At 39.3% G+C, this 282510-nt stretch overlaps 1 long non-coding RNA gene across 2 annotated transcripts; it reads left to right on the forward strand.

Annotated features, from left to right (window-relative positions):
• The first annotated feature begins 121588 nt into the window (after positions 1-121588).
• Positions 121589-213020, forward strand: LOC107506942. Of its 2 annotated transcripts, none has more exons than XR_004952098.1 (4): positions 121589-122013; positions 205269-205468; positions 211118-211277; positions 212911-213020. It is a non-coding gene; the product is annotated as an uncharacterized LOC107506942 (long non-coding RNA). The 2 variants fall into 2 exon arrangements; XR_004952099.1 differs by lacking the exon at positions 121589-122013 and adding an exon at positions 194931-195018.
• The last annotated feature ends 69490 nt before the right edge of the window (positions 213021-282510 follow it).

Raw genomic sequence — 282510 nt, forward strand, 5'->3', positions numbered from 1 at the left:
AATCATTGATATTGAACTTATGGCCAAGGGTACCATAACTCATGCCTGAACGAAGCTTATCGAACACATGTATTTTCCTCATAAGGCACATCACAGCCTTCTTGTGCACAGGAACACTAGACAGCAATTTAATACTAAGCTTGGAGCCACTGTAAACAGCAAAATCATCAACAAAAGCTAGTAAAAATGCAAAAAAGGTGATAATTAAAAAGACTACCAAAAAGACACTTGTTTACAGCATGAGAGCTGAAGCAAGAAGGCAGTGTCGCGTTGTTCGATCTCAGCGGGGAACATGTGCTTCAGACAACTCAGATTTTTGGCTCTTCTGCACATGCTCATGAATGACCATAGTGGTGTCTTTGAGTACTGATTTGAGGGTTACAAATAAATTTTAGTGAGTCAGTGAAATAGCAAATATGGCTTCTGTTAATGAAGTTTGACCATAAATTGAAAACCAGTGTTGAAAGATAAATGTGAGTGGGGGTAGGATGGAGAATTGCAAGAGTGTTTCTGGTGTTTTCTTGTATATTCAGGTTGTATCACTCAGTTACATGTGCAAATCTCATTGATAAAAGCCTTCATATCTGAGGGGAAAGAATTAGAGGAGGAGAGGAAGTATGGCATTCAGAGAAATAAAGACAAAATGAAGGCATTTCGTAAGGCCTAAGAATCCAGGAAGTGGGGGCCTGAGAGTAATGGGAGAATTCTCTGGAGCCAGAGTAACTGAGTATGAAGAGCTAGGATGGTGAAGAGAAAAAGGAGAAGGAGGAAGAATGAGGCCACCATGAATGCTAGAAACACCATGTGATTTGGGTCAGTGTCGTAAAAGCTCTGACAGTATGGTGCTTTGGCAGAGGGCCGCTGTACTTCTCTCCTGCTTAGAGCTCTGAGACTGAAGTTTTTACTTTCAATTAGTTAGGCTACCTCCTGTGGACTACTGGAGAGGAGCGGACAGCAATAGGTTCTTGGTCCACCCTTTCAGACCACATTAGAGATGTCTTGGGTAGAGGCCTCTTGCCACAACTTCCTTGCAGATGGTTTAAGGAGGGATGCAGGACTGTTTTTCACTTTCAAAGAGAAAATTAAACTTAGAGATTTGATCCTTTAAGAGGTCTTTGAACTTATAAACACAGATGCATATGTGTCAAGAATGGAAACTGGCAAAGACTGTATTCCATAGTTTGAACTTAATAGCGTTTGGTATGTACTTGAAAAGATAAAATATCCCAATACGTTTAACTTTAGAAAATAATTCTGTTGTGCTGCACAGTAAGTAATTTTCACAAGGTTTTGGCTGAGATATTCAGTATCAATATGCAGGAATGGTTTCAACATGTGGTAGGCCAATAAAAACAAAGTCACTGTGACCCACACTTCACAGATCTAAGAGGGACAGAGGAGCAAGTAGTGATGATTAATTCCAGTTTTGAGGAAATAATGCAGCCACGTGCCTCTGTCCTCCATCCTGCTCCTTGTGTCCTCTTAGGAAGAGGGGAACAATGCTACGATCAGTGGCTTCTCAGGGTGGCACTGACATCATGTGGTTATATGGTGAGGCAAGAAAGTAGGCCCTGTGGAAATTGGGAGTGTTGATTTCATCTGAAATCATGGAATCCATAGAATTGGCCACTGGGCGTGGAAAACTTGCATTAACAGTGAGCTTCAGTGAGAGGGAATAGGGTCCCTTTCCCTTGCTTTGCTGTTGGCTGCAGAGCCTTTGACCACTTCTAGGACAGTCAGATCCAAGTACTGGGGTAAGGAGGTATGCTCTTCATCTTTGGGTTGATTTATCAGTATTCCCTTCCTGTCTAAGGGGAGAGGTTTTTCCTTCCTGGTGTTAAAGTAGATTGAAGCATATGTGTGGTGCAGGGGAGCGGGTAATGAGTGAAGGTGGGGTATCTGGAAATCTACCCATCATACCCAGATAATACTCAAGATATGAAGACTTTTTAAATTTTTAATTGAGATCTAATTGACATCACATATTAGTTTCAAATGTACAGCATAAAGATTCAATATTTTGTTTATATTGCAAAATGATCACAATAAGTCTAGTTAACATCTATCATCATAGAAACTTTTTTTTGTAACTGATATTATCTTGTTCTGGAGCTCCTATTTATACAGGGTAACCCAAAGAAGTTAAATTTGCCCACTAAATAAAATTGGTTTCTTCTGGTTTAAAGCAATATTTTCAGGTAAGCTTAGATTCTGTGGGCTTAATCTTTTTCTTTCAGGCTTTCTACTCTCAACTTCTCTTTTCCTTCTCCCTGGGTGACATATAGGCCATAGGGACAGGCTTACATAATACTTTCATGGCAGGGGCAGGATATTTTGTAAATGTATTGCCCCCTCTCCACTGGCTTCTGTTGACCTCTCTTCGAAGTGCAATTTATCTGATCTCCTTTTTGGAAGTTAGCTTCTGCTTAGCAGCAGATTGTTAGTGGTGAGTGTCTTTGGTTGGTAAGTCTCATGATGGTCTAGCCGGGTGCAAATGGTGCGTGGTGGTTGCCCCTAGACTTACCATTGTCCATTTTGCCCCTCACTTCTGTAGACCCTTTGAGGCTTAGACGGGAACTCCCAACACAATCTGGCTTTAGGTGGCCTACTTTTCAGCATACACCATAGGATTCTCTTGCCGCATGCCAGGAAACCCCTTAATAAACTCTTAATTCTCAGCTACCTTCTCCTATGTCTACCACAAGGCTATTAGGGAACTTCTGGATGTCTTCACATCAGGTGCTGGCTGTGAGGAAATAAAGGAATGTTAACTCTGGCCAATCAACTTAGGCATTTCCCTCTGCCAGTGACGTTCCACTGCGTCTGAACTACATGGACCATGTGTGTATGTGTACGTGTGTGTGTATGTGTATGTGTGTGTGTATGCATACATGCATGTGTTGGGGGAGCAGTGAAGGGAGGGAGAAATTAAAGCACCAGAATACATAGAGCGTTTACTGGTTTATTGTAAAGAATATTGTAAAGGATACAGATGAACAGTCATGTGGAAGAGGTGCACGGAGCAGGTCATGGAAGTGTGTGGAGCTTCCACTTCCTCTCCAGGTGTTCCACCCTCCTTGCATTTCCATGTGTTTACCAAGCTGGAAACTGAACCCTATAATTTGGATTTTTATGGACAATTTTATTATATAGGTATGATTGATTAAATCATTGACCTAAATATCTTTGGATTTTCCCTCTACCTATTTGGAACTTTTGCTACCTCATTCTCTCTGCTCTTCTGAGCTGAGCCCCTGGTAGATGAGGTGGGCGGCAAGTGTACCTCCTACTTCTGTACGATGGGAATCACCCTTGCTTCATACCCTTTGTACTCTACACTGTGGTTTATGCTAAAATTCTGTGCTTAGTCCTCTGAGCTTTGTTCTTAATATGTACAAAGATGATTTTTGAATAGAAGTATTTTTCTCTCTGTCAACAAAACTGACTTGTAAGACAATAGTTTCTCTCTGACTTGAGAAACCTAATATAAAACACAAACAACAACAAAAAAGGATTACTTGGTTCAAGGTTGTGCCTCTTTTTTCCCCCGAAACAACAAAGGCCATTGATTCAGTGAGTGGAGAGCTGCAGGGCAACATGATTTATGGGTAATGAAAAATATATTAGTGTAATATTTTTAAAAATATGGTAGAAAGGGTTGGGGACTTCTGGATTAGAAGAAATGGATCAATTGAGGCTGCTTACTTGCTGGGGTGGCTGACTCAAAGGAAAATGTAGCTGAGTTGCCACAGCTGGATTTCCTTGGGTTATGTGGTTGCCTTTCTCAGCCTCACTGAACAGGGTCAGCAGACATGAGTCACAAAACCAACTGCAGGAGGAAAGACAAACATGGCCCCTCATGTCATGGCTGCATGAGGTGGGGGTTGGGGAGTGGAGCCTCTCGTGAACTCGTAAACTCTTCTTACTCAGAGATCCTTTCCCTCCAGTTATATGGGGTTGCCCCAGCCAATCTACAGAGGTTAGCAAACTTTTTCGGTAAAGAGTCAGATAATAAATATTTTCAGCTTTTTGGGTCTTAACAGTGTTTGTCACAGCTACTCAACTCTGTCTTTGTAGTGGGAAAGCAGCCAGAGGCAATACATAAATGAATGAATGGGCCCGTGTTTCAATAAAACTTTACACAATCAAGTAGCAGCCAGATTTGGCCTGAGGGTGGTGGTTTGCTGACCTGTGATCTAGAATAAAATGACAAAATCAGTGTAGTGAAAGAACTGGCCGAACTGATCTCTCTATCCTGTATCTGCCCCCGCCCCCTACACACAGTGTATACAGACCAGACCATGTTTTTAGTATGATCATTTAGTATTTCACCTTTTGAAATACTTGTCAGGCTCAGTGTTATTTACAGAGATAGTTTTAATTTTAAAATTCTATTGTTATTCTTTTTGCTCTGGGAAATCTCTAGATTGACTCATATTTTGATTTCTAGGCTTTGGGGATAGACTATGTGTCCAAGGAGCCAATATGCTTATTAGTGCAGAAGATGAGCATATACTCCTAACTGACCCCAGGATAAATAAGCTGCTGCAAGATAAGTAAGCTATTCTGAGTATATTTGAGAACATGTATTAATTTCCTATGGCTGCCCTAATAAATTACCACACATTTTGTGGCTTAAAATAATACAATTTATTATCTTTCAGTACTGTAAGTTAGAAGTCTGACATAAGTCTCACTTAGATAAATTAAGGTATCAGCAAGGCTATGATTCTTTCCGGAGGCTTGGAAGAACCGATGTCCTTGCCTTTTGCAAATGAGTACAGAGGTTCAATGAAAAGATTTCTGGAGATAGATGGTGGTGATGGTTACACAACAATGTGGATGTAGTTACACCACTGAAATGGGTGGAGAGCTGCAGGTGAAATACTAAAGGTGAAATACTAAATGATAAATGATAATACTAAAAACATGGTCTGGTGTGTATACACTGTGTGTGTGTGGGGGGGCAGATACAGGATAGAGAGATCAGTTCGGCCAGTTCTTTCACTACACTGATTTTGTCATTTTATTGTAGATCACAGGTCAGCAAACCACCACCCTCAGGCCAAATCTGGCTGCTACTTGATTTTGTAAATAAAGTTTTATTGAAACACGGGCCCATTCATTCATCTTTAAATCCAGCAACGTTCTGGCTTTCAGACCATTCTTCAGTAGTCATATCTCCCTCTGCCTACAGCTGGGAAAATTTCTTTGTTTTTAAGGATTCTCATGATTAGATCGGGCCCATCTGTAGAATCTAAGATGATCTTTCTGTGTTTAGGTCTTCAAGCTTAATTACATCTGGATAATCTTTTTTGTCATGTAATGTAATTTACTCACAGGTTAGGGAACTAGAACTAGGAGGTCTTTGTGGGGGTTACTATTCTGCCTACCACAGAGCGGAATCCTACTGTGTACTTTTCTAGTAGAAATTTTCTGGGCACAACGAAAGTGCTGAATAAGTCGTTTGAATTATTGGGTTCTAAATCATTAGTCTCGGCAATCTGTTGCATGGAAGCTGGAGTCTGCTGTTAGTGGGGAGTGGCTTTCCTTGAGTGGGTGGCTGGATGGTACAATAGATGGTATAATCACGGTCTAAGGACTTCAGTTCTGGTTTCAATTCTGCTGCACATCTCACTTGCCATTTCTGGTCCTTTTAAAAAACGTCGTTTTGATAAAGGTGGATTAGGCAGTTGTTTTCAAAGCAGTAGAGACTTTTCTTTAAGTCACTTCTATAGAATTCTAGATAAGAGAGGAGCTGCTCTGTTTGAAGCAAGGATGGGGAGCCTGGAGCCCTCCCTGTAGACCTTTCTCAAGAACTTCCATTAAGTACAGCTTTCTCAAGCTCCTTGGAACCCTATTTGGAGATCTCTGGACTAGATTAGGGGTCATCTATTTGCAGCCTAAATTAGGTCTGAGGTCTGTTTTTGTTTGGTCTCTGAACTAGGGATTTTACATATATACACACATGCATATATAATGTAAAATTTATTATATTAATTTTTAAGTGTACATTTCAGTGGTGTAACTACATCCACATTGTTGTGTAACCATCACCACCATCTCTCTTCAGAAATCTTTTCATTGAACCTTTGTACGCATTAGTCAATAACTTCTCATTCCCCCTCCCCTAGCCCTTGGCAACCCGCATTCTACTTTCTTTGTCTTTTTGTGACTGGCTGCTTCACTTAGCATAATGTCTTCGAGCTTCATTCATGTTATAGCATGTGTCAGAATTTCCTTTTTGAGGCTGAAAATGTTCCATTATACCTATTTACCATATCTCGTTTATCCACTGATCTGTTGATTGATACTTGCGTTGCTTTTGCTTTTTGGTTGTTGTTACTAATGTTGTTCTGAACATGGGTGTACGAATATCTCTTTGAGAACTTGCTTCTTTTTATTTTTCCAAGCTTTATTGAGGTATAGACATTATATTGTAAATTTATACGTTTAGTGTACCACATGTTGATTTGATATACTTGTATATTGCAGAATGATCACCACCATAGATTTTTATAATACCTCCTTCATGTCACATAATGACCATTTCTTTTCTTTTTCTTTTTTTTTTTTTGGTGAGAATATTCAAGATTTACTCTCTTAGCAACTTTAAAGTCTATAATATGGTTTTGTTAACTGTAATCACCATATTGCACATTAGATCACCAGAACTTATTCATCTTTTACCTGAAGTTTATACCCTTTGACCAACACTTCCCCATTTCCCTCAACATTCAGTGCCTGGTAACTACCATTCTAGTCTCTGTTTTTATGAATTGACTTTTTTAGATTCCACATATAAGTAACATATAGTATTCGTCCTTCTCTGTCTGACTCATCTTGCTTAGCATAATGCCCACAAGGTTCATCCATGTCTCAAATGGCAGGATATCTTTTTTTCTCATGGCTGCGTGTATTCATGTTTGTGTGTATGTGTGTGTGTGTATCACTTTTTCTCTATTCATTTATCCATTGACATACATTTAGGTTGTTTCCATGTCTTGGCTGTTGTGAATCATGCTGCAGTGAACATAGGGGTGCAGATATTTCTTTGAGGTCCTATTTTCATTTCTTTTGTATTATATGCCCAGAAGTGGGATTGCTGGATCATCTGGTATTCCTATTTTTAATTTTTCGAGGAACCTCCATGCTATTTTCTATAGTGGCTGTACCAACTTACAGTCCCACCAACAGTGCACAAGGCTTCTCTTTTTTCCACATCCTCACCAACACTTGTTATCTGTTGTCTTTTTGATGACAACCGCTCTAACAGGTATGAGGTGATATATCATTATGGTTTTCTTTTCTTGTAATGTTGACTTCGGCTGGGGGTTTATGCTGGCCTCATGAAATGATTTTGGGAGTGTCCCCTCCTCTTCAATTTTTTGGAAGAATTTGAGAAGGATTGACATTAATTCTTCTTTAAATGTTTGGTTGAATTCTCCAGTGAAACCATTTGGTCTTGGGATTTTCTGTATTGGGAACTTTTTGATTACTGATCAATATCTGCATTCATTTTTCTGTACAGATTTTATAGTCATGATTCAGTCTTGGCAGGTTGTATGTGTCTAGGAATTCATCCATTTCTTCTAGGTTACCTAATTTCTTAACTTAATTGTTCATAGTATTCTCTTATGATCCTTTGTATTTCTGTGGCATTAGTCGTGATGTCTCTTCTTTCATTTCTTATTTTATATATTTATTCATTTGCCTTTCCTCTTTTTGTCTTAGTCTAGCTAAAGTTTTTTCAAGTCCTTTACCCAATTTTTAGTAAGATTGTTTTGTTTTTTTTTGATTGTTGTTGAGTTGTAGGAGTTTTTATATACTCCGAATATTAACCTTTAACGGTGATCTCCAACCTTTTTGGTCCCAGGGACTGGTGCTCCTATGAGAATCTAATGCCCGATAATCTGAGGTGGAGCTGAGGCAGGGATGCTAGCACTGGAGAATGGCTGCAAATACAGATGAAGCTTCTCTCGCCTGCCTATCACCTTCTGCTCTGCGGCCTGGTTCCGAACAGGCCACGGACTGAAAGTGGATGCCCAGGGGTTGGGAACTCCAGTTTTATCAGATATATGATTTGCAAATACTTTCTTCCAATTCATGGGTTGCTTTTTTTTACTCCATTGATTGTGTACTTTGATGAACACAGGTTTTAAATTTTGATATAGTCTAGCTTGTTTATTTTTTCTTGCCTGTGCTTTTGGTATCATATCCAAGAAATCATTGTTAAATCCAGTATCATGAAACTTTTCCTCTGTCTTCTTCTAAGAATTTTATAATTTTAGCTCTATGTTTAAATCTTTGATCCATTTTGAGTTAATTTTTTTATATGACATAAGATAAAGGTATAACTTCATTCTTTTGCATGTGGATATTTTTTCCCAGTGCCATTTGCTGAAAAGACTGTCCTTTCCTTATTGATATGTCTTAACACACCTGTCCAGAATCATTTGAACATATAGAGGAGTGTTTATTTCTGGGGTCTCTATTTTAGTCCAATAGTTTGGTCTATATGTCTTTCTTTATGCCAGTACCACACTGTTTTCATTGTTGCAGCTCTGTAATAAGTTTTAATATCAGAAAGTGTGAGACTTTCACCAATTTTTATATTTTTAAAGTATTGTTAAAAAGGAATTCCAGGAGTGGGTGGTACATGAGAGACAATATCTTGCATTTGATGAGTGGAAATCATGAATAAAATTCCAAAAATGCCATCACCTGCATACTGTTTAGAGATGGAATTATGAAAGGTCATCTCCCATCGGAAACCAGGGAATAGACCAAATAACTTTAGAGTTCCTGATTATTTAGGACTGTATCATTTATATGCATGTCTTTTAAGAACTCCTTGTTATTTCTTGTTCAAATTTTTGGGTTAAGTAAATATTTTCTTCCATGTAGAAAAATAAACATTTTAAGACCAAGTTACCACATCTTAAAGTTTCTTTTTTTTTTCCTTTTTGTAACCACAAATTCTGATTTATAGGTATTAGCATAAAATTTACAGAAGTTTGACAACATGAATTAGATAGGGACTGATAACAGTGATTCCCAATGTTCACTAGCTGGTCATGGCCTGGTTTGCTGCTGCTTCAGAGCAGGAGAATTTGTGTTAAAAATACATATAACCCCAAGAGACCCAAATTTGTACCATCTTGGGTGTGACAGAAGAGGTTTTATTTTGAAGATGCTCTTCATGTGATTCTGATGTGTGTTAAGTGGGAACATCCAACTATTCCAGAAGAGCTCTCCTTTGTTTTACAGTGTCTTATAAGGTAGACCCTAGGTCACTATTTACAGACTTTAATGTACATTGGAATCACTCGAGGAACTTGTTCACTATGACAATTTGTGAGTCTCATTTCCAAAGGGTCTGATTCACTAGGAATATTGTAGGGCCTGAGAAGCTGCACTTGAAAGTTGTAGCCCAGTGACCCTGGTGTAAGTGGTTCGCAGGCTATATTTTGGGAGCACATTGGCAGTAGAAGAAAATAAAGCAGAAGCCAGGTTTGTCTACTCTCAGGAGACAGAGATGTAGCAGTTCACATTTTATTTAGGATAACTCAATTCAGATTAAAATGAGAATGACAGGACTTATATTAAAAGATTTTTAGACCTCTGATAAAGATGGTGGAGTATGTAAATACTCAGCTCACTTTCTCCCATAAACACATCAGAATTACAGCTAAATTATAGAACAGCCACCCTTGAGAACTACCTGAAGACCAGCTGAATAGAACTATAGCAAAGGATATACAGAAGAAGCCATATAGAGACTTACAGGAAGAGTGGAGACACAAAACAGGCTGGTTCCACACCCATCAGTGATGGATAAGAATCAGGAAGGGTATCTTGGTTGCAGAGGTTCCCCTGAGGAGTCCCAGCCCCATATCTAGCTCCCCTCCAGTATTGGGAAGAAGAGTCCCCATAACAGTTGGCTGTGAAAATCAGCAGGGACTCAGTGAGGTGGAGGGCTGCTATAAACCCAGATGTCCCCTTAAAGGGCCTGAGCATAGACACACTTACTCACAGACACTTGCCTTAAGTTCCAGAGGAGGGACAGAAGCTCTAAAAACACCAGGAACATATGAGGGAGGGGAACTGAATTGTCTGGCTTCAGGGTGAAGGCTGGAGGGGCAGCTTCTCCATGATTAATGTGCTGGCAGGCACCATCGCTCTTTTGTTGAGTCCTATACTTAATATAATCTGCAGCCCCAGGCGGGTACCAAATCTGAGTCTTCATTAACCTGGCTAACACTGCTCGCGCCCCACTCTGGTGATTCTTTGAGACCCTGCCCTACACAATTCACACTCCTGGCCTGTAATTCTTTCAGAAGTTAATCCACACAAGTGGCCAACCTGGATCTGTGCTGTGGACTTTCTTAAAACCACTCAAAAGTCCACAAACCCCAAACAAATAGTCACTGGCCTCAGCGTGATCTATATCTCTTGTTAAGCAGGCCGAAGCCTGGTACTAGTGGCAGCCAGCCTTGGTTCACGGCATAACCACTTTCAGGTGCCTCCAAGCCCAGCACAGGCAGCTTTCAACCACAAATCACTCTGTGGCTCCTACAAGGTGGCCTGGGCTAGATACAGGCAGCAGCTGACATTGGCCTGTACCAGAGCTTTTCTCAAAAGGCCCCAGAACAAACATATCTGGTGGTTGGTTTTAGGCCATACCAGAGCACCACCTAATTAGTGCCATAAATGACACACCCACATAGTGGATTTGGCAGGCATCAGAGCCCTGCTAAAGTGAGTCCCTCTCCATGGGGTCAGTCCCCACACAAACTTGTCCAATGAAGTCACAGCTAGTCTTGATAGCCAGTCAGCCTGGGGGTTCAGTTCTACTCACTGATGTGCCAAAGTGATCAAGTTTCAGCTACAATAGGGGAGCACAAACAACCCACTCAAGGGACACATCAAGTACTTGGCTCAGGTAAAAAGAGAGACTGCACCACTGGGTCTGTCAAGACACCTACTACATAAGGCCTCCTTGCTAAAACTGGGAGATGTAGCAGATCTACCCTGATACATAGAAACACAGGGAGGTGGCCAAAATAAGGAGACAAACATGTCCCAATTGAAAGAACAGGACAAAACTCCAGAAAAAGAACTAAGCAAAATGGGGGCAAACAATTTACCAAATGCAGAGTTCAAAACACTAGTTATAAGGGTGCTCAGGGAACTTAGGGGAAGAATAGATGATCTCAGTGAGAACTTCAACAAAGAGGTGAACATAGAAAAGGAGATAGAAAACAAAGAACTATTCAAAGAAATGAATACAATAACTGAAATGAAGACCACATTAGATGGAACCAAGAACAGATTAGGAGGAGCATAGTATTGAATCAGTAATTTGGAAGTCAAGGTAGCAGAAAACACCTAATCAGAACAGCAATAAGAAAAAAAGAAATGGGAATAGCTTAAGGAACCTCTGGGACAGCATCAGGGTGTAACAACAATCACTTCATAGGGGTAACCAGAAGGAGAAGAGGGAGAGCAAGGGATTGAAAAACTATTTGAAGAAATTATGACCGAAAATTTCCCTAACCTGGTGAAGGAAATGGACATATAAGTCCAGGAAGTGCAGAGATTCCCAAACAAAATCAACCCAAAGAAGCCCACACCAAGACACATAATAATTAAAATGCCGAAGGTTAAAGACAAAGAGAGACTCTTAAAAGCATCAAGAGAAAAGCAGTGAGTTACCTTCAAGGGATAACCCATAAGACTTGTCAGCTGATTTCCCAACAGAAACTTTGCAGGCCAGAAGAGATTGGCATGAAATATTTAAAGTGATGAAAAGCAAGGACTTACAACCAAGATTACTCAGCAAGACTGTCATTTAAAATTGAAAGACAGATAAAGAGCTTCCCAGACAAGAAAAAGCTGAAGGAGTTCATCACCAGCAAATGAGTATTACAAGAAATGTTAAAGGGACTTCTTTAAGGAGAAGAAAAAAATATGACTAAAAATATCACAGATGAAAAAATTCTCATTGACGAAGGCAAATGCATAATAAAAGCAGTGTATCAACCAACACTAAAGCTAGTACAAAGGTTAAATGGCAAAAGTAGGAAGATCATGTGTAATTATAACAGTAAAATATACACACAAATACAAATGTAAAAAATAATGACAAAAACAAACATGGAAAGAGTGATTAAAAGTTGTAGTGATTTTAGAATATGTTCATATTTAAGCAACCATCAACTTAAAATAGACTGCAGTGAACATAGCTTGATATACAAGAAATACATGGTAGCCACAACCAAAAATTTATGAGATATACAAGAAATAAAGAGAAAGGAATCCAAAAATAATACTACAGAAAGTCATCAACACACAAGAGAAGAAGCAAGGGAATAAGAAAGGAACAGAGAACTACAAAAACAATCAGAAAACATAATAAAATAGCAATCACTTTATACCTGTCAATAATTAATTTAAATGTATATGGATTAAATGCCCCAATCAAAAGATGAATGGATAAAGAAGTGGTTCATATATTCAATGAAATATTACTCAGCCATAAAAAAGAATGAAATCTTACCATTTGTGACAACATGGATGAGCCTAGAGGGTATTATGCTAAGTGAAATGTCAGAGAAAGACAAATACCATGTGACTTCACTTACATGTAGAATCTAAAATCAAATGAACCAACAAAACAGAGAAACTCATAGATAAAGAGAACAGACTGATAAAGTTTTCAGATGGGAGGGGTGTTTTGGGGTTGGGTGAAAAAGGTGAAGGGATTGAGAAGTACAAATTGGCAGTTACAAAATAGTCATGGGGATGTAAAGTACGGTTTAGGGAATATAGTTAGTAATATTGTCATAACTACTATAAGTGGTGTCAGGCGGGTGCAAGACCTATCAGGGGGATCACTTATAAATGTCTAACACTATGCTGTTTGTTTGAAACTAATATCGAGTGTCAATTGTATTTGAAAACTTAAAAAAATAAAGTTTTTAAAATAGAGAATTAAATGGAGTACACAGTACCTGACACAGAGTAAATGTTCCATAATATAAATGAATCATTGTTGAACTTAATATTTAACTTTTTATTACTGTTCTTTGCTTGCTTGTTTTTGGTGAAAATTATTCAATTCATAATAATTTTTTATATTTAATTACCACAGTGTTCTCCATTCCTTTTTGAGATCATTTCTCACTATACTCAAATTTATTGTTTAAAATTATAGTTACTCTGTAGTTGAAGACTAGAGAATCACAACCTACATGGAAATGGGAATGGGACGATATCAGCTATCTCATCAGCTAAATAATTCCTTTTCAGCTACTATTCTTTTAGTGCCCATGTTTCAGAGACTTACTACATAAGTTGATAGGGAATAGTTGAAATTAAAACGGTTAAATCCACAAGTGCTGTAGATTTGTATATTATTTAATTACATACACTGCTAGTTTTTTTTGAGTAGTCTATTGAATTCTGTTGAGATGATAATATATATTTGCAGAATAGAACATGCAAAATAGAATAATGGTAGGAACTAAATTAAGCCAAGGACTCCTTGAGGCATTATTTGATTCCTAATCTGTAAGTGACATTCTTGTGAAAAAATTGGAGAAATAGAGGTATGAAATTGTTCATTGAGATGTATAGAAGGTGGAGGAACCTGAAAGATGGATGGCTAATGTGATATTTGAAGGCTTTAGATCCTGTAAAATCTACCGTAGACCAGGCCTTCTTAAGCTTTTTAAAATATAAATGGTATATGGTCACCTTATTTGAGCAGGATTAGCAGATATGTAAGAGGGTAGAATCTAGAACATCAGTGATGTTGGAAGGCTAGATTCAGAGATGCATGTTAAAAAAAAATTACACTTTATAGCAATAAAAGCAAAGTTCTGCATTTAGGTGATTAAAACCAACCAACCAACCAACTAGCCAGCAAATGATATAAGTAAGGAGTGTGGAGGAATGGCTAAACAGAAGTTATTGACTCAGAGGTTTTAGTTCACTCATTCATTCAGCCTGTACTTAGTGAGAACCTTCTATGTGCCAGATACTTTTAGAAGTGTGTTCTTCATTAAGGCAGCCATAAGCCACAGGTGGTTATTGAGCATTTGCAATGCGGCTAGTCTGACTTGAGATGCTCTGTAAATATAAAATACACACTTTACTTCAAAGGCTTGATATGAAGGGTAGAATGAAACTTTCAATAATTTTTTGTATTAATCATGTTAAAATGATAACATTTTGATTATATTTGATAACATATTTATAACCTAACATTTCTTTTTACCTCTTTTAATGTGGCTACTAGGAAATTTAAGGTTGTGTATGTGGCTCATATTTCTGTCAGGCAGTACTGCTCTAGACATTGGGCATACATTATTGAATAAAACAGACAAGATATCTGCCTACCTGTTTCAACTTATAATTATTGAGCACCCATTTTGAACTAGCCACCATTCTTTTAGAGCTTTTTTTCCACTAGAAGGGAGACAGTCACAAAAAGTAACCAAATAAATAAACAAGATATTTTTACATAGCGTGAAGCGCTGTGACGAACATATAAGACTGACTTAATAATGGTTGAGAGGGACAGTAACTTATATTTTGAGATTGGGGGAAGTCTTGCCATGAAGTGCCAATTTAGCTGACACCTGAGTTACCAGGAAGGAGCTATGAGTAGGAAACATGTCAGAGCCTTACAGTCAAGGAAACACCAAGTGCAAAGGCTCTACGGAGGGAATAAGTAGGGCATATTTGAAAAGTAACAATAACTCCCGTATGGTAGGGACTTGGTTGCTGCAGGGAGGCAAGACCCAAATAGTGTGGGGGCCTTATAGACTTTGGTAAAGAGTTGGCTTTTTATTTTAAGGGCAAGGTGAAGTCATTGGAGGGTATAATGCAGGTCAGTGACATAAATGAGTCTAAGTATCTATAGGAGTATCCTGTTAGAAGGGGAGTAAGAGTGAGTTCAGTGATGCTAGTAATTCAGGCAAGAGGTGATGATGACCTGGAGCAGGATGACAGTAGCGAAGTCGGAAAGAATCTGAGTCGGGAACTCTTTGGGAGGTAGATCTGCTGAGCCTTATTGATAGATGTGGGGTGTGGGGAATCAAGAAATCAGGTGTAAACTTAGCATTCATCAGAGTATGGTGTCATTACCAGAAACAGAGAAAAGCTACCCAACCCTGACAGTCAATGTGATCTGAGGCTGATCTGGTAGAATTTGGTGTTTGCAAAGAAACGTGAATGCTGCATTTTGTTCAGTGATGCTAAATTGTGGGTGAAGAATTGTGTTGTACTGATGAAGGTGGCATATTGACAGGTGGGAGTGACCCTAATGGTAAGGACTTTATATTGTGCTGTGAACGATAGCAAAAGACACAATCAAGGGAGCACATACTGAAGGACATCTGTGTGGTTCTATATCTCATTCATGGTGAAGGCCAAAATCAGAAGAAATAGGAAGGCAGGTTTGGTCTTTACACTGTTGTTCAAAAATGGATCAGCTGACTCTTGAAGATGTGATCTCCAAGTTACAGGAGGTATTAAAACAAGAAACAGGTTAGAGGTCACGAACTGGAGGTCCGGGAGCTCACCCAACTCAACAATGATTTTTTTTGGTATTCACGTTTCTTTTTCCCCTTAAATATTGAACCCATTACCAGCATTAAAAAATAGCTTAAGAATTCTAGGATTTTTGTTTCTCTTGAGAAAGAGCAAATGTCTGACAGTATTGGGGCCGTATTCTTACGCAACACAAATTGACTAGGTGTGAGAAGGGTCTGTACTTCCTGTACAGGCTTCTACCTTATCAGAAGAGAAGGCTTCTCTAGTTTATCTCCATTCCCACCTGGTCCTAGTCAGTCTCTTCACTCCTATAAGCATTGCATTTATGATCCGTAGACTCTTTAGGAGAGTCCCAGATGATATTCCATTGTTCTCTGGGGATTGGGCAAGAGGGTCTTTCAGGTTGTTCATTGCTAACATCAAGATTCTTGGCTTCCTTCATGAATACTTCCAGGGCTTAAGTTCTCATTTATTCTAAGATCTTCTGCCAGCCTATTCTGTGGTATTGTGTGTTTTGATATATATGGTGGTTATGAGTGCAGGCTCCAAAATTAGGTCCATCTCAGTTCTAATCTCATCACCAGACACAGTTTTTATATACCTCTCTGGGCCTTGTTATCCTCACTTGTGAAACTGACTTAAACGTTTAGTACCTATCAAATGATACAATGCTTATAAAAGACTTAGCCCAAATCTTGGTACAGAATAGATACCCAGTAAATGCTATCATTAAATATTTATTGAGCGTTCATCTACTATGCTCCGGGCTTTGTGCAAAGTCTTTAGAGTTGAACTGTGTTTGATCATTATGATACATTGTGAGAAGTCCCTTCAGAGCAGCAGTTCCCACCATGAACTCTTTCTGAATTTTTGGGCCTGAACTGCTTTCCACTGGACAATACTTATAGAGGATGCACACGGGCAGAATAATTATTAAATAAAATGGAAGTAGCAACAGATACAAATGAACACATGTTATACATGGCTTTCCTGAGGGCTCAAACTGGGAAGAAACTTCTGGCTGCTCAGGATCCCTCAGCAGAGTCTCCATTTCCATTTCAGGCAATGTTTCAGGTGAGCAAAACCAAATCAAACAGGGACAATATTGGCAATATATACATTTATCTATCTATCTATCTATCTATCTATCTATCTATTTAATTTAACTGTTTTATTTATTTTTTAAATTAATAAATTTTTTAGAATTGGGTGACATTGTTTAATATAATTATATAATTTTCAGGTGTACGTTATAATTTGACATCTATATATTCTATTTGTGTTTACCACCCAAAGTCCTGTTTCCTTCAGCTACCATATATTTGATCCCCTTTTACTCACTTCACCCTCCCCCTAACCCCCTATATTACATTTATTAATTTTAAAATCAAACCTTTTACTCATTATTACTATGATAATTAATGTTAATTATAGGAAATTACTCGTTAACAGTTTGCTTCTTTTTTCTTTCTTGCCAGCCTTTTTTTCCCTTCTATGCTTGGCTTTTTACTTTACACAGTGCTGATCATACTAAATGAGCAAACTTATAGACTGCTTTTAAGTTCTTTCGTTGTATACATGTTACCGCTATGGACATCTTTGTGCATAAAACTCTTCCTATATTAAATTTGTTTTCATGAATTATCAGATGTGAAATCATTAATTTAAAAGTATAAGCAATTTTCAGGATTTTGAATATATTGAAAATTGCTTTTCAAAGAGATTATTCCAAGTAAAGTCTCACTGACTGTATAGAGTTGCCCTCAAAAGTTAATCTTACAGTGAGCTTGGGTAATGTGATTCTAAGCTAGCAAATGGCAAGGATCAAGCCATATATTTATTGGACATGTATCCATCCTATGTAGTATATATATGCATAAAGAGAATATAGTAAGTGCTTTTTAAAATTCATGTTCATTTAATTTTCAATATTGGACAGTTATTAGGTTCAGTGTTCACAGTTCACATTTGTTGAAGATTTAAATATCTATTTTATAATACTGAAAATATACTCTTCTGCATTACAGTATGAAATTCTTACTATATTTTGTACTATTTCTATGACTGCAGTATTTCATAAAAATATACAGTGGTTATCAGTGTTTGTGACATCACCATGGTTTTATGTGGCTCTTTTTACTCTGGTATGGAGAAATGTGGTAAGAGTTTTATCTCTATTTTTCTTCCTTTCCCTTCTTCCTTTTTAAATTTAAAAACTGCCAAGCAAACAACAATCCCTCGAGGAATGGAATACAGAAGTTGCCTTTATCTGCTACAAGTTGAAATACACAAATGTTACCGCAAAGAAAAAGTATACAGTTTCAGTTTCAATTTTATGGTAGATTCTCTCTGTCTGCAGCATCAGAGAAGGCACTTCCCTAAAGTCAGTACAGGAGTGTGTTTTCACAACTTAGCAATAAACAGAATTTCTTAAAGGAGCTTTTATTGTGCCCTACTACTTCAATTATAAAATTGGAGATGTAGCCTCATAAAAAGAGGGAAAAAATCAATGACAGACCGAGTTGAAATATTTGACAAGGGAGTAATTTAAGACTGGTCCAACAGAGGCCATAGACCATTTACTGGAGAAAGAAATGTAAATAACTAGTAACACAAAAAGTTCAATTTCACTAATAAGAAATGCAAATTGAAATGACATACTATTTCTGCTTACCAAATTGGCAAAAATAAAGATATTCTTCAGTGTTAAGAAGGATACAGTGGAATACATTTGCAGACATTGCTGTTTGAAATGTAAATTGGCATAAACATTATAGAAATCAATTTAGCAATATGTATTAAGAACTTAAAAGGAGTTTACATCCTTTTTGACTCAGTAATTTCCCTTTTTAAATCTATTATAAAGTAAATTATTCAGAAATTTATACTAATATGTATGTACACAGATGTTCATTGTATTGTTATTTGTAATAGTAAAATTCTAAAAGTCAACAATAGGAAATTGGTTAAGTAAATTACTGTGTATAAACCTTGCTACTCAAAGTGTGGTTCAAAGACCAACAACATTGCCCCATCCCATGCATAATGAATAAGAATCATCAGAGTGCTCCAACACTAGACTTTTTGAAGGTGAAGGTGAATCATCAGTAGTTTTAAAATAGCTCATAGGTGATTCTAATTTATACCCAAATTCGAGAACAATAGATACATAATGTGATGCTACTAGAAAACCTGCCAGCGTCTTTGTTTACTGCCTTCCACAACACAACTTAATGAATTACCTTTGACCTTACATTTAACAGTTGCATAACGGCCCCCTCTAGTCCCACATAACATTTACAGTAGAGAAATCACTGAGGACACTTTCTAGATTATCCCTAAGAGCCAGGACATCCTTATTTCCTCTGAGGACAGTGCCTGGCACGTGAAGCTCAGTGGATGTCGTTGAAGGAATGAGAAAGTGGGCAGTGGTTCCTATGGCTTTGCACGTCTGCACTCTAATGTTCTGTTTCTAAACTTGTTAGAAAAGAAATGTTTTTTAGGTTCCCCAAATCTAAAATTTTTACTGGATAGATCCTTTGTTCTTAGGTATGATTTTGAGTATGTCAGGCAGGGTTCTTGAAAGACATAAATGACACACTCAAACTAGGAATTTTCAGAGTGAGTCACCGAGGTATAAGCAGAGTTAAAGGAAACCAAGTGAAGCAGTGCAGTACTCTGGGGAAGTAATGGTGGGGAATAGTCACCACCTGGATGTTGAGGAGGCAAGAGAAGAGCGGTGTGGAAGGACAGGATGGCAGCTCATGGAAAACACTGCCTTATGGGAGCCGAAGCCTAGTAGAGGAACACAACCAACCCAGAGTCACCTGCAGGAAAAGTGGGCGGAGCAAACACTTCACTTTCATAATCTGCCTCCTCCCATTGTCTTCCATGGGCCAAAACCAGCTGAAAGCCAGAGGGCCAGGGACCCCCTGGTGTAGCCTATATATATGTGTCCGTCTCTTGGGGGTACAGAAGTGAGTGGGTGAAGTGTGGAAAGGGCATCTGGAGTCACGGGGAAGATGTCTAGCACAGTGATAAATCTCTAACAGCAAGAACAACATGAAAGCAGTTCTTGCCTTATAGTCTTCTTACCCTCACCCCCATTGGCTAAATGGATGAATCAAGTTTCTGGAAATCTCTTTGTCTTAGTATTGGAATCACAACACACATCAAGGAGAAGAGAGCAAGCAGTACTTGCCCTCCCCCCCGCCCCCAGCCCCGTGACTTCTCAAAGCATCGAGGTTTAGAGTGGATAATATCTAGAAAAGATAGGAATTACAAACCACTCTATATAAGGAAAACCACATGCAGAGCTTTGACCTACCAATGAGTGTGTTCTGCCGAAAGCTCCAGTTGTGTGTGGTTGTCTTTCTTGACACATCCTTTGGGCACATGCCACATAAAAGACAGGCACAAAGAATGTGGAGCACCATTTTCCTCCTTCCTGGACACATTGCCCTTGGAAATAGAGAGCACAGATTCTAGAACTTCTAGCCATTCTCTTTGGACCTAACCCTCACATGTTTTGTTGGTGGATAGGTAAATTGATGCCCACAGTCTATCTCTTTCTGTTTTCAGCAATATTAGAAATTTTTAGTGGGAGAAAACTAGGAGAAGACCAAGGAAAGTCTGTAACTACATAAAAAAAGAATAAAGACACTGATGTGGAATAGTCATTTCATGAAGAGACTAGATTCACCCTGGGCATAAGAAACTAACTAGGGATAAGTAAGCTCCTTTAAGGATCACAGTGTAATGCAATGACTCTTTCAAGCAAGTAGGGGACATCACTGCAGCTAATGATAATATGGGATCCTGACTCAGCTTCCATGTGTCTCAGGTGACTAGCTTAATTCCTGGACTGTAAATAGTAGCTTGGAATGTGGATATAAAAGGTACAAGAAGATTCTGATGGAGTGGTACTTGAACTCTGCCTTACAGGCATGTGGGGAGTAGTCCATTGGCATGGAGGCGAGAATGTCGACATAAATAGCAGAATGGAGGCCGTTTTATTTCCAGCGCATCTTACAGTTTAGATGACTAACAGCCTCTGTGAACTTATGCAAGTGGAACCAAAACTGTTTAATGAATAAGTGACTTTTAGTGCTTTATTTTTATCTAGAGCTTCATTTGAAACAGATCATCATTAGCTTTATAGTTTTAATTGTATCAAAATTCCTTATTGTAACCTATTGCTTTATTGCATTAGTCCATTAACCTGGGATCCACAGAGCATAATTTTAGAGCCTGTATTTATATCTGGACTAATTGCATGGATGCTTTCAGTATAGGATGAGGTATTTTTCAAATCACCACAAGAAAAATAATCTGAACTTCTTTCCAAACTTTAGGGTTTGAGATAATAAGAACCAACACACAGCAAAACAAAACAAAAAGACCCTGAACATTATTCTGAAATTTTCTTGCTTTGAAATACCTACTACTCTATCAACAAGGAATTGCAAAATAGTAATTCTCATTGTACGTGTTGCTTCCACATGTTTTTCATTTGGAAGTATTCTGGGAAACGTTGGTCTGTGGGCTCCCCAATCAAAACCAGGTGGTTAATGGTTACAAAGTCAGGGAACATGAGGAGATTCGTGCCTCGATCATTTGGAACAAATGGAGATGGAGCATCCAGGCCACTGGCTGTGGGCTTAGAATCTCAGACAAACCAAGAATAACAAAGGCCCAGCTTCCTGTGGGGACCTTTGTTAATAACCTGGAAAGTGGCACATGGTATTTTTCATTTCTATTGAAGGAAGGAACATTGAAGTTGGAATTGGGTTCTTTGTTGCCTCCCAGATGCTCAATAGCAGGGGTGTTTATAATGGCCATCAACCAGGCTTTCCGTTGCACCTGTTGAGGGACCAGCTGCAGAAAGCAGGTGTATCTGGGGACTGAGGATGGGTGGCTGGAGAATGCTGAGGGCTGCCAGATGTATTCAACATAAATACTGGGCCAACAGCTGGGCGGACAGGAAAGATGTGGATTTAATTAAAAATGATGTACAAATTTGATTATTAATTTCAACCTACTGTGTGAATGTAATATATACATACATAAAATATATATTTCAGGACAACTCAGTGGAATGTGTTACAAGCATGAGATTCACTTTACACCAATTCTATGCACATTATGTTTTGTTCATTGGTCCACACATTGTTCATTACATTTCCATGTCCATTTAAAAAAATATTCTCAGGTAGAAAGCTAAAATTTCAGTTTAGTTGTGAATGTCTCACAATCCTGAGAATACACAGTTGTCAATTTAAAATAGAAACTGAATCAGGCAGCCTCTGGAGCCTACCTTTATATCTAGATTAATTAAATGACTCATTCAATGTAGAATGGGAGACTTTTGTTTCTGCTCTAGATGGTGGACTCTCATGAGATTGGACCAATCCCTTAGTTTCTCATGTGCTGCCCACACCAGAGTTGAGAGACAGCAATGCTTCACAAGAGGGGTGGAGCTCGGGGGGCGGGAGGGCGGATATCGGTGCTGCCTCCCTGGATTACATATACAGTTCACAAGATGTGTAGGAAGCCTGAGGAGAATTTCCTGTGGCCAGCTTTCAGATGCTAAGTGTGCTGTGGGTCTTCTCACCTACCTTCTGAAGTCGTGGGGCATTGCCCATCACTTAAAAGAGCTGGAGGTGAGAATACTCTCTACCTTGAGAACAGCACCCTCTTTGGGCTGTTTGAGCAGCTCTTAAAACAGGCACTGGCTAAAGAAGATAGTCACAAAATTTCATCAAAGCTGAAGATAAAATCAAAGGTCCTAAGACTACTTATAGTGTTTTGGAGTACTCAGGGACTTTCTCACTTGCCTTGGAGTGCTGCATTCTCTGTATTCTTTTAGAACATTGATTCTTATCTAACAGTCCCTTGAAACTGTGTGCAAAATGTTGTGTCTGTGTGAATGTGTGCATTTTTTTGGTGTGGTTAATATGTCATTTTCTTCAGATTCTCAAAGCTCCCAAAAGTTCAAGATCTAAGGAGAGTATTGAGTGTTTCTTAGGTGAATCTTTGTCTTGAACAGCACCTGCTTTCTCTTGAGGAAATTTCTTCATAACAAGAAATAATAATGATAATAACAGCAATGATAATAATAGTTAATATTTACAGAATTTGTTACATTTCAGGTACTAAGCTGAGTGTTCTACATATATAAGTTCATTTAAAAGGGTGTAGTTGTCAAAAACAAAATAGAATATTGGGCCATAATGAATAATCACTTTTCCATGGAGGGATTGAATTCTTCTAGCGTGATATTCAAGGGCCTCTCTGGTCTGGTCTTGAGTGCCAATCCTTTTCAATATTTATTTACTCAATATATTAGTTTTCTCTGCTGGATAACAAATTACCACAAACTTAGTGACTTAAAAAATTCTCATTTATTATTTCGCAGTTTCTGTTGTCTAGAAGTCCACGCAAGGCTTATTTAGATTATCAGGGTTTACAAGGCTGTAATACAGGTGTTGGTGGGGGTTGTGGTCTCTTCTGCGGTTTGGCTGGGGAAAGATCTACTTACATGCTCCCTCTGATTGTGGGCAGAATTCATCTTCCCTTTTTCTTGCTGGCTGTTGGCTGAGGGATTTTGTTCAGCTCCTAGAGGCTGCACAGTATATGACTTTCTCATAATATGGCAATTTACTTCTTTAAAGCCAGTAAGGAGCCTCTCTCTCCTTTCTGTGAAGATGAAGTCTTATAAACCTAACAACATGATCACATGAGTAACAGCTTGTAATATACAATGTGATGTAATCAAGGGAGTGACATTCTGTCACTTGTGACATATTCTCTTGGTTAGATACAAGTCACAGGTTTCACCCAAATTCAAGGAGAGAGGATTAGACAAGGGTGTGATTCATTGGGAGTCACTGTGTGCTGGGAATAGTTTTAGCTAGTTGTTTGAAATATACATGAGCTTTTTGCTTCCAGTCTATAGGAAGCATTGTGTGCTCCCCAGATGTGCTTTGCATGTCCTGCTGTTGAGCCTTTGCTCTCAGCCGTGTGCCCAGCTCGGTGTCCTCTCATGTTCTCTCCATCTTTTAAAATCACCGTCAGACTAAAGGGCTCAGCTCAAATTCTGTGGCTTTCTCCAAAGCTTCCCTGGTCCCTCTGTCATTGTGCGTGGCATGGAAGCACTTGGTTGTGCCTTCCTATTACAAGCATTTAATTCTGAATTGTACTACAGTTACGTGTGTAAATGTCTAGATTCTTCAAAAAAGGAACTATGTCTTACATGCTGGGTTTTTTTTTTCCTGCCAGTGCCTATCATTTTTACATGGGAAGTACTAAATAATTTGTCAAATTTTCTTCAAACAATTGACCCAACTTTTAAATTTCTCCCCGTTTTCAGGAATGAAAATAATCAACATCCTTAACATTGGTTTAGGCCTCTTCCTTTAAAATGGGGACAGAAAACTTGCCTTAAGCACTTTGCTTTTCTCTTCCTCAAGCCCCAGTGAACTACAGCAAGTCACCCTGCAGGGTCCACTCAGGGCCTTGTTAGCCCAGCTTGAAAAGATCCAAAGGTGAAAGCTACTGAAGAAGCCAATTTGACAATGTTCTGCTTCTTAGTGAGGTTTTATGCCTCACTTGCCCTGTATTTCCTTCCTGCCATTTTGATGCCTAAAGCAGAACTTGCTGCTGACACGTCACTCCTGGTCCTGCTGAAAAAGCACGCAGACTGGCTTTCCAGCCATCAAAAGGGGTTTCCGGTGGGGCCCGTTGTCCCAGTAGCCGTGTAGGTGCTTTTGTTCATACTGAAATTGCATTTTATTCTTCCTAATTACTGACTGGATGTTGGAAATGGTTTGGCCTCTGTTTCTTTAGCTCAGTGTACAGTAATAAACAGCTTCGTCATACAACCAATTTAAACTATCCATTTTTGGAGGGTGCTGTTGGTACTGCATCAATAAAATATAATCTGAATGGTGTTTTCTGATGCATTTCTGTCTCTTCACCCTGAGGCCAATTACCTCCTGGAGTAAGATAAAAAAATTAAAAAGCAGAGGAAAGGGAAAATCAGGTAAAGCAAGAAATATTCCTGACATTGGACTCTGCAGAGGCAAAGGGTCTAGCATTGATTTCTTACCTTTAATATGATAGTAAAGTGAGCCAGATATTGCAGAGCTGGAAAAGAAAAAAAATCCACATTAGCAGAAGGGTCCTTGATGGATAGTGTGGATGTAGTTACAGACCACTGCCGGACAGGGTCTCTGCCGAATCCTCCATGAATAAAAGAAGCACTAGTATATGAACAGTCATTTCTACAAGGCAACATGAGTCAAACTTGGAATTTGCAATTCGTCCAGTGGCTAATGCTTTCATGAGGTGGCTCCAGGAGCTGGGTCATGTTCCAAGAAAACGGAAGACAGAACTGGTCCCAATATGAGCATGGCCGCTTGACCACACAAGGTGGTGCCTAGGGATGGTGACAGCTGCTCTGTCATTTAGGAAGCCCTCAGATAGAGTGAGAGAGCAAACAAGTTTCAAGCTGGATCTCAGGTAGACCATTTGTTCAATATTAAGAGAATGACAATGGAAAAACCAAAGGAACATATAGCCTGTAAAGTTAAGGCCTCAGTGTCAGGGAACAGATGGAGATGGAGATTTCCTCTAGATGTCCTGCTTGCACTTCCCCATGACATAGAATTATTTTAAAGCTCTTGGGGTTGTAGTCAGAAATACCTAACCAAGTACCAGATAGGTTTCTTTCTTTCTTTTTTTCTTTTTTCTTTTGGAGGGGAGGATAGCCCTAACTTTAAGTAAGAAATCACTATGAGTTTTAATAGTTAATTCCTATTTTAAAAAATTTCCTGAGATCTCTGTGTATGTTTGTTCTTATCAGAAATGATTGTGAACACCCAGTTAATTGGGGGAGGGTCTTAGGATTTGAACAGACTGCGACAAACGATTGGTTCCTGATGTTTATGTGCAGGCCTCCTCATTCTCCAGTCGGCCCTCAAGCATTTATAGAACCCTTGGTCTGCTAGGCTAGGCCTTCGTTTCAGAGCGACCTCTACTCTCTCTATCTCTTCTGTCCCTGAATAAAAGTTTACCTTATCTCCACCTCTGAAGTGTCAGCTATAGTGACTCCCAGATGATGGCCAGAATGTCCCAATGCTTCCAGGCGGTGGCTCACAGTATTTTTGAGGGTTAAATGAGGTAAGAGATATGAAGCCCTTAGTTATTTTCATTACTGTTACTATTTTTTTTTCAGCATTATTGGTAATGGGCCAACTCCCTGCATGGGTCTGACATTAACCTTTATCTTTCACACCTCTCAATTGCTTCCTATAGAGTAAGGCTTACTTTTTTCTAGAATAATAATGAGTTATGGAATTTTTTTATGATTATAAAAGTTTTTTCCAAAATAAAAATTATCGTTTGCACTATACTTATTCCAGAAGTTTGAGGTTAAGTATGTATTTATGTCCTAACAGTGAGAGGAGAATATTTTTCTAAAAATAAATAGGTCTGGTAGTGCTAGAGCAGTGCTTCTCAAAGAGGGGTGATTTTTGCCCCTCAGGGTGCATTTGGTAATGTCTGAAGACACTTTCAGTTGTTATACCTTGGGGGAGACTCCTACTGGCATCTGGAAATTAGAGGCCATGGATGCTGCTAAACATCCTACAGTGTATAGAATGGCCCTATATTACTTTTTAAATTCAAGGACTGCCATTCCAATTGCTGCCATAACAAATTACCACAAATTTAGTGGCTTAAAAGAACACAGATTTATTATCTTACAGTTCTGTAGGTCAGAAGTCCTACATGGGACTCACAGGGCTGAAGTCAAGGTTTCAGCAGGGCTCTGTTCCTTTCTGGATACTCTAGGAGAGGATTCATCCCCTTGCTTTCTCCAGCTGCTAGAGGCTGCCTACATTCTGTGGCTTGTGGCTTCTTTCCCTATATTCAAAGCTAGCAGTGGTGAGTCAAGCTAGTCTCATGTTTCAAGTCTCTTCTGTTTCTTTCATCATCATAGCTCTCTGACTAACTGTTTTGTCCCCTCTTTCACTTTTCAGGGCCCCAGTGATTATATTGGGCCCACCAAGATAATACAGGATAATGTTTCTATTTTAAGGTCTTTTGATTAACGAACTTAAATTTATCTGTAAACTTTAATTTCCTTTTGCCACATAATTTAAAATATTCATGGGTTCTGAGGATTTGGAGGTGAATATCTTTGTGAGGCCATTATTCTGCCTACCACAGCCCCCACAACAAAAAATTACCTACCCCGACATGTCAGTAGTGCTGAGGTTGAGAAAGTCTGTCCTGTAGAATGCTTCCTAGTCCTAGAAGGTGTGCTTCATTCAATATGGGTGAAAGAAAGATAAGCTACCTTTAAACCAACTCACTTGAAGTGTTAACATTACAGCACATTTAACAATTTGGACAATTTGCATTAAAAGGCACTGCTGGGTGAGATTGCTCGTCCACTGCCGACCAAGATATGATGATTACTTGGTCTGCCCGGCGGGAAAGTGAAAATCCTTCTATTAAATAAATGAAACAGCAGCTTCTGGTAACAAACATATGAAACAGAATATTCATCTTTTCTTCAGTGGGAATAACACATGACAAAAGTGAGGCTTTCTTCACATTGTTTGTTTATAGAAAATTCATCTCCACTGAGGCCTTATGTTAAATTTGCTCTCTGATGTTATCATTTCCAGGATACATAGGGCCACTGGAGTATGTTCTTATGATCTTACCATTTATTTACCTTCGTATGAAACTCCAATTACTGTCAGAGATGCTTCTTGTTAAATATGGTAAGATCCTCAGCTTCTGAGAGTGTGAATATGTATTTGATTCTCTGGGGCCAGGCTCAGATGCAAGTTAAGGAATCAGAGTTCTGGGGACGTGGGTGCAAATTAATTAAATATCTAAAGATAACAGTGGAGGAAGTCTGGGCTTTAGAGAAAAGGCTAGAATTTAGGGAGACAGGATTGAACAGCAAGAGACTGTGAGATTGGTTTATCTTCCATACTTGCATGGTGGTGTGTGTATGCATGTGCGTACTCGTACACGCTCTTGCACACACATGCTTCCCCCTTCACTGGGAGCATTACTGTGTTTTTGTGGTGTTCTCTAGTATCTTTCAACACCTAAAGTGACTCTTGGATTATCTGAAATCAGAAATCTGAATATAACACATAACTTTCAATGGATTGGAGGAGACTACTCTCCAGATAAAATGTTAGAATTCTCCTGATTATTCAGACTGTCATATTTAGTTACCAGCTTTCTTTGGGTAATCCAACTGTATTTTATTCATGGGCTATTCTAAAAGTACAATCAAAGGACACCTACTGGCTACAAGCGACTTTGCTCATGTCTAATAGGGCTGCGAAGAATGGTTTGAATTTAGTGCAGATGGGGGAAAATATGTGCTGTCATCAAGAGCCTGTCACACTTTCAACTTATAAAATATCTTGACTGGAGTCTGGCCAGAGCGAGTCTGAGGTGGGCGCTTTAGTGAGGATGAATGTATCGGGTCAGATAAAATAAGTGCCAAAGCAGACCTTAAGTAGACTGTAAATTGAACAGAATGGGATACTATTATTTTTGGCTTGGTAAGTAGAAAAATATTGCTCTGCTTGTCTCTTCTTCCAGTTTTTGGAGTTGCATTTAGTCTCCATTTTGGGGTTACGTATACTTTTTATTTCTGGGAGTCACAGAGGCCCGCTTTGGGGAAGCGCTGAACTTCCGTGGTCCTGGATGTGAAACGCAAACGATGGCGTTGTTGTCGTTGCTGTGTTGGGGAGTTTTCTGGGGAAACGTTTCCGTTGCTTCACAGAAATCTGCTCTGTGCGTAGGCCTAGGAGAACGATCACTTCCCAGGCATAAAGCACATGTCTGCAGCAACTCAGTTATACCTTATAACTCTGGGGCATATAAACAATTGGATTTGGAAAGCCAGCTAAGTTCCTCCTTTGCCTTCCTTCTTATTGGTTGAATAAGTCGTTTTGCCATTCTTCTCTGGAATGGAGAAGATGAAAGCAGTGTACTTTTAGTCATGAGAGGTAATATGTTTGCAGTCTTATTTGAACAAACTACCTTTTGTATGATAGTAATTAGCACAGAGGGATTGTAATATGTCAACACCCCAAAGACCTTATAAGACTTAAATGCAAAGTGGCAGGAAAGACTTCTAAAAATGAAGAAACCATGGTGTGGCCTAGTGTGCTCACTTCAAACTTGAGCGCCATCAGAATCCTCTACAGGGCTCATTAAAATGTGGAGTGCTGGACACCACCCCCCCAGTTTCTGATTCAGTAGATCTGGAGGGAGGCCCTGGAATTTGCATTTCTAACACATTCCCAGGGGGATCTTAAGGTCAGTCAGACTTCAGTAGGGTGTGGACACTAAAAAGAAAAAAATTGGTAATAGGCATTAGACTTTTTCTCCTTCTTGTACTGTCCTTTTCCCATTTCTTCCAATTTAATTGTGAAATTGTTTTCAGAATTATGTGAAATTATTTTGCCCCATCATGACCCAGAATAGGTGTCTGTGCCTTAAAAAGGCTTTGTAGTGAAGTCTTTCAGTATTTCCTGGGTAGGCTCAGTGCTCTGACTTCTGACCTCCGAGGGTCTTTTCCAGCTCTGGGGTGGGCCTGTGAATTTTTCCCCTCCCACATCTCCTCCCAGAATCTGGCTCTAAACAGCAGAAGTCGTAGGCAGCTTGGAGTCTTGAGTGTCATGCTGGATTTGTAATTAGTAGGCCTGGTGTCTGGCCTGGGACCTTGGGCAGATAGATTCCTCATGTACACTAAGTCCCAGTCTCTTCATCTTTAAATGGAAATCCTTGATTTTTCCTGCCTACTTCCCAAGGTCAGGGTGAGGAACAAAGTCTATAGAGATGTCTTGGATAACAACTCATTGTCACTGGGGCAGACCTCTGAAATTCAAAAATAGAGCTGGCCTCAGAATGTTGAGATGGCCTGCTGTCAGTGGTCTGCTCCCCAAACTCAGATGGATGAAGTCTTAATAAAAGTGTTTCTAAAGACATTGGCCTGTAAAGCCAGGCACACACACACATGAGGAAGGCCTGGGTTTTTTTTTTTTTTCCTAATTTATGCAGTTTGGAAGCTGGCAACCTTATTTCAATGTACAGTTGAAACACTGTGGCGAGAAGCCTGAGGCAATGACAGCTGTAGTCGACCTTGCAATGGCTGAACAAGTGACTTCGTTCTCATCTTCCCTGTGGTGGAACTTCTGCTTCATGCCAAGCCCTGGCTGCATCTTGAGTGCCATAGCCTTTTGTCCCATAGAGAGAGGAGATTGTGAAGGGCTAAGAAAATGACATAACTTGAATTTAATAAGTCTATTGTCAGGGTCTCAGTGAAGACCAACCCTTTCTATACATTCTCTGCTATAGCCTTGGCTCCTTGTAGGATCTTACCAGGAAGCTCTTAGATTCTGGAACAAACAGCAACAACAGCAACAAAAAACATTTGCTGGCACATCCTCTTAAGGGGAAATTCAAGCAATTGGCTATCAAGAATATCCTTACTCTCTGCCCTCTAGGCTTGGCTCTTGGCTACCTTTGTAAGTTCCCATCTTTGATTTTTTTCCCCTTTGACTTAGAGCAGAGGTTCCCAACCCCTTGGGCCACGGACCAGTACTGGTTGGTAGGAACTAGGCCGCACAGCAGGAGGTGAGCAGCGGGCAAGCGATTGGAGCTTCATCTGTATTTGCAGCTGCTCCCCAGCACTAGTATCACCGCCTCAGCTCCACCTCGGACCATCAGGCATTAGATTCCCATAGGAGCACTGGTCCCTGGTACCAAAAAGGTTGGAGACTGCTGGCCTAGTCTGCCTTTTTGGATAAGAAGCCACATTTTCTTCTTTTGCACATCTCATCGAGTCCTTGACCCTCCCTTGCTCCATTGCTCACTTAATTTTTCCACTGTAAAATACAAGCTTCCCATCTGTGATCTTAACATCCTTTTTAATATCCTGGGTTGCAGATTCTGGAAAATAAAAGCTACTCGAAAAAACTCCCTTTGAGCTTGGTTTCTGGGTACTCTATTGGTTCTGCCTATGTGCAGGGCTAGGTTTCAGAGCTGAGTGAAATGGTGTGAGAAGCTGGGTATGAGGCATTCACTTTGCTGGAGCCCATCAGTCCAGAGGCCGCCGTGTCCCACACTCACCAGCTTGCAGCTGCATTGGCGACGATTTCTCCACTGTGGCAGGGCCCTGGGAATTATTCCTGGAAGCTCTGCATAGGTGTTTTAAGCCACCTAATGCCTAGCGATAAATCACTTTATGCTGAAACTAGCTAGAGTGGTTATTGTTGGCTGCAGCTGAATCCCAACTGATACACTGACTGGTTATTTGCCATTCTCCCTGATATGATTCACCAGCTTTCATACCTGTGTTCTTGGCCAGCCAGACTTGCCACTATAGTGGCCACACCTGTTATCCCAGTCTGATAGGGGTCTTTTCATCCCTTTACTTACAGGCACATTCTTTGGCATGAATTCTTGCTGCTATCATTGCCAGTCAAGGTATGTCCTGTGGCTTGAGCAATAAAAAAATGCTACTAAGCTGAAATTGCTTAAACTTTGGCTGTAGAAGAATGAGTTATATATGAGTTTCTATAGCTTCATAGCCTGATCTTATTCTATTTCAAATGCACTTGTTTATTGTAGGCTGATCAGAAATTCTCTATATCTCTGCCCTATTAGGTAGCCCAACCTTTCCAGACATCTGGAATTTTTCAGTCATTCATTTGCCGTGTTTAAACAACTTCCTCTCTTAAGTGAATGACAAGGGCGCTTTTCATTTCAAAAATTGCTGTTTATGCAGTTTTCTAGGTATCATCAAATAGTACCCTCCAGGGAATTCTTTTAGAAGAATTGAACATAATGTGCTGAAGATAAGAAGCCTTTGTGAAAAATGCAGACAGTTTAGAAATTGGAAATGTTAAGAGGTACTCAGAGTTGTACCGAAGTCCCTGACTTGAACTTTGGAGTTTGAATTCTTCAGATAGGTTCTGTGCCATTGTACCATTGATATTCCCTAAATTCATCCTAGAGGAAGCAGCTGAACATATTCTTGACTCATGAAAAATGGGTAGAATCCAGGGACCGCTTGAAGTTACTGAGATTTCTTACTACCTGTGATGGGAATATGGTATCTGAGATGCCAGTGTGGTTTTTGTTCTTGGGATGTGTGATGGACGTGTGGATAATCACATGTAGCCCTTCTCCATCACTAAACCTTTGTGAATGGTACGAAACATCTTAAAAGAATTTATGTCTTTCCAAGCCTGAGTAATGGAAGAAAGTGTGTAATGCTATGCCTTGGTTAGAGAAGGGGTCTTATATGTGCACCCAAACTCCCACAAACACACTGAGTGTCGCTTTTAAAAGTTGTTCCTTTCAAAGCACAGTTTTTGCCTCTGACTACAAACCATTCCCGGAAACGCTATCATAAAGTGCTACATTTTCCCCTAAGAACAATGTCACAATTGGGCATTGCATCCTGACCAAGGACTTACCATTAAATAAACCATAGATGTGACAAAAATATGTCATAAAAGCAAAGATGCAACAGCTATAAACCTCTGTAATAATTTTAAAGAATGTAATTATGCTGTCATCTAAATTGATTCAAATATACTTTACACATTGATTATATAAGAAATCTCCATTAACTATAAAGTCTATATAATAACATAAAAAAATAGAAATCTAATGCATCATCATTTGACCTAAAACTAATATCCTGACTATAATAAGCATTAAACATTTAATTAAGAATAATTTTTCTTGCCTTTTTGGAAGTTAGGAACAAGTGATTCGAATGGGCCAGCTTCTGCAAAAAGAGCCGACCATATGCCTCCTTATTATCTCAGTGAGCTTCCCATTAACAAGTAAAAGCATTTCAGAAAGTGTCCCAATGACCTTGACAGAACAGCCTACCAGAACAGTTATTGCCAGTAGACGGAATGTTTCAAACCACTGAATGGGGAATAGATGTTATAAAGGATAATATAGGTTTGTTCTATGGAATACTGAATGGATGGATGGGTATGTTGGAAGAGATGAGGTCTGAGAGCTGTGTCAATATGGTTTTAGGCCGTAGCTTTCTGTAAACTCTAATGTGTCTTCCTTTAATAACATCCCCTGTTTATCCAGTGCGTTAGTGCTTAGTGACTTAGAACATCTATACTTTCAGTAACTATATAGTGCTCTTTTCCTTTCAGAAGATCAAGTTCCAGAGACTTCAAAGCTCTGCTATTTTCTTGACAAGACAAAATTTATAAAAATTAGTAAAAATTACTCTGCTATAGCCTTTGAGTATATGCTATAGTTATACTGTGTTTTGGTTTATTGCTTCTAGTGTCTGAAGCAATGCCTGGTACATGATTGGTGCTCATTGAATATTTGTGGAAAAGAAAGAAAGCAAGAGAAAGACAGAAGGAAAAAAGAAAGAAAAATGAATTGTTCACACAAGAGCTTTAACTACGTTAGGGCTTCTAGGACAAGCCTTAGAGTGTGCTTACAGAGAAGATACTTCGAGGTCAGGAAAACTGGGCTTTCAGTAATGGTTCAGAATAGTCCATCTAGCAAAAGAATAACTGACAAGTTCAAATTCAGTAAGATGAAGACACAGGAGATTAGATTAGTTGAATCCAGAGCTGGGAACTTTAAGAATCAGCATGATTCAAGGGATCAGGCAAGATATTCATCCTTTGCCTCTTTTCTCACTCACTCTCCCCAGGTCTTCTCATCTACCCCACTTCATTTCATCCATTTCAGCTTCTGCCTATAATCCTGTGACTTCTAAACCTGACTTTCTAGCACCAGCTCTTAGCTCAGCCCCATATACTTACTTGTCTCTGAGTATGTACTGGATATATCTATTTGTCCCAAAGGCACCTCAGATTCACTTTATTCAAAACTAAATTATCATTTCTCATTCCAATCTTTAATATCTTTCGATTTTTTACTTTCTTGGTGAAAGGCTAAAATCTTTTTTACTTCTTGGGCTTTCTAAAGCTAAAAAGAGGGAAAGGAATGTCTGAACAAGTTAGAATCCTTTTCACTGCTACCATCCTGTCTTAGTTTTCAGATGAAAGGAATTCAACACCTAGAGTGTTGGCTAGCAGGTCCCATTGTGTTGGCTTGTCTGTGTGCTGGAAGCAATTTCTTAAGAGCTATGCATATTGGGAATCATACACTTTTGGAAAAAGCCATTTACATTATGTATTAGTGGTGCTTTCAGTACGTTTTGACAGTAGATTTTATGGTGTCAGAATGGATTAGTTTTGGAGAGGGTGGCTGAAGGAAGTTTTAGGAAGAGCCTGGAACTGAGAAGTTTCCTGTGATATAGAACTTTTTGTGCTGAAACCAGGACAGTCGCAGGTAAAATGGGACAGTTAGTCACCCCATGAAAGGATTTTTTTTTTCAATACTGTATAATAATAGGAAGTGGAAAATCTTTTGGTCGACATCCAGTCTTTTTTGCCATATCAACATGTAAGAATAACAGTACTATGTATTAACTCGCTTAGACTATTAGATTTGTAATACTGTACCATTTAAAAAGGTTTTCATTGATACAAATCTTTGAAAGTATTTACTGGTGAATCCATGAGCTATTACTAGTGTTCAGACAATTAATAAGGACAAATAATATAAATCTATGAACAATTGTCTGTGTTTAAATATTCATCCAGTTTCATCCATAAAAATATGCTTTGAGGGAGCAGCATATATTGAGGTAATGCTTTGACCAAGTGTAAGAACACAAAGGGGTATTTGAAATACTGATATTCCAAAGACATATTCAAGCAGATATTTCATTCATTACAATGGGCATTTTGAATTACTTAAGAATAGTTGGCCTTTATAGTCAAATGGCTATAGCTTTGTTGCTGGTAATAACCTATAAATCTTGACACATCACCTTTTAAGACTACCAGGGACTATATTTTAAGGGAAAGAGAACACGTAAGAATTTATATAGCATGCCAATTTCTCTGTAATTGTTATTAATAAATTAGCAAAGAAGGGGTAGCAAACGATGAATTGCTTGGAATTCATAAATTGAAGATAGCTCTCTTTGTGCTTGAGCCAGCTGTTTCTAAGACAGAGTGCTCAGAGAAGGCAGTAACATCCAAAGCTAAGATATTGTAAAAATGGGGAGAAATCACAGTGGGACATCATAGCAGAGACCGCTGTCCAGAAATTCTAATTCTAGTTAAAGAGTAACTGCAAATGAACTCGATCAATTTCCCAGAAAGCTCACTTTTTATTTTAGTGGGTCAGTGTGAAGACACTTTGTTTGGGTTCTTATCCTTCATGGGACCTTGTGCAAGTTAGCTACCTCCTTCAAACCTTGATTTTTCATCCATAAAATTAGAATGAAGGAGTTCCTTCTTGAGCTGTTGGGTTGAGGCAGTGAGTGTAAACCATTAAGAGAGTGCCTGTTTGTTAGCCGATATTATTTCGTGCATTATATATTAGCTTGGGCTGCTATAACAAAATACCATGGACTGGGAGGCTTAAACAACAGACATTTATTTCTCACAGTTCTGAAGGCTGAGAGTCCAAAATCAAGGTGTTGGCAGATTCAATTCTTAGTGAATATTCTCTTCCTGGCTTGCAGATAGCCACCATCTTGCTGTATCCTCACATTGTGGAGAGAGAGAGAAATCTCTGGTGTCTTGTCTTTTTGTAAGGGCAGTAATTCCATCCTGGGGGCTCCACTCTTATGACCTTTAACCCTAATTACCTCTAAAGGTCCTACCTCCCAATACTATCACTCTAGGAGTTATGGCTCCAACACATGAATTTGGGGGGAACACAAACATTCAGTCCATAATATATATAGTATACTGAATAATAAAAATAAAACAACTAATATTTGTTCATTATTATTAAATACATTTTGCAATTATAAGTGTTGAGACCTGCAATTGAATGAAATAACATCCAGTATTACATTATAATAATTGGCATTTTTTTTGGTCATTATTTTCTCCTTACTGTGAGCTCGTCTTGAATATGATGTTGATACTTTACCCAAAGTGGGTTAAGTATGTATGCAATGTTTAAAAGACAGAAGCCTGGGCAAACATCATTAGTTGGAAAAAAAAATCTTATATTAAGTGCATTCATTGAATTCCAAATGTAAGCCCCATCATGAAGGATTACTGTTCATTGGTATAAAAGATCCTGTCTTTCTGAGAGCTATCAGATGTGAAATTCTGGGTTGGCCTTGCACTTTTTGAAAATACAAGATGTTTGCAATTCTCATATTTTTGGTGACATGTTAAGCAGTTCTTCAAAAGATTTAATAACAGGAAAAAATGAAAGAGACTTCATTTCAAACCAGTAACTGATTGTCAATTAACTTTGGAAGTCTAAACATGATGTTGGTCACTAATTTTTCAATAGTCTCTTTACAGGTACCTATAAGCATTAGTAGGGAATTGAGTGGATTGGAATAAGTGGTAAAATGAATGATTACCAATAAATATGAGAAATTCTGATGCTAGACGAGCTCAGTTATGTGTCCAACAACAGGGATGAAGAACAACTAGATTTGGTAATGAAGGTTGATTTAGGCAGGTGGGATTATCTGTTTCAAGAATTGAGAAAGCAAAGGGGAAGTATAGGTGTTTGTTGAATGAAGAAATGGTGAAGGGATGGCAACTGGGATTAGTTCAGGGGAAGACCTATTTTTATACTGATACTCTTAGCAGCATCTTTAGATGAGGAAAAGAACCCGAGTTGGTAGTGATCCCAAATCCTGGAAGGAGAGGTGGGAGCAAGCGGGAAAGATGGAATGTACAATCTCTCTACAGGGTCTTCACAATCGTCAGTAATTATAAGTTCCATTTCCTGATTGGTGGTTCCTAGGGGAGGGTTGGGAGGGAGTATTGTTCCCTGCTGATAAAGTTTAATGTCAAGTATAGACTGATTTGCTTTACCTCCAGGCCCTTTTTTCTCAACTTAGAGATGGTGGCTGTTTTTCTGTCAGACACAAGCTTCACTTAATGACTGTGTAGTTTATTACCCAGTAGGTCATATCCTGTATATTTTAAGAACAAACACCTCAGAGACTGTGACTTGGTGGAAGGAGATGACATGTGTCACTGCTGTTATTTTCACTACAGCCTGGTGGAAAAACTAATTACCTTTTCATCTGGGCAAATTCAGAGGTCAGTTTACCACTAGTATATCACTACATGACAGGGAACGTGGGTAATTAGGTGGGATGTGTAACCTGGATATTTCGTGGATCTCATTACATCTTATTTAGAAAGGCTATAATTTGATTGGTGGAAAATTAAGGCATCTTCTCATGGGTCATTTTATCTTTCTGCAATAATAATTCTTGGCTTGATTAAAAATTGATCCAGTCTCTTCAAGTGAATTTATTATTGCTGCAATCTATCACCCCCAGACAGATAATCTGGTTCCCATCTTTATCTGATTTGAAAAATCTGTCACTTATTGTGTGTTGTTTTTTTCAATCATTTAAATTGATAGCATTCTAGGAGGGCACTCACAACCTTAGGTTTCTTGGAGAAAAGCTTGCAGAGTGTGGGTGCATCCTTTTATGGAAAAGGATTGGATAATCTGTCAATTTTAATAAATTGATTTTGAGTTGTTCTATGGCAACATTTTCCCTATTAAAAATAATCAAACCTCATTTTGAGGAATGAAAACAATTGAGGGATAGTAGTAGGACAGGCTACTTTTCTTTCTTCTCTCTCTCTCTCTCTCTCTCTCTGCTTTTGAATCTAAAGACTTTAGTTTTTTAAAAGATTTCAAAATTACAAAACTTAAGCCCAAATCCTGGAGAGTCAGAATATGTTTAATGACCCTCAAGAAATTTCAGAACATCAGTCATAGGAAAAACATAATAAACTTAATTATTCACATTTTATAGGTTCTCTCAGCTCATAGGACTAGTCCGATAGAAGACATAAAACTTGCAAACATTGAGTGTGTTTTTTAACCTTTAATAATAATCTCTCCTTTCTAGTATATGTGCTGCTGAAGAAAGCACTTAGGTAGATATTTTTTATTAAGTGCTTACTACATGTAAGTAAGAACCTAAGTGTTTTATGTGAGTTACTTTATTTCAGCATCATAGCAGCTCTGTAGGGTTGGTTTAGCCATAGAGAGGTTTAGTAATACCCTGAAATCACACAGGTTGTAAGTAGGGCCACCAGGATTCGAAACCTGGTGGTCCGACTCCAGAGCATGCTCGTTACCACTGCTATGCGACTTCTTGCCTTAGACTTAGCTTTACAAGGACGATAGAAGGGAGTCTTTAGAGTAAGCATAAAGCAATTAATAGATATTTATTAAAGGCTTGATCTAATTGAAGCATGATTCTTAGGCACTTGAGATATGCAAAAATAATGACAAGATTTTCATTAAGATCTAAATAGAAAAAATTAAATAATGAAAATGATAAAACATTACAGTGTAACACCACCATACAAGAGATGTTTACCCCAAACTGCTAACAGAAGGCTGGGACTATAGGGATTCAGAGGAGTGCCAACAAGTACAGGCAGAGCAATCCTGGAATATGAATACTTCATGGGGGAGGAGGGTTTTGCATAGGATCCTGAGGAACAGGATTAAATCTGGAGAGGTAGAGAGAAGGGAAATGGGAAGATGGGTGTGAGGAAAGCGTGTAAATGGGAAGGAGTCAGACGAATTGGCTATCAAATGCCTGGAACAGGAGACATGGGATTGTGGCAGGGCGGAAACCTTGAGCATTAAGACCAGAAGAGTGGAATTGTATAAGGGGCCAGGGCAAGATATTGGAAGCTTTGGTGCAAAAGGAGGTTGTGATCAAAGCACACCTTAAGAGCATGAACTGAACACAGGACAAACTAGATTAGAGAGTCTCTAGTGATGTTGGAGGGTTGCTCGCTGTTGATGCCCCTGCAGACAGTGTTCGCCCTGGGGAAGGGTGGAGGGAAAGTCTTCAAAAACATCAAGCTGAGGTTGATATGACATAGTATCATGACTGGGGCCAGTGAAACCAGTACTCTGTGTCCTGCCTTAGCCCCCACAGCCACTCAGTCTCATGGTCTGTGTATTGGACATTTGCATCTTGATTTCCTCTCCCATTCTGATTGCTCTCTCTGATGTTCCTGGTCATCTCTTTGCCCAGCTTGCTTTTAGTCTCATAACTTGGCATTTCTTTTCTGGCCACTTATTCGGTTGGCTTTGGCCTTGATCAGCACTTGCCCTCATCTATTACTTATGGCTTATACCTCTGGTGGCCTCCCCTGCCTGTGGTCCTTACCAACTCCAGTCAGAGCCAGGGAAACCAGTTGACTGGTAATTGCCATAAAAAATAGGTCACAAAGTAACAGGGCCTGACAATAGGTTTTGACAGTGGGGCTTTAGAATATGAGACAGTTACCATAGTATATAAGGTTTTTGTTACAAAATTTAGGTCACTTTTAAAATCTTACATACATTTATTTCTCTTTTAAGATTAGTATATATTTTAATCCAATTTATAGCTTTTATTTAAACAAAATATTTGAAATATGGGTTTTATTCATTTATACATTCATTTAACACATATTTTATTGAGAGTCTAGATTCCAATAATATAAATTTCATATCTTTTACTTCTGGACAACTGAAAAAAACCCCCTTAAGTTTTATAGCATCTTATAGTTTACATAGTATTTTCAAACATAGTCATTCAATCTGAGGATAACAACTGTTATTCCACTTTTCAAGGGAAGAAAATGAAGTTTGGAATGGCACACACCCAGATTCCCACCAATTTATAAGTGATGGGGTTTTAGAATTGAACCTGAGCTTTCTGACTCTAAGAACAGTTTTTCTACCATAATACAGTTGCTTGCAAAATTACCTTGCATTGAAGGAGTGGCTATGGGCTCTCCTAGAGCAGACTGCATTGGTGGTGAGACAAGGCCATCTTGTTGGTAAGTTGAGGAGGACAGGGACAGTGGGTTGGGAGAAGTTAGGCTTTGCCAAGGGGAATAACAGCTATAGGCTGACCTTAATAGGAATGTCCAAAGAATGCAGCAGACTTGGCCTTGGTTGGGTTAGGTCCATTGTTGGCTTCAACAACAATCACGTGGAAGACAATTGTCATGAGATTTAGGGAGAGCTGCTGTGAGTGAGTATGTACTTGTCTGGGCCACCAGGGCAGCAAGACCAACTTGAGCCCCATCAGCTAGTCAGGCAGGGATCCCAAACTGTGGTCAGACATGGGGACATTGGCTTAGGCACAGTGTGGAGCTGAGATGGGTAACTGGAGGGCTTCAGTGCTGGCTGCTGGGCAGGGCTAGGGATGGCCAGGGACCCTGGTGACTGGGCTGAGCCCTGAGAGGTTTCGGTTCCCTCATTTTTTTACTGCTATATTCATCAGCAAGGGACCCTGCTTTTACCATGTTTGGGTTTTGAGATTTTTTTTTCCCCATAAACTGTAGTTACTGTTTTTGTTTCCATCACCTTCCTGGGAAGTGGCTCAGCTGATGATCAGATATTTTTACTGGCTCCTACACAGAGGATGCTAAATGTTATGGGCTATGATGTTCAGAACTAGGTTCTGGAGCCCCCAGGAATCCTAGCAAGAACATCACTACTGGCTTTCTTCTCTGTTTTTTTTGTTTTTTTTGTTTTTTTTTTTGTATCTTCAAGTCATTTGGAAAAGCCCCTTCAAGTCACTTGGAAAAGCCCCTTCAAGTCACATAGAAAATGCCATTTGCTTAATCGTATGAGAGTCCATTAACATGTCTGTAATAATACCTTCTACAGTTGCTGCTTTATATTTTTCAAAGCACTTCCACACAAATTCTTATTTGGAGTGGTTTTAGGATCCCTGTTGGGTAGATCGGAGGGTATTTTATTTCAAACAAGGGGAAACTGAGGCTCAAAGACTGTAAAATAGGAGAGCAGCAGAAGTAAATTTTGCTTGAGACCTCCTGACTTAAGGGCACATGTCCTACCTAATATGTGCTTTCTTTTTGGATTCTCTCTGTTGGATTCTGAGAGAATAAATTTGGAACTTTAATTGGGTGAACTGAGGTGGTAAGGTAGGCCTACTCTTGTCCTTTTACATTAGCTTTTCAATAATGTCGAAGATGAGGATGATGATGACAAATCAACTATAAGATGTGCCCATTCAGAAGTCTGTCATGTAGTTCCCACAATTTCAACAGAATTCATTAAAGACCAACCTGAACCCTGGGTGACCTAAGATCTTCTAATATGCTAATCATTCATCTAAGGAAACAGAACTAAATTACTTGTACCTGAAAGAAAGCCTTTTGCAAAACAAAGAGTGTACAGGCACTCTCACCTGAGCCCAGCAGTTACACTCAACAGTGGCAGTTATTATAAATGGTTATATTCCTACAGCAACCCCAGAGAAAGAATGAAAGAAAATTGTGCAACTAATTTAATGAGGTGTGTGTGTATAAGAGGGATGGTTAGCAATTTGTCTTTAACAATCTTGTTATACAGCAAGAGGCTCTGAGGGGAAAGAGAGAGAAAGAGACCGGGAGTCAATGCCCTATTTTTTAACAATCCTCAAGAGAAAGGAGATGAAGACCAAGAGAATTCACTGAGCAAATGTTTTCTCTTTGGCAACAAATGCAGGCTTCGTGCGTGCAGAACCACTAGGTAATGTGAACTGAGAAGGGTTATAAATCTGGATTTAACAAAGGTTTCACCCCAGCGGTAATAGAGTTAGAGGGTGAAAGGTTACATCTTGTTTAACCTTCTCTGGAATCATTTTCTATAATACTGGAGAGTAATTTTGTGGCATTTCTGGAAGCTCAATTGAATGAAAAGAAATCTCATTTGGTACTTGAACCACTGTTACCAAAGTGGGTACTTAGAAGACCACCCGAGCATCCAGTAAAGTTCAAATGCAATGGCAGAAAGCCATCTTAATTGCAACATCTAGTGCCTCCAGACACATGGGTATTCGAGCTCCCAGTGGTGTGACACAATATGCAGGGTTATTTAATTGGGTTCTTCGGAAAGGGAAGCCCCCTTTAATAGGGACCACATCTTGAACTCATATTTAGATGGAGTTCAGCCCAAGAGCTTCCCTGGTGCATTTCCCTCTGATTCTTTAGTTCCATTTAGGTCCATAAAATTCTAATCGGTCATTAAATTAGTTAATTCAGAAACTAAATGATTATTTATTGAGCAGCCGTTATGTTCCCGGCATTGTTCTAGACTCAGTGAGGTTTAGAAAGGTGTTTACAACAGTCTCCATTAGTCCAGACTCTGGTTCCCAGTGAAAGAAAGATATCCAGAGGAAGCAATAAAGAGTTAATTCAAGAGATTTTTCCTTATTCTGACTTCATAATCACCATTGCTTTCCCAAGCCAATTCTAATAATAATAACACCATAATTCATGAAAGTCAAGATGCCATCTATTGTAAAAAGCACCACTGTTGTATGCACCGCTTCCATAAAGAAAACGTATCCAAGATAGGAAGTCTAAGGAGACCCCTAAGGAAAGGCAGGAGTTACTCAGTGAAATGGTAAAGGAAAATTCTCTGAAAATTATTCATCTCTGGGGCAGGATGAAGGTTTTGGCTACCCCTAAGCCACAGGGACAGAGAGTTGAGAGGGGTGATTCTCGACAATGCAATCACCAGGACAAGGGGGCTTGGATGCTGGTGAAGATGAAAATAATTGGTTTTATGCTGGAAACAACAACTGTCCACTCCATGTCACCCCTGTGCTTGAGGAACTACAAGCTATTCATGGGCACACCCACAGTTACGTGAAAAATAATTCAAAGCGTAAAGTAAAATTCAAGACCACTAGAGAGGCAGCCCACTTACGTGTAACAAGTGCCATGAGAGGTACAAATGTAAGAGCTTGAAGGAGGAAGAAGAGGCTGGACTAGAGTAAGTGGGGATACTTCATGTAAGAATTTGGGAAGATGGCAAAGAAAAAGGGAAGAGGGAAGCAGAAGGGAAAGAACAAATACAATGGCTTTGGGAGGGATAAAGCAAGGTAGTGTTAGTGTCCTAATTCTGCCTCATCTGAAGATGGCAGTGATTTATCTGCCACATCTCACAGGGCTGTTGTGAGGATCCAAAATAGTGTTCATGAAAGTGTTTTGAAACATGAAAGTCTGATACAACATGCAAAGCATTATCTATGGCATTCAGACCGGGGGTGGTCTGATTTAAATCTTGTATCCTGCTTGCTTCACCTTTTATTTGTATTAGGGCTGTTCCATAGATTGTGAAAAACAATGTATTTATGTGGGTTACTAGCAACATGAAAAATGGGTAATAGAACCTCTGATCCATGAATTAGTCAGTTTTCCCCTAAGCTATTTTAAGGCAGGCAGTGTATTTCTAGGCAGTAGTAGCCCCAACTCCCGCCCGCTCTTCTTTCCTCTCTTCCTTACATTCATCCGTCTATCGAGCCAGCCATTCATCCATTCGATATTTGTTAGTTGGACACACTGTTTAGCATAGAAGGTAAATGGAATTAAAGGCGATTAACTTAGGATCATGTTTTATATTATTGCTAAATAATTTGTTTTCAAAGACTGAGAACACAATCAAAAGCACAGAACATTATCTTATGATGACGATAAAGAGTTTTATGACTTTGAGAGCACCATTATGAGCAGTAATTATTATTGCGCTACAGATGTATAGATATGCTTCTTAACAGAGTTGTAAGTCGTGTGAGTGCAAAAAATCTTGCTTTTATTGTTTTAAAAAAACCCCAAAACCCTCATATTGGAAAAAATGGTTTCCCCAAATCTGAGAATCTTGATTCAGGCTCCCCACTGGATTGGGCACAAGATTTCAGGGGTTCGACTTCTCCATCTTCTTCCTTAGACAAAGTCTTTGGATAAAGTTTACATAACTTTTTAAAAATGCCTATTTAAGCTGTATGTTACCTGTGCATAGAATATCAATGGGATAATAACAAAATATCTTTTGCATTTACCACAGCCCGTGAAGATTGAGGAAATTCATGGGAGGACAAGTCTCCATAGAAATTGTCAAAATGTGGTACCTTCCTAACGAAATCTCTCCTGTTAGGGAAAGGGAGTTGTTTAACTGGTCCCATATGTTTTCCAGGGGGCACCTCTTTCCCCCGTTACTTCCCCCAGCCAGTTCTTATCTTTTGTGATGAAAAGGAAAGAAACATGATTTTAGGGAGGGCCTAAACATTAAGCATTCCTTCCCCTGATCCATCTTAGTGCAGTTGTATGTAGATATTTTTTTGGTTATTTCTGCCACTTGGAATTTCTCCATTACTGGAGTCTCTGAAGACATTTTAGGAATGAATAATATCTTTTATCTAGTTGGAATATGCATGGGATTCCCATCAAATCTGTCCTCATGTGACTCTGAGCAGACAGCCAGTAAGATTTCCTCTTTCAAGTCTCTGTCAGGAATAAATACTCAGTGCTTCAGTAGATGAAACCTGATAGTGGATGCTTTTCCCTGAAAGCAGACTGTGGCCCAGCTGTTCTGTGGTTTATAAATATTTTAGCAAGGCTGGGGCTGGCGGCCGAGCCAGCATTGGCTGAGTTAGGGCGTACACTGGGGGGTTGATTATTTCAAGCAGGGGTTAGAAAAACCTGGCGGTGTTTTCTGGGTTTCCCCTCTGAGGTTTAGAGATTTGTTCAACTTTTGTTCAAAGCCAGGCTCAGAAAATGGAAAGTGGGAGAAGCCAACTGAATATAGAAACTTGAGAGCTAGACCAGTCCTGGGCAATGCTCCTGTAAACAGTGTGAATAAGGGGCCATGGCGAAACCCAGTTTAATACCCTTTGGAGGAGGCAGCCATCAAGAGAGGGGTGCTGCCAGTGCAGCCCCTCTCAAAAGCCTCTCTGCAGCGGAAAATCTGTTTGTGATCCCGCATCTGGTAAAGGTTGACTTTCTATGTCAGGTCTCGCTTCAGGTGTACTGGGGGAGGACGTAGGGAGAATCAGAATTTGGGCCTACTGGGACGGAGCCAGGTCTTAGAGGTTGAGAGAAAGTGGCATTTCAAAAACCTGAAGTTACCTAGAAAGTCTTCAGCGCAACTTCTCCTTTTCTGTATTTCACCTTTACGACAAGGCTACTGAGGTCTGGAGGCCATATTTTTATATCTTGTCTCAGTTTATTCAATCTAGTGAGTTTTGTCATCTGGGCAAAGGAAAATACTCATTGGCCAGATGTCACTAATGTTCACTGACTGCTGGGAAACCAGGCTAAGAGCTGGGAATGAAGATGAATTCTTTCCACCTGGAACAGGGTGGGGAGCAGTTTGACACTGGGGTCTTTATAGAGCAAAGTGAAAATAACTTTTGCCTTAAACTGCTTATGATTAAAGAGTAATTAATCTGTTTGATTATGTAGATGCTCAAAATAGACTATTCCTATTAAATGACTCCTTAGGCCTGACTGTGTCCATTTGACTCTGCATCAGAGGTTCTCAGCTCTTACCTGAGGGAGATTTTATACATGCTGATGTCTGGAGCCCGTGCCAGAGCAAGTGAATTGGGGTGGGGGAATGGCATGGCAGCTGGGCACTGACTTCAGAGCTTCCAGGTGAATCTAATTAGCAGCCAGGTGAAGTTGCCAAATCTTCATTTTGTGTGGAGTAGCCCAGGGTGCAGCTGTAGGGATGGGGTTGCTTTTTTACTTGGATGGTCAGGAAAGGCCTTGCTGATGGGGTAACACTTGAGCATGGACATGAAGGAGGTGAGGGGTGAGCCATGTGAGGGCTGGGGGTAAGGGCATTCTAGGTACATTTGTACCCATTCCACAACAGAAGGCTGGTTTCTAAAAGCGTGCGTTGGGGGGTGGGGTGAGGTGGGGAGTGAGGAGATGAGGGAAGGCATAATGGCATTTATGTTGTTCTAGCACACTAGCTCAGATGGAATTAGTTCCCTTCAGTGCCTCATCAATGTGGAAAGAACCCATTGTTGGGAAATAACCCAATGGTTAAAGATAGTATGAATCTTTTGGTAGTTATTAAATGAACTAATATGCAAATAAAACTAAAGTTTAGTTTAAACATTGTGAGATTTCATAGAAAATAGACCTATAGATGCATTTAAAAGGACAAAAAAGTGTTTGAGAGAATAAAAAATACAGGGTTGCTGGTAGGGAAAGGGTAGTGTGGTCCCTTATTTGCTTGACTTTGATCTGTGTATGATAGAAACCTGGGGAAGGAGCAGGTCGTGGTTATGCTTTTGAAGGTGACCAGTGGCACTGATGTACCTCAAGTGTGACTGCTTCATCACCTTATGCCTAATTAGGTAAGCAAGGCACTCACAGTAGAGATTATTTCATTTATTAGGTTTGAATGAAACCTGTGGGAATTGGTGAGATGTGATCTTAAATTAACATACTTCCTTGCAGCACCTGTGATGTGGTATTATCAGAATTAATTAAACAGTCTGAAATCGCAGGCACGGTGTCAGGCTGATATAACCAGATGCCTGAGAGCCTGCATGCCTGGGCTGGGTCTCCAAACGCTTGCGAGTGTCTTTTTCTCTTCCTCCTCTCACATCCTGACGGGGCTCGTTGTGGAGCCTTTGAAGCTTCTGTAGACATGGTGGGGCATTCTATGGGGATGCATATAAACAAGTAAACCGGTGTTGCTCAAATTTTAATACTTTTCTAAGTATTGCCTGGGATGCCAACAATTTTCTGAAGGGGTAGATGGAAAGCCTCAGAGACCTGGCTTTGTTTTTCTCTCCTCTGAGGCTTCAATCAGTTTTAAGTTGTTTGTTGGAACAATAGGAGGCCATCTTTTAATGTCTCTTTCTCCCTCATCTGCTTGCAAAAGGCACTGTTACCCAGATGAAATGCATGCCTTGAAACACAGTAAAATTCTATGTGTGCATGTGTGACCTTGTGTGCAGTTCTTTTTTGGAGGTCATACCAATTAATAACTTGCAGATTTCAACTGATCAGCAAAGTTTGTTATTAAGGTTCTTTTGATTTGTAACCTAGTTTTCCTAACATGGACAGTGGCCTAAGAGTTGCCTGGCTTTGTGAATAAATGCAACTTTCATTGTATGTGGGCAATTGTCATGAAAAAAGTCTCTCTATACCTAATAAGTCTGATGCATTTGAGCAGGCAAGGAAAAGTGTGGGCCAAGGATCACATACCTTTGGACAGTAGTGTGGTATGCTGAGGGGCTGGTTTACAGGCCTGAGCACAGTTTGTTTTCTAGATCTGATTGACCCAGGAGCAGAGGGAAGTTGCTCGCTGCTCAGTCAGTTCAAGCATCATGGATAGAAGAGTGAGGTCTAGAAGACAAACAAAAATACCTACTACTTGTACTATACTGACACATTTTGCCCCTACCTTCTTTGAAAAGTTGTTCATTCTTCAATACCCAACTTTCTAAATAGTCCCTCCAGATAAATTGTTTCTTCCCCTAAACACCATCCATACTGTTAAGTTTGCTGTTTTCTCTTTGCATTTTAGTTAGTTGTATGTTCCACTGTCTCTTTCATTGGATTATAATCTCTTTGGATATCACGTCTTATTCATGGTTAGCATTCTAGCATTGGCTCTGAGACAGTATTTTGATGAGAGACATTGCATTTTCCACAAAGGAAAGTAGTTAGAGGAAAGAAGACAGGTCAGGAAGGAAAAAGGCAACTTACTCAAGATCTCTACCTATCCGGGAGTGGAACAGAAGCACACCCAGGTCTTTTGGCTCTTTTTGCTCTACCATGCTGCCAAGAAATATCCAGAACCATAGCATACTAAGAGGTTTTTGGGAAGTGCTATCTTCCAAATCATTTGGTTCATAACAATATTTTATCACGAGGTCACTTCACTTGTGAAAGTTTGAGAAAGAATTGTCTTATATTAATGATTAAAGTGAAGTTTGTGTAGTTTTATTTGTGTAATTTTGTCTGTTGAGGATAGGGCACTATAGACATTGTTTATTCACAGGGTCACCAGGAGTCGGAGGTGACTCAATGACACATAACACACAGTTTTGTCTGCCAAAGGCCATGGAGGTTATACATTTGCCCACTGTATTTCTTTTTGAAGGCATTCTTCATAGAGCCACTCATCAAAGATCTTATCTACCTAGATAGTGTCTCTGGGACAATGCCTATTCCTTATCTGGTCCCTTCTTTTCTCTTCCCTTCAAAATGGACCAGGGCTGAGTCCCACTTCCTGAGGGTCCTGCCCTCTGCTGATGAGCTCTCCATGTTCTTCTTGTTCTAAAGATGTGTGTTTCTGTAGTCTATTCTCAGGGCTACTATTCTCTGAATGTCATGGGCTTGGATGGGGTGCCTCAGGCTCCAGAATTTTTTGGAACCTTTTGAGTACACTTTTTAGGGACATTAATTGCCATCTGGGAGAATCCGGGCTCTCAGCAGTTGGAGTCCAGTCATTTTTACAGAATAAATGAAAGGTTGGAATAGTTCTGTGAACTTAGAATTGTAGAGCTAGAAGGCGACTTAGAAATATTCTGTGTAATCTTTCCTTTCACAGATGTAGAAACAGGCCAGGGGTGAAAGCTACACAGAATGAGGCAGGGCTCGGTCTAGAATTAGACCTCGCAATGGCTAGGTCATTGCCGTATGTGTGGTATGTCTCTACCACACATATCGATGGCAAGTTCTCAGTCCTTTGTTTCTGTTTTCCTAGTTCGTGATGGGACCTGCTAACCTCTCACTTCTGTGAAAAAGAAATTCACCCCAATTAAAAAAAGACAACATATAAATGTAAATATTCATTTTATAAATATGCATATCAATTAAATATACATTTATTTTAAATACATGTGTTAATTATACATGTTATATCAGATCACAATTAAGTCAGCTGAAAGTGGTGATTTGCATATAATCAAGCTTGTGTATTAATCAGTTGTCAATCTTGAATGCCATTTTCCTTCAGATGGTACCTTCATGCAGCCATATTAGGGCCAGAGATTTGGAGCAAGTGATCTACCTACATATTTGAAAGTGTGCTTCTGTGCTGTTCAGTGCCGACTTACTTTCCCTCAGTGGCCTCCTGGGATCATGTTTTCAGTCCTTTGGGGAGCTCTGGGTAATCCTGCTTTTCTCTCGGTCTTCGCTTCTGGAAGGAAGATATTTTGAAAGAGAGCAGTTTCTCTTCACTTGGAGGCAAATGTCTGAGGTTTCTTACTCTGTTCTAAAGAAGTTTCTAGGCAGTCAAGGTTGTTTACTAGATTAGCAATGCCCAATGGAGAGGTATCAGTTGTTATGAAGAGTAAAGAGGAGAGCCAGTTAATTTTCCAACTGGAGAGAACCTTAATAAAATTATTTGACCCATACCCCTCACTGAACAAGGAAACCAGATCCCACAGGAATCCCACCCAACATTCAAGGCCTTTTGAATTTTCAGCCTCTTTCTGAAGCTCTCCATTTACCCCTGAAGATCTTTTCTTCCTTTACTCACCGGCAGCACTTTTTAAGGTACAGCCTATGTAGAAGGGTCTGTCTGCATATTGTTTGTTTCCCCTAATGGATTTTTTCCTAACAATCTGGAACTACCAGAGTGCCAGGCCTACAGTAGATGCTCAATGCGTATAGAAATGAAATGGTTGTCAGTTGGAAGGTTGTGAATTCATTTTCAAATTATATGGAAATTTCTCTTCTTTATGGATATCATGGTTTAATGTACCTCAGTGCACTTGTCTCTCAGAAAACCAAAGAATTGTTTCTTGGGAGGGCAGAGGGAGCAAAGACTAGACCTGTAGCTTTATCACTAGACTATACTCTTTCTTCGTGCCAGGCCTGGTTCGAAAGGTAATTAATCAACAAGGACATTTTCTTTGTCCTCTTGTCCTTTGGTCTGTAGTATGAAAAATGTTATTTCAGCTAGAGGAATTGTGTTTGCTTAGCATTCTCTCTGCATTTGGTCCCTGATGTTGTTGTAAGATAGCAGGAAAAGGGATTTCATTTGCTTTCTTGAGTAATTAAAATCAGACATGTCCTACTTTTATATTCTAGTGAAAATATCCCTTTTTTTGCCTGACCCTCTCTACTCTTGGATGAAATGTTTTTCAACAAGAAGCATTCATTTTTTGAAGAAGGACAGCTTGCAAAAAAGAACCAGTATCTTATAAAACAACTCAGAAGATGGAAATTTTAATCCTCTAACTCAACAGTGCACCTACCTGGATGTTACTAGTTTTTGCCATATGGAAAGCTGACAGGGGAAATGTATTGACCCTTTGAAATAATTTATAGACCATTTACTATATGGAGGGTACTAACCTAGGCAATATGAAAGATCAGACATGGGTTCTGCCCTCAAGAGTTTATAGTCTACTGAGAAACTGAAGCATGGTGTCCAAAGGCCTTGCTGTCTTTCTAGAAAAATGATTCATATTCATTTAATTATTCAACACATCTTTTTTGAGCACCTACTCTGAAGGGATACAGTAGTGAATCAGCCAGCTAGGTGCCCTGTCCTCATGTTACATACTATGTAGGGGGTTATAAACATGAAGCTGGGACCACAGGCCAAGATGGCAGGGTAAGTTCGTGCTCTGACTCATCTTCATAACCATTATATGTAAACTATAAAAGACAAAACCAAAAAGACTTAGTTAATTTCAAAAAAAAAAACAAGACAAATAGTCTTATAGATCAGAGATAGAACAGCTCCCTAAAGGTGGTTTATAGAGACTGAATGAAACCCATGCTTTTGGGCTTTAGGCTGAGAACCAAATAGAGATGGCTGAGAATTTGGCTCCAGCCAGACTAGAAGTGCTGAGTGGAAGGATAGGGGGTTGGATCCAAGCTTACTGCTGCTAGAACTACAGCTTAAATGATTCACAAACCTAGGAAACATAGGAGACTTAGAGCCATGAGATCCAGAACTAAATCAAAATTCTTTTTGGCTGACGTTTTTGTCTGTTGTGCCTATAATTGCCAAGGAGCAGGAACCTCAAACTACTTTTGTCAAACCAGGTAGAGGACTGTGGCTAAAGGAGGCTAGATGCAGGTAAATACAGAGAGGGGTTAAGTCAGAGCAGGAGAGAGGACAATGCAATTACAAAAATCCTCTCACTTAAATAAACCTTGAAAGCTAAATTTCAAATAACACCAAGAAACTAAAGCCCAAAGAAGATAGCCAACAAAACCCAACATGAGGAAATTAATTTACTTGAATAAAATTGACTTTATATTATAGCCAGAATAACTTTTAAAATAACTTTAGAGAGCTTATATTAATTAGGAAAGTAATAGGAACCATAAAAGAGTAAGATATTGTATAAGAAGAATATGCAGAAACATAGAAAGATTGCGTGTGAAAAAGAATAAATTACAAAATTAGAAGTAAATCTTGGAAGTGAAAGTATCACCATCAAAATAAGATATGAAGTAGATGAGATAAACTTGAAGACAGATAATGGGAGAATTAGTAGTCAACACAGAGGTGGATACCCAGAATGTAGCAAAGAGAAATAAAAAGAATATTAAAGCAGAGAAGAGAAATAAAAGATAGCTTGAGAAGTTTAACATACATCTAATCAGATTTCCAGAAGAGAATGGAAGATATGGCAGAGAAGCAATATTTGAAGAGATAATAGCTGATAATTTTCAATACTGAACAAAGACAGGAACACTCAGATCAAGATGTACTTCAAGAACTGTGCTATATAAATATAAACACATATCTAGGCATATCCTCTTTATTCTGTAGAACATCAAAGATTTAAAGAAAATTTTAAAAACCATAAGAAAGAGGAGAAATATTAAGTTCAAAGGAAGGATAATTAGAGTAAAGGAACACTTCTTATCAGGAAAATTAGGTGCCAGAGGACACTTATATTCAAAGTGATCAGGGAAAATATCTGCCCATCCATTATTTTGTAAATAGCTAAAATATCAGAGTGAAAAACAAAACATTTCACATACCAAGGCTAAGGAAATTTGATACTCATAGACTATTAAAGGTTGCACTTTAGCCAGACAAAAAACGTACCAGAGAAAAGACATAGGTTGGAAGAAACATTGAATAATATGGAAATTGATAAAATATATTGGTAAATTTACTTAACTGTTGACTAAAAAAACCCTCATTTTATTTTATTTTTATTTTATTTATTTAATTTTTTTATGGTGACATTCAGAACCCTCATTTTATATGCGTGTATGTTTAAAGCAGGACAAAGTAGAACACTGGACAGGAATTAAGTATGGAGGTTGTTTCAATAGGTAGTTCATCAAGCTGAGGTATTTGTGTTTGAGAAGAGGCTAAAAATTTGTTAGAAAATTTTGTAGTTATACATGAGCTTGGAATAAAAACCAGATTAAAAAAAACACCAATATTCAGATGTAAGAAACCTGAAATAAAGCATTAAGAAGTGTTGAAATTAAAGAGGTGAGAAAAAGTATATAGCAGGCAAATACTAACCATAAGAAATCTTGTATAGAAATATTAATAACAAAGTAGAATTTAAGAAAAAGTCACTAATATGTAGTCATGGACATTACATAATAACAAAAAGAAAAACCCACCAAGAAGTCATAATAATCATGAATTTGTATTACATAAAAATATAGTCTCATAATATAAGAAGTAATTGCTAACAGAAATATGAGAGAAATTTAGTTAGTATGCAGTTATTGTAGGAGATGTCTATGCATTTTATCCTTTATCTATTGAATGTACAATATTAACACAAATATAGAAAGTTTGCACAACAAATTTATGCCCAACAATAAGAGAACCTGCATTATTTTGAAGTATACATCAAACGTTGAGAAAAATCAACTACATTCTAGATTTCTAAGGAACTCAACAAATTTCAAGGAATTAATATTAGAAGGTCGCGTTCTCTGATCTCAATGAAACTACAGTCATATAGTATAAATAGCAACAATGAAATTCTCTCTGCATAACTAATGTTTCATAGAGGCCATTTTAGTGGCAGTAATAACATATGAAAGACAAGGGAAATACATGTGACATCGTGGGCTATAGCAGTATTTGTATATAGAGATAAATTTAGAGCTTTCAAACATTAACCTCCAAGAAATATTGAAAATATGTGAGATAATTGATCAACTCTAAAAGCTCAATGAAAAACAACAATAAACCTAAAGAAAGTAGAATGAATGATATATACTAAAGATAAGAACTTAAATTGATGAACTTGGAAATAAAAGACATCATCAACAAAATCAAATGACTTATTTGGAGGGTAGGACTCAAGCTCAATGGTACTTAGAAACTTCTGTCAGGCCTCTGCTAAAAAAATCTCAGTAAAAAGGCATAAATACAGAATAAAAATAGTTATTCCTATAGATACAGTAGAGACTTAAAATGAGAGAATACTGTGAACAACTTATATTATTGAATTATAGACTTAGAAAAATGGACAATTTTTAGAAAGGTGCAAATGAAAATTTATATTAAAAAAAACCCTAATAAATCAGTAACCATTATGAGTATCTCTTATTAACAGGTACAATGTTCAGGTTAGTTTCAGAGTTGAATTTTAGCATACCTCTAAAGACTGGATGATCTTTATCTTATGGATATTTCAGAGGACAGTAAAAGAGGGAGCGCTACTAAATTAATTTGGACGTTATTGCCAGCAAAAATGGACAAGGACATAACAAGAAAATTGTAGAGTTGTAGACCATTTTTTATAGGAATATAGAAACATTTTTTCAAGTTGAATTTAACAGAATCTTTAAGAAATGATGCATTATGACTAAAGTTTATCTTCGATATGAAAATAATCATCAGATAATGCAGCATTCTAATATTAGAAAAGAAGAGATAAGCCATTTAGTCTACTCCATAGATACAGAATTATTAAGTTAGTTCAATGTTCATTTATGATAAGAATTCTAAGAAAATTAGGAAAAGAGGGAATCTCCATATACCTCATAAAGGCTAACTTTAAAAAAACTCATAGTGAAACTAACATCTAATGATAAAACCTAAAAATATGTCAAAGGTAAGTACAAGGCAGTGATGTTCACTTTCTGACTTCTGTTAACACTGTGGTAGAGTCATAACCAATGCAATAAAACAAGAAAAAGAAAAGAAAAACTAAAAAAGAAGTAAAACTTTTTTCTAGGCAACATGATTATCTACATTGAAAATTCAAGACAATATTCAGACAATTAAAATTATTGAATCACAAATCATACAAAATCAATAATGTCTCTAAATTCCATTCTTTCTTGAGCTTTCATAGCACTAAGATATTATGGTTTCTTTTAAAGGCATCGTAGAAACAAAGAAAGTGCTGTAAACTTAAACAGATGCTAGAAGAGACCATTCTGGTGTAAAGGGCAAAAGTCAAACTGTCAGAAGAGGTCATATATTATAGAGAACATCAAACAATAGTAGCAATTACAAAGTATAAGAAGAAAATGCTTCTTGTTAGTAAAACAATATCAGTGAGTTAATAAATACAAATATATAGGGATAAACAAAAAATGACTTTTATGGAGAATTTTACAAATATTATTTAGGACATAAAAGATGCAAATAAATGTAGACTTAATCCAAATTAATCTATAAATTCAGTAATACTATAATAAAAATTCTGTAGGATTTTTGATGGAACTTGGTAATGTGACCCTAAAATTTATAGGGAAAAATGAAATCCTACGTCTGTCAAAGATGATTTAAAAAGAAAAAAGTAGGGAGATATGGTATATCAGATATCAAGAATTATTATATGCTATAATAATAAGACAGTATGGCCATAGAGACAGACAAAACAATAGAATAGAATCGAGAACTCAGAACAGACCCACACATATATAGATGCTTGACATTTGACAGAAGTCATATTTCCAATCGCTGGGGAAAAATATTCAGATAATGATGCTAGGGCAAGTGGTTATACATATTGTAAAAAGTGAAATCAAATAGTTGTCTTATAATATATACCAAAACAAAAACAAACAAACAAAACATCCTCAAAAATTTAAAAGAAAATATTTGACAATGTTTTTGTGGGTTTGAGGTTTGAAAGTGTCTTAAATTGGACTCAAGCACAAATCAAATAAATTTGTTAATTTGACATATATATGTTATATGTATACATATATACATAACATATATATATATATATATATATATATATAAAACATGGACATATACTCAGAGTCATACATGTACATACATATGTGTGCATGTGTTTAATTTACACTTCTGAAAAATGACATACATGATAAGTAAAAAGATACGCTTCAGACTGGAAGAAGATAGTCACAATGTATAAAGCTGATGAAGAATTTGCAGAGACAGAGGCCATTAAAACCTGCCTTAGATTTCTGGGTCTGAATCTTGGCTTTATTACTTACTGTGTGTTACCTTATGCAAGGTATTGAACCTCTTTTGACCTCAGATTTTTTATTTTTAAAAACAGAATAACAGTCTTATCTACTTGACATCATTGTGGGTTGTTCTGGGAAATTAGTATGTGTAAAGTCTTAAGAATAATGTCTTGCATTTACTGAGCATGCCCAAAATGTTAGTTATTATTACTAATATTATTCAGAATATATAAAATTTACCCTAAATCAATGAGACTAACAATCCAGTAAAAGAGTGAGAAATGGATAATAATAATAGAGGAATTCTTTATGGCTAATAAATATATAAAAAGATGCTCACCAGCCACTATGGAAAACAGTGTGGAGGTTCCTCAAAAAACTCAGAATTGATCTACCATATGATCCAGCAATCCCTCTCCTGGGTATTTATCCCAAAGACTTGAAAACCCATATCCGAAAAGATAATTTGCACACCAATGTTCATAGCAGCATTATTCACAGTGGCCAGAACATGGAAGCAACCAGTGTCTTATGATAGATGATTGACTAAAGAAGCTGTGGTACATATATGCACTGGAATATTACTCAGCCACAAGAAGAAATGAAATACTGCCATTTGCGACAACCTAGATGGACCTCGAGATAATCATGCTAAGTAAGCCAGACTGAAAAAGATGAAAATCACATATCACTTATAGGTGGGATATAAACCTAAAAGCAACAAATGAATAGGACAAACAGAGACTCAGGGACATGGACAATGGACTAGTGGTTATTAGAGGGTAGAGGGTGGGGGAAGAGGGAAGAGGTAGACAGGGTAAAAGGGGACAAATATAAGGGGGTCGGGGAGGGTGTAGTGGGTAAAAGGGATCAAATATATGGTAGCTAAAGGAAACTGGACTCTGGGTGGTAATCACACAACAGAATATATAGATGTTAAATTATAATGTACACCTGAAAAATATAAAATTATGTTAACTAATGTTACCTCAATAAACTTAAGAAAAAGTCATCGATAAGTTCAAACAGAAGAAGAAAAGATGCTCAGTATCCCTGGTAATTTGGAAAATGCAAACTAAAACAATAGTGAAGTATAAATTTACACCCATTAGGTGACAGAAGGAAATTTAACTTTGGGTGGTGAGTACACAATTCAATATTCATATGATGTATTATTGAATTGTACACTTTAAACCTATATGATTTTATTAACCAGTGTCACCCCAATAATTTTAATAAATTTATGCCTATTATGTTGACAAAAATGCAAAAGTCTGATCTTATAAGGGTGTGTAACCATGTTGATTCTCATACACTGCTGGTGTGAGTGTAAATTTTAAAAATTAGTGTTACCAATTGAGTGAAGAATGTGGTGATATCTAGTAAATCTGAAAATACACATACCTTAACACTCAGTTTCTGTTGCTAAGAATGCACTATAGGGAAGCTCTTGCAAATGTATTCAAGAACATGTGTGTAAGAATACTTATTGTAATCTTGTATGTAACAGCAAGGAACCAGAAACAACCTAAATATCCACTAAAAGGAGAACAGATAAATGGATTATAATATATTTATATAATAAAATACAGAATACTTCACTAAATGAACTATTGATACATTTACCTCATTATAAATCTCAAAACTTAAAGGTGGATTAAAGATGGATTATATGTACATTTATTTTTAAAGAATCTCTTAAAATTTAAAGCACATCGATTAACCTCTAAATGACAAACAGATATGTTAGAGTTTGGTTCTTCACACTAACATTAAGTTAAACTCACATGTAACTTTACATGACAGAATAAAGCTAACAACTAAGTTTATTAAACATTTTTCCTTTGAATCATTATTTCATTTAACATAATTAGTGAATCTCGCTAATCAGGTTGGTCACAAACTAAAAGAAAATGTATTTATATTCCGATGAATATTTATATACCTCAGGAACTGATCCATAAGCCCCTTACATTGTCTGTCATGGAGATAACTTGATCAAAGGATTATAAACTTGTAGTATTTAATATATTCATGTTGAAATATGGGAAACACATTATGAAGAGAGCTGGGGTAAGAGAACTGGGGAAACAGTAATGGCTTAGTGCATGACAAGAATACTGTGCTGGCGTCAGAAGGCACTAGATCTGGACCTGTCTTGGCTCTTCCCACTGTGTCTGTATTTCTCATTCATAAGTGGGGAGTGGAGGGGGGGGCAGTGATGAGCTGTGGTCTCTCAACAGTCCATTAAAGCTCTTAAATTCTGATATTCTACCAACACAACACGTGCCCTTTTGAAAAGGAGACATGATTTGGTACAATTATATGCCCACCTCTCTATACTGACCTCTAATAGTATCTGGAATGATCAGAGTACTTCCTACTCAAGACTTTTCTCACTTCATTCTGCTATTCAAGCACGCTCAGTCCAGGGCATGTATTTGATTCATTAAACTAAATCATTAAAATACAGCACTTGTCCTTGGGTGACCTTGGTGTTCTCATAACCTTCCATTTTCCTGGGGGGTGGGTAAGAATTGGTGTCACCTTAAAAAATGGCTTCCAAGTGCACCTGCATTAGCTCTCTAACTACTTGGTTCTCAGTGAGTGTGGATGTAAATTATGTGCATTTTTGAGAACTTAGCTCTATAAATAGACCCCAACCTATCTTATAACCAAAGGTATTTTAGGATAAATGAAATACATCTCTGAAGTTGTTAAAGAGGCTCTCCTTCTGTAATAAAAACTAAAAATAAAACCCATCTAACCTAATATTAGGGTTACATTAGAAATGGGCCAACATGCCTAAAAGTATATATATATATATATATATGGAGAGATATATTGGTGATAGTGATGGTGACCCTTTTGTTCTGAGCTATTAGACTTAAGTGGAATATAAAGTAATTAAGATAACAGAATTCTGGGAAATGGTGGAATGAGAAATTAAAAGCTGTGATATTGTTTTACGTTCTTGTGGAAATCCATTGATCATAATTAGCACATAAGCTAAATCAGAATGAGTGGGTAGATTCTAAAGTACAGGCATAGTATTGTAGGTTATGAATGATGTCTTTTCTTTCTGTTTAATGGATATCTGATTGGTTCTCGAATGCTGTTCCACTGGTAATGGAAATGGGTTTCCCTTAAAAGCCCTTCTAGGCTTTCATAGCACCAAGACTTTATGGTTTTCTTCAAGCATGATATAGACGCAGTGTATGTGCTGTCAACTTAAACAGGTACTAGAATAGACTGCTCCGGGGTGAAGGGCAAAGGTCAAACAATCAGAAATGGCCATCTATTGCAGAGATCATCAAACAGGCATGCCATCAATGGACTCAGGCGAGAGTGTTAGAAATTAATCAGCTCAGGTCTCAGTGTTTAGCCAGGCTGATTATATATGTCCTGGAATGTGAGCATGTGTTGACAGGCCTGAGAAACTAAAGTAATAGGAGTCCATTCCCAACAAAGGCTGGGAAGACAGATCAATTTGCAATATTCTTTTCTGCACCCATGCAACAAAGCAGAAACATGAAAGCAGAACATTAAGGGGTGCTCCCTATGAACCGGACAAATCAATAAACATCAGTGGCAAAGAAAAAAAGTTTCTCATTCTTTTGAGCACCCTGAGGGCTTTTCCGTCTGGCGACTGATGAGTAGTGGTGGCCTCTGTCATGTTTCCCTCACCTACATGGTGTTATCTCCTGCCTTTTTAGGATGAACACCGCTAGGCATCAGCCGAAGGAGGGTTTTGGGGGAGTGTTTAAGAAAATGACTGCTTCTTCGTTAGAAAGAGATGCATTCTGCTGACTGGTAGGCAGATAGACAACTGTGTCTGTGGCCTCAGAGGGAAACATTGAAGGCAGGGTCAAGACAGTAAGATGGTGGGTTCCCTGCCCACACCACCCCCCCTCCCCGCCCCAAACATAGTAAAAGTACCAGGTAAGTATTTCCTACTGTCAGGGTTGAAGCGCTGTATAATATTGAAGGTCCTCTTAATTTTCCTGGATTTGAGTCATCAATGAAGAACTGGAAGACTATCAGACAAAGAATAAGCAGGAAGCAATTTAGAGATATGCTTAAGTCTAACACAGGCTATTAACAGCATGATTCCATTCTTGGCTTAATATGACAGAGACCTAGATTTCGATGTGAGTGTGTGCAAGTATATGCATGCATATATGCAAGAGTGTGTACATGTGTATGTGAGTGTGTATGCATGTGTGTATATATATAGGGATGAGAAGAAATAGGACAAGCAAGAAAGGGATGTCAGTGTAAGCACTTTCTGAAACTTATGAGACTGTCAGACCAATTCTTTTCTCTTCTAAATCATTTCCCGTAAAACAAGGAGATGATTATCTGACTGCTAGAGGAAAGCAGGGGTATTATATTTCATTTGGGGGGAATGTAGATTTATGGCAGATGGAATGTGTTTTTTTAAACCAACAACCCAACAATGGCAGAGTTCATAGAGTGAGTTAAAGCTCCTGCCTATGTTTTGTGTTTTAAGCTGATGGGATTTACACACATTTGCAGTGGTTTCAGGGGCTGTGCTATTGGGGGGACTCTTGCTCAAAGAGTACAAGGAAGGAGAAAGAGTCTGTCACATACCTGTTTAACACAGGTAGCTTTCCCAATTTTTGTCCAAGGTATTCTGTAATCAGACATCTGTTCACTGGGAAAATGGTTAAAATGGATTTTGCAAAGGAAGAGGTTAATTCATTAACAGAGCATCTATTCAGTATAAGGCAGTGTGACAAACATAGGATGCAGCAGTGAACTGGTAGGCTCCTGGCTGCAGGAAACTCACAGTCAGTGGTGAAGGTGGGTAATTAACCAGATCACTTATAAGGTGATATTTCCTGATGAAGGCACATACCAGTTGCCATGATAGTGCAGAGTGGGGCTAAGCTCTCCTGCTGAGTGGTTGGGGAGAGAGTCATGAGAAGGAATCAGCAAGGAAGTGTGTGTGTGGGGGGGTAGTTCTGACGAAGGGGAAGAGCACGGAGGCCTGGAAGAGTAGTGTGCATCTGAGCATCTGTGAGGTGGCTGGGAGAGACCGGGCTGTGTGTGCATGCTGATGAGGAGTGGATGGACTATGGAGAGTGGGCAAGGCCTGCAGCAAGGGAAGCGGAGTCCAGTTCTGGACATTTTGGATTTTGATATGGGTGGAAATGTGCCACATTATTTGGTTGATGAAACTAAGCTTTCTGACTAAAAGAAAAGGCATTTATCCCTCATCATTTTTAACTAGGCGAAAAAAAAAAACCTTTAATAAGACTTCCATCCACAACATGAGAATCACAAAAATATGACACCTTTCCAGGTTAATATTCTCTTTTTCCCTCAATAGTTTTTTTATATTGAAGTAGAGGAGTTTTCAGACCTCTCGTCATGATCGTTTATCCCCTGTGGAACTAATCGGGTTTATCTGAGTTCCACTCAAGGCATGATACAGAATGCTGGAGCAGTCCCAGGGTGTGATCTGATTGTCAGGGAGTGCAGGGGACAGATTCATCCAAGTAGCTTTATTAGCACACTCAGGATTACTCTCCGCTTAACAGCTACACAGTGTTGTTTGCTTACCTTAAACGTGCAGGAATGAAAACTGCCAGGTCTTTTTCATGTCAGTGGCAGGGAATCATTTCTCTGTCTTTTTATACAACTTGATGTTTTAGACCCCAGTAAAAGCATAATCCTTAGTAAATCATAATGATTCTTTTTCTTTTTGAATCCCGATTCGATGTCCACCGCAAATATGAAAAGAATCTATAATTGTAAAACAAAATTTTGTAGTCTGGTTTTAAAAGAACACAACTTCAATATTTTTCAGATTGCAACATTCTTCAAAATGAAAATGTAAAACAGTTGCATAATATTCCATCTTATGGTTATGCTATGATATACTATACATTATTCTGTTGTTGGACAATCAGGTTGTTTTCTGTATTTAACCATTTTTAAAATGCTGCAACAATGATATTTTTGCATATTTTTATTTCTTTTTTCTTTTCGTATTATTTCCCATGATAAATTCGTAGTATAAATTATAGGAGTCAAATTACTAGGTCAGAGATAAGCAGTGTTTTTATGGTTATTGAAATGCAATTCTTTCTAAAATCCAATGTTATTTCTGTGAGAAATGTGACAAACTGTTTAGGTCTTCAACTTCATTAATGATGGCAGAGCCAAGGGTAGTTATTATTTATTGAATCAGCCGTTGCATATTCAACTCAGTATAATACCATTCTGCCTTCATTTCTCCATTTGGTGCTAATAGGAAAGCATTCACGGGCTATGTAAAGGTAGGGGTCTTGCCCAGCTTCCAGTGCATAGTGAGGGCTCAACAGATATGTGTTGGATTGGATAAATAAAATGCCTTGTGAATTCTGTAACAATTCATTAACCTCATTAAAAAACTAAAGGATCGACGTGGAATGATTTGTTGTTGGTGAATACTTTGAACCCTTAGTGCTCACCAGTTTCTTTCTTAAGGATTTTCTTACCACTGTTTAGTAATGTATTTTATTTTAAAATCACAATGCATTGTAAATGAAATGATCTATTTACAAACCAACACGTTTGCCTAAATTGGAAACAAAAAAGAAATTTCCAATATTGTATACTGTAGATTTCAACATACTTTTTTTTAAGAACATGGCTGAGGATTTGTATATTTTTAGCAGTTTTGCATAATATTTTTCTATAGGCCTATTCTCTCATCCATTTATTCAACGAATATTTATTGAGGTACTACTCTATGTACCAGATACTTGAGATATAATTTAGAGCAAGACAAACACATTCTTTATGGAATAGATAGTGTACTGAGGAAGACAGACATCAAAAAGTAATTAAAGAATGCTAAGGTTTTTAAGTACAGAGTGCTAGAGGAAGCTACTATAGGGTGACATAGCTAGTCATTTAAGAGCTTCTGAAGGAAATGAAATAGATTGAATCCAAAGTATCAGTACGAGTTTCCTAGTGGTAAGCGGAATGGTAGGGAAAAGGAGCAGTAAGGGGAAAGCATGTGCAGAGTGCTGTGCTCTGATGCCAGAGAGAGCATACCGAAGAGAGGAACTCAGAGAGGAACTGAAAAACCAGAAGTCAGATGTGGGTAGGTCGTAAAGAGTGATACAAGTTGAGGCAACATGAAGGATTTTGGTTTCTACTGGAAGGACAATGGGAAGCCACTGAGACTTTTAAGCAGGAGAGTTTGACCTGATCAGATGGGCCACAGAAAGGGGGCATAATTGTATGTTTTGATTTACACTGAACATGATTCCCTTTGTGTTGCAAAATGGGTAAGTGAATTGAATTAGTTCCGAGTTTATTCTTGCCTTCTTAATATGCATTTCCTTAAACTTATCCAAATTTGTCACCAATGTAAGTATGCTCTAATCTGGGCTTTGCTCTTGAAAGTCCTGAGCTGGTGATTTCCACTTTCCTGATTCCAGAGATGGAAAACCAGCTTTGAAGTGGGCAGCTTTCCCTCTCTGTAAAGTCAGCCTCTGGACAGCATCTGTCAAACCAGCTAATCCTGGCTGTCCACATTTTGGAAACACACAGCTGTGATCCGGAACCTGGGTCTCTTGTTCTAAAAATTTAGGCAAATTTTGTTTGTTTGTAAATATATAAATTTCATTTATAATGCATCATGATTACAAATAATAAAATTGTTACTAAACGACGGTAAGGCAGTCATTCTACTATTGGACCCTAGAAGGAGATTGCAGAATACAGTAGCAGGGAAGTACGTGTGAGATGCAAAGTATGGGAGCATCTCCTTTTTCTAATTCTCCAGAGACTTCTTCCAGTTGTACAGGATGAAATCATGTTTACCATCATGCTGGCTGGCCTGTCTACAGAGGTTACTCTAGAAGTTAAACTATTTTTCTTGAAATCCTCCTCTTTTTTGGGGGATATATTCGTTCATATAATTGCTTTGAAAGACATAGCTGGCTGAGAGTTCCTTGGTAATACCAGAAACCAGGTGCTTAATTGTGAATTGAGTTATGCCTAGTTATGAATTGGAGGATCTACTTGGACCTTAGTATGTAGTTTTATACTAACAATGACTAAAACAATTGTTATTCCTCCCTACCCTACTATTAGTTGAGTGCTTGTAATGTGCCAGATGCTCTGCTAGATGCCTTGCATACATTTTTTCTAATCTTAACAATGACCCTACAAGGTAGGTATTCATATTGCTAGCATCTACTGTATCAGTAGGCTCCCAACAGGAAACAGATGGTCCACACAAATTAGGATAATTTGGAAAGAGTTTAATAATGAAACTATTTTCAGAAGTGTGGTTAGGGTGAGGGAAGTCCCAAGCATAATATGCCTGGGGCTAGTCACAGTAAAACTCCTTTGTTACAAGTCTAAGATAGAGCAGGGAGGGGAGGGAGTGGGTGAGGACGATGGGGAATGATGTTGGAGGATGCCGTCAACAGAAATTGAGTCTATTTAAGGGATGAGGTTGGTCCACGGCAATCCTGCTGGAATGGAGCAAAGGGGATAAATACAAGGTCATACTTTTCTTCAATCTCCTGTTTGGAAGTCAGAGGGCAAGGTAGCTTGTTTACATTTCCATATAGTACAGGGTGGAAAAAGGTAATGTTTGGGGTGCAGATGGAAAATATCTATTATATCTACCAGAATTCTAGCTGCATTTACTATTTAGCTCCCTGCTGTTCTTTCCTCCTTTACACCTTCATTATTGGAGATGGTGACTTTAATCTTCAGGTATTTGATCCATTAACATTGTGGCCTCTTAGTTGTTTATCTCTTCATCTCCAAAATATTTTCCTCCTCTCATCTCCTTTGTCCAGGCTCACGGTCATGTTCAAGACTTTATCATTGCCATTGTCCTTCGTTGAGACCTCCAGGCCAGGGGTACTTCCCCCAGTTTACTCTTCTTTCTTGTCTTCATGTCCACACTTCCTGCCTCTCCTAGTTAGGCTTCCCTGGGGTTCATGGTTAGGATCACTCCTGACTCTGTTTCTCTCTGACTCTGGGGTCCTTTTGATAAGACATGGCTGTGGCACTCAAGTAGCCAAAACTTCTTGGAGAAAACATACAATTGGGCCAGCTGATATCATATTCAAATCAGGACTGCAAATCTCAAATGAGCTCTATCCACCTGTCATTCCAACTGCATTTCCTAGTAGGGTAATTCTTTCTTACCAAGTTACTTAACACCGTCCTTCCTCAGATCATTTATAGTTTGTCCTCTTGGTTTACTTACAGTTGAAAAGTTTTCCTTGTACTTTACTAGGAAAACAAAATCAATCTGCTAAGAACTCCCCCCCACCCACTTCCCACCACCCAGATCTGTCTCCCATCTGTATCTGTACTTACACTTTGCAGCTTTCCTTTTGTTACAGTGACGTGTGCTGTCCTTATTTAAATCCAGCCCATCCACTTGTGTTTTAGATCCTATCCCCATCCTTTCTCAAGTTTGTGCTGTAATTTTCTCCTTTGTCTCCTGTATCAGCATTCCTCAAAACAGATTGTTTCCATGGCCATCTAACCATGCTCTTTTTTAACATTTCCTATCTTAAAGCACACATGAGCTCACTTGTACCACATTCATTTCTTGCTTCTCCTCATAACAAATGTCTTGATATTGTTGTCTGTAGTTTCTGTCTGTGGTTCCTCACCTCACATTCTCTCCCGATCTACTCCCAATTCAGGTTTTCCTCTAAAACAGCTTTTATTAGGGCTACCAGAGGCCTTTATGCTTTGAAATCTGTTGGTCAGCATTTTGTCAGCAGCTTTTGATACAACCGACTACCTCCTTCTTGAAATGACTTTTCTCATCTTTTCCATGACAGCTGCTTTCTGGTTTTGCTCCTACCTTCCTGGCAGCTCAGCTTAGTCTCCTTTGCCGGCTATGCTGAAATTTTTATCTCTAGTTCAGATCACTCCCCTGAGCTAGTATTCAACTGCTACCTAACCTCTCTATAAGATGACTGGTATGCATCTGTAGAGACACTGCTGGGAGGTCTCTCAATCATTTCCTTTTCTTAAACATACACCTATACTGTACATTCCGGGCTCCCTTACCAGTAGGTGTGGCCGTGTGACAGATTTCTAGCCATGGCATGTGAGTGAAAGTGATGTACATCACTTCTAGGTTTGGCCCATTAAAACCTCCCACATGTGATTGTCTATACTCTTTATCTTTCAAATGGATACAGATGAGCACAGTGACTTTTAAAGCCAAATGTCGAAGATGGATGGGCCATAACATGGAAGGAACATGGGCCTCTGAATCACCACTTAGAGGAGAGCTGCCTACCAGTCAAGAATAACTGATTTGGATTTTAACTGAGCAAGAAATAAAATCTTATTGTATTAAGCCATTGGATTTTGGTGTTTGTAGGAGCAGCTAGAATTACCTTGATGAATATAACATCTTAACCTTAACCTACTCCAAACAGAACTTTTGATTCCTTTGATCTCAAACCTGCTCCTACTTCATTCTTGCCCATCTCAGTAAATGGGGCCACCATCCATCAGCTGCTATGTACTAGATGAGTGTTTAGCTGGTATTAGGTGCTCATTGATATTTTTTGAATAAATGCAAATTATCCTTGATTTATTTCTTTTTCTCTGTGCCATTTAATTCAGCGGTAAGCCCTATATGCTCTATTTCACAACACTCACCCACTTTTTCCCATCTCTTTTATAACCATCTCAATTCAAACTTCTGTCATCTATCACTGGCATTATTGCAGTAGCCTCCTCACTAGACTCTGCTATATTTTTTCACCCTCCTATCCAGTCCTCTCATTGCAGCTAGATCTTTTAAAAATGTAAATCGGATCATGTTCTCCTCATTAGAGACCCACAGGGTTTCCCATTATACATAGAATAAAATTCTAATCCTAACGCTGGTGTACAGGGCCACCTGTGATCTGGGTGTGGCTTCTCTTTCTGAGTTCATATTCCACTCACTTCCTTGCTCATAAAGCGCTGGCCATACTGGCCGCCTTCCTGTCCATGAACCATAGGCTGACTTCCACTGCAAGGCTTTTTCCCTGGCTGTACTCTCTGCCGGAAACGCTCTTCCCTCCTTTTCTTATGGCCAGCTCCTTCTTCTCATTTAGGTTTCAGCTTAAATGTTCTCTCCCCAGAGAGAGGCCTTCTCTGGTTATCCAAGATAAAGAAGCCTCTGGTCACTTCCAGTCACAGCACCCTGTTTAGTTTTCACTTAAAGCTACCTGATGTTTAGAATGTGTATTTTATTGTCTTCAGTTCTCCCCCACCAGGAACTTTGCTTACTTGTTCAACACTGTATTCCCATCACTAGGAACAGTGTCTGCCATTTAGTACAAGCCTAATATGTAGCTCAAAATAATTAAGAAATTTACCCAAGCTTACACAAGTTCAAACACAATTTTGCCTCTTTGCTTTATTCAAGGCTGGTACATGACTTGGTTAGCTTGTTGCCAAGATGAATGCTGTTGATTGTTATTATTAATAAAAACTTTTAAATTTTACATAAGCAATGTTTTCATTCAGAAAATCTAGAAAATACAAATAAGCAAAATAATAATAATAATAATTAAAACATAACCATAACACAGCATCCCCAAACTAATCATCATTGCTTATTTGGTGTGAGTTCTTTCTAGTTATTTATACAAATATCAAGCAAAAGTGGCATCATTTTCCCACAAAAGAATATTGAGCATGACTTTCCATGTCATATTAGTTTTGTACAACAAGCGTCTTCTCAGAGGGAACTTTAGCCCAACTTCAAGTTTAGTGGCGGGTATTTCTTTGGAAAGTTTCTTTGGGTCTGCCAAGTGGACAAAGCCTCTGGTCATGGCATCACACCTCTGCAGGCACTGAACGATGACAATTTATCACTGCCATTGTCCTGGGAGTGGTGTTGAAAGTCAGATAATGCCCCGCTCTCTTTTGTTCTTAAAGATGAAACGTGAGATCTATTGCAGAATTCTGTGACCCAGCTGGTTCAGTGGTGACAGGCTAATGTCTCCCAGAGTGACTGTAGCAGCTTGCAGATTGGCAGTAATGAAACTGACCTCCATTATATGTAATAAAAATAGGAATCCTAATAAAAAGCTAAACAAGAGAGGGGCACAGTAAGGGCTGCATCCTTTTTGCCTTAGGTCCTGGCAAATTGTCATGTGGTTACCGAAGTCTCAAAAGACAAGACATTCAATTATGACTCAGTTACAATTTAATTTTCAAATGCTGTATATTAAAGGAAAAATTATAATTAATATAGAAGATAAGACCAGAAGACTACAAAAAGGTAAGATAAAACTTGATACCTTGGAGGTAAAAAAATATATTTTGGTTTTTAATGCTTTCTCTTTGTAGACTGCAGAGGTCATTGGTTGAAAGACATATTTGACTCCGAATTTGGTCAAAGGATCATTAATGAATTTGGTTCATTAATAATTAGAGATTTAGGTGAGTCAGCTTCTTAGTTCATGTTGCCATGTATTCAAACCCCACCAATAAGTCTTACCAGCACATCTCTTCTGTAGTTCTACAAGGAAATTTTCTACAAGACATGGTGTGGTCGGCTGAATAATGCTCCCTCCAAAGATGTCCACATCCTAATTCCTAGAATCTGTGAATATGTTATGTTATGTGGCAAAAAGGACTTTGCAGGTGTGATTAGATTAAGGGTCTTGAGATGGGAAGATTAGGCTGGATTTTCAGGATGAGTCCAATGTAATCAAAGGTCCTTAAGAGAGGGAGGCAGTCAGAGAGAGATTTTGTATGGATGGAACAGAGGTCAGAGAGGAGAGAAGATGATAGGCTGTATGCTGCTGGCTTTGAAGAGGAGCAAGGGGCACAGGCCAAGAAATGTAAGTGGCCTTTAGAAGCCGGAACAGGCAAGGAAACATTCTTCTTTAATGCCTGGAGAAAGAATGCAGCCATGGGGACACATTTTAGACCTCTAGAATGTAACCTAAATTTATATTGTTTAAGCCACTAAATTCATGGTAGTTTTTTATAGGAGTCATAGGAAACTAATACGTGTGGTCCATTTTTAATTCAGAAGAAACTCTGGGCTAGGATGACATGATCAATTAGTGGGTTGTGCCTAGGCTTCTGGGTCGAGAATAGTTCTGAGACTGAGTCTGGGTAGGTCCAGTGAAAAAATATTACCATGACCAATCGGCAATACTGCTTTAGGTTGAAGATGTGTCTGTGCCTCAGACCTAAATCTTTTTATGGTGACTGGGAACATAGCCTGCAGAGCCTAACAACCAAATGTTCCATACAGATTTGAAAGATGAGCTTCACACTAAACACTAACTCAAATGGAGATGGCTAAGGTATATGAGTTTTGATGAACAATACAGCCAAGTTTCTTGAAAGGGTAAAGTTATTGGACTTACTCAAATTTTCTAATATTTTAGAGTCTTTGGTTCCATCTATGTTTAGCGAGCCCCCTAACTTAAAACTGGATTATTTGATGCCCTGTTATTCCATTTACTGTCAATGGAAAAGCAAACTAAGTAAAAGCTGTTTTGGGAGAAAGTATGAGAAATTTCCATTTTTTTAAAAAAACATGGAAATTAGGAAATTTTACTTGTAAAAATAGTCACAGAATGCTGAATGACACCAAGTAAGTATATTCTTTCTAATCCTTCTATCATTTATTCTTCACTTTGACCCCTTTTCCCCTGCCTTTTATCTCCTTTGGTCAGGGACACGGATACACAGCACCCAATTAAGGGGACCAGAATCTCCTGGGAACAGTCGTAGGAACCTGAGGATGAATCATGATTTTAGTGTGAGTATTGAGGACTGTCTTGGTTAGTTAAAACCAAGACCTGTTGTTTATTATTAACAGCTTGGCTGCTGTTATCTGTCCTCTTCTTTTCGTGGTACAACTACTATCTGTGAACTCACAGAGGACACCCTTGGCAGCTGCAGGACATAATTACCACATTCCAGAATATCTTTTAGGCATTTGGATCTATGGCTACGTCTTTGGATTGCTCCCTTGCTAACTAATATGTTACTGGCTTGACACAATTGACAGCCGGCTGTGCCAGTGGCTAAAGGACTGCCTCTGGGGCTGTCTCAAAATGAGGTTAATGATGGGCTAGATGAGCTCTCTGGGTTTCTTAGACATCGTCTACCTGGGAGCAGAATTTGTGTGGGCCTCTGGTATGATGACAAGGGGGTCTCTCCACACAGTCAGATGTACCAAATGGGCCAATTATTTTTCTAGGTGGACCAGGGGGATTGTTTTGCTAATTTTGAATGTAGTTAAAACAAAGCAAAGTAAAACAAAGCTAGATTACTCCTGTAAACCACAGAAGGCCTATGAGGGAAAGGATTCAGGAGTGAACAAAGCTGCATCTTTTTCTGGGGAGGGGACTCTCTTCACCTTGCTCTCCCATCTTCCCACACATCATTAGGACAAGACACAGGGTAATGGGGTTCAGGCCGAAGCTGCAATCTCGAACTAAAAGGACACTTCGTAGTTGTTCAGATCAACTCACACACATTACAGATAAGGAAGCAAAGGCTCTGATGAGGAAAATGCTTTCTCAGGGATTCTTAACGTGTTAGTAGAGGAGTAAAAACCAGAATGCATTTCTCCCAGAGACTAGCTGAGGAGGGAGAAATCCTAGGATGTGTTACTGCTCATTGGTTTGGAAGATTCCCACCCAAATATTGAGCATCTTGTGGGCAGGAATTATGCTTGTTCATGTCTGTATCCCAAGCGCCTAGTACCTGGGCATTAAGAGATGCTCAGTGAATATTTGTTGCATGAACTAATAAATAGATGATTAAATGAATACTCCATGCATAGTTCAGGGAGGTTGGAAAGTTGAAAATTTCAACACTCAGGAACCTGGATGGTGTTCTGAACCATGAGGTCGGCTTTATCTTTGTTGCCTGGTGTATTTTTTTCCTAACCTTTACCTGTCTTGAAATTATAAAGACATATCATGGAGCACAATGTCTAAAATTTTATAAGAGCTTCACTAGCCCAATATATTAGCCAGCAGCCACATGTGGCTCTTAAGCACTTGAAATGTGGCAAGTTTGAATGGAGATGTGCTATACTGTAGAGTACACACCCAATTTCAAAGACAGAACAAAATAAGAATGTAATATATCTCTAATATTTTTTAAAACATTAATTACAATGATAATGCTTTAGATGTATTATTGGAATTAATTTCTCTATGCTTAAAAAACTGTTTCTAATGTGACTACTAGAAAATTTCAAAATTATACGGGTGGCTAATGTTTGTGGTTTGCATTATACTTCTGTCAGACAGCATTGCTATGGAGCATTTATTTTTATGTTTAGTGGACAAGTAAGGTCTAAGACTGGATTAAGCTGCAGTTATTTATTTGATAAAGTATCAACCAGTTAATGACTTTTAAGTAACTATCCAAAGGATAACCACTAAGAGAAGCATCTAGTGAAGATGTGCATTCTTAAGTCAGTCCTATTAGCAAGTCTGTGCCAGTTGGAGACTGGGTCTCAGAATGATTAAGGGATGTGGACCAGAGTCAGGAGTCGGGACTGTGAGGCTCCACAGTGTGTGTTCTCTATATCAGATTTTCAAACATGGCATTCCAAGAAGATGGTGTGGTATGTTCAGGACTGAGGTATGCCACAAACAATTTAGCACTCAGGTTAGGTAAATTGCCAAAGCTGTGCTTCCTTCTTTTTACAAGTCAGAGCAGATTTACAAGTTAGAGCTCTCATTGACTTGTGTTCTGACAGGGATTTGGGCACCCCCATAACCGGCTGGAAAACATCATCTCGTCCTATACTATTTCCTTCCTCGGTTACTACGTACTAAGCAAATTAAGCTTCTTTTAATTTTAAACTCACCAAATTCTTTCCACTCTCAGAGCTTTTGCAGTTCTTTCCTCTCTCGGAACATAATTGGAAGGCAATGCCCTGAATTTTAGCATCATGAGCTCCTTGTCATTCTTTTATCCTCTGCTTAAATGTTTCCCTCTTAGGGGTAGTTCAAAGTTGGTCCAACTTGTTAGTTTCTACTTTATATCCTTGTTTGTCTTTTCATGTTACTTATTCTAATTTGCAATTAATTATTTTGTTCATGAATTTTTAATTAATTAATCTTAGCTTCATAGGCAGAAGCGCAGGTTCACTTATTCACCTCTGAATCCCAGTCACCTAGCATTTGACTTGGTAGATAATAGAGGCTCCATTTCTATTTGTTGAATGGTGAATGAATGCAAAAATTGGTGTTACTGAGAACATAGCAGCTGAAATTATATTTCCTTTCCAGAAATGGTCATATATAGGCAGTGGCCACCACTGGGGAGCAAATATATTGCTGTGATTGCATTTCATGTGAGGCTAGTTTGGGGGAAGGAACACAGAAGGCAGTGGTGCAATTCGTAGTCAGTACGAGGTCACATCTGTGCAGGAATGGCTGGATTGGGCGGGGTGAAAGTGTAGTTTAATGCACCAGAGTTCATTTCTGTGCACAAAGTAAAAGAATTGCTTAAAACCTCCTAGGTCCACTATTTCTTTAAAGTTAAGAAGGTCCCCAGTGACCTGAATATTTTTGTCCTGAATTCAATACATTAATAATATCATTATTTTGAGGAACAGGACAGTATCAGTAGTCCTTTGCTTAATTAAAACACAATTTACTCTCTATTTCCTCTCGAATGTGGTACAACACACTTTCAAAAATGAAAGGATAAGTTTTGAGAATTATATCTAAGAATTTCTCAATATATTTGGAGATAAGGGGAACCACCTGTAATTTTGTAAAATAAGGCCGAGGAAGCAACAAAACAGGGCCGGGAACATTTCTAGGTAATTTGAGGGTGGTACAGGGCACTCCTGTATAGACTTTTTTTTTTTTTACAGGTGGTAACTTTTTGGAGAAAATAGATGGGCCCTTTGAAGATGATTTTCCTGCCTGGGTTCAGGGAGATTCCAGGTTGGATTTGGCAACCACAAGCGACAGAGCAGTCTCAGCATATTTAGCTCTGGGTTGCTTGGCTGGCCAGCATGTGCTTGTGCCTCCTGTTGCCACCACACACATAGACCTCACATGCCCTTTTCCTACTGCTCCTGGCTGGAAGGAGAGCTAGGAGCAGCTGCTTCCAGGAGTGGCAGCTGTGGAGCCAAGCTCTTATCACTACCCTTATTTCCATGTGGAAACAGCTTCTGTTAGTCAAACCAGAGGTGAGATAGACCAGCCTCTGGGTTCCTTCTCAGGGGATGCCAGCTCTTTTTTAACCCAGAGTGGTCAAAAATTAATATCCCATCATTCTAGCTTGCAAGGCCATCTAATTAATGTTAGCTCAATGTGAACCCAATAGAATTTCAAATCGCTTACACTAAGGAAGCTGTGAGTTTTGCACATGTGTATACAGTAAAAAAAAAAAAAAAAAAGATGAGATGAAGCTGCATATCCCTGGGCCAGTTGTCAAAGAGAAAAAGTCTTGATGCCAGCGACAGGAGCTAAGCCCATCTTTTTCTGTTCTTTTAAAGTGAAGGTGGGTTTGAGCAGAGAAAATCCTATTGTGCCGAATGATTCCGTTGAGAGAGAGGTGGAATATAAATGAATGCTGGTGAGTTGGAGAATAAAGTTCTTCGTTATCCATGTATTATGAGCTTCATATGTGATGAGCATGCGTGTTTCAAGATTAACCCCAACCTGCCAGGGCTTGTTTAATGGTATTATTATTAATAGCATCTTTGATCCCAGCATGTGTTTACCATACCTGTCTGGGGGGCATTTGTTCTGATTAGTGTCCTGCTGAGCACGTGGGGAAATCTCAGGAGGGAGGCAGACAGACTTTCAGTCCACAGAGATTTGGGATTTCCTTGGGGGCTGGGACACCTGGTGGGGTAACTTTGGGTGTGAAGGAAGAAAAGTCTTAAGAGCAATAGATAATTCTTAAGATTATTCTGGGTCTAGGTGTAGTGTCAAGTTTTGAAAAAAGCAACTAATTTTGGAAATTGAATACGAAGGGAGACTAGATAAGAGTATAAATGTGGAGAGAAGAAAGAGGATAGTAGACATAAGAAGAAACTTTTGAGATAGAGCGCTAGAGAAAGAGGTGAAAAAAGGTTTGGTAGGAAGAACATGAGTAGAAAGGAAGGTTATGTGGTGGAAGGAGGAGTGTGACTATATAGTTGCCAATGTTCTGCCTCCTCTCCCTCCCCTGCTTCCTTTCCTGGGCGCTTATATAGGAAGAAGGGGGACAGTGGGAAAAGTATCCAAGGCATTAAGGACCATTCTTTCCTCTTCATCGTCTCCTCTTTTTTGTCTCCTTTGTCTTTTTTTCTTTCCTTTTCTTCAAGTTCAGAGTTTTTGAGGAGGATGAGCCTAAATGTTGGAACTGCTTGTTTGGTTTCTAGCAAGTCTTTTAATGCCCCTGCTTCTGAAATCTTTTGCATAGTGGAAATGAATCACTGGTGCATGTGAAATACTCTGACCTACACAGACTGTGTACACCAGTGAAAGATAAATGAGTGTACAAATTATATGTGTTTTTAAACAATGTATATGGGTGAATACTCTGAAAAACAGAACTACAAGAAATTAAACGTGTTGTAAAATGTGTAATAGCAAAAGTTCAATGATAGTTTTCCTTACTTTCTGGTCACCTCACGAGGATCTCACAACTAACATCTTGAAAGTGGAACAGCTTGGATACGCAGGGAAGGGTGTGAGGTCTAATTCTTTTTCTGAGATGCAGGGCTCAGGGAGGATTTTTTTTCCCCCCTCAGAAAAGAGGCTAGATGTATTTATTTAGAGTAACATAAACAAAAACAAAAAAAATTACCCACCATTGCTCTACTTCAGAAATAATAAACCCCAATATACTATTCTTTGAAGAATCATCTTTCCTTCTTCCTTTTTTCCATAGAGGGTCTTGATATCTGGTTATAAAGGGCATAAAGGAGGATGGGTTAAATTGACTGACTGACCGACTGACCAACCGACTGACCAACCAACCAACCAACCAACCAAAATAAAGGAACATAGAGACTTTGAGTGCAGTTTGAAATGCATCTAGTGTTAGGTGAATTGTGAAATGTTCCGCTAATGCTCTTACTCTTTTCATGGTTTTGAGAAATGCCCTACCATCTATCCAGGCAAAGCAGAAGTTCCAGGTGGTGGAAGGTTGACAAGATCTCCCTGTACACTTGGACAATGACAGGGTGCCCCATTGGTTACTGGAGCAGATGGCTTTGTACAAGCTCTTTAGGACAGCCTGTGTCCTGGTTTCCAGCTCAGATCACTGAACTGGAAACAGGCCTATCCGCAGAGATGCTCACCTTAGCCGGAAGTCAGCTGTCTTTTTGCCTTTTACATCTCTTTTCTGATGTTTTGCCCTTGAAATGAGGTTTCTGAGTGGCCTGGAGTTGAAGCAGATGGACTGGTGGTTGCCTGGACTCTTTAAGCAGTAGCCTTCTGCTTTTCTTTTTAGTGAATAGCTTTATCTGTAAAATGACTGTCAGTGTGTACTCTGGCTATTTGCATGACAATGAGAAATAAAGATGGCAGAGGCTGTGAGGATGTCTGCCTGACAATCACACCAGTGTGTGTGATTTTATCCAAGAAGTGCTAAAATATCTCAGACATTCAGCATTTCAGACTGTGGGAACTATATTTACAAGCATCTTTTCATCACTAATAATGTTTTTTAGGTGTGAGAGAGGTCTGTCATAAGGAAGTGATGCTCGTTTTGAGCATGAAGATGCTTCACTAACATGAAAAAGCTGTTGGGATTCTTGCTTTTTCTTCCCCCTTGCTCCCTCCCTTCTTCCCACCTGCAGGCCCTGACTGCAAATCACCCTTGTAATTATCCCCATCACTGAAGCCTGGAAGGCTCACCTTCCGCAACAGGGCATATTAGAGGGGCTAAATTTCTCTTGCCGCACAGGGAGATATATTCCTTTGTTTGAAGAGGAAGTTGCTCATCCAAAGATTATGTTCTCCTGTGATTGTGCCATGACTGGAAGGGAGAGAGATTTTCATGTTCCTTGTGACTGATTGTTGTGGAAAACATTTAATATCAGGGTTTAGGTTGGCAAGGTAGGAGTCGCAGAAGATTTTGAAGTGGTCTCTTTGCCATTGAAGGGTAATATAGCTATTTTCTGGGATTAGAGAGGATGGAGGAGGAAGAGGGGCTACATAAGGATGCTGTCGTGTTGTGTGTGATTCTTCTGGTCTTTGGAAATCCTCCTCTGGACATATGATCTAGGCAAACTAGTTCCCGGAGAGAAAAATGGCACTGGTAAGCTAGTGTGTTTCCAGCTCAGTGTCCCATATGGACACTGCTGACCTGAAGTGATGTTTTTTAGGCCTACTAATTAGGCCTAAATTCTAATACTAGAATTAAGATGGAAACACCTATTGGTTCTTCTTGATTAGGGTTTGTGCTTTCAACTAGATGCTTTTTAAAATACAACAAAATGATTGATGAAATGACTACTTTGATGTAGATTAAACACAGTTTACACATAAATAATATAATGCTAAAAAATCATTGGCAGGTTATAACTAAATTATAACTACAGTGTAGTTTGGTTGTCAACTACTAAACCCACCTCACTGGACTTTTGGTAAGATGTTAACCAGGAGTGGTCTGGGGCTGGATCTACCTTGGTAGGCAGTGCAGTGTCCATGGGTTTGCTCCTGGGCCCTGTGAGGGCCTGAGGGCTGACGATTAGGCCCAAGAATGCTAAATAACACCCTCAGCCAGGGAAGACAGAACTCATTGATCTTGACTGATATTTAATCAAGTGTGGTCTCAGGTAAGTTGCATTTCTTAGGCAGTTCAGGATTCCTAGATCCTGTGAGGGTCTTGAGTCAGACCCAGGAATGATAAATACATAGCAAGTGTGTCTTTTCTACCTGCCGCCAGCCATGGCATACATAGGTGATTGATCATGGCCTATTTGGCCTTGAGCTCCGATGCTGCCACTGTTCCCAGGTAGTGTCAAGAGTTGGCCTGGGAGATGCAGCCCATTGGTAATCCATGACACACAATGTCCTGATGCTTGAATTGATGTCCTCATTTCAGGGCTTAGAAATTCTATTTTCAGTGGCCGAAGTTCAGTTCTTAAAGTAAAGGCTCTGGCTAGCCCACACAGGGTTGTGGCAATTTTTATTTCTTATTGCTATTTAACAAATTCACATGATGAAAATGAACATGGTAGAATAAAAAGAGAATGGTGTTGTCTGTTGTGAGCTTGGGTCCTAGCTATTCCACTTACTAGTAGTATGACCTTCAGCAGTTACCTCTTGGAACATTGGATTTATGTGTTAAATGGAGATAACAAGGTTTAACTTGCAGGATTATTGTGAGGACAAGAGAGAATATAAATAAATAGCCTTGCATATTTTCTGTGTTTTAAGCACTAGTCAATGTACTAACATAGGTAAATGAGACTCATGCAGTGTCTGGCATGTATAGACAGTTACTAGATGCCACTTGCTCTTTATCCTGTTTATTTCATTTGTAGGAGTTATCACAGATTGTGTGCTTATTCCTGACGTCATCCCCATTAAAAGGTAGGCTCATCGATTTCGTTTACTGCTGTATCTTCAGAACATAGATAGCTCCATGCCCACAGTTGTTGATACATAGTTCTTAGTAGATATTTGTTGAAACACTGTGCTTCCATTATTTTTCTTAATAAAATAATAATCTGTAAGAGACATGTGATGCAGTTCTTCTCTACAATGCCCCCTCAAATCCTTGCTAGGTGGCTATGTAAAAATGTTGTCAATTGTGCACTGTAGGGAAGGGAGGGGTTAATAGGCTTCTGGGGCTTTATATTAGGGATAAGAGCCTCTTCAGGGTTGGAGGCTGCCTGGGAACCTTTCTCCGACTTCCCAGTGGGGCTGTTGTATGGGTCTCATATCAATAATTTTGATTGCAAGTCTTACCCAGGCTTGGACTTGGCAGGGCTTTACTGTTGAACCACCTCAGGCAGACACCGTAATGCTGTGTTGTCCAATAATGTGGTCACATGTAGCCACTGACCACTTGGAATACGGCTTGTCCAATGTGGGATGTGCTGAAAATGTAAAATACACCCCAGATGTTGAAGAGCGTATGAAAAAAAATGTAAAATATTTTGACAGTTTTTAATATTGATTACTTGTTGAAATGATGGTTATATTGGGTTAAGTAATAGCTGTTATTAAAATTAGTTTTACCTTTTCTTATTTTTTTAAAATGTAGCCACTAGAAAATTCAAAATGACATATGTGGCTCATATTTGTGCTTGCATTAGATTTCCCTTGGCCAGTGCTGCTAGAAGGGCATACATTTTGGGGGCAGGGCAGAGGAAGGAACAGTGGACCAGATGTCCAGAGAGCTAGCCTCAGTCCTGCTTCTGCACTGATTTAATATGTGACCTTGAATGAACCATCTAACCATTCTGCACCTTAGATATTTATGGAAAAGACTGTCCAGAGGCTTTGATAGCTAAGAAAGAAAAAGCAGTGTTGGAGAACTATACAGGTCCAGCATGTTAATCGTCTTATTTTTATTCCCAAAGCCACTTTGGGTGATGTCTGGGCTGCAGGCAGCCACACCCTTCTGATTCTAAGAAGGATACACTGAGGGCACTTTCCATCTGCATGGGGATCACTCTGATAGAAGAACATATAGTTCAACAAGCAAGACAAGAAGTTCTGCCTTTTGTGGTTAATTGGATGATAATTAGGACTTCCTAGTTAAGCTGAAATTACCTTTTAAACTATGATTCTTATGAAACAGACTGACAAACTGTATGATTCGCATCCTGACACCTCTGTCTCACCTTTGCTAGACTCACTCAGAAAAATACTAGGTCAGTATTTGGTTACAGTGGGTGTACGATACAATGTACTGTAATAACCTGTGGACTTGGTAATGCAAACCTTTCTGCGTATCAGAGACTCTGGGAAGCGTACTCTCCCACAGTCTCTGCTGGGAAGGAATCAGAACTCTGATGATGTTGTTTATCTAATTTAGACTGTGTCTATTTAATTTAGATTGTGTCTTTCTAATTTATATTATGACCCTCTCGATTGAAATTGCATCTCCCTTAATGTCCTGTATGCTGTCTGGTGTGTTTTCTGTGCTACGATAATATGAACAGTAAGAAACATCTGAGATTCTTGATGTGTTTTTTGTTCATGTCTTCTTTTGAGGAAAATCTCTTTCTGAAATTTTGAACTTTTAAGTTATATCTATATGTCTCCCAAACATTTTAGGAAAAAGTGGAAAATTCAAGGATCCACTATTTAAATATCTAGGTGATTGGTAGAATAATTTTATTTAAAAATATGGCTATTTGATATTATATAGACATGGCTTTATGCTATGATTTTTCTTTCACTTACCTTTATAATTACAAAGTTTCTGTATCGAGTATGTCTGTCTTCTGGTAGATAAAACTCAGGTGCCTAGAGTTGCATTCATTTTCATTCTCTGTGAGTCTACAGAAAAACCTTCAGGTTGTATTTCAATGCATTATTTAATTTCTTTTTTTTCTTTCCAGTAGTAAGATGTAAAAGAACAGGTGTGGGCTCTGGAGTCTTACCAGTATTAGAATCTGTGCTCTGCTGTATAACTTAATGACCTTGAGCAAATTATCTAATCTCTTTGGGCTCAGTTTCCGTACCCTACTTTAGGGTAAATTTTATCTAGCTTGCTTAGTTGTTTGAGGATTAAATTAGATTGCCTCCATATGATGCTTAGAACTTAGAGATAGACTTTTTATAAAAATTAAGTTAAAAGGGTACATTTGTCTTTTTGCAAATTCATAGATAATGCTAGATTGTATCTACTCAGGACTCCCCCCAAGGATAAATATTTTGAGGTTAATTTTTAATATCTCTACAAAATATTTACTTATATATTTATGATTTTCCATGCTTTCTTTGCAAATGGAGGAAACTGAACTACCTGAAGATAGAGAACCCAGTTTCTCTCTGTTTAGGCTGTCATGTCCTTATATGTGAAAATGCTGACCTTTCCTTGCCAGCGAAGAATCCACTCAATGCCATTTATTATAATATCTCTCAATAGAAACAAGAGGCCCAGTGCTCAGATCAACCCTTCAACAATGAATAAGCACCAATATGTGGCAGGCATTGAGAAGGGTTCAAAGAAGACTAAGAGAGAGTCACTGTCCTCAAAGAATTTGACATCTAATGGGCAGGTCAGAACACATAAATGCATATGAAAACAGCAGCAAGGCCAAAGCACATCTACATATATATGTTAGATCCCTGCTATGTGCAAAGGCATATGTTATGCATGTGATTGTCAGAACAATAAAGGATACAGGATTCAGAGAGAGAGGGCTTGCTGAGTCCCAAAGGAGTCAGAGAAGTTTTCTTTGGGATAATCTAATGCTGTGGTTCTGAATTCTTACTGGGCCCACCTCTTGAGTTTTGGATTTAGTAGGTCTAGAGTGGGACCTGAGATTCTGCATTTCTAACTATCTCCTGGGAATGCTGATGTTGCTGGTCTTTGGGCCATACTTGAGTTTTGTGATTAAGGGATGAGCAGGATCCAGCTCTGGGAGGAGAATTGAGGAGGGCACACCAAGTGGGATGTCTCCAGTTTAGTCTGTGTTTTCCTGACCCTTTCCTCCCAAATGTCCTTTACATGGGGTGCCCCTTTATTGCAGTTGGCCAGTGTCATGTGGTTTCGCCAAATGTTAAAGCAATATGTTGCATCTGCTCTTTAGTTGAAAGAGAAAATTCCCACCTTTGCTATGATGGCCTTGTAAGCTTGCCTTCTATTTCTCAAAATATTTGCATTCGAACACTAACTCTCTCTCTCCATTCTTATCCTATACTGTTTACCCCTAGCCCCTGCAACTCTTATTTTTGCAGCAATAAAGTTGCTGGGCTTCCTATTTGAAATAACTTTTGAAAAAGCTTAAAAACAAATAATCCCATAAATTACAATTACTGGTATCTGCTCACGCAAAAGCCGGTATCCTGTTGCTTTGTTGACAGCAGGCCCCAGCCAACTGTTGGGTAAGCAGGGGCTGGTAGAGTTAAAAAGAGGACCTGGTTGAGTTGCCTCACCATGGGAGGAGAGAGGCATGCACAATCAGATATTTAACACTCCTCAGCAATTATGGGAGTTTTTATTCTCTCCCTAGCAGGGAACATAGCCCTTTACTGCAGTGTTTCAAGTTTGCCTCCAATGCTATCTGATAGAAGTGCTTTTATCCCCTGAAGATACAGTATAAAATACAAATCATCATTGGTTTTATCTCAGCTGGAGCTGCTGCTTCTCCAAATACGTTTACTCTGTGCAACTGTCCATCAGACCCATTTTTCATCCTTCATCCTGCTCCTTTACGATGGCTGGGTTTAAGGCCTTTCTTCTGTTCTTTGTTCCTTTAGCTCAGCGAAGTAAACAGCAGGATTGATCTTACACTGCATTTTGGTATTGTTCCAAGTGCTCATCAATAGACACGGCTGGGAATGCACTGACTGGAAAGGAAGGGCAGATGGAAATGCACTCCTTGTTCTTTGTGCCTTTTAGTGTGCAGCGGAATGTCCCTAATCTGAGAGCTGCTACACTGGCTGCCGATCGACATGCAAATTCATCATCAAATGATGAGTCCCGTATTAGTTCTAAGGGAAGTCTTTAAAGGTATCAGGGAGGAAAAGAGAGAGAGAAAAAAGAAAAGATACTAAAAAGGGGCTTTTCTTCACTACCTCTTATGCCCAGGTCATTACAGTGTCTTGGGAAAGAGCAAGAGGGATAAGTAAGCTGTTATATTGTGTTTCTTTTTATATTGCATCAGTTTAACAGGTACTCAAAGTGAAATGCTCTACGAGGCAATTTAAGCTAGTGATAACTTAAAACCAGTGGCAGTGACCTTAAAATGAGAAAAAAGTATTACAAAGGACAGTGGGCTTTTTTCATTTATTTTTTTCTTTTTCTTTTTTTTTTCTTTTGCAATATTTCTTATATTGAACATAGCTGGTGTTTTCACATCATACCAATGTTTCTTAGAAAATGGGTCAACCACTTTCTTCTTGGCTCCCTTTTTGTTACCATTCATAAGGAGCTTGTTCTTGCTGACCATGATGGTGCCGCTCGGGTAGCCAAAAGGCAAGGTTTTAAAAAAAGATGAGTTAATTTCTTTTGTATCTTCAATGAATCCATGAAGCTGACTAAAAGGAAAATGGCAAAGTCATGATAAATATCTTATTATAACAACCTTGATAAGGCAATGATTTAGATCCTTTGGCAGTGGGAAAGAATGCATTTGGATTGCTCTCTGATGGACAAGGAAAATGTTTCTTTGGTGCTCCTGGAACAGAAGGTATCCTTGATTCATCTTTTACTGGTTAAACAATATTAAATAGGGGTTGAAGATTAAAAACCGGCATTTGAGATCCTTATTAACAGTGACATAGTGGGTAGATGGCAGATACCATCTGCAGTAAGGAGAGGTTGCCTAACCAAAGCAAGATCACACTGGTGCATTTTAACTACTTGTTGGCTGACCTCTAAGAAATATACAAATAAATTTGCTAATGTAAATGAGTTCACATTCAGTTTAAACATCAGTTTACATTAAAACCATTTTAAACCATATATCAACCAGTTATTTTTAAATTTACATTTTTGAGTTATATGTGTCTTTCCTTCTCTGATTTTCTCAAATATTGCAGCTCTCTGAGAGGTAACTTTCTGTGTTTGCCTGTGAGTTTCTGAAGAGGAGATCCATTTTTATTTAACTTTGTTTTCCTGGTCCTTGGTACAGAGTAAGTGCTCATAAATGTTTATTGAATGAATGTTTGAATGCATAAATAAAAAGATGAATTAAGATCTCTTAGCTTAGATGACCTTGGACAAAGGTATTTATTACAGAGTTAGAAAAGAGATCAAGAATTCAGCACTCTGCATCTACCTTATCCTGAAAATTCCAGGGATCTGTGTCATCCCCCCAAAACTGGGAGTGGTGAGATTATTTTGGGATTCATGGTTCACCCTTAGTCTGCTTTCTCTGGGAATTGTCTATACTCTTAGTCTTTATGGAAAGGAATGGGAATTAGGATATCCAGAGCCCAAGTTAAATGATAGCAGAACAAAACACAATGGCATTCGTTACAGGAGTAGCTGAATCATATTAATAGTTGAAGAGTAGAATAAAGGCCCAAGCGTATCTTCTGGTGGGGTCCCAAGAACCACCCTGAAGCTAGAACTACTCATTATGTCCAGCTCTTCTCTTACCTCCTACTTCTAGTCCATTTCTTGCCCTCAGATTTCAGGAGATTTCTTATTTTTCTAATATTTGCTCTTGTGTCCCTAGCCCTATATGTTTACTTGAGTGAATTTAAATATTTCTTGCAATAAAACTTCATTCAGCTTTCTGTGAAAAGCATCTGGGCAATCTAAATAATTAAATCTGAAAACCCTCTGTTTCTTAGGTTCCTCCATAGAGGGGCTATGTTCAAGGAAAAGAAATTCGTATTACCCTAAGTTGTGTTCTGCTGCTGGCCTCATCTAAGGTAAAAATGTTTTTTTTGTTGTTGTTGTTGTTTTTTGTTTTTGTTTGTTTGTTTTTCTGTGAAACTACAGCTTAGAAAATAACTTCTTCTATATTAGGGAGCAAGATAGTAGGAACATATCAGCTAAGAAACTCAAGAAACATTAAATTTTAGAGCTGAAAAGTAACAGAAAGGTTTCTGCTTTATTAGAGTCTCTAAAAACTTACATCCTGGCTCCTGGAATGGTAGCTTCTCTTTTCAATGCTGCCAAATGATTTGATTCCTTTGGTCCAGAAAGTACTGTCACTGACCATGTAGCATGAGCAATATCAAGTCATGTGTGGAAACTGGGAGTACAAGGCCATGTCCAAGGGAGAAAATAGCCAGATGATTAATGCCAAGTCTAGACAAATCTTTCTTCTGTTGACAGCACTACTTCCACAAACCTGGCCAAGGGCATCCTCATTTGGGCAAGTTATTTTGCTGGATTCAGTGGCCCCATATTACTGTCTCTTCTGTATTACTTAGGGTACAAAGTAAGTTGCTGTATTAAAGAGATGCTTAAGTATAGTGGATCAACTATGATAGAAATTTATTTCTCTCTAACACAATAATCAGGGATCCAGGACTTGGTAGGGTACCTTCATCATATGTGGTTTTCATCTCTGGTCCAAAGCCTTGTGCCATTTCCATCCAATGGGAAGGATGGAGAGAGGGAGGAAAACCAAGAGGTCATGACTGTTTTTCGTAAGGGCACACCCTGAAGTAGAGATATATCACTTCTGCTCACCTATCATTAGTAGGACATGGTCAACATGGCCATACCCAGCTGCAAAAGTGTCTGGGAAATATACGTTTTTTGGACAGCCATGAATGCAGGTAAACCTCCAGATTTTTATGATTAAATAAACCTGGGAAAAATGGATGTTGACAGATCATTAGCAGTGTCTGTCACATTCCTCAAACCCACTCTTCCCCCATAACTTACATAATCCAAATTCATTCTGCAGAGAAATGTAAACCCTTTCTTAGAAGGGCACAGGGGAACTGAACTAGAGATATGACTAATCAGTAGACATCTATAAAAATCAGTAGAAAGACAGTTCAGAGTACAGCCATATTGGTTGTGAGTGGTCTCTCTCTCTCTACCTTTTTGTGTGCATCAGTCAACCAGTCACTAGGATGCTCAACCTAGGTGAGCATCCAGGGATACCACCAGCTGATATGTGAATTTTCTCTGACTTCCTAGAAGTCATCATCCCACCTCTGCTGAATCCCTAATCTAAGGTTTATTCTGTGCTTTCAACTATAGAGATTTATATTGTAAGAATAATTTAGAAAACAAGGGTAGAAAAATTCCATTTTACTAAATTATCTGCCACTCTCATCACACTTAATAAGAGCAGAGAGAACAAGAAAATAGAAATTGTTTATATTTATGTATCATAAGATTTGGGCATAAAATATAGTTGTTGGTTTACACATAAGATTATCATGCATGGCTACATACTGAATGTAAAGGTCTAAAACTATCTGGAAATTTGGGATGGATAAATCCCCCCACTGCTGATAAAATTACCTTAGAAAAATCTTTAGAAAAATCTTTATTTAAAATTTATCATTTTAAAAGGTCCTGTTGTTGTCTCATGGTGTTGGTTTTTATTCTTTCAAATTTCTTGGTTTCACAGCACATGTTATTTTCTATCTTAAGTTACAGTTGGTCTTTTTTTCTTTAAATATGTGTCTTCTCTCTTTGATTTGACTACATCTCCTTGAGGGAGAGTATCTACTTATGATTCTTCTCCGTGCCCCTCAGCAAAAAAAACACTAACCCTTCAATATAGCAGGTACACAATAAATACTTATTGGATGGATGAATTAAGTAAGCAGTCAGAGATTTAGGTTCAATTCAGGTGGATATTCAAACTTTGCCTCCTCTGAGAGGCCTTCTATGACCACCCTGTCTAGAATAGCACGTGGATCCCCTTACCTGGGGCTAATTTTCTTCCTAGTACTTACTGCTGTACCCCACATAACTTCCTCTGTGAGTTTAACTCTTATTATCTATCTTCTGCTATTGAGATTATACTCTATGAGGGTCAGGAGTTTCTATCTATTTTTTCACTGCTGTATTCTCAGCCTTTAGAATACTGACTGGCTCAATAAATACTATTGAACACAATAAATGATTATAATGATATAGGTCAGTTTCACTCATCAAAATAATTTTGGAGGATTTCATGTATGTATTAAAAAAAAGACTTTGATCAGTGACTTGGGGTGGGGCTCGAGACACCAAAGATTCTTCTCAAATAGTTGAACTGCCTTCTCGAGAGGGTAGTACTGTTTGTTGAATGGTTCAGTATTTGCTGATAACAGAATGAGTTGGGTAACATAAGTTCAGGGGTATAAGCTGGGCATAGATGAATTTTTCTGCGTAGTAAAGGAGGAGAGGAACTTGAAGCTCTTAAAAGTAATCTGGAAGGAGAAAGAACTAACTGGGGAGGCTGGCTGTTAAGTCAGAGAAGAGGAAAGAGAGAAACCCTGTTATGATATAACTGAGGAAGAATGTGGGGAAAATAAAATGCCTAATATAGACTTTAAGGGAATGCTATGTGCAACCCTATATAGCACCCTGAAGTCTCCCTGATCTTCAGAAGAAAAATACAGACATTCCCAAAGCTTGGAAATACTGTATTTTTATTGGAAACTGTTCAGGGGCTGAGTTCAACTTCTGGATATGTACAGATCTGACTCCGGATATGTACCCCTGATTCTGGGAATGGGGAGATGTCTGACAGTTGACTGGGTTGCTTGAAACATACCCTAAAGGAAGACATTCAGTCATGTAGGTGTTCTGCTTCCCATATTATACTGAATTCCTTAGAGTCGAGTCATGTATCTCCAGCTTTCTTTGAAGATCCCACATAGGAGTAAGGAATCTAGGTAACAATCACTTAATGAATGTTAACTATCAGTCAGCTACTGCTGTATAACAACCAACCACCAAATCTCAGTAGCATTTATAGTAAGCATTTACCTCTCACTTGTCTGTGGATTGACTTGAGAGGCACCGATTTAGGCTGAACTTGAATGGGTGACTCTGGTTTCAGTTGTAGGTCTGGCTGGGGTTGGATCTCTCTGTGTCATAGGCTCTGGTCTGCTTGATATGGACTTATTTGAGGTTTCAGGCTGAAGGGATAGCATCTACTTGAAGGGAAGCTCTTTTAACTGTGATGGCAGAGTCATAAGAAAACAAGCAGAGTATAAGATATCTATTAAAGATTATACTGAGAACTGGCAAACTCTCAATTTTGCCCACATTTCATTGACTACATTATCACAAGCTAAGCTCCAAGTCATCTGATGGCCTCTGTTTGGTGTACAATGAACATTAAACATTGCGGATACAGGATCAGCAATTCAGGCTGCCACATTAATGGACCTACTGACCAATCTTACATGATGCTGAGCAGCCGGGCCAGACAGTGAGTCCATTCCTAGCAGATATTGGTGTGGCTGTGATTTGAGGGCCTTTCGGTGAGTTCTTTTATTTTTCCTCTTTGCAAAAGGGGCCATTAAAGTTAAAAACCTATTTTTGTAATAGAATGCACACAACAGTACACATATTGACTTATGTTTTTAGTCAATATCAAGATTTATTGTCCCTAGAGTTAAATAAATCGTGATATTGACCCCATCATAAGCCAATATCTGCCTAATGCATTTTTTTAAAAGTATTTTGTATTCATTTATATTAATAGGACACAAGCAATCACTCACAGTGTTACTTTCTTTTCCCTTTCTTGCTTTTTCTCCTTTGTTATATTTTCATCTGTCCTGGTGATTAGCTCAGGGTTAACATGAAAGTTGCCGAGGTGGCACGCAGTATGTAGTGAAGGAAAGACAGCCAACAGTGGACACTGCCCCACTGTAGAAAGAGAGGGATTCGTTTCCATAGAGAATTATGCCCTCTCTGATTCCAGATGGTAGAAGTGAATTCTGTTTTCTTCAGCAGTTGTTTTTCCCTGGGTTCCTCTACTCTGTGATGTTCCTATATATAATTCCTTTGGGTCAGTGGGGAAAAAGGGGTGAAAGGGATGAGGCAGAAAGGGATACTAAGTCAAGAGTTCTTCAGTTGTCCTTGAATTAGTTTCTCTGGCTTTATTTCTGTGCTACTTTATTCTTGATTTCTTTGTCTTTTTCTTTCATTCCATTTTGTAGCTGGCATTTACATTTTCTGGAGGAGTGGAAAAAAATATTTCTTTAATACTGAATTCCATTTATCTCCATAAATTGGTTAGGGTATATGATCTAAAGGTCTCAGCTGTTTTTAAAATAGGTTTATTCCTTTCCTTGAAGATTATTTCCACACAGTATAGACGAGTTAGAAGGAGACTCATTTTGTAGACCTCAGTGAGAGCTCCACATTTGCAGGGCATCATTTCAGATGTGGTGTTTTTGAACAAAGAAATTAAATTTATATGTATCACCTAAATTATTTTGAATTCATGGTTCAGCAAAGAGTTCAGATCCTAATCAAATATGTAGTTTGCATGGGAGCTAACACCCTTCTCAATAATAACGTGGCAGTTCCATTTACACTGTTGACTAGATTGGGTGTGTATGTGTGTGCTGCTTTGTGAGAATTTACCCTGGTTGTTTGCAGTTGGGCCTGTGCTAAATGTGGATTTTTACCATAATTAAAAAATTTCCAGAGAGGTAATTGAGAAAAGAGCTTTTCAAACAGTTTTTACCCCTTGTAAATAACAGGTTCCCCTCACCCCAAGAATCTTTCAAAGGAAATGAATTCTACATTCTTCCTCTTTTTTGACAGCTATCAAAATGTTGCCATTGTGCAAGGTCCCATGTGGCCCTGCCTTCTCCATGAACATTTCCCAGCTCTTCCTGCCCTGCTCCTCCCTCCTCATCTAGACCTCTATAAAGTGTATGGTCTGTGTCACCTAATCATTGCCTAACTTAATTTGGGTTGGTTTTATTTTCCTGCTTTTGGTGTTCACTTTATCTCCATACCAGATTGCAAACTACAGAAGAGTTATTCACTTTTTTAAAAATGGGGTCTAGGAAAATGATGATGATGATGATGATGATGATGATGGTGATGATGATGATTGCAGCAAACATTTCTTTTTGCTCACTTGTACTAGGGACTGTTCTAAATCCTTTAAATAGATTAATTCATTTAATCTTTACAACAACCCTAACAGTTATTTTCAATTGTTATCCCTATATTACATATGAGGGAATTATTTAGGCACAGAGAAGTTAAGCAGCTTGCTAAGGCAAGGGGTAGACCAACATTTAAAACCAGGTTATTGGACTCTGAAGCCCATGCTCTTAATGACAGTGTCAGTCTCTTTGATGATTATTAGAATAGGTCATGGATTTCTTGCTTGAACCTAGAGGAGAGTAAGATGGGACATGCACTTCTTGTCCATTTGAGGGATGGGATGGGGCACAGGATGAAGATGGACTGGCAGAAAAGAGCAAGACCTGAAGGTTTGTTATAAGATTCCTTCTGGTGCTATCCTCACCTGACTTACCTACAGCGGTCAGAGATGATGGCTTAGGAATTTGAGAAGCTATAAAATGGGGGAGTTATGAACAAATTTTCACTCCAGAAAGCTGCTGGAGTATGAACCCTTGTGCAGCAACGCTGCATTCCAGTTTCTGCTGTGGCACTTCCTGTCTCACAAGGCAAAATGCTTTGTGAAAGAACACAGCCTTTGCCAGTCTGACCACTGCCCATGTGGCATCAGCTCTGTGTCCATTTGGTGGAGACTTATCCTAATCGGCACCATCTTGAACCCTCTCAGGGCTGTAAGTGGCCACTCTCCTTATAGAATAATGAGATGCTCTGGGTACCACTTAATGCACACGAGGCAGGTTTCAACCTAGATCACATTTCCACATAGATTTGTGCTGCAACTGCTTCATTTTTTTTCTTTCACAAAATTAAGGTTATACCATTTGGTCATGCATATTTCTGTCAATGGGCATGAATACTCATCACCTATTTGGTGTTCTAGGGACTAAAAACCTGGACGATATCAATTTCATTGGTTAACCTGTGAAGATAAAGAGGTGGGGCAGGGCATGGGAGAAAAGAGGTAGAAACATATGTGAGCCACAGTGAGCCCTTGGCTCCAGGTTTTGAAAAGTGCTCCTTTCCCCTCCTTTGACCAACACTCCCCTGCCTTCTCCTCCTCTCCCTTCAGCTCCCCTCTCCTCCTCCTTACTCTAGTGGTCCTGCCCATCAGTTGGGGCAGTCGGGTGTCTGATATCCATAGATAAATCAGCTGGGTCACATTCACAGCTGCCAAGCAGATGTTTCCCTATTAGTTTCATAATGAACGGGCTAGAAACATTGGCTTAGGGACATTCTCAACATCTCTTACCCAAAATGGCAAATTATTCATTGTTCAAAGCACACCAAATCTAGACTATCACCTTAGTTTTCTATGATTCTAAGCTATAATTATTAAAGTGGATGGTTGGTGGTGTGGAAATGTTCTCTGTTGTTCAGCCACTGGTCTTTGGTTTAAGTTTAATTTTGGGTGAAATGGAACCACTTGATTGTAATGTGTTTGGTTCTGTTTCTTGGTGGTGAGAATGTGAGAAGGGGCTGGGCAAAGACAGTCCCTCAGGCAATGTTTTAAAATAGAACAACTTCATATCCCCTTATTGGAATGGCTCCACCTACTTTTCTGTTCACATTTAGTTTAAATTTCTAGGGTTTTGGTTGGGGCTTTTGACCATCCCCCCTCCACCCCAACTTCTTTAGGAGTGGAATTTTTTTCTTATCACTCACTTCTAGTGATCTCATTCCACCTCCAAAAGAATGATAAATATTCCAAATTGAGATACACGTTGGTTCTATAATTTAGTTTTTAAGGTTAACTTCAGCACAAAATTCAGTCTTCCTATGGTGCTCCTTTGTAGCTATTTAACCATAAAATGTATTTTACAGTGACATTCGAGAGAGGAAAAGCAGGTTGCCTGGAGGTAGGTGGGAAGATCAGTAATTGAGTATGTACCAGCAATGTCACAGTACTCCCTGCAGTTACACTGGGTGGGGACACATAGGCAAGTTTCACTGTTTTACTAAATAAACTTTGAAGGGTAGAGGCAGGCGGGTGACCTGAGACATTTTAGATGAAACCGTGTGGTTGTGATCAACACAGCAGAGATGGTGGGATTGAATCTTGCTTGAAATACTGCTGTTATTTCCCTCTTTCAGAGGCTGTTTCTATGTAAAACTGTTAGTAAATATGAGCTTACTGAGTTCTGCTGTGTGTGATGAGCATTGTGCTAGGTAAGGTGGGAGACACATAACAAATATTAGAGTGAACTACATGAAATTGCTGCTACTGGACCATTTTTATTACAAATATGTCAATTTCGTATAATTCATCCTAGAAAAAAAAACACCTCCTCTTATTCAATAGACATTTTATTCAATCAGACAAGATATGCAAGTTGCCTAGCACAGTGTCTGCACATAGCACAGCCTAGTACTGCCTGGTACACAGTTATCACTCAGTAAATGGTAGCTACTTTGATCAATGTGTTGCTCCCATAGGCAGTGATTGTAGGTTGGAAGTATGTAATAACCTTTCAATCAACTTTAATCAAGGGCCTAAATGTGATCCTTCTCTTTAGATTGACAGGTGAAGTGATCTAAGAACTCATTTCCACTTACCACCCTCCCTCAGGTCGTCGAGTTACTTGTAGGAGGGAACCAGATCCCAGGCCGTCTTGGCAGCGTGGATGGTCTCTGCTCCACCACATTTCGGTAGAACAGGCAGTACTGCATGTCTAACATCTGGGATAAACTCCACTGTTTTTTCAGGGCTGCTTGTAATTCAACCTTTTGAGGAATATTAACCTTGTCCCTAATTTGTGAAATCTTCATGTTACTCTGAGTTTTAATCCATAAATGTTTTCATGTAAGCTGCAACATTGAGCATGATGAACCAGATTTGACGGAGATGACAAATCGCAGTTCTGAATGATTATGTCTGGTCTAACAGCTGGAAAAAGAAAGCCAGAAACATGAGAGTGGCCAATGAAAAGCTTTCTTTGGCATGAAGAAGCATATTGTCATAGCGTTCCCCTCAAATTGAATTGCCTTAAAAAAAAAAAAAAGAACTGTAGGAATATTTGAAGAAACACAAATATTTTTTGAAAAGTTAAAATAAGCGCTTTTTGTGAGAGAATGTTTTCAGTACTGTCAGTTTTCGACCTTCAGAGTTTTTCAAAAAGTAGTTCATTCACTGAGGAGGTAAAAAAACTTTCAGGATTCTAAGAAGCAATTTCCAAAAACACTCCATAGAATTTCCGCTCTTTTCATAGGCATTTTTTTTTTTTTCTGTTCAAAATCAAACTCAGAAGCAAGGGGATTTATGAACTACCTGATATACTAAATGATAAATCACAACACTCTGAGTCAATATCCTCTCTATTTTTGACCACCTCCAGCAAAGACAATAAGAGCCACTCAGGGAATGCCCTCTGGACTCATGAGATGGTGGTAGTTATAATGATAGGGATAAGAGTGCTCACATTCATTTCACCCATCAGTGTGGTCAAGGGTGGCTTCTTTAAGAGGGTAGCTTTTGAGCAGAGCCTGGAGGAAGGGTCTTGAACATGGGAAAGAAATAAGCTATTGTGTATTTGAGGGGGAAGAAAGGCCAGAGTGGCTAGAGCTATGGAACAAGGAGAGAGTGGAAGTGTTAGGAAGTGGAGTGAAGAAGCAGACAAGGGGGCTGGGTTTTCTACAGTCTTTTACCACCTTATCCTGGCCCCTGCCACTAACTGCATGCCCTTTAAGCGTGAAAAAAGGAGGTATGACAATAGCTACCTTATTTTTCCCCAGCTTTATTGAAGTATGATTGACAAATGAAAATTGTATATATTTAGGTTGTACAACATGATTTTTAAAGGTATACAGTGTGTTGATTTACTATACATACACATTGTGAAATGATTACTACAATCAAACTAATTAATACATCCATCACCCACATAGTAAACATTTCTCTCTCTCTCTGTGTGCATGTGTGTGGTGAGAGCACTTATGATCTATTCTCTTAGATTTTGAGTATACAATGTAGTATTATTAACTATAACCATCATGCTGTATATACATCAGATCCAGAACTCACTCATCTTCTGACTGGAAATTTATACCTTTTGACCAATCTCTCCCCATGCTCCCCATTCCCCAACCCTTGGCAACTCCTGTTCTACCTTCTGGTTCTATGCGTTTGAGTCCATATTTAAATGAGGTCATATAGTATTTATCTTTTTGTATCTGTATCTGGCTTATTTCACTTAGTATAATGCCTTCCAGTGTCATCCATGTTGAAGCAAATGGCAGGATTTTATTCTTTCTCATGGTTGAATACTATTCCATTTCACACACACAAACCATGTTTTCTTCATCTGTTCATTTGTCAGTGGACATTGGATATTTGCTTTAGATTAAGTAATTTAATATGTACAAAGTACTTAGACATGTGCCCCTTATATATAGTAAGTGCTCAATAAATTATGGTATTATTATTGTTAGTCATATCGTTGGAAGGTAATGGAGAATTTTAGCAGAAGTGATATGGTCTGATTTACACTTTAGAAAATGTCACTTAGTTGCCAGGTGAAGGCTGTAGGGAGATGAGAGGGGAGGCAGGAGACCACTCAGGGGGCTGTTGTGATATCCAGCTGAGTGACAGTGATGAAATAGATATCTCAGGTTGAAATATTTATTGTGGGTATAACCGACAGGTCTTGCTAGTAGATTGGGAGCGGGGTGCGAGGGAAACAAGATTCAAGATAGTGCTTCTTTTTTAGCCTAGCGAGTGGGTGGATGTTGGTAGAATTTACTAGCTGGGGAACACTTTGAGCAAGAAATAGTGAAATTACCCTGTTTTATACCAAAATAACTGGATGGTTTTGCCAATGAGAGTTAATTCAGTGAAAAGAAAGCAAACATGTGTTTGGCGCATGTGTGCTGTTCCTGATACTCTGAATTGGGCATCTCATTCTCTTCTCACAAGAGCCTATGATTGTTACTGTCCTCATTTATTCAGCAGAGGAAATTGAGTCTGAGAGAAGATAATTGATGGGCTTAAGGTTACCTAGCAAATAAGTGGCAGAACCAGGAAAAGAATGTAAAGCCTATCCACCATGTCACAAGACCTCTTAAATCATCCAACCTTATGTATGATGGGAGGTGGGTAAGTGGCAAGGGGCAGTGGATATTCCTGTAGCAGTAAATAAATAAACCATTGGCAGGATTTCTCACTTTTTAAGCCACAGTTATAACCTTGGTTAGATAGGGCAAGCTATCTAATGATGTCGGATGCTTTTTCAGTTGCCCGCAAGGCTTTTCTTTCAATATTTTATAGGATTGCGTGGGTATCTTTGAACATTTTTTACAAAAAGCTGATACGAAACCATCTGAACACTCAAATAATTTTCAGAAGGTCAGGCAGTTTCTCTTTTGAAGAAAGTGTTAAGCCTCTCTGTTTTGGGGGTGATTTGAGGGCAAAGAACTGCGTGGAGATGGAGGGATACCTGTGATGACCTCTCTTGAAATTCTTCTTTCAGTTCTGATGTGTGTGACAAATGCATTTTTAAAAGAATGAATTTATTGTAATTTGGGGCTCATTCATATTGAATTCAAAGCACAGGGTTGCAGTGTAAAGTCCTAATTTAAACAGATTTACAAATGTGTTTGAATTTACAGACCTTGGAGATTATAGGGCTATGCTGGTACCAGTAAGTGTGGTCACTAGTTCTCCAGCTTAGGTCTTTGAAGAAACACCCTCCCTGAGTCATATTTTAATGTTATGCTCGCAGCATGTAGCGATGGTATATAATCTGAACTACTTAGGTGGTAAATGTCTGTAATACAGCTCAAACTAGTTTGAGCACAAAGGTAACTGAATTGGGTCAGGTAACTGGAAAGTCCACGGATAACTCTTTTAGGTGTGGCTAGACCCAGGTGCTTGATATCACCATCAGGAATCTGTCCTTTTCCATCTTGCTTCCTCCAGGTTGACTTCAGTCTTACGAATGAGTCCCCTAGTGCAGTGGCAAACACCACCAGCAACTCTAGGCTTTTATTCTATCAATTTAGTGAAAAGAGAAGGCCCCTGTTTCAGCAGTTTTCCAGTAAGTTGCATTAGAGGGTGGGCATATTTTTGTAACTAATCCACTCAGAGAGGTGCTTTGGTTTAATTCTTATGAAGGTATCTCTGGCATTGAAGAGATTGGAAAGGGTAAGAATGGAAACAGATCATTAAGGAGGCTCTTGCTGTCACCCAGGTAAGACAGTATTAGACCATGGATAGTGGCGATGGAGAGAAGTGGATGGATTTAGGATATATCAACTGAATTAAGAGCATTTGTATAGCAAACAGAATGAGTGCCTACTCTGAGCCAGTTCTATATGCCGAAGCAAGAGATAGATACAACAGTGAATAAGGCATGCTCCCACTCTAGAATTGCTCATAGTCTTGGGTTAGAAAGATGTGTAAACAGGTTAGTCCCATACCATGAAATGTATTTGCTTTCATGGAGATGTGTGCACAGTGCTATGATAGTCCAGGAAAAAGAGTGATTAAGTCTCCCAGGAGATTTAAGGCAGGTGGTGGTATTTAAGTAGGAATATGCCAGGTGAAGGAAAATGTAAAAAGAACTTCAGTGGAAACAGCATATGCAAAAGCATGAAGGCATAAAATGTGGTGCAGGAAGTGGGGTAGGTGGGGTCAGATTGGGAAGGACCTTGGATGCCTCCCCAAGAAGTAGGTTTCAATGTAGGAACATTGAATCGAGGGACACTAATCTATGGGTACATATATGTCAGATAGAACATGTTTAAGCATTCCTTCCTGTAGTTGAGTTTGAAACTTTAATGTTCATAACAATAACTGTATAGCATCTCTAGGGATTTTTACATAACACATTTTGCTATTTGTGATTTTCTCACATTATTAGGTTCTGAACTCTCTCGACTTAAGACGTAACTCCATTGTATTGAGTGGATGCTCTAAGAATTAGTGCTGGAAGTTGCCTAGTACATTCTCAAAGTACTGTAGAAAATTCAGTATATCAGTTATAATTATTTTACTTACAAGCAAAATAAAACTCAGCTCAAATTGGGCTAAACAATGAAGGGGGTTAATTGGTGCCCATAACTGAGGTCGAGTTTCAGTATGTAGCTCAATCAGGGCTCTGACTGTCTTTCCTTAAAGTTTTCTCAGCTCTCTCCTTTGTGTGTGGGTTGGACTTGATTCTCAGTTCTTTCTTAGGCTGGTTCCCGTCTGGCTGCAAAAGAACAGACAGCTACCTGCTTTCTAATTCTTGATGCTCTTGGAAAGGAAAGTCCCCTCCCAGGAGCATCAAACAAAAATCCTGAGCTTCAACTTAATTGGGTCTTCCCTGAACCCTAGGATGTTTGTTTTAGGCCTGGGCTGACACTGTCAAGAGAAATGGGATTTCTGTGACAGCCTGAAACAGATTCCTGGAGCCTGGGGGTCTGGGCAGTGTACTCAAACCTCACTGAGAGTGTGGAATTGATGTTGTGGAGATATTTAAAGGGTCCATTGTAGTTGTATAAAAAAACACCAAACCCTGATTTATTTAGGTAATAGGGGAAAATCCTATGACACATGTTATGTAGGGAGGGAAAGTTAAAATTTTGGTGTATAGTCGTGTATATGGAATGGTGTTGAAGGAACATGTTCACGAAGCATTTTCCTGTGAATTGAGTAGGATGAAGATAGCTTTTAAACTAGTAATAAAGAAAAAGTTTCCCAAACTAATAAGTTAGATTGTTGAAAAGTTTGCTTATGAAGGCAAATTCTTTGCAAATGGCCTTGAAAGATGCTTTTATGTATATGTGACATGCATACTGACCACCACCATCAACTATGCATCAAGTCACGGTCTTCTAGTTCTACTTGAAATGTAGTTAACCTACTTCTAAATGTAGTCTTACCCCCTAAATAGTAATTGCATTTCTCTTCAGATACTCTATTAAGCAGATTTTGTTCCATTCAAGCTCCTCTCCTTAGTGGCTTGAATTAGTAAGCTTTCTCTATAAAACTTGGGCTACACTCCCCTTCCCATTTACCAGATGCTGAGGAATGTACTGTGGTGATTTTGTAGTCATCCAGACTTTGGTTCAGTTTCCTGCTGTGCTACTGGCTAGCTGTGTGACCTGGGGTGATTTATTTGGCCCTAGTGAAGCTTGTCTTCCTCGTTCAGGAGGTGACAGTAATTATTACCTACAGTAGCAGTGGTCATAAGGACGAAATGTGGCAGCATTTGTAAAATGCCTGGCATAAAATGGCGCTCAAAGTTAGCTAACATTAATACTGGAAACTCATTTATGAGCAGTCCTCAGGCCAGATTCTCTTCCCTTCATTGTTCCAAGCACAATTTATCCATACTGCTGTGAGCTGCGAAATAAACAAAGAACCTGCTCCTAATTTTGCAGCTTTATAGCTGATATTTGGGTAAAAGATGGGTGTTTTAAATAAAATGGTGTTTGGGTGGGTCACTGGTGGTGGAGTTCCCATCTGTGAATTCAGGTATCCATGCATTCTTCTCTCTAGCGATGGAGAATCAGTTCCTTAAAACTGTAGCCAACAGATGGACATGTTTTGTCTCCTCTTCCTCTCCCTCAAATGTCATTTGCCTTTGTTCTTTTCGTTTTCCAAAGGAAATGTGACACTTGGAACTGTTGTAGGTCTAATGTCCAGATGCTCGGATCCTGGGTTTCCCAGCCTACTGTAGGGGCAGAGCTCTCCATATTCGAGCCCTACCCCTCCATACCAAAGCCTGACTGAGCCAAAAGCAGTGGGTGGTCTCACTGTTCTCCCAGTGTTTTAGGAACTACCCCACCTAGGCACATAGAGAGAGGCAGAGATGCTATTAAACTCTCCACTTCCTGGGGTGTATGTGCCTGAGCTGTTGCCAGAAACTTAATGTTGTTTTAACGCATTTTTGTGCGTGTGTGAGAATCCATTTTCCAGCACTGCTGATGGAGGGCACTCACCCCCCTTTTTATGACTGAAAGCCAGCTGAAGATTCAAATACAAGGTTCATTCTGGAAAACACAATGGTGCTTTCTCCTCCCCTCCCGTCGTCATCCTTCACTTGGTCATCAGCTCTTTAATCTTTTGCCTGAGAAAAAAAAATTCTAATATACTGTAACTAGGATGTTTTTCAAAACTAGGAACACTTCAAAACAAGTTTAAATATAAATGAAATTGGTTTCCAAATGTCTTGTTAAAAAAATGCAGATGTTTTATATTTATTATATCGTTTTTGTTTTATCACCTTGCAAAATTTTACAGTATGGAATTTTATTTAATGCAGTGGCATTTGAACAGCAATATTAGACAGCTGTATTTGTTTCATATTTGGGAACTTTTTTTTTCCCTCTTTGGCAGGATATTAAAACTGAAACTAATGTAACCTGGTGTTTTGGGATATGTGGATGAGGCATTTTGCTTATTGGTAATTGAAAACAACATCTCCCCTCCAAATGCAGCCCTCAAAAAAATAAGCTTTATTCTTTAGATAAGTGATTATACATTTCAGAATGCCAGGAAGTTCAAACAAAGCCACTTGAAGGAAGACTCAGCTCCTTAAGTGCAGAAACTTTGTCAGTTGTCTTTTGCTCTGTGATGTCAGGCAGGGGCTAATAAATCGTACTTTTGATGATTTTGCTGGTTTAGGATTTAGTAAGGACATATTGCATAGGTACAGATTACAATGCAGCTAATAAACAATTATTTTCAGAGAAAAAATAAGCCAAATAACCCTACTGCCTTGCCCCATTCCCCATTTGTACCTCTTAGCTTCTTTTCCACCTCCTTTTAATTTGCTTTTCCAAGATGCTCCGCTGGTGTCTTTAATGAGGGAGGGTATCCTGGGTGTTCACAGCTGAAAAAATGCCAGCTTTTTCCCTTTCTTTCTTTGTAAAATTTTCCTTCTACAGGCACAGACAGGTTTCTAGTTCTCTCCTAACTAAACCACAGACTCTTTGCTGATTTTCACACCCTCCAGGTCACGGTGAAATCCCCCATTAATTAAACTGAAATTATATCTGAAATAAATCACTTGGTGAAAGAAACCCACTGTGGCATTTTTCTAAAGATGTTTGCAATCATTAATGAAACATTTGGTGACTGGTGGCATTTTCGATAACTCTTAAAATGCCAGGAGATGATATGTAAATAATCCCCGTGGACTCTAATGCAGGGGTCCCCAACCCCTGGGCCATGGATCAGTACCAGTCTGTGGCCTGTTAGGAACTGGGCCGCATAGCAGAAGGTGAGAGGCAGGCCAGCCTGCAAAGCTTCATCTGTATTTGCAGCTGCTCTCCTGCACCAGCATCACTGCCTCAGCTCCACCTCAGATCATCACGCATTAGATTCTCACAGGAGCACTGGTCCCTGGTGCCAAAAAGGTCGGGGACCACTGATCTAGAGTGGAAATTCAGAGGATCTAGTAAGGGCTGAATAATAATTTTGGTTTTCTAAAGATCTTGTTGCTTTTGGGGGGGATGAGGAGAATAGGAAGATAAAAGATATTCTTTGAAGAGAAATTTATGGAGGTCAGGGGCGGGCAAACTATGGCCCACCAAATCTAGCTGAAGCCTGTTTTGTAAATAAAGTTGTACTGGAATACAACTATACTACTGTTTATATATTGTCTATGGCTCCTTTTGTGCTCTAGTGGCAGAATTGAGGTGTTTCCACAGAGACTACTCTTTGGTCCTTGATGTCTAAAATATTTACTATTTGACACTTTACATATAAAATTTGCTAACTCTTGATATAGGTGATAACCTTATAGGATCTTGGTTGAGTGGCAGTCATTTTGTATTAGTTAGAAAACTAGACCTACTCACAGTGGAATAATTTGAGGATTAGGAATAACGTATAATCATGTGCATCACTGTTCCTTTTTTTTTTTTTTTTTTTTTTTTTTTAAATCTATGGCAGACATTACAGAATTACAAATCAACCTTGGCACATTCTCTTTCTGCACCCAGATCCGGTTTCAGAATCTTTCTCAAAACAGTTTCCACAGTCATTAACAGGTTAGACAGCAGTTCTAAGCCTGGTTGGAGGTTGTGTGATATTGTAGTTATTGCAACAGTTTATGAATCTACAAAGACATTAAGCACTGTAAAGATTTGAAAAAAAAAACAACAAGGTTTCCTGTGTGTTCCTTCTTTCAATAAATGTCTCTTGAGACTCAGATTACTGTGGGCTAGGCTCTGTCCTTGGCATTGGGGATTCAGTGGGGGAAATGAAACAGACCAAGTCCCTACTCTTCAAGGAGCAAAAGACAAAAAACAGAAACAAAAGTATAGACTGTAATGGCAGGTAGTGCTGACAGCGACAAAAAGCACCAGACAGGGTGAAGGGATAGAATGTGTGGGAATGTTATTTTAAGTAGCAGGATCAAGGAAGATTTTCCTGGGGAGGTGATGTTTGAGCAGAGAGGGAGGTGGAGTGAGGGAGCAAATTTGGCAGATGCTGAGGGAAGGACATTTCCAGGAGAGGGAGCAGAGGCTGGAAGTAGGCAAATGCTGGGGGGTATGCGTGGGAATGTCTGGGTGGAGCACGCAGCTGCTGCAGTGGAAAGTAAGGCAGGTGGCAGGAATTTAACTTTTGTAGCCACGGGGCAGAGCGAAGTAGCTGAACCCTCCTTTCCTCTATCTTGCCCCTCAGATCCCTCAGCAACCCCCTGGGGAAGGCAGGGCCATCCTGCTTACCTTACAGAGGGGGACTGCAATGAGCCTCTCTTAGCAGTTACCTCTCCTGTGTTAATACAGCTGAGACTAGGTCCCAAGGTCCTGACTTCCAAATTGTACCTTCTTTTTTTTTTTTTTTTTTTTTTTTTAAACTACGTGTTTAAAAGGGTTTCTGTTTCTTATCAAGGAGTCTGTCCTAAGGCACAATGTGATGAAATTGCTCCACTTCCACTTGAATGTAGGCTGGACTCAGTGACTTGCTTCAGAAGAGTAGAGTATAGAAAGGGGAGTATGGTAACTGTGCAGTAGCGGAACCTGGTAGACACCACCTTAACTCAGTGTTCAAGGTGAACCTCTCCAGCAATGTCGTGTGGATGTATATATATATCAAATAGTTCTTGTTATAATGTAATAAGAAGGGTTCTTCGCCTCTAATCATGAGAAAAACATCAGACACATCTAAATTGAAGGACATTCTATAAAATACCTGACTAGTACTAAAAAGTGTTAAAGTCATGAAAAGCCCAGAAAGACTTGAAAAACTGACTTAGATGAGAGGAGACTAAATTGACTAAATTAAGTGAGTTATCCTGGATTAGATCTTGGAACAGAAAAAAATAACGTGACCAGAAAAACTAGTGAAATCTAAATCAAGTCTAAAGTTTAATAGTAAAAATAATAACAAATGAATCATGTATTATTTAATAAATTTTATTTCTCCTGTTGAGTAGTGTGGGGAAAAAAAAGCTCTATCAGCCATGGGTGCTTTGGGGTTGACCCTAGAACCACGGTAACCTTGTAGTTACTTCAGAGGCTGCTGCAGCCATATATTCATCTCAGTCACTGTGATCTGTTCCTTGGCAGAGTGGACCCTACCAGTGGGCAAGGTGCTAAGGCACCTTGAAGGCACTTTCTAAATCCCGGTTGGATGGGACTTACTGTCTGTAGTATGACACACCATAGAACTTCTCTCCTCCCCCCAGACGTCTTCTACTTCCAGAAAAATCTAAGAGAGCAGGTTAAAAGGATTTAATTAATGCATGGCGCCTGAGGGAGTTAAACATCCTTAAGACTTTTTAGCACAAGTGGTTGACAGAAGCAGCCCTTAATTACTCCATCCAGCTCGCTAGTCTGCAGAGCCTCAGACAGTGGGCCCTTGTTTCTGAGGGGCCAGTAGGGATGTGAGGGGGCAGGAGTCGAGGAGGAGAGAGGCCTCCCAAGCTTCAGCCCCAGTGACCATGTTTTAGAAACAAACCTTCCCCATTTCACTTCCCCATGAAGATTGGCTCTCGTTGGTCTTTGGAAACCTTAGTGAGAAACAGGCTTCTTTTGGGGGGTAGGGTGGCAGAGGGAGGCGTTGTTGTCTTTTAAAACCACCACCACCTTGTGTGTGGTTCTGCTGAGTGAATGGCTTACTTTTCAAAGGAACTGGAAGCAATTAGCCTACAGAGAGGTAGCTTTCTCACAAGGGGAAACCTAGGGACCATTCCCAATCGCTGTTCTCCCATCCATCTCCATTTCCTGAAAGGAAGGACCTAAGACGGCAGTTCAACTGGTAGGGGCCATGTCCCCAGATGGCCAGTCCTAGCTTACAGTTTCTGCATGTGCAGCTATGAGGCCTCAATTCTTAGCTTTCTTATGAGCCACTCTGGGGAGAATTAGCCATGCCCTCCCCAGAAGTCCCCTGGAGCTAGACGGTGTCATAGAGATATGAGGTCCTATTGTTCAGCCTCTCTGTCTCCCCTGCATTGAGGTGGGCATCTCCAGTGAGTAGTAATGGGAAGGCCATGAGCACATCTTGCCTGAGCATCTGGCCTGGTATATAAAGAGTGATAACAAGAGCTGGTCTTAGGTCAGCCTGCATCTGCCTCTAGTGCAGTCAGTCTGCCCTTCTTTGGCTTCCCTCACACAGAGCAGCAGGTGGACTTGATTCATTATTCTCTGCTCATTCATTCATTCATTTATTCAGGGAGTTATTTAACTGCTTTGAGCTTTATTTGTAAAACGAAGATGAGAAAACCTGTATCATAATTTTCGTGAAATTTTCAGTTGTATAAAGCAGGGTTTCTCCACACTATTGACGTTTTGGGCAGAATAATTCTTTGTTGAGTGGGCTATCCAGTGCATTGTAGCATGTTTACCAGAGTCCCTGTCCTCTACCCACTAGATGCCAGTAGCTCCCCTGTCCTCAGTATAACAACCAAAAATGTTTCCACATGTTGCCAAACGTCCCTGGAGTAAGGGGAAGGTGACAAATTGTTCCTTGTTGAAAATCACTGGCCTAAAAAGAGAATGCAGATTGTATGGTTTGCATCACTCAGAAAGAGGCTGGTTGACACTAACTCCTACCTTCCCCTGCATGCCGTGGATCTTAGCAAGGGGACGCATGGCAGAGTTCCTGCTTCCCAGACAATTTAGAGTCAAAGTGGAAAGAAGGGACAAAGTCAGATGAAAAGACACTTAATAATGCAAATTATGGTTGGGATATTGGTCCCTTCAAACCATGGCATTGACTTTCAAGATTGCTAAGTAGAAGGAGCAGTGAGTGTTTAGGAACATCCCAGTGATGAGAGAGGCACTTCGTGTTCTGCTCCGGTAATGACCTGACTGTCCATCAGCTCTGGACACCACTGTCTTCCCAGGCTTAAGGGACAGGCTCAGCCACCCATTCGAGGGCAACGTCTAACTAGATAATTTGTAATAGTGAAAAAAAAAAAAAAAAGACCATTTTCATCAGATAAAAATATCTCCTGACAAAGGAGTGAAACATTAAAAATCATATTCACTCTTGGGGTTTTGCATATTTTTGTGGGTTTTTGCTTGCAGGTTTGACAATGAAGTTATTTTTATCTCATTGTCCCTAGCTCTTTCCTCTTTTCTTTAGATTACTGGTAGGTAGGAGAATGCTGATATTTGCCTATAGTGACTGCTGTGGTTTCCCTTTAAAAACGTTTCCTTGAATACCAAGGTGGAATCAAAGAATGTGGCAAAGGAAAGAAAATGAAGAATTGCAGACTTTAGAGTTATCATGGACTTAGCAATCATTTTTAATGCCCTGCATTTAAGGATAAGGAAACCAAGGCCCAGAGAAGCACAGTAACTTGCCCAAGGTCACCAAGCCCATTAGGACATAGGGAAGTCTTCAACCCAGGACTCCTGACTCAGGCAGCCTCTCTCTCCTGCTTCAGTCTTCCTTTTCTGATTTGCTCCCAGTATTTCAAAGGAGAAGTTGGGCTCCTGATTTTTATTTTTTTTTTTGGTTTTGCTCTTTTCTTTTAATCACTGAAACAAAAACCAAAATGTATTAAATGATTTCCTTATGACGTTAAGATAAATGTTCTTTTGTGTTTGATTTTTTTTTATCGTGGTAAAATATGGATAATATAAAATTTGCCATTTTAACCATTTTTACTTGCACAGTTCAGTGGCATTAAGTACATTGACATTGTTGTGCAGCCATCATCACTGTCCATCTTTAGAACATTTTCATCATCCCAAACTGAAACTCTGTACCCATAAAGCAACAACCTATGCTCCCTACCCCCAGTACCTAAAAGCTACTGCTCTCCTTTCTCTCTCTATGATTTTGGCTATTCTAGATATATCACATAAGTGGAATCGTACAATATTTTATCCTTTTTGTGTTTGATTTTAAGTACTTTGGCGTGCTGATCTGTTTTAAGTTTTCATCTGCAACTCCATGGTTGTAAATGAGTCTTCCAATATTTCCTACCCATTGTTGATTATTTTCTTTGACACCTTGTCTCTCTCCATGACTGTTTTATGGGGTGAAAAACCAGCCAGAGATCAGCAAAGAAGGGGTCTTGATGTCTCTGATTGGGAGGAGACTAGAACCCTCCTATACTTTCCTGCTCCCTGCAAACACGTTGGGGGTGGGGGGGGGCGCTGTGCTTACCTGAACTACAGGGGATGGATGAGTTGATCCCTTCAGTTACCAGTCTAGGTAAATCCCTTCCTGCCAGAAGAAAAATATGAATTGAAACGAATGATGAGTTTAGATGCTACTTAGTGTTCTTATTTTTTTTTTAATGTTTTTTTTTTTTTTTTTTTTAATTTCATACATGATGATGGAGATCTTTCTATGGCAGAAGTATCTTAAATATTAAAAGCAAATAAATAGAGGATTGTCTTTTGAGTGCCTGGCATATTTATTTAGGTTTGAGGAGTCTAAGTAGTTGAAATTTTTAGCTTTCCTAGATTTTGGAAATGCAAGTGTCAAATAGCTGCCAGTGTCATCAAGACAACTAAGGTTTTAACCAGTTAGATTTGTCACATTCATTCAGGGTTAGCCTGACTCTAACTTCGACCATTCTGACAGGTTAATCTTCACACTCAGAGACCTGAATGGTAGTCATTTCCTCCCCCTGTGGCCTTAATATGATCTCTCTGGGCAGGTTTTGCATAGACTGCTCTTCCTAAACCATGGGAGTTGGGGGGTTTGCGGGGAGTGAGGAAGCAGTTCTTTCGCTGGTGCTTACTGGTGACCTTTTGTCTTTTGGCACGTGTGTGTCCTGGCCCCAGACAGGAGAGTTTTCAAGTCACAGGTGGCCGTCCTGTGGGAACATTTGGCTGCATGCATTATGCTCTGTGTATTGGAAATGGACCACTTTGCCAGCTGGAAAAGACAACAGGCACATTCCTTCAGCCAAGGCTCCTTCATGGGCCATAAATGCTCTAAACCCTCACATCTCCAAGTGTAGCTACAACATTCCCATTGCTTTCTGGGAGACCCAGATGAGAGCTCTGCCACTTGCCAAGATGTAGGCCTTTTAGCTGGCAACATCATGTTTTAAATATCATACATAGGCATTGAGAGTCAGTATCAGTGGGCTTCAGTCCTGGTTGCACACTGGAATCATGCAGAGAGCTTTAAAAACTACCGCCTGGGTGATTCTGATCTAATTGATCTGAGGTTGGGGAATTCAAGGGAGGTGATTATGTGTCGCCACATTTGAAAACCACTGTTTGAAATCCTTGAACCTGTTTCAGAACAAACCATGCCTGCCTCGTGTCTGTGATCGTGATTATAATAATGACAATAATGCTGTTGATCAGAGCTAACATTTCTTGAAACTTCCTATGTGCCAGATCGTGTTATGAGCACTTTTACATACCTCCTCTCAGATTACCTTTGCTGTAACCTTATGAAGCAGTTGCTATTTTGCCCTTATTTGGGGAGGTGGAAGCTGAGTTGTTAAATCGCCCTTTCGAGATCACCCAGCTAGTCTGTGGCAAAGCCCAGGAAGATCTCATGCTGCAGCCAGTGTGCTGATGAAGGGTGATTGGACTGTTAGGCTGCGCGCCTCCCTCGGAAGGCCTTCCAAGGTGGAGGAACTCCTAGTCTACTCAGATTTGGCTGTTGTGCTGTTGTCTCACTGTGGAACTGATGTGGACATTGCCAGGCACAGAGAGTGGGAACATCAGAAGGTAGGACACAGCCCCTGACAAAGGTCTAGGGCTCCCCTGGGGCCTCCCCCATGTCCATGTGGGTAGCCACTGCCAGATGGAAATACCTGCAGTGACTTCTGTACTTAAATGAAGTGCTGTTAGGAGGAAGCATGAAGGAGTGATTGAAAGCAAGGACTAGAATGCTGAGGTCTTTTCCTGACACTGCATTTACAGGAGAATATGGAAGCACAGCCAGTTCCCTTTAACTCTTACTTGGTCTCCTGTGGCTGCTTCTGAGTGTCAGGCTGGGCCTTGCAAACCACTTTTCTTTGGGGATCCCTGCACATCTCAAGCTGATTTGCAAACCATTGGGCTGTCCAAAATGCCAAGCATTTTTCCTATGGAAATGTGCTCTGTGTGGTTCTGATTAACGCCTTGTCTTATGCTGTCTTCCTGGACAGCTGTCATTTCCTGCTGCTTCCTGTAGTTTTTTCCCTTGGTCCAGGTCCACCTTCTCTTGTTTACCTGGTGCTGTTCTCCAGGGAGCCCACATATTTCTGCTCTGCCTCGTGACTGTCTGTGTCCTGCTGGCTCTCATCTTCCAAATCCCACCTCAAGAAATACGGTACTGTTTGCCACTTCTTCCCTCCAAACCTTAACAATGCCAGAAGGAACAAAGACTCACTAATGACACAGTCAGCGCTTTACCATCTTCAAGCCAATTGTCATCTGTGTGTGTGTGTGTGGTGGATTGCCATTTATGAATTTATTCAGTCATTTGTTTATTTGGATTCCAAAAGTGGGTAGAGAGATTTTCTGTCTTCTTATACTGTCTCAGGACCTATGCCACTGCTTACTTACCACTAATTAGGATGAAGCCAATGATCTTTAAGTCAGGGATCTTTATGTTCATGGTATAGAAATTGGATGCTTAGTTCATAAAAAAAAAAAATCAACGTTATATTATACTATAACCAACTCTTCATCTTGTGGCTTGTGGATTTTTCCAAGTCATTCTCTTCTTCTGTCAGTTTCATTTATCAAACTGCTTGGTGCTCATAAGGTAGATGATGGGAGAAAGTGCAGCCTAGATTAATCAAATCAGATGTTTGGCAAGGATTCCTGTGAAAGACCCATGTCAGGCAGGAAGTTCAGCTCTAGCAACACTGGATTTGAGGTCAGATGGGGATCTCATTTATGTATGCCACCCTCACTGCCCTCTGCCCTCCCAGAGTGCTCTTTGCCCTTACCCAGTAACCTAATTTGCATTTGAAAAAGAGCAGCAGTTGCAACAGCACCTTGAATTCCAGTGTTAATCCAGCCTGGGGAAAGGGATGGAGAAAACAGGTGGGACCTGGCAGTGGGTAGAACCCGGCAGGAGGGTCAGGGACCTGATCTCCTTCTTTGGCTGAAGGTGTCTCTCAGGAGGTCAGAAGCAGGGATTTTGGTGAGAGAGGGAGGCAAGGAAACGGTGAAAGGGAAGGAGGCAGAAGAAAGGAGGCAGAAGAAAAGAGGCTTTCACAAAGGAAAGTTGCTAATTCTGTCTGTGATCAATCATGCCTAACAAAGAGACCTGTGACACAGGGCCTTGTCCCTCCCAGAACATCGCAATTCTGCCATCCAAAGCCTATCAGAAGACACCGACATTAATTTAAATGAATGTTCCTGTTCTTGTTGGCAGCTTTTTCCAACATGGATGGAACTGACAGACCGATGGCAGTGATTTCCCCCCCCAAATTTCTTTATCGTGGTCCTGGGTGGTAGGAACCTCCTTCACAAGAAGCCACACATTTTCCTAGATGCGTCCCCAAAAATGTCATCCTCAACTATAAAGCTGAAAAAGACATTTCACATACATAAAATATGTAATTAAAATGATGAATTTTTGTAAGATAGAATATTAGCCTTGTGACATTTTAATCTGAACGTGAGAGAGAGGGAGAAAGAGACTGCAATCTGAAGCGCTCAATTAAATTTAGAATTTCCCCCCTCCATTGTTATGAATAAATAGAAAAGATTCTGTAGCAGTCAGTGGAATTATTAATTGCAACTAGTGTAGAAGGTGCATGCACCATATCATGAAATGGAATATCATTGTTAGTGACTATATTTCTTGGTAATTAAGGCCCAGACTAATGATGCAAGTTTTCTCCAGCATGATTTTCATCTGATTATGAGGCTGCTTCATTAAGAGCACTCAGCCTAACGAGCTGTAGCTGTAATAAAGTAATTTTCTGTCTTGTGCTCTGATTGATAAAGAGTTTCTATAGCTAAAAGGAATTGAAAATATAATTATAATTAGAAATGGTTGAATAAAGTTATTACAGGATTGCTGAAGGGTAGTGCAATTGACACTGTAATGTTTTTTTGGAAGTGAGCATCTTAAAATTAGACTTTATAAAGCAACGAAACTCCTTTACTAATAACTGGGCCGAATGTTGCTGCTTCCATAAAATGAACATTTAGATTAAAGGAAAATGAGACTTTCCCACATTGTTCTCGACAAGAAAAACACATGCAAGAAGAATGCCGTCGCCTTTCTTCCCAGCATTCTTCCCTCGTGAAGTAAAGCTTATGAACATACTTTTTACTCCATTTATAATAATTTTCCTTCTGCCATATGTTGGAAAAAGATCTTTTTGATTAAACTGATGTCTTTTTAAGCATACAGTATAATTTTGGAGTTTCTCCTTGCCAATGTGCAAGGAGTTATGCTGCCTTTTTATATATATATTTATATTTATGAAGCAGCGGGTTTCATATAATTTTTCAAATTGTGTAGAGGGTTTTTTTTTCCCCCTGTGATTGTCACGCATTGGTTGATATCAGAATATAACTGGGGAGGATACAAGATTCTACCCCCCTCCCTTGGGAAATGCTAATCAACTTTTTATCCTAGAAACCTTATTTCTTTTTATGATGTTCACATTTATAAAGCATGAAAACTCTGTTAGAGCGGTCCTTGGTGTGTATGTCATTGGATATGTCTGCGATATTGACATATAAATCTATGGCAGTGGTTTTATTTAGAATTAGCTGATATACTTTGTGCTCCAAATTACTTTCACATATTTAATTTAGTCTCTTTTGTCCCATTTCAGCTCCCTGCACTGCATGAAAAACATGCATATACTTTAAAGCTATATGGTTATGTAAATCTATTTTATGCAAACGCACACAGATATTATTGGGTCTGGACTGAACTGAGGAGTGGATCTTCCTAGATCCACACTTTTGACTGATTATTTCAAAGCTACTATTCTATACTGATTCTGACAATTGGAAAGACTTTTTAGAATTTCTGAGACTCATTTCTAACATATTATCAGGTAATAAAAGGATGTTATTGGAATACCATTAGTAAGATTAGAGAGGAAAAAAAAGAGCAGAATTTTATTGGTTGTTCATTGAAAATGTTAGCTGTGATTAGTTACATAATCCTACATTAACCTGTAAATTAAAATTCCTTGGTGCAATTTGATGGCTGATTTAATTTTGTCTTTCTTTGTTTGCCGCAGGCTAATTCCATTATGAATTCTTTATACAGCCTTTTCCCTCAATGATTAGCAGCTTCTACTCAAGTTCTGATTACTATTGTACACTTAGCACTACATAAAGCCGGGGATTAATATTCCCCTGAAGAATTGTTGCTATGGATCTGCTCTGTTCCTTCTAAGAGATGTTTCTGCAGCTTCAATTGTCCATAAATTATGATCTCTAGTGAATTATCAGTGGGAGTGAGCGGAGTTTAACAAGCTGAAGAGTGCACTCTAGTTCGGAGAGAAAAAGGCAGGGGAGAAAGAGAAAAAGAGATTCTCAATTATTAATTGTGAGATCGGATCATTCAGAAGTGATATTTTCCCCCATCTCTATCCTTGTACACATGTACAAATCAGAATGAAGTTGTGGGTTAAAACAGAAGCTTTAAAAATCTTTCAATATTTAGTGATCATAACATGCCGCCGGGTTGAAATTACCTGTGAACAAGGAGAGAAAATGCTGGCTCTGCCACCCAGTAGCATAGCAGGGTTGTAGGGTGTGTTTTATTTTGAGAAGTGGTGTTGTCTTAATTTGTGAAGTGTGATTTTTTTCTTTATTAGCTTAGGAATATGTCTTTGGGTACCATTGTTTTAAACATCGCTGGGAATAACAGAAGACTTAAATAGAACTGACTTAAGGATTTTTCAAGGTGAGGAAGGATTTTCTCAGGGAGCGGATATTTCCAGGTAAAGGTAATATGTAGTTTGGGAAGGGTTCCTCAATTTTGCTTTGCTGGGTGGGACTAAAACTCAAGGTTGGGTGATATCTAGGCATGTTTCACTTTAGGATTAAGATCAGAAGGGACTGTGTTCAGGGTTTATTGTGAACGTTAGTTTGGAGAAACCTGGATGTCCATCCCTCCCACTATACAGCAGTCTGCTGGATGTGGATTCTTGCTCTTGTTGGGAACTCTGTGGTACTGCACCGCGTGGCAGAGGCGCTTACTGGCTCAGACACTGGGAGCAAGTTTAGCTGGAGAAACCCTTTGGAATCAGGCTGAGACCACCATGCTTGATGAATTGCTAGCTTTTACCAACACATGGTCCAGTCCAAGGGAAATAAACACTTGAGTAATATATCGTGTAAGATGACTCTCTTTTCTTTCTTCTCCTTTTCCTCTCATTTAATTTTCTTCCTCCTTTTTACTTCTTTTCTCTTTTAATTTTTTCTTTCACCTCTATTCCCATCCTTTCTCTTTTTCTTTTCTTCCTTCTCCCCAAGCCAATCATCCCCAAAAGGCTAAAATACTGAAAATATGCTGGCATTTTAAAGTCGAAGCAAAAAGGTGAATTTTATTGCTACTTGGAAGGCAGCTAAGGGCAGAGTCCTGAGGGAAGTGAGATAAAATAACGGAGTCTGAGAAATGCACTTAACAGAACAGATACAGTGGAAAGAACCTTTTCCAGGAATTATCACTTCCCGGTTTTCCAACTGCAGAGCAACAAATCATATACCAAGTCAAGGCAATTCAGTTATTAGAGAAGTGGTTCTTGTGAATTATTCTTAAATTGGAGTCTCAAATTATGCTGAACAGTTCCTGGAAGTGGGGGTAGTGTCCATTTAATCAGAGCCTGGTTTCCGCAGTGTGATTCATGGCAGTTTGTGAAGATGCACACTCATACACGGACATCCATGTAAATCCCTATGCACCTCATTTGAGGCTCAGCGCAGGACACGAACCTTAGAGAGGGTGACAATATAATTCATTGTCCAAATGTAATACTACCAGGAGTGAAAAAGATGTTAATAATGAATCGAGGACAACAGGCATAAGTGAAATGGTTCCTGGCAAATAGGACACATGGCCACCTTTGTCCGAGGGGAGGGTTACAGTCAAGTCTCTGAAGGCAAGTTCTCCTCTCAGAGGCCTGTGCTCACGTTTGCCTTTCCTTTTGCTGCCTGGCACTCAATCCTCTTTCATATTGCGGAGTTTGATTTTTTGGTCTTGTGATAAGTCAGAGGCTGTTTCCCACTCTGTGTTTTCTGACTCTTTTGCTCTAGGGTACAGATATGCAATCCAGATTTGCCCAGCAGACACACCCACAGGGACTTCGTCTTAGGAGGTAGTAATGCAAGCAAGTGGGATTTCTGCAGCGCTTCCTAGTTTCCAGTTGCAGCAGGGACTATGGTCCTGCGGTGGGAACCAGAGCCCAGGGTAGGGGCTATGAGGCATAGCTCCCATTCTCCTTCTGTAGTCCTCTAGATTTTATAGAAATTCATATCACCATCAAGGAGTTGCTGGGAGAATTAACCGTGAGACCATATGTGGAACAATTAGAGATCAGTTAAAATTCACTCCTCCATTCCATGAACAGGTGCTTGGCCTTCAATTCTGGGTACAGGGTTTGAGCAGTAAGCTGTGAGTGTTTAGAGTGTGGAGGAGGCTTGCTGGTGGCCTTCTCTATTACCTGAAAATCCAGCTCTGGCCCCCATGGGCATGCTCACTTTACTTGCTGTGGGGCAGGAACAAGGAGCCAGGGGCTAGCAGGACCACCATCCTTAGAAGGTACATGCTCTCTGGGAGCTCTGAACACTGTTTCTCTACAAGGCAGCCAATGGCATTTTAGACAGAAAAATTCCATTTTGTGGATCATCATTCCTGGCCCCACCCACTTATTGTTAGTAGTGCTTTCCCAATAATTATGTCTACCCCATCCCCCCTCTTCATCCGTTTCCAGGCACCCCTAGAGAAGAACAGTACAATCCTAGATAAAATCCATTGAGTTGCTGTATTCCTCTAGTCACATTCAGTGGTCTCCCTGAAAAGAATTTTGCCTAGCACATCTTTCACCATTTCATGAGATTTTTAGAAATGTTCTGTATCCTAGTGACATTGTAGTGCCTCTTACAAATGGGTTCTGCAGAACTTTCTACTCACCTATCCTTCTATTTAGTCTGACTCTGCTTGGAATGGGCTCAGGGTAGAGTACCAAGGTTCATGGGGGACAGATTTTACCTATCTTGAAGCCAAATTTGAAGGAAAAATAAAACACTCAATACTTATTTAATTTTGGCTTACAGTCTTATGCAGTAGCATTTTCACTTATTGAACGTGAATGCTATTTTAAGTGATACCTCTTCCTAGAACCTTCTCTTTCAGAGCCTGGAGTTCAGCCCCCAGGCAGGAGTTCGGTCCGGGGTCGGTCCCCCGCGGCAATCCCTACTGTTCCAGGACAGTTCTGGTTACAGGAGGAGGCTTATTTTGTGTTAAATAACACCAGGAATCCTGATTTATAAGATGTTTAACTACAGCGTCACCTACACCTGAAGGATTAGGCATTTGTTTTCCCAAGGCATGTGGCAATACATATTTAATGGTAGAATGATAGACTATTAGAGATAAAAGTAACTAGTTTAGATTCTTTTCTTTTTTTAAGTGAGAAAAGGAAGTCAGGAGTGTCGAATTGACTTTTACCAGATCATCATCTTAACAGCAACTCACACTACGTGCCAGATGCTGTTCTAACATTATCCATGTAAACATTAGCTCATTTTTGAGCCTCACGATAGTTCTATCAGGTAGTTAATATCCTCATCACTGTTTTACAGATGAGGAGACTGAGGCACAAAGAGGTCAGGAAATTTGCCTATACAAATCATATAATTGGCAAGTGGCAGAGCCAGGATTTGGATTGTGGATGTTCAGCTCCAGAGTCTGGATGGTCTGTATACCTCAGGAGGTGGGAGTGGCATTTGAACCTGAGTTTGTTTGATCTTAAGTATAGTGGACTTCCCCTGTCTCCATCCTTTCCTCCCTCCCTCCCTCTTTCTCTTTCATTCTTTATTTCCCCACCATAGGGAGATGTGACCTACCTGTGACGAGGGCTTCTCTCCACTGAGACCGCTCTTCGGTGTCTGCTGTCCCTACCTCGTTCAGGTTCTCACTTTGACATTTCCGTGCCCACTGCTTCTCAGTCTTTACTGCCGCCTTCCTTGCCAAATACACATAATGACTGTTCTTTTGCTGTTCCTTGTTTCTGGTGCAGCAGGACAACAAGGGGCACACAGATCAATGTTTCTGAGAGCATGGCTGTGGCGAGCCTTGAAAAGAGGGAACCCTGGTAACACACCCAGAGGTAGAGACAATTTCCTTGTTCCATTGTGTCTCTCCCGGGGAAGAGATTCTCAGTAGAGGTGCCAACTCTGGATTTAGAGGAAGCATTGGCAGTCTAAATGGGGTGTGTGTGTGTGTGTGTGTGTTTTGAGTGTGTGTTAGCAGTTGCCATGCAGTGAGGATACAGTGGTCTCAAGCTAAGTGATTCCCTGAATAGCAAGCATGGGCATAAGTTAAACATTTTCCTGCCCTCGTGTTGTCAGTGTGAGGGAATGAATGCAAACCCTCAATAAAAGGGGCCCACATTCTATGGATACCTTCTCTTGCCTTTTATGTCCTTTCCATTCTGCCTACAGCCCAAGTTTGCTTTTGAGCCAAGGAAGCTGAATAATTTTCCTTCCTCTTAGCAGAAAGACTAGCTGTCAAATTCCGTGCAAGTTGACTCTACTGATTTGCATGAGAGGAAATATAATCTGATAAAGATGTAAATGCACACAATTGTTTTCTTGTCTGTAGGCTTTCTTTTTCTTATTTGGAAAGGGTCTGATTTAAATATGCCCATTTGAAGGACTTATAGGGACTCACACATTGCCAAGTGATTACATTTTTAAAGACCTCCTTTGGTTAATTCCAGCTTCTTGTTTATATTGATTGATTCATCTAGTCATGCTTTTGATAAGAACTTTTGAGCTTTTGTATTGAAAATATTATGAGCGATAAGATACAAAGATAAGTAAGAAATGTGCCCTGCCTTCTGGGAACTTACAGTGAGATGCATCTTAAAATGCATTTTGAAGTCATATGGAATTTGGAATAAATTTTACATATAAACAAAGTTCTAACATATTGCAATTATATAATACTTTATCATTTACAAAATACTGTCATAATCCTAGGCAAGACAAGAAAAGCCTGTTCAACTCTTTATTTGGTCGAAACAATGCAGTTAGAAACCAGTTCTGTTAAAACCCACAATTTTCACCATTGGGATCTGGCGCTTTTCCTTTGTCCAGTTCACTTTGAAGTGAATTACCAAGGTGTCAAGACATGATCCTGAGGTTGGGGGAGGTATGCCAGTGGGTCCCAACTTTTTTGTACCCCTTAATTTTGCGCATTGTAGTTAATAACCCTCAACTATTTTTTGTTGGCCAGATTTAGGCTTTCTTCCAACAGCCAATAGGATATTTCAAAATTTTGATGTTGCTTGACAGCCTTTAATAGTTTGTGCAGTTTTTAATCTTTAGTTGTACAAGCTGTTTACCTATGCAGTTATTTAAATATTTTATCAATTTTCCCCCGACTATTAAAAACAAAACCAAAATGAATTCAAAACAGGAGAATGGAAATGTTAATTTGGTGATTCAAAGTTCCATCAAGTGAATATAAATGAGATGGGTTGAATCATTTTTGGTATGTTGTAAGTGGGAACTCTAGCATCTTTCATCCTATTAAGTCAGGCGAATGAGTGTTCAGTTGTGAAGGAAAGAAGAAAATGATGAAACAGTATGATAGAAAAAGATTATTAAAGATTGTGTATGAAAGGAAAAGTATAGTTACAATGTCTGTAACCTTATTTTAGCTTTCTGAGAATAGAACCTTCACACAAGTTTATGGTTTAGTTTGCATACCTTTGACTTTCAAACATATTTCAAGGTCAGTGTGGATGGAATTAGGGGAAACTAGTACTTCATGGGGTGCAAGGGACATAATTCTTTAATTGAAAGGGTAAGTAACAGAGCAAAGCAAGGGGAAAAGAGAAAGGAGAGGTCCATGTCAGCAGCAGTAGCTTCAAGGGAACAGTCCTGGAGGGCGTGAAAGGTTGGCAGAAAGGGGAAGGTGAGTCTCTTCATGAGAGTGACACTCCTATATGCAGCAGACATTAGAAAGTCATACGGAATGTTTTAAACCTTGTAAGCAATGGAAGGACAAAGTGCTCTTCTCAGAAAGAGATGAGATCATGTTTGATGGTGGGTCAGAGAAGGCTTCAGGGTGTGTATGACATTCGAGCAGAGCCTAGAAGAATGCATAAAATTTTTTTCCTGCCCAGACATTTGGGGAAATGATATGATGAGAGTAAAATGAGATAAGATGAATGATGAGAGCAAAAGTACAGAGCAGGAAATGTAAACATATGTTTGGGGAACAGTGAACTGGAGGACAATTATAGATTGGTTTAAGGTTCATTGAGAAGAGTAGAGAATGATTAAACTGGAAGACTAGGTTGTGGCCAGATCATGGAGGTTCAAAAATTCCAAGCTAAACTTCGATTTAGATTTAATTTGTTCACCACTTAATCTGGTGGTGGGAACTCTTAGTTTTAGGAGGAAGGAAAAGTAGTTATAAAGCTCTTATAATATTTCAGGTGAGAGTTCTGAAGCAGAGAGGTACAAATGGGAATAGGAGGCAGTGATGGATTCAAGCATTAGAATAGGTGTAATTTGGCATGATTGGATTGTCAAGGAAAGAAGTGGAGTAAAGAATGATTGAACGAGTGGAAGATTGGTAGTGTTACAATAGAAATAGGAGAAGGATAGTGGGAGAAAGGATCAAGATAAATTTTAACAATGTTGCATTTGAGGTGCCCATGGAATATACTGATGGAATCCTTTGGGGTATTTGGCAGAATTGAAGGCATTGAATTTTGAAGTGAATTCTTAGAGGTAATGGCAAAAGTCATGGGGATGAATGAGATTTCCAATGAGAGCATCAAGGGCAGAAATCCAAGGCCTGTGGTTCAGAATGGTGGGAATTTATGCTTTTAGGGTTTGGAGGAGGAAGTGAACCAATGAGGAAAGAGACAGGAGAATTAAGTACAGTGTAAAGGATGACAAGGAAAGAGAGCTTCAAGAAGGAAGTGGCGAACGATAGGATCAAGTGCTGGGAAGTGGTTGAGAATGTGGCTATTAGAGTTCACCAGAGACTCTTAAGTGAGCAGGTCCATTTAGAGAGATGCCGTGATAGCTCCTGTCTTATTAACTTGAATGTGTCCACACGCAGGAGGCAATGCCACTGCTGGGAGTTAGAGGGTTGCGGATGAGAATGGGCTATAAGTGGAGTTTAGAAGAGCCAAAGGGGGAGATTCATCAGCAGTGAGGTTCAGCTAAAGTGAAGCAGCAATGGAAGTGAATCCAATTAGTGTGCTTTGAGAATTTTATCAGATGAAATAGATGGTCAGTGTTCCCAGTAGCTAGAGAGTGTCAAGGCAGTTTCAGCAGGAGATCAAGGAATTGAGGGATTCTAGGATGCTTGCAAGGGAGGAGGCTGAAATGCCTGGCGTGGGGTCTGGCCTGGGCAGTAGGATGAATGGTAGGTAGGTAGGCGTGAGGCCCTGGTCTCAGAAAGTAGGGAGAGGGTGAATGGTTGGCTGGCATGATAAGTACTTTATTAAGTAGAAGTGGACATGTGGGGAAGCAAGGATTATTAGGAGAAGGGAATTTCAGGGTTTTGGCCTTTTTAGCTGGGGTAGTTTCCAGCATTGTGATATCTGAGAGTATGGCTGAGAAGATATTGAAGTGGAATGGGGATGAAGTTTTTGAAGTTCCGCAGGTCCGGGTGGTGGTAAATCAGTGCTGAAATCCATCACTGCGGACTCTGAACTCACCAGAGATAAAGGCAGAGGGCAGAAGAGGAAGGGAAGGGACCACTGTTTGCTGACAGTATGCAAAAGTTTTTTATATCTGTTATGGCATTTAATCCTCACAGCAGCCCTGTGATGGTAGCCTCTAAATTTTATGGATGAGAAGCCGAAGCCTCTCAGGGTGGCCCAAGGTCTCCCACATAGCACGTGCTGGAGATAGGCTGTGAATCTGAGTCTTATCCCAGGCCTGTGCTTCGTCATGAGAAGAACGATAAGCCAGAAGTTGAGGTCAGCAAAGCAGGATCTCCTGGGGTCAGTAGACAGTGATGATCATAGTAGGGATAGTTTGGTGTAAATAGGAAGTGCGGATTTCAAGAGAAGAGATCTTGTTTAGTGAGTCCTTTGGAGAGGTCTGGAAATGGAAATGCAGAGCTAGCGGTGCATCGATGTCTCATACGGTGATATTGCGGGTGTGAGAAGGGATGGGCTTTGAGGGACTATCAGGGGAAATGAAGATCCAATTAGAGGACTGTGGATATATTGTAATGGTTTAGGCTTATCCCAAGAGGAGCTTTGCCTCTGCATTGCCTCTGAGCCAGTACAAATATGACACTTGTTTTCATCCTCTCCATTTCTATTCTCATGTCTGCCAGGATCAATACTTAAGGATGGGCACTTCTCTAAGAATTGTGATAGAGCTTGGTAAATATTTCAGGAGCAATTCAAACAAATTCTTTAGAATCCTGAAACATTTACTTAAAATAAGAAACATGAAGTGATAGCTATCACTCCTCCCAACGGAGGGAATGATTTTGAGTTTTGCAGAAAATTTACTAAATTTTTGCCTAGCACAATGCTCTTGAACATGGCCCACACAGTAAAATCATATAGACAGCTTTAAAAAGGAAAAAAAAAAAAAGAGAAAATAAAAAATGGACTAAATTCTTCATCCTCTTTTTCACTTGTAGTAAGCCAATTACAAGGTAATCATCAGCCCAGTGGTGGTTTCTGAAGATAACTGTCCTTCATTATTATTTGTACTGCTTTGTTTTCCAGGTTCTCTGACTAAAATCCATTTACTCTCTAAGCCGAGCATATTTAATTATGAACTTTTAAAATGGCTGATGGGACATTATGAAGACTTTTAATGGGCCTTGGAACTATGGAGTTATTTCCCAGGCGTGAGTAAGAAGTAGTCGACATCAGCAAGTGATTAGCAAGCTCCTTGATGTCATGTTTTTTGGTTTCTAGAGGGCTAGTTCTATGAGGCTGACATCTATAGGGAATAGTCGAAGCCAGCTTCAAATAGTATAAGAGTTCAGCCATTATTCAAATTGAGCTTGATCTGAGTTAATTTTGTTCTTGGTGAACTTTCCCTTCTGTAACAAACCTATAAACAGAGTGGGTTCTACTTAAAAAAAAAAAAAAAAAAAAAAAATTTCCCCCTTTTCTTCCTAGGGAGAAATTTCTTTGATTTTATAGTGTAGAACTGGCATACTAAAATCTATGCATTTTAGGATTTATTCAGGTGAATTTTCTATCATGTTTCCTTGTTACATGAAAATGCCCCAGATATATTAGAGTTAAATAAAACCCTTTTTGTCTTCGAGTAGGTGGCTCCTTTATTTCTGGTGGTTAGCTGGGAGATGGTCTTATTAAGAAGAGTTATTTGCCCCTGTTCTTGTCAACTAGTTGGTATGGGGTGAAAAGAGCCATTCATCTATTCAAAAGATATTTATTGAGTGCTCAATAGGTCAGGTTCAGTTCTCGAGCATGGAATCATAGTAGGTACAAGACGGAAGTTCTTGCCCATGGATTTCTGGTGGGAGAGACAGACAATAAGTAAATAACCAATTAACTATGTAAATTATAATAGAACATCAGGGAGTAGTACGCAGTAAAAAAGAAGCAGGGAAAGGTGATAGAGTAGGAGAAGGGAGGTCATTTTCATAGTGTGGTCAAGGATAACCCCTCTGAGGAGATAATGTTGGACCTGAGACTGTAGTTAATGGGCTGGGGAAATTTGGAGTTGGATGCTTTACATATGCTTTTTAATGTGCATAGTGCTTTAACATGTCATTCAGTTCTCACACAACAGCCCTGTGAAGATGTTGATATTATCACTTTCAGATAAAGCAACTGAGTGCAGGCGGTTAAATGACTAGGTAGAGTGCCCAGAGCTGTATCTTGACTCAGACTGCCTCAGGCCAAGTGAATGGTCTCGCTCTCATGCCACAGATCAGAGCTGCCAGTAAATACATACCAGTTCATCTAAGAGAGATGCAGGTGTGGGTGTGAATTTACACACAAAAGTTGCTAAATGCTAAGGGGGATGCTGGAAAGGAGGGTTCCTCAGAGGTATTGACCTGGGGAAAAGGTGGGTGCAGTTGGACACCCACTGGTCCAGCCAAGTCAGAATGAACTAAAACCTCAGAGGACCAGTGTCTGACAGTGACCTTGGGGTGTCCCCAGTAACCTTTATTTGACGGCACTTTTTAAAACAATCTGAAAACTGCCTTCATCTACCAACCCCTCCCTACCAAGTCACGCCTCAGGTGTTTAAGAAATGCTGTGAAGTAACTGACAGTAAGCAAAATGCACAGCGTGCTTTTTTGTTCTTCCCTTTCCATTTCAGAGAATTCAGGCTTTCGGCAGCTCCCTCTGGTAACAAAACATCTAAACATGTTCAAAACACTGTTGTTATCTTTCACTTTACCCTTGAGCAATGCAAAGAAAATACTGTGAACTGGCAGACATCACTTTGCTAACGCTTTCTCATACATCATAGCTGTGCTTCTAGAAAACCTTTTTCCTCATCGTAAGGATATTTTCTGCTTGGCATTTGGAGTCTGTTTCCAGGAAGTACATAGTTTGACTTCCTTTTTAGAATTGCACCCCAGCCCTATCTATTACATGTTGAAATAAGCACTGTTGAGCAGACACATTGCCTGAACTTGTTTCTTGCTTTATAGAAGGGATTTTACTTGGAATGCAAAGAGACTGGAGACCTGAGCCTTGTTTCTGGCTTTGTAGAGAATCTAGGACGTGGTACATGTGCCATCACCGTCCCTTCCCTAATCTGTGGCAGACGTCAATAATTGGACTTGGTATATTTTTTATGTTACATTTGGAGACAGCCCCAGTGCCCTTCTCAATTCATAGCAGCAACTACCCACGACTGGAGTTGACCCATGGATACAACTTCCTTGTCATCTCTAACCAATCAGAGTGATTTCCTGCTGACAGCTGCCTTTACTGGACACACTGTAAACTTTAAAATAATTAAAAATGCTTTTATTTCACTCTATATTTGCATGATAACTATAACAGAAACATAACAGAATACAGTAGACCTTCTTATCTGTGGGGAATATGTTCCAAGACCCCCTGTGGATGCCTGAAATTGCAGAGAGTACTGAACCCTAGATACACTGCATTTTTTTCCTACATGTACATGCTTATGATGAAGTTTAATTTATAAATTAGTCACAGGAAGAGATTAAACAGAAATTAATAATAAAGTAGAATAATTGTAACAATATACTGTAATAAAAGTTATGTGAATGTGGTCTCTCTCAAAGTATCTTATTGTACCATGCTTACCCTTCCTGTGATGATGTGAGGTGACGTAATGCTGTTGTGATGATATGTGTTTTCTGTTTGAGGTGTGACAACAAAACTAGCATGCATTTTCTTTCTCCTTCTTTACAATTTCACAGATAGAAGATTCATTTTTACCACAACTCTCAGCAACCTCAGCATATGATATTTCTTTCCTTATTAAGTTGAGAACTTTTACTTTTCTACTAAAGGAAGCACTTTAGCATTTCTCCTTGGCATATCTGAATTGCCAGCATCACTACTTTTGTGCTTTGGGGCAGTTATTAAGTAAAATAAGGGTGCCTTGAACACGAGTACTGTGGCAGCTGATATGATAACCCAGTCGGCTACTAAGTGACTAATGGTCAGCGAGTGTATACAGTATGGAGATGCTGGACGACAAGATGATTCATGTTCAGGGCAGGAGGAAGTAGGACTGCATGAGAATCATCGAGCTACTCAGGACAGTGGCTTGTTTATTTATGGAAATTTCTATTAATATTTTCGGATCGAGGTTGACCACAGGTATTTGAAACTCAGGAAGTGGTGAGGGGATTACTGTATCCGTGGTTATCGGCATGAGAAGAAGGTATATTGGAATCTTTGGGAGGGCATCTAGACATGTACATTTTTTAAAAGTCCGTAGGTTTTGCTAACATTTCCACCTCTGGGTTGGGAAACATTAGAGCACACATTTCTAGTTTTTGGCCCAGGGTTTCACTGTACAATGGAGAGTGGGCACCTTTGTCAGGAAGAGAGATCTGGAAAGCATCTTGAGTTGGCTAGAAGCTCTAAGAGGGCCAACCCAACTTGACATGACCACTCATCTTTATCCCAGGGATTGTAGCAGAGGCTGTGTTCCCCAAGAACAGTGAGGCCAGTCTTCCATGTTAAGGGGTTGCCTGCTGGCTCTGCCTTTCCTAGGATTCATTTCAGGCCCTGGAAGAAGATGGTCTCCCTGGTAGAAAGGCCAGTGCCCCGTCAGCATGAAGCTGGCCAGGCACTCTGGTCGGGGCAGGGGGCAAGTTCTCTCACAAAGACTCCAATTGTAGCTTTCAGGAAAGAACTTCTCAGAATGTTTAAAAGCAAGTTGTGAAAATATTTTTTTTGGAGGTACCTCATTAGTTTTTACAATAAATGCTCATAACTGGAAGTAATGATTTGGCAATTATAAGTCAAACTTCAAGTAGGAGCAGGAGACCTATTTCTAGAGAAACAAATGGGGCTGCCTCCTGTTGAGGTAAATCGTACTTTGAACTTTCTTTGAGTTTATTTTCCCCAAGGACCTTTGGGAACTGAGCAAATACCAGTTCATCAATAATACCCGTGTTTATAGATCATCTATGCCAAAGGACTCAAAGTTTTTTAGAGGTGGCCTCTGTGTCCATGTTTGTCCAGATCATCTCAGAGGGGCCTTTCATCTCTGTCTAACACTCAGTGGTGTGGTGTGCAGGGTGAGTGCTGTAGGGCAGGGGTGTGTGGGAAGCACTGTGACTCCTGGTTCTTACAGGAGACCAAATACCCTGGGATTCTGCCTGGCATGTGTTAATATAGCATTCGTGCCAGTTCTCTGGAATATTTTATACACTTGTTTATCCATTCAATTATTCAACAGTGGTTAATGATGGCCTACTATGTGCTCTGCCCTAGGCTTAATGCTGGGAAACAAAGATGAGTAAAATATTGTCCTGCCCTCACATGACTCAAAGTCTAGTGGGGAAAACAGAGCCATACATAGATATTTTCCAGCATTGGAGCAGGGCATGATAAAGAAATATCCTGAATGTTCTGATGCATAAGTGAAATTCTCTAATCCTGATTAGAGAGTAGAGAGAGAGTAGGGAGAAACTTCCTTGAGAAGGTGACAACCTTCATCTTAATGGATACCCTATAGCATGCCATTTATTTTTTCTTCCTATTGTTTCATCTTCTAGGTAGAGCCTGGCTTGTTCTAAAGTTAGACAATAAGAAGGAGCCTTTGGTGATGTGATTCAAGGCAAAACAAGGGACAGATTCTTTGGGCATGAAAATGCACAGGAGGTGTGTCACCAGATGGTCAGTCATGGGCAGGTGAAGAGTTATTAGCTTGTAACTGTTCCACTCTCCGGCTAGAACTAACTAATTTCCTTCCTTCCTTCCTTCCTTCCTCCCTCCCTTCCTTCCTTCCTTCCTTCCTTCCTTCCTTCCTTTTTTCTTTCCTCTTCCACCCAATAATTGTGGCTACTCTGGAAGCTGTTTGTCAAACCTGACATTCTGTGAGCAGCACCTTCTAACCTCTGAGCTTTTTACCCTCCTCTAGACCCCTAATTCATTTGTCTCTATACCACTTTTTTTATTTTCTACCCCCTCCTTCTATCCTAATTACTTCCTTTACCAGCATAGATTCCACAATCCAACATAAAAACTCACTTTTGTAAAGACCTTGTCCCTGGTTTCTCTCTCTCACACTCCATGATACTCCTCTGGAAAAACCCCAACCATGTTTCATACCATCTATCTATCTACTCCATACCTGCACCCAAGCAAGTGAACAAGCAGGAGAATGATACGTGGCCACACGTTGGATTCATGAGGACGCATCTCGAATGGTTACTCAACATGGCCCTGACATCTGCCACACTTCCTTAGTGGCGTATGCACGCTCATACTCACAAGTGAGTATTTCATTACTTCATTCAAGATGCACTTGGCGAGCATTAACTTTGTGGCACAGTTACAGGTACTGGAGGCAGAGCAGTGAACACAGCTGAAAGATACCTTCTCTCCCAGAGTTTCCATTTAAGGTGGCAGACAAATGACACACAAGTAAATATCAGATAATATTTACTAAGAGCTATGCAGGGGATTTTGGGTGAACTGACAGAAGGCATCGCTGACTATTTTATATGGATTGGTTTGAAGCAACCTCATTGAGAAGACATTTAAGCAAATATCTGAATACCACAGAGAAGCCAGCATGTAGAGATCAGAGGAGGAGAATTCCACCCAGAGAGAGCAGCTGGAGCAAAGAGCCTGAGATATGATTGGACTCAGAAAGACAAGTGTGGCAAGACTCTAACTGGCAAAGGATAGAGTAGCATGAAATTAGAGTAGATGCACATGGATGTAGAATTGCAGATGTTAGGGGGGTTGTAGGTTCAGGAAATTCCACTTAATGGCTCTGATTTCCTGAAGGAGAACTCAATCTCCCTTAAGACTCAGGGTGTATGGTAAGTGTTGTATAGGTGGTAAGGAGAGTGGGGAATTTTGGCACAGCCAAATGGGTGGTAAATGTAGGGACCAAGGTAAATGGGGGGACCAAGGACGAAGGTAAGTACTGGAGGGTGGAGCTTTGGGATCAGTGGCTTTAATCATTCTTGCTGTGCTGTATGTGGGGGCAGAAGAGGTTGACTCTTGCATTGAACTGAAGATTATATGTTTTTAAGAATAGATTTGGAAGAAAGGATAAAGATGCAGAAGCAGTGAGACCATAGATGGTTTAGTTGTTTGAAGATCAAGCACAGAGTTCAGGCTGTCAGAGGCGAGGCTAAAAAGGGTATAAAGTCCGAGGCCAAATGGAGAGATCAGGAATCTTCTGTGAGATTGAAAAGCAGTTGTAGAATTAATTTTCAATAGTTTTAATTATTATTATTATTTTTTTACCTAGCAATAGTAACCTGAATTCTGGAGTTTAGGTTGGCATATGGCAGGCCAGGAGATATTAAGGAGATCTATTTGAATGGGTTTACCATCTTCAGACAGAAATATTTGTTGGGAAAGACAGAAGGAGGGATCTTGGAGAAAAGGGAGAGGAAAAGGCAAAAGGAAAAAGGTCAGAAGAAAGGAAGCTTTCACAGAGGGAAGCTGCTGATGCTGTCTGTGATCAATCACGCCGACAAGCCCGACAAGCCTGTGACACAGCCTCGCCTTTCCAGAACGTTATCTCTACCAGCTGGAGCCCCATTGGGATGCCGCTGGTGATTTATAGGAAGGCCTCCCGTTCACCTTGGCAGTTTACTCCACTGTCCTTGGGGTTCTTCGCTGGTGGCACACGTCCTTTTAAATTTTTCTTTGTGTGCAAGCAATGTTCACATCTCAACAAAACCATCATTGGAGGAGAAATACTTTTTTATCTTTCATTTAAAAATAAAAGTTTTCCAATAATTTAGCGTTGTCTGACGTTTGAGAGGTAGGAAAACATTCAAGAATTATCCCCATTGGCCAGATCTGAATTCTCAAGGAAATCTTATGATTTTATAGAGGTCTTTCTTGAAACAATTCTGAAGTTTCCATTGTTTTTATTATTTTTTAAAATTTTACTCCATTCAACTAAAATTATCAGTGTAATACATGTTTCTTTTGTTTTCAGAGTATTTCTAATCAGGCATTTAATAAATACTTATTGATTTGATTAGTTGCCTGGCCTTTCACTGTTCCACCCAGGGGCAGCCAGGACAGTGGCCTTTAGGCCAGTTTCATAGGATATTAATTAGTGAAAAGCAAAAGTCTGTTAAGTGGTCAAAAGGTTGGAGACAGTCTGAATAAAAAAATGTTAAGCAGATTTATTTACTGCTGGCTTTCTGAGAAGTTTTAATATGTTAAGAAACACTGACAATTTCCTAGAGGGAGGATTTCCAAGTGTGCAGTGTGTCAACCTCCTTTCAAACACAGGGTCCTCTTTTGTTGGAGAATCTTCTGGGACTGATATTCCACAGAACACATTTTAGAATATGCAGCACTGAGATTACCAATTGAGAATAGTGGGACAGAAAAGGAATGAAACTCAGAATAATGGACTTTATACACAAGAGGCCAAGATACCAATTTTTCTTTTAGTTTTACTTTGGTAATTTCATCTTCCTATGTTCTGTCTACCTGCTATCCTTGATGTCAGATTAATCTTCATAAAATACAGCTTTTCTCAGGTTGTTCTATTAAAATGACTGCATTATCTAAAGGTGTACCAGACAGTGTTTTTCAAAAATCTATCTAATCTGTCTGTCTGTCTGTCTGTCTGTCTGTCTGTCTATCTATCTATCTATCTATCTATCTATCTATCTATCATCTTTCTTCTATTCTTTTCTTACAAGTGATTGATACTTCTCCCATACACTCTTCTTACATTGTGACAGTACTACTCTAACTAAGAAGTTAAGTCTCCACTTTTAAAGTGGGAGGGAGCTATAACTGCTTCAGCCAAAACACAGTATGGAAATGATACGTGTGACTTCCAGTGTTAGGTCATACAAAGGAAACAACTTCTGTTTGTCTCATTCATTTCTCTCTCTCCTTCCTTCCCCTCTTCCTTCCTTCCCTCTCTCTCTTCCCTCATTTCCTCTCACCTCTCCCCCTCTATCTCCATCTCCATTTCCATCCCCATTTCTTTTAATGGTTTCTCTTGGAACTCAGCCCTATGCTGTGAGGCAGTCTGAACTAGCCTATCTGGAAGGACTCTTGTGGAGAGGAACTGAGACCCCCTAACCGACGATTAACATTGGCTTCTGAAATGTGAGTGAATGCAACTTCAGATGATTCCACATCTCAGCTTTCAAGACTTTTAGGTGAGCCCCAGACATTAGGAGCAAAGACAAGCTGTCTGCACTGTGCTTTGTCTGAATTCCTGACCCACAGAAACCGTGAGCATAATTGACTGTGTTACAGCAATCAATTTCAAAGTAATTTGTAACATAGTCACAGTTATTAGAACAAAAGGTTAAAACTCCAGATTATTAATCTGACATTAAAGATCCCTCTCCCCCATGGTCCCAAGCTACACTACCATTTTCTTCTTCAACTCTTCCTTAATGAATTCATTGCTGAAAATCCAGCTACTTGATTTTTTGTTCATACAACAGAAAATTAATGAATACTTATTGATTGATTAGTCATATTTTCCTTCCTGTACAGCTTAGCCTATTAGATAAGAAGATCCTTGACTAGTTCTTTCAACCATTTTTTCCCCCTGAGGTCTTAACACAGTGCTGAGAACATAGAGTTGCTTAATAAATATTGGAAAAATAAATCAATGAATAAATAAATGACATCATTCTCTTAGGAAGACATACCTTTTCTAAACTTTTTCACATATTCAAGTTTTGTTCATTGTAAAAACTAAGTTCAAGTGTTATTGCTTACTGAAGCTTTCCTTATTTGTCCCTGAATTAAGCAATTCATTCCTACCTTGAGTGCCTATACAATGCATTGCTTATACTACTTAATATAGCCCTCAGTATTTACCAATTGCAAAGATTTATCATCTCTCAATGAGCTTATATATAATTTCTCCAACTAGTTCTTAAGGTCCTTTAGTATAGGACCATGTTCTATTTGCCTTTTCCTTCTTCCTCTTTTTCTTCTTAAATTCTCCTTAGGACTGTAGTATATTGTGTATGTTCAAAATCCCTTTATTGATTATTATGAGCCAAGGACAAAACAACAACTCCCAAAACAAAGGCCAAACACCAATCTGATTTAATCTTAGCTTACATTATCTTTGCAGTGTGTTTGGATCCAGAGCAATCTCACTGAACTCTGTACCCTCATACCCCATTGTGAGCACTGTGCACTGTTCTAGGACGATGATATATAATGAGGAAATTAGTGCACTAGAGTAATAGCGGTTTGGAGGAGGTGCCTCCGGGGCCTCCATAGTAGTGGAGAGTTGGTAGGTCAGGAGAGGGTGGAACCTAGATTCTCAGTTCTTCAAGAGCAGATCTACTTTGTCAGAGGTCTACTATATACAATTTCATGTGGATAACATTGAGTGGGTAAAACAAGGTTATAAGAAGCATGGCAAAGGTAACAAAATTTAGAAATTATAAGGAACTTTTGGTGTTGGAAGTACTAGGGCCAATGAAATTCTCTGAACAAGGTTGAGTAGGTAACCTTCTGTTAGGAAGAGTTATTCCATAACAAGAGGTTGGAGGTTGAATTTAGTGAATTTGTTCCAACTTTTAATTTTGGAGATGTTTTAGTCTAAGTGTCATTAGGAAAAAGGCAAGCATTCTAGGTGTTTTAAACTGAGGAAATTAAATACAAGGAATTAGTTATAAGTTTGTGGAGAAGGCTGGAGGAGCAAGAAGGAAAGGGAGGGCCTGGAAGAGGCAAAAAGAAGAGGAGCGATACCCAAATGTAAGAACCTGCCAGTGTCCTGGGGTGACGCCTGTGAAGCTCCATCTTCTGCAGCGCTGTGGGGGACACTTGCCACTTCAGTGTGGACGTGTTGAAGAGAAGCTGTATTAACCAGGCCTGTAACTCCCGAAGGTTGTTACCTCAGCCCAGGCCGCTGCACTGCAGAAGCACCCATCTTTGCTGCCACGACAGCAGTCACCTGCAACTGATGGCAGTGGCCGCACTGTCAGAGGCAGAAATGGGAGTCTTTTTTTTTTTCTTCCAGCCTTTGGCCTCTGCCATTGTCTCCAATTGACAGACCCTAACAGAAAGGTGGTAGACAAGGGAACCTGGAAAATGAGGTTCACAGACTTTCAGCTCAGAATAGAGCGGAGTATTTAAAGGCAGGTGCGGGGTTGAGAGACTAAAGGTCAATGACTGGCATATGGGCCCACAGACTATGTGGTGCAAACACCTATCCCTCACGTGAACAACTGTAGTAGCACCAACTGGTCTTCTTATATCCTTCCCGGAATTTTCTACCTTCTACTCTCTATGCTATAGCTGGAAGAGTACTGTTAAAAGCCAAGGACCATATGATTTCACTCATATGTGGAATATAAAACAGAGCAACAAACAAGACAGAACTCATAGACACAGACAACAGTGTGGTGGTTACCTGATGGGAAGCCCGTAGGGGGAGGTAGACAGAGGTAAAGAGGGTCAAATATTTGGTAGCAGAAGAAAATATGACTTTGGGTGGTGAACACACAATGCAATATACAGATGTTATATTATAGAATTATACACTTGAAACCTATATAATTTTATTAACCAATGTCACCCCAGTAAATTTAATGAAATTAAAAACAGCCCCCTCCCCAAATCTAATTGTGTCACTTCTTTGCTTAAAACCTTCAATAGATTCCCATTTACGTTCTAGTATGCTTTACTTTGTATACGTGATCTAGAAGGTCCTGTGTGATCTACCCTTTGTTCGTCTTTGTAGCTTTCTCTGCCACAGCCTGCTTCTTGGTCTTTGCAATGCAGCTACAATGGTCTTCTTTCAGTTTCTTTAATGTTCTGTTCTCCTTTTCTGGCACAGGTCCTTTGTACATGCTTTTCCTTTATCTGATTTGTTACTCCCACTCCTTAACCACAAGATAAATCATTCTTTCTTCAAAATTGAATTCAATCAGCCTTCCTTCATAGAAGCTTTCTTTGGCCTCCTTGACTGATTCAATTTCATCATTTTAATATAAATGTTTCTAGTTATCAGTTATTTACATTTATCTTTTTATTTCTCCCTTCACTTATCCATTTAATTCCTGTTTCCCCCTCTAGGATATAAACTTCACAAATACAGGTATGTCTTTTTCTTTGTTCAGCAGTGTTCACCTAACACCTAGTATTGTGCCTGGAATGTAAAAGATGCTTAATAAATGAATAAATGTACAAACACATAGGCATATGATTTGATAATTCATTCTTACTGAGCGGAAGTTAAAACCATCTTGGGAACTAGTGTCAGTTGTCTGTTTTTTTGTTGTGTTCTTGAAATATGGAATTCACCGCTGGGCTTACCATAGGCATCATTTAAATATTAGAAAAAATGACAATCATTTTTCTCTGTTTGAGAGGACTCTAAGAAAAGTCTCTCTATGTATAAAAAATATAACATCCCTCTGAAAATATTTTGCCTTTTCCTTAAACACCCTGGGATCCCTAGCTTTCTCCAGTGGCTCCACTCTTCAATCATGAACTCTCCCATGAGAGAAGCCCTCTAAGAATGCTGTTTTTGTTTACTTGGTGATATTGAACCTAGTCTATTCTGGGAATAAAAACCCAAGCTGAAATCGTTGGACTTTGCCAACTGGGAATTTAAACCACTTGACTCTAAGACTATGGTGACAGGAACACGGGGAAAAATAGGTCAGAATCTAAGTCGCAAGAATTCCTTAGGACTCACTGGAAAGCAACCTAAGGAAGGAAATAAAAAACACCTCCAAACCAAACACTTCTCTACAAAGGGCCATACTGGGGTCAGTGCCCTGCTCACTTTTTTCTTGGCTTTCCAGTCTTAGCAGTTGCTCCTGAATCTGGCAAGGAATCATGGCACTTCGTAGGGTGCCCAAGACAGTTTGTAGGGAGGCCTTATTGGCAGTGCAGGTGCTGTCTGGATTTTCAGTTGCCATTATGCCCTCTCTTAGACTGGAGGTTTTTAGATGGTGAGATGGGCAATAGAAGTATGGTGTCGCTTATGAGGGATGGCGGTTGTTTATTTCCTGTCCATTAACCCATAGGTAAAGTGTCCTAATCAAGAACTTTAGCTGACTGGGGCTCCTAGTCTCTGCCAGATGGAGGAAATATAAATCCGAAGGGGTATGTTTTTTGCAGTGTTTACAGTGCATAGAAGTTTCCTTAAATATATAATCAGAGGTAATTAGACTATGTGGTGTAAGAAGGGGTATAAACACTATTGACATGCTAGTCTCGGAATAGGCACATCTGAGTTGATTTGCCTTTGACAGTTCCTGATCTTCGATATTTTTGATATTTTGGGAAGCAGATGTGATGAGAGTAAAGAAGTTTAAGCTTAAGAACAACATCCCTTGGTTTCAAAACACTGCTTGTTTGCATTCTCTTAACTTTTTAACCTACAGAGAGACGTATTGGCACATGAAGAGATGTTGTCGGTCTAGGACTTAGTGAATCAGATGATTCAAGATTTGTTCTGTCTACTACCAGACTAATAAACTTGAATTAAAGGCACTGAAGTTCTCTGCCACAGGGGTTGACGTCTTTGGTTGAGGTTTTTACATTCACTTCTCTTAGTCTTGAGACATTTGATATCAGAGGGTATTTTGCTGGCTGTCAGTTGACTAATAAGTTATATCTTAGTATTGTGTGAAAATATAAACACAATAATAATATATGCACAGTATGATTATTAACAATTTCAAATAAGAACAAATGATGTTTCCTATATTTGAGACCCATTTGATAATTCCAGATATTTTCTCCCTTGCTTTCATACATAATAGATATGTCCTGGGACTGTGCCAGGCTAAAGATGGAATTTGGTTACCAAACACTAGCACAGCATTTTTCTGAGGCTTCATGCCCCACATAAATGCCTTCAGACCTCATTATTTGTATTGCCACATAACAAATTACCTAAGAGCTTAGTGGCTAAAAACGGCAAACATCTATTACCTCAGAAAATGCAGTTTCTTTAGGTTAGGAATTTGGGAGTGGCTTAGCGGGATGATTCGGGTGTCTTGAGATTATAATCAAATATCATCTGAAGTCGTTGTCGTCTGAGAGCTTGACAGGAGCTAGAGGATCAGCTTCCAAAATGGTTCACTCACCTGGCTCTTGGCAGGAGGCCTCAGTTTCCTGTTCCATGGGCCTCTCCATATGTTTGCTGGAGTGTCCTCCTGGCAGGGCTGCTGGGTTTCCCTAGAGTCAGTGATCCAAGAAGGAGCAAGGAGGAAACCGCATTGCCGTTTATAGTCTCAGCCTAGTTGCCACGCTACCTCACTTCTACCATATTCTAGTTCTCAGGTCACCAAGTTCAGTTTACACTCAAGGGAATAGAAATTAGGTTCCATCTTATGAAGAAAAGACTATCGAAGAATTTGTTGATGTATTTACAGCCACTATATTGTTAATCGTTTTATTTCTTGTTTGTCCCGTAAGATCTCTTCATGTTCCACTGGTATTGATGGCTCCGTCCAGGAGCTGCAGCTGATCTTATGAGCCTCTCCTTCCCTGGCTGAGGAGACCCACACCAGGCACACCTTGCAGGAATCTACTTGGGCTAAACCTACATTTATTTATTTTTTTTATTTTATTTTAATAAAGACAGCCATTTGAGGCTTTGAGGGTAATCCAGTTTCTAGTGATGGAGGATATCAGCTAACTTTGTGATTAGCTTCTTTTGTTTTGGAAAAAGTCTTCAAAATGAAGTTAGTTATCTAAGAGTACAGCCAGTGCCCCCTCCTGCACTGTGCTGGGAAGAGGTGGAACCTCCTTTCCAAGGACTCTGTGATCTTTTCCTCCCAGGTGGCCTTTGTCAGGGCTACATGAGTCCATTAAAATTTGTGTCCTAATGGGAATATGTCACAGACTCTTGGAGAGAGAAGGTGCCTTAAGGAATCTGGACCCTTGATGCAGACGTAGCACACCAGGACCCAGGTCGTCCTTAGGAAGGGCTGGCACTATACATAGTCTGTGACCAAGGTTTGACCCTGTCCTGACCCTGACACCTTGTAAGATCAGCCAAGTCCATTCCTCCCCAGGATCTTTGCACTTGCTGTTCCAAGCATGAGGCTCTAATATTCTTACCCAGTTTTGTTGCTTTGCTAATTCCTTTTTATCATCTAAGCTCTCAGCCGAAATGCCACCTCATCTGTGAGGCATCTGTGAGACCACTCAATCTAGAGTTACCTCCTTCCTACTAGCAGCTCGGCTTTAACAGTCCATCCTACTTTATTTCCTTCAAGGGTGTGTTGATTTTTGAATTTATCTTGTCCATTTTATGTTTGTTTGGTCTACTTCACCCCACCAGAATTTTTGGACCATGAGAGCAAGGCATCTTGTTTTCCTTTCTCTCTGCTGCATGCTCAGTATTTACAGCAATGCCTGATGCAGAGCAGGTGCTTAATAAATATTTATTGAATGAATGGATAAGTGAGTGGTAGAATGAATACAGATTCTGCTGTGAAATGAAACAACCAAGACTAACATTATGGGTTGAGCATCCTATGTGTTCTTGAGAGTGTCTGGGAAAGAGAAGCACTACTAACCTGGAATGGTCAGCTTTGGAGTTATTGCAGCTTGACTATTAAAGCATGTGACTTACTTGGTATCTAAGTTATCGAGGCAAAGCATGTCTGTTACACGTGCTTTCTTTGTATGTATTGGGCACCCCAGTCTTACCACTTGGCCAACTCTTTGGTACACATCTTCCCATGCCTTACTTTCCCTGAAGTGAAAATTTGATTACTTCATATCCAGTGTGAGGCTTCACCTCACCTCTTTGTCTCCTCTCTATTAATCCTACCCAGTTTTTTCTTCCTTAGCTATCTTTTCCTTAGCTCATTTGCCAAATTCAGCTCATGGGCCTCTCTTTTCTCTCTTCTAACTACCTTAATATATTTGTAAATTTTGGAATTTTCCTTACACGTAATTCAAAATTCAAAGTTGATGAATAAAGATAATTCAGACCCTGGTGAATCCCTAAGTGCCAGAAGTCTGCAGTTATTGACATTTGTTTTTCCTGTTTTCCAATAGCATTTTTACTTTTCCTCTGCCACATCTCTCCTTTTTTGTCTCTAAGGAGAAGTCTTTGCTGCTGACTTCTTTAAAGGGTTTTCTAGACAAAGGGAATATAAAGGACAGACTTAAAAGAGGGAAGGAGACTATTATTTGAAGGAAAAGAGTCCACCGAGGAAATGTGGGTTTCCAAGTCTAGCCCATTGCTGAAAGCATACAGCAACCTCTGTGGTTTGCTAGCCTGAATTATTTGACAAACAATTTCTTATCTTTCAGAGGTGGCTGTATCTCGTCAGAGTGTGGCTTGACCCCCATTCAAGGGCTTAAAAATGAAAAATTATTTGGCTATTTTGGATTCAGAAAAATTCTGCAACTGGGCAATGTTTTTATGAACAAGTTCAATAGCAATGAAAATTCAGGCCAGGCAGGCAACAGAGTTGGTAGTCCAGATATGATTGCCCCTCCAGATCTATTCTCTACCCTGTTCTGAACTTCCAGAAGGCTGCCCCATGTAGGGGGGCCGGTAGCAGTGGGCTCCTCTGTGCTCTTGTTTCTAGTTAGAGTTGGCCAATGGCAGACATTAAGAGAGAATCAAAGGGCAGGCAGGAGGAGAGTAATTCCTCTATCTTGCATCCATCGGATGCTCTACGGTTGGCTACCTAAATATCTATCTCTTAGTTTCCAGTAACTTTTCCCCTTGTCCCTTCAGGGTAAGTATGTCTTCACAAGAGCTGTCATAACAACTTCACAACCGCTGGTCTGGAGGTGCTGCACTATTGTTGATTTCTCAAAATTTTGTAACTTGGGAATCAGTTCTTTATTAAATTCTCCTCAAATTGATGATGCCACCTATTATCGGGCAGGACCTATGTTCCCCTGTGATTCAATCTCAGTCTTCCCATTTAAGCCTAAAGGTAGAGCACCCTATCTAAACATGGGGACATATCTCTCAACAACTCGTTCTTCAGTATTCTGAGAAAAGAAAGTGAGAACACAAACTTGTAGTACAAATTATCATTACATTGAAAACATGTTTATACATACATGCAAATGAATTAAGAAATATTTTGGTCTCATTTCTAAATAAAGCCTTAATTCTTGTTTGAATTGATTAGCAAAGGTAGGAGGTCCATCAGGAACCCCTGGCTAGCTAAACCCTTCTGGGAGCCTCAGAAGCTAAGGTAATTACTCAAAATTTAGTGGTGGTAGATTCTCCTTTCAGTCTGTAGGGCCATTCACTAGCTAATGCTTGTCTTGCTCCTTACATATTCCATGTTGTCTGATGGATCCACTTCCTCATCTTTGGAAAGTTAGAAACTAGAAAGATGTATTTAATTTGTCATTATCCAAGTGATAAAACCACCAGAACAGCTAGCCAGGAGACTGTCTATCACTTCTTTAAAAAATAAACTGTTTTGAAAGAGTAGTTGTAGATTTAAGAAAAGTTGCAAATCAAATGCAGAGTTCCATATCCCTTTCACTTAGTTTCCCCTAATGTGAACATCTTATGTAACAATGACAGTTTGTCAAAACGAAAACGAACATTGGCATACTCCTATTAACCGAACTATAGACTTCATTTGGATTTTACCAATTTTCCCACTAATATCCTTTTTCTGGTTCAGGATATAATCCAGGATACCATGTTGCATTTAGTCATTATGTCCCCTTAGTCTCCTTCAATCAGTGACATATTCTTAGATTTTCCTTACTTTTCATGACCTTGATAGTTTTCTCATCACTTTTAAAGTTACCTAAAAATTTATGAATGTAATTAGGACACCAAGTATAATCTTCTGTTTGTATTCAGGACGGGTAAGAATTATTGTCAAGTAGCTGGTTTCATTGTATGGATCCTCTCCCTTAGAAGGCAGATCAGAGCCTTTACCTTCTTCCACCATCTATCTTGCAATCTCTGTCACTAATAATATTGAGTGTATTGCGATTTATAGTGAAAATAGAATGATTTTGAAGACATGTTTCTTATGTTGTGATCAGTGACTGTTTATTGTGGTAGCCAATGGCTTTCATTTGTTCTCTGGAGAAATGAAAATATCTCCTTTAGGAAACAGTCCATTTATTTTTCCCAACAGCTTCCCTCTTTGAAGCCAATCTGTAAACTCCCTTAGATAGCAGTCAGTTGCAATAATTTTAAGTAATGCCTTGAACCTCAGCTCCCATAAAAGCCTGGCTTGCTGGTTGATCTTTCTTGTGCTTTCATTATTGCATGTTATCACTTTCGGAGTAATATTTTGTCTTGCAAAGCTTTTAAGAATTACTTTGTGAAAGGTGTTGGAAAGGCAAAAATGATAATTAAATCTTATCTCAAGTGTAATTGCTATGATTATTCCCTAGAACTGTGCTTTCAAAATTGTTGTGGGTCCACAAATGCCTCTTGTGTATCACTGTGGAGAAAGTGCTAAAACGGAGCTTTGTTGTTCATTTATTTTTTATATCAACATCTGAATGGATTCTCAATCTAGGCAGCCACTTGCTTGTGCTCATTCTGCTAATCCATGTGACTAAATAAAAAGACACGACTCCATCAGCCTTGTAGTGAATGGTTGTAAAGCCGGGGCAACAAAGCTAAGACACTGAGACTAAAGGAATAAGCATTCCCCCTCCCAGTATCTCTAACCTTTTGTCAACTGATACATCTGACAGTCCTCAGAGGCTTCAGGACAGATTAGCAGCCTCAATTTGCATACTTCAACTATCTGGTGGGAGGATATCTTCAGTTATATTCATTCACTTATTCAAACACTTATAGAGCACTGACAGTGTGTTAGATGTTATGTCCGTTTCTTAAGACATCGAGATGATTGAGAATTGGCTCCCATCAGTCTCGGGGGGGGGGGCAAATAATCACTGCTCAATGTGGTGTGTACTGTGAGGAAATGAAGCAAAAGGGGTCCTGGAAGCAGAGGCAGATGGGCCGGAGAATGGGGGAGCGTCAGTAGTCTTGGTCCCGAGGAGCTTAGGATTTCCAAAGTAAATACCACTGTAAATAAAACTCAAGGGAAATTCAGTCATGTGTAGTTAAAATAAAGAAGAGAAGGGGATGAGATAGAAAATGGAAATCAGTTAGGAAGCAGTTATGGTAGTCCAGGCAGATAAATATAATTTTATATTCCCTCTCTTATTTTATTGTAAAAGGAAATCATAGCCTATCAAAAAAATGCATGAAACTAGTTTATAGTTAAAGAAATTCTAGCTTCACCATTTGCTGGCTGTATGACCTTGCGTAAGACAGTGGAGTTCTCTAAATCTCCATTTTCTCTTCTGCAGAATGGGATAAAATGTGAAATCAACTGCCTGATTGGTTTGAGATTTTTTCTATGCCTTCTCCTCTTCTGCTCTGTAATATAGGAAGCTACATTTATTTCCAGACTCCCTGCTCTTTGACTTCCAGAATGATTTGATCAGTGAGAGGCAGCAGCAAAATATTAGAGGGCATTAGTGGAGAGAAGCCAGGACATTTCTCCTCTTCTTGGCTTCCTGTAGCATCCTTGGCTCATCCTTTCCTTCATGGCTCAAGCAGCTGCTGACTGGCTCCAACTTCTGGGCTCTGTTTTACCACATCCTCCCATTTTTCCCTCCAGACCTAGATGTCACAGTGACTTCCTACTGTTGGTAATAGAGTTCCTACAATGACTCTGGTTGTAATCCTCAATTTTCCCTCACAAAAATGTAACTGATTCTTCTGTATTAACTTTCCTTTATTTGTAGGAGAACGAGCAATCTCTATTTTCCTGACTAGATGATGGCTAACATGTGAAATGGAAGTGCTTCTTAATAAACTGTAATGTAAATGTAGACGTGTGAGATTATGCTGTTACTATTTAAGACTGTTATATCTGAAGAGAATTGTGAGATGCAAAATACTGTGGTGGTTGAGCTTGGTCTAGTTTGTGCTCATCAGTGGGACTGCAGGGCTAGTAAGTGCTCCAGTTTGGAGACCTGTACCTGTATATTTAAAACAGAAGCCAACTGAGTGTTTCCTGGAGATAACACAGGACTTGGAGGTGTTCAGGTTCTGACTAGAGATGGTGGAAAGTTTTTGTTGATTATTCAGGGTGTTCAGTGGAGACTCCACAAAGGTCACGCTGTAGCAGTGGAATTTTGTGAATTATGGTACACTATTGAGTATTGCCTCATGTGTATAATGGACTCCTAGAAAGAGTGGCGTACAGAAGAAATTATTTGAAGAAACAATGGTCACAAATTTTCAAATCTGAGAAAAACTATAAACCCATAGTTTCAAGATATTCATTAAACCTCAAGCCTAATTAACAAAGAGAACCACATGAAGGCACATTGTAATTAAACTGAAGGAAATAGTGATAAGGAATAAATCTTTTAAGCAGCCAGAGAAATAGTTCACAAAGAAAAACAAAATATCATATAGCTCTCATAAGAAACTACATATTACAAAAACAATGTAACAATATCTTTAAAGTTCTAAAAGAAAAAAAAATGTAAAACCTATGAACCTAGAATTCTTTACCCAGTGAAAATATCCTTCAAGACTGAAGGCAAAGTAAAAATGTTCTCAGACTAATAAAGGCTGAGAAAATATGTTACCAGCAGGCTTGCGTGATAAGAAATGTAAGAGGAATTCCTTCAAGTGGAAGGAAAATGATGCCAGATGAAAACTTATATCTATATAAAGAAATAAAAGCATTGAAAATGGTATTATGTGGGGAATAAAAAACACATTTTCCTCATATTTAAATTTCTTCAAAATATTTGACTTTTGAAAAGCAAAAATAACAGTATTGAATTGTGAGGTTTATAAAATACATAAAAGTAAAAAATGTATGACAAAAATACTACAAAGAATTGAGGGAGAATATGGAAGTATTCATCATAAAGTTCTTATATGTGAAGTGGTATAATGTTATTTGAAAGTAGACTGTATAACTTTTAGATGCCTATTGAAAAATTCTAGCACAATCTATAAAAATACACCCAAAAGCCCAAAACACACAGAATTGTAACTATAAGCAAGTGGTAAAGATAAAACAATAAAAACTACTGAATTAATCTAAAAGCAGTTAGGAAAAGAGAGAAAAGGAACAGAAATTAAAAGAAATAGAAAGCAAATAATAAGATGATAGATTTAAACCCAACCACATTGCTAATTACATTAGATGTAAATGATATGAATGTTCTCATTAGCATACAGAGATTATAATATTGGATCTAAAACTAAGACCCACTTGTATGCTGTGTAAAAGAAACACACTCTAAATATAAAGACAGAGATATAAGTAAAAGAATGAGAGGCAATGTATACTTTGCAGACTCTAATCATAAAATTAAGAGTAGTTGAATTATTATTAGGCAAAGTAGACATCAGAAAAGAAATATTACCAGAGATAAGGACATTTTATAATGAAAAAGAAATTAATCTAAATATTTGGAAATTAAATAACAAACTTCTATAAATCTGTGGATCAACAAAAAATTGCAAGAGAAATTACAAAATATTTTAAGCGTTAATGAAAATACAGCCTGTCAGCATTTACAGGATGCAGCTAAAGCACTGTTTAGAGGGAAACTCATACCATTAAGTGTTTATGTTAGAAAAGAAGGTTCGGAATAAATTATTTCTTTCAATAAGAAGTATAAAGAAAAAGCAAGTTAAACCTCGAGTAAGTAGAAGTTAGGAAATAATAAAGTTAATAACAGAAGCAATTGAAATAGATAACAGAAAAACAATAGACAATATCAACAAAGCCAAAAACTGCTTCTGTGAAAAGATCAATAAATTGATAAATCTCTAACTAGACTGATTGGAAGAAGATGCAAATTATCAATATCATGAATGAAAGGAAACCAACTACAAATTATACATACATAAGTATAAAAAGGGACTATTATTAATAACTAAATGCCAATAAATTTGACAAATGAAATGGACAAATTCATTGAAAGACACAATTGATCAAAACTGATTTAGGATGAAACAGATTATCTGAATAGCTTCATACCTAGTACTTAAATTGAAATTCCAGTGAAAAACCTTGTTAAAAGGAAACTCCAGGCCTAGATAGCTTCACTGAAGAATTCATCAAACAGGATGAAATAATGCTATTCTAACACAAAGTCTTTAAAAATAATAGTGAGAGTGGGAATACTTTTCAACTCTTTTTATGAGGCCTGCATTATCTTGATACTAAAGTAAGAAAAATCCATTACGAGAAAAGGAAACTATAGACCAATAATAGAGCCCTCATAAACATAGATGCAAAATTTCCTTAGCAAAATCATAGTAAGCCGAGTTGAGTAGTGTATTAAAATGATAATACACCATGACTACGTAAGATATCCCAAGGAATGAACGAATAGTTTAACATTTGAAAATCAGTTCTATTTCTTAGAACACTAGTAATAAAAGGGAACTGCCTAAACCTGACAAAGTATCTGTGACAAAGTGTCTGTGAAAAGCCTGCAACTAATATTATATTTAATGGTGAGAGACTGAAGACATTCTCCCTAAGGCCAGGAGCAAGGAAGGATATCTGCTTTCCCCACTTATATTCAGCATTTTACTGGATATCATAACCAGTATAATAAGACAAGAAGAAAAAGTAAAAAACATACAGATAGGAAAGGAAAAAGGGAAAGTGTCATGATCATATCTTTCAAAAATCCAAAGCAATCTACAAGAAAATTACTAGAATGAATAAGTGAGTTTAGCAAAGTTGCATGATATAAGGTCAACGTACAAAAATCATTTATTTATTTATTTATTAACAAACAATTGGGGATTAAAATTTCAGAGATATCATTAGGAATAACATCAAAACCCATGAACTAACTAGTGAAAATGTTAACAAAATATGTATAATGCTTACGTGAAAAACTACAAAATATTTGAAAAAAATGCTGAGAGAAAATAAAGACCTAAACAAATGGAGAGAGCAACCTTGTTCATGTATCAGACTGGATATTGTTAAGATATTGATTTCCCTACATTAATCTTTAGATTCAGTACAACCTCAATCACATCTTAGTATGCATCTTTTAAAATAGAAAATGGCAAATTGATTCTAAACTGAACATAGAAATTGAAAATACTTAATAAAGTTTTTGAAACAGGAGTAACTACCTGATTTTAAGACTGACCATAAGGATACAGTAATCAAATTGGTGTGATATTGGCATAAGAACAGATGTATGAACATATTTAAACAATGAAACACAACAGAAATTCTAAAAATAGATTACCACATATATGGTCAATTGATAAAGGTGCCAAGAAAATTTAATAGAGGAAAGAAAAATTTTTTAAATTATGGTATAAATGTATTTTTATGTGCAAAGGTGACTATTGATCATTGTCTCACATCATACATAAAAATTAACCCAACAGGGATTATGGAAACTTTAAAAAGCTAAATCATAAAACATCTAGGAAAAAATAGGAGAAAACTTTTTCACCACGAATTGGGCAAAAAAAAATTTTTATAGAGGAGAAAAAAAACTATGAACAAAGAAAGAATGGTAAGTGTGAATTTTATCAAAATTTAAAATTTATGATTTTTGAATAACACTTTTTTAAAAAATAAGAGAAGCCATAGCTAGAAGGAAATAGTCAAAATATATGTTTGATAAAGTGTTTGTATACAGAGTATATAAAAACTCTTACAACTCAATAATAAGAGCAAAATTTATTTTAAAAAATGGGCTAAGCATTTGAACAGGCAAGTCCAAAAGAAGACATATGAATGGGTAATAAGAATGTGAAAAGATTATTAGCATTATTATTCACGAAGGGAAAGCGAACCCACAATGATGTGCCAGTACGGATCTACTCACTAGCTAAAATTAAAAAGACTGACAATACTAAGTTCTGCTGAGGATATAGAGTAAGAAATACAATCATTATGGGGAAGAAAATGTTGCTGTGCCTTCTAAAGTTAAGCATACCCCTATGATATGACCCAGAAATTCCATATATAGGCATTTACCAGAGAAAAATAACATGTCCACACAAATATTTATAGTAGTTTTATTCATAATAACCTAAATCTGGTAGCAACTCAGATGTCTATCAATTGATGAAACGGATAAGTAAATTGGGATGTATACTTATCCCAATTTGCTTATCCCTTTCATCAGTTGATAGACGTCTGAGTTGCCTGTTCAAATGCTTAGCCGGTTTTTAAAAATAATTTCTCAGCAATAAAGAGGAATGAACTACGATATATGTAAAAACATTGATGAATTGCAAAAAACATAATGCTGAGCAAAAAAAAAAAAAAAACAAAGTCACACAGAGAGTACAAAAGTCAGACACAGAGTACCATTTATATGAAACATTGGAGACAAATTTAATTTCTAACAATGAAAGAGTTATTAGTGGTTGTCTGAGACCAGTGTTGTCTGAGATTGGAGGGGGAAAGTGATTTGAGTGGGGTTGTTGGTGAAATGTTTTATATCTTGATTTTATATTTATACAGATGTATGTATAATTTGTCAAAACTCATTGAACTATAAAATTAAAATGGATGAATTTTATTGTGCATAAACTACCTTAATAAAGTTGATTAAAAACATGGGGATAGTAATTTCTATCTCAAATCTGTTGAAAGGATTAGATGAGAAAAAGTAGGTCATCATTAGTGTGGTTTAAAATAAAAGTGTGTAGTATTCATGCACACTCATCAGAACCCAGAGATTTGGGGCTTAAGAGAAATTCTGTAAAACCTAAAAAAACCAGGGGCAGAAAAAGAAAACTTTGCAGCTGTATCTTGATTGCCCTTGAGGACCTTCAAAAGCAAGCAAACAACCGTATAAATAAATAACTAGCTTGCTGCAGCTGGCCATTTCTGTAAAACTTGTTATCCAGTAGTAACGGCATCAGAATCTGAACAAAATGGAGCATTCTGGGCCACACTAGTTTTTCCGTGGTTTGCAGTGACAAAGAAATGCCTTTGTCCCTTGAGGTTGCGAGAACGGAGCATGTGTATGTTAGCAAATAGCATGTTAGGACACTAAGTACATTTTTATGGCTTTTCTTGATGTTTCCTAGCTGGCTGCCTCCTTCCATTTCCACACTGAGTTTATGGATCTTAGGGACAATAGAAAAGGAGTGACTCTCACTATAACTCTCTCTGAATGAATTTGTATTCATTGGACTCTTCGATGAGCATCTCAGCTCTACCTCATGTCCAGGTGCACATCCTTCAGCCACAACCAAGACAAATATAATTGTTATTAGGAACCCTTTTTACATGTTCCCAAGGCTCAGCATGGTTTTTGTTGTTGTTGTTGTTGTTTTTTTAAGAGCAAATGTGTTAACAATGGTTAGCCAATATTATTTTATATAGCTCTGCTTTCAAGTTCTGCCTGAACTGACACATGATAAAATGCAATAAGAGTTTCTCTTCCTTGGTGCCTAGATTGTAATATATAAAACTTGAGAGTGGTAGGCAGCTGTATCCCACCTTCAAACACAAAAGTATAGGAAGCTGGTTTGTAATAAGAGAGCAGAATGAAACAGACATACAGAGCAAACTTGAGAAATGTGGAAAGGAAAGGTTCTGATATTCCTGAGAGCCATTGGAGTCATTGGATGCCACTGTATGCATATTTTTACAATTTTCATGTTTTTCTAAAGTTTCTTTGAGTTAAGTTTCCAACAACTACAACCAGAAAGTTTAATATGCAGAAAGAAATATTTTCATTTCAACCAGAGTTTTTAAAAAATTATTTGTAATGGTGAGGATATTGCCATATTGCTGGTATGTCTTGGGCTGTGTGTCAAAAGTCAATGCGAGTTTGAGTGAAAAATCCAGGTCATTCTCTTGGTTTCTATGGTTTTATATACTGAACAAATAAATTTAGAAAGTTGGTACTGTTGAATTTTATCAAACAATTCAGGATATATTGGGTTAAAAGTGAGGGTAAGGGTTAAGGTGTCACAAAAGCACAACTTAATAATGGATTAGACAAAATGTAATTTTTTTCTTTTTACTTAATCATCTGAAAGCAGAGAACTGGTAGGTCTGGTAGAGTGTCTCGGCTATCCCCTATATTTGGCTTTCATTTCTGTGTCCAAAATGGCTGCTCCTGATCCTCCTGTCACATCTGCATCCTACTCAATGTGAAGGACAAAAGAGGAATGCCAGCGTACACTACATCTTGAGGGCATGGCCTTGTGATTGCACATAATACTTCTGTTCTTATCATATTGGCTAGAAGTTGATTGTGGGGCACACCTGGTTGCAAAGGAGTATAGGAGAATTAGCCTTTATTCTCAGGTAGTGATATGCCCAGTTATAATTGGGTGTTTTATTGCTGAAGGAAGAAGTTTATTGGGGGACATCTAGTCATGTTTTCCACAATTGGGAAGGCTGGAGTAACGCGGAAGTAGGACAGGGTAGTTTAGATCAGGGACCTTTACTGATTTGCATGATAAAGACTTGAGGGCACCAGGGTTTTAGGAATTGGTTTAACAGTGATGTGGCCTCTGGATTAGTGTGGCAGAGGCTGGAGTAAGTTTGGGAACCAGGTATGAACCTGTCTGAGGTATGAGTAGGCAGATGACTGTGGAAATGGTGAGAAAGGGCTGAAGCTAAGGAATAACTTGATTAGGTAATGAGAAGACTTGAGTATAGGTCAAAGTGCAGAAGAGAGGGGAGTTTCAGGAATGAGTTCAATGTTCTAGTTTGTGAAAGTAGAGGGGAGTTGGTTACACTGACCCAAACAGGAAAGTTGAGGGAAAAAACCAATGTCTTGGGAAAGACATTTGAGATATGCGTGTGTGTGTGTGTGTGTGTGTGTGTGTGTGTGTGTGTGTGTGTGTGTGTGTGTGTGTGTGTATGTGTTTGCAGTTTCTTTTTGATCATAATTTAAGTGTGGGATGGAAATAGGTTGGTGCTTGGTCTGTTCTTGAGTCCCTGGGCTGATTCTGAGTTCTCCCAGTCTCTCTTTGATTTTTCTTATATATACACCTTTACAACTGCGATGGCAACCTGAACCCTGGGAAAGTTTTGAGACGTAAGGTGAAATGAGATTCACATAGCATGCCCCATGACTGGGCACATACTCTTCATTTTGTTATTTCTAGGAAATATGAAGAATGGATTAGCGGATTAAATATTGGCAAGAAATGCACATTGACTAATAGGGACACCTAATTAGCTTTTGCTCAAATCTCATTAAGCTATGAAATCAGAGGATTGTAAAGATAAGAATGTTTGTTAGTTTTTTTTTTTTTTTTTTTTTTACTAGAAGCTTCTTCTTTGGACTTATCTTTGAGATAGTCAAAGCAACTACATATTAAAAAAAAAATTTTCCAGGTAAATCAAGTAACAATCTTCAAAGTAAATTGTCGTTTTGCAAAAATTATTCAGACAATTCTTCTAAATCTGGTGGGTTTCTAAATGTTGAAAGAAATATGAAAAATTGCATTCAGTTAAACATCTAAGAAGTTTCAGAACAAGTGGATGAACTCAGTTTACGTTTGGTTATAAAGCAATAATGAACAGTTCACCTAAATATAGTCTGGACTTAACATTTTCTGCTTCTAAATTGGTTTGCATGTAATGTGAAGACTAAGAATTCATTTTTCAGAGAAATAGCTGCCCAGAAAGCTTCTGTGTGAATATTTTTGGCAGAGGGGATAAGTAAAAATGTGTAGGAAGATTTCTTTCCTTCTCTTTGCTATTCAAGAATTGTTGGAACATTTTACTCTTTGTGGAGGCTCTCCACTGAAAGTTGGCTTGACATTTCTCTGTCTGGTTTCTAAACAACGCATTTAAAAATATAAGCGAACAAATCTTTGCCATTCTGGACAGAAGGGTGCATTGTTGTCTATTATGAAATGCTTTTCTTTGTTGTAGAGGACATTCTTTACTTCTTTCCTTTTTATTCAACATTTCTTTGAATAGTAGGTAAAGAAGATTCTTCACAAGCAACTTTGGTGGTCTCTTGATTCTATTTGAGTCAAGAGATTGATTTTTTCTTCTATGAAGGTCGTGTTTAGGAAGATTGCACCTTACAAGTAGAGACCAGTGGTTCTTCTAATAAAAAAGAATCTATTTACAATGCCAACAGAGGTGAAAAGGCTACTATATAAAGGCATAACTGTCTTTCTAAATTCTGGGGCTGATTCCTGCTTAATTTCTTTTTCCTTTGCAAAATAGTCATAGGTATCAGACAACATTTTGAGCTAATGGCCTGGAAAAAATCATAAAATTATTTCGAATTATTCAGGGAAAATGCAGAACTTGAACACCAGTGCCTTCTATACCTCTTCCGCCACACTGTCAAATTCCTACAATATTTGCCCATTGTGGATATTTCTAAGTTTTGGAGTATTAATGCAAAGCTTTGAACTTGCTTCTCCTTGCCACAGTGGAGATCTGAGTAATTGATTTTGGATCAGTTGGTTACCCATCTCAGATGGAAAGGAGAAGCAATAAGAATTGGACAAATTCTTTTCCAATAGTAGCAGTTTGCCTGTAAAGATATTTGAGGTGGTAGTTTAAAATTTTTTAATGGTAACCTTGGTGCACTAAAATATAGCCAATACAGAATTTAGTTTTAAAAGAATGTATATTTTGGCTCTCATTCTATATCAGGAAATGACTACAGCATCTCATTCCACAGCTATTGTACATTTCAGGAGAGTAGCACAATATTTAGCTTAAAACATGAGCTTTCTTTAGAGTGAACGTGTGTGTATGCCTGTAATTAAACAGTAATGCAAAAAAAATTCTTGATTTGAATGAATGTTGGTCATTAAATTTCTGAGACTTGGATAGATTTTATAATGAGGTTAGATGAGTGTTCTGATCTGTAACACCAAATGAGGAGGGAAAGTTAGCCCTCTAATTGTCCAACCAGAGGTCACCAGCTTATTTGTGACGTTGCGATGGGTCTGGCAAGAGCTAACAAGGTGAAGTCCAGCTTATTGCATCAGCTATATGTGGATGTGGGTATTTTTCATTCCTGGCCCATCCCAGCAAAGGTATGTAACAGACAGTACAAGGGTTTGAGCCCATGGACTAACATATTGTTGAGGAGATTGAGACAGCAACATCTGGAGAACTCACCTGAACTGGGCGTGAGGCACATAGTCTTCTGTATAAAGAAATCCACCTGGGCATGTTTTCGAACTCATGAGACTATTGAGAAGTGTCTTGTTAAAAGTGTTACTGTATTAATTACATGCACTTGCTGAAAGGTTTGTGTTTGCTCACATGAAGAATCTTCTATGCTGGAGTTGGTTCCTAATAGTACACAGTAGCCTCTTGTTAGATTTTCAGAAATTTTGCAAGCTGATTGTGAAACACAGACATTAGTAAAAAATTATGTAAAATTATAATTAAATGAATTATATTAGAAAAAAAAGGTAATAAATGTTCCAAGATCATCTCTTTCTAATTAATTGACTACACTTTACTATTATCTATGCTCTTAAGGATACTTGGGACTATTGTATCTATATAGTGGAAGCACTATCTACCATTGCCAGTTGTGCATCTCTTCCCAACTCTGCATACAGTGATGTCCATTTGGTAACTTGAAATCAGGTAAATAAAGACTCAGGACACTCTCATTTTTTTCTTCGAGGCTTTTGATATGTAAAAAAAGATGAAAGACCAAAATTGCTTTAAAAAATTATGGTATGTTTTAAATATTTATGTGAGACAAATGAAAAATATTAATAGATAATACAATATAATTCTGCTAGTCATAGGATAATTTTCAATTTTAGAAAAATTGATAATTTGTAGTACACTAAAAGATGTGTTCTCCTGGACTTTAACCAGAGGAAAAAGTGCTCACTTTCAGCAGTCTTGGTTTTTGTGATGGCATGACATCACTTGAAGATAAAAACTAAAGTTTGAAATTGAAGCCTTTTGTGAATGCAAGGCTGGGTTACTTGGTACTTCCAGCCACTTCCTCCATGGGAGGTCATGCCTCTTAATATCTGATTCTTTATCTCTACAATGACTAATAATAACATTTACTATATTTCCTATATAAGGTTGTAATGAATATTCAGTAAGATCACATATGGTAGCTACCACAAATGGTAGCTATTAGAAATCGTAATCACCATCATCACTGCTTTATTGAGTACTTACTGAAGACCTGTTTTGAGAACTTTGATATGTTATCTCCTTTAAACCTCGAACAACACCCCGAGACAGATGAGGATACGGGGTGATGTAGTCACTTGTTTGAAGTCATGTAGTTAGTAAGTGGGGAGTTGAAATTTGAACCCAGGTCTGACTCTAAAGTCCACGCCCATATATCTCAACACTTTCTACTTATTCCTTCAGTATTCCTCAGGAGGCATATAGTAGGTGTTTAATAAAAAATGTTTTAATAACATTGTTTCTAGTGCTTCTTTCTAAGATGATCAGCCTAATTTCTTAACTTCAGATCACCAGAAATTTCCATTTCTCATGTGAGGAGATTCAAAGAGAATAGCCACCTATTCAGAGGTAAAGCCAGTACTCAGTAGGTGAAATCTTAGAGTGCTCTGCAATAAGTTTACTAAGTTAAATATGTGTACATATATTTTAAAAAATAGATATTTGTTAAATATATATAAATGTGTATACACACACATGCATTTTTCTTTTTAAGGGCATTTTTCTTTCTGATGTTCAATTGCTATGCTATTAAGAGAAGTTTTGTTTTAGTGGACTGTGTGTCTGTGTTTATGAAATTCTCCCAATGAGGCTCTATAATCTAGCACATGGAGACTGTTCCCCTCTAATAGGATTTACCTTTACAAATATCTGAAAATCCTTGCAGGAGAAGATTAAATTGTTTAGCTCAATATTTAATCTGTTACTTCCTTTCTAAAGATACCCCATGGACTTTGTCATGCATTTGGCTGATACAAGGGATATTGATCAGTCATAAACCGAAAAATAAATAAATAAATAAAAGCAGGCGAATGGCTAGCATAGCTTCTCCCATCCGCAGCTTGTAATTAAATTTTGATTTGAGCTGCTTTTGATTAATCTTCCTATTTGTGAGTGTGTGAATTTGAAAGGACTGCTAAGTTTCTAAAGTTGCTTGGCATTGGTCTCTGGTGGATGGCTCAGCTAAAGAACAATATGATTGCGTTTTTATGGTTTTCAGATATTTAATAGCTTCTTCCTGTCATTTTCTGAATGACTGAATATGGTTCAGCCCTCTGGGAGCAGCACAGCATCCAAGAGCTGGGAAGATGACTGAGGTCTGTGAACTTGACTGATTGCCTTAGTCTTAATTGTTCTCTTAATTAGCTGTAGTAGCAACTGCATCTGGGGAGAGATCGCGATATCGGTAAACAGCTCTACCTTGGAGCTCAGGGCAATGCCTTTTGGAGTCCTGACAGTGAGCAGCTCATGGCTGGTCTCTCCTTAGAGTCAGGGACTTGCCAAATCGCCAGCCTCCAAAGCCAATGTGCCCCTCCTCTGATTTGTCACTCCACCTCCTGAGAAGCATGCCTCCAACTGTTTGTCCTTAAACAAATTAAGTTTTAATATGCCAAAAAAAAAAAAAAAAAGAAAAGAAAAGAAAATAAAGGGAGGCTTTATTGGACTAATGGACCGACATGAAAACAAAAGAAAGCCGATTGGATGGACAGAGAAAGCGCCATCCTGGAAAGCAGACTTGGGAGCCTGAGGCCCAGGAACGGGACTGCTGCTGGGAAGGGCTGCTCCTCCTAAGCAATCACATTTTTCAGGAAGGAGTCATTGATAGGTTCAGCTTGGCTTGTCTCTGAGGTGTGGCTCAGACCCCACCTTACTCTTATTACCTACTTGGGACTTTTCTTTTGTCTTTCTCCACCAAGGAGGTGCACTGAGACATGAAACTGAACCCCCCTTCACACACTTTTCTTCTCAACTGGAGAGAGTTCATTTAATCTAAAGGGGTTGGGATGAAGAGTGACTCAACTTTTGCTTATTTTTAAAAGTGACAGCACATTAGTGTCGTGGGGACCTAACACAGGTATTTCAGAGCTGGTAGAACCAGTTCAGACTCACATTTGTTTACAGAATGAAAGGAAAACAGGTGCTTTAGTGAAAAATTGCAAGGTTAGCACTTAAACATTTCAAAAGGCTACTTAAAGTGGAAAGAAATTGGCCTGGAAATGCAGTGTGATCTAGAAAAGGAGCTGAATAAATTTTCTATGTTTTGCAAGTAAAAGAGAATGCATTGGCATCAGACTCAAGGCCACAGGATGAATCTGTGAGCTCTTGCAAATAATTTTCCCTCTCTGTGTAGGATTCCCCTTTGACTCCAGGTAGACTCCAGACACATGCCATAAAGATCAAATGAGATGATAGTAACTTACTTTGAAAGTAAAAGACATTATCCAAAACAGGCTATAGATAATTAGGATTATCTACGTTTTATAGTCAAATTGCAAAACTCCCATGACCATGAGTATATTTTCATTGCATTGAAAATAAGAATGCAGCTTAGATATGGTGGCTTTTCATGTGCATGGGTCATGATTGTGTAGTTGGATGTCTCTTTCCCATCATTCTTCCAGAAAATCACCTACTTTTAATTTAACTGCTCTATTTTCCGCAGAGCACACATCCCCCAAAGAACAACTCCACTATTTCGAAGGTTGCTTCTGAATCTGCACTATTGGAATGTTCATAGAAAAGCAATGCCTGGCTATTAATATGAGTTAAACTATGAGATTGTGGTTTGAGGTCACGTGTTATATTATTTTCAAGGTAAAGGGCTAAAAACCAAAGTGCTAAACACTTGTGGACATTAAAATGTCAGAGCTACCACTTGTTAAAAATGTAATCAGTACATTAACCCTGATACTTTGCCAATATTTGGATAATTGCTTGCTAGTCACCAAAAGTCCTCCCTAGAATCTCAGCTATACAATATAATATTTTATGTCTAACCTTTTCTTTTCTATGGTAAAATGCTTTTTATGGTGGCCAAGAGGGTAACTTGTGTTAGCTGTTATTGTGTACAGCCACGGGTAGAAAACCCTTTTTGGCTCTGTAATGGGGGAAAGTCACAAATTGACAATGGGAATGTTGATTTATAGATCATTATTAATATGACTAAAATACCATCATCGATAAAGCCCATTAAAAGAACCAGTACCGTTGTGGTCTAGCTTTCCCCTAACAGGCAACCCTACAATACCTTCTCACCAGGGGGTCACTCTTATAGCTCTCCATGGTTAGTTAGCATATGTTCAAAACTTCTGCCTTAGGATGCATTTCTTATCACCAACACCTAGAGGCGTAGTTTGGCTGTCTCAGTTCTCATCCCCAATATCCGTGTCCCTCTCCCTTTTAGATTCCAAGGGCTAGAAAAACAAATACTAGATTTCCCATCTTTTCATTCAACAAGGGGTGGCTACCTACGTGCCGTAGTTCTAACCAGTGAAAGATAAATAGAAATCTTTTATCAGCTGGGTTAGAGGAACTCTTCCTTTTCCGATAAGAAAGAAAAAATTATGGTTGGCTTATCCTTTCATCCTTCTCCTTCTCTACCTCCTCAAATTCAAATCTGATGTTCTGTGGAGCATCAGCCATCTGGTAGATGTGACATGACCAGTCAACAGGTCGTGAATAGTGGATGCAAGAGTCTGTATTCAAGAAAGCAGTGAGGGGGGCAAACAGAACAGTGGTAGCAACCGCCTAACCCTGCACTCCTTGTTACGTGAGAATAAGAAATTTCAATTTATAAAAGTTGAGCTTGGTTTTCTGTTACCTGCAGCTGTAGATGTCCCTGACTGATAAATGGGTTCTGTGAATCTGAAGAATGTGTGAAGCACCAAATAAGAGGCCTCAGTTGAAACCCCTGCTTTAATGGAAACTCTTTTTTCCTCTAGAGAAGTCCTGTATTCTCTTATATAGCACTTGGCGAACTTGGCGAACTCAGCAAATGGACCAAGGTCAGTTCTCTGCCTGTTTTTATAAAGGTTTATTGGAACATAGCCACACTCATTTGTTTACATATTATCCATGACTGTTTATGCTCTACAACAAAAATTGTGACAGAGACTGTATGACCCGTAAAGCCTAAGTGACCTGTCCAAATACATTTGAACTCCATGATAACCCTTTGGAATTTTATAAAGCATCAGAGCTGTGTGCTATAACCTTTAAAGCATGACTGTTACAGTGAGGAATGTCCAGCAGGGTGTGCATAAATATTAGGCTTTTGGTTTTCACGAGACACAGTTGCAATATCTGGAGCTTGCAGGTGCAGGGAATGCACACCCTCAGAGCCAGGACACTGCAGGTCTGCCCCCAGCTGGTCTCTGTCAGATTCCTATAAAACGAATTCTGACTGGTCACTTGTATCTGATTCTGTTCTAAGCTGATGTCAGCTCTACTCACTTGGAAAAAACATCTCAGTACTAGGGGACCAGAAGTTCTGACACTCCTCAGTCGTGCACGCTGCTACAAGGCTACTTCTGTCAGTGCGTTATCAAAATTCCTGGGTCGTCAGCCGTTTGCTTACCCCTGAGTGCAAAATTTTTTGGCATCTTCTAGAAGATGGAGAAAATTTCTCAATGCAATCGAAAACTCCAAAAATTACGTATTCAGGAAAACAGATAAGAGCAAAGTCAGCACATTTCTTGTCAGTTCTCACTGTTCTAGCATCTCTATCCACCCTAGGCTCTAGAGCTTCATCTGTCTTTTGTGTTCAGAAAATACTATTTCACTTTATTTTTATTTCAGTGCAGGTAGCTGACGCATTGCTCTCTTTTTCTGTACTACCCCAAATGTACCTTTGTGCTTTCCTAACAAAAGAAAGAAAAAGGCAAAAGTAAGCCATAGGTTTTGCTTAGTCTCCACATCATTTTGTTCTTTCTTCTCTCTTCTTTTACAGACAAGAAAGTAGAAATCTAATAAAAGTAAAAAAGTAGAATAGAAGAAAGGACAACTATAGCAATACAAAGATGAATTTGAGCCAGGTAGTGTTGGGAGTTAATCTATTTAGAGTTGCAGTCTATTAGTGGTTTTGGTTTTTGCTTCAGAGGGGCAAAAGAAAAATTATAAGTTCCCACAGAACATCTGGAAAATGAAACTTCTGCCTGTCAAAATAAAACTAGCTGGAGGACTAAGCAATCATGCACAATCTGGAAAATACTTAGCCAAGTAAGCTTTTGGTAGTTCCTGGCCTCCAAACAGAAAATGATTGGATAATGTAAATGTTGCCCTGTGATTTGGAATTTAAAGTTGGGGGGTAACAGTCTGCTGAATTCAGGAATTAGAGTTCAAGTTCACTGTGCTGTTATATGACACCCACTGACATGTCAATATACTGACCCTGAAAATCCATGCCCTGAGAGGTCAACTAGACACTGAATTTGCAACATGCTTCCTGTAGAAGAAGAGGGTATTTTCATGATATTCCTGAGACATTTCCAGTAATGTCAGTAATGGAGGCAGGAAGATTGGAGAGACCTGTGAAAGGCACAAGGTGAGGATGCTTTGGAGTCTACCTGGCAAATATAGATACTGCAAATGGATTGAGTTCTCTGCCTGGAAGAAGGTGCTTTTCCATTAAGCAGTGGAAAACTGTCTGTCATCCAACAGCATTTCCACTGCATATCATGTCCCTCTATCCCCGTCCCTTACTCCCCCCCCCCACCGCCCCACATATGTACATCTTTCCATGGTCTATAGATGGCACACATGACCAGTCATAATTTACAGAGGGGAAGAGAGGCCCAGAGAGGGCAAGACATCATCTAAGGAGAGCGAGCTGGGACTCGAACCTTAGTTTTTTATTCCGACCCTCCCTCTTTTTCTGCTATATAAAGTACCTCTAGTGGAGGAGTAATTAACAGCAGTTGGTGTATACTGAGATCTTCTGCTGCAAAGAAAGCAGATAGGCTCACACTTGAAAACTAGTTGCAGTTCATTCTGTAACATGTAAAGAAATAGTTCATTAACTTAACTTTGACCCACTATCCTACAAGTTAATGAAGAACTGAAGGGCAGAGGGAGGTGGAAGCCCAGGGCATTCGCATCAAATCATTGCAGTTCCTCGGTTCAGCCACAGAATGTCACCTTTACATCATGTAACTCTCAGGATAACATCATTTCGTAGGGGGTAGGAAAAGAAGGGATTTTCTTAAAGGAGCTACTTTAAAAGTACAGAGTTTTCTCAATCAGTGCTTGAGTAAAGCAGTTCCCAAGTCCTAGACATCATTAGTATTTAAAAAATTTCCTTTCTTCAGCCTGTTTTTTTTCCAGATTATTATTATTTGCAGTATTTACAGGAATTGTGTGCCTGCATTTCTTAATTTCTTCTTTAGCATAAGGTTTTATAAATTACACATTTTTTCTTTTAAAAAAAATCAGAACCTGTGTATTTAGATTTTATTTAACTTGCAGCCAAAATGATTCAAGTTTAGGAATTCTTAGGTACCTGATACCCAGGATTCTATAGTCATAAAGGGTTCTTCATACAAGAAAGCATAAACATTAGTCATATTAATGGTTTAGGTGTAAAGAATTTCCAAAAACTGAAAATTGAAGACCCGTATTGTGGAGAACTGGCAGTTTGTAGAGAGAAGTCAGCTGGGACAGGAAGGTAAGTATGCTTGGAAAAGACAGCATAGGAGGATCCCTGATAGAGACAGGCCACACATACAGATTATTCCCAGGGAGCAGTAGAATCATCCATTACCCAAACTATTCATACAATGAGGGTGTTTTAGGTTCTTTATGTGTTAGCCGTCCTGTAGTCACCTTTCTGAAAACACGATCGTACTGCTTTTTAAAGGAGAAATCAAAGAGCTACCAATTCATGGGGATTTGTTGACCTCAGAAGGGCTGGTGCCCTGGAGCTGATGGCATCCTGGGCATTTGGCACTGTGGATAAGATGGCTCTAGCCTTTGCTCCTCTTCTTCTGTGTTTAGTTTATTCTGTGCTGTTGGTCAGGAGGAAAAGGGGTCCAGTGGCAATGTCTACCCTTCTAGGAAATGCAGACCCTGACAAATGCTCGTATTTATTATTTCTCCACCCTTCCTATTTTGAGCACACCTCACCCTACAGATGCTTAGATTAAGAGCATTTCTCAGAGCTTCTGGTACTCAGGGCCTTCCTTCACTCCTGAAATTCATGCTTCTTTTTGGATGTGCTTTCGTTCATTTCATAATTGGACTCAATTCAGCAATAGCTTTGGCCAATAGCTATTATCACGTTGCTCTCCTCTTCCCATAGCAATTATTAATTAAACTGCTCAGAGAGTCATAATGAGAAATTAAAGGCTGTGATAATGTTTTAGGAAGCAGTGTCCCTTGGTCTTTCACGTCTACAGTTCTGTTCCAAAGACAAAGCAGTGTTCACTGTTTAATTCCCAAACATTTCCTGGGCTCCCTTTAGGTAGAAGACCCCATGCCAGCAGTGGACTTACAAAGCTGAGGGTTCATGCTCTAGGGAGGAACTTTAGATCATGGTGCGAACTGTTTTTCGATTCAACCCTTAATTTCTGTTGCTTCTCCTTTTTTAACCTGTATCATCCCATGGATGATCAGGCCCAATCTGCCTTCCACCTTCATTACCCACTGTTTCCTCCCACAATCTGAAGGGCACTTGGGTTAATTCCTCCTTTCCTGAGTTCCTATGGAAACCTTATGTAAGCTTCTATTATAGACCTAATATTCTGTCATCATTTTTTTAAAGCTCAGCTGCTTCTTCCACCCTCAGCAAATTTTTCCAAGGTAGAAAATGACATCTGCTTCCTCTGTATATCACCAGTCCCTAGCTTAAGTCTAGCCTGACACTTGGTGTTTGGTAAATATTGAAGTTTTGCAATTTCAACTAAAGATCAGATGCTAGGTGCAAGCCCAGTTCTAGGAAAAACTGAGTCAGGATAGGGAGTAAAAATCTAGAGCCAAGGAGTAAACTGGGCGGAGCCTGGCCTTCCATGGAGACCAAGGTTCTGTTCAGCCTAGTCTAGTTTCTTATATAGAGCCAGCCCACCCTTGTGCACTCCAAAGGAAACACAGGCATTTCCTCTCAATCTGCCTGCCATCTCCAACATCAGCCCACTCAGCGCCTCTCACTGCTCCTTGCTTGTGTCTTCCATGGCTTTCTGATCCCTTGGCTGCAAGCTCCAGCTCTAAAAGCTCACCTTGCTTGGACTGCTGGACATGATTTTCCTTAGCAGTTTGACCCCTAGCACTCTCCCTTGGACATACTTTGGCATTTAATTTCTGTACTGGCATCCAGGACCAAGACCCTACTGACTTGGCCCAGAGTGTCTGGCTACCTCTGTGATACGTCTTTAGGGGACTGGTAAAGCCATGATGAGCCAACCAGTCTCCGCACTTTCTGAATTTCCTCCCTTAACATACAGTTTTCACAGTGGCCTCTAGAGATATTTGCTGCTTTTATTTAAAATGCAAAGGCCATGAAAAGGGATCATTTAAGTTTCTAGCATGTATAATATATATAAAAGAATTTGGAAGAAATTTAGTTGGGAGGAAGAAGAGAGAGCTTGTGGTTGCTGGATGGGTGGCAGAATTCCGTTTTGGAGAAAGGCTCTACTGCAATGTGGAGAAGGGCTTTAAAGATGAGTGCTGCCCACGCTGTAGAGGTAGTAGATGCCAGGAATCTGTTGTTTTTGTTGTTCAATATCCATTTGCCTTTCTTCTGGTAAAATGCTGTGATTCTCCTCTTGGGAGCTATCGCTCCACCAGCCTCAGCCTATAAAGTTTGAGTGGTGTTGACACCCCTTTGGAGTTTGGGGTGAGAGGTGTGCAACACATGAGTCAGGCTTGGCCAGCGATATATATCATCCCTGGCCACGGAGATGGTTCAGTGAGAATCAGACCCAAGACTTTCATTCAGTCTTTCAGGGAAAATAGTTCCCCCTCCCTTTTTTTTTTTTTTTTTTTTTACTGAATTTGTGGTTATGAGACTATAAGCCTGGTGAAGGCCACTGCGGTGGAAGAGATTCCGGGAATGAATCGGTATAGGTGAGAGCAGATTCCAGTAAGGAACAGAATCAACTTCCTTTGGAGAACAGAACCAGGCATGCTTTCTGCATCTCAACTCTTCAGCCAGGTAACACAGCAATTAGAGGAAACCGTCTCTGGGATTGAGGTGAGAAGACCTGAGCTTAAACCCTACCCCTGTCACTAATTGGCTGTGTACTTAGCTTCCATGAGCCTTGGTTTCTTCATCTGTAAAATTCAGCAAATGATGCCTCTATCACAGGAGTATTAGCGTTCTTCGTAGTAAGCAGCCAAAAATGACTCTAGTTAACTTAAGCAGAAAAGTAATTCACTGGAAGGATATCAAATAACGCCTAGAATTAAGGAGTGAGGATTGGAAAATGGGTAGAGACCAAGGGAAGCCGAGCGGCCAGAACCTCGGCTAAGGTGCAACTGAAGGAACAGTCCAGTTAAGATGCTGCCATCTCTGAATGCACCACAGCACGACACCCCAGTGTCTGATACTGCAGGGCTCTTGGGTCTATTTCTCTTGGTGCTGCTCGCTCCACATTTAAAGCATGCTTGGAGCTAGACAACCTCTTGGGCAAGACAGAGCAGAGAGGGCTTGGATGTTGAGCAGTCTAAGGGAATGACAAAAGTTCACCACAAATTGCTGCTGAGAAAATTGCATAGAGTAAGTGCTGTGAATGCCCATCACCATGCTCAATCTATGTTAGTTTCTCTTTCCCCTTTTTACATTTATGCTCAGGGCTATAAGTCTGTCTTCAGAGAACCAACTTTAACCAAGCCCCAGATCTAACAGGCCCAAGTAGGCTGAACAGCAGATTCCCTCCTCTGCACATGAAATTATTCAGTGATTTTTCCTCACTGGGGACCTCTTCATTCTGCTGTTTGTGTAGTTTTTCTTTGCTGTGTGGTCTCAACTGCTCCACTAAATAGTTAGTTTCTCGATGGCACAGTCAGCATCTGTTACATCATTTCCCTAAAAGTGCTTAGAAAATACCCTAGCACATGGCAGATGCTCTTTGGATCAATATTTATTTACAGATTGGTTCAAAATAAGGACTGGCTGTATGACGATTGTAGGAAGAACATGGGCAGAGTGTATTTCTAGTGCCAATAACTATGCCTGGCGTGTACCGTATATGTCAAACGGCTGGGTGGATCGTACTGACTTAAGCAACATCCATCACCCTATGCAGCTCTAAGGCTGTTATTTATACTATAAGTGGGACCTTGTCCTGTGCCATTTGTTAAATATTTCACACATTGCCACCAGATCAATGTAAATTATAATAGTGGTGGTCTACTGAGCTCTGGCTAATCTCGGGTAAGAGGCAGAAGCGTGCCCTGAGGGAGTAAATACCTTTGTAGGATGAGCGTGCAGAGTGAGTAGGCCATTCCAACAGTAAGCATCTAAGAAGACATCTTATGTACTGTGTACTGTGCTTTGAGGAACTCAGAGTCTAGTGAGCTCATGTAACCTGTCTTCTTGGATTCTCTGAAATTAGTCAGCATAGGGTGTATCCTTGGGAAGCATTAGAAAGAGTAGGAAAGGTTTCTGTATTGCTGACATCATTTGTATGTTGAGGTGTTTTTTAAGTTCCAGGGGATTATCTTGAAGAAAGGATTTCTTAACATTTCTTTTCTATAATTCAGGTCAGAGGCTTCTCAGACAGTATAGTCTTATTTCCTGATATTTCTAGCGTCTCTACAGGTAGCCTATTACTAAAGTTCTAGGACTTAATCTTGCCCAAGCCTTTGTATTACCACAAATTGCTAATTCTTGTGTGTGTGTGTGTGTGTATGTGCGTGTGCATACGTGTGTGTATGTGTGTGTGTAATGATGTACTGGTGAGAGGTGTGGCAACCAGGGCCAGGCAAAGGAGAGAGCAGGATGAGGTGTTACTGTTAGCTCTTCCTTTCCTCACTCGTCATCAGTGACCCTGTTAATGATTTGTCAGTTTAATTAATTTGTATTAGTCTCTTATTAGGGCCTTTAAATGTTCAGGGCCTCAAGGTCTTTTGAGTCCATGTGTTCTTAGAGCCTGGAGGGGGCACAGACAAGTAGACAGGGTTGGAAGGAGATCCTTTCCTGACCTGTTTCCCCTCTGTAACCTCTGCTCTGCTTTAGATGACGAGCACCTAGAGCATCATTCGAGGGCTGCCGGTTCATTAAAGAGGTAATTCAGTTTCCTTTACAGGGACTGTTTTGTGGAGTAGTAATTAATTCTCTTCCAGTGCCTAGTTCAGTGCCCCAGGCTTCAGAGATGCTCAAAATTATGTTGCTCATCACTGATGCTCGTCTGCCCTATGCAACAGCTTCAGTGAATTTTCCATTTTTAGTGTTTATCCAAAATGTACTCAGTTGTTCCACAATCCAAGAAAGGTCACATGGTTTGTGCACCAGGCATGTAATTTGCTGATCCCATGATTAGACGTGCATACAAACCTCAGTGCTGTTAAAATGAACTCTGCAGTTAGCCTTTGGATTGCTTCCTCCTGTATAGATCTTCTGGGCACATGTTAATGGATTTAGTTCTCAGATCACTCTGGTCTGCAGCAAAGTGGTAGTGAATACTTTTGCTCTCTAGTACTTCTATGTTGTGGGCAGCCCAGGTTTTTGTGATTAGGGGCATATATATTTGTCCTGGGTGCCTTCCTAACATGAGAGGCATCTCACCCTTAGTTCTCAGTGTGGTTTGGGTGCAGAACTTGGGGGAAGATTTCATGGTTATTTCTTTCTGTGATTTTATTCTTTTGTTGTCTTGGCAACTAGAATAATAATCTTAAATGTCTGTGTTTGTATATTCTTTGGAGAATATTTTATCACAAATTGTTTCCAAGAACGACTGTCTCATGATGTGTCGATTACTCCTCAGTGTCTCTCTTTGGTGTGTGTGTGCTTATTTTCTGCAATCGGGAGAAAGATTTGTTAGCATTATATAACCAGCCTCTGGGTTGAGGATCAAGAGTCTTCAGTTAGTACAAGACATTTTACCTCACTGGTCTTCAGTTTTCCAGATTAAATAGACTGAACGATTTCTTTAAACTCTGAACTGCCATGACCCTAAGCCCAAATTAGGTTAAGAATGTACCATTACTTGCTGTGATTCTTAGAACAATCTTCTCCATTATGTATGAAAATTTTCCAATTCTTCACTTTTTCATTGACTGGAATGTTTTTAATTTGCTGAAATGTTACTTTGTTTATGTTAATCATCAGTATTTTGGGGGGAGGGGGGAGTGCTGGCAAGTAAGCACATGGTACTGGCAGAGCCTAGCGCTATCCCAAGCCATTGTTTTACTGTCATGGAGGGTCCTTCCTCTGTTCTTTAACAAATCTCTTATACTTGTCCCCTCTCTCCAACTGGAAGTTCTTACACCTCTTTATCATTTGTCGAGGACTTCAGAGACACTTCAGTCATTCCTGAGGACATGAGTTCTTGTGGGACAGGAGGCCTCTGGGAGGGTGAAGCATCGAACACACTGTCTTGGAATCCCTGATACCTGACACAGTGGTGATTTCTTCAGCCTTGTCTTTGGAGTTATTTGACTCTGCTTTGGGCCTATATGTGGTGGTTGGGGAGGAATCTTTGATGCCTGTGTCAGGACGGGTCCTCCCTGGCCATGTCATATGTACATTTTAGAGATGGAACCGAAATATCAGCTTCACCTGGGGTAAATTTTCCTTGCATCGTTGGTGAGCAACATATATAAGAGAGCATTATTCCTTTATTGTAACAGTTAGGTAGGAAAAATAAATATCAAAAGTATATGCTGCAGTATTTTATCTAATATCTAAGTAGATGATATTTTATAAGATAAAATATAAGAATATCTCCTGTAATACCATATCAATTGTTAAAATGTTAAAACACTTCTTCACTGGATGGTAAATAGTTGCTGCCTTGAGTTTCCTGTGTGGCCACGCTGCCACAGCCTCCCTGATCATAACTCCCAGGCCACCTGGCCATTACTCACCATGATCTTGGCATAGTAGGTAGCCTTCAGCACCTGCTACAGCTCTAAGACTGCTGTTCATTCCTATATAAGGGTTCTAGTACTGTGTAACTTGTTAAAAATCTCACATATTGCCACCAGATACATGTAAATGATAATAATAGTGATGATTTACTGAGCTCCCACTATGTACCTGCGACTACCCTATAAACTTTGGAGGGAAGTAGCCATGCTTTTCATCCTTAGGACCTGGCGCACACAAGCATTCAATAAATATTTCCTCAGTAGTAAATGATATCATCTGTTCCCATCAGTGATATTTCAAGGCAGGTGTTTTTAATTCCATTTTATCATGGCTAAAAATGAGTCTTAAAGAGTCCCAATAACATGACTTGGGTCCAGCTAAGGGGTAATGGAGTGGCCATTTCAAGCAAGAATGTCATTTCAAGACTCAGCATGCTGGAGACCTTCTGAAACCTCTTAGGTCCTTGCTAACTCTAATGGTCCCTATATTTTAAGTAATTTGGTTTGAAGTTTCTTGTGAGGCACGGGTGGGAGGTAGAAGAACGTGTTTGTAAAATGGGGTAGGAGGGAGATATCCCGCTTCACTCTCCTTCCCCCATTGAAAGGCTTTTCCCTATAGGAAGTGGAAACAGATTTGTATGAGAAAAGACTAGGTAGAAATTAGCCACTCTGCCACCATACCTGCTCTCGCATTAGCCCTATGTGGATACAGGGAGAAGGGGCATCAGTTTTCCAGAGGTACTAATGGATTCTAATTAAGGCACTGAGTAGTGTTAAATAAGGCTGGAACAATTGGAAGGAGCTGCTCAGAACAGGGAGCCTGGGGTTCCAAGGACAAACATCTTCATTTCCTGTGTTTGTGTAAACCTCTTGGTAGCTTATCCTGGCTTATTTGCATCATCAGAGTTACACGGAGACAGGGAACACAAGCTCGTGTCTATGTTTTAGTAATTACAGTTAATAAAATTCATTAAAGGGTAATAAAGTAAAGTTTAACAGTCTCATTTTGGAACTTTCGTGTAGATAGGCATAGATATCAGAAAAACTATTTGTTAATCCATAGTAACAGCTGTTATCTATTCAGCTCCTACTCTTTCCTTACACATTTTGTTCTCATTTAATCTTTACAACACCTCTACGTGATAGTTATTTCAGTTGCAGAAGACTGGGTCTCAGTTCTTCACTCCTTCTGTGGCTTTACAAAGCTTCATGGGAGGAAGGGTGATAGAGTGCACTACCCTCTTACTGGACATTAGATTAGGTTTTTTGACAGCCTTGGCCAATGAAGTCTTAGCAGACATGACTTGAGCAGGGACTTTAGATGTGCTTGAACAGTTTGGCTTGCCATGAGAAGAGCATTCTCTGGATTGCTTCTGGCCCCAGGAGACTCAGGAAACATGTGAACCCAACCCCCAGCCTAGAGCTGACCCCGGCCAACAACTACTGGTAGACCTGTGAGCAAGAAAGTCAATGTTTATTAAGATACTGAATTTTTGAGATTATTTGTCATCCAGCAAAGAACTAACTAGTAACCAATACTAATTTAAAAGAGTGGATGCTGAGGTTCAAAGAATTTAAGCAGCTTGGTCAGAATCACTGAAATAGCATAATAGAGAGAGGCTAGATTCAAACCGTGGTCTGTCTCATTTCAAAGGTACATTATCGTTTGGGAAAAAAATGCCCTGTATTAGAGCAAACTTCAGGTTAAATAAAGTAATGACTCTATTAGAAGTGCTTCCCCAAGCCTTATACCTAATGGGGGAGAAGGCCAGTGAGTTAGAGGATGGTTGTCAGAGGGAAGCCGATCAGACCTCTGTCACCTCTCTGCTTTGAGAATGTGTGAGTGTGTGTGTGTGTGTGTGTGTGTGTGTGTGTGTGTGTGTTTAACATAGGAATGAGCATGCTACTGGAGATATTTCAAGTTGCTGTGGCAACTGGCAGCCCTGAACTTCACCTAGTGTCATCTGCTTCCCAGCCCCATTAGCTATGGTGCCCCTCCTGAGTCATAACAGGCTGAGTCTTCAGCACATCTCTTTCCTGAATGTTTAATATACTAGAGTCTTATTGAGATTCTACGTGGGGAGCCTCGTTTTTCTTTTATTAATTGTAGTGAGAGTTATTTTTGTTGTCTTAAATATAAAACCTCCCCCAAGGGAGTTCTGAGCCCATTATAGACACGAACAACCCAACACTCCTCTGTTCTTATAACAAGTTGAGGAAGGAGTCAGAGCAGGAGCCATTTAATCAGAATTATAATGTGAGGTAAAACTCCTGAAAGCTTTATAATGGGAAACTCCAAGAGAAACAAATTAAGAAGCTAAAGCTTGGCTGCTCATGTCAAATCAGCCCCACAGGGGAGGCCCGGGACACACAAAGAAAAGAGGAAGAGGAAAGGTGAGCTAGGATGAGACAGAAAATAGTGGTGGGGAGGAGGGGCAGAAGGATAAAGGCAAGTTCTGAAATTCAAAGACAAGCTCTGCTGGGTGGCCAGTTACTTTCAGGACTTGCCAGCAAGGTGCCCCATTCAATTTGTGCCACAAATGTGTATCTTTAGGGCTGTGGACACATTCCTAGGACTGGCCTCAATTTGAAGGGATGATGAGAGCTGAAGTTACTTTCCTGTTGAGTAGCAGCCAGCCTTGCATTTGTGTCCTGATACCACGGGCAAATTTACTTTGGAAATTCTTCCTCAACTACTGTTCATGTCAAACGCTTTCACCTAAAGCATTTAAAATTAACTCTTTTCAGCCCAAATGCAATAATTCCACAAGTCTTGATTTAATCTTGGCTGACCTTCCCTCTATGACTCTCTCCCAAAGACATACCAGAAAAGTATATTTGCCCAATTAAGCTCACACAAGGCAAAAATCCTCAAAAATAAAAATGAGATGGAGCATTTGCTGTGTCTATTTCAGTGGATTTTCTAAGCCCGTCGTTTTTCACATTCTGGTCAGTTGTCTGGGGCCATATCATAGTCCCTCTCCTCTTTAGCAGAGTACCCATTAATCTCAAATCAGTCCAGCAGCAGGCTTGTTCACAACTTTGGGACCCAACAAGAGTAGCTGGAAATAAGTTTTTGATAGATAGGAATGCCTGTATTTATATACTGCGGTCCTTCTTCTGTCACCCAACCCAGCATGGCACCATGGGAAATATTAAACAAGTGTAGGTGCCCTTTCCACCATTAACCTGCACAGCATTTTGAAGTGGAGTCTGCATAATTGTGCAGTTAATCTCAAATAATGGTTCTGAACATTTGCAGAAACTGTCAACTTGTTTAGACTACCTACCTACCTTACTTACTAGTCTTACTTCCTGAAGCTTTGGCCATAAATCTACATTGGTGGTTGTCTTTTGGGTTATCTTAATATCTCAGCAATCTCCATTTGCAGGCTGGAATCTTCTGTAAGGCAACTTTGATTGGAGCTATGATATAAAATGGCATGATTTAAATTTGCCCAAGTGGCAACTTGAACTGTTCGTGCTTGGTTAAGAAGTTCGGGGTGTGGGTGGACATCTCTTAAGAAATCTGGGTGAGTGAGGGGTTACCCCTGGAGAGCAGCTCTGCCTTGGTGACAGAGCTATCGAGGTGAAAAGACCTTCAGACTTTAGGTTGGTCTAAGCAAGATTTTGCACAAGATTATTTTTATGGCTCTCTCACAGCCACTTTCTGTGTTTCTTTCTGACCCCTTAATCTTATTTTCCTGATGCTCTGAACTCTCATGTTGCCTCCTCGTTTTGCTATGTCTCCATTTGGCTTGTTTGCTCTTAAAGCCCACAAACCGAGAATCACTTGATTTCTCATTCCTTCACACTTCCATTGAAGCCCCTGGTAAGCATTTCAGTTGATTGCGTTTAAGAGAGGTTACAGTCCCCCCACCTCATTTGGATCCCACACTCAAGGAGGAGGGGTTTGGCCATGCGTAGATTTGTCAAGCTTGAGGGCATTCATTGGGTCTCATTTTCTAAGAGGTAGAGCCTCTTTAAGATATTCTGTCCTTTTGGAGACCAGAGGTAAGACGTACCCACTTTCCACTGTGGAAGAGACACCCCCATTCTAACTTCCTTTAAAAATCTATAAGTGGAAACTAGATTAAATTCAGAGGGTAAGAAAGCTACTTCAGCCTTCTTAGTCCAGCCAAGACGAGTTCTGGCAGGCAGCAGAGCTCACCAGGGCTTGAGAGTCACCTTGGGATTTGGAGCCAAAGCCCAGGCTTCTAATAAAGGACAGATGTTCTTATCATTGTCTTCCATGTATATAGGTTTCTGGACCACTCTCAGGGTGACGTGGCTAACTAAAACCAGGATTTTGGGGTTCCTGAACTGCCTTGATTTTTGAAGATCAGATGATTATAGTACTTGTTCATCTGTAGCTCCATCTCTTTACCTTCCTCATAGTCATAGTCATAGTCATTGGAAATAGATGTAAGAAATCCTTCAAACTTTTGTAACTACTCTTGCTAAGATCTGAATGACTAAAAGTTCACCCCTGCAAGTAGTATTGCATTTTAGACTGGTAAGAATTAACCTTAATTTTTATTTCATTTATTTGAGTTGCAGTTCACAAGGAAGAGATAATTTTGGTAAGAGTCAGAATTTAGGCCACAGTAACCTATTTTAATGTAAATGACACCATGTGTCAATTGTAATACAAGGCTAGCCCTTCATTTTGAATCACCCTGAGTAGGGACTGTGTTTTATAACCTTGAGTAATAATCACCTTTCAATTAAATCCTGCCTGTTGGCCTTCTCACACACAGCATGATTTCATGAAGGAATCCTGGTATAAGTGTAGAATAACTTGGGTAGGGGCATGGAGAATTCATCATCTTATCTTTCCTTATGAGAGAAAGGGTCTTTGGTACTGGAATAAAGGCAGATTGTTCAAGTCGTAATTTCAGGGAGCTTTCAACATGCCTGAATGTTTAACGTTGGAGATCTTTTAATTTTTAGGATACTTCAACAAGTGAAGCTTACCCTTTTGAAACTTTTGTAGTGTTTACTGAATAATTTTGAATGAGTGAACTGTTTGAGCTTGCTTCTTTTGGATAATACTTATGTACTTTTCTCTAACCTTTTAAAGTCTTCTTTTTTTGTCTAACCTGGGGTTTCCCAACCTTGTCACTATTGACATTTTGAGCCAAACAATTTTGCATTGTGGGAGGCTATGCTATCCCTTATAGGAAGTTGGACAGCATCCCTGGCCTCTATTTACTAGGTGCCAGTAACATATTCCTCCCACCCCTTGTTGTGACAACCAAAAATGTTTATCAAAATGTCAAATTTTGACATCACCAAAGTGACCCCAATTAAGAACCATTTGTTTATCAGTTCCCTCTGGGCAGAAACATAGGGAAGAACTGTCTGTATCACAAAGATATTTTGAACTCTGCTCACATACTCCTGATCAACTGAATGATGAGCTTCCTACTCTCTTGGATGCCATTTTAAAATGGCACTCATGCAAACACAGACACGCCCACATGGCAGAATATTTGAGGAGCTCATTTCTTTATATTTGCTCATACCTGGTACAGTATTATGGGCAAAATTACTTAAGCATCTTAAGGACCAGGTCATTAGTAATTCCCTAAAAGCAACACAGAGGGTGATATGGCTAAACACATGTCATATAATCAGATTTTTAAAACTCTAGCTCATCAATTGATGATAATATATTTGGGCATTGCCCATGTCGTTAACCTAAGCAATCAAAATAAAGTAATTATACTAATTACAAGCCTCTCAAAACCCAGCTCAGTGTCCTTGTGCATGAGAGGCAAGCTGTGCCACAGTCAGTTCATGGGGCTCTGATACCCCATTAAGGTTTTAGTAGTTCATCATGGGACCAAAGTAGTCACTTTATCAGGGAAAGGAGAATTAGAGGTGAGTCCTTGGGGAGACTGATGGTCAATTCGCTCAGGAATGGCCTTACATGCAGGAAATAGTTGCAAGTAGCTGGCTGGACCCGATGGTCTGGAACCAGAGATTGAAGATGCACCCAAGCCCAGCGAGCTGTGACTGTCCAAAGCGTTATGGCTGACAGAGTCAGTCATCCACTGGGGCTAGATTGCTGAGAGGGCATTTAAGGAAGATCCAGTAAATGCACAGTTATTGGAGATCTCTCTATTGGGAATTGAGGTGATGATGTGCAGACCTACAAGGTAGGCACATTTTATTACCAAATATCTTGAACTGACATACATGCTAAGTGAGTAAAATGTGGTAAATCTGAGACTAGCCATGGTAAAGAGACATGTAGTTATCAAATCAGATATAGATATGCCATCAGATATGAAAGCTCACATCTGGGACCAATGAATGAAAATTTGGATAAGGGTAAAGAGCATTGAAAAAAGGAAATAAAGGTGTAAAAATTGTACCGAATTCCGATAGTTTTTGAAAACCATGGCACACAAGGATTGTTTACAAGAATTGCATTCATTATGGCTTTGGATTTTTTTATACCCTGACCTATTAAAGACATCTCAGTTTCCAAATTTTCTACTCTATAATAATTAGGCCATTAAGCATTACCTCAGTGGCCAAATGACATGTCAGGTCTAAAATAATCGCATAAAGCATTTACTATTGGATTGTTACAGCAGTAGGAAAAATTACTTAGATTAATCCATACTATAGCAGTAAAGAGGTAAATAGAGTGAAATGCAGTAAAACAGGGACAGAAATTTGGCAAAGCCGCCAAAGGCTGGGAAGACTTATGTGGTATAAAAATAACCATGGATCTGACAGACTAAACAATAAAATTGCTCAGCTAATTAGTATCTTACATTGAGTAACTTAAGTGAAGATAAGTTGATGGAATAATTGACGAATGCACACAAAAATTAACTCAGTATTCAAAACATTACAGAAATAGAAGGAAATTCAGGATTTGAAAAATTAAGATAAGTAGTTCCAGGAAAACCAAATAAAATGTTTGTGAGCTTGACAGTAGCACCAATTAGCTCTCACTGAGTGTGTTTCTCAAATATGATGTGTGATTGAATTGTTGGCAAATGTTTGCAAAGTTCCTAATACCAAATGGCTGCAGCATTGTCGTTGTGAGAGAACCAAATGGGGCAGATGAACCATGGGATCGTCAACCTGTTGTCATATCTGAACAGGAGGTTACTGAAGCAACACAAATAACAATTCACTAGAAAGCAGCAGGTTCTGACTTGCAAATAACCTAATTCAGGAAGCTCCCAGTAACACATGAGAGTATTGTAAGATGTTTTCTGCAAACATCACATCAGTCAGACATAAAGGTTGATTCATGACATCTGCAAACAGCTGCCTTTTACTGAAACACAATGAAATTTCAAATTGTGTTAAGTGTAGCCTGCTAATATGCTTACATGCCATCCACAAATCATTGGCAGACATTTGGGGCTGAGAAAATTTACTCACATTGTCAGAAAAATCAGGTCATGACTAATAAACAGAAAATACATTTTAAGTTGGACCAAGAGAAAACAGCCATATCTCCCAAAGGGTCAAGTGCAGTGAAGCCAATCAGAACTGTCTAGAACTGTGATTATGGTTACTCGCAAATGATGTGGTCTGGGCTTCTATGTCAGTGAGCTGGCCTGTAATACTCCTGTTTAATAGTTGTCTCTTTGAGAAGAGATCTGTGTAACCCAGGACCAGATCAACATCCATAACTATCACCCAGGAACCTGCTATTAACTAAGGTACTTCTGTCTCAGTTAAAGCCTGATCACTGCTTATTATACACAGTCCCTTTTTTTCAGAGCTTTAACTTAGGAGTCAGCAATAACTGGGTTCAAATAGAAGTCCTTCAGTGTGCTTTTCCTAAGATACCATGCTTCATTAAGTCTTATTTCCTTCATTGTTAAAATGAGGATGACAGTGATACCAACATCTTTGGATTATTATAAGGTTTGGATCAGATAATGTATGTAGAATGCTTTCTGGCAGCTAAAATTCAAAATCTAGCTGGGTGGGAATTTTGTAAGTCATAAACAACATATTTTCCTAAAGTATGCATGTCCTACTCCTGTAAAGGGTGAGAAAACCTCTGTAGGTTTGTGGGCTTTTGTGGAGGCTGGACTCAGTGATGCAGACCAGAAATGGGCTGACTTGTCAGCTTCAGTGGCCAAAAACCTCAGTCTGAGGAGTGAATGCTGATTATCATGGGACTTAGGATATAAGTATAAGTGTTAGAACCTAGGTGATACCTAGGGGTAATGCTATGAGCAGAGATGAAGCAAGAAGTCGAGAGCTGGTCAGTCATTGGGATGGGAAGTGGAGTGCAAGGTAGGCAAAAGCTCAAGTCCAGAAGGAAGGCAGGGGCTCTGGGACCTTGTGCATACTCAGTACTGGTGGCATGGGACAAAAGTGGTTAGCGGGCTCAAAGTGCGTGATTGCAATAGATGATGCAAGCCTCACCATCTGCCTCTAATAGATCTTTATACCATTTAATGAATTGTCTAATAACAGTGTTTGCTCTAGAGAAAGATTATTTGTAAAATTCTCACACCCATCCAAATGTAACTATGTCGATTATGATCTGAAACCTAATCAATTGGCCATTTGTTTTTCTTAGACTGCTCCTATAGCACAGACAGCTAGATGCTCACCAAACCCATTTCCTCTTCTTCCTGAGCAGATGATTTGAATACATTTCCCAGACTCCCTTTGTGCCCATGCAACCTTGTTCTAGGCAGAGGAATGTGAGAATTATTATATACTACTTCCAGACTTGGCTCATGAAATCCTCCCACATGCATCTTCCAATTCCCCTTCTCTTGGTAGAATGACATTGACTTTATGATGGCTTTGGAAATCCCGTTTTGAAGATAACACAACCTGAGCATCAAAAGAGCCGGGCCCTTGATTAACTCCTTGGGGGATAGCCACTCAGCTGCTAAATTGAACTGTTACATGAGTTTATTGTTCCCAGCCAGTGAAATGTTGGAGTTAGTTTGTTAAGTTAGAGAATGTTACTCTAAGTCTTATAGTGACCAAATGAAGATGCTGGGATTTGAAGGAACCCATAAATAGCACTCCTCTCTTCCTTACCTGAATTCAAAGTCAACTGAAGATTAACATAGGAGCGAGTCAGATGGAAACTGAGTGTTAACTTTTATTACATAGATATGCAACCAAATGGGCTTGCTAACATGCTCTGCTGCCCCCCAGACTAGACCCTAAGATTGCCCACCTAAAGAAAATTAGCATTTTTAAAGCAGATATTCTCATTTGGGTTTGCAGCATGCCTCTGGTCTGAGGAAGAAGAGAGAAAAAGAAACTAATCATAGGGTTTATAGTTCTCTCATAACTCAGAAGCATGGGCCAATAATTTTCACTTTCCATCTGTGGACTGTTTGTGAATAAAAGGTGGCCCACAGGACCAGGAATATTCATATAGTGGATGTCTCTTTACATGTCAACATGAGAATTGAAGTCCATGTCTATAAACTACACACGGTCTAATGGGCACAAAACACAGTTCTTTAGGAACTCATTTTACTGCCATGGCCTTTCCATGAATCCTTTTAAACCAAGAAACACCCCTGGCTTTTGTCTCCTGTCAATCTATTTGAGAAGTAATTCCCTTAATTGACCAGGCTGCTGTGTCAGGGATGTTTGTAGACCAGTGAGGAAGGGCACGAACCTCTTTGTCAGACAAGCTGAGTCAATCTTTAGAAATGAGGAGGTGGCATGTTCAGGTAGGTTTTTCTCAAAGCTTTCCACATCCGTACAACCTGGGTGCCGATGGATTTTGTCATTGTCCTGTAGAGCATTTTCCATTATGGTTATGATTGATTTGGGTCATCGTGCCAGTTGCTTGTGTGCAAATTGGCTATTAATGAGGTCCCAAAGTCAGAATAGGTGATGAGATGTGTCACCCAGTCACATAAAAGAATGCAAATTTGATCTCTCGCTCACACTTATTAGAGTATCTGTCAGTTTATAAATCCTATAGCTCTTTGTTTTGTTGCCAAATGGAATGAAGCATTATTACAGCTTTCAGCTGGGGAAAGTACCTTCAGATTAAAGGCTGTGCTCCTAAAGCAGTGACTATTTCAGGGAGACTTGCTTGGTATATTGTAATCCCGCTTGTGGGTTGAATCCCTCAAGGATAAAACTAAATAGCACCGACTTTGGGTTTAAGATCAGACGTGAAGACCAGTATCACTTCATAAGCCATTTGCTATGCATGGGTAACTTTGAGCCCTCTGCCATCTCAGAAGCACAGCAGTGTAGCTATTAAGCAGAATACAAAACTTAGAGATGCCCTCCTGTTGGAGTGGGGTATCAATGAATGTAAGTCAACTCAAGTGATGAAAAGAGATTCTATTCTCATGGTTGGGTCATGATCAAAAATTGAAATATTTTGAGTGTAGAGGACTAGTGGGGAACACATCAATATGGGATATGCCAGTATTTCTGAAGAGCTGACCACCCAGCAACAGAAGAAAAATGGAATCATTCATTTACTGTTTTATTATTATTATTATTATTATTATTATTAGCATTCTTCTTCATCATCATCATCATAATCACCATCATCAATGGACTTAAATTTTTAATGCTTTTCCTTCTCATTTATATGAAAAGACAATTTCAGTTCTACAATGCTCTATATACTAGTTATTAATTCTATTACTTCATTTGAGTTTTACAACAATCCAGGGAGGTAGGAAAAAATGGAGAATATAATCAACATAATTCAAAGAAAAGACTAGGGCCATTGCTGTGTGCCAACACTCACTGGGGAGTACAATAGAGGCCAGATGACCCAATCCAGACTTCAAGGGCCCCAGGCAATGCCAGCAAGTCCTGGGAATATGATCTAAATTGACTCTGTGAGTAGCAATGGGAAGGATCCTACTTATAGGTAAGAGAGTCAGTGAAAGTCTGCAATTCATTTTCTGCACAGATTATAAAATTGAATGCTGATTAAATTCAAATATTTAGAAATTGACCTGTATACAGGACCACAAAACTGTGGTCTGGGCCTGGAAATACAAAAGCAGCACTGACCACTTCCTCACAATTTTATAGCTGAGTCAGATTTAGAAATAGAGGGTACTCAAATGTTTTCCATTAGCTAACTAAATTTCGGTTAAGATGAACCATTTGGTTAAAATGACAGGTCACAATGAAGTACTGGTTATACAGAGTGAGAATGGAATGGTGTGGAAAACATTGAGTTGATATATTTAGATGCAGGAGTATAATGGCTAATGAGAATTATCTTGAAATTATAGGAATGCCTCACTTTCTTTTTATTGTTAAAGTAAATAGCTAATGCTATCAAAACAGATTATAACTGGGTCAGCAAATGAGCAGTGGGGCACTACAGTATGAAATATTTACAATAGCACAAGGATGTTGAGAACATATGTTGAAACCATATCCACATATATGGGCTGGCAGAACACAGGGTATCTTGTTTATTTATTTTTTTAAAATAATTAAAGTAGTGGAAATTATTGCTCTTTACAAAACAGAAATGTCCCAAAAACATATACAAGAAGATAAGAAAGGTCAAACTGAGATAAATTTGAAGATTGCAGTTCATGGAAGTAAGGCCACTCATTCATCTGGTTATCATACTGACCTCTGCAGAACCTTCTTGCCCTGGACATTGATTAGAAAGTCATATGATATTGTCTCCTAACCACAAACAAGAGCTGGTCTTGATTTCTTGAAGTATGCTTCACACATTATTTCAAAAGGCTATAATTTTAGATTTCTGACACAATTGGGAGATTAGGAAGCTCAAAAACAGTTCAATATCTTTCAAGTCCATTTTGTTAGAAAGTGATTCATGAGATCAGATCAAATCTGAGATATAGAAATATTAAATAATAACAAAACCTAGAATTTATAAGATGCCTTTCCTCCCAAGAGTATGAAATATTTTCACATATACTCTGTTTGATTTAGGTGAGTATATTCTCTGTGAGGTAATGGGGAAGTGGAATCATTCCCATTTAAGAGAGAGAAGCACCAAGGCACGGAGAGGTGAGGTGATTTACCCAGCACTCGAGTATCAGACGTGGAACTAGAGGGTTCAGTTCCTTAGTCACTCTCTCACAAATACTAATGGTCCAGATTCTAGCAGATTATCCCAGGGGCATTAAAACCACTGTAGATGGCCGAGTTCTTATCTGCTTCCACATACTATTGTAATTTCTGCCAGTTCTGTATCCTTCCACATGAAGATTTCTCACATCTCTGTGAGAGAAATAGGACATTAAAGAGTTTCTTTGGAAGTTAAGGAAATCACTGCTATTTTGTGGGAGGGAGGAAAACTTGGTTAATCACATCATGCTTTGCCATTTTGGAAATGTTGAAAAATCAGTAGCAAAGACTTAGTTAAAAGAAATAAAGGCAGGGCTATAAGCCACCTGCCATGGCTGTGCGGTGCAGGAGCAGTAAATCCAGGAGGTGGTTTTCATGTACAGTGTATAATTTGGGTCCTGACAGAGCTCAGATGAAGAATAGGCCTATATAACTATTGATCCACAGAGCTATCAGGGACATCATTTAACTTGATGGCTTGTGTTGGTCCCTTAGGATGTGGAGTCAGCTTTAACCTGCAAGGAAAAAAAATTAAAGGTAAATGAAAGGAATAAAAGGGACAAGCCATGGGGGGGTCTTTTATACACTCTATTTTTTCATGCCCTCTCTTTAATAAACATTTCCAAATGACCCCAGTTTTTAGCCATCCTCATAAGTGTCAGTTTATTTTATTCATTTACTTACCTAATTATGTAGATAAATTCCAATCACTTAACATTCTATTAGACATTTACAAATATATCATACATACTAAGTCTTCAACAGTGATTACAGCCTAGGAAGCAAAGGAAAACAGGCTGCCTCTGGTCACAGTCAGATACAATCAGAGGCTAATGTGAGACTCCAAAGGGGGCAAATGGGATGCTGACACTGGCAGGAAGGGTTGGTTGTCAGTAAAACATCGAGCTGTCTTCTTTCATCAAGACTTTGCTGTGCCTGGAACTGTAGACTCTGGTATGTTTTAGCCCTTTGATCTAGTCCTGCCACTCCCTTAGGTCACGAGACATATTTCTAAACCATGAATCTACCCCACATTCAGCCCGTCTGACACTTTTGCTTTCTTTCTGCACCCTTGCTTGCCTCGCCTCCCCACACCGCACCCCTCTCCCCCTCACCCCCACTGCATTCTGAATTCATTCTGCTTCCCAGTCTGTTTGCCCATTTCCTGATTTCTAATGTTTGCCTGGGTTATCTGTTGATGGCCTGCTTCACCCTATTGACCTTATTGTTGGGCACCACTGCTCTCTAGTTTTGACCATTTTCCCCTTACTTGACCACAGTTCAGACTGTCCATCCAGTTGTATCGCCTTCAGCTGCCTTTAATAATCATTCCATTTGATCTTGGCCATGTTCTGGAAACTTAAACGTAAACCCCAGTGTATGCTTTCAAGGAGATAATGTTTCTTTTGACTTCACATCATGCTAAGATATAGAAACACATATTTAAAGGCTAAAAGATCAAAATCTTGAAACAAATTCATTACTAGTGTTTTGTCCATTTTTGTCATTAACTTGAATAATTTGTTTGCAATCAACCCACAGTCATTACTCACTATTAGTGAGAAATAAGATGCTTACATGTTATATCTATTAATGTGCACACCTCCCCAAGACTCAAGGTCCTTGAAGGTGAGGAAAGTCTCTTTTTAAAAGTTATTTCTTCAAGGTGTGTCCGCAACAAATATTTTGGATTGTTTCATTGAGAGAATTTGTGAATTGAAGGAAAAATGTTTTATAGCTTGCATCTTCTAAAACGGGGAACCTCTGCTCCCCTAGGTGCCCTGGCTCCATGCTCTTTCACTTCCTCATCTACTCGCCTGACCTTCCTCGATGTCCTTCTTACCTTGTCATCAGCCCTTGTAGTCTGGTGTGCTTCCAGGTTTGGTCTTGATGACCTTCTCCTCCCATACAATTTCTCTGATGACTCCCTGATCTATAGATTGAACCCATACCTTTCTCTTTTTTTTATCCAAATGCCTAATGGATACCTCTATTTAATTATCATAAAGAAATTTATAAGAGAAAGTGCCCAAATTCATACTCGTCATCTTCTTTCCACATCTGATTATCTCCCCCTTCCCACCTTCACCTGATATGGCCTCCTATCCGGGCTTCTTGACTTTAATTTTGTTTCTCTTATTCCTACTGTGCACAGTATACAATAGGAGTTCAAATATGTCAAATCAATGGATGAATAAATCAATACGTTAATGGTAAGTAGAGAACAAAGCCTTAGGAGTGAATATAAGCAAAATGTGAGCAGTTAAATTTTAACTGGGTATGGCAAGCACATTTCTACTTTCTTGCCAGCTATGATCTAATGGAAGTGGTTGTCTGGAACACTGAGTTTTAGGAATGTAAGACTCAGGTAAGGTTGAGCAGGTAAGAGGCTTGTGGTAAAACAGGAGGGCATGGGAGGAGAACATTGCAACCTCTTGCCAGGAATTTGCCACTTCTACTTTCTAGGCAGTAGGATTTCTTCCAATTTGTAGAGTAGTGTGAAGACCATGACATTGAGAAGCATCATGGATGAACAGTGGTATATAGGGTGGGTTGTGTCAGAAAAAGACTGTTACCCCTGTGTGAGTATGTGTGTTTACGCTTGTGGGTACAAACAGGAATACTGTCTTCATCTGGATTCCTATAACACATAATTTTTATAGGTCTGTATCTCAATTTGCTCTATTGTTCATAAGTTCCTGGAGGTTGGGCTTCTTATTTCTAGCCATTTTCAAATAAAAGCTTTCTGTGTTGTTCCCTCCTCATGGAACCTCAGTAGGTGAATTTATGATCAGTGTCTCAGGTGAACTGCCCTAGAATGGACCCTCTCGAAAAGCTTTCAAAGCTCAGAACTCCCTTGCCTGATATTTGTATCCCCCAGTAGAACAGGTAGAAAGTGGGTGTTTATTGGTTTAAACAAAATTATAGGTATATTATCAGAGGTGACCATGCATCCCTGAGGCCAGAAGTTACGCTGGGGCAGAATGAGTCCAAATGGTCTGACTTGTCAGGAAGTGTGCACTTTCACACATCCTTGCTGTGTGCACAAAGGTATGGTACATTTCATTTACAGGGTAGTCCTGCAGAACATTTGGGCTGTGTGTATACATAGTCATAAAATATTGCTGAAACACAAGAGAGATCAACACCAAAGCTTGATTTTGCCTCTCTCTCTTACACCCTTAACTTTAGAAAAAATTTCCCTCCTGTCTAAACGAAATTGCTGCCAATTGCACAGCACCGTGGAAGAGACTTAGCTAATATTGGTGGAATAAGGGGCCCGTGTGGTTGAATGTAGAGAATAGAGCAAAGCAGGTCTTCCTAGGGACTCTGGTCACTGTTACTCATCTCTAAGATTTATGAAACTTTACACATTTAATATTTACACTGGAAAATCTGCTGAGGATCAAAAGAAACTTTAGGTTACAGGACTGAGATATACTGCTGGGTGAAGGTAAAACAGTAAAACTAAGAACAGTCATCTGAGATTGACAAGGAAGTATTCTGGTGGCCTGAGGATATGTGACTACAGAATACATACATCTAATTTGAGAAGGCGATGAGGTTATGCCTGTGCCATTTTACTGTTTAGGTACTGAAGGCTAGGAATCTACTGCTTTCCATTTGAAGTTGCTTGTTGAGAATGAACACAATTCTGTATACTTCAGTATAGTTCTAAGGTAACTATAATTGGAGTTACAAATTTTAGCCCAGATGCTGTCCTGCCACTAATTTGTTTAAAACAAGTCAATCTCTTAATAACTGTATTTCCTCATCTGTAAGATAGGCACAATATCTCCTGTACATACTTTGCCTTATTCTTATAAGGATAAGATGAGCTTGCCTGTGAATGAGTTGTACATACTGAGATGAAGCTAGCCAAGTGAAGCTAGCCAAGCATGTGAGTGGAAAACTATGAGGTACCTCAGTGATGCAAATGGAATACAGCAGGAAATGTATGTATGACTGGGAAACGGAGTGTAGGTATAAGGCATGCAGAATCTGGCACAAATGAGAAATATCTATTAGCATGAAGGTGCAGATATTTGGTTTGACAATATGTCTTTAAGTCAACTGACCATCCATGCACATCATATTTTTATTGATCAGCAAAGGGAAGCAGGAGATGCTCAATGCAATTGGGGGCCAGTCTTGCCTGATGTGCTCCCACTCCAATCCAGTCCATGTGAACATTAGCTCTGCTTCTGTCTTCTGGCCTTGACATTTTAATGTGGCTCTCAGCTTGGCTCTGCATGCCCCTTGTAGGAATCTGACTTAAGCTCATCATGGTGAGTCGCCTTGTGCCAAAGTCTTGGCAGCTGCCTGTTTGCTGGGGCATTGGCTGGGCTCAACTTGTTTCCTTAATGGGAAGATTAAAGAATAGAACTATAGGAATTTAGCTGGATCCCTAAGATATTCTCATCTGTCCTTTGTTGTGGCAATGTGGAGTGCTATCAGTCATTCATGTTGGGACTTTGAAGGTAATGTGTTCTAGAATTGTGGCCTGGTGCAGAATGGGAAGAGTGTAGGGAATTGGACAAAGAGAGAAAGCAAAATGTATGGGGGCATTGCTTGTTTTTCTGAGTTTTCAGAAGAAAAGAACTTGTGCAGCTCCTGGGAGGAGAAGAAATGACAGGAATAAACCTTTGGGGAACATACTGGGCTTAAATCTTGAGTCTCCCTGTTGAGGTAAAAAGCAGCTACTCAGAGAGAGAGACAGTATAGTGTGGGAATCCTGATTATAAGTTCAGCGAAAGGATGCTATTTATAGTATACCATATTTCTGCAGGCAAGGAGTTCAATTTATAGTTCAGAACCAGAGAAGAACTGGATTTGGCATGGAGGTTCTATCAGGAGAAAGGGCTGCTGGAAGAACATGGTGGGTTTTAATCAAGCAGGTCAAGGTCAGAGGCTCTGTTCATTCTATTCATGAGTGAAAAGGCAAGTATAGAAAACACTGGAACTTTGTTTAGGAAGAGTTTTGCTTGTGGTAACAGTTCCAGTAAAGCAGTTTGGTTTGAGGTTTGAACTTGGCAATATGAATGAGAAGTTGGGCTGTAGAAAGTTGGAGGATGTTTTCCAATACATGCTAGGAAGTTTCTGTTTGTTTGTTTGTTTGTTTGTTTTAAAAAATGGAGAAGGAAATCATAACTGGAACACAGATAATCTAAAAGGTAAAAATATGACCTAAGAAATCATTTGTGCGTAGCAATGTGCCATTAAGTCACATATTTTGGTTATATAAATTAAAGATACTAGATTATTGAATTCGTATAAACATTTGACAAAGACACCCTATAAGAAGTTGTTAAAGAGAAATGTTTAAATTTAAAAAAATTAAATTAAGCACTCTTAAATTTTAGTTCAAAGAAAAATATAATTCTAGACTTCTTAGATATGAAATGAGAATACCACATACACAAAAAACCGATGAAGTGTAGCTAAAGCTATAATCAAAGAAAAATGTATAATATTAAATGTTTTAATTAATAAATACTAAAATAAACAGGCTAGGTATTCAGCTAAATAAATTAAAATAAACTGTAACCTCAAAAGCATAAAAGAAATCAATAACTATAAAAAAAGATTTTACTGAAAAAAGAGCCTTAGAAGACGGAGGTAAATGGAATGAATTATAGCCCTTACTTCTGTGTCTGGTCTCAAGATTGCAACTGGTATTCACCGTCCTTCTCTACTGTTCATTCTAGTTTTACTCATTATTGTCCAGCACCTCTGCTGGTCTAGATGTTTACATGCAATGACTAAGACCTGGATATTTGAGTGGCCAGAGCCCCTGGTCACCATGCCCTTCTCAGGCACTGGCTGTGCAGTTGTCCACTTACTGACAAAATTGGACAAGGTTCTAACAAGAGATACCCTAATAGATCACTTGGCTTCTAAGAACATTCTTCCCTGGCCCAATTTGTATCAGCAGCCCTATTTCCTCCTGATGATCACATCAGTTATCCTAGTGATTCACTCACTGCCTGCTAGTTTTCTGGCAAGAGGATCCTAAAGTGATTGTATGGAAGTCATAGCTTAGAGTTTAAGGGGATTTTTGCTGTGTCACCTAGTAGAAGCTTTTTTCCTCTGGTGCCCAGGATTACTAAATCTACAGGGCTCAGGAATAGGAATCACGAATTCCTGCAAGTGGGTCCCTGAGAGTGATGGTAAGTGGTGCCACTCCTGTTTCTAGCTATTTTTTTCTCTGCCAGTTTGTTTAGTCCTTCTGTAGCAGTAGACACTCTGGTCAGTTAGTTAACATGAGCAGTAAAGATCTTCACATTTTATGCCTACTTCTGTAAGTTCATCTTCATTCTTGTTCCTAAACTCTTCTCATTCATGATCTTCCAGTTTCTCTCCTTCAGGCTCCTGGCACATCAGATAAGCCATTTGCCTTGGCCTTAAGCCCGCATATATTCCTATCTTGAGCCACTTCTTATTCCACACAAAAAGCATTACTAAGTACATCTTCTGAAGCTCTATGCTTTGAGAGGATTTTCTGTACCATTGCCTTTCTAGGCCACCTCTGAGTGGTGCTGTTGTATGATAGCTGTTGATTTTCACCCTGCACTCACATACTGAATAGACGTATCTGTGACCCCAACTCAACTGTTTCTTTTCCTTGTCATTTGGTCCCTTCGTAGAGTCTTCAAGGACCCCATCCATGTGGCCATAGATGTGAGCTGAGGCTGAGACATTAGTGTAATAGCAGTGAATGAACTGGGGGTCTAGGCCACCTGCTTATGCTGCTTGCTTGTGCTCTCTGGCCCTGTCTGGTAGACAACATTCACCTTACGAGGAATTGCTCCTGAGATTGCCTGATCTTATTGTTAGGTTTGACAGAACCTAGTTCATGATGAGCAGTTCCAGTCACATGGTCATTTGATATCTCATAATCAGACATTGCACTTCTACTAGGAGCCAGTAGCATAGAAGAACCATCTTCAAAAGACATCACTTCACCACTGCAGGTGGCATGCCCTTGCTCCAGAACCCTAGGGGACTGTGTTGTGATTCTTCCATTGGGGCCTACCACAAACTCTATAGGGCATCTTTTCCCCACATCAATGCCTCTAATTCCACAGGGTCTGCCGAGTAATACTGACCAAGTGGCAGGCTTGCTTTCATAACAACTTGTTTCTGCCTTGTAAGAGACCTTTTCTGGTCCGGGATCTACCCCAAACTGGTAGCTTATCGTGCCACCCAACAAGGGGATCAGAACAATATTTTCAAATATGGAAAATGCTACCTCCAGAACCTGTACTACGAGGCATTGTATTTTCTCCTTATTGAGAGGAAGTGTGAGATACAAAATTTTGTTCTTTATTTTGAATTGGCATTCCTGGATTCCTAAAACATTTCCTGATATGACCAGGTTCCCAATCTCCATAGAGTTTATCTCCCATACTCTGTACATGTGTTTTTCTAAGGCTTCCAATATGCTTGTTACTTCTTACTCATCCTGCTTGATAGCATGGATTGGCGTGATATTCTGAAAAATGTCCATTAGAATCTAGTTTCCTAAGGTTACAGTATGACAGGGCAAGATGGTTAATGTATGCTGTTGTCTATTCTAAAGTAAATAGAAGTATATTTATGATCATTCTTTGATGATAGGGATTCCCAGATCGATGGCTGTATACCACATACTTGCTGATCTCTTCAGGAAAATGTACCACATCTGGTGTAACACCTGTAATAAAAACTATAACTAGGCTGAGTTTGATGTCATTCATTGTCATCTCCAGGCTCTGTCTGGTTTCTGTGGTAGCCAGACTGGTGAATTAAATGGGTATAATAGGCACTACCACTCCTGCATCCTGGATCATGATGTGGTCTTTAGAGTGACAGTAATCTCTGCTGTTTTCCCTGAGACATGATAGTGTGTTTCATATATATATTTTTGCTGCAAAGGGGGAAATTTCACAGGCTTCCACTTGACCTTTCTTACTATGACAGATCTTACCCTGAATGCCAAGGAATCCATGTAAGGGTTCTGTCAACTACCAAGTATGTCCATTCTATTTGTACATTTGGCATCCAAGGACATTTTCATAGTATGGATTTGTGGACTCACTGCTTTTGTGGGCCTGCAAGTGAGATTGGGCTCAGGACTCCATTTATTACTTGGCTTCTAGAAACAACTCTAACAGGGCCATGAGGATATTTTTTGTGCCTAGATATCGACTCAGACCTTTTGTTCATCAGTTTTTGAAGAGCTATTTTATACCACTTTCCCCAGTATATGATTACCAGACTAAGTAGCTGCTGGTCTCTTTAGAGAAGGATTAGAGAAATTGTTATGCATACTTGCCTTGGTGTTGCAGGGTCTTTACCTCTGAGTGTCTAGACTCTCCTTGAATTAATGGATTCTGAGCTGGAAAAGTAGCTCAAGCTCAGAAACTGGGCAAGGGATCATGCCATTTATTTATTTATTTATTTATTATTGTTTTTTTTTTTTTTAATTAAGTTAATTGGGGTAACATTGGTTAATACAATTGTATACTTTTCAGGTGTACATTATAGTTTGACATCTATATATTCTATTGTGTGATTACCACTCAAAGTCCAGTTTCCTTCAGCTACCATATATTTGATCCCCTTTACCCACTTCACCCTCCCTCCACCCCCCTATATTTGATACCCTTTACCCTGTCTACCTCTCCCCTCCTTCCCCACCCCCTACCCTTTGGTAACCGCTAGTCCTTTGTCCATGTCCCTGATTTTCTGTCCTGTTCATTTGTTGCTTTTAGGTTTATATCCCAAATATAAGCGATATCATGTGATTTTCAACTTTTTCAGTCTGACTCTTTTTGTTTAGCATGATTATCTCAAGGTCCATCCATGTTGTCAGAAATGGCAGTATTTCATCTATTCTTATGGCTGAGTAATATTCCATTGTATATATGTGCCACAGCTTCTTTATCCAGTCATCTATCATAGGACACTTTGGTTGCTTCCATGTCCTGGCTATGAACATTGGTGTGTAAATATCTTTTTGGATATGAGTTCTCAAGTCTTTGGGGTAAATACCCAGCAGTGGGATTGCTGGATCATATGGTAGATCAATTCTTAGATTTTGAGGAACCTCCATACTATTTTCCATAGTGGCTGTACCAATTTGCAGTCCCGCCAGCAGTGTATGAGGGTTCCTTTTTCTCCACATCCTCTCCAACATTTGTTATTACTTGTTATGTTGATTATAGCTATTCCAACAGGTGTGAAATGGTATCTCATTGTGGTTTTGATTTGCATTTCCCTAATAGCTAGTGATATTGAGCATCTTTTCATATGTTTGTTGGTCATTTGTATGTCCTCTAGGGAGAAGTGTCTGTTTAGGTCATCTGCCCATTTTTTGATTGGATTGTTTGTTTTTTTGTTGTTGTTATTGAGTCGTAGGAGTTCCTTGTATATTTTTGATAATAGGCCATTATTAGAGGCGTTGCTTGCAAATATGTTTTCCCATTGAAATGGTTGTCTCTTTACATTGTTGATGATTTCTTTTGCTGAGCAGAAGATTTTTAGTTTGATGTAGTCCCATTCATTTATTTTTGCTTTTATTTTCCTTGCCTTTGAGGTCAAATTCATAAAATCCTCTTTAATACCAAGGTCCTTGAGTTTAGTTCCTATGTTTTCTTCTATGCATTTTATTGTTTCAGGTTTTATATTCAGGTCCTTAATCCATTTTGAGTTAATTTTGGTGCGTAGTGGTAGGCAACCATCTAATTTCATTCTTTTGCATATGGCTTTCCAGTTTTCCCAGCACCATTGATTGAAGAGGCTTTCCTTTCTCCACTGTACGTTTTTGGCTTTTTTGCCAAAAATAATTTGCCCATATAAATATAGATTTACTTTGTGACTCTCAATTCTATTCCACTGGTCTATGAGTCTGTTTTTCTGCCAATACCATGTTGTTTTGATTACTGTCACTTTATAGTATAATTCAAAGTTGGGGGAGCATGGCTTTTTGTCGGAGGTGTCTGCCCTAGGCTTCCTAATCATCAATCCATGATATCTTTTAGATTGAGCAATACCCTTATTGGCTGCCCATTTATTTTGCCTGTAAAGATACCATCTACATAGATCTGCGTGAATCGGGTCTTACTGGTTGCCACTTGGATCTTGCAACTCATTGTGTTCATGTGCCCTTCTTGCTTTTGACAGTTACATATCACGGTCAGGCCTCTATAGTTTGGTTCTATCATCTTCACTGCTACCAGTGAGTCCAGTTTTGTAGCAACATCTTCTTTCCTCTGCTCTGGCCTGCAGTTGACAGCCCCTCTCACCAGACCATGCTGTATTACCTTATTGTTTTGGTAAATGAGCTATCCTCTGGACCCTACTGCAGATCGTAATCAGGTGAACTTTCTGCCACTACCATCTGTTAAGACAGTTTTGTCATTTCTACTTAATTTAGTAGGTTTTCTCTGATAGTCCAAGAGCAAACCTAGCAGTCCCTTAGTACTATTTTCTGGGCCAGCATATTACATTAGATTCTTTATTATTGCATAGTGTCCTCATACTGACAAACTCTCCCTTCCCCAACTTTATGTTCTGCGCTTACTATTGTCCCAGCACCCTCAGCATCTAGTCCCATACATGTGCTCCAAGCTCCAGTCAGTTTATATTCGCTAGGTCTTACAGCGTTCTGGGGCATTTAATTTCTGTCCTTCTTTTTCAGGCCCAGCACATCATGTGACTTGACCCTACATATTGTTCTCTTGCCCAGAAGGAAAGGTGGGAGAAGAATTGAGGGAGGATATGTGTTGCTTTGCAGGATAGAGGCTTCTGTGTCATCTTTAAGCAAGAGGGTGCTTGGCCTAATAGCAAGCAGTGGGCCACTTCTGTAGGCTCAAAGAGGCCACTTCTCTAGGCTCAGAGAAGTCAGAGAGACCTGCGGTATAAAGGCTTTCAAGTGTATTGACCCAAATGTTCCATCTCAGATCTCAGGTTTCTACTCCTTACCAATCAAGGCCCTGACCTTGGCGAAGTGGACTTGGTGAAGCGGACTTATCAGGTCTGAGAATTCAACTTTCTCCTGAGCTTTGCTACTCTTATATTTAAGTCTTGGGCTTGATTTTTAACACCCTCATCTCCCGGGAGATCGGAAATTAGAGTCTCTTTACATGCTGCCAGGGAGGTCTTCTGATTTTCACACTTAGCCTTCAGTTAGTCATTAATTACCCTCAACCTTTTCTGGTCTTTCTCCAGTGTGTCAGTGCTACTCAGCAAGTCATTAGATTCCATTGTCCTTTTAATTAGTACTTCCTCAGAACCTCTCAAACCTTAAGCTACTACATCTGCCAGTGCATTCTTCCCAGAACATCCTATCCCAGGTTGTCACTGGTGAAAAGGTTTAGCAATTGCACTGCTATAGGAAACCTCTAGTGTTCAGTGTTCCACACACAACTAGGGATGAGATCCTCATTGCCAGCTGGTTAGCAGATGATCCAGTTCCAAAACGTCATTTTAGTTCAATCTTCTTTCTCAGATCTCTCCTGACAATAACTGTCTTGGGATCGGCTCCCTTGGAAATAGATTCTGAGATGGATATGTATACTCTGGGAGTTTATTGGTGAATCCTCTGAGGATCGGTACCTTAGGGGGGAGTGGAGGGAGGTGTTAGACTGTGATACAGTTGCCACAAGAACTACATCCACTTTTATGGGGAGCCCTGGAGCTGGGATGGTTCTTGAGAATCTCCCTGCATTGAAGCAAGGATACCCCTAACCTACCAGTCGCTGGACTGGACGTGGGCTGCCTAGGGGAAGGGTGTGACTTTGGGCAAGGCAACTCTCTCCTGCTAAGGAAAATTCCAGAGAGGGACTCAGCTTCATCTGCCATCCATCAACACCCAGGAGCTAGAGAAATGAATGCACAAACCAAGAAAGAGGAGGATCTGAAGCATATCACAACAGCCAGTAGTTCCTGTATACTAGTGATAACCCAATAAAAAATGCATTGAGAAAAACAATTCCATTAATAATAGCAACCAGAAAGATAAAATGTGTTCACACAAACTTAATGAGAAACGTCAGACTTATTTGAGAAAAACAACAAACTTTTATTGATAAATGAAAGTACTTACCTCATTTCCGAATAACAAGACTTAAGAGTGAAAGTGGCAGTTCTTTTCAAATTAACAGGAGAGAATAATCAAAAATATACCTAACTAATATAATAATTTTTGTATGATATGTATGGTACTTAAAATCACTGGGAAAGGAAAGATCATTTAATTCATGGTTTTGAAACATATAGCTAGCCATTTGGGGCAAAATTTAAGATCTCTACCTCACGCCAGATACAAAATTAATTTCCATGTGAATGTAATGTTTAAGTAGAAAAAAGAACCCATAAAAGTACAAAAAGAAAATATAAGTGCTTAGAAAAATCATCTTTGAAAAAATGTTCATTGAATATTTTTAAAAAATCATCTTTTGGTGGGGAAGACATTTAAGGTACAGTACAAAGGTAGATTATATATGAGAACAGAATAATAAATTTCATTTACTAAATAAAGACTTTTTTCCATAAAAATGAAATTTTAAAAGTAAGCAAAAACTAGGAATAAAATATTTATGATAAGTCTACTAAGATCTTATAAAGAATGCCTATATTTTAAGAAAAAGGCAACTACTCAAATAAGTAAATATGCAAAGGAAATGAGCATATAATAACAAAAGCAGAAAAATAAAATCAATAAATATGAAAATATTACCTACTAGTAATTAAAGACATGCAAGTGAAAGCAATAAATAATGTAATTTATAACCTATAAAATTGGATAAGATTTTAAAAAAATTTTAATACCTACTATTGTCCTAGATGTGGGAAGTACACGTGCTCATCTCCAAGGAATGTAAATTAGTGTAAATTTAAAGAGAATGTAAAGCCTTTATGGAAGGTGATTTTGATCTGTAGCTGCAAAATTTTATTCATATACACTTTAACCTAGCAATTCCATTTCTAGGAATGAATCCTAAAGAAACAATCACTGATATGCACAAAGGTTCCCTTACAGTGATGTTTATTATACAGTTGTTTCCGAATCCAAACGTTGGAAACAATCTAAGTCTCATAATAGGCATCTTTTGAATTGATACAAGCTTGTATAGATTATGAAATCCTAGAGTCTTTACAAATGATGTCGTAGAACAATATTCAGTGACACAGAAAGATTCGCACAGTAGAATGTTAAGTGAATTTAGCAAGCAGTAAAAAGAGACGAACAAATGATCCTTTTTTTTTTTTTTTTTTTGCTAATGCACAAGGGAAAAATCCCGGCAAATATATACTTTATAATATCAATGATGATTATTTCTAGTGGGCCATGTTTTAAGTAAATTCACTCATCTTGATTTTTTTTGTACTTTCTACAATGTTTTATGAAACAAGTTCACAATCAGTACCTTAACAGTAAATGAAAAAAAGCTCTATGCTAAGTTAGTCCTGATTCTGCCCTGATACTATTCCGATGAATTTTAGAGGAATGGATCTAAGTGAGAAAAAGAAAAGAAACCTTTAGAATTCAAGGACCTTTAGAATAGGTCCTTCTCTGATGAGCTCAGATTTTTAAAAATTGTACAAAATTTAAAAGAATAAATTCTAAACCAGGGATGCATAAAGGAGAATGTCTATGGGAGAGAGAGAAAAAGAGAGAGAGAAAAAAAATGAAAAGAAAAATTGAAAAAGCCCAAAAGCCGAAGCTCAAAGTGAACCGAAGCTTTCAAAAATGCTCAGCAGAAGGAAGAGGATTTAAAACCAAGAGTGGAATAAAAAGAAAAGAAACTGTTTTGTCTGGGTGCTTGGCAGCACCAGGGTACTGTTGATGAATGACCAGTACAGTGCAAACTCCATCAGTCCTGTTTTACATTCAACTCTTCTGCCAAAAGGAATGATGCTGGGGCTGTAAAAGGAAGAACAAACATCAGTAGGAAGGAACTGAGGCCCGATGTGAATGAACAGATTCCGGGACCTCCCTGCTCTGGATGAATTCTAATTTCCTGGCTGGAGCAGATGACTTTCTATGTTCTTGCACACGAGAGAGCAGTGTTCATTGACCGACTGGTGAGGGGGATCAGCAAATGGGATGTTGGCAAGCACACTTGTTTGTTTCAAAAAGGAAAGAAAGTGAGGCCTTTAAACTTCAGTGTGGTAGGCAGGATTCTCAATAAATCATTAATGAGAAGGTTCTGAAAATCATTAACCAGAAGATTCTGAGGAAATCCAGAATAGAAAGCTAATAATCTCCATAAAATAAAGGAGAACTAAGTGGGGAAAAAATAGTACTAATCAGAGAGCAGACTAGAGATGTGTATATCTGCACTGCAAGTGATGAGGGACAAGAGGTCAAAGAAGGATGATACTACCTACGTGACACTCACAGGATCTAGGATATGATACAGAGAGAAACAGAAGAGAATAGGAGGTCTTTATATAATTGTTTCCCAGAAAAGTACAGAGGAGGGGGCAAAGCAGAAATTGGTCATTCAATGCAAGCATCTAAGCTTAAGAAATGATTTGGAGAAGTCTGGAAGGGTTTCACTGCTCTGTTGGATTATTTGTTAAATTTTATGATTGATCATTGACAATTGTTTTTAAGGGTTAATAGGAAAAAAATGATCAAATAACAAACACAACGAAAGGGTAAGATGTAGCAACTTTTGTAGAAATCAAAGGTGAAAGTCATGATCAACTCCCAAGCTTTTAACAAACCTAACTTCCTCCCTCTCACTATCCCTCCCTCAATTATTTATTAAGCTACTAAAATAAACAAGGTATTCTATTAAACATCAAGAATATTCATTCATTTAACAAATATTTATTAAGTGCTTATTAGGTTCAGCAGTGACTGAAACAGTCAGAATCCTTTCTATCATAGTGCTTAATTAAGTCTAATGTTGAGGGTGAGGGTGGTGAGGGAAAGAGATAACAATAAGCATATGGGTGTATAATCCATGACGTTGTAACATGTAATATGAAGAAAAATGAATCAGAGTGGGAAGATGGACAGTGATGATCGGTGAGGTGTGCTGGTGGGGGGGGACTCTCTGAAAAGGAGACATCTGAGCAGAAGAATTTGCTATAAATGATCCTGAGCTATGCAAAGATCTGGGGTGAAAATTTCTAAAGTTGCTACCAGAATGATGAATAGAAGATCAATGAGTATCCAAATAAAATTGAAGAGGACAAACCCTGCTTGTGCAAGTTTTGAAGGCGGAAAAGAGCATCACTTGTCCAAGTGACTGAGAGAAGTTCGGTTCGAAATGTGAAATGAAGATAGCCAGGGAAGAGCTTAGAGATAAGGAGAGGCCAAAACACAGACCACCTTATAACCCTGTTGAGTCTGGATTTTCCTTTAATGGCAATGGGGCTCGTCAATGGTTTTAGTCAGAGTAGTGTCATAATCAGATTTTTACCTTAGAGAACTCCCTCTAGCTACTTCAAGGAAATGTGGTTGCAATTGGACATGGACAAGAGGGAGAGCAGGGAGGCTATTGTAGTTATTCACTTAAGAGCTATTGGCAGCTTGAACTAGGCCAGTGGTAGAGCAGCTTAAGAGAAAGCAACAGATCAAGAGATGAGCTGGGGGTAGCAAGGAGAAAGAGGAACAGCATCAGGATGACACCCAAATCAAGGATGATATCTGGTGGATGACGGTATATTCACCAAGAAGGAGCAGGTTTGGAGATGAGAGGAGGAACTGGGAAGGGTAAGGAGCTTAGTGATGGAGTTTGAATGAGTTATTTCAAGTAATTTATGAGTATAAAACTTAGATGGGAGATATGACTGGGCCAGATATCAATATATTTTACAAAGACCAAAGCTGATGAGACCTGGGTTCAGATCACTATTTACTCATTTTTAAATGAGACAGTTGGGTGAGATTTCATAGGTCTCTTTTGATTTTAAAATCCCATAGTTGGGTGAAGAGTAAAGGCTGAGTTTGTAAGAAGAAGCATTTTCTAAGGATTCTTTGTACAAATTAGTAATTTCCATTTTTTGAAGTTGAAGGCTTGAGGGTAACATCCACTTATCTTTGTGGCAACAGAAATAGAAGCAAGGCAAGGAAGGGCAAGTAAATACACAAATCACGAGGAAAATAAGAATAAGTACCAAAGGATATGGCTAAGAGAAGGGGGTTGTGAAGGGGGAACAAATCAAAATCTATTGTGAAATATGTGAGCATCCATTTGGTTAAGTTTATGGGAGTACAAAAGAGGGAGTTAAAAAAGAAAGAAAAAGAAAATGAAGGAGACCTACCATCTTATGAATAAAGGCCCTCATAGATAATAGAAATGCAAATACCTATATGTATAACAGTAATAAAGGTTATTAGAAAAGCAGAACTGACCAGGAGGGGAAAAAAATTTTAAGGAAGCAGGGATGGTAGGACAGTGGATGGTGAGAAAGAGCATTTGAAGCTATGAGCAACTGGTATATAATGTTTAAAGAACCATTGCCGGTCTGCTTGGCAGTATTAAGATAACCATAAATGCACATCTTATTTATGAGCTTTAATGCCTGTGAGCATCAAATGTGATAACAGTTGAGATTGCTTAGATTAGTATAAGATTCTTACACATGTAAGATATTCTTAATTTTTTCAACTAGAGAAGAAAAATACTCTTTTTGATGAAGGTACATTACTTGTTCATCCCCACATAAGGAATGTAGTTAGCATTAATGTGTTGTCTAGGTTGAGGGCCAGGGGAGGGAGGGAGCAATTGGAGGGATCATTTTATGAACTACATAGATGTCTAACCAATGTACTGTATGTTTGAAACTACATAAATAAATTAAAAAAACAAACAAACAAGATATACTACACGCAGTTGTATAGCAAAAAAAAAAAAAAAAAAAAAAACAACCAGCTTCTTAATGGCGCTGGCATGCATACTTCATGTTGCAATTTCCTTAAGGCATTAAATTAATGTTATCCAAGAAAAAAAGCCACCAAGGAGTAGATCAGACAAGTAAAGGTGTGTTTGCTTCTCACACACTCCCCAGAGAAAGAACCATGTTCACATGCCTTAAGTGGGAGAATTTGGGCAGTTTATTCCAGATAATTTAGGACAATGATATTCAGGTTCCTCTGTGTGTCTTAGCTATTCTACAGGGGACAACTGCATATGTCAATTCCATTAAAGTCTCAGTTTGAAGATTGTTTCATTTCTATGAGTTCCTTTGGTAAATCAACAAGTGTCTTAATACTCTGTAGATATGACCAAATGTAATTTGAAGGAAATAACCCTGGGAGGTAGGATTTCAGAAAGGCGTCATCCTCCTTTAGGGCTTTCCCAGCTGACTTGATTCAGGACAACGAATTGAGAGAGACAGAGACAGAGACATCTGTTATATTCACTGGAGGGCCAGCACATGTTTATGAATGTATTTTTTCTGTTAGCCAGTTAGTGCAGCTAATAGATTGTTGATTTTTTTCTCCCCTGGCTCAGTGTGAACTCCTTGAAGGTCACCTGGATGACCACCAGGTTCTTTCTTATCACCATCTCTTGGCTCCTCACTAAGCCATTTTCCCTAAGTAGAGTCGTGGCTGCCACGTGGCATTATTTATGGGAAAGAGAAAAGGACTACTCTCTACTTCCAGGTTTTCTCACATAGGTTTCTCTTAGCTACTCTTTGCTTTTATGTTCTTATCTTTGATGTCTTTTTGCCTATATTTTTTAACAGTAATGATATCAACATAGAACCTTAGAAATTTTTTTTAAGAAGTGCCACTTTTAGAGAATGTGCTCCCTTGTACCCCTGTGAGTGCTTCCAGGAGAGAACATCCTTGCCTACTTCTCTCCTTTTTATGTTTTATTGTCTGTCCTCTTCCCTTGCTTTTCTTTCCCATCCATACTTGGATGGTCGAGACAAGGGAGGTCAAAGTTACATTAATATATGCTATGAATTCATTCCTGATCCTCCCCTTCTCCTTTTCCCACTTGAATCCCTGAGTGTCGGCTGTAAGAATTGCCCTGAACAAGTTGTTCCTTCCCTCCAAAGTGACTGAGTAATATTCTACATGTGGCAGACACATGGTGGCACATTTTGCTGTTGCATAGGATTGGATGTTGATTGACGAGGCACCAATAGCAACTCTATTTTATATTCCCAGAGCTCAACTAAGCCGTATTCCTCACTAGGTGGCAAAGTCTGGACTGAAGGCCTGTAGAAACTGGGAGTATCTGAGTGAGTTTTGATATTTAATTCTGCTCTGATCCATTTGAGAGGTAGAGGGGGAAGACCGTGGGTGGTACAGAGCCTCTGGGGTGTAAGTGACACTCTGAAAGCATTCCTTCCTTCCTCAGTGGCTGTTCCCCGATCTAACAGAAACAGAGGGCTACATAGAAAACTCCTAAGCTTTAAAATTTTACTGGTGTGTTTGGGGAACTGAGGGAGGGGAACACTCTTCCAAACTGATAGAAGGACCTCCAACGTGGAAGTAAGAAAAAAACCCTTTAAAATAGCTGAAGACATATTAAAATAAATAGGTATGCCTTGCCTTTTCCCTTTCTGACAAGATTTTTCATGTAGCCACACAAGCTTAACCACTGTGCCTTGGAGTCTTAGAGACTGCACAAATGCTTGATGGGGAAAGAGTTCTTTTATATTCCCATATATTATAACCCCCCTTCCAATATACCATATTTCATTTCATCTGAGGTGTCATCGAATGTGATGTATGCCGTTATTTTATGTTCCATTAAGAAAGGAAAAACAAATTATCAATTAAACTATGATATACCCTTAATTGTAAGATGCATTCTAATTTTAGAGATGTTAATATGTGAACAGCCTTAGGGTAGGCAAATACAGTAATAAAAGATCTACAAATCCCAGAAGGGAAGAGAGACTATCAGCCCTTTATCTAGGTCCTTATACCAAGACATTGAGCTGGATGTCTGTAACTTCCTTTGGATTCTCTTTAGCAGGCTGCCTAGGCCTTAATTGGTTTACTTCATCTGGTTGGTGAATAGGAGTGACTTTGGCCTCCTGCATATCTTTTATGCACTTTGGATAGTTTGGATTATCTCCTACGCCCAGGGATGAGCAAATTTGTGAAACATACGGTATATGCTTTTCAGACATCTCTGTCTTGTTGAAACCAATTATTTCTGTGGCACCCCGTTTATCATTATGACACTGTGTGCCCTCACATCCGGTAACGACTGTCCAGGCTGCACAGTGGAACTCTGTCAATGTGTGTGTTTTGGGAAAGTGCAGTGGGTCCTTGAATGACATTGTTTGGTTCAACATCATTTCTTTATAATGTTGAGAAAAATAACCAATCCTGGCCGGGGTCACTATCTATGTCGAGTTTGCATGTTCTCCCCATGTCTGTGTGAGTTTTCTCCAGGGACTCTGGTTTCAACCCATACCCCAAAGATGTGCACGTGAGGTGAACCAGCATGTCTGAATTGTCCCAGTGTGAGTGAGTGTAGATGTGTGAGTGACCCTGCACCAGAAGGGCATCCTGTCCAGGTTAGGGTCCTGCCTGGTGCCCTGAGCTGCTGGGATAGGCCCTGGCCACATATTACCCTGAACTGGAATAAGCGGGTTAAAAATCATTGTCTTACTTGTTTTTATTAATCTTTCTTAAGTGTATGTGTAGCTTACATTTTATATCAATACTTAATATTAGAAATGTTTGGGGTCTTTATTTAGAAACTTGGTGATGTTTGTGTGACAAGAACTTAACTCTTGTTCATATGGAGAGGTAAGGGCACATGTCTTCTTTCTTTCATTCCTTGTTCAGTGTTTTGATTTTACTCAGAATGAGTATTTGAGAATGCCATTTGCATTAAACAGAATTGGATATTTTCTCCCATTATCTGCCATGTAAACCAATGCCAGATCCAGAAAGGGGACTAAAGCCCCCAAAACAAGATTATCATACCTGTTGCTGATTTTCATTGTTTAGGAAAGAGAAGTTAGATTTTTATTTTGTGATGTTTATCACTCCATATAATAATGACTATATTTGTTAACTCATTTTACTGTGGGAGAAATGAGGCCATCCATCTCTTCAGTGACAGAGGTGAGAATGTAATCAGGGCCTTCTGGCCCTTAGACCAGAGCTTAATCCTCTCAACCAGTATTCTATTAGAGACTGGTTTAAGAAGTCTTACTAAAAGACAGCACTCACAAGTAAACTTATTCATCACTAATAAGTTAGATTTCAAGTTTAACTGTCCAGGTAGTGGTTCTGAAAATCTGGCCTTTGGGTTATGTGTCATCAGAATCAGCCTGGGTTCTTATTTAAAATGAATATTCCTATTTAAAATGAATATTCCTAGGTTTCTTCTCAGAACTACCGAACCAGAATACCTGCAGGCCTGTGTAGGACTCTGTATATTCTGCCCATTCCCCAGGCGATACACCCAGGATTTAAAGGACCAGCTAGCTGGTCAAATGTTTTCCTACAGTAGAAACTGTTTATTGAATAGGCTTTGTAGATAGAAATAGTTTTAGGAGATGATTTAGTTCCATTGCCTTCAATTACTTGCTTAAAAGGTCTTTGTTTTTGTTTATTACTTTTCCTCTTTCTGGACATTTAAAAGGAGTAAAAGAAGAGAATTGTATACTTTATGAAACTGATTTTCTTTAACTTGCAATTTGGGCCGGGTCACATATAATATATACACATGCAAGTTGTTTTAATATAATTTATTTTCCATTTGTTAACTCATACAGTTGTGCTGGAGAGAGGGGTTCCCTCTAGAAGGTGGCTCACCTAAATTGGCTAATTTTTCAGAGAAGTAATTTGGAAAGGAATGAGGTTTGGAAGAAACTTTTTGTCTGACCTACTTTCCTTCTGAATGATGTTTTAATGACCTTTCCCACAGCTCTTTTGCCTCCTCCCAATTTTTCCATATGGCTTAAATGTAAATTCTGAAATGGGCTCTACCTAAAGCAGGACTTACAGAGAAGCACCGTAACCCAGTAGCCGGAGGCCTGGACACAGAGCCCCCCGGTCCTCAGCCAGGTTTCTTCTTGGCTTTCTCATTCAGGTTCTGCGGGCCACGACTCCTTCCCATTCTTCATTTTCAGGCTCCACTCTGCCTCTAGGTGTAGGATGAGATGTTCAAGACATCTCTCCAGGTCTGTATTTTGCCACTTGTAAGTTAGCTAAATTTATACTCCATCAAAGGTACTGTAAGGTTATTTTTTTTAAAAAAGGTATACTTATCATAAGAAACAGGAGTTACCTTGGATCAGGAGGTTTAAGTTTTTGCCAAGAAGGTACTAATTAAGACTGGCCTGTTGCTCCATTGAAGCTCAGTTTTTCTCTTAGGGACAATATTTAAATTTTATTAATATTGGAATCTCAAAAATCAAGGCTTTTTTGGCTAAAAGTGAATGCTAGAATCTGAAGGTCTAGTGGGTACTCTGAAGCTCAGAGAGAGAAAAAAGATTTTTCAAAGTCACATTACTCATCAGTGGCAGAGCTGTTGAATCAAATCTCCAGACTTCTGGTCCAATGTTCAATTTAGAGTAGCAATAGAAAGGGTACTGTCTCTTCTATTGTAGGTTTTTTTCATGTGCTCATTAGCATGGCTGAAAAGTGGAAGAGGTCACAGCTGGATTCCCAGGCATCGGGGATTTAGGTAGAGAGGATGGCATCCATCAGGCAAACATGCACCCGAGTCTTTAGGTTTTTTCAGGACAAACATTTTTTAAAGCAAAAATTGCCCATTGTATAAATCATGCTGGCCTAATTTTATTAATGTTAAAAAGTTAAAACTACAAAAGTAGTTTATTTTTCACTTACTCACATGACTGTGTGGTTCTCTAATTGAAAAGTGATAATCAGCCCTTCCAGTATTAGCTCTGTGGTATTGCTCCAGCTACCTGTCCTCTCTGTGTTGCTTTTCCCTCATCTAAAAAAAGTGCCTGAGAGGATCTCCCTTCCCTACTGTCCAACATAGTTGTATAGAAGAAATGAGATAGCTGTTATGATATTTCAAAAATTAGAAAAGTTATATGAGAATTCCTGAGATCTGATATAATGGTTCTACATTTTAAGAGTATAACATCCCCTGGGAAAAAAGTGAGGACATAAAAAAAAAAGACAGGAGTGAGAGGGAGGGGACTATCATTCATCCTCGCCTCACAGCTTTAACAGGCTGGCCAGCTGCTCTGATGCCTGCATTTTAGGTGAATAGGAGTCGAGTGAAACATCCTTGTATATTCTCAGTCATTTCTTGGCTCCTACTTGGTTAAAATTCAAAGTACATCTCATAGGATATTTTGTTTCCCTTGTTCCCTGTGTCTTGAGTGGAAAGCGCCAGAAAGGTGCAGTGATTACCCAATGACATAAAATTTCCAAAGAGCCAAAGTCAGCCCGGTGAGAAAATAAAGAAAGAAAATACTAAAATAACATAGAGGGCAGAGGACCCCCTAGAACCTGCCAAAAAGATATGAAGTTTGATTAGAATAATTATTTTAATTGAATTATCATTTTAAATCAATTAAAGGGAAGGATTTCAATGGAAGGATGCCAAACCCTATGCATGGGATCCATTTGTTGGGTACCATGATGGGAGCCTAAATAATTGGGTACACTCAGGCCTTCTTTAATAAACATTCTCACACATACTCACAGAACCTTTCACAATTGATCTTCACACCCAGGGCTGCAGACCTCAGCTCTGCTGATCCTCTAATGGGATAACTTGGAGAGATTATGTGGTTTAGTAAATATCCATAAATTAAGGATAGTGTTTAAAGGCTGCAAATAATGACCTCTGTCTCCCAGGATCCCCCAAAGGAGTGAATTAATTTTTCCTAAGAGTTTGGGGCAAAGGCTGGTCAGGACAGAGAAGATTAGCTCCTTATATTTCTCCCCTCCCATAATTGGTTACCTTTCTGGTCCCTCCCAGGACACTGGAAGTGTTTCATGCAATCTCTGGGTCTCAACAATAATGTGCTTCCAAAAGGAGGCTGATTACGTTGACTGAAATCCATCCTGGCAAACGGCTTTTGCTGCAGCTGGTTCCATTTACATTTTGTATTTTTGGAGCTTGTGCCTGTTCCAGGGAGGGATGGGATAATTGACTTAAATCAAATTATGAAATGTGATATTCTGAATTCCTAAAAACATGTTTCCTGGCATTGCATTCAGCAATGGAGTCCTCACAGGTACGGTGGAATGGATGGGTGAGGCTGAGCCTTCCTTGAAGTGTGTGCGTGCGTGCGTGCATGTGTGTGTGTGTGTGTGCATGCGTGTGTGTGTGAGAGAGAGACTTCGCACTCCTTCTTTAGAGCTTGGGCTGGGGGTCTTTGCCTAAAAACATAAGAGAGTCTGGTCTCCCCTCGTCATAGGTGAGAAGCAGGCATCACATCACTGCTGTTTCTCTCACTAAATACAGCCATTGATTTTAATAATGTGCTTCTCAAGTTTCATGTCTTTGATCATGGAGCTGAAATTAAAGACTGTACATTGCATAAATGACAAAGGAAATAGATGAAGGCTCAGCAAAAGATGCTAATAACTTTAAAAGTTCACTGCGTCACACATTCATTTCCATTTGGAAAGACAATTTTGCCTCCTAGATTTTAAAAGCTATTTAAGAACGGTTTCAAAATCAAGATCCTTAATGTTGCTTTGCTCCCATCTGTAGCCTAAATTATTTGTAATTAAGTTAAATAGCTCCATATAAATAGTAGACCTATGCAGTGGGGGAATGATTGTTTCACATATATATCTATGCTTTGTGGAAGTGTGACTAACAACAGCATCTTTGAAAAGCAGCCCCCACCCTCTATGGTGCAGAATTTTGATGTGGAATTTTGGAAAATGATTTTTCCTCCAAGTATTACCAATGATTCTCTTTAGACCCTGGGTCCAGTGAGAGAGCTGTGTTTGAATTACCTCTGCAACTCACTAGTCATGCTACCTTGGGCAAGATATTTCATCTCTCTGTGCCTTAGTTTCCTTATTTGTAAAACGATGATTATAATAATACCAACCACGTGGGTTAATGCATAATGTACGTAGAACAGTTTCTAGCATATCATAAGGCTAGCATTTCTTTTTTCAATCATTACTGAAGAAATAACAGCCATCCTGACAACCTATAATTCTTGGAGTGTTTCTAGCTATTTATTGGGGTGGCTTGTTGAGCCTCGCTGTTTTCATTCACATGGGTAAAGAGAAGCACTCTTCTCTTCCAGAGACTGAATCCAGTCCAGAGGGCATCTTGGGAAGATTGGAAGGACTTGTGGGCTACTTTGGGCTGTTTGGACCTTGAGGTTTTTACCTTACTGGAGATGCAGTCCACTGAAAGGGTAGGTCTTGTTGAAACCCTACCATGACCAACCTTATATTTACTTATGGGTGGGAACTCTCAGACCAGGAGTTAATTTCAGACCAGTGCTTACTGTGTTGTCAGGCATTATGATCCATCCAGAAAAGGGTGTGGCTTCTTCTACCTTATTCCCAGCAGCAGTCCCAGGCTTGGCTCTGCAAGGGGTTTATTTATAAGATGAATCAGACATGAGGACACCGTTGCCCTCCCAGGGGAGTCCAGGGAGTCCAGATACCTTTGCTCAGGCCTGACATATACCTCCCCCACCCCCACCTGCCTTACTCCAGGGCCTTGAAAACACCAGGGCAGTTCAGGAGAAGGCTCAAGAGATAGGGTGAGAAAAGACACAACTTGCCTTCTATGGCATGCATTCAATCAAATAGGGGAGAACTCAACCTAATGCTCAGCTCTTTTGAAGATAGAAATATTGAATAGAACTAAGTGATTGGAATCATTCTTAAAGTTCATTTTGTTCTAGTGGTACATGCTTATAGTTAAAATCAAATGTTCTAGGTAATGTATAAGAGAGAAAGCAGTCCTTTTTTCTTATTCTCATTTACTTCCAATACTTCCATTTCCCATTACCTCTTTCCATACTCTAAACTGTTTCTTCTGGTGTTTGTCTCTATATTGCTTAAATGACATTCTTTAACTATTATTTTTTGATTTATCAGTTTTATACATTATCTATTGGCTTTTTTTTTTGATAGGTAATGATTTAAGTTTCTTAAACCGCCGCCACGCTTACTTTCTCTTCTTCCACATTCAATATAGTCGTATCAAAATTTTTAATTAGTCAGAATTTCTGTTATCACAATGATACAAATATTATCACTGTAGAATTAGTAGTATACTATGATTCTCATAATTGCCCTAATTTTACACATGTCTGGATTTTTTATGTACTTGTCGGAATAAGCTAGATTTTGTTGAGTAACAACCCCAACATTCTAGTGGCTCAGCAGAGGTTTTTTTTACTTGTTCACGTTGTATGTCTACTATGGGTTGACAAAAGAGGTGGGGAAGGACTCTACTCATTATAGTCACTAAGGGTCCTAGCCTCTTAGAGCATCCACTGTCTTGAACCTAGTCAGTTTCCATCCAAAAAGAAAAGTGCTCTGGAGGGTAACAAACCGGCATTTAAACGCTCTGGCACAGATGTGATGCACATCACTTTTGCTTACAATTCATTTGGCCAGAAGTATTCACATGGCTCCACCAACCACAAGATAGATACCTTTGAAGAGCAATTCTACCACGTATCTGAAAGTCAGAGAGCTAAAAATATTTGATTTAAAGCATTTAAGATTACCACTGAATTTTAATTTTTTTCAATTGGTCTGTCATACATCTCTGTATACATCTGTTATACATCTCTCAATAATTTGTTTTCCCCAAAAGTTTAAATTTGTCATTTAATCAATTTCATTTAAGAAAAATTAGAGCCCTTCTGCACAGCTATGGCACAGCCACCATAACAGAGACTTCCTTTTGCCATTCTTTTAGATTAGATCTCCTACTTCGAGATCTCCTTAAATATTTCTCCTTAGTTTAATCTCTTCCTAAAAAGAGCGTAGAGGGAACTTTAAAATGCAAGGAAGTTATAGCTGAGTCTTTCATTGTAGTCTTTCCTCTTTTTTCTTCCAACTGATTTTTAGTTTGGCTGCATGCAAAATTTGGGGTTGGATATCACTTCTAACTAAGAATTTTGAAGGACTATTCCATTGTTATTTTGTATTTTATTGCTGTCGAGAAGTCTTATGTCATTCTGATTCTTATACCTTTGCATGCGACCTGGACTTTTTGAGTGGAATCTTTTTAGAATTTTTCACTTTACTCTTATTCTGAAGTTTAGCAATGATGTGCTTTTGTACAAGTTCTTTAAAAATAACTTTTTTTTCTGGATAGTTCATGTTCACCTGGGGTTCTAAGAGTGTGGGGCTCCTGAAGTTTCATAATTTTTGTTTAGAAAAATTTTCATATAGTATCTATTTGATAATTTTTATCACCATTTTTGTTTTCTTTTTATGTTACTTTTATAAATTAGATGTTGTATTAACCAGGTTTGTCTTTAATGTCTTTGTTTTTCTCCTATTTGCCATTATTTCATCTTTTTTTATATTCTTTTAGGAGGTTTGCATGATTTTATCTTCCGGATATACTAATTTTTTGAAAAAGCTTTATCTATCATTTAGTTTTTAAGAACTCATCTTTTTCTCTGACTGTTCTTCAACTATATTAGCTAATTTTTTTACTAATGTAACTTTGTCTTATCTCTCTGAGGATGTTAATTATAGTTTGTGAAACTTTGTTTTATTTCTATATTATCTATTTTTCATTTTGGTCACTTCTTTTATTTTGGTTTGTTCTTATCTGTTTTATTTTGGAACTTTCCTCAAATCTGGTAATCCTTGAATATCTGTTCTAATTTAAGAAGGCGCTGATTGAAAGCTTCATGGGCCTGTTAACCAGTGGGCTTCACTGTAACATCATTGCACAAAAAGTAATATTATCCTTGGAGAATGCCCCACGTGTCATCATATGAAAGTCTGGGCTACCATCTCCAGCAAAGAATCTGTCAGTGGGAGTTCTGAGAGTGGGACATACACTTCACTGCCAGAGTTCTTGAGACAGGACAAGTAAAGTAGGCTAGTCAACTGGCCCCAAAAGCTTCTTTAATCCTCTAATTTTTACTTCCTTGTCCTATACCATCCCTATGAATGAAACCTCTTTAGTTTATTCCTTTTAGAAAGATACACTTATAGTCTCCTGCCTGGGGATTATGTGGTGCGAGGAAGGAAATTTAGGGAGATCACCACTTTATATGCAGACTTTTATGCCCCACCCCTAAAATTTGTGTTAGACTGGAGCCTGATCCCTGCTTTGCGCAATATCCAGCATCGTGAGTTCCTATGCTCCTTAGGGATTCTATAGAGGATCATCATTCTCTTCCTGTTGTGGTATCTCTCTTTGCAGGCACTTCTGCTTCTGTCTTTTTCTGCTTAGCTAGATTGGTCACCACTCCTTTTTAATATATTTTCCTTATAAAATGTATTACACTTATCTGGTGATGTCTCCTCTCCTGCTTTCTTGTCCTTGAGGACGTATATCCTTTTTATTCTTTTATCATTGTTTTAGTGGGGACTCAGGAGGAAGGAAGGTCAGGCTGCCATATTTAACTAGAAGTCTCTATAATAAAAGAAGTTACCTCAGGATTTTGGTGACAGATTCCTCTCCTTCCTGTGTCTTTCATGGCAGTTTCTCTGTAGGCAGTCTGAGCTGAAGCAAGTAAGATCAGCCATTTCTCAGGAGCCCTTCAGATTCTAGACTTGAGACTGTGGCAGACTTCAGTGTTCTGGCTAAGGATAGCATTGCTTAATGGTTTTAAAGACTGGACTCTGTTTGAAAAGGCTTCGGTTTACATTTCAGTTCCATTACTTTTTAGCTGTGTGATCCTGGGCAAGTTTCTTTCTCGTCTATAAAATATAGATAATCATAGTGCCTACCTCCTAAGGTTGATATAAGAATTAAATAAGCTAATACATTACTTGCAAAGTATATAGAATGGTGCCTAGCATATGAAAAGTATATAATGATAGGAGTCATTATTATCCTTAATTGAGATATTTGGGTAATTCTGGTTATGTTGTGCCTAAAAGAAAAGTTTTAGGCCATTTCAGAATTCTCAAAAAATTGCAAGCTGAACCTGTGACTCTGGATCACTCCCAGCAGGGACCACTCATGAACCTGAGTTTAGTTCAATTTCTAGAATCCGTATTCTTTGAATCCCTGGCTCAAAGAATAGAGGGGAGAAGGGGAGGTTAAAAAGAGAAAGAAAAAGAAATGTGCCCATGAGAAGAGAACTCATGCCTCTCAAAAGCAATTTGATAATTTAAAGGAGGCTTAAGGATGCTGACTACCATGAAATCTCTCTCACTCCTCTATCTGATTGCCTTATAAGGGGTGAGCCTTGGGAAAAGTAGGATGAAGGAAAGATTTTTGAGTTAAAATCCCAGGATCTTCATGTTCTGCTCCTTTTTCTTCACATTCTTCTTTGAGTCCCCTTCCCATGGTTAGGTAGTAACTTCAAATCTCTTTCTCTGTTCCTATCAGAGCCTATAAATATGAAAGGGAAAATTGCTAGTAATAGCTTGGATTATTGTTCCTCTTAGGAGAATTTGCACTTTGAAAAAAAATGAAAGAAAATAACATTTCCTCCTAAGAAATTGTTTTGTTTTGTTTTATATAGTGTATACAATGAACACACCTCATTTCTGAGTCTCACCCCACCTCTAATCCTGTCGGGGGTGTGGCTCAGAGATGGAGTGAGGATCCATGGTTTCTGCTGCAAATATAACTTGGTAATAAAAACAATGCTTCAACAGTGAGTTGTTTTGAAATGATCATGTCAAAATGTCCTGTTTCACCAAAACATTAGCTAAACTTTTTAACAGAGTGATTTGATTAGATAACCCCAGTTGGAATACACTTTAATAGAAAAAATAACTACAAAAATAAAAATCTTAAACTGAAAGCATCAACAAATGAAAAGACAACCTACTGAATAGGAGCAGATATTTGAAAATGATATATTCAGTAAGGGATTAATATCTGAGATATATGAGGAACTCATACAGAAAACCCAAACAATCTCATTAAAAAATGGACAGAGGATGTGAATAGACATATCTCCAGGGAAGACATACAGGTGGCCAACAGACATATAAAAACATGCTCAACATCACTAATCATCAGTGAAATGTAAATCAAAACCACAATGAGATACTACCTCACACCTATCAGAATAGCTATCGTCAAAAAAATCAACAAATGACAAATGCAGGCTAGAATGTGGAGAAAAGGAAACCTTCATATACTGTTGGTGGGATTTTAAATTGGTGCAGGCACTGTGGAAAACAGTATGGAGAATTCTCAAAAAATTAAAAATAGAGCTGCCGTATGCCCCAGCAATACCACTACTGGGTATTTATCCAAAGGAAAAGAAAAACCCCACTAATTTGAAAAGATATATATGCACCACTATGTTCATTGCAGCATTACTAGCAATAGCTAAAATAATCTTGCCATTTTCAAAAACATGGATAGACTTAGTGCTGTGCTAAGTGAAATAAGGCAGAGAACGACAAATACTGTATGATTTAAACTGGATGTGGAATCTAATACAAAACAAGTGAATAAACAAAATGAAACAGAAACAGACCCATAGATACAGAGAACAAGCTGATGGTTGCCAAAAGGGAGAGGGGTGAAGGATGGGTAAAAGAAAATATTTGGAAAAAAAAATCTTGAGTCTACAGGTAGATGACTCATCATGGAGTTAATTATATTTAGGAAATTGATGTTAAAATTCATTTTTTTTGAACCTCAAAGATGACATGTTAGCTTACTTCTACTCATTTATGTGTGACTCTGTATCAAAAGTCAGAAAACCCCCTCCTTTTTCAGCTAACTGAAAAGATTTTACTCAGATCATTTAACCATTCTGCATCTCAACTCCTTCACTGGTATCGAGTGGTAACTGTTATGACTTATTTAATGACATCAGGCCCTGAGGCAGGCTGGTGATACCCTTAGGAAGTAGCCAGGTGATGGGCTGTAGGAGGACAACTGTCTGTTTCCATGATCTTGTAGAACTGACATCTTCCAAAGACTCTCACTTTGTGAAGAGATGAAAATGGATAATCAGAGAAATTTAGTGACTTGGGTCTTGTAAAGGGCTGAATTGTATCCTCCTGAAAATTCATATATCAAAGTCCTTACCCATACTACCTCAGAATGTGACTGTATTTGAAGATAGGGCATTTCAAGTGATAATCCAATATGACTGGTGTCCTTAGAAAGAGACACACATAGAAGGAAGACCATGTTAAGACTCAGAAAGAAGATGGCCATCTACAAATCAAGAAAAAAGAAACCAGTCCTGCCAACACCTTGATCTTAGACTCTTAGCTTCAGAATTGTGAGAAAATAAGTTTCTATTATCGAAGCCACCAATCTGTGGTTCTTTGTTATGGCAACCCTAGAAAACTAATACAGGTACATTTACTTGGGTCAGCAGCAGAACTTTCTTTGAAATCTTTCCAATCTCAAGAATTAAGAGTTCTCAATAATGGAGTGGGAGGTAAGCCATGTGGTGAGAGGAGCTTGAAGGCAGTGAGAGTAGAAAAGGCAAAACAAACAAACAACAGTATGGAGCCCGGGTGCTCACCAGACTATACAAGGAAGATACTGAAAGGGAATGCCAAATATGCAGATATCATCATAGTGTACCAACAGGCTTGAGAGCCTGAGCTGTACGTTTTTATTGCACGTGTAGGATGGGAATCATGGTGCATAACCCTCTTGAGGTGAGGTTATGGCTACATTGTCACTAATTATAGCTAGCTGGTAGACATACCTGCAGTAGCTTATTTCTAGGCTACTGACAGGAAGCCATATGAATATATTTAAAAATAAAAACTCTAAAATAAAAAAAATGTATAGAGGCATTAATTACTTATATTTAGAGTTTTAAAAAGAATAGGAGCAACATAAGAAATGTGCAGTGACTAGGTAAATTCAGTATCAGTTTTTATTCTCTGCACTTATGCTTCTTAGCTTATTCTGGAGCTAAGCTTCATGATTGACATCCACCTCAAACTTTCAAGTCAGGCTCAAAGTCTCTCCCATGTGGAATTTTTGGAAGCTCCTTAATTAAATAATAAAAATAGATATAACAGATATGCTAATGAAGTACAGAGAAAGAATCTTCAAGCCTTTATGTTTTATCTTCTAGTTAGTTAGTCAGGTAGTTTTCTTTCTTTGAGGATAGAAAGCTCTTTGAGGTCAAAACTGTCTTGACTTTTGTAGCTCCACATTGCCTAGCAGAGTATACATTGTATGTTGACCCTCAATAAATGCTTATTGAATCACATTTGTGTCACCTTCAGAGCCTTCAGGAATTGTGAAGCAGCCATGGTCTAGTTTTAGTACGGTATAAGAAGCTCCCAAAAGGCTTTGGACTCTTATTTTATCAGGATGAAACACTATTAGCCTCATATTCTTCTTTCCTCAAACTAACAGAAAGTATCAAAGGCCTCATAAGCATCTTGGTGCTTCCTCCCTTTTTTCTTGTTTGTTACCCATCCTTTTGGGGATTTAGCTCACGGCCACCTTTTGCTTATATGGTCATGTCAGCAAATCCCTTCAAATATGGGTTGAACCAAAAAGCTCCCCCCACCCACCCCACCACACTCTGTGATCTCACCTTTCTGCTAACTTATTGCTCAACTAAATTGAAGCTGTGAGATTCTCTCTACTACAGTTTCAGTTTTGTTCCTGATATCTCTTTTATTAAAAATAAAAGGGTGATTGCCATTGCATAGCTGCTTTTCCTTGGATTCCTAAGGTTTTTGCATTTTACCACTTGCTGCAAATTTCAGTATAAAATGATTCAACTTTGTTTTCTTTTCCGAGCTTTCTGAAATGTTTCTGATTGTAATGTAATAGACCAGTAATTAAATCCTGATTTAGGGAGTGATTTCCTTTCCCTCATTTTATCATCAAGGGAGAAAACGGTCATAGCCATCAATCTGTGGGGCCGTGTGGTGCTAAGGTAAGGTTTTGATTAGAAACTTTTCATCTACCATTTTCAATCATTTTATCAGCCTTTGGAATGTTCTCTAGTTTGGCAAAGGCTTCCCTAGAGAATCCCTGCAATGTCTTAATGGCTTGGAGACAGACAGGATAATGCTCCACACCTCGGGATTTCCTTACATCTTCACGTGTGCGCTCTGCATAGCCTCCAGGTCCAGGTAAAATGCTGGGGTGGGTGGCTGGTTTGAAACGTGAGCCTTCCGCACATCTGCAGAGGACACTGACTATGGCAGAGAAAGTGACCCTCTTTGAGTTTTATTTGGGTCATAAAAATTCATGCTGTGTACCACCTCTTTAAGACTCTGTGCCATTAAATGTGGCTAGATCCAGAATACACTCTGGAGGAAGCCAGAAAGGACATTAAAATGCTTAGTCTATGACACACTTCCTTATTTTTGTCATTTTGACATTTATGTGTTGTTTCATTAGGGATTTTTAAAAGAAGACCCTTTTTTTTCTGACAAGAAGTTTTCCCCAGATATTCATAAGAATCAACAGTTTATAATCAAACAGCTGTCTGGTTTGCATTTCAACCAAGCTGGACCACCTGCCAGCTCTTAACCTCTGGAAGGTTATTATGATACAATTGTTGTTGTTGTTTGTTTAAAAAGTTTCAGAGCTCAAGGAAAATATTAGTAATGAGTTACTTAACCTACAGTGTTTACTGTTCCCACTCAGCTTGCAGATGGTGTTCTAGTGGCCAGAGAGAAGGAGAGCTCATCTGAGGCCAACACTATTTTGCACTTGTTTTGGAGACAGACCATAAAAATAGGCTTGGCAATGAGGAGGACTGCCTTGTGAGAGGAGGAGTGGGCAGCATTACAAAAGCCTTCTAAAAGGAAACAACCATTTCTGATGACTGAGGTTGAGAGGCACAAACTCAACATAATCCTTAGTTCAGCACACAGTAAACTTGAGGCTGAGGTTGGTAGAGCAGTGGATCTTTTGAGCACGTGTGGTTCGGCCTTAGTGTTTTGAGGATATTTCACCATCTACTTTCTTTACTTATATGCACAACCCTATGACTAATGGAAATGATGGCTTCAAATTCTCTCAAGTGGATGTGCGGGTACAATTTTGTAGCCTTATAAAATCCAGTCCCTGGACAACTTTGTGAAGGATCGGATTACAAGATGGCTTACCTCTCTTCAGGACTGGTGGGGGGCCCGAGAGCATGAGTGTCCTTTGCAGAGGTGGGAACATCTCTGCATGAGTGGAGGGAGTTCCCCTGACCAGATTATGGATGACAGAGGACAAGGACTTGCTGGGATAGATGTTCCATGTGGATGGGGATTTTTGTCTGCTGTATTCCCTTCTTTGTCCCCAGTGCTTAGAACATGGACCAGCACAAGGCGAAAACTCACTGAATATCTAATGAAAGTCAGAAATAATGAATGAATATCTTTTTTTGTTGTTGTTTTCCCTCACTTTCTTATTTACCTCTCAATAAAGAATAGTGCTCAGTAAGTATGGTTGACTTTCAGCACTCATCACAAAACTGCCAAAATTCTTTCTGGCCATGAGTTTCAGAACACATAGGATGAAAGTTTAGGCAGGGCAGCATTCAGGGGATGACTTGGGATGATTTGTGAGGCAGAATGGAGGAGCAGAAAGAAAGTTAGACTTTGGCTACAGACAGACTTGAATTTGGAGCTGGAATATGTCTCTTCGTCCCTCTGTGACTTTGGGTAAATTAATTATCCTCTTGATTATCAGTTTCTTCATCTATTAAATGGGATAATGAGAGGTATCTTACAGGCTTTTATATTGGAGATCATATAGGTAAATCCTGATATAGGATAGAGGAGCAATGAGTGATGGTGATAAATTTGATGAGGAATATATAATCACTGCTATATCATCAGTGCTCTTATAACACACAACATAACTATTACTTGTTTCTCACACTTACTGACCACCAAGGAATTAATTCCCCATGGACTATAACATTTTATGACAGAAACTGCCCAGGATTTGATGAGTTCTAGTTCTTTCTCCACCAGTAGCTTAGTTTTATCACCCAGCACAAGTCACTTAACTTTTGTATCTCGTGTTCCTCACCTGTAAAGTGAGGGAAATAATTAGGTTGATTCTAATTGGTTGGGAGCATTCAAGAAAGTAGAGCTATGAGAATGATTACACTGGGATAATTAATGTGAAGCTACTTGGTCAACTGTTAAATATCATACAAATGTCAGTTTGGTTCATTTTCAACTCGATACATGCTTATCGAATATCTATTGTGTTCCAGGCACTTAGGTACAGAAAAAATAAAATACAACTGCTGCTTCTGAGAAACTTTCAATTTGGTGAAAGAGGCGGTCTCACAAATGGAGCACTTTTACTCCTTAGATGGTGAAGTTCATGCTTCTTCACTCTGCTCATTATTAGCACCTTAGGAAAAGAATTTGGTAAAGACAGATTTTGGGACACCTTGTGTGGGATTTTCTACTTCTCTTGCATTTACACATAAAGTTGTCAGAAGATTGTGCTACCTTATTTGTCTGATTGCCCTAGAACCATTGTAGGAGACTGATGAAGTCAGTGCCTCCACCATCTTATGTCTTTGCTTAGGAAAGTGGCAGTGAACTGCAGTCTCTAGGAAGCCTCTCAGAAGCCTTTGTATCCACCATGACATCACGGGGAGACTGCTCTGAAGGAGCTCCAATGTAGCTTATGATAAAAGGATGAATCGTGCCTTGGAGAGAGAATCAACATCTTCTCCATTTATGCATCCTCAGCACCAAACGCATGGCATGGCACTTGGAAGGAAGGTACTATAACCATTTGTTGAATGAATAAATGATATAAACTGAAAGGACTCAACCTCTCCAGAGTTTCCTCCCTTTCAAACTTTTCCACTTTGCCTCCTAGAATCTCCCTTTTGGGATAAATTCTTCCTTCTGCATTCTGAATCTTTTCTAAACTGTCAGTCACTTCCTAGTGAGCTACAAACCTGACTTTTCTCTGAACATGCGGCTCCTTCTGTACCTGGTTTCCACCACCCCACGTGACATGACTCTGATCTGGGAGGTACCATCAACATCTCCTTAACACCTTCAGGGTCGCATTTAGACTATGAGCTTGCCACTATTATATGTATAATCACTATTCCTCCTTTGAGGCTCATGCCATCTATTATATTGCCCTCTGCCTCTCCTTATTGCATCATTCCACTGAAGATACTGGCATCTGGCTCAATGTTCTCTATCCCTAAGTCGAGAATTTCCATCATCCAGGGTGAAAACATCATCCACATGATGACCCAGTAATACCCTGACCACTCAGTTCCTTGATCACTTCAGTTCCTAATTTCAACTTCCACTACTCCCATAGCTCCTCTCTAGACTCTGGTGTCCTACTCATCCTGGTTCCATAGTCCATTTTCAACCACTCTCTTGAATGCATCTTAAACTCCTTGGGCTCATTATCCTTTTATCACATATACCAAGTAAAACCCCCAATATGGGTTCTGGGTCCACTGTCTTTTTTTGTGCCAGGCTGCTGAGTAGATGGGACCGTTAAAAATTCAAGACCTCTGATCTCAGTGTGTTTGGCAGTTCTTTTTCTACTTTCCCAGTCAGCTCTTTATCTCTTTATTCTGTTTTTCATGACAGCTATGACAAAGCTCCTCTCCTGTCTTTATATGTCCTAGCCAACCATCTTCTCATATATCTTAGTAGATATATGAGACCTAGTGTCTGACTTCACAGAGAAATGGAAAGTGTAAGATAGTAAGTCCTTCAGCTTCCTGCAGCCAAACTTATCTGCCTGCACTGTGCCTATTTTGCACCCACTAAAGCCTTCCTCCTCATTGCTGCTGGAGAAATCATTCTGTCTTTCTAAAGTTCAAATATGATCACACTACTCTCTGCCTAATGCCTTTCAAAACCTCCCCTTCTGCCTATGGAAAATTATTGGGTTTCTTGGTAAGATTTACAGTAGTTCTGAATGATCTAACTCAGGTTTGCTTTTCTAGCTTTATTTATTACTAACGCAAAGTGTTATGTGTTATTCATCTGTTCTGCTCTTGATTTTACACACTTATTATTGTGTATTTTACTTATCTGCTTGACTGTAAACTACAGTGAGGTCCTTGAAGGCAGGGATTTTTCTTGTTCACCTTTGTTTTCCTACTATCTAGAAGAGCACCTGCTACATGGCAGACCTCAATACATATTTGCTGAATTAATACTGAATGAACAAGATAATGTCTTAACTAAATCTTGAAAGACTGCAACTTGAAAGATAGCAACATGAAGAACTATGGGGAAAGGCATGCCTGGCAAAAGGAATTGAGTGAGCAAGATAATGCATGGCATAATGTCTCAGGAGAAAGCAAAGATTTAGTGAAACGGATGGGTAGAAGCCTAGAGAATTTTTGAGATTTATAGGATTTGAACTACCAGATGCCATTGAGCAAAATTTAACAATCATTTCAGTGAACCAACAACAGATGGTTGACTGGATTGATGATGTGTCTAATTAATTGGTCAGTTCAATGAAATAGTACAACTGGCTTTGAACCTTAGATTGTAAAACTCAGTGATGGCCCAACAAATGCCCATCAATATTCTTAAAATAAGGAACAGTTAAGAAGCAGAGTATTAAATCTCTGTCACTACCAAGGCTTTCTTTAATTCTGGAAAATGCTTACTTTTTGTCTCTTCAAATATAACTTCTATGCCATTTCCTCTTTTCTTTCTTAAACTGAGATGCTAGAACCGGGATTCGCAAACTTTTCTTTAAAAGGCCATATAGTGAACATAAGTAGGCTGTGCAGGCCATTCTGTTCTTGTTGCAACTCAGTTTTACCATTGTATTCCGAAAACAGTCATAAATAATAGGTGAACAGATGAGTATGGTTGTTTTCCAAAAAGTTTCATTTATAGATTTTGAAATCTAAATTTTCATAAAATTTTTGCATGTCATAAAATGTTGCTCTTTTAATTTTTTCCAACCATTAAAAGTTGAAAAAGCATTCTTGGCTCACATGCTGTACAAAAGCAGGCAGAGGACTGGATTTGGCCTGTGGGTCATAGTTTGCTGACCCTTGTGTTAGAGCATCTCAGTCTATAACCAGTATCCCTTAGCTGTTCATTCATGTTGTTACCTTGGTCTCTCTGTGCTTTATTGTGGACAGATTTCTTAATAATACCTTCCAGTTCCAGAATCCTGCTCTTGATTGTTTTCAGTCTAGATTTTAACTTGTCTGTATAGTTTCCCTTATAATTTTAATGACTTTATTTTTATTTCTAGTATTTCTAATTTGTCCTTTTTCAGATTCAAATGTTCTCTTATTTATGTCTGTTCTTGTTTCACATTTTTTTTTTGCTCTCTTTAAACAAAGGCTATTATTTCATTCTCAATTGGATACTTTAAATATACTTATTTTTAAAATCTTTGTTATGCTGTTCTATAAATCAGTTTTATGTGGCATGAATTCCTAGTGCTGATTTCCATGGCTTTCTTAGCATTACACTATCTCATTTTTTGGAATTTTGTAATATAGACTCATTTTGAGTGCTTTCTCCTAACTATATTTCTCTCTCTCAGTAATTACCTTTCCTTGTCTAGTTGGTTTGTGATTACTTGTGCCTTACCCTTTGCTCCCTCTGCCCCAAGTTCAGGGTCAGATCTTATAATATTTTGTACTTCTTCTTAAGATGATATTGGGAATGTGGCAGGTCTAGTAACTGAGTCAGAGGGTGTCTTAGCTCAGTTCTTGTTTATAAAGCTGAATATGCCTCTACGTTGCGCCTTAGATCCACACCCATAGAGCTAGGCAAAATAGGGCAGTAGTCTCCCACCCCCCCCCTCTCAGTTTCAATTCATCAGAAGGGAGCCTCAGCTTAGTCCCTAATGTCAACCTCTCATTTTATATGGAACTAAACTCTTGGCTCCCATGTTTGCTTCCCGGCCTGGAGTCCAGGTGACCAGTCGCTCTAGCCAAGCTCACCTCTTTGCATTTCTAGTTCAGGAATGTTTAACTATTGAGCTCGGTAATGACTTTGTTATTTCTACAGATTTGAAGGGAGGGACTGCATTGTAAGTATTTTCATTCTTAACCATCTTGACTAGAAATAAATTTACTTATATTCTTTGGTTTAACTACCAGAATGTAAGCAACCTGAAGGTAGGGCCTCTGTCCGTCCTCTTGGTCACTGTATTGCCAGTGCTAAGGACAGAGTAGCTGTTAAATTAATGTTTATGAAAAGAATAATCATTGAAGAAATGATACAGATAATAACAAATGAACAATCTAGATAGATATTAAAATTAAATCTTGTTCTTTATGCAAGTTGCAATTTTATTTGATGGCAGTATAATTAGCACCATACTCACCTATCCATTTATTCCAAGTATTCAGTGCTTGCATGAGATATTTGTGGAAGTTGCGCATGGCTGTGTATTCATAAGTTATTCTTCTGCTTCCCATTAGCATTAGTCTTTGCACCTGTGCACAAAAATAAACAGAACTATATGAATACCAAGTATTATCATCACTTTTATTACAACATTATTATGCTACCAGTGGTGTCAACTATAAGGTAAAAATAAAGGGTGTTGAAGCAGTGACAAAGGCATTTTTTGATGTCCATTTTGGCTGCTCTTGGCATGTGAGAAGCATATACCAATATACCAATGGAGACATTAACCGAAGTCCTAGCACTTCTGTGGCTTTACAAAGCTGCTCTCTGCTTTAGTTCAGAAGCATTTGTGAAACATGCATGACCTCTTTTAAGACTCCTAGAAATTTAGAAGTCCTAACTGCCCACTTGGGTAAGTGGTCTCCAGCCAGCTCCATGTGAATGTCAGTCTTGTAGGATTCTAGGGACTAGAAGCCTGATAGACTTGCCAGGGAAGACCGCATGTTAACAAATCTAAGACTCTTGGTGGTTCCTTCTTTGTCTAATTTGACAAGGTGCCAATGACAGTAGCTCTTTTTTGGATTCTACCCTCTTTGGGTCCCAGAAAATAAGCACTTGCCACTTCTGCTGAGAACTTCCTGGCAAGTTGAGAGGCAGCTGCCTTCTTGGGGAAGGGGTACAATCTGTCTAGTGCTTATATCTCTGTCGGAAGTATGTGGAACTTGTTGAACCCATCACAGGGAGATTTATCTAACAGAGAGACAGCAAATATGTGTTAGGTATTACTATTAAGAGCTAGTTTGCTCCCATTTTAAGCCATGCTAAATGCTGGAGAACAATTTATATTGCCAGCTAGAATAGTAATATTGGGAGCTTACTGAGATGACAGAGTAATCTTGTTAGCTACACTACTTTTCTATATTGAAAACATAAAGTATTCTGCATCAAATCATATAATCTACATTTCTCTTCCTCTCTTTAATTTGATTATGAACTATTACCGTGCTTTACCATAAAATATGAAAGTTTTGTATTTTGATAGTTTTTCAAGTGCTGATTTTACTTTCTGTGCAAATACTTCATATCTTCCCAGCATAATTATTTAGCAGCCTTTTCGGGTTAATTATTGTCATTAACAATATGAGTCCTATGAGGGAATATCAATTAAAATATGCACAGCTGAACTTTCAAATGAGTAAATAATTTAGTTTTGGAAAATGACTGGAAACAGCAGGGTAACAGTCAAAAGGGGAACAATTATTTTAATGCTTATTTGACAAATGAGTCATTTTTACAGCAAATTAGATTCTTATCATAGCACCCCTACTGGTTACCACAGGAAAGCTGTTAACATGAGTTTTTAAAATAAAAGCTGTGAAGTTATGCATGCAAAGTTAAGGAAATCATTTCTATGAGGAAAAGGTGATTAGGATATGCATTGTTAGCTGATGGAATACTGCCACTGGGATCTAATTAGGGCCATAAATCATGCAAAATGATGTGTGTGTATAGGGCTTGAAGCATTGGAGTGATGCATGCCATTGACAGTGAGATGGATGATTCCTCCCACCCTGACTTTCATGACTGTCCTTTTCTTTGTGCTGGCCAAACCCTAAAGCCCTCCTTAATGACGGGGTGGAGTCAGGGCTTAAGCCACAGGAGTTTACCACTGTAAAGGATGCTGGGAAACTTCCATGATGGACTTCCATTCCTTTACATCAGGAAAAAACTCAAAAAGCAGAATGGTGGCCTTCGGAGGAAATAGCCTTGATATGTGTTCCAACTTGTATTGTGTCAATTTAACTTAGTTTGTTTTAAAATTTTTAATTAAATAATTCCATAGGAAAAAAGGAAGGGAGGGAAGGAGTAAAGGAGGGAGACATTTATAGAAACATGTATTATTTCTAAGATATGAATAGTACCTACTCCAAGCCCCATAAGGTTCAACATAGGGTTGAGGCAAAGCTAGTCTATAGATTTCTTGGAGTTCTGAAAGCCGATAAACACATAAATGATTTCCCTTCTTTTTTTGCTGGTGTGTTTAAATTGAAGCAATTCCTTGACTCTGCTTATATCATCATGCCATGGACCTCTTTCTACTGGCCACAGAATTGCTATCACATGCGTGGGAAGTTGTCCCTTCTCTGCCCTGGTCGGAGTAAGTTGGACCGACGCAGCCACCAGATACAAAGATCAGACCCCAAGAAACGAGGTAATGAAACAGACTTCAAGAAATGATTTAGACTTCAGATCTGCTGCAGCAGCATCACCTGGGAAATTGTTAGAATTACAAATTCTCAAGTCCCACCCCAGACCTGCTGAGTCAGAATCTTTGGGGTTGGGGTCCATTAATATGTATTTTCATAGCTTCTTCAGGTGATCTCATGCATACCCAGGTTTGAGAAGCACTGATCTTGGCTAGTGCCCAGAAGAACTAAACTGATACTAATTCTTTCAGGTAATGACCAAAATTATTCCAAGAAGTCTGCAGAAATTAAGAGCCCTTATAACATATCAACCCTACTACCTTCCAATTCCTCTGCTATTCATTGTTAACTGCAAGTGTGACCATGTACCTTCAGTTTAATGTTTTTAGGGTTTTAGTTCTTCATGGGTAATTGAGGGTGAAAATTTGCCTATAGAGAAGCAGGAATTTGGACAGATTAATGTGTACATTACTTGCTAGTTCTTGATCTCTGATTTAATATGCTCAGGAAGGTTAAAACAAGAATACGTATCAAGGTACACTTTCATTACAATTTTCTTTAGTGTTTTCAGAATTGTCACTTCTGAACTATCTTGTCGTGCACACTTTTTATAGAGAGAGCTAAATTTCAGGCTCTGAACTCTGCCTGGTAAACATCTGAGAATCTGCACTTCAGGTCTGAAGAATCCACTTTCAGGGTCCCACCCTGTATCAGCTTTCTAGAGCTGTTAGCCTCAGAGAAAGTATCTCTGTTTCTCCCACCTATCGTACCACGCCCAGTGAGATTCTGATTTCATCCTTTTCTCATCATTGAGAAATATGATGTTCGTGTCAGTTTTGAAATTCTGTCCAAATGATGTTCTTTTATTAAGTGCTTTTACTTTTCACCTACTGCTAGACCTGAGTGGTTTCCTTGAACTATCTCGTGCTGGTGGAATGAACTTCCCCACCCAGCAGCTTCACCAAACCAGTTCCGCAGGAGGTTTTGACTCATTGGGATGGGAGAATGGGGGTCGGGTGGTGCTGTATCAAATTTTTAGCAACTACTAATTGGAGTGGGGGCATCTATCAAGGGCCCAGCAGGTGAGGTGGATATGGAGAACATATTTTGGAGATGCCATTTTTAGACATCTCTTTGGGAAAAGTTTGGGAGTGTCTAACTCATGTCTAATTGGGCCTTGAAGAAGATTATCAAGATCATATTTATTTGAGATTTCCAGGAGTCATCACTTCCCCCATGTAACCTCTCCATGGTGATCACAGTTTTTCTCCAACTTCTTTCAAAAAGAATGTATTTCACAGAAGAATCAGTGTATTTCCAGTTAGCTAGTCCAGCGTGAGCTAGTTGAAGACTTTTATTTAACAGATGGGAAAACTGAAACCTAGGGGTGAAAGGACAAAATGAAGGCCACATGGCTAATTTATGGCAGAGCTGGACATAGAAACTAGGCTTTCAGACTCTTGGCCCAGTGTACCACAGGGGCTTCCAAGACCTGGCAAGTAGTCACCATCATAATAAATATTGCTTAAATTATTGAATCCCTAAAACGTCCCTATAAGGTAGCTCTTTATTATTATCATTGTACAGATAAAGAACTGAGGTTTAGCCATCTTACAGAACTTTCCCTCTGTTATGCAGCTGGTTAACCACAGAACCTGGACTCAGACCCATATCTGATGACCTTGAAGCCTATTCAAGGAACCACTTCATTGTGTGTTATGTGGATCACAGCTGCTGGATAAAATGGGTATCACAATTTGCTTTTTAAATTCTATTGTTAATTTCCAGGACTTACACCTAAAAATACAGGTGCTCAATCATGATAGTAATTATAAGGTGAAGGGACTGTTTTAAGGGTAAGAATTATAGAGATTGGCACAATGAGAGAGTAGCACAGTTAGAACCCCCTTATATACATATAAATAAACATAATAAAAAATTCAATCTTTTTTCATCCCTTAGGATTTTTCTCCCTCAGAGGCCCCTAGTTTTTATATTTACAGAGCTGTTAACTCACTCTGGCTCTCTTGGAAGAGGCCTGATATAACTATGTAAATATAGTAGGTACACAGGATCCTCCTTTGACAGGAAAGTTGGGATTCATAGAGGATTCAGGTTTCTGTTAAAACCAGAATCGTGCTGCTGGAATCATTAATTTTCCAGCACTCCAGGCAGATTCCAGGTACGTAAACTCTAAAGATCTAGCTAACAGAGGTGGTACCCTGGCAGTATCTGACGAAGCTACTGAACACTGAGAGAGAGGCTATTTGGTTTTGGAGAAGGCACTCAAGGCTGGAACCTTCGAGTGGCCATGAGAAAGGCTCTATTCCTCTTTGTCTTTCTGCCTTTTGGCTCTTGCTATCAATTTCTACTCAACTCAGGCCATACCTCCCCATGGAGACTTATAAGATCATGAAAATACTATGACTGAAGCATCAAATTTATTCCTCTCTCCCTTCTTTCTTCCTTCCTGTTTACCTTCCTCCTCCTCCTCCTTCTACCTCCTTCTTCCTCCTCCTTTTTTCTTTCTTCTGTCTCTGTCTTCCCTCTCTTTTTTTCTCATTCCTTCTTTATTTCATTAGCCTTTCGAGGATTTCTTATTTTTGAAAAGTCATTATTGAAAAACAGTTTGTGCCCTGCATATGCAGTTTCAGTGACGTGAGTTTAGCCCAACGAGAGGCTGAACTGTTGACATGGGGCCACTGAGGACTAAAGTTTAATTATGAGAGGGTCCCTTTATACTAAGTGCCCTAGTATTGCAGAGGAGTGAATTCAGAAGTTTGGAGTGAAGCAAGCAGGTTCACTGCATTACTCCCATTCGTGGTGCATGGTCTGGATATGTGAGTTAAACCAATAGTTTCTGAACAAGAATCAGGCTTTGTTCCTACCTAGAGGTTTATGCTGGCTGGCGCCTTTTAGCTCCTGGGAATTAGATTCACACAGTTTCCTCGTACACTACTTTCATAATCTCAAACACGTCATATCCATGTTTCCACTACTTTTTGGAACGACGACAACCAGAGTCAGCCTAATGTCCCTTCAACTCTTAAATCACTTTTTTTTCAGCACCTTCCCTTCCCCTCTCCTAGCTCTTTCTGGTTCTCAGCCTTTTCATGTCCTTGCCAGCCAGAACCTTCACTGGCATGTCTTAATTAGCCCTACTACCCTTACCAGTGTCTCCTAGTCAATCAAAATTTACCTGTCTTACATTACTTTCCCTCAAAGTCCTGATGGGTAATTAAAACCAACATGACAAATCCATCACTGTAAGGTTTTAATGCCTGATTGCTGTTTGTTAACAACATACTACATTTCGGGGAGCTGCTGCAACAGAGAGCCCTTGACAGTCAAGAAGAGAAGAGGTTTTCAGCACACCTATCTACGACGTCAGAGTTATTGAGTGCATCATCTGGGCTGCCGTATTATTCTGTCTAATTGCTAGGATTGACCCTGTAGTGCACTTTTCTTTGCTGGTTTTGTTACTTGCTGGATGGCACTTGTTTTAATGTAAGACAAAGCACTTCTAATTCAGCCTTGTTAAGAAGGTCTTTGAAGGATGTCAGAGCAGCCCTTGAGCTAGCCACATGGTGGTTGGACGTTCACCTTGACAGTGCCTCTGGATATGGCCCCACATTTTCCAATGTATATGACATTTGGGATGGGTAGGGGAACCCTTGATTTGGTACTCTGGGAAAAGTGAGAGATTGTCCATCTTTCTAATGTGTTTGTCACTTATTACTGATTTTGTTTGAGTATCAGTGGTTACATTTCAACACGTGGAATGAGTAGATTTGTCAGACATTTCAGAATTTGTAGCAAATAGGTACAGTGTGACTGCATGGACTAGGAGGAGAAATTAAGTAAAAATTAATTATTGACACTGCTAAAGCCATTTTTTTACCCTTTTCAGTCAATCATCAGTCAGTCATTTCAACATCCATACATCTTAATTGAACACTCATTTTACCAACATCAAGATGATGAAGCCACATGAAAACCAGAAAGAAGTCTTGGACACTGTCCTTGCCATCAAGGATCTCATAGTGTGATCAATGCAAGAATTGTGGTGTGAGGTGGGGTAAAAGAGGAGTGGACTCAGCAGAATCATCCAGACAGCTTTTTCAAAATACAGTTTCCTTGACATCACTTTATATTTTCTGGGTAAAGTCAACAGGAGCAAAGCCACCCTGACATCTATACTTTGAAAGCACTTCCCCAGGTCATTCTGGTGCATACCTTTGTTTAAGGATGCCTGGGTTAATTAGATAAGGTACACAGTCATGTGAGAAGTTAAGTAGGGACATGGCCCATAGGAAAGACTTCCTGGTGCCAACTGAAGGTGAGTGCAGGACAAGGTGAGAGCACCATGGATTCGAGTAGTCTGAGGGCCTAGAAGACAAGAAATCTGAGTTATGTTTGGAAGGGCAGGCAGATTTTGAGCAGAACAAGATAGGGGAAGGGCGTTTCCTTCACTTTACTAGTCATCATATTTCTCAAATTTGTAGAACCATTAAAATCATTCTTTATACTTGTGAAAAGTCAAATCTCAAACTTTATCCCAGAGCTAAAGGATCAGGTTATCTTGGAGCAGATCCTGGGAAACTATTCTAAACAACCGCCCCAGATTATCCCAAGAGTTACATAATTTTGTCAAACACTGCACTTTATCTGGACTTCATGAATCTTGTTAGGATTTTCAAATTGTGTTTGAGAAGCAAGAAGTAAAACAATAGGGTACCATTGCTTCTCTTAAATTAGTGGGGGTAATGGGATGGTTTTTAGGGTTCATGATATGGAGAGTTTTCCATAGCAATTCATAAATTTTGAATTTTATGAATATGAGAGTGCCTTTAAACTTTTTTTCGAATAGAGGAAATCCAAGATAATATATATTATTTTGAGTGATTAGCCTAATAGAGATCCTTAGGAAGGAGAGAAAGAAGCTTGGATAGCCCAAATCAGTGCCAGGAACCTTTTATTTTAGTGTGGAGTGAAGAGCCCAAGAAAGAACTACAAATGTTGTAAGGTACAGGTTAGAACTTACAGGCAGGGGATTGACAGTGGGATAAGCACAATTGCTTTCATTTGCCATCCCATGGAGAGGTCTATGACGGGCTGGGCACAGCTGGACACTCTACGAGTCCTGCACCAGGAGAAGAACTCTCTCTTATTTTTCTCCCTTTTTTATAGGTATTTTGGGACTGTGGAGCCTCCTATCAAGTGTATGAGACTGGGAGGCTTTGCTGTCATGAGAGTACCCCAATAGAAAGGACTGACATCTTATAGGCAATGTCAGCTGCTTAGAGGAATGGCACACCTATGCTGATAGCCCCCAGAGACTTTGGGGGAAGAGGAGACTGCTGAGGGCAGGAGAAGCCACTGGACTAGCTAGCTCTTGCCAGGCAGTCCAGAAAGAGCTACCAGAGTCAGCCTGGAGTAACCCTAGTACCAGGCAGGCCTCAGAGGTCTTAACGGGTTCAGTTCCAGACCACCACAATATAGCAAGTACTGCAGTAAAGCAAGTTGTAGTCTTTTTGTTAGTGGAGGTATCTGTCTTCCATCTTTAAAAAAACACAACATCTGTGAAGCATATTGAAGTAAAGTGCAATAAAATGAGGTTTGCCTGCATCCCTCCTAGAGCAGTCGCCCAAGGTTGGGAGGGGAGGGCGGGTTGGGAATGGAGGGTGCACTTTTTCCCTAATGCCTATCCTTCATCTAAATGTTGTGCAATTCTGTAGAGGAACAATTAAGGAAGAAAACTTTCCAGAAAATCAGTCAGTGAAAGCCCCTTCTCCCTCTTACATCATGGGTATTTCAACAGGTAGGACAGTTTCTGAGAGTTTTTAATTAGAGGAGGCCGCACCTTCAAGTAAGCCACTTTTCAAATTCCTTCCCAGGCAAAGTCCTCACTCTGTAAATAAACTTGTAGTCACTTTTCCATAAAAGCATTTACTATATTAGCGTCTTCTCTGAAGGTTGGGTCAAAAGAAAATAGACAGGATCTCTTTCTGTCAGTTAGGATTGTGTTCATCTGCACTCTGCAGAAAGCCGGATTCTGGTGGCTTAAATCAACTAGGAGTTTTTTTCCCCCTTATAAGAGGAAGGTCAGAGGTGGGTGAGTGTTGAAGTTGATTCCGAGGCTTGACTCCCCTTCTGGGGTCATCTTGGTTGGCCAAGTTGTTATGGTCGTGGCAGGTCCAGCCACACGTGAGTGTTCAAGGTAGGAAGAGGGTAGAGTGAGAAGAGGTGCGTTAGGTACATTTGTGTCTCTTTTTATGAGAACGAGAAAAGTGTTAAAGAAGCCGCTTCTTCTGACCCAGCAGAACTCTGACCCTTGGCTCAGACCTGGGCACTCAGTTACCCCTAACTTTAGTGTACGTTGAGAAAATGAGTCATTTCTCCTTCAGCCTTCATGGAGGGGAATAGCAAGGGAGAAGGGATGGAGATGGCTTTTGGGTTGTCAAATATCAGTGTCTGCCTTACCACCCAGGCTCATTAAAGTAGAGCAGTGATTGTCAATTGTTGCTACACATTAGAATTAGCCAAGCAAACTTTAAAAACCTGGAAGCCCAGCTACATCCCAGACCAATTTCATCCAGTGATATGGGTGGGACACAGGTATCAGTATTTTTTAAAGCCCCTCAGGTCAGCTCAGTGTTCAGTGAAAGTTGAGAACTACTGATGTGACCCACTCCCCCAGAATTTTAAAAAACAACTGCCCCAGGTAATATTGATGCAGGCGACTCAAATCCTTTTGAAAAACAGGTAAACCCTCATTCATTGACAGCTTTCTTTCTTTCTTCCCTTCCTTCCTTCCTTCCTTCCTTCCTTCCTTCCTTCCTTCCTTCCTTCCTTCCTTCCTTCTCGCTTTCTTTCTTTCTTTCTTTCTTTCTTTCTTTCTTTCTTTCTTTCTTTCTTTCTTTCTTTCTTTCTTCATTTCTTTTTTTTTTCCTTTTATTCAGAAGTATCTACTGAATGCCTTTCATATCTGTGGGTATAGGAGAAAAGTAGGATCATATTTATGCTTTATGCTCAGTTACTTCTAATACCTTCTGATCGTGTAGTACATTACAATGAAGAGAAAAATACTTTTATATACATGATCTCATTTAAACTTCAGAGCTAGGCTATGAGGCGTTATTATTTTGGTTTAAGAGCCAGAGGAACTTGATTCTCAATAAGGTGAAGTGAGCTGCTCCAAGTCACTTTGCTCTGAGTTGATGTAAGTGGAAGTGTCATTGAAAAAGAGAATTTCAGTCTCTACATTTAGTGCTTTAGCCACTGGAAGTTAAAACCCACATGTACACTATAGCTAAAGTGTTGTGCAAACTGAAATTTATTTTGCAAAAGTGCCCAAAGTGAATGATGCAGGAATATGGCAAACATTGATTGACATATTACTATCTAAAAACAATATTCTCAGTGCTGTATTGCATGCACTTACTCATTAGATCCTCATAACAAGCTTATTTGACAGGTACTCCAATCTCCACATTACTTACAAGGAAACTGGAGACTTAATTTGCTTGTCTGAGGTCATAGTATTAGTTGGAAAAGGAGATACGATTTGGACTCTTGCATCTGGTTCCAAACCTGTGCTCTTAACTCAGAGCTGCCTTGTACAGTTGAGCAGGATTTTCATTGCATAAAAGGGCCTAGCCAAGAGGGCTAGCGGGAACTGAAATTCAGTCCAAGTTCAGTACACTAAGCCTCCATCCTGGCACAGGGCTGTATGATCCCAGAGGGACAGTGTTTCTGTAATCCTGTGCAGGTAACCTGTAGACTGTGTGCATTCTGGTCTTAACCACTACCTATTGCCCCCCCCCCCACCCCTTTTTAACACAAGTTCATTTCATTCATTCATTTAGTCACTCACCCACTTACTCATTCACAAATATCTATTCAGGCACACTTTACTGTGCTTCACAGGTGTTGCATTTTTTACGAAGTAAAGGCAGAGCCCTCCACTAGCAAAAAGATTACAATTCGGTTTATTGTGGTACTCACTTTATTACGATAGTTGGAAATGTAACTTGCAGTATCTCCAAGGTACCCCTGTAGAGGGCCTTCAGTGCTAGGGCATCTCTAGGAGACATTGACCAATATAGACCCCAGGTCTTTCCTGCCAATATCTGTGCATATTACTCATTAGAATTGATTAGCCATATACCAAAGATATGATTGTAGGAATTTTTTTCTTGTTCTTTCTCATTAAAGAAATATATATGTATATACACAGTAAGAAATCAGATAGTTCAGAAAAATTATGATGAAAAGGAGTAATCTCTCACTCTGCCTGCACTCTAGCCCTGCTAGAGGTTCCTTTGATCTGGTCTTACACATCCTGATTCCTAACGCATCCTGTGTCTTGAAGATGCTCTCAGGCTGTCTACCCAAGTTCTACCTGGCCAAAGGAGACCAGTGGGGTTGAATCGGAATGTGTGGCTTTGGCTTCCCTCATGTGGGTAGGGTCTCGGAAACTTTAACATAGTGTGACTTTATATTTGCCCTTTTCTTTACCCTGTCTTTTCCTCTCTTTTTTTTTTTCTCTCTCTCTGCTAAACCTTTTTCATCTAGAATGGTATCTGACACACTGTAGGCCTTTAATAAATATTCGTGAATGAGTAAAGGAAGGGATAGCAATTATGGCTAATATTTATGTAAGACCTGACAATTTTCAAAGTGTTTTTCACATTGCAAATCTCATTCAATCTTAATAAGTTACGGATTTAACTCTATTATTAATATTGAATCTATCTTATGTATATGGAAATCGTATTTCGGTGACACAAAATAACTTTCCCTGATATAAAATGATGGGCAAGTTCCTGAGCTGATCTTCAGCTGAAAACAACAAAATATGCTGAATAAAAATTTAAATCTTTTTTGTAATTTGTGCATGAGCTCGCAAGAAGGTAAGGAATACCCAGGCATAGGACTGGATGAGGTGAGAGCTCAGTTACTGCCATGGGGGCATTTTCTGGGTAAAACTGACCATCATTTTTCAAATAGGGCTTGGGTTTTGAAAGACAAAGCTCAGGGCCTACCCAAGGTAGGGAATCTAATAAAAGACCCTCCCAAAAACTGAAGCTTTGTGGGGGCTACAACAGCAGTGCAAAGGTGAATTAAAAATAAACAGTTCCTCTGTCTACTCAGGGGACCTCAAGGAAAAGTGTCTCAAACCTTGGCAAAGAACTAAAGGGGCAAAAAACTTTCTTGAAAATTGATAATTAAAGCCATTTCTCATGAAGTTTGCAGATCAAATTCACATCAATTCACATCATTTAGGGTGGCCTAAAATATCTCAAGCTGATCAATTTCCTTAAAGTTTTCCAGTATTGATACCAGTATTGGTAATGTCTCCATTCACTGATAAAAGCAAACACTAATCTCTTCTTGAGGAATCCACCTTCATCCTAAACCTCAAAAATTTTCTGCAGGTAAAATACTAAGGACAATTAGCTATTTATAGTCAAAAGTCATTAAACGTACAAAGAGATAAAATATCATTAACAAGAGTCAGGAGAAACAACAGATAACAAAATGAGACCTTAAAAAATCTTCGTGTTTTAGAAAGATCAGCCCTAGAATATAGAATAATATGTTTTATCAGACGAAATAAAATGTGAGTAAAGAGCAAGCAGATTGGTAAAAAGAATCTCTAGAAATAAAAATATGATACTTTTCTAATGACTATTTTTACATATAACATTTTAATGTCAATACATTTTTATACATATTATAACATGATTTTTATAACATTTCTGTTATAAAGCCCTAATCTGTGTAAAACATTCTATTGATATATTTGCCTAAGACACTTATTTTTCTTTCCCCAACATTTCTGTTTGGATGCCAATTTATACATGATCATGATGCTCTCAGTTTTAAGGACCAACCACAGTGAGAACCATCATGTGTTTCTGTTTAATGACTTGATGGTACTCCCTGGGAGGTACTTCAGCGTGTGTGTGAATGTTTATTCACTACAAGGTGGTGATAATAATACCACCTTTGTAGAGTTGTTCTGAGTGTAGTGATTGAGACCTTGCCTACTGGAGTCAGACAGGCTGGGCTTGTATCCTGTCTGTACCACTGGCTATGTGACCTGGAACAAGTTTTTCATTCTGTGCCTTGGTTTCCTCATTTGCAAAAAGGGACTACTACAGTTCATGCCTCATGTTGTCAAAGGGGAAAATGAGACAGTGCATGTCAAGAGCTTTGCACATCGCTGACACATAATCAATGTTAATTATTGTGATTATATTGTGTATTAGTATCTGGTACATAGCAGGCAGCCTATACATGGTGTGGTATTCTACTAAGTATTATTATTCTTAGTCAGAAATTATTTGAATTTATTTTGTTAAGGATGACATCTGTTCATTTTAAGCCAGAAAGTGCCTTACAGTTCAACTAGTCTAGTCCGTTATCTTTACAGGCAAAAAACTTCAGGGTGTTGGAATTTGAATCAGAGGTAGTCTTTCAGTCCTTTAGATCTGTGGAAATGGCAGTGAAGGAGAGAGAGAAAAATATGAGAATTTTAAACATTGGTGAGTGAATTAAACCTTTATTCCTCTGCAATAAAAAGATATACTTGCGTCTCAATGGACTTTTTCTCATGGAGCAGGACTGTCAGTGGAGCTGACTGGAATTGCCAGGAACAGGCGGAGATTTTAGGAGATGCTGAACGTTGGAGCTGCTCTCATCTCCTGGGAGTATGACTGGAAGTCGGCTGGGTAGTGAGCCCAGTCAGCAGAAGTGCAGGCAAAGCCGGGCACTGAGAAAAGGTTAAACCTAGAAGGAGAGGTTTAGGAGAGATGGAGGAAAGGGAGGTAGAGAGAATGTGAAGGCGGGAGGAGCGAATGTAAAAGAGAGGAAAAGAGAGGTTCAGACATTTTGTATTAGAAGAAGAGAACCTCTGTGACCAATTTATTATTACTTTAAAAATCATCCCATTTTTACTTTATTCTAGAGATTATGTACAAAGTTGTTTTGAGTTTGAATGGATTATAAAATATACCCCCAAGGCAATATGAAATCTGTCTATCATGAAACCGACTTAAGTCTGTCAAAAATTTACATAACTTTTTGTCTTAAAAGATATCTGCTCTGCATAAGGGATATAGGTTCCTTCATCAAGCAGTTTCGGAGGCTTTTTAAAAAAGTATCATTGAGACATTTTACAAGGCCGAAAGATCTGAGTACATTGCTAAGGTAGTTGAGAGCTTGATGTGACTAATTAAGTCCTCTATAGAAATTAGTTTTAACAAGTTCTGCCAGATGCTCTCATTGCAAATAGCTGCTTAGGGATTAGGAAAGTTGGGACAAAAATGAATAAAGTAGAAACTTAACTACTTGTAGTTGTAGAGAAATAGAGAAGGCGGCTTGTGTACTCTCTGCTGTCACATGAAGAGAAAGGAAGAAGAGGCTTTGAGTACTGAATTCATTCAGCAGCCTGGATGAGGTATCGAGAATATCTGTTAGTGAAACAGAAAGAGAATATATGGATGTTAGCAAAGCCCAGAGGGCTAGTTTAATGTGAGAGAACTCAGAAATTTTGGACAAATTGCAGAGAGGGGATTTTGATGCCAAGCTTAGCAATTCAGATCCGATTAAAGTAGAGCTAAGAATTAGTGAAAAGGTACTTAGTTGTACCTTAGATGTTTATTTCTTTAAAACTTGCTGTAAAATATAATCTTTGAGATCATCTATTTAAACATGGCTGTCAGTATCTCAAATATAGAAGACAATTCTGTTTCCACTTAGCACTTTCATTCTGAAGGAATTTATGCTAGAGGACAAGGAAACATTATTAGGTGGCTGCAAGTGTAGCTGTTTTTGGCGTAACAGTGGTGGGGAAATAAGTCAGTAAAGAGGTCTAATAAGTCTATAAAGAGAAAGGTGTTAGTAGAGGTCTACTTCTGAATGGCAGGCAAAGCCAAAGGTTTTTTGTTTGAATCAGGTGACTGTACAGGACTGCCACTTGGTGGCAGCATTCTTAAAATGTGTGTACTAGTTTTCGAGTGGGGTGATGAATAAAGTTCTTTTAAAAGTTGAAACTGTGAAATAAAGGTTATGAAGTGACAAAAAAAGTTATAGCAATAGTGCTTGAATGGCTTAAACATGGCCAAGAAAATATAAAGTATCTCTTGTGCTGCTAAGAATGAACACAGAGCTGGAAGAGATGTTTTCCCCCTATATTCTGTCTAGTTCTTCAAATTGTGTCTATTTATTCATTTTTTAAAGTTGTTATGTTTCTTCCCTTATTGGGGAATGGGGAGAAAAAAACAAGTTATGATTAAACAACCTTTTGTAGACCTGGGAAATTATTTCCTCTTTTGGCTCTTTAATCACTGGATCACAGCCTTTAAGTGAGGGAAAATATGGATATTTACTTTAATCGAGAGGAAAAATATTTCAATGTCAGAAGAGATGTTTTTTGTTTGGTAGCTTGTTTTTGTTCTTGAAAATCCATGGGTTGAACTAAATGAACTGTCAGTTTGCTTTAGGCCTAGTTCAGAGTATTTTGTTGTTTCAGATTTGTCTACTTCAGTAATATGAGAAAAAATATGTAGACCAATACTAACCGAACCAAGGTATGGCACTGGGTCTAGATTTTGAGGAGATAAGTATTTCAGTTGGTGATGTCATTGAAAACATTAATATTTGTGTTTGTTGCATTTTATCTTAGTTTTGTGCTCCTACTTTGGTAGATTTAAGTTTCTCATAGGAAATAGCTGGAATGTTGAGAAAATAAATATAGAGATATAAAACATCTCTAATTAATAATATCCTGTAATAAGTTATTTTATTTTTGCTGCTGTTTATTAAAACATGCTCAATACCTCTTAGTCTTTTTCTGTACTTTACCGCATGATGATTTGTAATCCTAAATTTATTGGGCTCTTATAATCCCTTCTTTCTCTCTGACAAATGAGAACCTGAGACACAGAGTGTGAGTGCCTGGCTCACTAGTAGCCACCTTCTTCAGGGAGCAGCAGGCTCAGGTTGACAAATTCTCTTCACAAATCAAGCATAGAATTATTATCTAGAGGTAATTGTTGGGTAATACTTTGATATGTTATAAGGACTTACCATGTGTTAGACCTCGAGTACCTTCTAAACTATCCTGCAATAAAGTGAAAACCTGAAAAGTCTCTGATCATATTCTGAGGTCTAGCCATTGTGCCTCAGTGACAAATGTCCTCTGACATGAAGGGGAAAATATTAAGCCAGCATCATCTTTAAATTCTATCCTTCTTTTGCCTTGTGAGAGGGTGACATAATTCGTGTCATGAGGGTCAGAAATGCTGTCCCTTCCCTGAGCTGATCCTAATGGGGGTTTGGAAAGCGTGAGGCCTGGAGCAGATATTGCAAGATGTGCAGAAGCTTTGGGTGTGGCCAGAGTCCAGCCTGTGGTGTAGACTATAGAGAATGGACTTATTCTGCAAAATAAAATACAAGGATTTTTTTTTTTTTAAGTAACTAGAGGTGGGAAGAGAGAGGAGAGCCATGCAACATAACAGAGTAACTAAATCCTCCAAGAGAAATCATGATTTAACATTCAAATGTACCTTATTTGCAGCACTGTGTTGCAAACATCCCCCATTACTACAGATCTACAGTCAGATCCCCAACACATACACATTCTTTGGGAGAGTGGTCTTAGTTTTGTGGCAGTCAAGAAGGGTGCTGGATTTTCTGCTAGTGTTGCTACAAAGCACAGAGAAAGGGGACTACCATGGAGGTGAGGCTGCATGAGATTGAGGATGATCATCTCGTAGCAGGTGGCACTCAGATCAGAGGTGTGTATATAAACTCCAGCGAATGTGTGACATCTTGGAGAAGGCAAGAAATAGAAGCCCTGGACCTCAAGTTTAGATAGATGAGAGAGAAAGAGAGAGAGCGAGACAGACAGAGAAACAGAGAAACAGAGAGACAGAGAGACAGAGACAGAGACAGAGGTAGAAACTTCCACCAGTATGTGACTGCCATGTGTTGAGAGCCCTCGCTGTCCTTTGTACCATGTTAGGAACTATGCAGTGATAGAAGAATAACACTTGTGCCCTTCCCCCAAAGAGCCCTTGAGCCAAGTTGGGAAAATCAATTTATCATACAATATGGTAGCAGTATTATTTCGTATTTTCTAAAAAGTGAAAACAGAAAATACTGAAGCAGAAGCAGCTTTGGAAAAACTGAGAAGGTGGTATTTTTGTGGCTTTCTTCTAAGTAGAATTAAAGTCATCAAAATGATGGAAAACTTCAGGGTCATGAATGAAGCTTTGTATCTCTATAGAACTCTCCTCTTTCCCCAGGCTTCCTAAACAAACTCTAGGATTCTAAAGAACATTCAGAATTAGCAACTGCTTCAGACTATAGAATGATGACTTGGAGGAACTACCATTTGATACCAACCCAATAGTGACACAAAAAGCTAACATTTGCTTGCAGCTTGATTTATCTAAGCATTTTGCAATTATTAATATATTTAATTTCCAGAGAAATACTGATGAAGTAGGTACCACTGTTTCCCTATTTTATAGATGAAAGCTCAAAGAGGTTAAGCAAACTGTTCAAAGCCATACAGCCAGTTGACAACTAAAATTTATTGTTTATCCCTGTGGTTGGTCAGTTCATGTCATTGTTTCTTTACAGGGGTGGCACCACCCTCCAAGAGACCTTTGGAATTTTTCGTAAGTGCCTTTTGGTTGTTACAATGGTCAATGGGCAGGAGCAGCAATGTAGGCACTCTTAGGCTACAGAGAACTGTCCTGTATCCATACAGCTTATAAATATCCCACTGGATAGAGCTAAAACGCACATGATTAACCAACATACTGTATCACTCTGGATTTGTAGCAATTCATTCTCAGTAATTTGTTCTAAAAAGGCAAGAATCTGATGATTTTTGTTTGTGTGTGTGTACCTTCCAGGGTAGCTGTGTCTTAGCAGTTACACATTGAAACCCATATATTTTTTTGCATGCATCAGCCTTCATTTACTTGTCTTTTACATGATAGCTAGGACATATTTAAATTTTTAAATTAGGTATATAGGTAGGCTATGTTACCTGTAAATTTTATTTTAGAAGAGGAAGGAAGATGCTTCGAAATATTTGTTACAAGAGTGGGGCACTGTGGATGCCAGAGATCAAACTGATGATGCCGCTGAGACCACTGCTCTCAGGTGAGAGGTTATAAAGTGATGGCTCATAAGCCAGATAGAGCACACACATATTTGCTGTGATCCGCAGAATATTCCAAAAGGTGTTCAGATATATCGCCAACATTAGAACAAGACTTTCAGAAAACTTATGCATTTCTGACTTCTTTTGGAAATTCTCACAGTCTAGCAATACAAGGACCTAAATGGTCATGGTGCCCCCATTCCCTTTGGAGGGGAATCAGCTCTCTAAATTGGTGTGGTCCTAACCCGGCCAGCTTGACTCATGGAAGTTTCTGTCTAGTTTCCGGGGGCAGCTACAGCGTGACTCTTAGACACAGGGTGACTTGTTGGGATTGTGCTTCTGGTCACCCCTCTTTTTTGTTCTGCATCATGTAAGTTGTGCTGAAAAGACTAGAATCCAGCTTCCTTCATCTGCAGCGCAGATGCTCCACCATAAGACTCCCTCACCTGCTCAGTGCACCCAACTATCTAGTGCATGCCTGCAAGTGGCTGCTGCCTGCTGCGATTTAGCCTCAGACTTGTGGATTAGACATGAGAAGTTTTTCTAGCCGTGCCTAGCCTCCTGAGTCATCCTCTCCCCAAGAGTCCCCATAGTTAATCATGATTTATAGGTACTCCGTTCCCTTTCATTTTTTTTGTCATGTTAATTTGGTGTTTGGATTTTGAAGTTACTGTTAAAAGAAATGAAGCCTAATAGTTGAGAACTTTTTTTTTTTAAGCAAGCGGAAAACACTGCTGAGAGAGGGAGCATGAAATACCCCTAAATTCATAATTTTCTCCTACACAGATTTAAATTATTGTTATTTTCTGGCTATAGAGAATGAAGAAATAATTAAGTCTAAAAAATAAACTGTATAGAGGGAATTATGAATGCTACATGTTTGCAATTGAAACTAGATAAATTTTGAAACCAAATTAATTGAGCATATAGTAAGAGACTCTGAAAGTTTAGGAAGTGAATGGTAAGGCAACTTATTTTTTATTTCGCTTTATTTTTGAATTCCTAAACTTGTCTTTGGTGTCTCCCTGATGATTTGTTCTCTGGAAGGCAGGCCTAGTTGGGGACAGCCTCTCTACCTGTTGGAATCTTGCACAAATAATCAGACAGGCTTGGGAAGATTCTCTCCTCCCGGCTAAGGAGAGGCCTGGTTGGTGCAGTAACCAGCACCCCTGCTTCACTAATAATAGTCTGGTGGCTTAGTCACCCCCGAGAATAAATACTCCACCCTGCTTGAAAACCCAAGGAGAGAAGAGGAGAAAAGTATACAGTTAGAGATGAAGTTAAAACCCCCTTTCGATAAATGCTCTCACACTTCATGGGTCAGACCTCATTGACCAAGTCTGTAGAACAGGAAATTGTCATAGTGAGTAAACTGTGTCTTCTCATCGCCTGTGACCAAATCAAGGCTTTTAAAAAATAAGCACTTGAAAATGCCTGTTGAAGGAATCAGCAACCAATGAAAACTGGTTAGCTTTAATTTCTCAAGATATTAATTTGTTTACGGCTTTATTCAATACCTCATTTATCCATCTGACAAAAGTATGCTGAATATCCACTCTGTTCCATGTGTGGGCACTGTTCTAGCTGCTAGGTGTAGAGTAGTGGGTAAGATAGATTCATGCCCTCAACTTAAGGAGACACAGAACAGATCAGGAAGCAACTACACAGGCATATACAGATAGCAGGAGGTGCACTGAGAAAAATGAAACAAGGACTATGGGAGAAAATGACTGGAGATGGGGCTAATTTGGATTGGGTATTCAGGGAAGGTTGCAGAGATGAGAAGGGATTTGAGAAGATTCGAATCAAAAGGAGTCAGGGATGCAAATATCTGGGGCTACAGAACTCCAGGGAGGGGGGAACTGGGGCTACAGAACTCCAGGGAGGGGGGAACAGCACGTGTCCTAAGGTAGGAGTGAATTTGGTGTGTTCAAGGAACCAAAAGAAATCTGGAGAAGCAAGGAGAGTGGGATAAAATGAGATGGGAGAGGCAAAGGTAGGTCATGAGAAGAATCTGACAGAAAATCGCAGTAGGAAGCCTTGGAGGGCTCCAAGCAGAGACTATCATGATGTGAACTACTCTTTCCCAAGATTAGAAATGTAAATGGATAATGCATTGTGGTGTATTCATGCAATGGAATATGTACTTGTGACATGGATAAATCTCAAAAACATAAGGTTGAGTGAAATAAGTAAACCACAGAAAAACATGCACAGCACTATTCCATTTATGCGAAGTTCAAAAACAGACCAAATTAAGCCATAAACTTTGGAGAAACAATTTGGGTTCACAAAAACCTAAAAATAAATTGCATCTTTCCTTAGTACATCTCTATATATAAATGCTTAGAAAAAAGACTAGACTTATCAAAACCCAAAACTTATGACAGTGGGTACCCCAGAAGAGGGGAATTGAATGGATGGGAGTAGAGGGGATAATCAAGAAGTATTTAAACCTTATCTGTAATTTTTGAACTTTACATTGTATTAGTTTCCCGTGGCTGCTTTAACAAGTTACCACAAACTTGATGGCAAAAAGCACACACATTTATTCTGTCACAGTTCTAGAGGCCAGAAACCCGAAATCAGTTTCACCAGGCCGAAATCAAGGTGTTGGCAGGGCTGTGCGTCTAAGGAGAATTTGTTCCTTGTCTCTTCCAGCTTCTTGCGGCTGCCGGCATTCCTTGGCTTGTCTGTATCACTCCAGGCTCTGTCTCCATGGTCACATCACTTTCTCCTCTTCTATATCTATCTACTATCTCTCTGCCTTTCTCTTTTAAGGGCACTAGTGATGGCATTTAAACCCCACTTGGGTAATACAGGATCATCTCCTCATCTAGTTCATTTGATGATCCTTAATCACATCTGCAAGGACCCTCTTTCCACATATAGTCACATTTACAGGTCCATGGTTAAAACATGGATATCTTTTGGGTGGGCATTTTCAGCCTCCCACAGTGCATGTATGTACTTGTTGCATAATTAAAGAGAAAAAAATCTTTTCCGAACAGTGGGTGGAAAACAATACCCCTAACTGCCAGGTGAAGACCAAGTAGGAGGTGATTGGACTTGTCCAGGTGAGAAGTGACAGTAGCCTGGACTTGGGAGGTGGTGATGGAGATGAGGAGAGTGGAAGAAATTGTGATCAAATCTGGAGGTAGATTTTAGGAATGGCTGGTGGGTCAGATGCAGAGGAGGAGGGACAAAGGAAGAAACGAGACGACTTACATACATTATGGCTTGAGAAACTGAGAGGTGCTGTGTACTGATATGGAGAACATGTAGGGAGGGGCAGGTTTGGAGGGACATTTGGGAACTTCAGCTATAAGACACTGGTAAATATTGCTAAATATATTTTCAGCCTTTTGAAAATTGATAAGCATTACTCAGCCAAGAGAGTTTAGCATTTTAATAAATTGAGCAATTTCTCATTGTGGGCTACCAAAGTCCAGGAAAGAGGTTTGGTAAGACCCTAAGGAAGGCAGAAAGTTTAGTAGATGGTTTGCAGAGCACCTGACCCCTTCAGAAGATTGAGTAACACAGGAAGAATTCTAGACAATGACTGCTGAAATGAGAGCACATGGAAGTGGGCTGGACTAGGGTTCTGAGGTCTTTAGGTAAGCTTCCTTAAACCTGAACCCTGATATTTGCTTTCCACAGAGACAGGAGTTCTTATTTTGTAGCTTCCACCTGTGTACATAATGATAGAACAAAGGAAGATTCTATTTGCATCTTCTCACCTCCCCCCTCCCACCCAATAGAAACACTTTATAGAAAACGAATTGTTTTATTTTGCAAATTCTGTACGCTCTGGCCTAGTAGGGGCTTTGGAGTCAGACAGATGCAGATCACAGGAATGGAGAGTGGCTCTACCGTCTGCCACGTGACCCTGAGCAGTCTCTCCAGGCCTGCGCTTCCTTGTGGGGTTGTTGTGAAGGTCAGATATGTGCTCGGTAAATGTTTGATGTTATTACCATTATCAGTTCAGCTTCCTAGCCTTTGGATATCTCCCTGTAATTTACTTTATTTAGAAATGCTAAAAGGTAACATTCCCTTCATAATAAAAACAAGCCAAAGACAATTCAGGTACCTTTTTTTTCTCCACCTTGTGCAAAGGCTACCTTTAAAGATTGTTCATAAATGAACAATTGTAATATTTCTATAAATGGCTTCAACATTTTCTGTTCTAATAGGTATTCTTTTTCTACTCTGCCCAGATAGACTCAGCTGCAGTTATCTGGAAAATGATTGCAACATAACCCACTTGCTTTGGCTTGATTTCTCTAGACCCCTGAGGCAAAAATGGGGATAATTACTGAGGGGGATTATCAGGGAACAGTGATATCATCACCTAACCCTTCTCCAGGATTCCTTGGTGCAGACTTTGCAAACAAATCAGCAGAGAGCCTGTGAAATTACATTTGGTGTGAGTGTTTTTTGTTTCTAAAGCTAAATAATGTCATGATAATCTCTTTGGCCCCTCCTCCCATTTTTTTTTTTTTGAAGACAAAATATAGCAGGAAATTCCAAGCAATCATTACTTTTGTATGAATTAACCAAAGAGAGTCTAACCTAAGTTTGCAAATGAAGACAATCCAAACTGAATTTGGAGACATCATATTTGTAAATAAGTAGCTGAAATAAAAGACAGTTGTTTAAGGATAAAAGACATGATTACAGAAGGAACAACTTTAACTATCATGAACTGTTTGTCTCTCTCTCTCTCTCTCTCTCGTTCTTTCTTTCTTTCTTTCTTTCTTTCTTTCTTTCTTTCTTTCTTTCTTTCTTTCTTTCTTTCTTTCTTTCTTTCTTTCATTTCTTTCTCTCCCCTTCCTTCCTTCCTTCCTTCCTTCCTTCCTTCCTTCCTTCCTTCCTTCCTTCCTTCCTTCCTTCCTTCCTGTCTGTCTTTCTGTCTTTCTGTCTGTCTTTCTGTCTTTCTTTCTGTCTTTCTTTCTGTCTTTCTTCTCTCTTTTTCCTCTTTAAGTGAAGTGAGATTTTCCTCATGAATATGGTGAATTTAACAATTTGGTGTCTTTTCTCCCAGATGCTAAAACATCTGAGTCCCAGGCTGTTTCCTTCTAGGTTATAAACATTAATCCTTCCCTAGTCAAGGGGTTGAGGGCTCCTGTGAAGACAGGCCTGTCTAGGAGGGGATTGCTTTCTTAAAATGAGCTCTGGATTTGGTCTTGGACAGACCTAGGCCTGCCCTTTTTCTCCCTCACACATATTTCCTGTGACAGCTCTGATGGAGTCTAAGAACGCAACTCCCAGAAGTCACAGTTTAACTGTGTCCAAGGAAACAGAGGCCATAGATGCAGCTCATGGATTCTCTAAATGCAGCGCCCAGGACCAGCAATATCATCATCACCTGGGAACTTGTTAGGAAGGCACATGCCTGGGCCCCGCCCCAGATTCCCTGAATCAGAAGCTCTAGGGCTCAAGCAGGCCCGGAAGGTGATTCTGAAGCATGCTGAGGTTTGAGAGCTGCAGGTCTAGTTCTTAGAAAAATTCAGATAGATTGAGTCAAAAGTTATTTATTCTCTCACCTTCTTCCAATTCTTCTTTTAGAGATATACAAATTGGACAAGCAGAGTCATTGCCAGGCAAAGTGTTTGATTCTGGCAGGTCTTCTAAGATTGGCAGAAATGCTCCTGCTGGGGTCCAGCCTCTGAAGACAAACATCTGGAAGCTTTATTTCTGTACCTTCAGCCCAGGCAAGTGGGTGGTAGAGGGAAAAGTAACTATCCCTTTTCTGTTTGAAAATATTTAGCTTGAGTGATGTGGAGGTTTCCGTAGATCTGTGACAAGATCAAAGACCATAAGTTATTTAACATAATTTGCAGTTCAGCTCCCCATCCTTCATTTTCAGATATGGAATTCTGTTGGGAGTTCTCATAATCACTGAAAAGTATAATATTACAGGCTGGGTATAAAAATATCTTTTTAATGACTAGTAAATTAGTGAAATGTCTTGACCTGAGTGGAGACCAAATAGAAGACGATGTTTTTATGAAGGGAGGGAGAAGACTAAATTGTCACCACATTGTTATTCTTGTTGAATTATCCACTCCTTAAAATGTCAGTTGATTAGATAAAATTTGTAACACAGTGCATCAATATGTGATGAGGGACTATGTGGCATACAGAGGGATCTTGGAACTCCTACATTTTTTGTTTGGTTTTAATTTTAGCATAGAGAGTCTGAACATCAGCCTCAGGTGATGCATTACATTGATCCTATATGGACAGTTCTAAGGACTCTTTTCACCTGACCAGGGCAGGAAGACCAGGGCTCGGGACCTTTCCCTTGTCCTCTCACCCTCCAGAAAAGGCTATCTAAGGCAGTAAGCAAATGGGCCCCTTTACAACTTTCCCTCGTAAACCAAATAGTTACTTGCTACACATATTTTCCAGTGTGTTATAACTTCCCTAACATTTAACCTAAGGAGTTGTAAATTGAGCCGTGTAGATCTATGTTTCAAAATAGCAAGTGTTCCATTCACAGTAAAAGCAGAACAGGTTTTGCCAAGTTTATAACCTCACAGATTCAGAGTTTTGAAGCAAAGACTTGAAATTCTTGTGGTGTTAAGACTATTTTCAAAAGCAACTGAAAGTCTAAAGCTATTGCTTTGACATCAATTAACTCTTTCTGAACGAGGGTCTTAATGAATTAATTTTAAACCAATCAACCATAGATGTACCATATTTGCCTTGGGATGCACATGCATTCAAAGTGAAGGGTCAAATGCACTTTATTAACTGAGGCATTTGAGGCTCTATTGATTCTGTACTTACTTTTTAAAAAATTAGAAATAATTATTATACACAAAATGTCTCATGTTCCATGGGCCAAGGACAAGAATGTAAGAATTTATTGTAGTCTATAAAATGCTGTTTGTAACATCTTTTAACCCATTGTGCCTATGCCTGTGCAAATCTATTCAAGGAAGATACACTATACTGAAAGCTGGAATGTTTTGTTAACATTTCCCCAAATGGTCTGGTATTGTGATACAAATAGCTAGTTGTTTCTTTCAGAGGAATGCCTTTGAGAAGGAAGAAGGGCCACTCCTGCCTGCCTTCTCTCATGCTTTGTCACTCTCATCCTTGTCTAGCAATAACTCCTCTGTTAGCCATAGGTGACCCCAGGAATCTATTCCCAGGTAGGTCTGTTTGATCCTGAGGTAGTCAGAGTCAGTCACATGATTCTCATACCCACGTGGTATGATCACAGGCTCTCAGGATAGGAGGGACCTGGGAGTTCACCCAGTTCATTCGGTCCATTTAAACTAGCTCAGAAAGATTATCCAGGACTCTTAGAAAGCCTTTGGTGATTCATTCCCCAGGAAGGGCTTAGTTTATTCTCCCTCCCATTCTATAACAGTAGCTTTGTACTAAGGCATCTTAACCCACACCATCTCAATTAATCCCTCTGTTTACATATTTCAATTGGCTAATGGAGCCCAGATTTAGAACTAGGCCTTTGATTCTAAGTTTAACTTCCCACTATGCTCTGCTGCCTCTTAATAAGTCCTGAATACATAGCAACTACTGTTTTCAAGGTGCCTCCCAGTTCAGGGCCACTTTCTTATGTAGAACCTGATGGATGTAACCCTCACAAGAGTCCCATGAATTGGTGTGTATTAACTCTTTTTTACAGATTAGGAATTCAAGGCTTGAGAAATCATATACTACTTGTGTGAAATCACCCAGCTATGAGGTGGAGTTAGGATTTGAACTCAACTATTCTTATGGCTGTTGCAAAATACGTTTTCCTTTCATGTTTATATAGATTTCTCGATGCCTAACCTAAAGCCCATCTACCATTATTCCTTATTCTTTTCCTTTCTTCTACAAATTTAAAACACATTCAGAATAGAAATTTGGGGGGCGGGGGTGAGCGGGCATCATTTGTTCATTTACTAAATAAATGAGTTACATGTATTTAATTATGTGTATCAATTCATTATATATATCACATGTATAAAATGAGTTAATATATTTCTATTCTTAGAAAAGTGCCTGGTATAGCACGCAATAAATATTAGTTATTTTCATTCATTTATTCATTCAGCACTTACCGACTTCCTGAGAAGTCTGTCTGGGGAAACCAAAATAAACGACGCACGTTGTCTGCTTTCCTGACATTTCACTTGTGTCTCGTATCTCCTAGTCTTTGTGGGGTCAGGGGCATACTTGTGTCATTTCCGTTTATATCTCCAGAGCCTAGCACAGGGCCCAATGTATTTTAAGTACATAAAAATATTTGTCAAACAAATGAATGAATATTTGGACATTGGAGACTTGGTAAATTTTAAAATTATCCATTCAGATTTGGTTGTCATGATTCTTTTCTTCGCCAACTCCCCGCTCCGCGCCCCCCGCCTCCACCCCCCCCCCCCGCCCCCGCTTTCCTGAATGGCACTTATCATCTGGTGAACATTCTCTTTTTTCTGTGTTGTGGAGACACACGTTCATTTTTGGCAGCAGCCAGAGAGGTGGCCTCCAGGCCCAAATCACTAAAGTCACACTGATAGACATAGGAAACCCAAGGTGGGACCAAATGTAATTGAGGCTTAAGGAAGTCTACTCAGGGCTGGAGAGGCAAGCTTGGAGGATCCGTTTATCAGTTTCAGCCACTCCTTAAAGAGAGGGTCCTGCCTTAGCCTCCCTAGTTCTGAGATGTGAGGTCCATTCTGAAACTCTCCCAGCAGTTTCTTTTTAGCTCCGGGCCAAACACCCCACACCCTGCTCACCCTGGCAGTTCCCCTACTTCTCAGTTTCCCTCTCTAGAAGAGTGGTTGTTCTTCTGCCCTTATAGGCTTTTTTTGGGGGTGGGGGGGTGGGTAAGGTAAGAGGGTAGGGGGTGGCATGTAAAGTGTAGAAGAAAGAAGTATTTCTAAATTTTTTGTCATACTTGGCAACTGTTACCTCCAAATAAACTGAGCATCCAGAGTGAAGGGTCGATTGCAACTGCTGCCTGAGTATTTAAAAGGCTGAGGTCCAGCTCTAGCTTCTGCATCTCCTTTTGTGGGCTTCAGTCCTGGCCAGCAGGGCTCTGACTTGTATGATTTTGCTGTGCCACTTTCACAGAACCGAGATTACAAAGGCAGAGATTTGCCCAGGGATCCCCCCTGCCCCTGCCCCAAGTATAACATGATATAAGCAAGTGAGGAAGGTGTCAGCCTCATCTTACAGTCAAAACACATGGTGTAGAGAGTGTGAGTGGCCAGCCTGCCCTGGTCAGGCCTGAGAGGAGGCTAAGGAACATACTCTCTAACTTATTATTATAAGAGCTGCCATTTTGAACACCTTTTGTGTGTCATGTCTTTTACATAGATTGTCATTTAAATTATTTTTTCTGGTGCTATGGAGTTTGAATTGAGAATGCTTCCCTTCCATGTACTTATTTATTTTTTTTAAAGATAAGGCAATTAAACCTTGGTGATGTTAAATATTTTCCTGGCAGGTTATAAAGAACTGGGATCTGAACCAAGTTTTGACTCCAAAGCCCTGTTCTGAATCACTTTACCATTCTCATTTTTCAGGCAGCTCCCACTGGAACAGCACGGCTTTGAAAGCTAATATAAGAGTTAAGGGCAGGTATCTTTGTAGCTATCTTGTTCTTCTATGTCTTCCTTCTCGAAAAAACCGATGTTGAGCCACGCAATCAAAGTTGCACAAACTGCAGGTCGTATAAAGGAGTTGTCGTGCCTTATGGCTTCCCTGGGTTGGCTTCCAACAGGTTTTTGTAAAACTTTTTCTTTTTTTGATGTCCCATTTGCCTATTTTTCTTTTTTTCTTTCTTTCTTTTTCTTTTCTTTTTTTTAAATTTCAATTACAATCGACATACAAAGTTATACTTAGGTCTGTTTGTAGGTTTCGGCCACTCCTTAAAGGGAGGGTTCTGCCCTTGCCTCCCTAGTGCAGGACCAGGACAACAAAGTGACTAGATATTTATATAGCTTGCAAAGTGATTACTCCGATGAGCCTAGTACCAATATACAACATATGTACTTATTACAATATTATGCATACTTTACATCCCTGTAACTGTTCTTATAACTGGCAATTTATACTTCTTAATCGCTTCCCCTTTTTCACCCATCCCCCAAACCCCGCTCTATTCTGGTGACCACTGGTTTGCTCTCTGGATCTATGAGTTTGTTTCTGTTTTCTTTTGTTTGTTTTTTAGATTCCACATATAAATGAAGTGATACAGTATTTGTCTTTCTCTGTATGACTTATTTAACTTAGCATAATACCCTGTAGGTTCATTCATGTTGTCGCTGATGGACAGATTTTGTTCTTTTTTTATAGCTGAGTAATATTCCATTGTATATTTGTACTACTTCTTTTTTAACCATTCATTCGTTGATGGACAGCTAGATTTTTTCTATATCTTGGCTATTATAAATAATGTTGCATTCTGTAGAAACTGTTATTGTGTATATGAGAGAAAAAGCTAATAAATATCTCCCCTCTAACACCCCACCACCCCAAAAGTTAACACATAAGAGTGAGAACAGGAACGCAGCAAATGTGTTTCTCTGGATGGTTCATGCAAAACATACTTGAATTCCGAGTGGAGAGTGGGTGAATTCTAACACTGTGTTAACATAAAAGATCTCCAGATTGCATTGCCAATTAGAAACTGGATATTAACTCTCCTCACATAGTTTACCCATGCAGTTTGACCAAAAAATTGAATTTCTATCAGGACAACACAAGAGAGCAGGAATTCTGAAATGTCTAGAAATGACGTGAGACCCTATTTCAAGGGTCAGCTGTGAAAGTAAGAAAGTGGAGACAGTATGGGTCTTTAGAGCCAGACCTGGGCTCATGCCTTAGTTTTGCTGTTTGCTATCTACAGGATATTATCGAAGTTTCTTAAATTCTCTTGAGCTTTTAGTTTCTTCATCTGCAAAATGCAGAATATCTGCACTGCAGAGATACGAAGAGTATTAAATCACATGGCTTAACAGTGTAAACCCTGAAATAATGTGTGTACTAAAGAAATGTTAGTTCTTTCTCTTCATTCTTCACTGTATCTCCTATAGGATAACCCATCTCTCTCTGTTAGAGGATAACCCTTCCCAAGTATATTTGTTTGCTAGGGCTGCTGAAACAAAGTTCTGGAGGATTGAAGTCCAAGACTGAAGTGTTGACAAGGTTGGTTTCTTCTAGGACTGTGAGGAAGTTCCATGCCTCTCCCCTAGCTTCTGGTAGTTTGGTGTCAATCTTTGGCATTCCTTGGCTTGTGAAAATATCACCCCAAACTCTACCTTCAGCTTTACGTAGCATTCTCCCTGTGTATTTGTCTCCAAATTTCCTCTTGTTATAAAGATGCCAGTTATATTAAATTAGGGCCCACAAAATGACCTGATTTTAATGTGGTAACCTCTATAAATACCCTGTATCCAAATAAGGTCACCTTCCGAGGTACTGGGAGTTAGGACTCTGAATTTGAAGAGGACACAATTCAGTCCATAACACAGGGCAAGTAGGTATGGCGCTGGTTGGAGAAGAAACAGTATAATGGATTGAAATTTGAATGTTCACCTGGGAATTTTGTCTATGTTAGCTGCAGGCTGATTTAGCTATATAGTGATTTCCTTTATATCATGTCCGCTTTGGGAAAAATGGAGTTACTGCAACAACAGCAGGAAATAAATTTCTAGTGAGCCATAGGGACAAGCATCATCCCTATAAGTATTAAGGCTGACTTTACACACACACTTTAAGATGGGCTGCTGGAATGAATATTGCGTGCAAGGCTTAAGAAATAGTTGAAAGTAGGCAGTTATGCTTCTAGATAGCAAAGAAGTTGAAAATAATTGGCTTTGGTATAAATTTTTGTTTACATCATATAAACCCCTTCCAATTCAATCATAAGATTATGGCATTTTATCAGTGACACTTTTTAATTGCTTACCATGCATGTAACAGGAACATTTGTTATCTTGCTTAATTCCTAAAACAACTTGTAAGATAGCTTTTTACAAAGGACCTACAACCCACAAGTCTCTTAACCTCTCTGTACCTCAGTTCCTAACTCCCAGTTCCTTGGCTGTACCTCAGAGAGGTTAAGAGACTTTTGGGTTGTGGGTCCTTTGACTTCAAGAGCTCTTTCTTATACCATAGTTGTCCTCATTGAGGGGCTTTCCCTGGGTGACAGTCTAGGGAAAACATGTCCAGATACAGTAGCACTGGAATTTAGCAAGCATCTCTGCCTTGACAAAAATTACAAGGCATTTTGCATGTCACAATATAGCCCATGGGAGACTATTCCAACTGCCAAGCCAATCTTATCATTCATGGTTTGTCTACACAGTAGCGCAATTGGCAGCAACAGAGGAGTGTTAGTTACTCTGTTTACAGTGACTTTGGAGACCATGACTGATCAGTTTAGACCAAAATTCCAGCCACAATAGTTCTGGAAAGTTGTACTGCCGTGGCGAATGTAGAAATAGTCACAGTCAGAAACTGCTTCCATCAGACATACATTTTGTTTATTATTGGAACCTTAATGGACTGGTGGTTTTGACTTTCCACAGTTATCGTGACACCTCAGATAAGAGTTCTATCCTGCTCTGGAGTAAAACCATTCCTTTGACTGCCTTCAAGTCATGGCTTCCTCTCTGAATAAGATTATCAGTGACAGACTTGGTACGCACCCTTTAGATTTCTAACTGATATGGTGGAGAAAGGAACCTCCCTTGTTCTAACATCTGTGGACAGTGTTACTGTTGAGGACTCTTCTGTTGTTACTTGCTAGAGCTTTCTGGATTTCTCCATTGCTTTTAGACTTAAGTCCCTAGAAAGATTTTGTTCTTGGAAGGAGAATGCTGTAGTAATTGTCAACTAAAGTTTGAAAAGCCACATTTCTTAGCACTGCCATGTTCATTATAGTCCACCTTATCACTATGGCTGCACAGAAAAAGAAAGTGTATGAGACATAATCAAACAGACCCAGAGTAGTTTTTTCTTAGATTTTGTTTCAATGGGAACAAATGGCCTTAAAATTGGATGGAGCCACAGTACTTATTCAGTGCACAGGGAGCAACTTTTCATTGTTCACTTCCCAAACGTTGCATTTTGGTATTTAGTGACATAGTGATGGCTCTAGTATATATTATGTCCTTTGAGATTTGACAAAGGTATGAGATAAAGGTGGGCCACACGAGATGTCTCAGGTACCACACAGACTCCTGCCATTTCTCCTTTCCTTGGCTCAGCCTCAGATTTAAGCTGACATTCCTAGCCACATGAGGTCCTTGTGGCAGCTGCAAAGCCCAGATGTCCAGCTGGGGAAATGTGGCCCATATCCTATTTTATCTGACAGACATGTGATTCTGAGACAAGGGAAGCTGGCAGCTGAGTTGTCGCTCCTCATGTTCCTTTGAGTTGGTCATAAGCGGGTATGTTGGGAGTTCTCAGTCTGTTTCTTTCACATCCAGAAAGATACGATAAAGAAAAACAGAAATGAATTGTCTGTTCAAACCCAGAAATAATTTTCCTATTGGGATACTGGTCAATGATGAAAAACAAATTTGAAGTAATTTTTCCCAAATCATTGACTCTCCAAATGAGAAAGAACAGCATTTAAATTAATAGGAAAACCAAACCAAAATGATAAATATGATGTGAGCCAGACAGGAGAATGTGGGTAGTAAATATGAATATTTAGAACTGATCAATGATTTAAACGATTTATGAACTAAGTCGAAAACTTGAACTGTAGTTTATGCAAAAGGAGATTCACTGTACTAGAAACCAGAATCTCCAAAAAGATGAAAATGTTTTCAACACTGACGCTTAACAGACACTATCACTCTACCAGATTTCACTGCCTTCACAATTGAGATTTTATGTGCTGCCAATAAGAGGGTATTTTCCATGAGTTGATTATTTATATCAGGCTGTTCTGTTGCCTTTTTATAACATATTTTTGAGATCTTCATTGCTTTGTGGGTCTGTTCATATCCCTATCAGTTACATTGAAATCTTTTACCTTTAAGCGAGATGTTGATAACTGATAAAACAACCAGGACAACATAGGTTATGATTTATAACTGCACTGACCAATATGGTAGCCACTAGATATATGACTATTTAAATTAATTAAAATTGGATAAAATTTAAAGTTGAGTTTAAGTGTATTGGATACACAGGTATAGAAAATTTTACAGGACAGCTCTGATCTAGAAAACTTGCTTGTTTTGAATCTAGAATCTTTGAAAAACTGCCAGAATTTGCTAGCCAGCATTTTTAAGTGCTTTCTGCTCAGTTCAGAAGATAATAGAAAAGCAGAACTATATTGCCAGAGAGGAAATGCCAAATAGCTTTTTCTTGTGAAAAACACGATTCTCTATTGTGACTCAATGTTTAAATAGCATGGCAGTGACTAGTTTGTGGCAATCTATATTAATATTGATAGTTGGCATCTGTGAATTTTATATGTGGTCTCTGATACCCTAATCTAGAAGTTAGAGAACTTTAAAGGGGGCAGATGGCAAATATTTTAGGTTTTGTGACCTATACTACCTCTTTTACAGCTACTCAACTCTGCCTGCCATTGGTGTGCAAAAGCAGCCATTAACAATAGACATAGCTTTGTTCCAATAAAACTTTATTGACAAAAATAGGGATAGGCAATAGTTTGCCTACATCATAAAATACTTTTTATATTCCATGTCTCAGAATTTGATCAAGAATGTAATTAATATACTTGCTGAGACTAACTAATGCTTTCTCACTAATTATCACTCCAGTGCTGTGATTCAAATGTAGACAGCCACTCATTTTAAGCTTGCCTTCTTTGGGAATCTGCCCAGAGAAATACATACCGTTAGCTTGTCTGTCTTTCACATTAAATAGTTTTATTTTTACTTTTATATATCTTTGAGTGTTAACCTCCAGATAAAAAGAATTTAGAAAAAAATGGGTCTTGAAGAATGTACATGAGTATCAGGCTGAGAGTTTTTTATTTGGTTGATTTTTGTTTTTGTTATTTTATTAAGGCCTACATTGCAGGAATATGGTACTTAGACTAGTACAACTAATCCTACTTCAAGATGCTTTTGAAAGAGATTAGCTACTGTCCTGAAATACCCAGTTTTGTGCTTTTCATCATTCCCTTTTTCTATCAGCATTAGGTGGTTCTAGGAGTCATTCCAGAAGACCCAGGCTAGAACCTGCTCCTTCAGTTCATCCAGTGATTTTGAAAGCCCTAATTCCCTGTATTAAATCTCCTCCTCCTTAAAATACCTAGCTGTGTCCTGCTCTGATACAACAGTGTATGTTATTTTTATAAATTCTGAAATGTACCTAAATTACCTTAATTTTTGGAAGGTTGTATTTGTAAATGAATCTTCAGCTCCATTTTCAGAACCCTACGTTTACCTTTTACCACCTTTTTTTTTTTTCATTTTTTTTTTATGCTGACATTGGTTAACAAAATCCGATGTTTCACTGTACATTTTAACAGTAAGGCACATATATATTTACACTGTGTGTTCACCTCCCATAGTTAGATTTCTTTCCGTCACCACATATTTGATCCCGTTTACCCTGTTTACTTCCTTCGTCCCTCCTCTCCCTCCCCCCTGCCCTCTGGTAACCACTAGTCTATAGTCCATGTCCATGAGTCTCTGTTTGTTTGTCCTGTTCATTTGTTGCTTTTAGTTTTATATCCCACATATAAGTGATATCATGTGATTTTCAGCTTTTTCTGTCTGGCTTATTTCGCTTACCATGATTATCTTGAGGTCCATCCATGTTGTTGCAAGTGGTAATATTTCATCTTTTCTTATGGCTGAGTAGTATATTGTACATATATTGTATATATGTACCACAGCTTCTTTAGCCAATCATCTATCGTAAGACACTTCAGTGGCTTCCATGTCCCAGCCACTGTGAATAATGCTGCTATGAACATCGATTTGTGAATATCTTTTCAAATATGGGTTTTCAAGTCTTTGGTTACCACTCTTTTTGAAGTATCTTGGATGGCACCCTTCACTCTTGTCCTAGATGACAAATTCTTCACTGAGGGATGGGAGCCTGAATACCAGTTGACCCTCGAGAGAGTTGGGAACGATTATATCCTATCCATTCAAGTCTTGGACTGGATGTGAATGATGAAACTGAACACTAAGGTCATGTGCTATAAGGCTGCCATTAAAACTGGAAGAGACCACGATTTGTTTGAAACAAATACCTATCAATCTTCAGTAATGTGTCTCCATTACAGTCCCATGGCATAGTGATGCGGTAAACTTCAAAGCCTTTGCTATGTTTGCAAAATGCATTAAAGAGACAACTCATCACCTGACTTTTATGTTTTCAAAGTAGGTTGTTTCTGTACACTGGGATCCAGTCAGCTCATGTGGTTCTTTCCTTTGATCTGCTTAACATTTCCCAAAATGCCATCTTGACCTTCTTAGATCCCTAAAACAGCAGAGGTTTCTAGTGTGCTTCTTGTACTTATCCAGAAAGGATTCTCAGCCTAAGCATTTATGTGATATTCACAATGCATCACAGATAGCTTTTTCTTTTTAATTGTGATTCAGTGGAATGCCAACCAGAAGTTAAAAAAAACACATTACAAAGCAATAAAGCTTTATGATTAATTACCTTGAGTTCAGATATAATTTAAACATATTGACTTGTCTGAAATAAGTGCCAGACAGTGGAGCTGGGGAGACAGGAAGTGCCTGGGTGAGGCTGCTGAAACAGGCTGGAAGAGAAGTCAAAGGGGGGTAAGGACATCATCATTTAACTGTTCTCCACAGCCGGGCAGAAAAGGGCCACAACTGCTGATGGTCAGTGGAATCAAAGGGATAAATTATGGCCTCGCTCTGGCTTTGAAATTAACAGAAAGTTAGTCAATACTTTAACTTTGCACAAACGTAAAAAATTGGTTCCGAGACAGTCCGTTACAACTTATTTTTTTCCTCCATACACATGATGTGTACAGAGATTTCTTTGAGGGGCTGGAGCTGCTTGGCTAATTCCCAGCCTCCTCATTCTAAACTGGCGGGGTTTCACAGTCCCCGCTGGGCTGGGGCCCCCAGGCTGGAGGTAGAAAGGCACTGGCAGTGGAGAGGGGCCGAAAATTCCTCAGCATGAAAGAAGCCCAAGACCTGCATGATGGTCCTTTATTTGAGGAGCCGGGCTGTTCCCAGTGCTTTCTGGAGCTGGATTGCGAGGAAGAACAAAACTGATTTCTTTGCAGCAAACTGGGACCATATGCGTTTCTCCGCGTAGAAAGTTTAGAAATCCAACCAGCTGCTTTCATTTTTTGATAATTGATTATGGTGTCGAGGGGCCTGCACTAACTTTGATACCCATACATAGGAAAGCAGAATGTGAGCGTTTGGGCTAACCTCACCAGTGGATTTTTAACACACCCAGGGCACATGTGATTCAGAGTTCCCTTGAAGCCAGGCGTAACTGTTTAATGCCATCTGGGTAATAGCGATGTCATCTAAGGAGGCCTGGTCGCAGACTCCCATTCACCCCTTATCCTGGATCCATGGTCCTCGTGGAGGTCCTTCAGTTTAGCACTAAGACCCAAATTCTGATTCATGTCCCTGAAGTTTCTGAAGATTTGGTGATCCAGCCTGCTGCTCCTCTTCCATACACTGAGCCTCCCTTGAAACCTGTAGTTGTGCAAAAATTTCACACATGCAATGAGAGTAGCATCATTTGTCTCTTGTCTGGTTTTTCAAATAAACCCCCTAGCCTGTCTCTGATGGTAAAACCCAAGCTCCAGGCAGTGGGGGAGAAGGCATATTTGTGGGTGAATTCACTCTTTTTGAGTGAAGTGGCAAAGGGAAGGAAGGAAGGGGCCCATTCGGCTTTTTGAAATCTCTGGCCAAGGCTGTGTATGGAGGTGGGCTTCTGAATGCATCTTTTGAGTCAAGACAGAGAGCCCAGAAAGGCATATAGAACTCAGAGAAGATTCCAGAAGTATTTCATGAACTGATTACATAATGAAAAATAGAATTCAACCATCTTAACTGGAGATTTATTAAGAGATTTATTTTAAGTGATTGGCTTACTTGATTTTGGAGGCCAGTAAATCTGAAATCTGCAAGGTAAGACAGTAGGCTGGAGGCCCAGGGAAGAGGTGATATTGAAGCTCAAGTCCAAAGGCAGTCAGTTGACAAAATGCCCTCTTCCTCAGAGGACTTCAGTCTGTTTCTTTGAAGGTCTTCAACTGACCGGATGAGGCTCACTCACATTATATAGGGTAATATGATTTTATCAAAGTCTATTGATTTAAATATTAACCTTATCTGAAAAATACCTTCATTGCAACCTCCAGCTGGTGTTGGAGCAAATATCTGGGTACTATAGCCTAGCAAAGTTGACACATACAATTAACTATCAAATCTTAAATATAGCCTAGCAAAGTTGACACATACAATTAACTATCAAATCTTAAATATAAGAATATTTATATTTGTTTCCCCCTGCTCCCAAAAAGAACTGGAATGCAAAGGAAGAAGTCTCCATATCATATGAGATAGTAAAACCAAATGTATTCACGCACATCCATATATGTACACATATTATACATACACACACACCTATGTATCTCAAGCACATCCTTATAAAAGCACAAATGAGTTTCAGGAAAAAAGCAATCAGTAAAGAAAGTAAATCAAATGTACATAGCCCCCCATGTCCCATACATTTCCTCTGTCTGGATAAGAAATGGAAAGCTTGGCCCTGGAAACTCTCCACAGCCTTCACCTTTTCCTGTTGGAATTTTCTAAGGTGAAGTATAATTTTTAAAAACTGTTGCAGCTCAAATATCACCATATAAGGAAGAAACCTTTGCATAGTGATACTCCCTTTTGTTTGTGAAAGTCCTTAAGGATGATGGATCACCTTAATGAGAATTATTTTCAAAGAATTCCAACTGAATTTTAAAGCTCAACAAGGATCTTCATTCCAATGGAAGAAAACTTTGTTGTGAGAAATGACCAAAATTATGTTTTTGAAGATGCATACATTTTTGTGTGTGTATGTGAAATTAGATGTGCTTTTGTAGTAAAGGTTAATAATGAACAAAAAGCTTTCTTTTTGTCCCCCTAAAAATCTAGAAGAAAGTATAGCAAACATTTGATGATATTGAAAAAAGCTACCTGACAGTTTTTTTTCTTCCTCTGACTTTTGGCCAAAATTTGAGCTGGTATTCTGTAGAGCCAACATATGAATATTTCTCTATGTCTGGGAGCAAAATACAAGTCAAGAGGCCTATGGATAACCCCCTGTGCAATGATATTTTTAAATCTGGTTATAATTAGGTCACTACTTTGGTCATTTCTGGGAGATTCCTGCAGGGAGTGAGACTAGGTGGATTGTGAGGTCCCCTCCCAGGCCCGAGGACATTGATTGATTCTATTCTCAGATAGACGGACTTCAGCTTCCCTGCATTTCTGATGGTTGTAGTATCCCACAGTATCCTAGCAGCTCAATCAGGCCACTGAGTGGAGCATCTAAACATGGGAGATGTCCACTAATTTCTTTCCTTCGCATTAGGAGAAAAAAAAAAAAAAACCCACAAGTTGCCGCTAAGCCACTGGCTAGTTGTCTCTTGAATAGGGTTGCCAGATTTCGCAAATAAAAATCCGTAACATCCAGTCCAATTTGAATTTCAGATAAAAAAAACAAATAGTTTCTTAATATACAATGGTTGGGACATATTTATACTTAAAATATTTATTGTTTCTTTGAAATTCATGTTTAACTGGAAATTCTGTATTTTGTCTGGCAATCTTATCTTTGAGGAGTGCTGTTTCTATAGCACTCAGGGTAGCATGGATCTCATTTTATTGCCTGTGGATTTGTCTCCCAGGTCATTTTCTTATCACAATATTTCTGTTTCCTACTATTCCACAGAGTTGCCTGGAGTCTCTGCTATTTTCCCATCTTGGCATGTCTTCCTTGCTTTCCAGTCATTGCTCTGGCTTTATCTCTACCTGAAATACTTAAATAATCAGTCTCCATTCTTTCTCAGTTTTTCCTGAGATGCCAAGAGTGTTTTAGAACAGCAGGGATTCTGTGTTGTAAATGCAAATGCTTCAGGAGCCATTAGGTGATATAAATGTTGAAACAGGACAGGTGATGTCCAATAGATAATGGTGGAGTCTGTGTCCAAAAGCTTTATAAATCACTGTGCTGGCCAAATCAAGCATATCTGCTTAGCTAATGTGCTGTAATATTGCATCTCTTGGTTTAAAGCAAAGTACTTCCCAAAGTCTTTTTCTTGGAACACTTAGGCCTTGCAAAATACTAAAATAACTTTGAGAAACATCATGTGTCCCCTCTTGAGTATCAATGCAAAAGCTCATTAACTAGACCTAATTTCCAAGAATCAGCAATGACATCTGTCATATTGTCTGCTTTAACCCCAGAGCTTAGTATATAGAAATCTCTCAATTAATAGTTGTTGAATGAATAAATGAAGAATGAAGCCTAAGTCTATCCTCCATTGTCTCATTCATCATGAGAAACCAATATTTTAAACATAAAATTTGGATGAAAACCAAGCTGTATAAGATTGTCAGAGATTCTCGTGGTTGAGAAATTAATTGAATTTAACATCCGATACCTAAACTTTGAACCCGAGTCTTGTTAGCTGAATCTGGCTCTGGGATGTATTTTATTTGGCTGGTGCAATGTTTTAGAAAAATGTGAACTTTCATGCCTTCAGACAGACATGAGTCGATGGCTCACCAATGGCTTCACTATTCCTTATTGTCTCATTAGCTCTCTCTCCTTATACCACTTACTTGGCGTCTGGAGACATTTGAGTTTCAGTGTCTGCTAGGGGATGATTCATCAACTTTTAGAATACAGATTTTGATGTAAGACAGTTTCAGATTCAGAGTCCCAGATCTTCCATTCACTAACTATATGACTTGGAGCAAGTTATCTGCCTAAGCCTCAGGTTCCTCATTTGCAAAAAAAAAAAAAAAAAAAAAAAATGCTGACGATAATAGTACTTACTTCATAGAGCTGTTAAGAATATCATATGGTATAATAAATGTAAACTGTTTAACACATATCTGGTACATACTGAATGTCCTACAGATGTTATTTATATAACAATAATAGTAGTTGTTGTTGTTTTTACGTGTATGAAGGCGAGGTTTAGAATTAACAGAATGACTTTCAAGAAGCCTAGAAATCAGAAGATGTCAATCTGTTCTTTTAAAAATCTAGAAGGAAGACAGATGAACACAGAGACTTGTTCATTGTTTAGTTTTGCTCTCTGATATATTCCAAGTATTAGAAATGTGCCCAGCATAGAGCAAATGCTCAACAAGTATTTAGAGGAATAAATGAATGAACTATAGAATTCTAGATGAACCTCTAGAAGTCATAGCACCTCGTGAATTTCAGTGGCTCAGCTTCTTCCAATTAATCTCTGGGTTTGGGCAATCAGACTTCTGAGTGAAGATAATACACTGCCCCACAACGGTAATGGGAGCTAAGGTCTACATATAAAATACCCAAGAAAGCCTTCAGGATCTCCAGTGATCCTTGTAACCCTCACACCTTGAATCAGGGCTGGACTCTGTGACCAACAGAATACAACAAAAGTGATGTGTGATTTTCAAGGCTCAGTCAAAAACATGTATTGCAGTTTAAGTTTTGCTCTGGTTGAAGTTGGTTATCCTGCTGTGAAGATATCTGTGTAGCTCTGTGGAGGAGCCCATGGAGAGAGGAACTTATGCCAATAGCCAGCACCACTTGCCAGCCATCTAAATGAGTTACTGGAAGAATAATTCCTTTAGCCTCAGGTAAGTGGTCAGATGATAGCAGCTAAGGCTGGCATATGATGCACCTTCAAGAGGGACCCTGAACCAGAACTGCTCAGCCAAGCCACACCTGAATTCCTGACACACAGAAACTGTGAGGGATGACTGGAAAATAATTACTAAGTCACTAAATTTTGGAATAATTTGTTATGCAGCAGTAGATAACTAATACTAACTGGTGTTTCAGACAGTGTGTTCCAGACAGATTATCATTGAAGTACAGTGAACACTGACATAACATAGTTTTATGTCCATTATTGACAAGTATTTCATAGACCTTATCACATGTATCACTGCCCCAAAGAGGTCCCAAGATGCACATGGCTTGTGGGGATCAGCCCTTCCATGCTCATCTCAGCTCCTGAAGTCAGTTATTTGGAAAATGGAGAGCATTTGAGGGGACCCAAAGAGTGATAAGAAAGGAATATCGCTGGACAAATGAGTCAGGGGATCAAGAAACACCACCAAGTACCTACTTGCAAGGCCTTGGACTAACAGTCATGCTAACTCCTCTTTCAGAAAACAGTAAGAGACAGAATATATAAATGAATTAATTAGTCATAGTATTCAGTCTGTGGCCAGCTCACACCTAAAGTACTGTGATTTGTTATTCCTGTGACATGTTTAGTGGGTCATTGATAAGAGGACACCCAGAGGATGTGCTCTCTGAGAAAATAGGGCTGTTGAGCATGGAGGAGGGAAGTGCAAGTGAAAAGATGCCTGCTTTGAAGTATCTAAAGGATATCACAACGATGATAGACGAACCTACTTTAACTTTTCTTAAGCACAGAACAAAGAGCAGTAAGTGAACTTACAGTAGAGTAGATCACAACTCAACAGTAAATTTTCAGTCAAAGCTGCCCAGCATAGTGGGAGTGAGCACCATCACTGTTGGGTTACAAGCAGTGGGTGATGACCCTTGTTCAGGGGTGCTGTAAATGGGTTTGCTGCAGGTGTAAAAGATAAGATGACCACTGAGGGTCCTATTCCATGATTGGAGGAGGCAATGGCTAAAAATGGCAACAGAAGGATAAAACATCTTGTCACATGACATAGAAGGAAAAGCATGGGCTTTGGAGTCCAACAGAATATGGTATATATAGATGTACCACATTTTTACCCATTCATCTGTTGGTGGACAGCTAGGTTGCTTCTTTCTATAGCTTGGCTATTAATATTAGTGCTTCAGTGAACATGGGTGCCTATATCTTTTCAAATTAGTATTTTTTCTCCAGATAAATACCCAGATGTGGAATTGCTGGGTCATATGGTAGCTCTATTTTTAATTTTTTGAGGAATAGGTATACTGTTTTTCACAGTGGCTGCACCAATTTGCAACCCTACCAACAGTGTACGAGGGTTCCTTTTCTCCACATCCGCACCAGCACTGGTTGTTTGTTGGTTTATTGATGATAACCATTTGACAGGTGTGAGGTGATATCTCATTGTGATTTTAGTTTGCATTCCCTTGATGATTAGTGATGTTGTGTATCTTTTCATAAATCTATTGGCCACTTGTATGTCTGTTCAGGTTTTCTGACCACTTTTTTAATTGCATTGTTTGGTTTTTGTAGTATTAAGTCATATGAGTTCCTTATATATTTTGGAAATTAACCCTTGATCTGATGTATCATTTGCAAATTTCTTCTGAGGCATTGGTTCTCCCTAGATGATTCAAAAATGCAACAAACATTGCAAATCACTGTGTTAAAATATCTTCACAGTTATTATGCAGTTACAGAACACGGAAGCAGATATCTTCTATTCAGTGGGATGACTTTTCATTTTGTTGATAGTTTCCTTCACTGTGTAAAATATTTTAGTTAGGTATATTCCCATTTGTTTCTTTTTTCTTTCATCACTCTTGTCTGAGTGGACAAATCCAAAAAGATAATTGCTAAAAGCAGTGTCAAAGAGTTTACTGTCTCTGTTTTCTTCTAGGAGTTTTATGGTTTCATGTCTTAAATTTAAGTCTTTAATTCATTTCAAATTTATTGCTGTATATGGTATAAGAAAGTGGCTCATTTTTTTTTTTTTTTGCATGTATCTATCTGTTCAGTTTTCCCAGTGCCACTTATTGAAGAGACTGTCTTTATCCCATTTTATCCTTTGTGCCTTATCACCTTTCTCATTGATTTATTGACCATATAAGTGGGGATTTATTCCATTCCATTGATCTGCATATTTGTTTTTATGACAGTACCATACTGGTTTGGTTATTATAATTTTGTAGTATGATTTGACATCAGAGAGCATGATACTTCCCACTTTGTTCTTTCTCAAGATTTCTTTGGCTATTTGGGGTCTTTTTGTGATTTCATATAAATTTTAGGATTAGTTGTTCTAATTCTGAGAAGAATGCTATTGGTATTTTAATAGGGATTGCATTACATTGAGTGTATATATTGCTTTAGGACATTTTAATAATATTAATCCTTCTAGTCCATGAGCAAGGTATATCCTTCTATTTATTTGTATCTTATTCACTTTCTTTCTTCAGTGTCTTATAGTTTTCAGAGTATAGGTCTTTCACCTTTTTGGTTAAATTTATTCCTAGGTATTTTATGCCTTTTGGTGCAATTATTAATGGGATTGTTTTATTAATTTTTCCTTCTGATTGTTATTGGTGTATAGAAATGCAACAGATTTCTGTATATTGATTTTGTATCCTGCAACTTTACTGAATTCATTTATTAGTTCTTATAGTTTTTTGGTGGAATCTTTAGGGTTTTTCATATATAGTACAATGCCATCCGCAAATAATGAGTTTTATTTATTGTTCCTTTCTGACTTGGATGCCTTTCATTTCTGTTTCTTCTTTGATTGCTGAGACTGGGACTTCTAACAGTATGTTGAATAGAACCATGCTTGTCTTGTTCCTGATCTTAGTGGAGTAGTTTTCAGCTTTTGACCATTGAGTATGATATTTGCTGTGGGTTTGTCATATATAGACTTTATTATTTTAAGATATGTTCCTTCTATACTCGCTTTGTTGAGAGCTTTTATCATAAAAGGATGTTGAATTTTGTTAAATGCTTTTTCTGTGTCTATTGAGATGATTATATATTTTTTTTATGCTTTATTTTGTTAATGTGATGCATCACATTGATTGATTTATGGATGTTGAATCATCTTTGCATCCCTGGGATGAATCTCACTTGGTCATAGTATATAATCCTTTTAATGAATTGTTGAATTTTTGCATCTAAGTTCATCAGGGATATTGGCCTGTAATTTTTTTTGTAATATCTTCATCTGGTTTGGTACAGGGCAATACTGGCTTCGTAGAATGAGTTTGGATTCAAAGCGTTCTTTTGAGGCTCAAAGGATTTTATTGAATGTAGCAGATAGCATGGTAATGTAATGTGCTATGAGATATCAGTGAGTATTTTTTATGAGGTGTCTGGGTGCTCTCTGAAGAGCCTAGAAGAATGTCTTTCAGGTAATAGGTGTTGGAGGAATATTTGTTGGATAAAACATCTTAGTACTTATTAAGAGATATTATATATGAAGCCAGAAATGCAGTCATGCATGTGTGTTTGGTCATTGGAGAGGTTGGTGTGTTCTATCTGTTCCAGAATATTGAAAAAAAAAGTAATTCTTCTGGTAGTTGAGCCCGTTTTTAGTTCTGAAGACTCTACAGTTGTATGCTTTTGATTCAAATACTATAGTCTCCCAAGGCTGGAGAAAGTAAAAAGTAGGGTTTGGTAGGATCATGTGCAAAGGTAGAATGATGTGTCTTCTCATTGTTTTAACAACTTTATGAGCCTTGAAGCATTAAAGACAATTTGCAACTTTGGAAAACCACCCCGTTGAATCAGGATGATCTCAAACTTCGTTTCACCTTCCCTGTTTCATGTGTGCATGAGTGTGTGCGTGTGTGTGTGGGTGTGCATGCATGTGTGCATGCATGCGTGTATGAATTTAATGTTTAGTATATATTTTTGCCTGTTTACTAGAGCTATGCATATGAACAAAGGAGCTTTGCTGCTTATGGCTGCATCAGCTCTTGTTCACCAGTCTTAATTCTGAAATTCTGAGTTCATGAAATCATCACTTGCCATGGAGACAATCATGATGTCTCAGACTGAGCACGGTAAGTTCAGGTGGGTAATCAACTAGAAGAGCAGTGGGACTTCTAAGCAACCAAGATCCTCTCACAATGTAAATGTTCTTCACAACCAAAACCACAGGAGAGGCATAATGTAAAGACTGGTACATCAGCCTCCATCGTTGCTCAACATGAGCCTTCTCAAAGCTTTCTATCAAGGACTTGTGTCTTGTTAACACAGCTGGTAAGAGGTAAAAGAGGAAATCACAACAAAATCTTTCTTTTTGATCAGCAGAATCCAAACACTCTACTTTAAATGGTCGTCTGATTAGTGAGTTTGTAAAATATTTGAACCTCTTGAATTGTTAAATTTTAACACTTGGTTTTGTTTGCCCACTTTTCTGTTTTGCTGGAGTGCCTGAAATCAGTACCTCTCAAACTAACTGTGCATGTGAGTCACCTGGAGGTGTTAAAGTATGGGTTCTGAGTCACCAGGTCTGGGGTGGGGCAGGACTCGGCATTTCTAACAAGCTCCCAGGATATAGTGATGCTCCTAGTCCACAGACTACACTGAGTGATGAGGCCTTTGAGTCGCAATCCAAATTTTGAGTCAAAATAAGGCTCTTAAAGCTGAAAAGCTTGTAGGAGCAATTACTCTCTCATTACCAGTAATATTACCGTGTTTCCCAAATTCTAAGCCACATGTTTTTTCATATTTTAGCTTTTCTGAAATTGGCGTGTGGCAATCATATCAAAAAATTTTACAGCTACTGAGCAGCTGAGTAAGTTGTGACATATGGGTTGTTATCTGAATATGTGTGAAATCTGTGGTTGGTAGAACTTGTTCATTCATTTGTCACCTCAGTTATCTGAATTGGTAGCTCCACATGGGGGTCAAATTTAAACTTCCATTTGTTCACTAATACTTTCATAAAACACTTGGTTCCACATTGAATTCATCTGGTAAACTTTAAAAATTATCAGTGCCTGGGTCCCAGACCCAGAGATGCTGAGGCACTTGTTCTCCGCAGATGATTCTAACATGCAGCAAACTTTGAGAATCACTGTGTTAAAATATTTTCACAATGATCATGCAGTTACAGAGTACCGAAGCTGTGTTACTGTGTACATGTCAGGCCATGTAAAAAAGGAGAAATGGCCACGTCTCTTAGGAGAGGTCATAGACTTCTGAAAGATCAGAGAGGTGGGCTGAGCAGGACTCTGAGCTAGGGGGCGATTACCTCCCAATGGATGCTCCCCAATTCTGTTGCAGAGGTGTTGTTTCATATCCAATGATAAGTCAAATCTGTGAGTTTACGCAAGTCAAAAATGCAGGTGAAATTTTCATTTCATTTAGGATGTCTCAAAATCATGCCAACCCTGAGGAGGCAGAGGTCAAAGAAGCCACATGCCGTGACACTAAGCGTGACTGCATATGGCCAAAAATTAGTTCAAATATTTCTTTTATCCCTAGTGTGAAGAGAACTTGGACTTAAACGTAGATTGTGATACTAAAAAAGAAAAAGCCCTTGTTACAAGAGAGATGTTTTGTGGGTCTCAGCTGCTGTTGACGGACTGACTAGCTGAGCCCCCTGAGCCCTGCTTTTCTGTCCCTGTGACACCATCTTTGACAGGCTGGCTCCATCCTCCAGAGGATAACCGAGAAAAGGGCATCATAGGTTGATGCTCCGATGAGGTAAAATTCAAAATTGGAGGCCCTGACATCATCATCACGACTGCTTTCTTTGGGTGTGGAGTTTTTAGTTCTTACAGAATAGGGATGACAGACACTTAAATGCCTCTTGGTCACTGATTCGGTGGTCAGCCCGAGCCTGTGATTCAAGTGCCCTACCAGTCACATAAACACTGGCAGCTTCCCACCCTCAGGTGCCTGACTTTATCTAAGGCCAACTTCTCCTCTTGTGCTTTGCTTATCATTCCCCTTCTCAGAAACTTTAATTCTTTAATTATTGCTATTTTCTTCCCAATCATTAATTTACCCCTATCTATGAGATTATCCCTATTAGCATATTAAAAACCTTGATACCATCTTTTTAAAAAAATAATAAAACTTTTTTTCATTAAAACTTTCTAAAAGTACTTCCTAAAATTATTTTCTCACCTCTCATTCTTTCTTCAAACTAACCAAACATTTCACCCCAATCCTGAAATAGCGGTTACTGGAGTCAATAATGACTTACTTTTTGTTAATAATCAATTGTCTGTTCTCATTTTACTTTAAAGGGTGTGTTGATATGGTAGGCCACACCCTCTTTCTTGGAAACCTTTCTTCTCTAGATATCCTACCTTCACCTGGTTTTCCTTCTGCATCACTGATTTCCTATTTTCTTCATTCCTCCCAAATTTTAAACCTCAAGTTGAAATGCGCAAGAGCTTTGTCCTTAGCCCTTCTCATCTTATCACATCCCCGGAGTGCAATCCAAACCATTTCAAACTAAAATCCCTGAGATTCTGACTCCTATATCTTAACAGCCTACTCACTACCTCCACTTGAATGTCCAGGAGGCATCGCAAAGTTAACATGGCCCAGAAAGAACTCTTATCTCCTCTAAATTCTAAAGCTCCTCCACCATCTCCACCCTTACTCTTTTCCGTCTTTGCTTGTTGGACTACCAGAGTCCCAGTTTCTCAGGCCTAAAATCTGTTAATTCCATTCTTTTCTTCCACCTTCCATCAGTAAGTCCCATCAACTCCACCTCAAGACACCTTTCAGATCAGAGCGTATCTCATTATCCTCACTCTCACAATCTTGGTCTAAGACACCTTCAGCCTAAACAATTGCGGTGTTTCCTAGTTGGTTTCACTGTTTCTACCTGTGACCCAGCTTCCCTTCCCTCATTTCATAGGGAAGCCAAAAGGACCTTTCAAAAACGCAAATCAGATCATAGCAGTCCTTTCCTTAAAACCCTTCAATACCTCCTGTGGCCTCAAGCTCTATACAAAACAGACTCCTTGCAGTGATTTAGAAGACTTCACAGAACCTGGTTTTGGCTTACCTTGTGTTTTTTGTTTAGTCTTTATATTTGTAGAGTATTTGTCTTGAAAGACTTTTTATGTTCTACTTGTAGTGTTTTTGTGCTATTATATTTTAGGTGAGTGTATTGAAAGTGGCATATGACTGGATTTTGTTCTTTTTTAAAAATTCAATCTGCTAAATTCGATTAAAATGGATTAATTTAGTTTATTATGTTTCTTGCCATTATAAATATATTTGAATTAATTTTACAATCATGTTTTGCTTCTATCTGTTCAAATTTTTCTATGCATATTTTTCTTCTTAGATCAATTGAGTTTTTTTCCCCTTTTCTTATTTGGAAGCTATCTATTCTGTGTCTCATCACATTAACATGTTTTAAAGGGCTTACTAAGGTAAATTTCACCCTTTTTAGCTATGCAAGTATGTTAATTTTGATAAAGATGAACAGTCATGTAACCACCACTACATCAAGATGTAGGATACTTCCATCATCCCCTTAAGTTACCTCATGACCTTTTTTAGTCAATTCTCTTGTTAACATATACCCATTAGCTACTACTGATCTGTTTCCTGTATCCATAATTTTAGCTATTCCAAAATGTCACTTAAGTGGAATTGTAGAGAATGTTGTCTTTTGAGTCTGGCTGTCTTAATTTAGCATAGTGCATTTGGGATTCATGTACATTTGTTTTGTTTTATTGTTGAGTAGTGTTCCATTGTATGGATGTACTACTGTTGTTTATCCATTCAGCAGCTGACAGACATTTAGGTTGTTTCTAGTTTTTGGTGATTATGATAAAAGTTGATACAAATATTTGCATACAGATTTATATGTATACATATGTTTTTATTTCTCTTGGGTAAATACCTAGGAATAAGATTGCTGGGTTGTATAGTAAGCAAATGTTTAAGATTATAAGAAACTCCCAAACTGTTTTCCAAAGTGGCTGTACTATTTTGCATTCCCTCATTTAAAGAGTGAGAGGTTCCAATGTTCTGCATCCTTGTCAGCACTTAGTATTTTTAAGGGCTTTACTTTTCAGTAATTCTAATGAGGAGTAGTATATTTTCTTATGGTTTAATTTGCATATCACTCACTGATGACTAGTGATATTGAACATCTTTACATGTGTTTAATTACCATCCCTATATCTTTTCTTGGTAAAGTGCATCTTACCAATTTTGCTGTATTACGTCTTCATTCAATTCAATTCTGAATATATTCTAATTTGTCTTATGATTTCTACTTGGAAGCATGAGTTAGAGGTGTATTGTTTTATGTCTAAATATTTGGGAATTTTCCAAATATATTTTTCTGTTGGTCTAATTAAGTTTCAATATGGTCAGAGAACATATGTTCTACAATTTTAATTATACAATAAAATTTGTTGAGGCTTGCCTTATTGCCCACAATATGTTCTATCTTTGATGAATGGTGAATATTTCATGTTCACTTGACTATTCTGCTTCTTAAACTCGAGGATTTATTTCTGCCATCAGTCCTAGAGAATTCTCTCTTCAAAAATATATTTTTCTCATACTGGGATGACTATAATCAAAAAGTCTGATAATAATAAGTATTGGGAAGGATATGGAGAAATTGGAACCCTCATACACTGCTAGTGGGAAGGTAAAATGATGCAGCCACTTTGGAAAACAGTCTGGCTATTTCTCGAATGATTAAAGAGTTACCACATGGCTCTGCAGTCTCACTCCTCGTTGTATGCCCAAGAGGACTGAAAAACTTGTACATAAATGTTTATAGCAGCATTATTCGTAATAGTCTCCAAATGACAGCAATGGAAATGTCCATTAACTTATGAATAGAAAAATTGTAGTATATCTACACAATGGAATATTATTTGGCCATAAAAAGAAGTAAAAAACTGATACATGATATAACATCGATGAGCCTTGAAAACTTGCTAATCTATAGGGACAGGAAGTAGATTAATGGTTGCTTAGGTGTGGGAGTGAATGGAGCGGGAGAATAGGGAGGTGATAGCTAAAGGGTATGGAGTTTCTTTTTTGAGTGGTGAAAATGTTCTAAAATTGACTTTGATAGTTGCATATATCTATAAATAAACTAAAAAACATTGATTATTTACTTTAAATGAGTGAATTTTATAATGAGTTATATTTCAATAAAGCTGTTGTGGATAATTCTTCTCACTCTTTCTAGTTTCACCTTCTGAGACTGTAAATAGAAATATAAAGAATTGGTTGCAACATCCTATACTTTATGTCTTTCAAAAAAGAAGATTAACAATAATTTAATATGCTAATCTAATTCATAGGCTGTATTTCTATTTCCTCAATTAACTGTAAAATATCTTTTGTAGTATTTTTTTTAAAACTAGATCCAATCGTTTCACCAATTGCATTTGGTTATAATGTCTTTTTAGACTCTTAACCTAAAACAATACCCTCTCCTTTTGTTTATTTTTTTGTGATATGATCTTTTTCTGAATAATTCAGGCTACTTGTTAACAGAAAATTATCCATCGACTTTTTAATGTTAGCTATTTATATTTTTTATTTCCAGAAATTGTTTTCTTTTTTCTGAATTCTCATTTTAAATGCTTGTTCTTTGCTCATATTTTTCTATTTTATTTTTAGCATATTTAAATATTTTATACATACTTATTTTAATATTCTGTATCTAAGAATTCCATCCTCTGAAGTTCTTTGAAATCTAAATGTTTGTTCGTTGTTTCTGGTGGCTCACTCAGTAGCTTGGTTGCTTAGGAATTTAGTAATTTTTAATCAAGAGCTCCTGTTTCATTGAACTAGGATCCTGAAGGACCTAAATAGAAGGTATATTTCTTTAAGAAAATTTGTATTTTCTTATAAAGGGATCCAAGGGGACAGGTATAGATAGAGCCATTTTAATTTAATTTTTCAGTTAGGGGTTTCTTTACTACTCAAAATAGGAAAAATTTGGACCCCAGACTATTCTTTTCTCCACATAGAATTACAATTGAGAGTACAAGTTTCTATTATGGATGCTTTTTGTAACCTTTTTTTCCCCTAGTCTTTTCTTTTACTGAAGACTTGAGGCCCTCATCGTCTTCTCCCCATCTTGTGTGTGCCCAGTCTAATCTCCTGTTCCATGTGACCATTAATCCCCAAAGCTCTAGAGACCTAGTAACAGTTGCCTCAGGTTGGACCCAGCTTCCCCATTAGCTCACCACTCTGGTTTCGGTTCACTAGACAGCTTTTTACCATGTGAATCTACCTTACTTTCAAGCAATTTCAGCTACGCATTAGAAAATATATTGTAATTGATTCAGCACTAGGGGTTCTACAGCAGTAGGATTTTCAGAGTATCTGATGTTCCACACTGCTGGAAACAAAATTCCCTGCCTAACTCTGTGACCTCATCTCCCTTGAGTCTTACCTTCTTCACTCTGCTCCAGCCACGTTGGCTTCTTTTTGTAACTCAAACATATAAAGCTCACAGCTGTCTTAGAGCCTTTTCACTTGTTATTTGTTTTGCTTAAACGACTTCTCCAATTCTTCACAAGTTTGCACTTTTTTCAGGTCTCAGCTCAAATATCCCATCCTCAGATTCTTCCCTGACCATTCTCTTATTTTCTCTCACCTTAGCTTAATAAATCTTCTGCATAGAACTTTCCAGAACCAAATTAATTTGTGTATGTTTTAGCTTTTGTTCTCTAGAGTGTAACCTGCTTTAGGAAGGGAATCCTGTTCTGCAAAAGTGCTTGTTACACATAGACACTCTAAAAGTAGATGGTCATTGACTGGTTTGATAGTATTCTTGTTCTTTATCTTCAGCTCAGATACCTCCCTATGATCTCTTTTAGGCCAGAAACCAGGGCCATTTTCATAGTCAAAATAGCCTACCAGAGCAAGGTCACCATGGAAGTGCCTTTCTGTGTATTCTAAGGAGCAAATACTCAAACTTTGTGTGTGTGTCTCTGTGTATGTATAAATGTGTTTTAAGTGTAGAAAACATGTATACCTGCACAGCCCACACCCATAACCACTTGAATCATCAAAAACTAAAAACTATAATCTCTGCCTTAGCACCCCAGGGAAGCCTTGGGGAAGGGATACAGTGAACCGATCGCTCCTATAATTCATAATTCAATACCATTAGATAGTTTTTAAGAGTTCTGCAGCTATGGCTATGGGGGAATCTCCATATTTCTCCCAATGTTCAAAACACTGACGGGGTCTTTCTGGTTGCAGGCAAGCAATAAACTCATGTATGGAAGTCTCTTTGAAACTCAAATATTTGATTTTTTTGACTGTGAATGAATGGTTACCTTTTCACCGGCAGTGCTAAATAGTTTTGTAGGTATAATATGACAGCAATACTGTAGATGGTTAAAAGACTATTTAAGAACCAAGAATTTTGAGTTAGCATAGATGTATTACTCATATCTTATACGGGGGTGACATTAAAAATACTTAACAACTGTCATAGTGTGGACGCTGGCCATAGCACAGGAGCAGGAAGTCTCCTGCCATGCCAGGGCAGGTTTGTGGAGAAGCATCAGTGAGTTCAAAGCAGCAGCTGTTCAACATCTGATACGGAAGTGTTTCAGTATTTTAACAACCAGTATGTATTGACCGAATGTCAGCCTTCGTCTATGGGATCGTGGCTAATCTGAGCTTCCAGGCATCTTAGAAATTATCTAGTCCTAAGGTTTCCATATTTATTTTTAAACTATGGAAACTGATGCACTATAGTAGATTTGTAAACTATTCTTAAACTTTTTCAAACAATGCTTAGGATTTTCACACATTACGATTGATTTTGTTGATGTATGATTGTGAATTTTAACTATTTACAGCTCTTCCTCAGAAGCCTGTCTGCTTTCGAAAACTTTTCTAAAATGACTGGCCATGGAGAATTATCTCTGCAGAGAATCTCCCATTTATTAAGTGTACAAATATAACCTCCCTTCTATTTTCCCATTACGGGTGAACATAGCACAGTTAATCCAGAAACCCCAATTTAGCCATAAGGTTTGGTTTAGCCTTATGCTTCTTCAAGTCTTTTATCAGTACTGCACATATATTCATGTGAGGGTCATCCTCTTTATTGCTTTCTCCCAACCACCTGGGATGGGAGTTGCTGTCAGATAATGGAAAAAGCCTGACTTTTAGAGTCTGATAACTTTGGAGAAGACAAAAGAGGCAGTTCCTAGCAAGTTCCTGTAATATACAGTAGTTAGTCATAAAAGTTTGTTGAACCTGAGGCAGGAAAGGTCAACCAGGAGGAAATGAAAGAAGGCAGATGTTCTTAATAAATCACAACGTCAGGTAGTCAGACTCAGTATTAAGTGTCTCCAAATTACCAGCCTTTTGATGGAACCCAAGAATGTAGTAGGCTTGCTGTCGTCCTGTGCATATCTCACGCAGATATAAAATACCAATACCTTTTCTGGGGTCTTCCCAAAACACTTTGAGGATTACAATTATAGTTTTTCCACAAAGTTGGCCAACATGAGGGAGTTTGACAACCATATCAAAGGGAAATAGAAATATCTTTTATAATTTAACTGGACCTTCAGTTAAAAGAAGAAAGTGACATTTTTATTTCATCAAGTGCACACTGTGTCATGAGAAAAGGAGATGGAGATAAAGTTGGCAGTTTGCATCAGGAAAGAAACAATGAACAGAAATATTGCATTTGCAATAAGCGCAACAGCAGTTGAAGTTTGGGAGAGTGTGTGCTAAGAAAAAAGCAGGTAAGAAATACTGTTTTACAAATGAGATTTCTTTAGCTTCCAGAAATAAAGTAGTTTACACTCCTCCACATCTGTGTAGACTTGTGAAATGTGCTTCGCCTAATTCTTAGGCCAGCCGCACTGTTTATGCTATTAGTATGCGGAACACCAATGCCATTTTAATATTTATGCTGTTAACAAACTCCTCCTGTCTCAGCCTCTGCTTCTAATGGTGGATTGGGACAAGCACTAGAATTTCAAAGATCATTGAATTTACAGTCAGAAGGGACACTAGATATCAACTCCTATTATTTAGGAGAAAAACTTCAGCAGAAAATGTTATTTTCTAGGTAATGTCAGTAAGATAGTCACAAACTATTTTGAAAGAAAATTTCCTTGTTGGAAACTACAACTGTGTTGAACACTGTATTCAGTTACTGAAATCCAAATATGCTGCCAGGTTATCATAAATATATTCTGCCTAAAAGGAAAAAACAACCTCCCCACCCCCACTCCACATGGAATGTCTCTTCTAGATTTTCCTCACATTGTTTTTGTTGTTGTAGCTTTTTACAAAGATTTCAAAAGCTGCAGCAATTTTAAAATTTCATCCTGTTTCTCCCCTCCCCTCAGGATGTCTCGATCATGTTCCCACGGTCTGTTACTTGTGCACATTCATTCGTCCTTGGCTCCTGCTCAGTGGAGGGCCCTTAGCCCCACATCTTTCCTGAAGATCATTAAAATCCTTTCTCTGGACTGGGAGTTTCAGTGACAGCAAAGCCTGATCACTTGGTTCCTGCTGCTGCTCGTCCTATAGCCATCGCTGGGAAGGAGGACTCCTTCCGTGCTCCCGCCTGGCCCTCCTGCTTCCTGACCAGCCCGCCACCCAGCCAGCTAGCCACCTCTGTAAGTGTGGGATCGTGCACCAGCAAGGCTGCCGCTCTGGTCAGAAAGAAGGCTTAGCTTACTCTGATTTCTTAGGTGTCGCTAGAACCCTCGTTTCTTTTGAAAATAACTTTTCTTAAAAAAGAAAATACATGGAACCACTTAGTGCGTTTACCACTTCATTTCACTTTGGATCCAACAATTATAATAATGAGCCCATATTACCTGCTCATAAAGGAGCGCGTGTGTAGGGAAGGGTTGCCTTTGGGAATAGAGCTCGGGTCAAACTCTCCTTGGCTCACCACTCACCAGCTCCAGGCTGCACTTAAGGCCAGGAGAACTGTGGCTCTGCCTCCTGTGCATGGACGGCTTTCTAGTTCATGCACGTTTGAGGGGTACACATTTCCACAGAGCTCCTCTCCAATCCTGGTTCCCTTTTCCCTGTGATCTCCTGTTAGTGCTTAATCTGGGAATAATTTGAAAATGAATGAGAATAGCATCAAGGCAAGTGAGTGTTTCTTTTTCCTTCTTTCTATTTTACTCTCTCGTTTTCTATTCCCTTTGTCTTCACCTTCTCTTATGTCTCAACTTTCTCCTCTGCTCAAAACAGGAAGCTCTGTGAGGTAGTTAAAACCCATCCCAGGCAGGGAGAGAGGGAGCCGGGCACCAAGTGGGGAAGGTCTTTTTGCCGGCTCCATATCCCCATAAGGTTCAAACTCAGAAGTTATCTCCAAACAAGGTCCTATACGCAGCCTCAGAGAGACACTGAAGGGCTGAAAGAAGGCAGAGTGCGTGTCTTGCCCAGAGCATGCTATGCTTTAATTAAAAAAAAAAAAAAAATCCCAATTATCTTGTAAAGGGCACATTTAATTTGTTAAATACAATTGTACAAAATATATGAAATTTCTTATAAATTTATTTTGGTATTTCTTTCTTTAATATATTTTAACTGCCCCTGCTCCCCCCACCCTCCCCCCCAAAAAAAAGAAAGAAAAGAAAGGAAAGAAAGGAGGAAATAGGCTGGCCCTTTCTCAACTTTAAGAGGCCTTGACTGTGGAGTAACAGGGTCAGCTGACTAGGTGGTCCTCCCAGCTCCACCACCAACCATCCTGGGACCTGGAAAATGTTCTTCTCTGGCTGTGCTGTGCTCAGATCTGGATTGAGGTGATGGATTGGAGGTCTTTATGTTCTCCTCCAAAAGCAGCAACTTTTCATGATTCTGAAGGAACCTTTGAAAAGTAATATCTTTAAAGTTAGGGCTCTACCCTCCAGATTTTTTTGTGGAAAAGGAAAAAAACCAATTATTCTCCCTGCCTTGCCCTGAAGATCTTTAGAGCAGGGGTTCCCAACCCCCAGGCCACAGACTGGTACAAATCTGTGGCCTGTTAGGAACCGGGCCGCACAGCAGGAGGTGAGTGGTGGCCAGCAAGTGAAGCTTCATCTGTATTTGCAGCAGCTCCCTAGTGCTAGCATCACCGCCTCAGCTCCACTTCAGACATCAGTCATTAGATTCTCATAGGAGCACTTATCCCTTGTGCCAAAAAGGTTGGGGACCACTGTCTTAGAGAGAAAGCACTTCTCAGGTATCACTTGGAGCAGCCAAGTTTAGCAACATGGCTAGGTCAGATGGCCAGGAGCAAAGCCAAGCATGGGGTTGAGGACTTAACTAAATTCTCTGGTAGAGACCTGAGAGACTCAGTCTTTTGGGAAGCATTGACAGTATCAGGAATCGAAATGAGCTGGAGAGGTTGGTGAAAGCATGATTTCTCATGACAAATGCAGAAGTGACCAGCCTACAGGAAGAATAAACAAGGTGGTCTTTGGAGAGGCATCCATCATACCTACAAATATTGCCTTAAAGGCTACTTTTAAATAATGGGAGATTCATGTTAATGTGTTTAGATGATGGACGTTTGGGATAGATAGGCCTCCTATTATACAGTGTGTGGAGTAATAACTGAGCTTCAGTGTCCATTGAAAGGCCAGCTGTCTGCAGCGACTGAAGCTGACTGCGAAGTCTGGGCCTGCTTCTCACTCTGTCCATCACAGCAGTTCTGACAGTGAATAATTTCTCATCCCCTTCAGGGTTTTCCAGTTCTACACCCTTTATACATTCAGTAGTGTTTTCAACATTCTAATAAGTCCTCTTCACCACGGACACGTGTTAGCCTGCGTGCCCCGGGATCCATGCTGTGGGAGGTGAGCAGGTTCAGGCGTGCGGCATAGCAGTGGCGGGGATGGTATCGTCTGAAATGCAAACCTTCGTGCAGCATATTCCAGTGGAGTTTTTAATGATGTTCTCTTAAATTAGGTTGTCCATCCAGAAATCCAAGAGTCAGGACAAAATGTTAATAATAAAATGAAAAGAATAACACCTGAGCAGAAATGACCGATTGAGTCTTTGTATCATGTGGCCACACTCAGGAGAGTGTCTTACCTGCCAGAAAGCAGGAGCTGAACCAGAAGATATGCTATGTTTCCTTTAAGGATGAAGATTTAAGTATTTAGTACTATTCCTTAGGCTACCGTGCAGACAGAAGGAAAAAATGAAATTTGTATGTTTCATTTATTTAGGGCTTACCAAGTGCCAGGCATTTTATCTACTTTGTCCCTTTTATTCCCCAAAATAATGTTATAAGCTGTATTTGTCCATCTGGCAAATAAGAATACTGAGGTTTCTCACATAGCTAGTCAGGCGTAGAACCAGGACTCAGATTCTGGTCTGACCACAGAACATTTGCTCCAACCATTGTATATTACTACCCCAGCCTTGAGTTCTGTCATTCCTCTAGGAAAATTAAAAAATCCCCAAAACAGAGGATTAGAGTACCACGGCCCAGGGTTGTGATTGAGGACCCACCTGAAATTCCATCTGTACGATATCTGAAAAGGATATAAAATGGCTTGATGGTCACTTCTAGTTGTGATTCAGTTCTTCAGAGAGTCTGTTTTCGAGAAGGATGCTGACAAGATAGATCATCAGCCACCCTGAGTGGTACGATCAGTTTCTGAAGTGGCTAGTCAAATCAACTGTCTGCTGGATCTTCAGTGATATAACAGCATCAGGCGTCAGAAAAGCAGGTGGCCATCACCCATCTAGATTCAGTCCATGTGGAAGGAGAGGCTTTGAGCAGATGGTAAGAAGGAATCCTTGGGTAGAATGGTAGTCTAGGTAACCAAGAAAGAATGTGGAATGAAGGCCAGGTCTCAGGCACTCACGTGCCCTTCCAGTTCTAGCATGTGTTTTAAAAGTCTCCCGCTCGTGATATCTTTTAGTAACATTTTACTCTTCCTAAACACTTCTACGACATGACTGACACTCACTGTTGTGCTTCCGGTGGCATACATAGCTGCCTCATTTGACATTTTGTTGTCTACTTGCCTGGGCATATTTTTGGCTTCACATAGATTATAAAGTACTAGAGGGCAGGGGTCATTTCTTAAATTATTTTGTAATCATTTTCCCCCATGCCTAACATTCATTCATTTAACAAATATTTATTGAATGCCAACTCTGTGTCAGGCACTGTATTTATAAAGCAGAATAAGGTTCAGCTCTAGTCATTGCAGAGCTTACACCTAAGACACATAGCATTATGTATGCAGAGTTCTTATGAGGGAAGAAGGAGTTTTGTATTATGCACAAAATAGATGCTCAATGAAATATTTGTTGAGGAAGTGAAATGTATGCTTGTGGAAAATAACAAGTATTGAAAGCTATGCTATACTAAGGAGTACTACTGTGGCAGAAAGTTTATTTTGGATAGAAGGCAGAAGGCTGCTGGCTCATATCCCACTTATCCTGTGCCTTACAGGATCATATAACTTTAGGTTAGAAGGGGCCTTATTTCATTTAATTGGACCTCCACATCTTTACCAGGGAGAAAACTAAGACCCAGAAAGATTGGCTTGCCTCAGTTTACATCATCAGCTGCATTTTCTCCTTTCTCATCAGCTCTTTCCTTCAGACAACACAAACTCAAAGGACTACAGGCTAACGCAGCATCCTTAATAACCCTAGTTATTGCCTTGATTGAGCTTTCCCTAATCAAAGCACAGCCCTTGTAGGAGGGAATTTCCAAAAAGCTGCCTGAGGCTGCTGATCAACAATTCATTTTTAGCATTTCTTTTTAAATCACTCTAAGTCGTTGCACCTGGGTCACAGTGACAGCTGAATAAGGGGGCTGAGAGGCAACATTGGGGCACCAGGTTGGTGAGCCCCCTTCGCCATGTATATGCATGAGCTCATCATTTGCATAAAGTGAAAAAGCATTGCTCCCATTAATCACTGCATTCATCTTAATAATTAGTGGCAATAATGTTGAAGAGCGGTGGTCTCCACATCGATCTCAGAGGCACCATGGGCTATTTCTGTTGCAGATGAATGATCATCAGGAGTGACAAGTTGATGTCTTTGGATCGACCACCCCAGTTCCACGTGCTTTACAGCCTGGCAGCTGGTCAGGAAACTCGGGTGATCTGTGGGGCTAATGCTGTTCCTCTAACAAGACCAGTAAAAAGGAGTGATGTGACACCTGGGAGGGGGCTTCAGAAAAAGTCCCTGCCCACTTTAAGGGGCCCTCTCTCAGCCATATGCACAGTAAACTAGCCGTAACTGCAAAGCAAGAGGCTATTTGTCATAAAGATTATGATTCTATGGTTAAGCACTTGAAAGGCTACCACTTGCTCTCAGACCTTCTCCATAAAAGATTGGCTTGGGGTCTGTAATTTGCCAATACTTCTGGGTCAAGAGAAAGCCGTTTCAGATCAGAAATGTAATAGAATGTTTTAAGGCCATGGTACAGTGCCAGAAAGGATGGAAGTATTAATAATTTTCATGGGTTTTTAAGAAAGGTCCTATCAGGTAAAAAAAAAAAAACCAAAAAACCAGAAGTCACAAAGGAATCCACTTGAAGATTTGAAGAGAGACTACAAAGGACTTCATTAATACAGAAGAATAAGGAACAAAAGAATAAGGAGATTAGAGATTAGAGAACAAAAGAATAAGGAAAGAGGCAGTGAATGGAGAGAGGGAAGGAATTATAATAGTGTGAGAGGGGGAGACTGGCTAGCAAAAACGAGGGAGGAATTAAAAGACTCCAACTTTGTAGATCCACAGATCATCCTGGATATTTCTCCTCTGTGATGAGTTGAAGACAAAGTGTGTGTGCCAGGAATTTGGGTTTTAGATATAAATGTTTTGAAAATGTAACAAAAACTCTCCTGAGGTTCAGGGGAGCAGAGCGTCATCAGCACAGCATTAAGGTTGATTTGAGAAATTTGATACTTATTCTTTTGCTTTTCAGCTTCTATTCACAAGTAAAGGTTTGAACACACCTCTGTGAACTCTCATTCGGCTTGTATTAGAAGGTGAAGTTTACATTATCTACAAAAAAATTGATAAAAAGCTCCTAAAGGCAGTGCAGGTATTTCCAATGGCTATTTGTTTTCTTGGGGATTTTTCAGATGCAACTGTCTTCCTCCATCTCCCCAATGACATAAAGCAAGTCCTCTTCATCTCCTCTGCTGCTTATTTGGTTTCTGCACTTGCACATTCTCTACGACAGCACATTGAATCTGGTCAGTGTCTGCCCATAAATCACCTTGGAGAAAGAAAAGGCTAAATTTATTCAAGCAACTGGCTATTTTGTACACAACTGGTTGACCTCAGTAATTCTTTTTCCAGGGTGTGTGTGTGTGTGTGTGTGTGTGCGCGCGCGCGCGCGCGTGTGTATGAAACACAGACGACTCAACTTTTGAGACAAGATAGATGACTCTTAAAGCTGAGCACTTTGAGAATTTTTGCTTGTTGCTACACATCCTTTTCTCCTCTTTGCAGTGTTATCTGGTTTCGGTATCTAGTGAGAACCTTTGTTATAGCTCTGTGCTGGGTTTTGAAAGGAAAAGAAGGGTTCAGTTGTAAAACATCTAATAAACATGTGTGCGAATAAACACCAGGGCTGGCATTTGTCCTCCTAAATGAATTCCATAAAGATTGGGTCTTATGCAATCATTTGAACCAATTTCTTTTCCTCCCTGGAGATAAAGGATGCTGAAAAGGTATAGTCTCTTATATACAGGTTTGAAAGCAGGACAAGAATGCTGAGATGTGAACAATGGCATTCTTCAAGAGCCCTACTGTGTGGTAGCAGGAAGGGTGCTTAGTGATGGCAGGATATGGCATTTTTGACCCCAAGAATCACAACATTTGAGCCAACAAAGGAGGAACACAATGGGGGTCATTGTGCTGTCCATTCTGACCTTAGAGTAGATCGATGCTCCTCAGCCAAAATGGCCACAATTCTGGGGCGTGGAATGCTTGGCTTGCGTCTTCTGAGTGAGCTCTAGGCATTTTCAAGGCTAGATCTTCCCTTCATACCCTCCTGCTGGACGTGTCTTGCTGTGCCTGGTTCCTCTGCCTGGTTCCTCTGCCCTACTGCTCAGTGTCAAGTGCACGGGTGTTTTTAATTGGATTCTCTAAAATGCATTTCTGATACTGATTTGGTTACATTATATTCTATTCTGTTATCAAACAAATTTGCTGTCAAACAAAAGATCAATGTTATTGTAATGTCCTATTTGATGGATTAAATAGGGTATTATTCAACTCAAAACAATCAAGAAAAACACACTAGGACATGCTTTCATTCGCAGCTGCTGACAAATATAGTGTATGTGATCTGTGATTAAGAAACAAAGCAGGAGCGGTGATTTTCAGATTAATTAAACAAACGAGTAGGATTTAGGGACCAGGATTTTGTAAACCCAGTACAATTCTTTGAAACATGTTTGGAAGAGGACATAATTTACTCTAGCTACATGAGTGAACACTTAAGAATATAAAGTCCTTCAGTGACGCAATTCTGGATTAATTGCCCGGAACTATATCACGGCACCATAAACAAAACCGTTCTAGGGATGGACCTTTCTGAGGAATTTTTTTTTTCCTTGTGAGTAAATGTCCATTTAGAGTGCTTTTCTAAATTTAGAAGCAATGCTCATCAATCATTTATAATAAGCACCCTGTAACTCCACTCAGCCGCCTGGCTGAGATGCACCTTCCTTGTGGGGAGGCTCCCCTCAGAGTGCCCGCATTGCTCTGCTGCCGTTCACTCCATTACCAGGGCCTGACCTTTGTGTTTCTCAGACTTCACTCTCAAGATGCCCAGAGAAAGCAAATATTAAATCAGTAGAATCTCTCGCTTATCTTAGCCTTCCTGGCTCTATATTATCTTTAAACTCCCCCCAGCACCACCCCCATCGCCAGCTTTACATACAGTTGGCTACGTTTTGGCTCCTTCTGTCTGATGCTGTTTCCGTTAATGGCTGAAGAAATGGAACATTACACCATTTAACGTGTGTGGGTCACATTAATCACAGAAAATTCTTTTAATGTCTCAGAAGTAACTGTCAAACTGGACATACTGAATCTATTTAAACTAAAGCATGCCATTTTTTATCTACAGTGATCTTTAATTCCCATAAAAGGGTCAAGAAAATGTGATTAAGTGACAGTTTTAAAATGTACTATAATATTAAATAGCTTGATTAAGTGACAACTATAAAATGTAATACAATATTAAGTATCTGGCTATGTCCCAAAAGAACTTTAAAGTATTTTTGAACGGTTTGGGAATTCACTAACCCATAATGGGTTACTAAGGAATTTTTTTTTTTTTTGGTGGGGACATAAAAATAGTTGAACTTAAAACACATAAAAAAAGGGGGGGGGCAAAAACAAAAGTTCAAAACATAGGATTGCAGAGTCTGTCCTTGGAGCCCCAAACAGTGAGTTTTTGACAATATAGAGTAATCATTTTAGGATTCCGAATTTACCAGTGCTTGAATTGTAGTGCCTGTAACACAAAGAATAGAATCAAAATTAGTTGTGGTAGAGATCTCACAGCCGGATGGAAAGGCACAGGGTTGTCAATGTCTTTTCAGGTTACCTCCAAGGGGCTGGTCATCAACTCCCCGGGTCCTAGCTCACCTTGTATATTCTGTTTCTGCTCCTGTGGGGGAAAGAGTAGGAAATATCAGCTTGGCTGAGCTCAAATCTTCCAGCTTTCCAGCTCTCTCCAGTAGAGTAAGTCAGTAGAGACATTGAAACATAAGATGGGGCCCATGCAGGGATACTTGCTCTGTCTGAATTTTAACAGAGGCACCATCAGGGGCTAGGGAGTTGGGGCTGAGGTTGGAAGAGGACAATTTTATGTAATGCCTAGAATAAATGCCTAGACCAAGTTCCCAGGCCAAATGATTAAAGTTTATGTCATTATTCATACAATTTAGTAACTCTTATGCCTGGATTATTTGGTCATATCTTAGCCTAGGTTCCCCCAGAAAGCAGAACTTTGGGCAAAAGTTTCTGTGCCATTATCCTATTAAGAAGTATAACCCAGAGATTAGGAGTGAGGGGAAAGAAGAATGAGTCTGGGAGAGCCAATATGAGGATGTCTTATCTTGTTGGCTGCTACTAGGTTCAACCAATTGCTTGATTTTGTAATACTGTCCCCCAGGAAACCATAACCATACAGTATATACATGAGGAGAAAGGCTATCTGCCAGCTCCTGTGTCTCATGTGTCAAGTGTTTTCTCCACTGTACCTCAACTCATCACTCCCAGTTGCATTTAGGTGGGTTCATGGTGAGCTCTTGAGGCATTCTGAACCTCTGTAGCAATAGGGAATCCTCAAGGCAGGAGGCAAGGTGGATCAGATGGAGCCTGTGTGATGTGAGTTGGAGCTCATGCAAAGCTGGTCTCTACAGTGGCATCTGGAATAAGGAGAATCTGAGAGACCACATAAGAGTCCTGATCTAGGTCAGAATCAGACAGAGGCCCTCTGCATGTAGTCAGATTCACCAGAACATTTCTATATGCTCCTGCTGAGAGGACCTCAATTGAATTCTTGAAGTGTCTCCCTGGCTTCTGTACTAAGCATAAGCCCAGGGAGATTCTGAGCTGGGTACCGTGGACAAGTACACTCTGCTCCTCTAAAAATTGTAAAATAGATAGTAAATTTTGGTTATGGTTAGCAAGTAGCTATGCCTAGAGTTGTAGACATGGGCCACATGCCCTTGAGAACCTCTCAATATCCCATAGAAATAAGGATTGATTCTGACTTTTAAGGACATTCTTAAAGAGAAAGATGGAAAGCCATGATATCACTGTGGGTCCCACGGTGACAGAGATGTATGGCCATGACACTCTCTCACTCTTTCTTGGGGTGATGATGAAGTTTCATTTGGAAGATTTGCTCATCTGTCTAATAAATCAGCGAGGAAAGTTTCCCTGGTATTTACTTGGGCTTTCTTTCCCGTCTTCATTTCATTCCACTCCTCCATTTGCTCACCCTCGTACCAGGCTACATAAATCTCTCCTCTTTCTTCTGCCCCTTTGTCAACCATTAGCCTGCTCCCCCTCTGTCATTGTTTCACCAGACCATAGATGTAACTCTTCTAATTTTCCCTGATAAATCAGGCTCTCGGAATCACTCCTTGTTGCTCCTTCAAACTCCCTGGAGCTGGGATATAGGGCTCTGAGCGCCTGGTGCAGACGTTTCTTTTATAATGGGCCCCGAAAGGTTGTCAGCTGCAGATAATTAGGATCTCACTTCCCACCATCGAGCTGCATATATCTTCCATGCAAAGAACCCCCATCACCTTCAAAAGAATTAACACATGCAGAGGAGATATATGAGGGGGCTGGGTGACAGGAGGACGGGGCCAGCTCTTCTGAAGGCAAAACTGCTTCATGTTTCCTGTGAGAGAGAGGCACTTTCGCTCAGGAGGAGAACCTGACCCTTTTCACACTATTTTATGGTAAAAATCTTATACCTCAAGTCTGGATTGTGCAACACAGAGTACAGGGAAGAATTTTTTTAAAGTAAATTATTTTATAATAGTACTGTGTCTTCACACTGCACCCTACTCTCTCTCTCTTTCGCTCCCTCTCGCTCTCTCTCTCTTTCTCTCTCTCTCTCTCCTTCTCCCTCCCTCCCTGTTGAGTTAGAATTTAGTCTTGCGATGAAAACTCAAGTATATTTTGTCTATGGTTTTTATGTTCTACCTGATGATAACTGGCTCACATCTCTGTTTGACATACTGCTTAGTTTTTCTTTAACAGTTACTGAGAAATATCAGGGAAATAGCTTCAGGAAAGCTGGGTAGGCTGTCAAATAGAAATGACATCAGAACACAATGTCGGCCCCATACACAGCCTGGCATGGAGAAGATTCTTCTTGGACAGCTGATCCATGGGACCTTAGGTCCTACCGTAGTTGGGGTTGGGAAGGGAAAAATCAAGTGGGATGGGTCTGAGACTCTCTCCTTACACCTATCAGAGTAGATTTATTTTTATTCATGCTATATATCCATATTCTATGTAAGATTTTATATTTTAAAAGAAGGGGAAATAACTTTGAAAACTCCTGATTCTGTCACCTTGTACAGGAAGAAAGAGACACTGAGATGTTACAGTCACATGGCTTATTAGTGCTAAACCAAAATTAGAATACAGGACCCCAAATCCCTGAGTTTTTTCATCTTTCTCTACCACTGTCCTGCATCATTATCCTCATAATAATGTTCTTCAGTGTTGTATTGGGACCATTAGGAAATAGGTCTATGTATTCCCAGAGCCTAATGTTAATAATACAGTGCCTTGCATGGTCTGAGATGCTCCTGCTGACCTGTGCACTTGGAGTGATTTTTCTGGTGGTGGGGACAGATGTGCACTGAGTCACTCTCATCATCACCTGAGAGGTGATAGGTGAGTCTTAGAGGTGTGATCTTTGACTATGAACCTCAGCAAAGGGAACTGACGCCTTGAGGGAGAAAGCAACTTGGCAAGGGCCTCATAGGAGTTACTGCTGGGCCTAACTGTAGCATTTCAGAGCAAACTGGATCCCAGCATCCAAACTCAACTCCTTTTAAAGTTGAGGACACTGAGGCCCAGAAAAGTCAGGTGGTTTTCCCACACAGAATAGGAAAGAGTTCAGGACTGGCGAGCAACCTGTTAATTCCTGTTTCCTGGCCGGCTAGGGCTTGATTTGGCTCTTTTTCTCCTTCTTTTTCCATTGGGACCAGTCCAAGACTGTGATATGGATAAAGGTGTCTGCTCTGCAGATGAAAACTCACTGTGGGCCTTCTGTTCCAGGGTCTAGATGGAAGAGAGAAAGGGCCATGCAGGAAGTTATCGTTTATGCTTTCTTCTCACCCCAATCTATGTCCTTCCCCTAGGTCTTATCAGCAGTATGGATGGTGGTTCAGCCTCAATATGTTAACTCATTTTTCTATTTCCTTTGATACAGAACTTGGATGAGGAAGAGGGCTGTTATTTATTGGGTGCTCTCTCACCTCAAGTTTTTTTAGAGCTAGTGTTACCAGCCGTCTGCTGGCTGGCACTTCCATGAATCTAAACTCACTTCCCTGTGGAGAATGGAGCCAGCTGGAATCATTCTTAATAAGAAGCCCAGTGGTTGGCAGCAGTCTTCGAAATGGGTGAAGACCAAAGTCATAGTGGGTTTTGACTGAGATTCCTTTTCTAAGCAGAGTTTTTGAAAACATTTCTTAAGAGTAAAACTTGAAACAAATGGGAGTCCTTGTTCCCACCAGGACTTAAAATACCAACATATGTATCAAAGAATTTGTTCAATTTGATAAGTCAGTTCAAAGTGACCAGGAAATAACAACAAGAGGCCAGGCATGCAAACCAGCATTTGGTGTTTGGAGAACATTAAATACCATCTGTACATGGGTTGTTCTCCAAAATCCTCAAGTTCAGAAACATTCCTCCTCCCCTTCAGTTTTTTCTTTCTTGTCAGACATTCATTTATTTTTAAAAATTCAGAGGGCTTTCTCTGATTAGGTCAAGGTGTCACATAAAAAAGAAGAAGAAGAAAAAAAGGAGTCTCCTTAACAAGAAAGCATCTTGACCAAAGATAGGATGGACAAAGAAGGGAAGCAGTGGAGAGCATGAGAAGAGAGAGCAGTTAATTAGGTCAGAGGTATCTTCGTGAAAGCCACACTACTGTGGAAAGAAAGTCATTTATTATTGAGAAAGGCAATGATTTTTCATAAGTTTCCTCTTCTGGAAGGGTACTAATAACACCTGCCTCACTGAGTTGGTGTCAGGGTAACACGGGGTAATTATGGTTAACACTTCATGAACTGGAAAATGCTACGAAAACATAATGTAGGATTAAGAGAGGTTTTTCAAAACTCTGAAAACACCACAGCTTCCTGAAAGAGTGCGCACTGGCTATTGGCATGTAGGATGGTCTGTGAGCTGATGCACCAGAGGTCTGTTGGCCTGCTTTCTTTATAACTTCATAGAAAGTACGAGCACACATACAGCTTCCTCTGAGGTTGGTTTCTTTGTTTGTTTGTTTGTTTGTTCATTATTTTTATTTTTATTTTTTTGCCTATAGACTAGCTTGGTATTGATTAAAATTTAATTTAAATATTAACATTTAACAAAGTTAGGACATCTCCCAGAAGTCATAAGCCCCAAATTTTTATTGAGCACCTAGTATGTGTTGCTCTCAGATAGGAATTGGGAAGATGCAGCTCTTAATGAGGACAAGAGCCCCCGTGGATTTCACGTCCTGGTGGGATGACAAGAAGACAGGCACTGCCTCAAACCAGGATGGGACTCGCCTCCCTCACACACCCCTTTGGTTCCCTTAAATAGCATAATCTGTATGGATCGATTCTGACATCTAAGGCAGGTAAGGTTTTTCACTTTTTGCTTGAAATCCCATTTATTCTTTATGCTTATTTTTTTAATTAAATGAAATTGTTTACTTTCCAGTGACATTTTAAGTCGTTACTAGAGAGCATCTGGCCTGGTTATTTTTCATTAACATGGAAATTCCGACGGCTGCAGAAGGCGATACCAGCGACTGCGCTGTGAGAGAGCCACTTCATTCCCTCGCCAGACGATGCATCTTGCATTTCTCTAGAGTAAATAAAATGATGATTCAAAGAATGTTACCCATTAATGAGTATCTGATTTAGAATAAAATAAAATCCATGCTGGGAAGTTGATGAGCTTGATTTTGCTGAATTGCTTCTAGCATGCAAGTCATATTTATTGGTCCTTTCCCTTTGACAATTGTCACCAATTGTCTGCTGTTCTTTCTGCTGAGTGGAAAGGGAGAGGACTAGCAGGTTGATTTTAGTTCTCTGTAACTGGAGGTGACATTTGAAAGCTCAAAGCTATTGAAAAGGTAGGTGATTATTAAAATGTGATGTGTTCCTGCTTTCCTGACTATGACCTCCAGGTCTTGGAATTTGCTGCCAAGCACATGCCAGAGCTGGAGCACAGGTGGCGGCGTGTCTTCCCAGCCTGGGGAGCGTTTTAGACCATGTTAACCACCCGCTCGTTCACTTTTCTTAGTTGCTTTCAATGGTGGATAAGCGGAACAGTACGATACAAGGAGAGAGAGACAGGGAAGGTTATCTGTGGTACCTTTAATGAAGAAGGAGGAAGGAATGGGGAAGAGAAAGAAAGGGAGGGGAATATGGAGAGAGGAATGGAGGGAGAGAAGAAATAGCACATAATTAATCAGAAATAACACTTAGAAACAATTGCTGCGGAAGGGTATTTCCTAAAAAAAATAAATAAATAAAGTCCATTCTGAGCACATACTCCACTTGCATTAACCACGCATTAACATTAGTGGCAGTTTGCTTCTGCATATTCTCTCTTGGTTCTTCGGTGGGCTGCAGCTCACCACTCCAGTGTGTTGTTCAGATGAGAATGACTGGATGTATTAGGGAGAGCAGGAATCACGGTCAAGTGAGAAAACAACCGCCCAGAGGACTGGGACCTGTGATCCTCAGGACACAGAGCACAGTGCCTTCTGAAAGACCTAATGGAAACAACGGGGTGATTTTCCTAGCCAGGCTGGGAACTAGGCAGGCTGGGGCAATCGAAAGAGCAGGAGCTCCGTGGCTTGTGCTGTGTGGTTTTCTTTGCCTGTGAAGCTTCTGTTTTCCCATCTATAAAGTGGGAGTCATACTTATTTCAAAAGAATAAGTAAAGATAATGTTCCTAAGCATTTAAAATAAGTCCTGGCACAGTGTGCATGCTAGGTGTAGAAAACTGGTGCTTTTAGTTTTGGGGCTTTGGCCAAGGGATAGTTTTAAAACTCTGCCCTTTGGTATTCCATCAGCGGGTAATTCAAAAATTTAAATTAGGGCAGATTCCAAAAGAGAACATATTCTGCTATATAGGCTGTGTCTGGAGGAACAAAACCATTCGTATTGCAAGCCTCCTGCTTTTATGGCTGTTTTCTTATTCTTATGGGCCATTCATTTGATGATTGATTTATGTTCATAATCCCAGACCCCTTCCAACTCCCCTGCAAAGCAATATCACGTTAAAAGCCACCAAGACATTATCCCTTCTGAATTGGTTGAGGTTTACACAGAGCTGGGCCCGCCACTTAAGTGCAGATAGACTAGGTCTAAATGACTGCTGACTTAGAGAATCCACATCGCTCCCTCCGGTTTCAGGTCAGCTGTCCTTCTCATATACTAGAACATGGTCACATCCCTTGAGAGACTCTTCTGCAGGTCTGGGTGGGGAGCGTGCTGTCCTCGTGGCTTTCACATGCAGTTCCCTGGACTCTCAGCCCTCCCTGCTATGCGCCAGGACTGTGCCCAGGCCGGCCCGACTCCTGGGGAAGGAGCATCACACAGGCTCCAGGAGGGAACCCGCACACAACAAAAGCCACCGCCTGCATGAAATTGGATCCATCTCTGCCCCTTTGGGGCCAAGTGGCAGTTGAATGTGCTTATAAACGAAATAAATCACTTGCAGAACCTCAGAAAATTATTACCTCGGGTTGAAAATAGCTGCTAAGGTTTCACCTCCTCGCGTGTTTACATCCCTTCGCTTCAGCTTTTGGTTTTGAAAAAGGGAGGATTAAAATTGTTCTGAAGGCAAATTGCAAGGAAGGGCCAGTTAGCTGAGGCATCTGTTTCACATTCCATGCAATTTGAATACTCATAGCTTTGCCTTCTTAAAATATATGCCAAAAAAAAGAAAGGAAAAAAAAAAAAGAAAAAGAAAAAACAAACTAATTGATCCTTCTGAAACATCAACTTGGCAGTGTAGAGTAGTAGGTCAGTGGGTTTCAATATAGAGATGGGGATAGATGGATGGATGGATGGATGGATGGATGGATAGATAAAAAGCCTCCAACGAATCTTCTAGAATGAAACCAAGCTAACAACAAAGAAGACTTTCTATGTTTCTTAAGACCCACCACAACCCTGTGTCTCCTTCACTTTATATTTGTGAGGCATCAGTCACTCTCCCGTTATGGAGCACAGGAAGAGCTCATGAAAACACTGAAGCCTGGAGAGTGTTTCATTTTTTTAAAGAACAATGCTAAGAGCCATTGCTTTTTTATTTTGAAAGCGTAAGCGAAGGTTTTCTTTTTTTAATTATAAAAGCAATATAAATTTATGGAAGAAAACTTGAAAAATACAAGAAATATTCGAAAACATTAAATTCATCTCTGTCTTCACTCCCTGACATTTCAATGCATTTCTTTCCATCTGGAAAGACCTCGTACACAACTGAAGTGGGGAGGAGTTAGGAAGTGGGTCAGAATTTTTGGAGGACTGGTTGAGGACTCAGGATCCCAAGACCCTGCTTCCTGGTCAACCAGCTGAGACGTCTCGAGGCTGAAGCCAGGGGCTTCTGGGTCTGTTCATTTCTTCATGCAGAAGAGGATGCTTAGACCACATCCTTACCATAGTCCCACTTCTTAAGTTCTGCAAGTCTTTATAAACAGCTGCAATTGCCCCAGAGGTAAGAGAAAGCAAACCCACTATCTAATCTGTTCTTTTCTTTCTCAGAATCAGACAGGATGCTCTTTTCCTATATTCTTTACTCTCGATTTGGCATTAGCTAAAAGCCCTTTCCTTCTCCTGTGGTCAGCGTCTCTAAGCGAGACAGAGAACAGCAACAAAAAGCAGATCTGAGCAGGCCTTTCCCCACCTGCCCCATTCATAGCAGCATGTTTCTCCCCCCAGTAGAAATTCTTTGGTAGAAAGAACAGAATTGGGAAGCAGGGGTCTTGGGTTCTTCCAACCCTATATCTAGCTCTGTGATTTTGGGCAACTTGTTTCATCTCTCTGGGGTTTGCAGGAGCAAGCAGAAATTAGTTCAATGGCTCATATATGGCAAGGACACAAACATGGCACAGTCACCTGGGGAGTTTCTTCAAATTAATAAGGCAAAAGATCTGTAAATAGTCACCTGAGTCAAGCCCTTTGTGACTCACTGGGAGTGTGGAGAGAGTGGCGGGAGGAGGCAACGGCAGGTGGGACATGGCCGTGGGGACTGGGCGACCACACACTGCAGGGGAAGACACTTACTCACTTCTCTTTCAGTTGGGCAACCGTGTCGCCCAGACAACCTTCAGCACCAGACATCTTGACAGATTACTGGGGGGAGAAACATGCTGCCGTGAATGGGGCAGGTGGGGAAAGGCCCGCTCAGATCTGCTTTTTGTTGCTGTGCTCTGTCTCGCTTAGAGACACTGACCACAGGGGAAGGAACACGTTTTTTTCTCTCTCCTCTGGCTTTAGTGCCCATCAAGACTATTTCTTGACTCTGGTTTTTGAAATTTCTGGAAAGAAAGGATGTCTCTGGAGTTATCTTAGTATTATGCTGCTTTTTCTGTGATCTTTTAAGTTTGTTTTTTTTTTTTTTTAAGTTCTCTATCTCCTTTCCCTAGTCAATGGGGTTGGCAGGAGCTAAGTTTTAGGGACCCTCAGTACTAAGCCAGATAAAAGCCTATCTGATTTTACTCAATGGATAGCATCCCCATGCAAGAGAATCAGGTACCTCATGTACCTTTGCCGACATTATTTTGGAGCCCAGTTGTGAAAGTCTAGGCTAGCATGACTTTAATAGTTTTCTGTTTAAACATATAAAGCACCTTCTATATTCAGAAAACTTAGCCTTGTTACTTCCACTAAAATAAGCCTGTGGTGAACAACTTTGCCATTTTGGAGGTTGGTGACAAGAGGGAGAAGAAAACTTTCAGAACCTATCACGATTCATTCGTTGGTTCAGAGGCAGGGAAGGACTGGAGAAATAGTGCTTAGAGGGACTCTTAATTCATAGGCATTTATGCTTTTTTTTCCCCCCTGGAGCAAGAAGAGTTGTTTTTCTTTGACCTCAATAGTAAGGAATTGGGAACCTAGTGACTGCTTAGTGATATTTATGTCCTCGAGTTTTATATTTAAATAAGAGATCTTTGATGTAGTTACTCAGTTACACAACATGTAATTGAAAACCCCAAAACCAGCAATTGGCAGCAGCAATGATACAAGTGTGAGCATTAAATTAGGACAAAAGCCTCTGACTGACTTCAGACTGAGCCAAGACACTAAGGCAGTGTGAATGGATCCAGTGACTGAATGAATGAATAAATGTCCTGACTTCGGCTTTAACAGGGAATAGAGTTGAAAAACAGTATTAGCAAATCCTTCATCATGTTATAGCACCATTAGTCTGAAAAAGGGAAGAGGGTGTGTCTTAGTCTGCTTAAGCTGCTTTAACAAAGTACCATAGACAGAAATTTATGTCTCTCAGTTCTGGAGGTTGGGAAGTTCAAGGTCGAGGCACTGGCAGATTCAGTGTCTGGTAGGGACTTGCTTTCTGGCTTGTAGACAGCTGCCCTCTCACTGTGTGCTCACATGGCCTTGCCTCAGTGCATACTTGAGGGTAGAGAGAGAGAGGAATTTCTCCCCAGCTTCTTAGAAGGATGCTAATCTCATCATAAGGGTCCTAGCCTCCTGACATAATCTAAACGTAATTACTTCCTGAAAGTCCCATCTCCAAATATCATTACACTGGGGAGTAGGATTTCATAATGAACTTCAAGTGGACATAAACATTCATCCCATAACAGGGGGTAATGAATCAAAGGAATGTTCAGCAGAGCATTGGGGCTCAACTCCTATGTCTATGAGCAGGTTACTTAACTTTCTTGAGACCTTTAAGTTCATCTATGAAGGGATAATACCTACCTTAAGGATTATTCTGACAGTGTTCTGCACTTGACATCAAGACTGGTCAACAAATGCTCAATTAAGATGCTTAATATCACTTCTGTTGCTATCACTAATACCAGAGCTTCTATCATTTCTCATTCTCAAAGAAAGTTAAACATTTATCACATTAGACTTCCAAGAACCTCAAGAGCTTCAAGGCTTTCTTAGAGTTAGAGTTTCCATCAACTGTGTTCCCCCCCACCCCCATTTTGTGTTTTTATTTACAAAATGCAGTCGTTCCACTGATTGCTAAAAGCCAAATGCAGGTAAGCTCCAGATGCTGTCCTTGCCAGTACCAGAACACTTTCTGGAATGTCGAGTATTCTGAGTCTGTGCTGGTGCATCATAGCAAGCCCAAACCCCTCATTCTTAATTACTTTATTTTGCAGGGTGAGTGTTGAACATCAGCCCCGAGTGGAAATAGCATTGGAGTCTGGTTACTTACTCAGAATGTCATTTACAAAAAGAAACTATGTAAAAAGCAGTAAAGAAGCCCTTTCTGTACTTACAGGAGTCAATGTTTCACAAATGTCTCTGTGATGATGTTTTTATGAATTGAACATCTATAGTAGGTTTTTATTTTTGTTTTTCTTTGTTTTCTTTTCTTTTTGTGTTCTTGCCTTAAGAGAAAGTTTGCCTTTTAAATTATTATCACCATGTACTAGATAGTGGAGAGTCTTTCAATTATAAATAAACTATACCTTAGTTACGTCTCTCCTTAATTGGAATTAACAGTGATTGATCTTATAGACTTAACAGAAATGACTAGGAAATGTACTTCAAGTATTCATATAAATTTTTCAAAGCATACTGGGGAAACCTTTTTTCCTACGGTAGAGTTCCCTCACAAAATGGCTTTAGAGCTCCTAGTTCTATCACACAGAAACTGGAGTAGACTTGCTCAAGGTACACCTGCGTTTATGTCATTGGTTTGAGGGAATTTGTAGATAGGAAACCTACCTGAGTTGTCACCACCATACTTTACCTTGAGAAGATGGCCAATTTGAAGTGGGGGGTGGGGAGGGTGTGGGGAGGGGGAGAAAGGCATTCCAACAATTAGGTCCTGAAGTGGAGAGGAACTGACCAAAACTTTTGCTGAGTGTCTTGTCACCCAACATGTTCCATGAAAGCAGTCAGTTGTGTTGAATTAACGAACACTGAGGACATATGTTATGACTTCCCTTGACTATATCTCACCAGATAAGATGAGGGCTTACATAATCAAGAAAAACATTTTCAAGATAGTGTTTTGACTGTGTGTGTGTGTGTGTGTGTGCACGCGCGCGTGCATGTGTGTGTGTGTGTGCACGCGCATTCTTTGAGAAACTGCAAATCCGTCAGACCAAATTGGGCTCAGCCCTTAGGAATAAGGTGACTGGGCTGAGCAATTCCGGATTAGAAGAGCCAGTTAGGGGGTGAGCCATGTTCCTATCAATCACCAACTAATATGTTCCTGCCAATGCAATGGGGTAACCACACAGCCATTAGACCAGCCCTCTGGAGCCTGGCATTGTTATGCACTGCACCTCCTGCTGAGTCATCGGTCACAAAGAAGAGGAAATAGGAATTTTGATGTGACTTCCAGAAATACTGAAGTGCTATCACTTGCTGTTTTGACACCAATTTGTCAAGTTGTTCTTGACCTGTCAGTGCATCAGAACCACCTGGGTGGCATGTTTAAAAGGGAGATTCTCATGCTCCCTCCATTAAGGCATTTTGATTCAGCAAGTCCAGGGTAGGACCTAGAAATCTGCAGTTTTATTAAGAATCCAGAGTGTTTTTGATGTGTATGGTGCATGGACCATACCACTGGAAACACTAGCCTAGCACAATGGCTCTGAAACTTGAACATGCATCAGAAGCACCCAATGGGTTTGTTAAAACGCTGATTACTAGGTCCAACCCTCCCCCCCCTCCGAGTTTCTACTTCAATAAGTCTGCCTTAGAGCCCAAGAATTTGCATTTCTAACAACTTTTTGAGTTCTGTTGCAGCTGGGAACCGCACTTTGAGAATCAGTGGCCTACTAAAACATACAGAGTACCTTTTTCAAAAACTGTTAGCTATGAAGGCAGGTTACTCTTTGAAGAGAGAAAAAATATCAAATGGACATTTGCTGAGTATATACTAGGAGAGGGCACCTGGCAAAGTGAAATGATACTTATTTTGTCCTGGTAACAATAACCTTTATTTTATTTATGTTTTTTATAAATGAGAAATCCAAAGGTTAGGGTAGTTATTTCCTTGTTGAAGGTCACATGACTAGCTAAAGTAATTTAAAATTGTTTTTTTTCCTTGGAATTCCTGTAGTTATAGAAGCAGCAATTTAGAGTAGGCCTTGGCCCAATGAAGAGGCTGTGTTTTGTTACTTCCCACCTCAGCCCAGGTTTACTCAGCCTTGTCCGGTGGAAGGAAGTGGCATTCATGCTACACACATCCTATGATCACAAAACATCTCTTTTGGAAAGACAGCTGGATGTCATTGCTG

Source organism: Rousettus aegyptiacus, unplaced genomic scaffold, assembly GCF_014176215.1.
Source record: "Rousettus aegyptiacus isolate mRouAeg1 unplaced genomic scaffold, mRouAeg1.p scaffold_m13_p_7, whole genome shotgun sequence".
NCBI lineage: Eukaryota > Metazoa > Chordata > Mammalia > Chiroptera > Pteropodidae > Rousettus > Rousettus aegyptiacus.